Source organism: Perna viridis, chromosome 11 (assembly GCF_037379345.1).
Source record: "Perna viridis isolate PV_CMFRI_1.1 ecotype Kerala chromosome 11, ASM3737934v1, whole genome shotgun sequence".
Classification (NCBI taxonomy): Eukaryota; Metazoa; Mollusca; class Bivalvia; order Mytilida; family Mytilidae; genus Perna; species Perna viridis.
The window spans coordinates 37,643,786-37,906,350 of NC_142455.1; the positions used below are offsets into that span (position 1 = coordinate 37,643,786).

The 262,565-nt window shown below is 33.2% G+C and overlaps 1 protein-coding gene and 7 long non-coding RNA genes across 16 annotated transcripts in view; 2 read left to right on the forward strand and 6 right to left on the reverse strand.

Annotated features, from left to right (window-relative positions):
• Positions 1-7,150, reverse strand: part of LOC148603970 (uncharacterized) — a 10,631-nt gene extending 3,481 nt beyond the window's left edge. The window contains exons 1-3 of the long non-coding RNA XR_015916525.1: positions 6,665-7,150; positions 4,554-4,693; positions 3,857-3,973 (exon numbers count right to left, since the gene is read on the reverse strand). This is a non-coding gene — a long non-coding RNA (uncharacterized LOC148603970). The remainder of the gene's footprint in view (positions 1-3,856; positions 3,974-4,553; positions 4,694-6,664) is intronic.
• A 3,372-nt stretch (positions 7,151-10,522) lies between these two features.
• Positions 10,523-18,739, forward strand: LOC148603971 (uncharacterized). 2 transcript variants are annotated; one of them, XR_015916845.1, is made up of 4 exons: positions 10,523-10,876; positions 11,269-11,562; positions 14,249-14,329; positions 18,551-18,739. XR_015916845.1 is itself a non-coding variant. In XM_088553523.1 (3 exons), the coding sequence occupies exons 1-3, from the start codon at positions 10,775-10,777 to the stop codon at positions 14,264-14,266; spliced, it is 414 nt and encodes a 137-aa protein (XP_088409649.1). In that variant the 5' UTR covers positions 10,523-10,774; the 3' UTR covers positions 14,267-14,667. The 2 variants fall into 2 exon arrangements, 1 of the variants encoding a protein (XP_088409649.1); XM_088553523.1 differs by lacking the exon at positions 18,551-18,739 and having other exon boundaries at positions 14,249-14,667.
• Positions 18,740-27,190: 8,451 nt separating this feature from the next.
• Positions 27,191-33,049, reverse strand: LOC148603972 (uncharacterized). The gene is made up of 3 exons (XR_015916801.1): positions 32,920-33,049; positions 32,642-32,696; positions 27,191-29,252 (listed from the first exon to the last, which is right to left on the reverse strand). It is a non-coding gene; the product is annotated as an uncharacterized LOC148603972 (long non-coding RNA).
• Positions 33,050-91,809: 58,760 nt separating this feature from the next.
• On the reverse strand, positions 91,810-229,329 carry LOC148603973 (uncharacterized). Of its 3 annotated transcripts, XR_015916933.1 has the most exons (21): positions 229,169-229,324; positions 227,049-227,188; positions 226,352-226,468; positions 224,987-225,044; positions 224,308-224,493; positions 223,800-223,916; positions 222,438-222,645; positions 221,760-221,906; positions 221,070-221,186; positions 219,705-219,762; positions 219,026-219,211; positions 218,518-218,634; positions 216,478-217,362; positions 215,788-215,904; positions 214,423-214,480; positions 213,744-213,929; positions 213,235-213,351; positions 211,196-212,081; positions 210,506-210,622; positions 92,361-92,551; positions 91,810-91,990 (listed from the first exon to the last, which is right to left on the reverse strand). It is a non-coding gene; the product is annotated as an uncharacterized LOC148603973 (long non-coding RNA). The 3 variants fall into 3 exon arrangements; XR_015916934.1 differs by lacking the exons at positions 91,810-91,990; positions 92,361-92,551 and adding an exon at positions 202,702-203,014 and having other exon boundaries at positions 203,547-210,622; positions 221,760-222,645; positions 229,169-229,329; XR_015916935.1 differs by lacking the exons at positions 91,810-91,990; positions 92,361-92,551 and adding an exon at positions 203,026-203,737 and having other exon boundaries at positions 221,760-222,645; positions 229,169-229,329.
• On the reverse strand, positions 103,493-105,013 carry LOC148603974 (uncharacterized). Its single transcript, XR_015916932.1, has 3 exons — positions 104,785-105,013; positions 104,514-104,568; positions 103,493-104,044 (listed from the first exon to the last, which is right to left on the reverse strand). It is a non-coding gene; the product is annotated as an uncharacterized LOC148603974 (long non-coding RNA).
• Positions 169,017-175,039, reverse strand: LOC148603975 (uncharacterized). 5 transcript variants are annotated; one of them, XR_015916417.1, is made up of 4 exons: positions 174,842-175,039; positions 174,008-174,203; positions 170,479-173,076; positions 169,017-169,913 (listed from the first exon to the last, which is right to left on the reverse strand). It is a non-coding gene; the product is annotated as an uncharacterized LOC148603975 (long non-coding RNA). The 5 variants fall into 5 exon arrangements; XR_015916418.1 differs by lacking the exon at positions 174,842-175,039 and adding an exon at positions 174,657-174,682; XR_015916419.1 differs by lacking the exon at positions 174,842-175,039 and having other exon boundaries at positions 169,017-169,095; positions 169,783-170,038; positions 174,008-174,454.
• A 3,759-nt stretch (positions 229,330-233,088) lies between the features above and the next one.
• Positions 233,089-235,440, forward strand: LOC148603976 (uncharacterized). The gene is made up of 2 exons (XR_015916536.1): positions 233,089-233,437; positions 233,864-235,440. It is a non-coding gene; the product is annotated as an uncharacterized LOC148603976 (long non-coding RNA).
• A 10,320-nt stretch (positions 235,441-245,760) lies between these two features.
• Positions 245,761-257,950, reverse strand: LOC148603977 (uncharacterized). Of its 2 annotated transcripts, none has more exons than XR_015916787.1 (3): positions 257,569-257,950; positions 257,288-257,342; positions 245,761-246,107 (listed from the first exon to the last, which is right to left on the reverse strand). It is a non-coding gene; the product is annotated as an uncharacterized LOC148603977 (long non-coding RNA). The 2 variants fall into 2 exon arrangements; XR_015916786.1 differs by lacking the exon at positions 245,761-246,107 and adding an exon at positions 251,794-253,910.
• Between the last annotated feature and the right edge of the window lie 4,615 nt (positions 257,951-262,565).

Here is a 262,565-nt window from a genome sequence, read left to right on the forward strand (position 1 = left end):
CTCTTACCCAAGTCAGAATTTAGCTAAACCTAATGGTTTTGGAGATACATGCTAAAAACTACTGTCTGACTCTTATGTTTTATTTTTGTAACGGCTGTCATGTTTTTTTTTCAACAAATAAAAAATCCACTCATTAGTTCTATGCAAGATATCCCCAAGGAACATTCATACAAGGTTTGGTTTCAATTGTCAAGTAGTGTCAAAGGAAAAGATTTTTGAAAGAAATAACATTTAAAAATGCAAAATTCGTTGCACAAAGGCAATAAATCTAACAAGGCCTAAAGGATTACAACAAAAAATTGACCATAGATAGATCTCATCATGCTGAACACTCTTACCTAAGTCAGAATTTAGCTAAACCTAATGGTTTTGGAGATACATGCTAAAAACTACTGTCTGACTCTTATGTTTTATTTTTGTAACGGCTGTCATGTTTTTTTTTTTTTTTTCAAAAAATAATAAATCCACTCATTAGTTCTATGCAAGATATCCCCAAGGAACATTTATACCAAGTTTGGTTTTAATTAGACAAGTAGTTTTCAGAGGAGAATAGTTTTGTATAATTGTTAACGTCGACGATGAACGACGACAACGGACCCCAAGTGATGGCAATAGCTTACTTGGCCTTTGGCGAGGTAATCTAAAAAAGTTGATTTTTTGGGGGGTGTGTGGCCCTATTTTGTACCCCTTTGATTCCAAATCGGTTAATGATAAGCCTATCCTGTAAAAAAAAAATTAACAGAATTTCAAAAGTAACTGACTGACATCTGAATCAAAAATCAATCAACAATAAACTTTCCTATCAATTCTAATGATAACACCAATTTTCTCCCTTTTTAGCCCTTTATTTCCAAAATTGGTGGGGCAAGGACCTACCAAAAATATCTTGCCCTCTACCATCTATTTAGGAACAGTGTGTAAAAACTTCAAATATGTTGTCTTAATCTTTTTTTGAATCAGTTCCTACATGTTGAAGCTTGTTAAAAACAAATTTTGTGCCCACACTAGTCCTAAGTGCAACATGTTGCAGTTCTATCATGCTGCACTTAGCAAAGCTATGTATTTGCATTTGAAATAATCTGTAACATCTAAGAAAAACAGAAAATGCATTGTAATATTGGTGTATCATAATATTGAGTCAGTTATATCATCAGAAAATGCAGGTCTTTAAAAAAAAAACAAAACAAAACAGTCATATATTTTAACCTCCCTGCCGCGATAAATTAACCCCCTGCTGCGATAAATTAATCCCCTGCTATGATATTTTAGCGCCCCCACTGCGTTATTTAAACCCCCATGCTACGATGAATTAAACCCCCTGCTGCGTTAAATTAACCCCCTGTTATGATATTTTAACCCTCTATTGTTGTATTTTAACCTCTCCTGCGATAAATGATCATCCCCTCCCCTTTGTAATGACATTTTAATCCGCTACTGCGATAAATTAACCCCCCTGTTCTGACAATTCAGCCCCATGCTGCGATATTTAACCTCCTTGCTTCGATAAATTACCCTTACTTTTTATGACATTTAAACCCCCTCCTGCGTAAAATTTACCCCCTCCTGCGATACTTTACCTCTCCCCCCTGTTGCAATAAATTAACCCCCCTGTCATATTTTAACCTCCTGTTGTGCTATACTAACTGCTGGTCTGTGATAAATTTACCCCCTACAGGGGGGTCAAAATTATCCTGGGGATCAATAATTCATACGATATATTGATCCCGCAGTTAAGATATCATATGATATATTAACCCCGGGGTCAATATTTCGCGGGGGTCAAAATATCATATGACACCGGTATAAGAATTAGAACATTCAGTATCATACAATAAATCGTTAATAAAGACAAATACAACAAGACTGACAAAAAGCACCCCCTGTCTCACTCCTTCCCCGTGCAGGTCCGGGTGTTAAAAGAATAGGCCTGCAGCAGCGCTAAGCTCGTCGTAAAAGTCGACTAAATAGTGCTCAGAACCCTAGCCCCTGTTCACAGAGCAACTGGGATGTGTGCCCCAGGTGGTGTAATGGGGTACCCCTGGCGTGTTACATGCTGGGGTTGTCAGGCTATAATACGGATAACCTGACCGCAAACCATAGTGGTGCACCGTGTTGGGAAAGATGCCACGTTCCTCGCACGTTAAAGAACCCTACTGTGGTATTCTCCCCGGGTAGAAACCATAGGGCTCCACCACAGGAGGCTTAACTGCCCGACCCTACCCACCTCTCCCTATTTTCAGTGGCAATCAAAATTTGTCGACCCCATTGTCCTTGTGTCCCATCCTTTTTTCATTTCATCATCATCAGTTCATGTTCATTTTATCATCAATTTCATGTTCATCGTCTGAATAAAGCTGAAATATTGCTGCTCGGACGTTAAACCCCAACAAACAAACAATGTCTCACTCCTTCAAGAATTGTGAAAAAAAAGTGACTAGTGTTCATTTACTCAGAATAATACTATGAGTATGAATGTGACAGTCGTCAATGATCTGCCTTAATTTGCCTTTAACCCGTAACTGAGTTAACCTTTATCCCATACTGTAACTGATGCTTTCCTGCAAACTAGGAATGCACCATGTAAACATTTCCAAATTATAATGCTTGCTGTGCTCTGGGAAACATGTTATTGTTATCCTATGCACCAATCTACTTATAGACAGACCTGAATTACCTTTATATCGGAATTCTGATTTTTCAATGCCAGTTGTAACGTTATGATATCTCCCCTTTTTGTCGCTTGTATCTGGGTGAAAAATTGAGTGAGTATCTTAATGAATTCTTTTGAAATGTTGCACAGTTGTTTAGGACAGCATCGTTCATGCTTCATTATATATATATATATATATATATATATATATATATATATATATATATATATATGAACTGACTACATGTATGTACGAACTGACTACATGAATGATGTTCATGTTTAAAATTGGAACAACCAGCAATATAAACATGGTCTCTCACGGAAAGAACATTTATAGGAAAATAAAAGAATTTTTTGTCCGTAAAATTACATGTCATAATAGATTGGTCAATCTATAAATAACTGTATTGGATTTCTATGGGTCATGAGTGTAAGATCGATTTATCTCTGATGTGCATGCATGATACATGCGTGATCATGTACATGCATTCATCTGATTGGTAAATTGGTACATGATCCTAGGGTTATTGGGTTAAAGCAACAGATGACCCTCGCGGTCAGTCGCCGTACAAATTCCCAAGGATCAAGTCTGTATTTAACAAATGGTGACCTTTTTTAATTGGTAGCGGAAAACTCACAGTGTAGGCTTAGAATGGGAGATAAACAAAATCCATAATAACACTAATATTAATTGGCACAAACATATTTAAAATAATTTACAACTGCCGTGGTTTTAATAACATGCTAACAGTATGAACAGAATGCTGTTCTCATAGAAGGTCAATTGTTTACATGATTACAAAACACTTCCGATAAAGTTGACAAACTACTGCAAAAATAACAATGGAGAAAATCACTACTTAATGAACTGTAATCTCTTGTGACAGTATTTTAGACCTTTTTATAACCCTTATGTAAAGCAAATCTATTCATCAAAGGTTTCACTGTCTTGTTATTTATATGATATCACTGCTTTATGATATTTTGTCTTCAACATTTTGTATACAGGTATTTACAAGCATTCCTTACAGCTTACTTAACACGTTGTTTACATCCAAAGTCTATATTGCTGTAATTTCAAATCTGTTTGAAAATCATGATGTCATTAAATTAACTAACTACATGTTTTAATTTAACATTTAACCTTGGAACTAATTCTTACTACAATCACTAAAAACTAAAGCCTATCCTCCAAATACATACCTTGACTTTTAAACCACAGTTTGTGCTAAAAACTAAGGTTTACTCCCAGGATTCATAACTTGTACGAACCACAGTTCTAATCTAAGTTTTTATTACACATAATATGTATTATAAAGTCTGAAAAAGAAATGAAATACTATTTAGAATACATACTCCAGTATAAAAGATAGAAATGAAATATGATATCATTAATGTTATCAGTATTACCTCCCTTGACATATACTTGTGACTTCAGATCAAATTTTCTTATATCAAATAATTATTTTCTGTTGTTCTGATATTTACGTAACAGAACCAAAAAACTCATGGTGTAAAGACAGAAAGATATTATAACCAAATCATGGTTCCAAGAAAACTTTGATCAAAGTTGACAAAAAAGAATTATTCATCAAACTGTAAGAACAAGCCTTTTCTATCATTGCTTTTGACAGTCAAGTATTTATAACTGTTGACATCTTATCCAATATAACTTTATGTATTTTCTTCAACTTAGATATATTTACATTTATTCCATATAGCGTGTTTATGATGTTATCATCAACTGTCATTCACATTACAGTTCATAGCTAATGAAACATCTTTCAAACATCAAAAACTTAATTAGATTTATGAAAGTTATTTGATCTTGAAACAATTTTTCTATTGTTAGGCGATTCTGAATAATTTTACCAGTCTTTCAATGTTCCATACCATTTACAGTAATAACATGTACCGCTGCCCTCTAATGCCACATTATGCAAATAACTTCCGTGATTTGTCTCTGCCTTTCCCTTTACTTGTCATTGTAAAATTCCTCATCCTTCCTTGGTTACAGTTTGACTTCAGCAATTCTTTATACTGAAAATTACAATATGCAGTCTGAGATCCTTTGATGTGAAGACATTAAAGGATATTGTTAGAAAGTAAGGTAAAGTGAAGACAAAGTATGATTTTGGGTGAAACAAACTTACTAAAAACAAATATAATAAAAAGTAGACACAAATCTATGTTAGCAATATACCAAAAGAAACTAGTGGCCACCTTTACCAGGTAGATTTACCTGAATTGCCGTATATTGAAATTCCTTTATCACCTGTACTTTTCCCTCCAATTTCTTGTCACTGCACTATTACACGTCAAGCAGTACAGAAGCCATTTTGAACAAGATGGGTATTACCTAGACTTTCTGCAAATTTATTATGATTATGTGCATCTTATTTTTGGAATGAAGGTATTATGATGTAACCAGTCAGTATTAAATGAGCTGCTGTGCGCCTGTATTATTTATTATCATCATGTATTATGTACAACCAGACCCCTACACCCTCATGTGAAGGTCTCATCTCAACTTTAGATTTTCCTTAATATCTGAGACCTCTAATAAAGAATCCATTTAACTACTAAGGAGGTCATCGTGTTTTACTTCCAATTACTCTGCACTGAGTAACACCTTTATTTCTAATAATGCTTTATATAACTGATAAAAAATTATGTATTCTTTATATTTCATATTGACCTCAAATCTGTAAAAGAGAAGAATTTCGTGATATTAATCATGGAAACTTTTCTATATACAGAAAAATAATTTTGCTTAGTTTATCAGTATTATCACCTTTAATGAGACGTAATAATAGATCAGATGAATATTTCATCCCTTTATACACAATTCTTTTATAATAAATATTCCACCAAATTATAGTCAATGATAACATGTCAGTATACTAATGATAAACTCACAACTCAATGTAGCAGATGAGTACTTACTTGGCAAATTTGGTAATTCAGTGAACAGTAACAGCCTATTTTGTCTATCCCGGAGTTGATTTTTTATGAGAAACTCGGCAGGTCTTCTACAAAATCAGAGGATGATGACCGGTGCACCTGGTCCATGCTTCCAGTTTTTTTAAGGAGTGAGTTGCTCATTTACTTTTGTAACTTTGTATGTATTATTTTGGTTATTTATATTCTTTGTTATGTTTGTCTGTTTTCCATGTCTGATATTTGTCCTTGGATTACATTCTTTTGATTGTCACTAGAATCTCGAATCCTTGAATATACTTAAATAAATATAAAAAACAGGAGATGTGGTATGATTGCCAATGAGACAGTCCTCCTCCAGAAGACATGCAACAAATCACCACACGGTCGTCAATGATACAATGTTAGGTAAAACTCATGCCATTAAACAAGTTTTAAATGCCCCGAAATAAATAAAGTGAAACTATTTAAAAAAGAAGAAAATCGATCTTATCTATAAAAAAAAGAAATAACAATGAACATAAAAAACAACCACTGGACTACAGGTTCCTGACTTGGAACAAGCACAATAAGTATGTTGCAGGGTATAAGGATACAAAGACTAAGGTCCCAACAAGAATCCAAACAATCATGATAAACAATGTTTACGAAATAGATATTTCTATGGATTTATGAGCTGTTGAATCATATTGTAGCCACTGGAGAAAAAAAAACTTTGTAGAGATTTAAAATATGTGTCCTGATGTTGATTATTACATGTATACTTTCCTGGATACTTGGAAAGTGTTGTAATATGCATAAACAACAATTTTGTATCCAAAAACTTATTTACATGTATATTTAAATAACGTAGGAATCAACAATATCACAAAAACGTATGTTATTGAGGTTGTCAAATATATACACTTGGTTTTCGGGAAATAGACAGGTTTTCGGTAATACGGGGTTCCACATCACATGGCGCATCTTATTTACGTGTCTGATTGCACTTACCCGTCGAAAACACATCCAAGGACCATTCAACAAATAAAAAAAATAATACATTCGTAGATTATGAATCTGGAAACTTACTTGCTAAGCATATACATCTTTTGTTTACAGTTTCGTGAGTTCTTGCAGGGGAGTTCATGGATGCTTCTTGTCAAATCAAAATGAAATCTACCATTTCTGTATCATGTGATTTAACACGTGTTCATTTAATATCTCAAAACCACAAAAAACATTATCCTAAAAACGCACTTAAACGGCCTAAATATAACTTAAAGCCTAAATAAATGTACAATAAACGAAGCACCATAAAGTTCTAGATCCTTCAATCTCAGTTCCCGTTTATGACGTATTATCTATAAACAATCCTAATTTCGGGGATTTGATACATCGCATCTACCCAAAAGACTTTGAGATAAAGGATACTACAGACGCTGTGAAGTCAGACTCATATCTTGACCTACACTTAGAAATCGATGGTAAAGGAAAACTATTGACCAAACTTTACGACAAACGTAATGACTTTTCATTCAGAATTGTCTATTTTCCATTCATCTGTGGCAACATTCCTTCGGCGCTTACGTATTTAGTGTTCATATCACAACTCATCCGTTATGCCAGAGCTTTCTGAAACTACGCAGATTGTTTGTATTGTGTTAGAACTCTAACAAATAGGCTTCTGGAACAGGGTTATTTCTACAAAAGCAGGGGACGCTTACCCTACCGGTGCACCTTGTCCATGCTCCCAGTTTTTAGTGGAGTCCGAGTTGCTCATTTGCTTCTGTTACTTTGTATGTATGATTTTAGTTGCTTTGGTTTCTTTCTTGTGTATATCTGCTTTCCATATGTGGTCTTTGACCGAGGGTTGCGTTCTTTTAATTGCCGCTGTGGCGTTGGTGCATTTGATTACGTTTTTATATTAGAAATTCAATCATTTTTTTATGTATATAATTTTTAATCGTAATTGAATACAACAAACCAATTTTCTAATATTAGAAAATCAATTTCTAGTATTAAAAAATCGTTTTTAAATATTAGAAATTCAATTGATTTTTTTATATTAAAAAGGGAATTTTTAATATCAAAAAGTGTTTTGGGATATTAGAAATTTAATTTGTAATATTCGAAAATGAATTTGTAATATTCGAAAATGAATTTGTAATATTCGAAAATGAATTTGTAATATTAAAAAATCATTTTTAAATATTTGCAAATACTCATTTTTGTCCACTTTGGCTTGCCATAATGGTCCGCTTTTCATACGGAGCGATGCCAGCCAGGATTCATCAGAAAATGTGGGGTGATGAGGCATTTTTTTGCCATTTCTTGCCAATTTTTCAAATGAAAATAATTTTCCATTAAAATGGGGTTGCAAACACTCTGCACACCCTGGATCCACCACTTAGTCTGTGATGCAAGTGAAAATAAATTTTAGCCATTAAAGAATTACAAACATATAATCATTTGACATTACTTCAACTTTTAAGCTCACGATCAAATTTACATCTTTCTATAGGTATATATACTCAGTTTTAATTAAAGATGGAATCTAGGTTCCCTCAGTCACGGTATAGTGTTACTATATCCCGCTTTTAAAGCACGCTTCCCTCTCTGGGAGTCACTTAAAGTATTATTTACAATTTGCGCCAGGATGGCTTGCGGATTTTTTTTCCTTTCTTCTTATTACAATTTTCTTTATTATAAAATCCTTCATTTCATACATGTACGTTCATTATGACATGAATTCGTTTGGAGGTCAGTGTCAAATTCTCTGCTGATACATGCTAAATGCTATATATATGATTATTGAAGATGTGTTTTGATTAAATGTGCACCTCCTGCTCCAAACTCTGGTTTCTCCTTCAATTACCTCTAATATGCACCTCCTGCTCCAAACACTGGTTTCTCCTTCAATTACCTCTAATATGCACCTCTTGCTCCAAACACTGGTTTCTTCTACAATTACCTTTAATGTGCACCTCCTGATCCAAACACTGATTTTCTCCTTCGATTATCTCTAATGTGCACCTCCTGCACCAAACAGTGGTTTCTCCTTCAATTACCTCTAATGTTTACCTCTTGCTCCAAACACTGGTTTCTCCTTCAATTACCTCTAATGTGCACCTCTTCCTCTAAACACAGGTTTCTCCTTGAATTACCTCTAATGTGAAACCCCTGCTCAAAACACTGGTTCCTCCTTCAATTACCTCTAATTTGTGTCTGTATACATAAATAAGAATACATTTGTAAACAACCATTCAAATATAATTTAATGACACATCATTTTTTTTTTTTTTGTAATTAACTTTAAAACACTGTGGCTAATATAATATGATTATGTGTTCACAGTGGGATCAATGATTGTAGTGGAACAAAGTAGATATCATCAGTACACATTCTCTCATTTTCTTTGAACAAGCCAGAAAACTGCACTAAATAAAAATACTCAACACTATGCACTAGCCGAACAAAAAGAAAGCTACTGTCGAGTTTGCCTGGTTTGATAATAAGATTGTGGTCAAAGTGGAAAAAGAAAATGTTATGTACATGTATTTCCCTACATGTATAAGGTGTATTCTAATGACAACCTAGTTTTCAGTTAGGGTAATTCACATTTTATTTTGTTGATTAGATGTTGTCATCAAACCCTGGTTTACTTGACTGCAATCATTTTCAATGATTTAAAGTTATGACGTCATCGTTGATAAAAGTATTGTGACTCCATATCTAAAGACCATTTTATACTTAAGATTTTTTTTGTGAAAAAAACTGCTGAAACTTGTTTCTTATTTACATTTATAGCAAGCTATGACTTTTAAACTGTCAGTCCCTGTAAGAATCAGGTAGTAAGTGAAACATGTTATGAAAAATCCTATCATTTGATAGTGTAATTTGAATATTTGCACCATCAGAAACAAGAAAAACAGACAAGATTTTCCATATCATGCTGCACCATTGAGTTTAAAGTTTATTGAAATGCTCTGAAAATGAGTATTGCAAGAGTAAATACATTTTAATTCTGTCAAAAACCTATTTTTTTCTTAGATTCTATTGAAAAATTTCTGAGCAAATCCAATGATGCAGAGATCACATGATGGTCTTTTTAAATAGAGAAAGCATATTTGAGTGTATTTAATTGTCAGATTGGTGGAGTTTTGACATGTATGTCTATAATTTTTTCCACCTTGCCCGATTCTTACAAACAATTACACTTTAAAATTCACACCAATTACATGCATTGTATGCTATGAATAATTTAAAAAAAATCCTTTTCTATTTCACCTTTTTATGTGTATCAACAGACAGGTTTAGTTATTGGTCAGCAAAAAAAAAGGAAAGATGGGAAGTCCGAATTCTTTAGAGATATAATCAACCTTTGGATGGCTAAAAATAGTGAAATGACTGCCAGAGTCCTTAGAGACAAGATAAAATTCATGGTCGGTGTCAGTGTATCTACATGTTCTTTAAGCAAGATCAGGCGTTAACTTGGTCAGTATACTTCAATGCTACATGTATTTACATTTATAATAGGTACAAGTTTTAGTCTTAATAAAAATCAGAAAAGAGGTGATTCATGCATGTCAGTTACATGTACATGTACAATAGAACAAGTCCCAAGTTTTTTTTATCATTTAGACTAGTTGTTCCAATTTAGATAAAAGATACACGTATAGTATATGCGAATTAATATGAATTGGTGCATGTACATAATGACAAGTAAACAAACTGATGGAATGTTGTTGTTTTGTTAGCTTCCTTACACCACTAGTTATGACAGCATTACATAAATATTGTATGTAAAGTAAATAATAAATATACATTGGTGTACATTAGAATAAGGGGCCAAATTTGAAAACAAAGTAGTTTACATGACATTTTTTGCTTTAAACACTTGTGTGCTTGTAAAACCGCAGTTTGATATAAATATACCGGTATGTGTGTTTGTACATCTGCAGTTTGATTATTACGGTGATATAAATATACCTGTATGTGTGCTTGTACAACTGCATTTTGATTATTAGGGAAGAATGGTACATTGTGGTTAATATTTAATTCCCTTGTACAGAAAATTTCATTTCACATTGAGAATGCTACATGTAGTTACTTTTTCTTACAATTCCAAATACTTATGTGCATTTTTAAGTACACACTTTTGGGTGGAATATCCTACAGGGGCAGAACCGACTGCTGTGTATGCAGATGAATCATGGACTCTGTAAGCTACCCCAGATATTGGACATGAATTTTCTACCATCTGTAGGAAACAAATTCCCTGATGGTTATAGATTATATCATGTAAGTATGTTGTAATAGTTGTACTTCAAGTTACTTGATTGATCATTACAATAATAGACTTTTACAATAAATTGGTGTCATATCATCATTCTGATCACAATATATATATATATTTTGATGAATTTCCAGTTCATGTGTTTTAGATGGAGTCTCCGCTTTGTGATGTATCCACCATTTTTTAGTGTTTATTGTAGTTCGTTTGCTCTCTTTCAAATTCCCACATTATGATTTGCATACAATGTATAATGGTATTATTATTTATATTGTTAATCAAAAGGACTATACGAAAAAGGAGGATTCTCTCATTATCCTAATTATTTAGCATGACATAATCTATTATCAGCTTTATACAATGATATTGAGCAACAATGAACAAGTCAACTATTTCTTAGGTGGAAGAGAAGGAAATGGTTGACAATGTAATGAAGTGCCCTCTTTCATCGCCGGACATAAATGTGAATGTTTGGGCCTCCATGAAACGTTTGTGGGCGGGAACTGTAAATCCACAGACTAAGGACAAATTTGTGTTTGGAATAAGGACCTTTTGGGAGTTATTGACACTTAAAAACTATCGGCGTTACATTACCCATATTCCCAATGTGTTTCCAGTTGTGGTGCTGAATGACGGGGCATGTATAAATGTACTCGGTAGTTACAAAAGAAGAAATATTATCTCACAGACACAGGTAGATAGTTTGCAATACCTGTAAATAACATACACAGAAAACATCAAAGTTTCTACAAACTTCAGAGAGTATTAACAAAAATTCACATTTTATACGTCATACTACCATTTTTGTATAAGCCGCATTAGATTTTGAGTGGAAGTGCCAAAAGAAATGGTCGTTTATGACAAGAAAAATGCTTTATTGGTCAGTTATTAATCAAATGACTGTAGTACAGCAGTTCTTGTGCAGTTAATGTAGATTGAAAGTGACAATGCAAAAACAAAATATCTCAGTTTTTATATGTTATGTGTAGCAAGTGCTATTCTACCATGTTCAAGTCTCTATTCCAAGTATTGAAAAGTTTAAAAAATCTAAACAATTTATAATTCAGCAATTCGAGTCACTTAATTTATTTCTTCTTTAGTTGTTTTGAGAAAACTTTTAATACAAATAATTGCAATTCATTGGTCATCTTTAAAGTTGTTCCATTTAGTATCAAATATGATATTTTTTTTTTTTTTTTTTTTTTTTTTTTTTTTATTTTTTTTTTTTTTTTGAGAGAGAGAGATTTTAAGATAATTGAAGCTCAGTTTCCAATGAAATTGTGGTTATCAGGTCTCACTCTTGTATTATGTGCCCCATAGGCTTCTATAGTAAACCTCAAATGTGCATGATTGTTTAACAAAAATATACAAGAAGTTTCAACCTAACTTTTGACCATGTTTTTCCATTAAGGAAATGTCAGCAATAGTTTCTAGGTCGATTCTATAAAAACAGAACCCAGAACAGGTCGAACTAAAAATAGACTCCTTCTTCTTTCACTTTTATTTTGAGTTCAGCAAATACACCCCTTTGTGAAGCATTATTTTTGCATGACAATACAGGTTTTCCAAAAAAAAAAAGTTCTTATGTCATAGCTTGATATTTATCTTGTACTTTTGATGAAAATTGATAATCATTTGTAAAAAAAAACAAAAACAGGAAAAGGCAAAAACAAGGCTCAGTCTATACATTTTATAACTGTATGGTGTGATGCAAGTAATCATACCCATAAATATTGAACATGTTGTATATATCTGTAGTATGTAAGGGTCATCATGAATTTTGGAAATACATGTATGTTCCAGTGTATGTACTGAATGACAATCCACATGACGAAGATATGTGTAATGGAACTATGTCATTAAGTTCATGAATAATCATATAAAATGTACAAGATGTATATGTATCAAATATTACAGTTTTAAAAGAGTTTGAACGTGTATTTTACTGATGGTAAATAAATTTTGTTTTCATGTGCATTTGTCGGTAATAGTTAATAGGAGGGCAAAAGTGGATTTAGAAATAACATAGGTCAGTCAAATACTGTTCACAGAAAAAAAAACAGACATGTAAAGACAAGGGTAGTCATATATTGGGCTAAGGAGGTGCTGAACTAGTGATTCTTTATAATCGAACTAACTGTTGGAGCATTGGTGGGTGTTGGCCACCAACAAGGATTAGTAGGCAAAGAAATATACATATGAAGCAAATCCACTGTACAAATACATTTGAAAAAATGATCAAGGGAACAAAGGTTGTAGCGGTAATCAACAGAATGCAATTCATGGACAAAGACCAGACATGGAAAACAGACACACAACAAAGAACATAAAGTAACTGTAATCATACATACAAAGTAACAAACGCAAATGAGCAACTCGGATTCCACTAAAAACTGTGAGCATGGACCAGGTGCACTGGTAAGCGTAAGCGTCCCCTGCTTTTTAGAAACAGCCGCCGAGTTGCTCATAAAAAGTCAAGTCCGGGGTAGACAAACGAGGGAAGGAAAACAATGACCCGTTAAATAAATCAGTTTTTATAGCGCAGATGGATACACCATAACGATCCACGAGTTCATGATGACGACTATAACACTTCTGTAGTGATGATTTTAATCTTGTAGCAATCCTGTTCCAGAAGCCTATCTGTTAGAGGTCTAGCGCGATACAAAAAGTCTGCGTAGTTTCCGCAAGCTCTGGCAAAACGGATGAGTTGTGATATGAACTCTCCATACGCAAGCACTGAAGGCATGTTGCCACAGATGAAAAGAAAGTTCACAATTCTGAATGAAAAGTCATCACGTTTGTCGTAAAGTTTGGTCAATAGTTTTCCTTTACCATCGAATTCTAAGTGTAGGTCAAGATTTGAAGCCGACTTCACAGTGTCTGTATTATCCTTTATCTTAAGTTCTTTGGGTTTAGTTGCGATGTAATTAGGATTGTTTAAAGATAATACGTCATCTATATAGCGGAAACTGAGATTGAAGGATCTAGCCTAACGATTTCATTCCTTTAGGATCAAATCAGCTATAATGTCAGCCTCATAAGCATGAAGGAATATGTCAGCTTATCAAGAAGCACAAATAGTTGCCATTGGAATGCCGATCGTTTGTTGAAAAACACGTCCATCATACTGGACAAATATGTTGTCGATTAAAAATTCCTTCATTTTGTAAATATTTTCCTCTGTATATTTGGAAGAGGATTTAAAATTATTTATTATAAAGTGTGAAGAACCTCTACCAAGAACTATATATTTGTATATAGGCGTACAATTTGTTTTGGAAAAAAAACATCGATGTATAATGTTTTGAAATCGGAATTTTAAATGAGTATGTGGGATAGAAGTATACTGTGTTGAAAAATCATATTATTATATTTAGATAATAGTCTGGAACTGATTGTCACCACAAGATCGGGAGTAACAAGAGTTGTGGTAGGACTGCAGACCCTCTTTGACAGTTGTGAGTATAGAAGTTAAATGTTTTGAAAGAGGTTTGGTGGTACATTATGCAGATCCAGCCATGTAACGTTGTTTGTGTGGATTCTTGTGGAGTTTATGAATCCAGTACATAGACGGTAAATCACCATCATCGTCCTTGGTAGAGAGAGCAAAAGGAGACAGCACAAATTTATGGTTTTCCACAATCTCTTCTGTGGTTTTGGAGAGTGTGGTAGCAGTATAAGTCTTATCACTGCTATTAAAAGTTAGTTTTTATTTTAAAACAAAACTGCATTATCTTGAGTACCAGCAATCGCAAAGGTAATAAAACATTACACTAAAATTGTGAAATTATAAAATATTAGGTCATAAATAGGAAGTGGACAAGATGCCATATTTTGTTTATAATATTTGAAATAATTTGTTTACTTTCTTAGATATATCTGCCAGTCCTCATATTATTATAGGGACCAGTACGAAATTATATAGACAGCCTTGCTTTCAAGTAAAGAACGTGACATCATGATTTAAGAAGTTCATATGTTTTCTCTGTCTTTTCCACACAGTTGATTAATAGCAAACTACATTAGGTTAAATGTAACAGATATGAGCCGGTTTGTCTCAGTAATTATCATGTCTAAATGAATTTTGGGGGCAACCAACAAGTCCATTTATTATTCTTATAATTACCCAAATAAGGGTACAACCAACTTTTCATTATTCTGCCAGTTTATTAGCGTTCACATATTACTATACTTTTGCATGTGAGTACCAAATGCAAAAACCTTTCTCAGATGTAGAGTTGTGAATTGTACGCTGGACTCATTCCACAATTTATGCCGTACGCTAGACTCGAGGGGGTGGGGGGTACACCCTCTAAATTTATACTAAAGAACAAGAATTGTTAAAAAAGTCGAACAACCCTTCTGAACAACTTGTAAACTACTGGCTTGATCAAAATGAATGCATCACATCTGAAATGATGAACATTTTATATAATGGAGCTAGCCGAGGGGCAATGGAAATTAAGGCAATTTAGTAATTGGCTGGGGAAAATGACATTTTTGTCTCTAAAAAATAAATTCAGTTAGGAAATATTAACAATAGAGACATGGAGAAAGGTGCTGGCTCTTAGCTTCTTGCCATGGAAAGCACGAGGTCGTTCTTTATACATTTAAGCTGGCTATTCTTTGAACTTCTTTCCCAACAGTAAATTTAATGGTTTAATCATTCAAAAAATAGTTATATATATAAAGATCGTTATTTGTGTTAACAAATTATATTCACCCTCGCCAACGGACACGTACAGCGAACATAAAACTAATAGCACTTCTAGTCTTACCCAAATGTACGTAACACGTCATTTGATTGGTCGAACTGTTATCAATTAATTAATTGCGTTATCTAAGAATTGGCTGTGGTATTTTATAGTTAGCCCATGCTAACCCATAGATAACGAAAGATTTCATTAATGAATGGATACATAACGGTGTTTTTAATGCATTGACTAGAATTAATCATCAATAATAAACGGTAATGATAATTAGTTTCCCGTTATCTATGGGTTCCCTAACGTTATCTATGGGTTACCGGTTGCTTACCCATAGATAGCGGAGTTTAATTATCGACCACATGTAATATTGTGAGTTACGGTCTGTTAACCCATAGGTAAAGGATCGTGAACCCATAGATAACAGTATTGTCACATAGATAACGGGGTTTTGGTTAATTCTACGTGCCATAATGTTTACTAACGTTTATGTGAGCGACAATTGAAATTTGGAAGCTTGGGTTATTTGTTGAATTGTCATTTCCCTTTTATTTCTGAAAAAAATATTTGGCGGATGTAATATTAAAATGATATTAAGCCGAAAAAAAATATAATATAAATTTTGTGGATACTTAATATGGCGGATGCTTAGTGGTGCGAAAATGCTTCAGCTCAGAGACAGAACCGCCAAAACACGCCAAAATTAGCACCAAGCCAAAAATATACGTCATTATGTAACATCTGTTTTACTTGCTGTTAAATCAATATTTGCATTGACTCTACAGAGATGCATACAAGAGTAAGTATTTGTTTCAAATTCATCTATATAGAAAAAAAATAGCAATAACAGTTCATTAGATACATTTATGTTTAACTCAATATGAAGTCAGTGAGGTACTATTCTAAATCAGATATTTAACATATCATAATAAAGTTAAAGAGACATGATATAATCAGACGTTGGACAAACGGATGAAAGAAACACACAGTGACAACAACAAAGACGAACTATCATATTTCAAATAATAAAGGGTGGAACAATCAGATAAAACTTCAGTGTTCAGGTCTACAGATGCTATTTGAAGTAACGTTATAGGGGTATTTTATAATCAAACAACGGATACACTCTGTGACAGGAACATTCAGAGATTATATCGTTTTCCACATAATAAAGGCTAAGTTATTTTGGTATATCGTTTGATCAATTTTCGCTTTATCGGATGTTAATTGTCTTTTTAATCTATTGATTTCCTTTACCAAACAAACCAAATAATGTTTAAATAAAATACTCTGAGTGACACAACAAAGTTACTGTAGACTCTGTAATTATTTATATCATCAGAGTATTTAAATGATTGTTATATTTTTCCATCATCAAGTATTAACTAAAAAAATAGTTTTGAATTCTAATGATAACCCTACATAAACGTTTTAGAACTGTATGTGTTTTCTTTGTTTTTATTTTTGTTTTGTTTTTGTTTTGTTCTGTTTGTTAGTTTGTTTGTTTGTTTGTTTGTTTTTGTTTTGTTTGTTTTGTTCTTTTGTTTGTTTTGTTCTGTTTGTTGTTTTTTTTGTTGTTTTGTTTTTGATTTGTTTTTTTATTTGGTGTTTTCTTTGAAACACCTTATTGAGCTTCAGGTACTATAGTTTTTGGTTCAACAGAGTCTTACAGCATTAATGATGAAATTTCTTATTTTTACCACTACTTTCTACTGAACTCTGCAGACGAAATCAAATCGTCATTGACGAAGCTTTATTTAAGAATTTGAACATATTGAAAATGAATTTAAACTGGCAGTCTTTTTCATCTCTCAATGATTTCGTTTTATTTCACATGGACATATTGCGTTTTTTCAGACACAGACATACACAACAAAGAACATATAGTAACTAAAATCAGACATAGAGAGTAAAAACTGAGAGCATGGACCAGGTGCATCGGTAGGGTAAGTGTCCTGTGCTTTTCTAAAGACACCCGCGAGCTGGTCATAAAAAAGTCAAATCCGGGGTAGACGAAAGAGGAAAGGAAAGCTATGACACGTTGAACAAATCAGTTTCCATGGCGCAGATGGATACACCGTAATGATCCACGAGTTCATATTGAAGAGCATAAACATTTGTAGTGATGACTTCAATCTTGTACAACATAACCATGTTCCAGAAGCCTATTTGTTAGAATTCTAGTGCGATACAAAAAAAGTCTGCGTAGTCTTGGCAAGGTCTGGTATAACGAATGAGTTGTGATATGAACACTCCATACGCAGGTGCTAAGGGGATGTTGCCACAGATGAAAGTAAACTTGACAATTGTGACTTGCAAAATCATCACGTTTGTCGTATAGTCAATAGTTTTCCTTTACCATCGATTTCTACGTGTAGGTCAAGATATGAGGCTGACTTCATAGTATCTGTATTATCCTTCATCTCAAATTCTTTGGGGTAGATGCGATGTATCAAATCCCCAAAATTAGGATTGTTTAAAGATAATACGTCATCTATATAGCGGAAACTGAGATTAAAGGATCTAGCTATACGATATTCCTTCTTTCGGATTAGATTAGCTATAAAGTCAGCCTCATAAGAGTGAAGAAATAGGTCAGCTTATCAAGAAGCACAAATAGTTGCCATTGGAATGCCGATCGTTTGTTGAAAAACACGTCCATCATACTGGACAAATATGTTGTCGATGTTGTTGGTGAAGGAACGCAATTTGTTCCCATTAAAATGTCGATGTATATTTGGAAGACTTATTTGCCTATAATAATTTATAAGATCTTAGCAACCAAATGTGTTAAAATTAGGTACAAATTGCCACTTGTTTTGCTTATAACAAATAAGATGGATAACTCAACTCTTTCTGTGCAAATAAGTATTGCTGTGCAGAAAATTAAGAAAGTCAAAACAAATCTTCTTATACCCGACTTCAAGTTTTTCTTAGGTTTTGGGAAGTATCCATGATTTTCTTTAATTTCAGCCTCACATGCTGTACAGAGCTGAACACAAGGCAGAATTATCCCCAATTTGGGGTAGCAGACCAATTATTAGATCGGCTTCAGAATCCATACCCTGTGCCCAATTTTAATAAGAGTGATAGTAGTAAATTCCATACGAATGACGCTTTCCAACAAGCACAAGACACAGACAACTTAAAAAAAGTCTACTTCTTCTTAAGTGTGCACTATACACTTACATTTAGGCGCACTATCTCGCACACTAAGTTGATCGGGTCAAATTGTCTAAAAATTATAATTAAAAGATGAAATTTGGTGGATATACTGTTTAAATGTAGTTAAGCATATATACATACTCGAATTAATGGTAAACCGGTGTAATATAAATGAAGAATGGTATCCGGAAGGTTTCAGTCCCCTACCGTATTAGATTCTCTCTGAAATATCAGGTTCCTGATTTTCAAATCATTCATTTTTGTACGAACTTTTGGAACAAAAAATGTTAGAATATGAAATGCAAATGGTGCTATTATTTTTACCCCTTTTTCACCTATGTGCTTTTTTATAATAAAACACTGGAAATTGCTGTAAAGACTGCTTCAAAACAGCTTTATCTAAAAAAAATGAGACAAAGGCTTCAGGATTTACCTTACTGTATAACAGAACTGCCTTACACAAAATAAGGAAGTAACAAATGAACTCCTGCAATAAAATCGGGAGTCGGCTCAAGTGCTTCGCAAGTGTAAGCATACCAGTGGATTTTTTCATATTGAAAGTGGGTGTTATCTAGTATCCGATATCAAGTCCATATATTCATTAATGAACCATAATTGGGCGTCGTAGATAGTGTATGATTCCAAAAAAGTAAAGAAGCGTCCGATTTGCAGCAATTCAAATAAGTTTGTTCTAAACCATCGGTGGCTACCGTCATATTGCAAGTGATAATAATCTGGAAAATAATCCAAAAAAACAAAAATGAAGCTCCCGACACGAGTTACCGAGTGGTACAATTTAACAACACATCATGATTTAAAGTAAATGATGTGTGAATGGTCGAAGATTTTCATAATAAACATAATATGATGAAGGCGAAACCTTTTAACGGTCCCGATGAAACAGTAATTAAAAACAATTTTGATAATTATTGTCAGCTCTGATTTGATATATTATACCTGTAACCTTCAAATACGGTAAATTTTGTAATGATATATGTCCTGAAGCATTATACTAATTGTCATGGTCTGATATGTCTATGGTTCGAATTGTCCGGCAGTGGTTTCTTATGATTTACAAAAGTCTGAAAAAAACTCGTTTATTCAATTTAATTTCGCTTCATTCTGTTTCGCTTGGTACCGTTTTAATTTTGTTCTATTATGATTTCATTTTTTAACGAATTTGATTCTTTCTTTTATCACTTATTTTCGTTTTGTTTTGTTTCATTTTCGTTTCGCAATTTGTATTACCCGGGAATTATGGGTAATATTGATTTATTTATTTTCATAAACATCTGGGCGCCATATTCAAATTATTATGACTAACACTATCTTGGAAAAGCTATGATCAATTTAATCATTGAAACTAGCGAATATTTTCCGAGACTGGTTTGATTCTCAATCGCACATATACAAGTATACGCAAATGGAGCTGCCATTATGCTGTTTTTCAGCTCCTGAAAATGAAGGTACAAACCGGATATTGATGTTTTGCTTGCCATAAGTATACAAAACCAAGTTGGTAATACAACCATAAACGCTTACATAGGGAGTGTATTAGAATAAGATAAGAAAACAAACACAATAAAACGTAGAATATGATAAGCGATATATATGAAAACGCAAACATTTGATCATGGTAATAAATAAAGGCGTGCCAAAAAAAATGAAACGTGTCTCTGTGTAATTTTTACGCTCTCTTCCGACGGTATTCTGATTAAGTTCTGTAAAAGTATAGCAAATGTAATGGACATTTGTCTACAAAAGCAGAGGACGCTTACCCTACCGGTGCACCTGGGTCATATGCTTCCACTTTTTTGTGGAGTCCGAGTTCCGCATACACTTTTGTTACCTCGTACGCATTATTCCGGTTAATGTATGTTCTTTTTTGTGTGTGTCTGTTTTCACTGTTTTCACTTTTGGTCTCATTCCCTGAATAACATTCATTTCGTTTTGATTTTCGCTAAAATTGTGGTCGCCCAAAACCATGGTTCAAACGATAATCCAATTGGATATAATCCAAGAATAAAAACTAGACATAAAGGAGAAAAGACTCACGGAAACATATAATTTAGAATTTGCAGTGGCGTTTTTTAATGTTGGAATCTACAGAATAATTGCTGATTTGAAAAAGCTGCATTGCAAATTGCAGCAACCCATTATACAACAAATGTCGACATATTGGACGTTTCTCTCATCCATATTATCTAAAATATTGAATGTATAAACAATAAACAAAAATACTTTGTTTACAGACTTTTCCTCATCCACGAGTTGAACTAGTGCCAAATTGTCGAGAAGCTGATGATATTTCAAGGGATAAAACTCCAGAAAGTTTTGATTACAAACAACATGTTGATATAACGAGAATGGAAATGATGAACATTCACCTGTATGAAAAATGTCCGCTAAGGGCCCCTTTTGTTCTTCAATGAACGCAGAAAAAAACTATTCATATCACAGAACAGGCTATAACTTGGTCCCCAAAAACATACATTATACGCAGATATAAGGAAATAACTGCCCTTATATACTCCAGCAACATTGAAGTAAACTGAAAGTGAATAGAGACAATTTATAGAGATGCCTGAAATTCCTGACTTGTGACAGGCGCAATAAATGCGACCGGGTTAAGGTAATTTACAGTAACCACAATCTTCTCCAATTTAAATCTGGCTACTATGGAAAAACAAGTTACAGAATAAAACACAACATAAATACAGTTAAAGGTGTACTTTGTTAGAACAGAAATAGAAGAAACTGATTATACGTTACACAAATGTATAAACAAAGGACTACTAGCAGTTCTAGACCAGGTTTAACCTACAAAATGTTATGTTATGAGACGAAATATGTTTTCTTTAAGAGTAAGCAAGGGAACAAGGTTATAGCGGTAATCAAACGAATGTAATCCAGGGACAAATACCAGACATGGAAAACAGACATACACAACAAAGAACATAAAGTCACTAAAATCATACATACAAAGTAACAAAAGTAAATGAGCCACTCGGACTCCACTAAAAACTGGGAGCATGGACGAGGGGCACCGATAGGGTAAGCGTCCTTTGCTTTTCTAGAAACACCCGCCGAGTTGCACATAAAAAGTCAAGTCCGGGGTAGACAAACGAGGAAAAGAAAACTATGACTTTACATTCTAATGTACCTACATATTCATACAATTTGTTCCCATTAGAATGCCGACGGTTCGTTGAAAAACAGGTCCAGCACACTGGACAAATATGTTGTCGATTAAAAATTCCAGCATTTTGTAAACATCTTCCTCTGTATATTTGGAAGATGATTTGGACTTATTTCTTACAAAGTATGAGGAACTTCTACCAAGAACTATATATTTGTATCTAGGTGTACCATCTTTTTTGGAAAAACAACGATGTATAATGTTTTTAAGTCGGGATTTTAACTGAGTATGAGGAATAGAAGTATACAGTGTTGAAAAATCATAGGTTTTAATGCTATTATATTCAGATAATAGTCTTGAACTGATTGTCTCCAAAAGTGCTTTCGAATTTTTCAGGATCCACATTGAATTAATACCATTACGGGAGTAACAAGTGTTGTGGTAGGAATGCAGACCATCTTTGACAGTTGTGAGTATAGAAGTTAAAATTTTTGAAAGAGGTTTGGTGGTACATTTTGCAGATCCAGCTATGAACCGTTGTTTGTATGGATTCTTGTGGAGTTTAGGAATCCAGTACATAGAGGGTAAATCACAATCATCGTCCGTGGTAGAGAGACCAAAAGAAGATAGCGCAGATTTATGGTTTTTCAAAATCTCTTCTTTGGAGAGAGTGGTAGCAGTATAGGTCTTATCACTGCTATCTGATAATAAACATTGGATATAAAACTTTTTGCAGACAAAAACAATGTTGTTTTGGGCTTTGCCTGCTGGTACGACAACATATTTGTCATGTATAGTAGACAATGTTTTTCCTACATCGGGGTCTTTGAAAACTGATGTCGCCAATGACACTCATTGACCTACTTAAAACTTTCATTCGTTTCCAAAATTGAAGTCCTCACGGCCTTTTACCACTCTGACAGAGAATCAATGTCTTCTTGTTCTCGTTTTATCCATTTTCTTGCATAGACCTCGACGGCATCCATAAGAACTTTAAAGTTATAATTCCAATTTATGGAGCGTGGTTCACGGTACTTTGGACCTTTAGAAAGGGTATTACGTAGAGATTCGTTTTCGATAATAGTTAAATCTCTCGTAACGACGTGACCAGAAGGACCATATTTGAATGGAGAGCTTTTGCAAGAACAGTCAGGTGGTTTAGCCTTGAAGTCCTCAATCTCGAGGTTCTGCAATAGCCTTTTATAATTGAAAATTTTGGATGCAATGGGTAAAGTAAAGGAATATGAAATAATTGGTATGGATTTGTCTTTGAAATATGGAGGAATTTTGTTGGTAACTTTTTTTTTTGTGATTGAGGATGTTAGCCAAAATAATTGCATCTATACCTTTGTTGACAAACGGTAGTGAAAGAAATGATCGTTTTTCTTCATCCTGACTTTTCACACAAAATGGTTTAAAGAGTCTGTGGAAACCAATATCCAAAATGATGGCAACAAGTCTTTATAATGATGAGGTGGGGTCAGAAATAGGAGTGTCAAGACTTGTTTTGTAAATTGAGTGTAGTAGAGTTAGAGGTATAGAATAAAGTTTGGTTCTAATGTGATAAAGTCCAAGAGGTTTTTGTATGAAAGGAAGGAGACCATCTACGGAGACATCATGTAACTTAGGTGACGTATAGTGGCGATGGCCATGACTCCTTTCCCGTCTTGGATTTTTGTCTAACAAATTCATCATATTCATGCTATTGTTATATTGGCTTGAAAGGTTTCCTATATTTTTGATGTTGTCATTGCATTCGTAAGGTATTGCAGTACCTAGTCTGCGAATCCAGTACTCCTCTCTTTCCCTACAATTAGAGATAGAATGTGGTGTGGTGATTTTATTGATCTTCACTTGAGAATGTCCCTTAGGCAGTAACAATGACACAAGGTTAGTTTTCAAGCAATTCATTCAAGCCAAAAGAATCACTGTCTTTCTAGGATTGAACTGAGGCTTTTTACATTTATTTTTTATGGCAATATATTTTAAAAACATTTCCAATGGAAGCCTCAAATTAACTCATGTATCATTCGGAAAATAGTTGGGTTACGGGGAAATGATGTTTTTCATTATTATAATAAGTCCTTCAGAGTCTTGCGGAAGGAAAATCAACAACCATGACAAAAAGTGGTAGATGAAATATACAAGAAGGCTCTGTATACAAAGTCTTCCAAAGACCCTTCAAAACAGGGTAACCCATCCATATCCAAGAAAAATCAGCCCTTCCTTGGTACCTCAAGACATGGCAATGCTTTGTCTACAACACATATGGAAGTTGTGTAAAAAAAAACAAACAAACAAACAAAGAAACTGCAATTACGTCCATGCATGCAGGCTGTATAGAGGACTACGTCATGCATCAAAAGGCAGCAGAGTTCCTGGATTAGAGAACAAGGACAAAGATCGACAACCCCTTCCCAAGTATTGATTTGCAAGAATATGCTGTATTGAAAACAAGATTAGGAATTGGGAATTGTGGGTGATCAAGAATAGCAAACAAACATCACTCCGCCATAACTAACTCAGACATTGTTTATGGAAAATAGCTAAATAATCTTTGAACAGAGAATTATTAAACCCCGTTACCCAATTTAGTGTTCCTGGACAATTTCGGCTTATTCGTGACCTCTCCTTTTCAAAAGACATTTCAGTACACCAAAAACACCCGCCGAGTTGCTCATACAAAGTCAAGTCCAGGTTAGATAAACGAGGAAATGAAAACTATCATCCGTTGAAAAAATCAGTTTTCATGGTGCAGATGGATACACCATCACGATGCGCGAGTTCGATATGACGACCATAAAACTTCTGTAGTGATGACGTCAATCTTGTAGCAACATAACACTGTTCCCGAAGATTACTTATTTAAGTTCTAGCGCGATACAAAAAGTCTGCGTAGTTTAGGCAAGCTCTGGCATAACGTATGAGTTGTGATATGAACACTCCATACGCAGGTGCAGGTGAAATATAGAATAATTAGAAAAAAAATAACAATTAAGACAAAAGACAAATAGGAAGATGACAACTGTTTCGTAGGATGGTTGAAGCCTATATTGATAAAATCTATATCTGAACAATAGATAGGATTTAGCATTTGCTTTAAAATGTTATGGAGGAGTAATCAAGGGAACCAAGGAAAATGCATTAATGTAAACACACCGTGTTTAAATCAATATCACGAGTCTGTAATTAGTCTGACAATGATATTAAATATATCGAAGCACCTCCCTACATCAAAGCAAAACAAAAGGAAAAAGAAGAAAACACAATGGCAAATGTCTAGACATGTTGTTTTCAATTTTGTTTTTATACGTCCTTAAATATATCCATTTACAATGTAGTTGTAAAACGTTGAGCTACTAGCAAATATTTCATCTACAAAAAAATGCAGGTGTGAGAGCATCGATTTAGTTAACCTAATACATTTTTCCTCAGTCAAGTTGAAGAGTAATCAAGGGAACCAAGATTTTCGCGGAAATCAAACTAATGTAATCCAGGGACAAAGACCAGACATGGAGGACAGACAAACACAACAAAAAATATAAAGTAACTAAAATAACACATACAAAGTAACAAAAGTAACTGAGCAACTGAAAAAGTTGACCGATATATCTGTTTTTTTCTTCTGTTGCCCGAACAATGCTGCACATGAAGGTTAGAGTGCGTATAAAAACAAGTCCGGGGTAGACGTAATAGGAAATGAAATATATTACACGTTGAACAAATCATTTATCTTGGTGCAGATGGGTTCCATGAGTTAATGAAGACGACTATAAGACTTGTGCAAATTAGAAACCGTTGAAAGCTGCAAGACGTTTTGGCGTTTTGGAAAAAAATAAAGTAAGCAAGATATGCAATTATGATAATGTTCTAGAGTTGTATGATATCCATCAACATATGATAGGTCTGCAAAATACCGTATTATTTAATTCAAATTATCATTCAGTAAAAATAAAATGTGTGACGTTTGACCTTCAAATAAAACTTTTGTGGAATCTAATTTGCCTGTTCAACGGACAAATGAAGTAAATTGTATGAATATTGTGTTTTACATGATACACTGAGCACATAAGAAATATCTTATACGGTAAATATGATATACTTTATGACAATACATGTACATGTATATGTACAAGCAAAAACATGATTCGACTGGGAGTCGTCCGTTATTTCCTGCACGAGAAATTAGTTTGATTAATCCGATATCTTCCTGTAGATATGCCATATGATGGGATCCGTTTTCTGAAAAGTTCGACAAAAATGTCCTAATTACCAAGGACTTTGTTTATATTTTTAACTAACTTTTTTGAAAGTTGAAATTTTTGTCGAGATATGTTCATGACAGCGGCTAGAAATTGTAACACATTTCCCCTGTACACTCATGCTATAGACATGACATATGTTAGGATATGTTTCCTGGTTATCTTGGACTTTTTTCTCTTATGTCTAGATTGAAAGAGTGTATATTACCAGTGATAATCTTGTTTAAACTTAACCATGTCTGGACGCAGACTGGTATTGTCCGAAGAGCAAATTCGTTGTGTCTGCATTGGCTAGAAAACCAAATGTTGTGGTTCTTCTTTTATAGGGGTTATGCAGTGATTTTACAGCTGAAATATTATATGAAAGTTTACTTAATTTCCATTTAGTGGTGTAGGAGGAGTAAAATTAAGATATTAGAACTCTTTTGCGTAACAGAAGGATGGACACCTCTATCATCCCAAACCCCCACTAAAATTAGGGTTAGAATGATTGAGTTTATTTTTTTCTGCTATACATACATGTAGAAGAAATGGAGGGTACTTGTTCTTTTTTCAGAGTTGAAATCCTCAGCGTTACTTATATCGTTCGTTTGATTAGTTAACACTGCATTTCGAAGGATTGTTGAGGATTTTTGTGGTTAATATAAATAAAGTCAAATTATATTCTCGAAGCTACGTTGTCTTAGCATTATGATAAACGAAATGGTGCAACGGATATAAGAGAAGTGCTATGTTTTAAACGTTATTGTTATAGTGATATTTAATTAGACAGAAGGTTTTGTTGGAAATTAAGATTTATAAAATATGTAAACTTATATATGAATTATCACTACCTCTATCAGTTTATGAACGAGAGGAACCGATGGCGATATTCTGGAAAGTTCGAGGCATATTAGTGCTAGCAACAGTATGTGACTGTAAATGGCTGTGTTTAGTTTTTCATGATTGAAGACTCCGAGAAAAAAATTATTTTAAAAAGTTTGTATCAAGTGAAAAATCAAACATTAAACAAACGAATAAAACAAACAAAATACAAATGGTCTTTGATTACATTCCCTGTGCTTTGAATTTCATACTCGAAACAGCATCTACACTGCAATTCAAAAGAGTTCAAAATAAAGGTTTGATAGATGTTTAACTATTTTAGCCATGACGAACTCCTTGAACTTTGCATTTTTCATTTTCTACTAGAGTATATTTGTATGTATTCTGAATATTTATATCGTCTTGGGAGGCTAATTTTTATTTTGCTTGTCGCCACTAGGGCCACAAACGCCAGATTAGAAACGCCTCGACGAAAATTATGATTATCTAAACTAATTTGTGGGATGTATACTACACGTGTAGTTTATCTAAACTAATTTATGGGATGTATACTACACGTGTAGTATTAATTTAAAATAGGCCTATGTAAGTGCAAGGTGGGTGATGCATTGATGGAAAGTGGGTTACAAAACAGAATATAGTAAAAATACCTATTTGCCTTGATATGATATAAATGGAAGAATGCCATGAAGTGATTTGAACTGGAAATGGTGTAAAAAGGACTTTTTTGTGGCTAAAAAGGCCATAGAATAAAATTATGACAATCGTCTAATTCAGAATGCAATTCATTTTCCAATTTTTTTTTTGGGAATCAATTTTATCTCTCTTAATATATCTTATAAATATATCTACATATTTTGGAAATTTGTCTTGATGAAATCTATCACTTTATCTGCAATGTTTGGTAATTTATTAAATTACCAATTGATGTTACCCATCTGTCTGGTATGGCACCGATAATTCCATAATATTCTCAAAAGTTAACATTTATATTGTATTCCCTTTTAAATTCACCATAAGAATAAAAACTATAAAACTATTCAGATTAGATATCATATCATTTATGAAAAATATACCATTCTCTGAGAACTTAAGTTTAATGTACAGTTTTTCCCCCATTTACAAAAATAGGTTAAGCCAAAGGATTTTTTTTAGAATGGAATTAACATCCATATCATTTTGATCTTTTGTGCCTTTAAAAATAGAAAAAAAATTGATAATTACATCTCTCCAAAAAGAATTTGTTTTTTTTTTGTGCCACAAGATACAGACCCTCAGAGCTGACATACAATATCTTATCACCACCCCATCTGTGTTTATAATCTATCAAGATAATTTTCCAAGGGGAGGAATTTTTTAGGATTTAATTGTTTATAAAGCCAACTTAACTGAAGGCTGTAACAAAATGACACAATATCTGGAATTTTAAGACTCCCTTCCTAAAAATCATTAATAATGACAGATCACTTCATCTTGTCTCAGTTTTCATTCATAAGAAAATTAAAGAAAATATTTTGAATCTCCCTTAGGTTGGTACTGGGGGATTTTTAAGCACTGTTAACACCTGAACTAATATAAGAAGAGCTAAGGTCTTAATAACAGTTATCTTTCCGATATATGTCAATTTTCTATAGGTCCATGTGTTAGGTAGATACTTGATGCTCTGAATTTTATCATAAAAATTGCAAATGGTTTTGTCAACCTTTGCTAATTCAAACCATATGCCCAGTAATTTCAACCTTCCCGCGTGATTCCATTTTAAATCTTTGTGAGGAAGAATTTCTTCTCCACATCCCTTTCTTGAACCAATCCATATTGCTTCTCTCTTGTCAATATTAACTCCCAAACCAGCACACTCTGAGAATTTGTCAAAGAGATATAAGGAATTTTCTAATGACATTTCACTGTCATCCAGAATTAAAGAAGAGTCTTCCGCATTTTGACTTAGTAAGAACTCAGAGTCCTCTACCATGACACGGGACACATTTTGGTCATTTTAATCGCTGCACTCAGCAACTCTAAATAATAAACAAGTAAGGTGACAGCTGGTCACCCTGGCGCACACGCTTTTTAAAGTAAACAATGCTGACAGGTGTCCATTATTCAGAAATGTACTAGAAATGTCTAAATAGCATGTGTTGATCCACTTAATGAAGGTCGGACCAAAACCATAGAAGTCCAAAGTCTCTTCCATAAAGGACCGTTCAACAGTATCAAAGGCCGTCTCAAAATCCATCAGCAGTAATAACCCAGGAATGTCATCCTTGTACATGAAGTTGGCATTCTACAAAAGTTATCGTTCTTGCTTTGGTTTCGTATGACTGATTATAGAGTTAGCCAAATGTATAATGTTTTGTAAAACGTGCATATCTGAATGCAGAAATGATTACGTTGTGTAAAAGTATAGCATATGTAGACTGAAAAAAAAACATCGTTTGTTTTTGTATGTTTTTTTTTTTTTTTTTTTTTATTGTTTGTTTTTTTTTTTTTTTTACACCATGCGTCACTTTACCATTAAGAGTGTTTAAATTGTATGTGGACTGGTATTTAAATCGTAAATTGAACTAAAGCGATATTAAAATTATCATGTGCAATACTTTTTTTTTATTTTGTACTGCATTCGTTTTAAACTTAGCATTTATGTGTGGATATGGATATTTATGTAGTAAATTGATTTGAATATTTAAGGTATAGCCCTCCGGATAATATAACGCATCATTGAAAAATATTAGCATAAAAAAAATATCGACGAAAGGAATGTCGAAGCGTCAGCAGTGCGATACGTAAAAATCCAAAAATATAGCCTGAACGTGAACACATAAAACAGAGAAGATCTACATTCACAATGTAGCAACCGAATAAAAAAGATTACATCTAACAACTGACAATAATGGAAACAAGACGTAATACAAAACAAAAAAAAAACTGAAGCACTAGCAATAAGAACTCCCATAAAAAGGGGTATCCAGAATGATGTGTATGTCCTGCACCGCCAGCAGCAACCACAAAGTTACTAGTGAGAATAATCCGGTACTAATCAAGCAACAATAATGCAGTTCCGCGACACATGACAAATGCTTAATTGAATAAACATATTAGTTTGTCAAGCATAAGTTATTATATTAAGGATCTCGCCAAAATAACGTATATGTCAGAAATGCTGCTCCCATCATTTAAAAAAAAATAATTTCACCTGAAACATCTTCTATATACCAGCTCATAAAGCATAATTTAACCCTTACTATGCAAAGGGACGATTTATCGGCTTTGGGGATTTGTTTTGTTTTTCATAAGGTGACAATGCTAACTGCACCTATGACATATCGTCGGCAGAAGTCAATGGGCAAAAGACGAGGGAATCGAGCGGGGGATTCTTGTAAACTGAAGAAATGCTCTATATTAAATGGCATGCACTATATATCCAGTAGTTTCTTGATCATTATACACAACCTGATTCAAAACTTGTGAAATCATGAATAAATAGGTGGGTATTGTATTATTACTGACATAGCACACTAAAGTACAAACAAGTGCCTTTTCAATTTAAAAGAGTAATCAAGGGAACCAATGTTACAGCGGTAATCAAAGGAATGTTATCCAGGAACAAAGACCAGATTTTGAAAACAGACATACACAACAAAGAACATAAAATAGCTTAACTCATACAAATAAATTTACAAACGCAAATGAGTAATTCGGACTCCACTAAAAACTGGGAGCATGGACCAGGAACACCGGTAAGGTAAACGTCCTCTGCTTTTTTCTAGAAACACTCGGTGGGTTGCTCATAAGAAAGTCAACTTCGTGGTAGACGAAAGAGGAAAGGAAAACTATGACACGTTTGAAGTTATGAGATGGCGTATAATATCTGTTGGACAGCATTATCGCATGTATAACTAAGGGTGTATACCTCAATGCTGGATCATTGGATCTATTATTTATTTTCGGTGCTGCATTATTATTTTCATCATGTAATCAAATTTCTTGGCACATCTATAAATGCATGTGTACGAGAATGTTATATTGAATATTTTACCAGCAGTTGTGTTTTGATCCGCGCCTGAATACATTACTTAACGCGTTATATGTTTAGGAAATTTAATCTGCATGGATATGTAAATTCGTAATTTTATTTTACAATAAAGTATTAGTATTCAAAAGGAAATTAGTGTGTTAAAATTAAGCGTATTTTTTTTTTATTTAGATACTCGTATGCAGACCCTTAGCATCCAGAAATATCGCGGTTTGAAAACAATAATTTTATTTTGAATTATTTTATGACAAACATGGTAAAATATGCAGCTGGGAATTTAGACTTACAAACGTGTACATGTCGTATAGGAAAGTGGCTACAGTAAACTCTGTAGAGAAAATAGTGTAACAAAAAGCGTTGTCAAATCAAATAACAAAATATATAATAGTTTTTATTTTGAACACGTCATTGAAGATTCATTTGATTTTAGGGAGAGCTAGCTAGTTGCGCGTTATTTTTGTCGTACTTCAAATTATAAGTTTGTGTTTTTTGTACATGCAGGAACAGATAAAATACCATAATTAAATTCCAGTCTTATTGTTGAAATTTGCATGTATTATGAATAATACTCAAGACACACTTTTATATTCAATACTACATTTCAAATCTCAAGATATGATGTGGGGCGATTGTCTTACCATTGGACGTTTAAAAAGTGACATAACAAGTAAACGGACTGTAAGCGGCATATTAGAATTTGCATAAGGTTATTGAAATGGACAAAATATCCCGTGCTTCATTAAAATATGCTTTATTCTATACACCATAACCAATTAACTACAATGTTCTTTTAAATATGACACAAAACTTTGAAGTTTAAATAAATTACGTGTGTATAGAACACACTCAACTCTGTACGCATTCAGGGAACCAAGGTTATAGCGGTAATCAAAAAAATGTAATCCACGGACAAAGACCAGACACGGAAAACAGACACACACAACAAAGAACATACAGTAACTAAAGTCATACATACAAAGTAACAAAAGTAAATGAGCAACTCGGTCTCCACTAAAAACTGGGAGCATGAACCAGGTAGGGTAAGCGTCCTCTGCTTTTCTAGAAACACTCGCCGAGTTGCTCATAAAAAAGTCAAGTTCGGGGTAGACAAACGAGGAAAGGTAAACTATAACCCATTGAATAAAACAGTTGTCATGGTGCTGATGGATACATCATAACAATCCACGAGTTCATGATGACGACAATAAAACTTCTGTAGTGATGACTTCAATCTTGTAGCAACATACTCCTCTTCCAGAAGCCTATTTGTTAGAGTTCTAGCGCGATACAAAAAGTCTGCGTGGTTTAGGCAAGTTCTGGCATAACGTATGAGTTGTGATATGAACACTCGATAAGGAGGAGCCAAAGGGATGTTGCCACAGATGAAAGGAAAGTTGACAATTCTCAATGAAAAGTCATCACGTTTGTCGTAAGGTTTGGTCAATAGTTTTCCTTTACGATCGATTTCTACGAGTAGGTCAAGATATGAGGCTGACTTAAAAGTGTCTGAAAAATACGTCTTGAATATTAGTTATCATGAACATCGAAACTGAATATTGTATACTTTGTATCCACCTTAGTATCCAGAATGTTTATATCAAACTGAAATTCTTATCTTACAACTTAATTAAAGTACTTACCATCTTAAAAAATGTGTTGCTTTAACTGTCCTGTCTCTCCTGGATACAGCTACTACTATAAAGAATGTCATAATCCCTTTCATATTTCAAAATAATGACAATGCATATTCTCCTTGAACCATTATTATTTACCTTTCTGTAAGTGTAATTGTAAACGGAAATAGTGAAGTAATTGAATGTACATATAGCTCTCAAATGCATAATTATCAAATGACACGATATATGCGAACAAAAAATATTGGTTTCCAGTTTTAGCGAAAGAAAATGTATTTATTTACCACTATCATCAAGTTATGTTGTTAGTTAGATCATAAGAGTCGTCTATCATGTTCACATCTGAGTTGTTACCTACAATAAAATTTTCTATGGACAAGGCAGAGCATTAAATGATTAGACAATCTGCAACAGAAAGACAAAAATAAACATTAGAACAATGTAATAGAAGTCATATATATCTAGAACATATGAGATTATAGAATCATATTGAAGTGGGACAAACTAATTTGAGGGTGTTTAGACACACCGTCTGGTCATTATATAGTATGTTCTTGTATTAGGTGCATACTTGGCGCAAACCGATAAAACAGATATATGATTTATATATATGTTTTTTTTAAATATATACACATATTTCCACATAACATGCAATTACAATTTAAGACTAATTTAAAAAAAAAAACTCTTCACTAAGTGAAATGTATTAGATAAAAATGTGATTTACCAGTTATCGAAATCTAAAAATGATGAAAACTGTATTTACTATTGTAGAGAATTGCCTTTAGACGTCATCGGATAGACGTCCTTTCATGTCCCAGTCCATAATACCACTACACAGTCAATTATTATTAAACATCTTCCGGACTATTTAGTAATCACAGAAGATAAACAATTGTATGCCAACTTCTCGAGTTATACTATTGGTAAATGCACCGATACCATCCCTAGACACTGTCTTTCTAAACCTACTTTCCATCGAATTAATAATACCACTAATGATTGTGTCCTAGATATCTATTTCGATAACCATGGCTCAATCAAACAGAATTGTGATTTTAGATTCATTCAAGAGGAAATTAAACCCAATATCTTACAAATTGATAATAACAAAAGTTGGCCGACTCTTAATGATTTGTTGTCACTTGTAGCTTTTGTCTTGGGCTTTCTAAACACACTCGCTACGGTTTACCTCATTTACAAATTCCATATTATCGCTGCGGCATTAACATTTCATAAACCGTTACGCGCAGAGGATTCTTTTATCTTCACTTTCCCTACCACCGATGCACCATGAATAAATCAATGGGCTCAAACAATCCGCTATAATATTAAATGGGATCACATACTGTTCGCAGGTTCCTTTTTGATATTATTAGGAATCTGCATTTTAAGTGAATATAATATCAAAATGACTGCCTCCCAGACCATGATTTGTTTCGAAATTATAGATGGAAAACAATGTGCTTTAGTGTCATTCCTAACATTTCCGGTTTGTACTACTTCTTATTATTTTAATCTACATGATTCAGTCGACAATTTATCTTTTCCCCCAAGACTTAGTCTAGAATGGGCAAATTTTACAGTTATTGACAGAACATCCAGTCGTTCGATACGTGTTCCATCAATAAAAACACATATCATATTTTAATTCTATAAAGATCAGAACCATACTATCCCATCCATTTTTCGCCTATATAGTATCAACTCACAATGGTATAAGATATCCGATTCAATGGAACGAGCCAAAGAAAAACTCGACCGATATTTCCAGTGATAATATTTTTTGTAACGGGAAATAATGGTGACTCTATGTCCTTAAAGATAAGTCCGCCAATGTACTCAATCTATCCATCTTTACATTTTGTTTACATTCTGACATAAATTAGCTTTAAAATTAGTTTTTTTTCCGTTTGATTTTAAATTTAATAATAACAGTGTATACATTGTCATATTTTGTAGTTTCTCAAGCACTTCCAGTGAGGACTTACAGTTTGTTTTGGGTGATTTAAAGAAATATATTTATCCTACAAAGATGGAAAGGAATACTTATCTTTCATTCATTTCATACTAACAAATGGGTATGCTTCCATAGCGGCAGATTTCGGTCGACATATGCAAATGCCGCCCTACTTCTTTGTTGATGAGTATATTCCGTACATAAAATTTTAAAAAAATATATCGGGACGAAGTTGATTTATTAAATTACAGACTGACAGTGTTTCCGAGTTGCAATTACCCATCTTGTTTGAAATCACATCAGCGTGAATTATATTTTAAAGAAGATGATATACAATTTCCAAAACAAACAAAACTTAAAGATTTGATTTTTATCCCAGGACGATAATTACTTTCTACACGTTCTTTCCTTACCGTATCATGGATGGCTAGCCTTTGACTACACATAATTCATAGACGATATACTTTTCCTATACTCATATTCATGATACAAAATATACTTGTAATTGATTGTACATGCACAAGCAACGAATATCGTTCTTGCGCATACTTGTCATCGCTGATTTTACTTGTGGTCTTCTACAAGGAGTCTGTTCATTCCTGAACACGCTCCAAGTAGGTGGTATTGTACGCAGTTGCATCGATACTCGTTCAATTGTTGTAATTTTGACGACATCCAATTTATGTTATTATTTATATATTTGTGTTTGCCTATGTGACATTATTACAAATATTGTTTATTCTATGTATATATCTTGTTAACTTGTACTTCTTCACACTAAAAAAATAATAATTGTTCTTAACATTTATCTTATATATGTATATATACCTTAAGCTGTCATTTATGTTGTTATTATAGATTTATTACATGTACGTTGATGATTTTATGGATTCTTGTGTTTTTAAACAACTGAGGGCAGCTGCTAACTAAAAAGGGGGTGTTTTGTGATACAAAATTAGGTTTCGTGTACTTAACAAAATATATTAACTAGGTCAGAAAAAACAAGAACGAGCAATTTCATTACTTGATTAATCCCACTAGTCATTCTTTCGAAATAGATTCAGATACAAGTTATTTCAGAATTAACATGATGGCATTAATAATATTTCCAGCTAAATTAATTTCTTATTTTAAGTCATCACTACAGATGTTTTATGATCGTCATCATGAACTCGTGGATCGTTATGGCGTATCCATCAGCACCATGAAAACTGATGTATTCAACGGGTCATAGTTTTCCTTTCCTCGTTTGTCTACTTGACTTGACTTTTTATGAGCAACTCGGCGGGTGTTTCTAGAAAAGCAGAGGACGCTTACCCTACCGGTGCATCTGTTTCTTGCTCCGAGTTTTTAACGGAGTCCAAGTTGTTACTTTGTATGTATGATTTTAGTTACTTGATGTTCTTTGTTGTGTATGTCTGTTTTCCATGTCTGGTCTTTGTCCCTGGATTACATTATTTTGATTACCGCTATTACATTGGTTCCCTTGATTACCCTTTCAAAGAATTAATCTGAATAGTTCGAGTGGAAGCATAGGAATTTCTATGATATTGTTCCATTATATTTTCTACCATTATAGTCAAGACTTGGACTTATTGTGGTGATAAAACATGAACCTTTCAGAAATTAGAGGCCAAAAAGGGGGACTAAAAGCATGTCTTTTCCATGTAGGGACTTTTGGATTGATTTTGCAGGTTTAACTAGAACCATGTTGCAGTAAGGGCCAAAAAGCGACTGGTTCTGGTCAAATGTGTCCATGCTTGCTCCAACTGTTTTGGGTTTGACCTCTACGTACGTATCAAGCTGTCCCCTAAGAAGTACTTTATTTCTCTAGAGGCATTATTTATATCCGGTTAATTAATTTGATTATATTAATATTTTTGCTATTTCATTTAATTATATTTAACTTCATCACAAGCTATGTTTTTGCCATATGCATATTTGCATATCAGCATATTCATATATTCATCGGGTATGGTGACTTCCAATTTTCAGATTCACTTGTCTATACCAGGTTGAGCAACAGTGTAGGTTAGATACATTTTTTATTCAGCTCCACATGTCTTTAAAGCACAACTCCTTCTAAACGCTTAAGGCATTTTGATGAAATTTTATAGGATTCGTTGCATATTATATGTAGATGTACATGAAAGAATATAATTGCTGTCGGAGGACTCCAAAGGGATATAATCCAAATTAAGTAAGCACAACTCCTCCTAAACCCCTCTTTTTTTATAATTTTATGGGAAATTTTTATGAAATTTTATGAAGGCGTATGTCCATAGAATAAAATTGTTAGGTGCAGTTAAAGAAATTAAAAATAGTAAGGCAGTGGACATTGGTCCAGTTAAAAAAAATGACTGGACCGAAAAATTTCAAGTGGACCGAAAAATTTGGACGGCCAGGGGTCTGGGGGCCTCTTAAGTCAGAAGCTCTGGGGTAAATGAAGCCAAATCATGCATTCTAGCACTCTCCTGACACTTTTTTTTTACTTTTAAAGACTTTGAAAAACACCATTTTTTTTGTGAGATTTGAATTAAAAAAAAAGATTTTTTGTTGATTTTTTTTTTTTTTCTCTAGAATAAAAAAAACAAAAGTTTGTCAAGTTCGTCTTCATTCATTTTATTATCCGCATGATCCTCCATATCACTACATTCTGATCCATTCTCATCTTTTTCATCATCAACTCCTTTAGAGGTTTGGATAATCAGTCCACCTAGTACAGCCTAAAATAATAAAAAAATATATTGAGGTTAAGTAGTTTTCCAAAATGTCACACAATTTATACCATTCATTCACTAATGTTGAGAAATATGCCATTTGATAATCCAGAGGTACATGCGGCATTTAGACTTACGACATTAGATTGTCAAAGTCATCTTTATTGTTTGGGCTTTAGGTAGCAGGGCCATCAGCAACACCATCCTCTACATCGTCTATTTCAGCGAAAGCTGGGACATGTTTACGTTTTCAAGTCCTGTATATTATTCTTTATGCTACGTCATCTACTGCGCCTGAAAGCATACAGTTCCTTGCTAGGTGCAATAATTGGGCTATATGAGATTAAGTTGTTTGATTGTGTTTTCAATAAATCAAGGGGATAATTTTTTTTACTAGGATTATACAATAGCAGATGCCATAATGGTCCATACTTTACTACCTGTAAGGCATGAAACAAGTAAAACAGTATAGTAATAGATAACACAATATGTTAAAACACACCAGATTTTAACATTTCAAGAGCTCATGATGTCTGTCATTAGCAATGTGGTTTAAAACGGGGTTTCATTATTTTTTATTAAGCATCAATAGAAAAAAAAGTATTGCCAGAGTTCAAGGAAAAATGAATTTGCTGAACTGATCCGGTTTAATAGTATCTTACAAAATGAACATAATGGTTACTTAAGAAAGCCAGACATAGGGTCGTCTCGTCTCACTTTTTTAGATGGTTTTAACTAAATTTATTATCAGAATTTGAGAAAATAATGCACTGAAAACGAAAGAGTTCATATCAAGTGGATACAGCAATAAAGGTTGGCATATCAAGTTTTTTTTACACTTAGTTTTCAATGTTTTGTTTTCAAATTGAGGATGATATATATGCATGTCTGGTGCTTCAAATTTTCATTGGATAAGAGTCTTTTCTGTGGCCATAAATAATGGAACATACTCTTTCGGTTTAATGGTCTTATGCACAGAATAATTAAGAGAACCAAGGTTATAGCGGTAATCAAAATAATATAATCCAGGGAAAAAGACAAGACATGAAAAAAACAGATATACACAACAGAAAACATGAAGTAACTAAAACAATGCACACAAAGTAACAAAGGCAAATTAGTAACTCGAACTCCACAAAAAAACTAGAAGCATGGACCAGGTGTGCCAGTAGTGTAAGCGTCCTCTGCTTTTCTAGAAACACGCACCAAATTCCTCATAAAAAGTCCGGGGTAGACAAACGAGAAAAGGAAAACTATGACACGTTGAATAAATCAGTTTTCATGGTGCTGATGGATACACCATAACGTTCCACAAGTTCATGATCACGACCATAAAACTTCTGTAGTGATGACGTCAATCTTGTAGCAACATAACCCTGTTCCAGAAGCCTATTTATTAGAGTTCTAGCGGGATACAAAACGTCTGATATAGATCTATTAATTTCTATGCAAGACATTGGGAACACCAGGAAAATGCTCTCTGCATGCCCATTTTTGTTTTCTTTATTCAAATGGTTCAAGTCATAATCCTAGCTTCACCCATAGCCATCATTTTTATGGTATGAATCCTTTTGTACAACTATTCACTTATACCCAAGTTAACTGTCTCACCACAGAATGCAAATAGATGTTAGAAATAAAACATGTATAGAAAGTTGAAAAAAAAATCTTAGACCCCTTACTGAGAAGTGGACATAGTTAGCTAACATGTCCTAAAAGACCTTAATAACTATTGCTATCACTTGGTGTCCATCGTCGTGTGTGTCGTAAACAATTTTTCAAAGTTTTTATTTTTCAACTTTAGGCACTGCACTTCCAAATAATCTCATAAATATACTTGTTCCAATACTTTTAGATCTTTCTTAATAACGAAAAGCATGAAAAGTACTTCTTTTGAAATGCTTACATCACTCGAATTCCTGTAAGACATTGTTTTCATACGCTATGGCGAAACTGTTCACTGTCAAGTTATTGGAATTCCCTTGGAGACCATTTGTGCACTACTTATTCGGCAAAGGTCCATCCCATCATGCAGAAATATTTTACTCCCTGCCAGACTTGAGCTTAACCCAGCTATTGTTTTACATATTTGCAAAAATCTGATGGGGCATGGTCTCTTGACCCCTTAAAATTCATAGAAATTTAAGTGATATCTCCATATATGAATTTTCAAGAGGAAAATAATATTAAATTTTCTTTTAAATTTGAAATTTAAAAATGTGTAAATGATTGTTTTTTTGGAGGCGTGGTCCCCTTTGGCCCTTATTTGAACAATGTAAGAGATATCTGAAATCTGATTGAAAATGAAAGAAAAATTAAAATCTGAACAAAGTTAAAAAGTTGATTTCTTTGGGGGGGGAGGGGGGCAGCCCTTATAGTTAATAAGACTAAGAGATATATCCAAAATTAAAAAGTCCAGGCGGAATTTTTATATGAAATCCAATAAAAAAAGTCAATTATCAAAAATTTAAAAACTTTTTTTTTTTGGTGTGGCACATTGACCATCTATAACTTGAAAATGGCCTGAGATATCTGAACACAGCCAGGGATTTTCATAAAAAATGAAAGAAAATTATATTCCATAATAAACAAGAGGCTCCCAGGAGCCTGAATCGCTCACCTTGTTGAGTTTTGACTTTCAAAGGCGATAAATTTAACAGGAAGTTGTCCAACAATTTTGACGCAAGAAGTCGTTGGTAGGACTTATCATCAGGATCATTTCAACAATAGAATTTCTTTTTAATCTCTCACAGTTTTCAAGATATTGACCGAAAACAGTTTAAAAAAAGTCATTTTCCCCTTTTAAGGGCAATAACTCATACAAGGAATCGTCTTACAACTTTATCCTTGAAGACTTGTAGTCCTAATAATAAGGTTCATTTCAGCTTTTGAAAGAATTTGACTAAACCTGACGGTTTTGGAGATATATACGAAGAACTACTGTCTGCCTCCTATATTCTATTTTTAGTAACGGCGCCCATGTTACTCAACGAATCAAAAATCCCAACATCAGTTCTATGCAGGATACCCCAAGGAACATTCATACAAGGTTTGGTTTCAATTGTCAAGTAGTGTCGAAAGAAATAACATTTAAAAATGCAAATTCGTTGCAAAAGGGCAATAACTCTAACATGGCCTATAGGATTACAACAAAAATTTGACCACAGCTAGATCTCATTGTGCTAAACACTTTTACCCAAGTCCGAATTTAGCTAAACCTAATGGTTTTGGAGATACATGCTAAAAACTACTGTCTGACTCCTATGTTCTATTTTTGTAACGACGGTCATGTTTTTTTTTTTTTTTCAACAAATAAAAAAATCCCCTCATTAGTTCTATGCAGGATACCCCCATGAAATATTCATACCAAGTTTGGTTTTAATTAGACAAGTAGTTTTCAGAGGAGAATAGTTTTGTATAATTGTTAACGACGACGATGAACGACGACAACGAACCCCAAGTGATGGCAATAGCTTACTTGGCCTTTGGCGAGGTAATCTAAAAAAGTTGTTTTTTGGGGGGTGTGTGGCTCTATTTTGTACCCCTTTGACTCCAAATCGGTTAATTATAAGCCTAACCTGTAAAAAAAAATTAACAGAAGTTCAAAAGTAACTAACTGACATCTGAATCATAAAAATCAATCAACAATAAACTTTCCTATCAATTCTAATGATAACACCAATTTTCTCCCTTTTTAGCCCTTTATTTCCAAAATTGGTGGGGCAAAGACCTACCAAAACTATCTTGCCCTCTACCATCTGTTTAGGAACAGTGTGTAAAAACTTCAAATATGTTGTCCTAATCTTTTTTTTTAAACAAATTTTGTGCCCACACTTGTCCTACGTTCAACATGTTGCAGTTCTATCATGCTGCACTTAGCAAAGCCATGTATTTGCATTTGAGATAATCTGTAACATTTAAGAAAAACAGAAAATGCATTGTAATATTGTTGTATCATAATATTGAGTCAGATATTTTAACCCCCTACCGCGATAAATTACCGCCCCCCCCCTTTTTGATAATTTAGACCCATGCTGCGATATTTTAACCCCCTGCTGAAATAAATTAACCCTACTGTTATGACATTTAAACCCCTTCCTGCTATAAATTAACCCCCCTGCTGCGATAAATTAATCCCCTGCTAAGATATTTTAGCGCCCCCACAGCGATATTTTAGCCCCCATGCTACGATGAATTATACCCCCTGCTGTGATATTTTAACTCCTCTGCTGCGTTAAATTAACCCTCTGTTATGACATTTTAACTCCCCTTTTGCTATATTTTAACCTCTCGTGCGATAAATGACCGCACCCCAACCTTTGTAATGACATTTTAATCCGCTACTACGATAAACTAATCCCCTGCTATGATATTTTGGCGCCCCCACTCCGATATTTTAACCCCCCTGCTTCGATGAATTAAACCCCCTCTGTGACATTTTAACTCCTCTGCTGCGTTAAATTTACCCCCTGTTATGATATTTTAACACCCCTTTTGCTATATTTTAACCTTCCCTGAGATAAATGACCACCCCCCTTTGTAATGACATTTTAATCCGCTACTGCGATAAGTTAGCCCCCTGTTATGATAATTTAGCCCCATGCTGCGATATTTAACCTCCTTGCTACGATAAATTACCTTTACTTTTACGACATTTAAACCCCCTCCTGCGTAAAATTTACCCCCTGCTGCGATACTTTACCCCCCCCCGCTCAAATAAATTACCCCCCCCCCCTGTTATGATATTTTAATCTCCTGTTGTGCTATACTAACTGCTGGTCTGTGATAAATGTATCCCCTACAGAGGGGTAAAAATATCATAAAGGGGGGTTATGTCAAAATTACCCTGGGGATCACTAATTCATACGATAAATTGATCCCGGAGTTAAGATATCATATGATATATTAACCCCGGGGTCAATATTTCGCGGGGGGTCAAAATATCATATGACACCGGTATAAGAATTTGAACATTCAGTATCATACAATAGATCATTAACAAAGACAAATACAACAAGACTGACAAAAAGCACACCCTGTCTAACTCCTTCCCCGTGCAGGTCAGGGTGTTAAAAGAACAGGCCTGCAGCAGCGCTAAGCTCGTCGTAAAAGGCGACTAAATAGTGCTCAGAACCCTAGACGGGGGCTAGGGCGCTCTGTCCACAGAGCAACTGGGGTGTGTGCCCCAGGTGATGGAATGGGGTACCCCTGGCGTGTTACATGCTGGGGTTGTCAGGCTATAATACGGAAAACCTGACCGTAAACCATAGTGGTGTACCGTGTAGGGAAAAATGCCACGTTCCTCGCACGTTAAAGAACCCTACTGTGGTATTCTGGTATTCTCCACGAGTAGAAACCATAGGGCTCCGCCACAGAAGGCTAAATTGCCCGACCCTACCCACCTCTCCCTATTTTCAGTGGCAATCAAAATTTGTCGACCCCATTGTCCTTGTGTCCCATCCCTTTTTCATTTCATCATCATCATTTCATGTTCATTTTATCATCAATTTCATGTTCATCGTCTGAATATAGCTAAAATATTGCTGCTCGGACGGTAAACCCAAACAAACAAACAAACAAACAATGTCTCACTCCTTCAAGAATTGTGAAAAAAAAGTTACTAGTGTTCATTTACTCACAATAATACTATGAGTACGAATGTGACAGTCGTCAATGATTTGCCTTAATTTGCCTTTAACCCGTAACTGAGTTAACCTTTATCCCATACTGTAACTGATGCTTTCCTGCAAACGAGGAATGCAACATGTAAACATTTCTAAATTATAATGCTAGCTGTGCTCTGGGAAACATTTTATTCTTATACTATTCACCAATCTACTTATAGACAGACCTCAATTAACTTTATATCGGAATTCTGATTTTTCAATGCAAGTTTTAACGTTATGATTCGTTTTTTACTGTATATTTACTTCTGATTTTGCTATTTTCTGCTTTGTTTCTTGACCTTGGACAATTAGGTCTGTTATTAATTGAGAATTTTGTCTGAATTCTTGGTCTTTGTCATAAACCCAGGAATATATTACACTTTATAGATCGATGTCATTGAGGTGCACAAAGGTAAACACAGTCTTATTTAGTAAAATTTAAAAATAATAGGTGAAACTAAATGATGTTGATTGTGGGTAGTAAAGAGCTTACATGTAAATATGTGCAATACTTGGAAAAAATGCATGTAAAATGCATGCTTTAAGACGTCCAGAAAGCTTTAGATCCTCACTTGATTTCATTACTCTACACAAGCTGGATTTTTCTCAAAATACTTATTTTCGCAAAAACTTTAAAGTTAAAATTATGAAAAAAATCAGCAAAAACAGGTACATATTTTTTTATACATCACCGCAAGTAATGGCAAGGTATTATTTGATACCCTAAAAAAAAATTTGCGGTTGCGTGTCTGTCTGACCATAAGTTGAATTTTCAGATTAATTCAAAGTACACTTTTCAAGTTATGCAATTATTCTCTCTTTACCATCCTCCCTCTCACCTGTATCCGGGTGAAAAATTGAGTGAGAATCTTAATGAATTCTTTTAAAATGTTGCACAGTTGTTTAGGACAGAATTCTTCATGCTTCATATATATATGAACTTACTACATGTATGTACGAATTGACTACATGTATGATGTTCATGTTTAAAATTGGAACAACCAGCAATATAAATATGGTCTCTCACGGAAAGAACATTTATAGGAAAATAAAAGAATTTTTGTCGTAAAATTACATGTCATAATAGATTGGTCAATCTATAAATGATTGTATCGGATTTCTATTGGTCATGAGTGTGCAGGTTTTAAGAGTCTGAAAGGGAAATTATTCAGATTTGTGTACATAAATGAAATCTGTAAGGTTATCAATATTACTTCCGTTGTCACACATCTTGTTCAGGAAGTCCTGATTCAGGCTTAAAACGAGTGGTACTTTTAACAGATAAATAATTTAATGTCTGTCCTACAAAAATATTGAATTCACTTTAGTCAATTTAGTCAGACAACAATGTCAAAATAACGAGAAATAAATACATCTCTGATAGAAAATAAAGGACATCTTGGACAGGTTTTCTTTCATTAAATGTTAGAACAAATCTCTTCTAACAATGCCTTAGATAACTTATATATATATATGAACTGACTACATGTATGTACCAACTGACTACATGTATGATGTTCATGTTTACCATTGGAACAACCAGCAATATAAATATGGTCTCTCACGGAAAGAACATTTATAGGAAAATAAAAGAATTTCTGTCTTTTAAATTACAAGTCATAATAGATTGGTCAATCTATAAATGGTTGTATCGGATTTCTATGGATCATGAGTGTAAGATCGATTTATCTCTGATGTGCATGCATGATACATGCGTGATCTTGTACATGCATTTATCTGATTGGTAATTTGGTACATGATCCTGGGGTTATTGGGTTACAGCAACAGATGACCCTCGCGGTCAGTCGCCGTACAAATTCCCAAGGATCAAGTCTGTATTGAACAAATGTTGGCACTTTTTAATTGGTAGGGGAAAACTCACAGTGTAGGCTTAGAATGGGAGATAAACAGAATCCATAATAACACTAATATTAATTGGCACAAACATATTTACAATAATTTACAACTGCCGTGGTTTTAATAACATGCTAACAGTATGAACAGAATGCTGTTCTCATAGAAGGCCAATTATTTATAGGATGACAAAACACTTCCGATATAGTTGACAAACTACTGCATAAATATCAATGGAGAAAATCACTACTTAATGAACTGTAATCTCTTGTGACAGTATTTTAGACCTTTTTATAATCCTTATGTAAAGCAAATCTATTCATCAAAGGTTTAACTGTCATCTTATTTATATGATATCACTGCTTTATGATATTTTTTCTTCAACATTTTGTATACAGGTATTTACAAGCATTCCTTACAGCTTACTTAACACGTTGTTTACTTCAAAAGTCTTTATTGCAGTAATTTCAAATCTGTTCGAAAATCATGATGTCATTAAATTAACTAACTACATGTTTTAATTTAACATTTAACCTTGGAACTAATTCTTACTACAATCACTAGAAACTAAAGCCTATCCTCCAAATACATACCTTGACTTTTAAACCACAGTTTGTTCTAGAAACTAAGGTTTACTCCCAGGATTTATAACTTGTACGAACCACAGTTCTAATCTAAGTTTGCATTATACAGAATATGTATTTTAAAGTCTGAAAAAGAAATGAAATACTATTTAGAATACATACTCCAGTATAAAAGATACAAATGAAATATGATATCATTAATGTTATCAGTATTACCTCCCTTGACATATACTTGTGACTTCAGATCAAATTGTCTTATATCAAATAATTCTTTTCTGTTTTTCTGATATTTACATAACAAAACCAAAAAGACCATGGTGTAAAGACAGAAAGATATTATAACCAAATCATGGTTCCAAGAAAACTTTGGTCAAAGTTGACAAAAAAGAATTAGTCATCAAACTGTAAGAACAAGCCTTTTCTATCATTGCTTTTGACAGTCAAGTATTTATAACTGTTGGCATCTTATCCAATATAACTTTATGTATTTTCTTCAACTTAGATATATTTACATTTATTCCATATAGCGTGTTTATGATGTTATCATCAACTGTCATTCACATTACAGTTCATAGCTAATGAAACATCTTTCAAACATAAAAAAACTTAATTAGTTTTTTAGAAGTTATATGACCTGGAAACAACTTTTCTATTGTTAAGTGATTCTGAATAATTTTACCAGTCTTTCAATGTTCCATACCATTTACAGTAATAACATGTACCGCTGCCCTCTAATGCCACTATATGCAAATAACTTCCGTGATTTGTCTCTGCCTTTCCCTTTACTTGTACTTGTAAAATTCCTCATCCTTCCTTGGTTACAGTTTGATTTCAGCAATTCTTTTTTACTGAAAATTGTACAATATACAGTCTGAAATCATTTGATGTGAAGAAATTCAATGATATTGTTAAGAGTAAGGTAAAGTGAAGACAAAGTATGATTTTGGGTGAAACAAACTGAAAAAAAAAACAAATATACTAAAAAATAGACACAAATCTATGTTAGCTATATACCAAAAGAAACTTGTGGCTACCTTTACCAGGTAGATTTACCTGAATTGCCTTATATTGAAATTCCTTTATCACCTGTACTTTTCCCTCCAATTTCTTGTCACTGCAGTATTACAAGTCAAGCAGTACAGAAGGCATTTTGAACAAAATGAGTTTTACCTAGACTTTCTGCACATTTATTATGATTCTGTGCATCTTATATTTGGAATGAAGGTATTATGATGTAACCAGTCAGTATTTAATGAGCTGCTGTGTGCCTCTATTATTTATTATCATCATGTATTATGTACAACCAGACCCCTACACCCTCATGTGAGGGTCTCATCTCAACTTTATATTTTCCTTAATACCTGAGACCTCTAATAAAGAATCCATTTAACTACTAAGGAGTGTCATTGTGTTTTACGTCCAATTACTCCCGATTGCGTTGAGTAACACCTTTATTTCTAATAATGCTTTATATAACTGATCAAAAATTATGTATGTATTGGCTAAACCTGACGGTTTTGGAGATATTTGCGAAAAACTACTGTCTGACGCATATGTTCTTGTTTTAGTAAGAGCTGCCATATTTTTCGACGGATCATAAATCCCCACAACAGTTCTATGTAGAATACACCAAGAAAAATTTATATCATGTATGGTTCCAATTGGTCAAGTAGTGTCAGAGGAGAAGAGTTTTGAAAAAATGTTAACGACGACGGCCAAAGACGCCAAGTGATGGCAATAACTCACTTGGTCTTTGGCCAGGTGAGCTAAAAAAGTTTAACCTAAAATCCACACTACATGAATAAAACAAAATACTGTAATACTGAAAGTCCATAATAAATTATAACATTCACTTTGCTTATATTTGTCACCTCTGACATTGTAAAATTTTGCAGTCAGAAGACGTGCATATGACTAGAATTCGTAAGTTGCATAGAGAATAGACAAATATATCAATGAATAATAAATATAAAGTTCTGTGTGTTATAGTGATATTCACACCCAACTCCATAAAACCTGAAGTTGATATCAGGCAGCAACTATGATGCTTCATCACTTTAAAGCTGACTACATGCACCAAAGATAAGTAGTAGCAAAGTTGAGTGAAACCAACATTGAATTGATGGACAAGGTGTTTCCAATATAATAATGTGATAAAGTATATTGTGATACTTTAAACAAACTTTACACGTCTTTTATATATTCTGTATCTGTATTCTTTATATTTCATATTGACCTCAAATCTGTAAAAGAGAAGAATTTCATAATATTAATCATGGAATCTTTGCTATATACAGAAAAAATAATTTTGCTTAGTTTATCAGTATTATCACCTTTAATGAGATGTAATAATAGATCAGATGAATATTTCATCCCTTTATACACAATATTTTTATAATAAATATTCCACCAAATTATAGTCAATGATAACATGTCAGTATACTAATGATAAACTCACACTTTAATGTAGCAGATGAGTACTTACTTGACAAATTAGGTAATTCAGTGAACAGTTACAGCCTATTTTGTCTATCCCGGAGTTGATTTTTTATGAGAAACTCGGCAGGTCTTCTACAAAATCAGAGGATGGTGACCGGTGCACCTGATCCATGCTTCCAGTTTTTTTTTTATATTTTATATATAGTTATTTGTATTCTTTGTTATGTTTGTCTGTTTTCCATGTCTTTTCCAAAGACAAATACTGATAGTTTACATCAAATTTGTGTTGATAGTTTCTTGTTTGTTATGGAAATGGCTATGAGCCGCGTTTAACTAATCAAAACAATGGTTAAATGACATAAAATTTATATTGATTCAATGTGTGTATGGTAATTATCATAGACAGACAAAAAAAAATACAAAGTCAACTTATCCTACATACCCAATATAGGAAAACTAACTATTTGACTGTTTTTGTTTTTTTTTCTGTGTATATGTGCTTTTGAAACAAGACAAATATCATGCAAGATTTACGCTAAGATGTTATTCGAACTCCGTATGCTGGTGTCGAATATATTATAAAACAATTGGATGTTTCAATGAATAATTTTGATTTGTCAGAAATGAAAAATGTGTGGTGGAAACAGGTTCCGGGTTTAAGGCAAACCGGAGGTTACTTTCATGAATGAGTGAAACTGGGATAGAGAGTTTTTCCCGATCAGCTGTACTTAACTGACGTTTTGAAATTGCTCCTGACAACTGACCTGTGTGCAGCTAAGACCACTGAAAGATGACTATAATTTCATTTCTAATGCTTTAAGAGGCGGTACCAGTTACATATACCCTTCTAAGATACTGAAAGTTACCTCTAGAAATTTAAAATTTCTTAAAGTTTTAAAACAGAAAATAATGAAAATTACCCTACAAAAGAAAATGTACCTGAATTGCAAAAAATAATGAAACCCCTGTTACTATATAGACCCAATAATGGTATTGCGGTTGTATACGTTCGAACTCCAACTACTCAGAAACAGTGTTTATACTGGCTTTTTTGTTTACATATTTTCATGGAGTCAGTATTTCGTGTATCCCGAGCTCGAGCCCTAACTCAACTTCCGCGAGCTGAAAATGATTATTGCCGATATCTTCTTTAAAATTAGGTGAATTTCTTATATTTCCGGCACCAAATTTAATTTTTGATTTTTTTTTATTATTTTTTCCACAATAGGGTTTGCTGAGTCCAGACAAGTTTGAGAATTATTTATATATTACTTTATTTACAAATTAATCCATATATTGTCCTCGAAAAGATCAATTGATTTATCTAACTAATCTGAATCATTCAATAAAAAAGACGGTTCTTGGTCTATATTTTGTTGACAGCTTGATTGTAAGCTCATGTTGGTCTAGGTTTACAGGTATGTCTACTGCTCTGCTATTTTGACAAGCTGTATTAGTCTAGGTTGCACTATTTAATGTGTGGCCACTAACTTTGTATGGTTTGTTAAAAACAATACCTCTTTCATCGAGTATTTGTTACTTAACAACATATCATCTGTGTTCTTTAATGTTTTAAATCTAGCCTACACACAGAAATCCGGAAAGACAAAAATACTTTCGGAATTAATGATAAATGATATGTATTTAGAATTGTCAGAAGAAATACGTGAAGGTTACAAAATGTTTGTAATACGTTGAAAAATATGTTGTACCAGCAGACAAAGCCCAAAGCAACACGTTCTACGTCCAATATTTATTATCAGAGGTAGACGTAGAAAATAATAGCAGTGATAAAACATATACTGCTACCACTCTCTCCAAAGAAGAGATTGTGGCAAACCATAAATCTGTGCTATCCTCCTTTGGTATCTCTACCAAGGACGATGATTGTGATTTACCCTCTATGTACTGGATTCATAAACTCCACAAGAATCCATACAAACAAAGCTTCATAGCTGGATCTGCAAAATGTATCACCAAGCTTCTTTCAAAACTTTTAACTTCTATACTTACAACTGTCAAAGAGAGTCTGCAGTCTTTCCACAACACTTGTTACTCCCGTAGTGGTATCAATTCAATGTGGATCCTGAAAAATTCGAAAAATCTTTTGGAGACAATCAGTTCAAGACTATTATCTGAATATAATCGCATTAAAACCTATGATTTTTTAACACTGTATACTTCTATTCCCCATACTCAGTTGAAATCCCGACTTAAAAACATTATACATCGTTGTTTTTTTCAAAAAGATGGTACATCTAGATACAAATATATAGTTCTTGGTAGAGATTCCTCATACTTTGTAAAAGATAATTCCACATCATCTTCAAAATATACAGAGGAAGATCTTTACAAAATGCTGGAATTTTTAATCGACAACATATTTGTCCAGTGTGGTGGACGTGTTTTTTAATAAACGGTCGGCATTCCAATGGGAACAATTTGTGCTCCTTTACTTGCTGACCCATTCCTTCACTCTCATGAGGCTGACTTTATAGCTGGTCTGATCAGAAAGAAAGAATATCGTTTGGCTAGATCCTTCAATCTCAGTTTCCGCTATTATATAAGACATATTATCTTTAAACAATCCTAATTTCGGGGATTTGATACATCGCATCTACCCAAAAGACTTTGAGATAAAGGATACTACAGACGCTGTGAAGTCAGACTCATAGCTTGACCTACATTTAGAAATCGATGGTAAAGGAAAACTATTGACCAAACTTTACGACAAACGTAACGACTTTTCATTCAGAATTGTCTATTTTCGATTCATCTGTGGCAACATCCCTTCGGCGCCTGCGTATGGAGTGTTCATATCACAACTCATCCGTTATGCCAGAGCTTACTGAAACTACGCAGATTGTTTGTATCGCGCTAGAACTCTAACAAATAGACTTCTGGAACATGTTATGTTGCTAAAAGATTGAAGTCATCACGACAGAAGTTTTATGGTCGTCATCATAAACTTGTGGATCTTTATGGTGTATCCATCTGCACCATGAAAACTGATTTATTCAACGGGTCATAGTTTTCCTTTCCTCGTTTGTCTACCCCGGATTTGACTTTTTATGAACAACGCGGCTGTTTCTAGAAAAGCAGGGGACGCTTACCCTACCGGTGCACCTGGTCCATGCTCCCAGTTTTTAGTGGAGTCCGAGTTGCTCATTTGCTTCTGTTACTTTGTATGTATGATTTTAGTTGCTTTGTTTTCTTTGTTGTGTATGTCTGTTTTCCATATCTGGTCTTTGTCCGTGGGTTGCGTTCTTTTAATTGTCGCTGTGGCGTTGGTTCCTTTGATTACGTTTTAATATTAGAAATTCAATCATTTTTTTATATATATAATTTTTTAATCGTAATTGAATGCAACAAACCCATTTTCTAATATTAGAAAATCAATTTCTAGTATTAGAAAATCGTTTTTAAATATTAGAAATTAAATTGAATTTTTGATATTAAAAAGGGAATTTTTAATATCAAAAAGTGTTTTGGGATATTAGAAATTTAATTTGTAATATTCGAAAATGAATTTGTAATATTAAAAAATCATTTTTAAATATTAGCAAATACTCATTTTTGTCCACTTTGGCTTGCCATAATGGTCTGCTTTTCATACGGAGCGGTGCCAGCCAGGATTCATCAGAAAATGTGGGGTGATGAGGCATTTTTTGCCATTTTTTGTCAATTTTTCAAATGAAAATAATTTTCCATTAAAATGGGGTTGCAAACACTCTGCACACCCTGGATCCACCACTTAGTCTGTGATGCAAGTGAAAATAAATTTTAGCCATTAAAGAATTACAAAAATATAATCATTTGACATTACTTGAACTTTTAAGCTCATGAACAAATTCATATCTTTTTTATAGGTACATGTACTCAGTTTTAATTGAAGATGGAATCAGTCACGGTATAGTGTTACTATATCCCGCTTGTAAAGCACGCTTCCCTCTCTGGGAGTCACTTAAAGTATTATTTACAATTTGCGCCAGGATGGCTTACGGATTTTTTTCCTTTCTTCTTATTACAATTTTCTTTATTATAAAATCCTTCATTTCATACATGTACGTTCATTATGACATGAATTCGGTTGGAGGTCAGTGTCAAATTCTGTGCTGATACATGCTAAATGCTATTTATATGATTATTGAAGATGTTTTTGATTGAATGTGCACCTCCTGCTCCAAACACTGGTTTCTCCCTCAATTACCTCTAATGTGCACCTCCTGCTCCAAACACTGGTTTCTCCTTCAATTACCTCTAATATGGACCTCCTGCATCAAACACTGGTTTCTTCTACAATTACCTCTAATGTGCACCTCCTGCTCCAAACACTGATTTTCTCCTTCAATTATCTCTAATGTGCACCTCCTGCACCAAACACTGGTTTCTCCTTCAATTACCTCTAATGTGCACCTCTTGCTCCAAACACTGGTTTCTCCTTCAATTACCTCTAATGTGCACCTCCTGCTCCAAACACTGGTTTCTCCTTCAATTACCCCTAATGTGCACCTCCTGCTCCAAACACAGGTTTATCCTTCAATTACCTCTAATGTGCACCTCTTGCTCCAAACACTAGTTTCTCCTTCAATTACCTCTAATGTGCACCTCTTGCTCCAAACACTGGTTTCTCCTTCAATTACCTCTAATGTGCACCCCTTGCTCCAAACACTGGTTTCTCCTTCAATTACCTCTAATAAGCACCTCTTGCTCCAAACACTGGTTTCTCCTTCAATTACCTATAATGTGCACCTCCTGCTCCAAACACTGGTTTCTCCTTCAATTACCTCTAATGTGAACCTCCTGCTCCAAACACTGGTTTCTCCTTCAATTACCTCTAATGTGCACCTCCTGCTCCAAACACTGGTTTCTCCTTCAATTACCTCTAATGTGCACCTCTTGCTCTAAACACAGGTTTCTCATTGAATTACATCTAATGTGAGCCCCCTGCTCAAAACACTGGTTCCTCCTTCAATTACCTCTAATGTGTGTCTATATACATTTATAAGAATACATTTGTAAACAACCATTCAAATATAATTTAATGACACATCATTTTTTTGTAATTAACTTTAAAACACTGTGGTCCATAGAGTAGTTGTTCCCGATTTCTTCAATGCATTCAGGCAAAATTAAAATGACGTTTTCTCTGTCTTTGTAGCTTCTTTTTTTAAGTTCAAGCATGGTAAAAAATTCGTTTATTTCATCTCTGTACTCTGTTTTAAGTTCTTCCCAGGTTTCTGAACTCAAAACACTTCTCCAAAATTCCTCATGGCCGCTTCTTGCTTTTATTCACCAATAAATGTGACACAAGAAAAGTTTTGACTGACAAAATGTTTGTTTTTACCAAACATGATATGTTTGCATAGCTTCAACACAAACACACACACACACACACACACATCCACAGACCAGCAACTCATCAATCATACACGAAATAATACAAATTCTCTGTATGGACATAGGGGGTCAGACATACATAGTCTCAGAATTGGATGATTTTTGTAGACATTGACTATTATCACCATGCAGCAACTTAGAAGACTTTGTATGTAAAAAAAGTCATGACGGTTGCCATCGCAACCGGCCGTGGTGATTTTGGACCAAAATGCAAGAATTTTCCATCAATTGTTATGAATTATACATTATTGATATAATAGTCGCATTACAAACACGATCAAAGCAATATTTTATCATTACAAATCGATATATAGAAATACTTTTTGACAACTCATTTATTTATACCATGACGGTAATGTAACCCTCCCCCCTCCCCTTTTTCACATTTTCAAGAAGAAAGAAGTCCTATTTTTAGTGTTTTTTTTTTAAAAGCTAACAAATGCACCGATATTAGTAAATGTTTTAATCATTATCCTTACCAAAATCAATAAAAAATCAGTTAGGTAAAAAGTTTTTTTTTTCTATTCTTACCAAACCCTAAGAAAACCCCAAAGAGGTAATTATTTTTCAAAAATTGGTCATGTATAAGGATTAATTTTGTCAACAGTTTACACATTTGAACTGTTATAACATGTCACCCTCTCCCGGACAAAATGGCTTCACGCACAGCAGCCATGATGTATTGCAAGGAGTTAGTAGCACATCTGGGTTCTTTTGGATGAGTCTCGATGAGAAAAAGATTTTTCATTTACTGTGGCTAGAAGTGAGTTCAGGCTTTCCAATTCTCCTCTAATACACTTGATCCTTGATTGGTAATAAAAGTATCGGTCTCGGTACTTGTTGTTGAATAGACTTGAGGAAAATTGCTACTTATACCCTTTAAAAAATGACAAATTAATTAATACCCCAGAACAGGCCATCAAAACTAATGGGATGTTTCTGTAGGTCACAGTTAATTTATCTAGCTTTAGAACCCTTCTACATTTTTTTTTATGTGACAAAATCTGGTTATATTTTGACTTTTACAAGTCTTGCAACTCAAGATAATATTGGTTTAATTTTCAGAAATGTCAATTCTCATGTAACCAACATGATACTTCCCACTTAGCCAAAATATGTTAATGAACTAATTAAACTGTACTATAATTAAGGATATTCAAAATTTATGTATGTTTCATTACTTTTGTCAGTAAGGTCATTATGCCTTAAGCAATATTTTATTTAATGTATATATTTTATATAGCCTAGCTGGCCCAGTGGTCTAGGGCGCTGAACTTAGTGCAGGCGGTGTTGCCAAAGATGTCACAGCGGTATGAGTTCGAGTCCCCCGGAGGGAACGACAAAAATTTGCTTTGCAAATTTGACAGTTCTAACATCGTTGGGAATTTTTCAGACCCTTCTATAAGTTTACGTTATCTTCCCTGTATCAATTTGATCCGATGGAGCAATGTAGAGAATAGAGTCGTCACATTCTGAGACGTAGTATATATATATATATATATATATATATATTGTAGTGTATTAACATCTTTATCGGTATCGTTGTAAAATCCTTTAGACTTATATATTTGTTTTTGTCTGTGCTGCATCGTCATGACTGGACGATCCGATACCCATTAAGTACCAATTACCTGGCCAGCGAAAGCTATATTTCTATATAGCCTAGCTGGCCGAGTGGTCTGGAGCGCTGAACTTTGTGCAGGGGGTGTTGCCATAGATGTAACAGCGGTACGAGTTCGAGTCCCGCGGAGGGAACGACCAAAAATTTGCATCGCAAATTTGACAGTTCTAACATCATTGGGAATTTTTCAAACCTTTCTATACGTTTACATATCTTCCCTGTATCAATTTGATTCGATGGAGCAGTGTAGTGAATACAGTTTCCACATTCTAAGACGTATATATATATAAGAGTCTGAAAAATTCCCAACAATGTTAGAACTGTCCAATTTGCGATGCAGAATAGAGTCGTCACATTCTGAGACGTTTGTCCCGCTAGTCACAGTGTCTCCACGTGCACACAACACAGTAAAACTTAATTAAATATTTCTGCCTCCATACCAAAATATATTATATGATTCTTGAAGTTTTGTTACATTTCTGTTACATTCAGAAAACATTTAACAAGAAATTTAAAGGAAATGCCCCACGTAAATGAAGTTAAATAAATAACCTATCAGTTTAATTACTCCCTTTGGAGTTATCCTACACTTACTACATTCCTTCACATCTACATATGATACACAACCTTACTATAAAGTTTCATCAAACTCCATTGAGCGGTTTAGGAGTAGTTGCACTTACAAGATTTAATATGTAAAACCTTGATAGGTTGTTGATACTGTATGTAATATCATGCATTAGAATAGACATATAAAGGGCAAATTTTAAGCCACATTCAATTTGTTTTAAGAATTTTAAGGTATAGATCAATACCTCAGGCTGCTCAGATAACGGTGTAGGTAAAGCTGAGGCTGAAGCAGGGGCAAGGATTTTCTCATTCTGTACCGTATGAGATACTTTATCTTCACCTAGAACGCTCGCTAGTTAAATAGCTTCCTGCAGTTTAAACAAACAGCTGTTTTAAAAAAATAGAAATAAAAGATTTGATTCCTGATTAGAATGGATATACATACATGTATACATTTCAATTAAATGACATTATCTTAAGTCCTGTTCTAATGAACAAAGTTCCACATATGCAAATTTATTTGCATATATGTGAATTCAAAAAAGCAAATCCGTCCATGTGAATGCATCTACTCTTGTGTAAATTTGCACAATATGTAAGTTAGCATTTGTTCAGGATAAAGCGCAAATTTACCTATGCGTGTGTCCAAATGTATTTATATGGGTATTTTTCTAAACTGATTTACAGGTGAACATATAGCAAAATTTACGTACCTCTTTTTTTTAATAAAAAGGGAAATTGTTTAGCCTTATTAAATCTACAACATATTTTTTTCAAAGATGTTTATATTTTCTTTGTCTTCGCAGATATTCGGTAAAGTAATGGTATGGTGGTTATGTAGACTACCGCAGTGGATAGATTGGTTCCCATACCTTGCTAATCACAAGACTAAGCAAATATTTCTACCCATTTTCGAGATAAGACCAAGGATCTCCCAACCCTTATTGGGGGTTAGACTACAGCGGAAAATATGTACTTGTATGCAGTAAAATAAAGTCCTGCTGCTTAGTTTATTTATGAGACCTTTGTGTAATTTCATGGAATCCATATAAAAATAAATATATAGTCTGTTCTTTTGAAAATACCAAATATATGCCGGATTTGTGCAATCAGAATATTTTATTTTTAAACCATATATGCATAAATTATATGAACTGCAGTTGATACATGTACAAGTAAATGTATGCTATTACTATTCTACGGCAAACAAAATATGTGTTTCCAGTATTACACTTTAAAAAAGGGTAGGTAAGTAAGGATTTGTTCACTTTATATTTACATTACGTCTATGGAAGAATTATTCTGACTTAAACAGTGTTATTGAGAAGTTAGGCTACTTTAAATTTAGCTAAAAAATAGGATGAGTAGGGTAATGGGAAACACCTATCTTTTTTTTTAAATTTGACCTAAACAAACAATATTTCAAAAGGTATACAATAATACACACTTTTTCCAAATGTTGTGACTCAGGGTCAGATGTCGAGGGTGGGGTGACAGATCCAATAGAAAATAAATGAAAAAGGGGGGAGGCTATACTTTGCTCATTTCTGCCAAATATCATGCAATATTAATTTATCATTTTTATAGCTGTAGCTACAGTATATTGTTTAAGCTGTATCAAAGCAAACAATTGTGATACTATACTAGGTAAACTACAATGGCACTTCATCAGATGCTCGGTAAAATCAGTTTTGATGCATCAAAAATGTACTTCTTCACATGTAGTGTATTATGCCTATTGTGACCAAATATATGAGGTGTCATTGCTGGGTAAATGTGTTAAGGATTTTGAAACTTCAAATGCCTACCATATATGGCCATTTGGTCTTTATTATAAATTAAGCCGAGTTAAAGTCATAAACTCAATGTTTAATAATATTCACCTTAGTTAGCCAACTAGGGTAACAATGTCAAAAGAACGAGAAAAAAACACCTTTTCTGATAGAAAATTAAAGCAGCCAGTAATATAAATTTATGTGCACTTTAATCATGGTGGCGGCTTAGAATGGGGAAAAAACATAATCAGAAGTAATAATTAATTGGCACAAACATAATTACAATATTTGTCTTGTTTTAACAACATAATACTGTTCTAAAATAAGGTCAATGGTTTATATGATTACAAGATACTTTCAATACAGTTTACAAACTACTGCTTAAATAACGATAGAGAAAATCATTACTTAATCAGCTGAAATAATAATACATACCTCGTCATTTAAACCACAGTTTGTGCTACCAACTAAGGCTTACTTAACTTATATTGCTACAAGATTGACCCAACTTATATTGCTACAAGATTGAAGTCATCACTACAAAAGTTTTATGGCCGTCATCATGAACTCGTGGATCGTTACGGTGTATCCATCGGCGCCATGAAAACTGATTTGTTCAACGTGTTATAATTTCCTCTTTCGTCTATCCCGTACTTGACTTTTTATGAGCAACTCGGCGGGTGTTTCTAGAAAAGCAGAGGACGCTTACCCTACCGGTCCACCTGGTCCATGCTCCCAGTTTTTAGTGGAGTCCGAGTTGCTAATTTGCTTTTGTTACTTTGTATGTATGATTTTAGTTACTCTATGTTCTTTGTTGTGAATGTCTGTTTTCCATGTCTGGTCTTTGTCCCTACATTCTTTGATTACCCTATAACCTTGGTTCCCTTGATTACTCTCTCCCAGGATACATAACTTGTCTTAACCACAATTCTAACACTAGTTTTGCATTACACAAATGTTTTATTTAAAAGTCTGAAAATGAAATGAAATACCACTTACAATAAATATTCAAGTATGAAATATACAAATGAAATCTGATATCATTAATTTTATCAGTGCATGTACTACCTCCCTTGACATACATTTTGTAACTTAAGCTCAGATATCATCATATCAAATAATTCTGTTCAGTTTGAGATCAGTTGATGTAATGTGATTCAAAGATATTGTTAAAAAGTATGATTTTGTGTGAAACAAACTTCTAAAAAACAAATATGATAAACAATAGACCACAAAAAGTATATTTTTGCTATATACCTGAAGAAAACACTAGAAGTTCGCTGGTATAAATCCAAATTAGTAATCCATTCTACATGTATATGGTCTAACATTTTCATCAAGCACTAACATGGGACAAGACTGTTCAGAAAATCATCATTTCTCACATCGTTCTCCAGAACAATAATGTTATTAAATAAAATTAGCATTGTTACTACTTTAAAGGATATTAAGTCCATCACACGAGCACTGTGACCTTTTCCTTAGTAACCATTTTAGTTCCTTTTCATGTATTTCCTTGTTCTGACTATTCATAGTCACATTTTCTGATTGATAATACAAACTCATTGTAAATAATAACAATGACTTGTATTATGTCAATAGTTGTGCTTAATTCTCTAAAAGTATACCTAATCTTCACCTTCTACATCAGTTCCAAGTTTTTTTCACACTGCAGATTTTAAGAGTCTGAAAGTGGAATGTTTCAGATTTCTGTACATAAATGAAATCTGTAGGGTTATCAATATCGCCTCCGTTGTCACACATCTTGTTCAGGAAGTCCAGCGTCAGGCTTAACACGAGTGGTACTTTTAACAGATAAATAATTCAATGTCGGTCATACAAAAATATTGAATTCACTTTAGTCAATTAACTCAGATGACAATGTTCAAATAAAGAGAAATAAATACCTCTGTGATAAAAAATAAAGGACATCTTGGACAGGTTTTCTTTCATTAAATGTTAGAAAGAGTAAACAAGGCAACCAAGGTTATAGCGGTAATCAAAAGAATGTAATCCAGGGACAGAGACAAGACATGGAAAACAGAAATACAAAACAAAGAACATAAAGTAACTAAAATCATACATACAAAGTAACAAAATTAAATGAGCAACTCGGACTCCACTAAAAACTGGAAACATGGACCAGGTGCACCGGTAGGGTAATCGTCCTCTGCCTTTCTGGAAACACCCGCCGAGTTGCTCATAAAAAGTCAAGTCCGGGGTAGACAAACGAGGAAAGGAAAACTATGACCCGTTGAATAAATCAGTTTTCATGGTGCTGTTGGATACACCATAACGATCCACGAGTTCATGATGACGACCATAAAACTTCTGTAGTGATGACTTCAATCTTGTAGCAACATAACTACATGTATGATGTTCATGTTTAACATTGGAACAAACAGCAATATAAATATGGTCTCTCACGGAAAGAACATTTATAGGAAAATAAAATAATGTTTGTCCGTAAAATACATGTCATAATAGATTGGTCAATCTATTAATGATTGTATCGGATTTCTATGGGTCATGAGTGTAAGATCGGTTTATCTCTGATGTGCATGCATGATACATGCGTGATCATGTACATGCATTCATCTGACTGGTCAATTGGTACATGATCCTGGGGATATTGGGTTACAGCAAGAGCTGACCCTCGTGGTCAGTCGCCGTAAACATTCCCAAGGATCAAGTCTGTATTTAACAAATATTGGCACTTTTTAATTGGTAGCGGAAAACTCACAGTGTAGGCTTAGAATGGGAGAAAAACAGAATCCATAATGATAATAATAATAAATGGCACAAACATATTTACAATAATTTACAAATGCCGTGGTTTTAATAACATGCTAAAATTATGAACAGAATGCTGTTCTCATAGAAAGTGAATTGTTTATATGATTGCAAAACACTTCCGATAAAGTTTACAAACTACTGCATAAATATCAATGGAGAAAATCAATACTTAATGAACTGTAATCTCTTGTGACAGTATTTTAGACCTTTTTTTAACCCTTATGTAAAGCAAATCTATTCATCAAAGGTTTAACTGTCTTGTTATTTATATGATATCACTGCTTTATGACATTTTTTCTTCAACATTTTGTATACAGGTATTTACAAGCATTCCTTACAGCTTACTTAACACGTTGTTTACATCCAAAGTCTTTATTGCTGTAATTTCAAATCTGTTTGAAAATCATGATGTCATTAAATTTACTAACTACATGTTTTAATTTAACATTTAACCTTGGAACTAATTCTTACTACAATCACTAAAAACTAAAGCCTATCCTCCAAATACATACCTTGACTTTTAAAACACAGTTTGTGCTAAAAACTAAGGTTTACTCCCAGGATTCATAACTTGTACGAACCACAGTTCTAATCTAAGTTTTTATTACACATAATATGTATTTTAAAGTCTGAAAAAGAAATGAAATACTATTTAGAATACATACTCCAGTATAAAAGATACAAATAAAATATGATATCATTAATGTTATCAGTATTACCTCCTTTGACATATACTTGTGACTTCAGATCAAATTTTCTGATATCAAATAATTCTTTTCTGTTGTTCTGATATTTACTTAACAAAACCAAAAAGATCATGGTGTAAAGACAGAAATATATTATAACCAAATCATGGTTCCAAGAAACCTTTGATCAAAGTTGACAAAAAAGAATTATTCATCAAACTGTAAGAACAAGCCTGTTCTATCATTGCTTTTGACAGTCAAGTATTTATAACTGTTGACATCTTATCCAATATAACTTTATGTATTTTCTTCAACTTAGATATATTTACATTTATTCCATATAGCGTGTTTATGCTGTTATCATCAACTGTCATTCACATTACAGTTCATAGCTAATGAAACATCTTTCAAACATCAAAAACTTAATTAGTTTTATGGAACTTATTTGACCTTGAAACAACTTTTCTATTGTTAAGTGATTCGGAATAATTCTACCAGTCTTTCAATGTTCCATACCACTTACAGTAATAACATGTACCGCTGCCCTTTAATGCCACTTTATGCAAATAACTTCCGTGATTTGTTTCTGCCTTTCCCTTTACTTGTACTTGTTAAATTCCCCATCTTTCCTTGGTTACAGTTTGATTTCAGCAATTATTTTTCCTGCAAATTGTACAATATACAGTCTGGGATCCTTTGATGTGAAGAAATGAAAGGATATTGTTAGAAAGTAAGGTAAAGTGAAGACAAAGTATGATTTTGGGTGAGACAAACTTAAAAAAAAATATAATAAAAAATAGCCACAAATCTATGTTAGCTATATACCAAAAGAAAATAGTGTGCATGTATAAATCCAAATCATTAATCCATTCTACATGTGTTTGGTGTGACTTTTGAATCAAGCACTGTCATGGAATCAAACTGCTCAGAAAATCATCATTTCGTATATCATTCTCTAGAATAATGTTATTAAATAAAATTAGCATTGGTACTATTATAAAGGATATTAAGTCCATCACACGAGCACTGTGACCTTTTCCTTAGTAACCATTTTAGTTCCTTTACATGCATTTCCTTGTTGTGTCTATTCATAGTCACATTTTCTAATTGATAATACAAATTCATTGTAAATAATAACAATGACTTGTATTATGTCAATAGTTGTGCTTAATTCTCGAAAAGTATACCTAATTTTCACCTTCTATAACAGTTCTAAGTACTTTCCACACTGCAGGTTTTAAGAGTCTGAAAGAGAAATGTTTCAGATTCTGTACCTAAATGATATCTGTAAGGTTATCAAGGTAAGCTCTGTACAGGTCTGGTTTAAATTGATCTGGAGTGACAGTTTTAGCTTTGAAACCACTTCTTATTGTTTTCAATGTACATTAGATATGTGTAGACCACTTTATGTTTGAAGTTGATCAATTCAAGTCATTGTCAGCATCATAAAATGAGTTTTTATATGTGTACCCCTATACATGGTCTAAAAGTGCATTGACCATGGCCGCATGTTTAAAAACCCATTTTTGGCCTTAAAGCAGCTGCAACTTGAGTAAACTGAACTTTATTGCATCAAATACACATAATATGATGCAACCAATGTCAAGAATCACAAAAATATTTCATTTACAAAAAAAAGATGTACATTTTAGAGGGGCCTTATTTCCTTTGACCATTGGACATGCGAGTCATGCAATGTACCACTGATACTAAATTTGCTATAACTTATATATTTTTCAACTAATCATGATGAACCTTTGTACTTGAAGTCAAAAAGGTTTCCAAAATGAAATTTTTTGTAGAAAAACTGGAAAAATACAGCTGACTGTCTGCTTATGTACCTGATAAACTTAGAACCCTACATTATCTTCCGTTTGTTTCAGATTTTTCATCATTCAAAACCCAAATAAAGGCTAACTTTTAATATCGGACACAATCGCACTTGAACAAGATCTGTACAGGTCTGGTTTAAACTGATCTGGAGTGACAGTTTTAGCTTTGAAACCACTTCTTATTGTTTTCAATGTACATTAGATATGTGTATACCACTTTATGTTTGAAGTTGATCAATTTAAGTCATTGTCAGCATCATAAAATTGGTTTTTATATGTGTACCCCTATACATGGTCTAAAAGTGCATCGACCATGGCCGCATGTTTAAAAACCCATTTTTGGCCTTAAAGCAGCTTCAACTTGAGTAAACTGAACTTTATTGCATCAAATACACATAATATGATGCAGCCAATGTAAAGAATCACAAAAATATTTCATTTACAAAAAAAAGATGTACATTTTAGAGGGGCCTTATTTCCTTCGACCATTGGACATGCGAGTCATGCAATGTACCACTGATACTAAATTTGCTATAACTTATATATTTTTCAACTAATTATGATGAAACTTTGTACTTGAAGTCAAAAAAGGTTCATCTTGACATGAGTGCAGCTTTTATTCAAATTGACCACATTTATTGATCTAATAAGGGGGTCGCCAGGGTATTAGAAACTGTATTTGCTGGGGGTAATTTGGTGTTTATTTTCAAGAATTCAGTAAATCTACATGAAAGAATAAGATTGTGGCCCTTTATTCTCTATTTTCTGAAATTAAAATAAAAAAATATGGTTTCTATGGGATTTTCCATTGAAATTGCACTTTTGCTAAGGTGCTAGGTATGAAATATAGACCAGTGGGGAAAATATTGTACAGCTTTGAGTTTTTCTCCTCTAACTATACACTAGGAACATCAAATCAAGAAAAAACATACTTTATGAACAAGGTTTAGGCAGAAATCTGACAATTTAGTGTAATTTTTATGAACCCAGTCAATGAAATATGGCAAAATCAGGGGTTTTCACAGCCTTGTCTTAGGATCTATAAAATCACAGATATGTGTTTTATTGGTCTGAATCTTTTGTATTTGCTAGTAAATAATATAAATAATGTGAAAAAAAAAAAAAAAAAAAAAAAAAAAAAAACTAATATATTCATTCCATTGATATTCATGCATCTAATGTAAGTCACTACATGTATATACCTTGTGATGTCTAAAAAATACCTAATTTTAGAGTTCCGCATACACTATAAGGTTTCAAAAATGAAATTTTTTGAAGAAAAACTGGAAAAATACAGCTGACTGTCTGCTTATGTACCTGATAAACTTAGAACCCTACATTATCTTCCGTTTGTTTCAGATTTTTCATCATTCAAAACCCAAATAAAGGCTAACTTTTAATATCGGACACAATCGCACTTGAACAAGCTCTGTACAGGTCTGGTTTAAATTGATCTGGAGTGACAGTTTTAGCTTTGAAACCACTTCTTATTGTTTTCAATGTACATTAGATATGTGTAGACCACTTTATGTTTGAAGTTGATCAATTTAAGTCATTGTCAGCATCATAAAATGAGTTTTTATATGTGTACCCCTATACATGGTCTAAAAGTGCATCGACCATGGCCGCATGTTTAAAAACCCATTTTTGGCCTCAAAGCAGCTTCAACTTGAATAAACTGAACTGTATTGCATCAAATACACATAATATGATGCAATCAATGTAAAGAATCACAAAAATATTTCATTTACAAAAAAAAGATGTACATTTTAGAGGGGCCTTATTTCCTTCGACCATTGGACATGCGAGTCATGCAATGTACCACTGATACTAAATTTGCTATAACTTATATATTTTTCAACTAATCATGATGAACCTTTGTACTTGAAGTCAAAAAAGGTTCATCTTGACATGAGTGCAGTTTTTATTCAAATTGAGCACATTTATTGATCTAATAAGGGGGTTGCCAGGGTATCAGAAATTGTATTGGCTAGTATTTGCTGGGGGTAATTTGGTGTTTATTTTCAAGAATTCAGTAAATCTACATGAAAGAATAAGATTTTGGCCCTTTATTCTCTATTTTCTGAAATTAAAATAAAAAAATATGGTTTCTATGGGATTTTCCATTGAAATTGCACTTTTGCTAAGGTGCTAGGTATGAAATATAGACCAGTGGGGAAAATATTGTACAGCTTTGAGTTTTTCTCCTCTAACTATACACTAGGAACATCAAATCAAGAAAAAACATACTTTATGAACAAGGTTTAGGCAGAAATTTGACAATTTAGTGTAATTTTTATGAACCCAGTCAATGAAATATGGCAAAATCAGGGGTTTTCACAGCCTTGTCTTAGGATCTATAAAATCACAGATATGTGTTTTATTGGTCTGAATCTTTTGTATTTGCTAGTAAATAATATAAATAATGTGAAAAAAAAACAAAAAAAAACTAATATATTCATTCCATTGATATTCATGCATCTAATGTAAGTCACTACATGTATATACCTTGTGATGTCTAAAAAATACCTAATTTTAGAGTTCCGCATACACTATAAGGTTTCAAAAATGAAATTTTTTGAAGAAAAACTGGAAAAATACAGCTGACTGTCTGCTTATGTACCTGATAAACTTAGAACCCTACATTATCTTCCGTTTGTTTCAGATTTTTCATCATTCAAAACCCAAATAAAGGCTAACTTTTAATATCGGACACAATCGCACTTGAACAAGCTCTGTACAGGTCTGGTTTAAATTGATCTGGAGTGACAGTTTTAGCTTTGAAACCACTTCTTATTGTTTTCAATGTACATTAGATATGTGTAGACCACTTTATGTTTGAAGTTGATCAATTTAAGTCATTGTCAGCATCATAAAATGAGTTTTTATATGTGTACCCCTATACATGGTCTAAAAGTGCATCGACCATGGCCGCATGTTTAAAAACCCATTTTTGGCCTCAAAGCAGCTTCAACTTGAATAAACTGAACTGTATTGCATCAAATACACATAATATGATGCAATCAATGTAAAGAATCACAAAAATATTTCATTTACAAAAAAAAGATGTACATTTTAGAGGGGCCTTATTTCCTTCGACCATTGGACATGCGAGTCATGCAATGTACCACTGATACTAAATTTGCTATAACTTATATATTTTTCAACTAATCATGATGAACCTTTGTACTTGAAGTCAAAAAAGGTTCATCTTGACATGAGTGCAGTTTTTATTCAAATTGAGCACATTTATTGATCTAATAAGGGGGTTGCCAGGGTATCAGAAATTGTATTGGCTAGTATTTGCTGGGGGTAATTTGGTGTTTATTTTCAAGAATTCAGTAAATCTACATGAAAGAATAAGATTTTGGCCCTTTATTCTCTATTTTCTGAAATTAAAATAAAAAAATATGGTTTCTATGGGATTTTCCATTGAAATTGCACTTTTGCTAAGGTGCTAGGTATGAAATATAGACCAGTGGGGAAAATATTGTACAGCTTTGAGTTTTTCTCCTCTAACTATACACTAGGAACATCAAATCAAGAAAAAACATACTTTATGAACAAGGTTTAGGCAGAAATTTGACAATTTAGTGTAATTTTTATGAACCCAGTCAATGAAATATGGCAAAATCAGGGGTTTTCACAGCCTTGTCTTAGGATCTATAAAATCACAGATATGTGTTTTATTGGTCTGAATCTTTTGTATTTGCTAGTAAATAATATAAATAATGTGAAAAAAAAACAAAAAAAAACTAATATATTCATTCCATTGATATTCATGCATCTAATGTAAGTCACTACATGTATATACCTTGTGATGTCTAAAAAACACCTAATTTTAGAGTTCCGCATACACTATAAGGTTTCAAAAATGAAATTTTTTGTAGAAAAACTGGAAAAATACAGCTGACTGTCTGCTTATGTACCTGATAAACTTAGAATCCTACATTATCTTTCGTTTGTTTCAGATTTTTCATCATTCAAAACCCAAATAAAGGCTAACTTTTAATATCGGACACAATCGCACTTGAACAAGATCTGTACAGGTCTGGTTTAAATTGATCTGGAGTGACAGTTTTAGCTTTGAAACCACTTCTTATTGTTTTCAATGTACATTAGATATGTGTAGACCACTTTATGTTTGAAGTTGATCAATTTAAGTCATTGTCAGCATCATAAAATTGGTTTTTATATGTGTACCCCTATACATGGTCTAAAAGTGCATCGACCATGGCCGCATGTTTAAAAACCCATTTTTGGCCTTAAAGCAGCTTCAACTTGAGTAAACTGAACTTTATTGCATCAAATACACATAATATGATGCAGCCAATGTAAAGAATCACAAAAATATTTCATTTACAAAAAAAAGATGTACATTTTAGAGGGGCCTTATTTCCTTCGACCATTGGACATGCGAGTCATGCAATGTACCACTGATACTAAATTTGCTATAACTTATATATTTTTCAACTAATCATGATGAACCTTTGTACTTGAAGTCAAAAAAGGTTCATCTTGACATGAGTGCAGCTTTTATTCAAATTGAGCACATTTATTGATCTAATAAGGGGGTTGCCAGGGTATTAGAAACTGTATTTGCTGGGGGTAATTTGGTGTTTATTTTCAAGAATTCAGTAAATTTACATGAAATAATTAGATTTTGGCCCTTTATTCTCTATTTACTGAAATTAAAATAAAAAAAATATGGTTTCTATGGGATTTTCCATTGAAATTGCACTTTTGCTAATGTGCTAGGTATGAAATATAGACCAGTGGGGAAAATATTGTACAGCTTTGAGTTTTTCTCCTCTAACTATACACTAGGAACATCAAATCAAGAAAAAACATACTTTATGAACAAGGTTTAGGCAGAAATCTGACAATTTAGTGTAATTTTTATGAACCCAGTCAATGAAATATGGCAAAATCAGGGGTTTTCACAGCCTTGTCTTAGGATCTATAAAATCACAGATATGTGTTTTATTGGTCTGAATCTTTTGTATTTGCTAGTAAATAATATAAATAATGTGAAAAAAAAACAAAAAAAAACTAATATATTCATTCCATTGATATTCATGCATCTAATGTAAGTCACTACATGTATATACCTTGTGATGTCTAAAAAACACCTAATTTTAGAGTTCCGCATACACTATAAGGTTTCAAAAATGAAATTTTTTGAAGAAAAACTGGAAAAATACAGCTGACTGTCTGCTTATGTACCTGATAAACTTAGAACCCTACATTATCTTCCGTTTGTTTCAGATTTTTCATCATTCAAAACCCAAATAAAGGCTAACTTTTAATATCGGACACAATCACACTTGAACAAGCTCTGTACAGGTCTGGTTTAAATTGATCTGGAGTGACAGTTTTAGCTTTGAAACCACTTCTTATTGTTTTCAATGTACATTAGATATGTGTAGACCACTTTATGTTTGAAGTTGATCAATTTAAGTCATTGTCAGCATCATAAAATGAGTTTCTATATGTGTACCCCTATACATGGTCTAAAAGTGCATCGACCATGGCCGCATGTTTAAAAACCCATTTTTGGCCTCAAAGCAGCTTCAACTTGAGTAAACTGAACTTTATTGCATCAAATACACATAATATGATGCAACCAATGTAAAGAATCACAAAAATATTTCATTTACAAAAAAAAGATGTACATTTTAGAGGGGCCTTATTTCCTTTGACCATTGGACATGCGAGTCATGCAATGTACCACTGATACTAAATTTGCTATAACTTATATATTTTTCAACTAATCATGATGAACCTTTGTACTTGAAGTCAAAAAAGGTTCATCTTGACATGAGTGCAGCTTTTATTCAAATTGAGCACATTTATTGATCTAATAAGGGGGTTGCCAGGGTATTAGAAACTGTATTTGCTGGGGGTAATTTGGTGTTTATTTTCAAGAATTCAGTAAATTTACATGAAATAATTAGATTTTGGCCCTTTATTCTCTATTTTCTGAAATTAAAATAAAAAAAAATATGGTTTCTATGGGATTTTCCATTGAAATTGCACTTTTGCTAATGTGCTAGGTATGAAATATAGACCAGTGGGGAAAATATTGTACAGCTTTGAGTTTTTCTCCTCTAACTATACACTAGGAACATCAAATCAAGAAAAAACATACTTTATGAACAAGGTTTAGGCAGAAATCTGACAATTTAGTGTAATTTTTATGAACCCAGTCAATGAAATATGGCAAAATCAGGGGTTTTCACAGCCTTGTCTTAGGATCTATAAAATCACAGATATGTGTTTTATTGGAGTGAATCTTTTGTATTTGCTAGTAAATAATATAAATAATGTGAAAAAAAAACAAAAAAAAAACTAATATATTCATTCCATTGATATTCATGCATCTAATGTAAGTCACTACATGTATATACCTTGTGATGTCTAAAAAACACCTAATTTTAGAGTTCCGCATACACTATAAGGTTTCAAAAATGAAATTTTTTGAAGAAAAACTGGAAAAATACAGCTGACTGTCTGCTTATGTACCTGATAAACTTAGAACCCTACATTATCTTCCGTTTGTTTCAGATTTTTCATCATTCAAAACCCAAATAAAGGCTAACTTTTAATATCGGACACAATCACACTTGAACAAGCTCTGTACAGGTCTGGTTTAAATTGATCTGGAGTGACAGTTTTAGCTTTGAAACCACTTCTTATTGTTTTCAATGTACATTAGATATGTGTAGACCACTTTATGTTTGAAGTTGATCAATTTAAGTCATTGTCAGCATCATAAAATGAGTTTCTATATGTGTACCTCTATACATGGTCTAAAAGTGCATCGACCATGGCCGCATGTTTAAAAACCCATTTTTGGCCTCAAAGCAGCTTCAACTTGAGTAAACTGAACTGTATTGCATCAAATACACATAATATGATGCAACCAATGTAAAGAATCACAAAAATATTTCATTTACAAAAAAAAGATGTACATTTTAGAGGGGCCTTATTTCCTTTGACCATTGGACATGCGAGTCATGCAATGTACCACTGATACTAAATTTGCTATAACTTATATATTTTTCAACTAATCATGATGAACCTTTGTACTTGAAGTCAAAAAGGTTTCAAAAATGAAATTTTTTGTAGAAAAACTGGAAAAATACAGCTGACTGTCTGCTTATGTACCTGATAAACTTAGAACCCTACATTATCTTCCGTTTGTTTCAGATTTTTCATCATTCAAAACCCAAATAAAGGCTAACTTTTAATATCGGACACAATCACACTTGAACAAGCTCTGTACAGGTCTGGTTTAAATTGATCTGGAGTGACAGTTTTAGCTTTGAAACCACTTCTTATTGTTTTCAATGTACATTAGCTATGTGTTGACCACTTTATGTTTGAATTTGATCAATTTAAGTCATTGTCAGCATCATAAAATGAGTTTTTATATGTGTACCCCTATACATGGTCTAAAAGTGCATTGACCATGGCCGCATGTTTTAAAACCCATTTTTGGCTTTAAAGCAGCTTCAACTTGAGTAAACTGAACTTTATTGCATCAAATACACATAATATGATGCAACCAATGTAAAGAATCACAAAAATATTTCATTTACAAAAAAAAGATGTACATTTTAGAGGGGCCTTATTTCCTTCGACCATTGGACATGCGAGTCATGCAATGTACCACTGATACTAAATTTGCTATAACTTATATATTTTTCAACTAATCATGATGAAACTTTGTACTTGAAGTCAAAAAAGGTTCATCTTGACATGAGTGCAGCTTTTATTCAAATTGAGCACATTTATTGATCTAATAAGGGGGTTGCCAGGGTATTAGAAACTGTATTTGCTGGGGGTAATTTGGTGTTTATTTTCAAGAATTCAGTAAATTTACATGAAATAATTAGATTTTGGCCCTTTATTCTCTATTTACTGAAATTAAAATAAAAAAAATATGGTTTCTATGGGATTTTCCATTGAAATTGCACTTTTGCTAATGTGCAAGGTATGAAATATAGACCAGTGGGGAAAATATTGTACAGCTTTGAGTTTTTCTCCTCTAACTATACACTAGGAACATCAAATCAAGAAAAAACATACTTTATGAACAAGGTTTAGGCAGAAATCTGACAATTTAGTGTAATTTTTATGAACCCAGTCAATGAAATATGGCAAAATCAGGGGTTTTCACAGCCTTGTCTTAGGATCTATAAAATCACAGATATGTGTTTTATTGGTCTGAATCTTTTGTATTTGCTAGTAAATAATATAAATAATGTGAAAAAAAAAACAAAAAAAAAACTAATATATTCATTCCATTGATATTCATGCATCTAATGTAAGTCACTACATGTATATACCTTGTGATGTCTAAAAAACACCTAATTTTAGAGTTCCGCATACACTATAAGGTTTCAAAAATGAAATTTTTTGAAGAAAAACTGGAAAAATACAGCTGACTGTCTGCTTATGTACCTGATAAACTTAGAACCCTACATTATCTTCCGTTTGTTTCAGATTTTTCATCATTCAAAACCCAAATAAAGGCTAACTTTTAATATCGGACACAATCACACTTGAACAAGCTCTGTACAGGTCTGGTTTAAATTGATCTGGAGTGACAGTTTTAGCTTTGAAACCACTTCTTATTGTTTTCAATGTACATTAGATATGTGTAGACCACTTTATGTTTGAAGTTGATCAATTTAAGTCATTGTCAGCATCATAAAATGAGTTTTTATATGTGTACCCCTATACATGGTCTAAAAGTGCATCGACCATGGCCGCATGTTTAAAAACCCATTTTTGGCCTCAAAGCAGCTTCAACTTGAGTAAACTGAACTGTATTGCATCAAATACACATAATATGATGCAACCAATGTAAAGAATCACAAAAATATTTCATTTACAAAAAAAAGATGTACATTTTAGAGGGGCCTTATTTCCTTCGACCATTGGACATGCGAGTCATGCAATGTACCACTGATACTAAATTTGCTATAACTTATATATTTTTCAACTAATCATGATGAACCTTTGTACTTGAAGTCAAAAAAGGTTCATCTTGACATGAGTGCAGTTTTTATTCAAATTGAGCACATTTATTGATCTAATAAGGGGGTTGCCAGGGTATCAGAAATTGTATTGGCTAGTATTTGCTGGGGGTAATTTGGTGTTTATTTTCAAGAATTCAGTAAATCTACATGAAAGAATAAGATTTTGGCCCTTTATTCTCTATTTTCTGAAATTAAAATAAAAAAATATGGTTTCTATGGGATTTTCCATTGAAATTGCACTTTTGCTAAGGTGCTAGGTATGAAATATAGACCAGTGGGGAAAATATTGTACAGCTTTGATTTTTTCTCCTCTAACTATACACTAGGATCATCAAATCAACAAAAAACATACTTTATGAACAAGGTTTAGGCAGAAATTTGACAATTAAGTGTAATTTTTATGAACCCAGTCAATGAAATATGGCAAAATCAGGGGTTTTCACAGCCTTGTCTTAGGATCTATAAAATCACAGATATGTGTTTTATTGGTCTGAATCTTTTGTATTTGCTAGTAAATAATATAAATAATGTGAAAAAAAAACTAATATATTCATTCCATTGATATTCATGCATCTAATGTAAGTCACTACATGTATATACCTTGTGATGTCTAAAAAACACCTAATTTTAGAGTTCCGCATACACTATAAGGTTTCAAAAATGAAATTTTTTGTAGAAAAACTGGAAAAATACAGCTGACTGTCTGCTTATGTACCTGATAAACTTAGAACCCTACATTATCTTCCGTTTGTTTCAGATTTTTCATCATTCAAAACCCAAATAAAGGCTAACTTTTAATATCGGACACAATCGCACTTGAACAAGATCTGTACAGGTCTGGTTTAAACTGATCTGGAGTGACAGTTTTAGCTTTGAAACCACTTCTTATTGTTTTCAATGTACATTAGATATGTGTATACCACTTTATGTTTGAAGTTGATCAATTTAAGTCATTGTCAGCATCATAAAATTGGTTTTTATATGTGTACCCCTATACATGGTCTAAAAGTGCATCGACCATGGCCGCATGTTTAAAAACCCATTTTTGGCCTTAAAGCAGCTTCAACTTGAGTAAACTGAACTTTATTGCATCAAATACACATAATATGATGCAGCCAATGTAAAGAATCACAAAAATATTTCATTTACAAAAAAAAGATGTACATTTTAGAGGGGCCTTATTTCCTTCGACCATTGGACATGCGAGTCATGCAATGTACCACTGATACTAAATTTGCTATAACTTATATATTTTTCAACTAATCATAATGAAACTTTGTACTTTAAGTCAAAAAAGGTTCATCTTGACATGAGTGCAGCTTTTATTCAAATTGAGCACATTTATTGATCCAATAAGGGGGTTGCCAGGGTATCAGAAACTGTATTTGCTGGGGGTAATTTGGTGTTTATTTTCAAGAATTCAGTAAATCTACATGAAAGAATAAGATTTTGGCCCTTTATTCTCTATTTTCTGAAATTAAAATAAAAAAATATGGTTTCTATGGGATTTTCCATTGAAATTGCACTTTTGCTTAGGGGCTAGGTATGAAATATAGACCAGTGGGGAAAATATTGTACAGCTTTGATTTTTTCTCCTCTAACTATACACTAGGATCATCAAATCAACAAAAAACATACTTTATGAACAAGGTTTAGGCAGAAATTTGACAATTTAGTGTAATTTTTATGAACCCAGTCAATGAAATATGGCAAAATCAGGGGTTTTCACAGCCTTGTCTTAGGATCTATAAAATCACAGATATGTGTTTTATTGGTCTGAATCTTTTGTATTTGCTAGTAAATAATATAAATAATGTGAAAAAAAAACAAATATATTCATTCCATTGATATTCATGCATCTAATGTAAGTCACTACATGTATATACCTTGTGATGTCTAAAAAACACCTAATTGTAGAGTTCCGCATACACTATAAGGTTTCAAAAATGAAATTTTTTGTAGAAAAACTGGAAAAATACAGCTGACTGTCTGCTTATGTACCTGATAAGCTTAGAACCCTACATTATCTTCCGTTTGTTTCAGATTTTTCATCATTCAAAACCCAAATAAAGGCTAACTTTTAATATCGGACACAATCGCACTTGAACAAGATCTGTACAGGTCTGGTTTAAACTGATCTGGAGTGACAGTTTTAGCTTTGAAACCACTTCTTATTGTTTTCAATGTACATTAGCTATGTGTATACCACTTTATGTTTGAAGTTGATCAATTTAAGTCATTGTCAGCATCATAAAATTGGTTTTTATATGTGTACCCCTATACATGGTCTAAAAGTGCATCGACCATGGCCGCATGTTTAAAAACCCATTTTTGGCCTTAAAGCAGCTTCAACTTGAGTAAACTGAACTTTATTGCATCAAATACACATAATATGATGCAGCCAATGTAAAGAATCACAAAAATATTTCATTTACAAAAAAAAGATGTACATTTTAGAGGGGCCTTATTTCCTTCGACCATTGGACATGCGAGTCATGCAATGTACCACTGATACTAAATTTGCTATAACTTATATATTTTTCAACTAATCATGATGAAACTTTGTACTTGAAGTCAAAAAAGGTTCATCTTGACATGAGTGCAGCTTTTATTCAAATTGAGCACATTTATTGATCTAATAAGGGGGTCGCCACGGTATTAGAAACTGTATTTGCTGGGGGTAATTTGGTGTTTATTTTCAAGAATTCAGTAAATCTACATGAAAGAATAAGATTTTGGCCCTTTATTCTCTATTTTCTGAAATTAAAATAAAAAAATATGGTTTCTATGGGATTTTCCATTGAAATTGCACTTTTGCTAAGGTGCTAGGTATGAAATATAGACCAGTGGGGAAAATATTGTACAGCTTTGAGTTTTTCTCCTCTAACTATACACTAGGAACATCAAATCAAGAAAAAACATACTTTATGAACAAGGTTTAGGCAGAAATCTGACAATTTAGTGTAATTTTTATGAACCCAGTCAATGAAATATGGCAAAATCAGGGGTTTTCACAGCCTTGTCTTAGGATCTATAAAATCACAGATATGTGTTTTATTGGTCTGAATCTTTTGTATTTGCTAGTAAATAATATAAATAATGTGAAAAAAAAAAAAAAAAAAAACTAATATATTCATTCCATTGATATTCATGCATCTAATGTAAGTCACTACATGTATATACCTTGTGATGTCTAAAAAATACCTAATTTTAGAGTTCCGCATACACTATAAGGTTTCAAAAATGAAATTTTTTGAAGAAAAACTGGAAAAATACAGCTGACTGTCTGCTTATGTACCTGATAAACTTAGAACCCTACATTACCTTCCGTTTGTTTCAGATTTTTCATCATTCAAAACTCAAATAAAGGCTAACTTTTAATATCGGACACAATCGCACTTGAACAAGCTCTGTACAGGTCTGGTTTAAATTGATCTGGAGTGACAGTTTTAGCTTTGAAATCACTTCTTATTGTTTTCAATGTACATTAGATATGTGTATACCACTTTATGTTTGAAGTTGATCAATTTAAGTCATTGTCAGCATCATAAAATGAGTTTTTATATGTGTACCCCTATACATGGTCTAAAAGTGCATCGACCATGGCCGCATGTTTAAAAACCCATTTTTGGCCTCAAAGCAGCTTCAACTTGAATAAACTGAACTGTATTGCATCAAATACACATAATATGATGCAATCAATGTAAAGAATCACAAAAATATTTCATTTACAAAAAAAAGATGTACATTTTAGAGGGGCCTTATTTCCTTCGACCATTGGACATGCGAGTCATGCAATGTACCACTGATACTAAATTTGCTATAACTTATATATTTTTCAACTAATCATGATGAACCTTTGTACTTGAAGTCAAAAAAGGTTCATCTTGACATGAGTGCAGTTTTTATTCAAATTGAGCACATTTATTGATCTAATAAGGGGGTTGCCAGGGTATCAGAAATTGTATTGGCTAGTATTTGCTGGGGGTAATTTGGTGTTTATTTTCAAGAATTCAGTAAATCTACATGAAAGAATAAGATTTTGGCCCTTTATTCTCTATTTTCTGAAATTAAAATAAAAAATTATGGTTTCTATGGGATTTTCCATTGAAATTGCACTTTTGCTAAGGTGCTAGGTATGAAATATAGACCAGTGGGGAAAATATTGTACAGCTTTGATTTTTTCTCCTCTAACTATACACTAGGATCATCAAATCAACAAAAAACATACTTTATGAACAAGGTTTAGGCAGAAATTTGGCAATTTAGTGTAATTTTTATGAACCCAGTCAATGAAATATGGCAAAATCAGGGGTTTTCACAGCCTTGTCTTAGGATCTATAAAATCACAGATATGTGTTTTATTGGTCTGAATCTTTTGTATTTGCTAGTAAATAATATAAATAATGTGAAAAAAAAACAAATATATTCATTCCATTGATATTCATGCATCTAATGTAAGTCACTACATGTATATACCTTGTGATGTCTAAAAAACACCTAATTTTAGAGTTCCGCATACACTATAAGGTTTCAAAAATGAAATTTTTTGTAGAAAAACTGGAAAAATACAGCTGACTGTCTGCTTATGTACCTGATAAACTTAGAACCCTACATTATCTTTCGTTTGTTTCAGATTTTTCATCATTCAAAACCCAAATAAAGGCTAACTTTTAATATCGGACACAATCGCACTTGAACAAGATCTGTACAGGTCTGGTTTAAATTGATCTGGAGTGACAGTTTTAGCTTTGAAACCACTTCTTATTGTTTTCAATGTACATTAGATATGTGTAGACCACTTTATGTTTGAAGTTGATCAATTTAAGTCATTGTCAGCATCATAAAATTGGTTTTTATATGTGTACCCCTATACATGGTCTAAAAGTGCATCGACCATAGCCGCATGTTTAAAAACCCATTTTTGGCCTTAAAGCAGCTTCAACTTGAGTAAACTGAACTTTATTGCATCAAATACACATAATATGATGCAGCCAATGTAAAGAATCACAAAAATATTTCATTTACAAAAAAAAGATGTACATTTTAGAGGGGCCTTATTTCCTTCGACCATTGGACATACGAGTCATGCAATGTACCACTGATACTAAATTTGCTATAACTTATATATTTTTCAACTAATCATGATGAAACTTTGTACTTGAAGTCAAAAAAGGTTCATCTTGACATGAGTGCAGCTTTTATTCAAATTGAGCACATTTATTGATCTAATAAGGGGGTTGCCAGGGTATTAGAAACTGTATTTGCTGGGGGTAATTTGGTGTTTATTTTCAAGAATTCAGTAAATCTACATGAAAGAATAAGATTTTGGCCCTTTATTCTCTATTTTCTGAAATTAAAATAAAAAAATATGGTTTCTATGGGATTTTCCATTGAAATTGCACTTTTGCTAAGGTGCTAGGTATGAAATATAGACCAGTGGGGAAAATATTGTACAGCTTTGAGTTTTTCTCCTCTAACTATACACTAGGAACATCAAATCAAGAAAAAACATACTTTATGAACAAGGTTTAGGCAGAAATCTGACAATTTAGTGTAATTTTTATGAACCCAGTCAATGAAATATGGCAAAATCAGGGGTTTTCACAGCCTTGTCTTAGGATCTATAAAATCACAGATATGTGTTTTATTGGTCTGAATCTTTTGTATTTGCTAGTAAATAATATAAATAATGTGAAAAAAACCTAATATATTCATTCCATTGATATTCATGCATCTAATGTAAGTCACTACATGTATATACCTTGTGATGTCTAAAAAACACCTAATTTTAGAGTTCCGCATACACTATAAGGTTTCAAAAATGAAATTTTTTGTAGAAAAACTGGAAAAATACAGCTGACTGTCTGCTTATGTACCTGATAAGCTTAGAACCTTACATTATCTTACATTTGTTTCAGATTTTTCATCATTCAAAACCCAAATAAAGGCTAACTTTTAATATCGGACACAATCGCACTTGAACAAGCTCTGTACAGGTCTGGTTTAAATTGATCTGGAGTGACAGTTTTAGCTTTGAAACCACTTCTTATTGTTTTCAATGTACGTTAGATATGTGTAGACCACTTTATGTTTGAAGTTGATCAATTTAAGTCATTGTCAGCATCATAAAATTGGTTTTTATATGTGTACCCCTATACATGGTCTAAAAGTGCATCGACCATGGCCGCACGTTTAAAAACCCATTTTTGGCCTTAAAGCAGCTTCAACTTGAGTAAACTGAACTTTATTGCATCAAATACACATAATATGATGCAGCCAATGTAAAGAATCACAAAAATATTTCATTTACAAAAAAAAAGATGTACATTTTAGAGGGGCCTTATTTCCTTCGACCATTGGACATGCGAGTCATGCAATGTACCACTGATACTAAATTTGCTATAACTTATATATTTTTCAACTAATCATGATGAAACTTTGTACTTGAAGTCAAAAAAGGTTCATCTTGACATGAGTGCAGCTTTTATTCAAATTGAGCACATTTATTGATCTAATAAGGGGGTTGCCAGGGTATTAGAAACTGTATTTGCTGGGGGTAATTTGGTGTTTATTTTCAAGAATTCAGTAAATCTACATGAAAGAATAAGATTTTGGCCCTTTATTCTCTATTTTCTGAAATTAAAATAAAAAAATATGGTTTCTATGGGATTTTCCATTGAAATTGCACTTTTGCTAAGGTGCTAGGTATGAAATATAGACCAGTGGGGAAAATATTGTACAGCTTTGATTTTTTCTCCTCTAACTATACACTAGGATCATCAAATCAACAAAAAACATACTTTATGAACAAGGGTTAGGCAGAAATTTGACAATTTAGTGTAATTTTTATGAACCCAGTCAATGAAATATGGCAAAATCAGGGGTTTTCACAGCCTTGTCTTAGGATCTATAAAATCACAGATATGTGTTTTATTGGTCTGAATCTTTTGTATTTGCTAGTAAATAATATAAATAATGTGAAAAAAAAAAACTAATATATTCATTCCATTGATATTCATGCATCTAATGTAAATCACTACATGTATATACCTTGTGATGTCTAAAAAACACCTAATGTTAGAGTTCCGCATACACTATAAGGTTTCAAAAATGAATTTTTTTGTAGAAAAACTGGAAAAATACAGCTGACTGTCTGCTTATGTACCTGATAAACTTAGAACCCTACATTATCTTACATTTGTTTCAGATTTTTCATCATTCAAAACCCAAATAAAGGCTAACTTTTAATATCGGACACAATCGCACTTGAACAAGCTCTGTACAGGTCTGGTTTAAATTGATCTGGAGTGACAGTTTTAGCTTTGAAACCACTTCTTATTGTTTTCAATGTACATTAGATATGTGTAGACCACTTTATGTTTGAAGTTGATCAATTTAAGTCATTGTCAGCATCATAAAATTGGTTTTTATATGTGTACCCCTATACATGGTCTAAAAGTGCATCGACCATGGCCGCATGTTTAAAAACCCATTTTTGGCCTTAAAGCAGCTTCAACTTGAGTAAACTGAACTTTATTGCATCAAATACACATAATATGATGCAGCCAATGTAAAGAATCACAAAAATATTTCATTTACAAAAAAAAAGATGTACATTTTAGAGGGGCCTTATTTCCTTCGACCATTGGACATGCGAGTCATGCAATGTACCACTGATACTAAATTTGCTATAACTTATATATTTTTCAACTAATCATGATGAAACTTTGTACTTGAAGTCAAAAAAGGTTCATCTTGACATGAGTGCAGCTTTTATTCAAATTGAGCACATTTATTGATCTAATAAGGGGGTTGCCAGGATATTAGAAACTGTATTTGCTGGGGGTAATTTGGTGTTTATTTTCAAGAATTCAGTAAATCTACATGAAAGAATAAGATTTTGGCCCTTTATTCTCTATTTTCTGAAATTAAAATAAAAAAATATGGTTTCTATGGGATTTTCCATTGAAATTGCACTTTTGCTAAGGTGCTAGGTATGAAATATAGACCAGTGGGGAAAATATTGTACAGCTTTGAGTTTTTCTCCTCTAACTATACACTAGGAACATCAAATCAAGAAAAAACATACTTTATGAACAAGGTTTAGGCAGAAATCTGACAATTTAGTGTAATTTTTATGAACCCAGTCAATGAAATATGGCAAAATCAGGGGTTTTCACAGCCTTGTCTTAGGATCTATAAAATCACAGATATGTGTTTTATTGGTCTGAATCTTTTGTATTTGCTAGTAAATAATATAAATAATGTGAAAAAAAAACTAATATATTCATTCCATTGATATTCATGCATCTAATGTAAGTCACTACATGTATATACCTTGTGATGTCTAAAAAACACCTAATTTTAGAGTTCCGCATACACTATAAGGTTTCAAAAATGAAATTTTTTGTAGAAAAACTGGAAAAATACAGCTGACTGTCTGCTTATGTACCTGATAAACTTAGAACCCTACATTATCTTTCGTTTGTTTCAGATTTTTCATCATTCAAAACCCAAATAAAGGCTAACTTTTAATATCGGACACAATCGCACTTGAACAAGATCTGTACAGGTCTGGTTTAAATTGATCTGGAGTGACAGTTTTAGCTTTGAAACCACTTCTTATTGTTTTCAATGTACATTAGATATGTGTAGACCACTTTATGTTTGAAGTTGATCAATTTAAGTCATTGTCAGCATCATAAAATTGGTTTTTATATGTGTACCCCTATACATGGTCTAAAAGTGCATCGACCATGGCCGCATGTTTAAAAACCCATTTTTGGCCTTAAAGCAGCTTCAACTTGAGTAAACTGAACTTTATTGCATCAAATACACATAATATGATGCAGCCAATGTAAAGAATCACAAAAATATTTCATTTACAAAAAAAAGATGTACATTTTAGAGGGGCCTTATTTCCTTCGACCATTGGACATGCGAGTCATGCAATGTACCACTGATACTAAATTTGCTATAACTTATATATTTTTCAACTAATCATGATGAAACTTTGTACTTGAAGTCAAAAAAGGTTCATCTTGACATGAGTGCAGCTTTTATTCAAATTGAGCACATTTATTGATCTAATAAGGGGGTTGCCAGGGTATTAGAAACTGTATTTGCTGGGGGTAATTTGGTGTTTATTTTCAAGAATTCAGTAAATCTACATGAAAGAATAAGATTTTGGCCCTTTATTCTCTATTTTCTGAAATTAAAATAAAAAAATATGGTTTCTATGGGATTTTCCATTGAAATTGCACTTTTGCTAAGGTGCTAGGTATGAAATATAGACCAGTGGGGAAAATATTGTACAGCTTTGAGTTTTTCTCCTCTAACTATACACTAGGAACATCAAATCAACAAAAAACATACTTTATGAACAAGGTTTAGGCAGAAATCTGACAATTTAGTGTAATTTTTATGAACCCAGTCAATGAAATATGGCAAAATCAGGGGTTTTCACAGCCTTGTCTTAGGATCTATAAAATCACAGATATGTGTTTTATTGGTCTGAATCTTTTGTATTTGCTAGTAAATAATATAAATAATGTGAAAAAAAAAACTAATATATTCATTCCATTGATATTCATGCATCTAATGTAAGTCACTACATGTATATACCTTGTGATGTCTAAAAAACACCTAATTTTAGAGTTCCGCATACACTATAAGGTTTCAAAAATGAAATTTTTTGTAGAAAAACTGGAAAAATACAGCTGACTGTCTGCTTATGTACCTGATAAGCTTAGAACCTTACATTATCTTACATTTGTTTCAGATTTTTCATCATTCAAAACCCAAATAAAGGCTAACTTTTAATATCGGACACAATCGCACATGAACAAGATCTGTACAGGTCTGGTTTAAATTGATCTGGAGTGACAGTTTTAGCTTTGAAACCACTTCTTATTGTTTTCAATGTACATTAGATATGTGTAGACCACTTTATGTTTGAAGTTGATCAATTTAAGTCATTGTCAGCATCATAAAATTGGTTTTTATATGTGTACCCCTATACATGGTCTAAAAGTGCATCGACCATGGCCGCATGTTTAAAAACCCATTTTTGGCCTTAAAGCAGCTTCAACTTGAGTAAACTGAACTTTATTGCATCAAATACACATAATATGATGCAGCCAATGTAAAGAATCACAAAAATATTTCATTTACAAAAAAAAGATGTACATTTTAGAGGGGCCTTATTTCCTTCGACCATTGGACATGCGAGTCATGCAATGTACCACTGATACTAAATTTGCTATAACTTATATATTTTTCAACTAATCATGATGAAACTTTGTACTTGAAGTCAAAAAAGGTTCATCTTGACATGAGTGCAGCTTTTATTCAAATTGAGCACATTTATTGATCTAATAAGGGGGTTGCCAGGGTATTAGAAACTGTATTTGCTGGGGGTAATTTGGTGTTTATTTTCAAGAATTCAGTAAATCTACATGAAAGAATAAGATTTTGGCCCTTTATTCTCTATTTTCTGAAATTAAAATAAAAAAATATGGTTTCTATGGGATTTTCCATTGAAATTGCACTTTTGCTAAGGTGCTAGGTATGAAATATAGAACAGTGGGGAAAATATTGTACAGCTTTGAGTTTTTCTCCTCTAACTATACACTAGGAACATCAAATCAACAAAAAACATACTTTATGAACAAGGTTTAGGCAGAAATCTGACAATTTAGTGTAATTTTTATGAACCCAGTCAATGAAATATGGCAACATCAGGGGTTTTCACAGCCTTGTCTTAGGATCTATAAAATCACAGATATGTGTTTTATTGGTCTGAATCTTTTGTATTTGCTAGTAAATAATATAAATAATGTGAAAAAAAAACTAATATATTCATTCCATTGATATTCATGCATCTAATGTAAGTCACTACATGTATATACCTTGTGATGTCTAAAAAACACCTAATTTTAGAGTTCCGCATACACTATAAGGTTTCAAAAATGAAATTTTTTGTAGAAAAACTGGAAAAATACAGCTGACTGTCTGCTTATGTACCTGATAAGCTTAGAACCTTACATTATCTTACATTTGTTTCAGATTTTTCATCATTCAAAACCCAAATAAAGGCTAACTTTTAATATCGGACACAATCGCACATGAACAAGCTCTGTACAGGTCTGGTTTAAATTGATCTGGAGTGACAGTTTTAGCTTTGAAACCACTTCTTATTGTTTTCAATGTACATTAGATATGTGTAGACCACTTTATGTTTGAAGTTAATCAATTTAAGTCATTGTCAGCATCATAAAATGAGTTTTTATATGTGTACCCCTATACATGGTCTGAAAGTGCATTGACCATGGCGGCATGTATAAAAACCCAATTTTTGGCCTTAAAGCAGCTGGAACTTGAGTAAACTGAACTGTATTGCATCAAATACATAATATGATATATATTATATATAAAATAATATGATGCAACCAATGTAAAGAATCGCAAAAATATTTTATTTACAAAAAAAGATGTACATTTTAGAGGGGCCTTATTTCCTTTGACCGTTGGACATGCGAGTCATGCAATGTACCACTGATACTAAATTTGCTATAACTTATATATTTTTCAACTAATCATGATGAAACTTTGTACTTGAAGTTAAAAATGGTTCATCTTGACATGAGTGCAGTTTTTATTCAAATTGAGCACATTTATTGAACTAATATATTAGGTACGAGAACACAATTAATTTTTGGTTTTCGTTGTATAGTTCCCACTTGGTAGTAGGTACCTTCCACATTTTTTCATATTTTTACTGGATACTTATTTGCTGAAGTTTTGCCTCTAATTGGTAGAAAATAGGTTAAAATTACAAGGGATTTTTTTTCATTAATCAATTCTGACTAAAAGTTGTGATTTGGTTCAGTGGAAGAAGGTTAAAATTTAGGACTTTTAACTCAGTTCATTTGTCATGTTTACCCCATCTCCGAATTATATGTATTAATTTCAGAAAATGACGGTAAAATTTTCTACAATATATATATAAAATTTTGTTTGTACATATCTTTAGACCAGAGAAGTTTTATTCAGTTTGCGCCAGTGGAATTTTTTTAATCTGCTCAAATGTGTATATTGAAATGCACTTGAAAATTAATTGCGGTCTCGTGCCTAATAAGGGGGTTGCCAGGGTATCAGAAATTGTATTTGCTAGTATTTGCTGGGGGTAATTTGGTGTTTATTTTCAAGAATTCAGTAAATCTACATGAAATAATAAGATTTTGGTATCAGTTATTGTGTTTCCTGTGGATATATGCGAATTTATTCATTTACAAGTATGTTAATCACACCGAACTTCACATTAAAATGATGTTCACACTCATCAACAACTTTACTAAACTTATTGTGTTTTAGATACAAACATATACGGACATACAGGACACACTCTGGCACACCATGAACCTTCCTTGCTTACTGGACTCCAAGACACAATCCGATTCAAAGAACTCGGTTGTTTTATTTTGTTTCATTTGGCAGGGAAAGACAGAATGCTACATTTCTGATAAGGGCAGTTCACCTCTTCAAGTAATAAAACAGTCGTTCCGATCGACGATTAAGATTTGATGTACTTTAAGCAACAAAATGTTAACATATTAATCGTAAGGGACGTATCATTTTTTTGTCTGGGAGGGGGGCTGGTCAAGAAATAGGGCATATCACTGTTTTGTTTTGATGGAAAAGGAGAGTACAGGTTTTTATCTATCTCTATAGATGGTGATCATTTCTCAAAACTTTCCTAATTGCTGAGATGCAAATTATATAAAAAGACTTATGACAGTGTATAATTATATAAAAAGTCTTATATTTGCATGTCCTCATTGTAATGAAGCTACCAACAAATATGACATGGCTACCAATATTGGAACACACTCGGTATCTGTCCACCCATCATATTATTGATGCTGAATTTTTACTTTGGGTATACCGCAATTTACATATCTGTACAATAACTATAAATGAAAAAGAGGGATAAAGTATTTTCCCTAGCTTGAAGAGGGGGGACCTAAAAATATCCCTATATTTAGGCGAGTGGTTCTTTGTTTTTTTCTCCAACTTTCAATTCTAAATGACTATCCCCTAGGCCTCCCAGCTAAAACAATGATACGTCCCTAAATACATATGTAAATATATTACATAGTCAAATCCCAATCCCCACTCAGCCTCTATGACGTATATGTTATATATGTATTTTCTTCAAGTCTTTGTTATTTGCTTTGTATATAATGTATGTGTTTTATGTTATGTTTCTAAAGTTGGTGATGGTGAATTGACATGTGTAATACTCTTTGACAGTAGCTGTTATATCATCATATCTGCAACTTCTGTCTCTGTGTTAGATGGCATGTAATGATCTTACAGAGCAGCCATTGGTTTATTTCACAACAGAAAACTGATTAAATCAATATCCCTAAATTATAGAAATTCAACCTACCTTGATCAGCTTCTCATTAATATTAATTGTACATTTTTCGTCATCGGCCTTTCATTTCTTCAATCAGTACACCCCAAAGTAGACATAGTTTTTTTCCTGCTTTTTGTACTACACTTCATTCTCATTAAAGGAAATGTTGAAATGAATCCAGGTCCTATAATTAACTCCTCAAAGTTTTCTATTAGCTCCTCCAGTAACGACAACTCCCTTTCACTATGTAACATTAGTATACAAAGTATTCGGAACAAACTAGATTTTTTAAACATGTTCTGTGAGGATTTGGATATCATAACCATAACGGAAACACACTTAGATCCAAATATAAAAGATGAAGATATACTTCTTGAATCCTTTTCTAAATCCGTCATCAGAAAAGATCGTATTAACTTTGGTGGCGGTATATTAATATATACAAAAGGCGATATTCGTGTAAAAAAACTGAATATTTTAGAAAATGATATCGACAAAACACTTTGGGTTGAGATCAGCGCAAAGGGTCAAAGATTTGTACTCTGTAATATTTATCGTGCCCTGGCAACTGATGTTGATTTTTTTACACGATTAAATCATGCGATAGGGTTGAGCTACCAGTTCACTGAAAACATTGTGGTCACGGGTGATTTAAATTCGGATCTATTTATGATTGATAACAATAGACTTGTTGACACAATAAATCTGTTCAATTTTACAAATGTGATTAACAAGCCTACTAGAACAACTGATAATCGAAGATCTTTATTAGATCTTATTATTATAAGCGACACAGCATCGTACACCATTGCCGATGTCTTTGATATTCCCAGATCTGTAAGTGACCACGACGCATGTATTGTATATTTGGTATGTCCAAACAAAGATCCTGTCTCTTGTCCGGCCTTACGACCAAACTGACCAACAAAAATTTGCCGAGAAACTAGAGGCCTTGTATTGGGATATACTCCTTCCCGATGGCGCAGATGTGGATGTTATCACAGAAATGTTTACGGAAACATTTCTGTCCATCGCGAAGGAGTGCATTCCAACCAAAGAAGTTATCATTAGAAAAAAAAAAAGATAAATGTTGGTTTAATAACAAACTTAGAAAGGAAATTAGAAAGCGTGACCGTTCTAGAAAAAAAGCGTTGAAATCAAAAATTGAAAGTGATATTCTGAGGTACAAGAAGCAGAGAAACAGAGTCAATAATTTTAAAAAAGCTGCCATAGGTAAATTTGAAAGTAATCTTGACAATTATATCTTAGAAAATGTAAATAATCCTAAAGCGTATTCGAAGATTGTGAAAATGCTGATAAAATCAAACAAAGGTACAAATTCTATCCCGCCCCTTCAAAATATAATAAACGATGATGCATTAAGTGACATAGTATACACAGATGATGAAAAATGTACATAACTGAATAAATATTTTCTCAAAACTAGAGGAGGAAAACCATTAGTTATCAGATTTCGAAAGTAGGACAAATAGTTGTATTTCAAATATTAGAATAGATGAAAACTAAATCGTTGATATATTAAAGATCTTAAAACCCCAAAAAGCATCGAGACCAGATATTGTTAGTCATAGGATGCTCCAGCTTTGTCCAGAAAAAGTCGCTATCCCCTTAAAGAATTTGTTTAATAAATCAATCCAACAATGCAAATACCCAACTAGCTGGAAGATGGCAAATGTTACTGCTTTATTCAAGAAAGGAGACCCCTCTTTGCCTTCAAACTATAGACCAATATCGTTAATAAGTTGTGTTGCAAAGTCATGGAAAGAATTATATTTAAACATGTATATAATCATCTATATAGTAATAAGCTAATTTATCAGTACCAATCTGGTTTTCTGCCAAAATAGTTTACCGTGCATCAACTTCTTGAGATATACAGTAACATTTTAAATTCTCTTGAGAAAAGAAAATGAACTGTTTTGTTTTTTTTTTTTTTTTGTGATTTTTTGATAACGTTTGATAACGTTTAGCACAAAGGTATATTAAAAAAGATTAAAACATATGGTATTTCAGGACATTTATTCAGTTGGTTTAAAAGTTACTTAGATGATAGACGTCAAAAGGTAATGTTGAATACAGCATCCTCAGATGATTGCCATCTTTCAGCTGGTGTTCCACAGGGATCTGTATTTGAACATCTTCTTTTTATTGTATATCCTTGACATCCTTGTGCAGACTTTTCGCAGACGACACTTCCTTCAATTACTCAGATTCGGACAGTGAACAAATCCTCTCTGTAATCAGTCACAATCTGAGTGAATTGGATGAATGGTCCAAAACGTAAATGATGTCCTTTAATCCAGATAAAACCGAAATTATGATATTCTCCAATTATGAAACTCCCAACTTCACGTTTTCTTGAATGGAATAGACATTCAAATCAAAAACCAACATAAACATTTAGCAGTAACATTTAGCAGTAATGCCAAGTGGAACAACCATGTAGAAAATATTATTGCTAGTGTTTTACTTTATTTAGTTTGGGGCTTTAGATTTACAACTCGCTTTATTGTTCAATAGACTAGCCAATCACATCAATTTATTAACAAAACAAATAAAATAATTGCTCGGTATGGAGGTGACTTCATTCCTTACTCGACATGCGTGTTACCCGTTTATTTCAAGGTTTACCTATGAATAGCCTCCAGATTTAATTCGTAAAGAGCTCGGTATTGTCACAGCATAGTTTTCATCCTTCTTCACCAATTATATTAGAGTACTTACCGAACATACAGAACGCGCTCGGGTTGTAGAGAGCTATATCAATGATGTGCGTATTGCAATTAAGGATCTATCAAAAGATCAGCCAATTTTACAGGCTACACACTCTTAACAACGGACCCGGTTTACTACTACAAATATGGTAAATTTGTAGCTTTCAGAAATACAACACTTCACCTATCATTACAATTCCCTGTAATAACTATTAAGATTAAATACCATGTTTTCCACATTTCGTCCTTTCATGTCCCAGTCCATAATACCACTACACAGTCAATTATTATTAAACATCTTCCGGACTATTTAGTAATCACAGAAGATAAACAATTGTATGCCAACCTCTCAAGTTATACTTTGGTAAATGCACCGATACCATCCCCAGACACTGTCTTTCTAAACTTACTTTCCACCGGATTAATAATACCACTAATGATTGTGTTCTAGATATCTATTTCGATAACCATGACTCAATCAAACAGATGTGATTTTAGGTTTATTCAAGAGGAAATTAAACCCAATATCTTACAAATTGATAATAACAAAAGTTGGCCGACTCTTAATGATTTGTTGTCACTTGTAGCTTTTTTCTTGGGCTTTCTAAACACACTCGCTACGGTTTACCTCATTTACAAATTCCATATTATCGCTGCCGCATTAACATTTCATAAACCGTTACGCGCAGAGGATTCTTTTATCTTCACTTTCCCTACCACCGAGACACCATGAATAAATCAATGGGCTCAAACAATCCGCTATAGTATTGAATGGGATCACGTACTGTTCGCAGGTTCCTTTTTGATACTATTAGGAATCTGCATTTTAAGTGAATATAATATCAAAATGACTGCCTCCCAGACCATGACTTGTTTCGAAATTATAGATGGAAAACAATGTGCTTTAGTGTCATTCCTAACATTTCCGGTTTGTACTACTTCTTATCATTTTAATCTACCTGATTCAGTCGACAATTTTCAGTTAATATTATCGTTTCCCCCGAAACGTAGTGTAGAATGGGCAAATTTTACAGTTATTGACAGAACATCCAGTCGTTCGATACGTGTTCCATCAATAAAAAAACATTTCATATTTTAATTCTATAAAGTTCAGAACCATACTATCCCATCCATTGTTCGCCTATATAGTAGCAACTCACAATGGTGTAAGATATCCGATTCAATGGAACGAGCCAAAGAAAAACTCGACCGATATTTCCAGTGATAATATTTTTTGTAAAGGGAAATAATGGTGACACTATGTCCTTAAAGATAAGTCCGCCAATGTACTCAATCTATCCATCTTTACATTCTGTTTGTATTCTGACATAAATTAGCTTTAAAATTATTTTTTTTCGTTTGATATTAAATTTAATAATAACAGTGTATACATTGTCATATTTTGTGGTTTCTCAGGCAATTCTAGTGAGGATTTACAGTTTGTTTTGGGTGATTTAAAAAAAAAATTATCCTACAAAGATGGAAAGGAATACTTACCTTTCATTCATTTCCTACTAACAAAAGGGTATGCTTCCATAGCGCCAGATTTATTTAATTACAGACTGACAGTGTTTCCGAGTTGCAATTACCCATCTTGTTTGAAATCACATCGGCGTGAATTATATTTTAAAGAAGATGATATACAATTTCCAAAACAAACAAAACTTAAAGATTTGATTTTTATCCCAGTATGATAATTACTTTCTACACGTTTCTTTCCTTACTACATCATGGATGGCTAGCCTTTGACTACACATAATTCATAGACGTTATACTTTTCCTATACTCATATTCATAATACAAAATATACTTGTAATTGATTGTACATGCACAAGCAACGAATATCGTTCTTGCGCATACTTGTCATCGCTGATTTTACTTGTGGTCTTCTACAAGGAGTCTGTTCATTCCTGAACACGCTCCGAGTAGGTGGTATTGTACGCAGTTGCATCGACACTCGTTCAATTGTTGTAATTTCATTGACGACATTCAATTTATGTTATTATCTATATATTTGTGTTTGCCTATGTGACATTATTACAAATATTGTTTATTCTATGTATATATCTTGTAAACTTGTACTTCTTCACACTAAAAAAATAATAATTGTTCTTAACATTTATCTTATATATGTATATATACCTTAAGCTGTCATTTATGTTGTTATTATAGATTTATTACATGTACGTTGATGATTTTATGGATTCTTGTGTTTTTAAACAACTGAGGACAGCTGTTTACTAAAAAGGGGGTGTTTTGTGATACAAAATTTAGGTTTCGTGTACTTAACAAAATATATTAACTAGGTCAGAAAAACAAGAACGAGCAATTTCATTACTTGATTAATCCCACTAGTCATTCTTTCGAAATAGATTCAGATACAAGTTATTTCAGAATTGACATGATGGCATTAATAATATTTCCAGCTAAATTTATTTCTTATTTTAAGTCATCACTACAGATGTTTTATGATCGTCATCATGAACTCGTGGATCGTTATGGTGTATCCATCAGCACCATGAAAACTGATTTATTCAACGGGTCATAGTTTTACTTTCCTCGTTTGTCTAATTGACTTGACTTGACTTTTTATGAGCAACTCGGCGGGTGTTTCTAGAAAAGCAGAGGACGCTTACCCTACCGGTGCACCTGTTCCATGCTCCCAGTTTTTAATGGAGTCCAAGTTGCTCCTTTGCTTTTGTTACTTTGTATGTATGATTTTAGTTACTTTATGTTCTTTGTTGTGTATGTCTCTTTTCCATGTCTGGTCTTTGTCCGTGGATTACATTATTTTGATTACCGCTATTACCTTGCTTCCCTTGATTACCCTTTCAAAGAATTAATCTGAATAGTTCGAGTGGAAGCATAGAAATTTCTATGATATTGTTCCATTATATTTTCTACCATTATAGTCAAGACTTGGACTGATTGTGGTGATAAAACATGAACCTTTCAGAAATTAGAGGCCAAAAAGGGGGACTAAAAGCATGTATTTTCCATGTAGGGACTTTTGGATTGATTTTGCAGGTTTAACTAGAACCATGTTGCAGTAAGGGCCAAAAAGCGACTTGTTCTGGTCAAATGTGTCCATGCTTGCTCCAACTGTTTAGGGTTTGACCTCTACGTACGTATCAAGCTGTCCCCTAAGAAGTACTTTATTTCTCTAGAGGCATTATTTATATCCGGTTAATTAATTTGATTAGATTAATATTTGTGCTATTTCATTTAATTACATTTAACTTCATCACAAGCTATGCTGTTGCCATATGAATATTTGCATATCAGCATACTCATATATTCATCGGGTATGGTGACTTCCAATTTGCAGATTCACTTGTATATACCAGGTTGAGCAAAAGTGTAGCTTAGATACATTTTTTGTCAGCTCCACATGTCTTTGAAGCACAACTCCTTCTAAACGCTTAAGGCATTTTGATGAAATTTTATAGGATTCGTTGCATATTATATGTAGATGTACATGAAGGAATGTAATTGCTGTCGGAGGACTCCAAAGGGATATTATCCAAATTAAGTAAGCACAGCTCCTCCTAAACCCCTCTTTTTTATGATTTATGGGAAATTTTTATGAAATTTTATGGGAAGGTGCGGCATCATGTGTAGATGTGCATGAAGGAATATAATAAGTCAGAGGATGCCAAAAGGAGATAGTCCAAACTAAGGGTCTCGCATGTTAAAACCTTGTAAACACAACACCTCTGAAACCAAGTGCATGACGAAATTTGAATCTAAAGGGAGATAATTCAAATTAAGGTCTAGGTTCAGGAAGGCGTATGTCCATAGAATAAAATTGTTAGGTGCAGAAAAAGAAATTAAATAGTAAGGCAGTGGACATTGGTCCAGTTAAAAAAAATGGCTGGACCGAAAACTTTCAAGTGGACCGACAAATGTGGACGGCCAGGGGTCTGGGAGCCTCTTAAGTCAGAAGCTCTGGGGTAAATGAAGCCAAATCATGTATTCTAGCACTCTCCTGACACTTTTTTTCACTTTTAAAGACTTTGAAAAACACCATTTTTTGTGAGATTTGAATTAGAAAAAAAGATTTTTTGTTGATTTTTTTATTTTCTTTTTTCTCTAGAATAAAAAAACAAAAGTTTGTCAAGTTCGTCTTCATTCTTTTTATTAACCGCATCATCCTCCACATCACTACATTCTGATTCATTCTCATCTTTTTCATCATCAACTCCTTTAGAGGGTTGGATAATCAGTCCATCTACTACAGCCTAAAATAATAAAAAATATATTGAGGTTAAGTAGTTTTCCAAAATGTCACACAATTTATACCATTCATTCACTAATATTGAGAAATATGTCATTTGATAATCCAGAGGTACACGCGGCATTTAGACTTACGAGATTAGAAGAGATACTTAGAGGTTTTTAAGATAATATGGGCTGATATTTCTAAAATTTTATTATCAATATTGATAGAAGACCTATAGATCATAAGATAAAAATTTGTTGTTTTTACATATTCCCTTTGTCCATTCATATTTTTTTCTGAATATTCACAAAATGTACTGATTTGTAGCTATTGAATATTAAGATACATGGCAAGTTTAAGTTCATTTGCTTTCTTAAAATAAATACAACCTCCTTTACAGGGTCTGCCTCTGCAATGTCCGTGGTATTGGAGGTGGCAAAGTCATCTATATTGTTTGGGCTTTAGGTAGCAGGGCCATCAGCAACACCATCCTCTACATCGTCTATTTCAGCGAAAGCTGGGACATGTGTACGTTTTCAAGTCCTATATATTATTCTTTATGCTACGTCATCTACTGCGCCTGAAAGCATACATTTCCTTGCTGGGTGCAATAATTGGGCTATATGAGATTAAGTTGTTTGATTGTGTTTTCAAGAAATCAAGGGGATCAAACTTTTTACTAGGATTATACAATAGCAAATGCCATAATGGTCCATACTTTACTACCTATAAGGCATGCAACAAGTAAAACAGTATAGTAATAGATGACACAATATGTTGAAACACACCAGATTTTAACATTTCAAGAGCTCATGATGTCTGTCATTAGCAATGTGGTTTCAAACGGGGTTTCATTATTTTTTATTAAGCATAAATAGAAAAAAAGTATTGCCAGAGTTCAAGGAAAAATGAATTTGCTGAACTGATCAGGTTCAAACGGAGGATGATATATATACATGTCTGGTGCTTTAAATTTTCATTGGATAAGACTCTTTTCTGTGGCCATAAATAATGGAACATACTCTTTCGGTTTAATGGTCTTATGCACAGAATGATTAAGGGAACCAAGGTTATAGCGGTAATCAAAATAATGTAACCCAGGGACAAAGACAAGATATGAAAAACAGACATACACAACAGAAAACATGAAGTAACCAAAAGCATGCCTACAAAGTAACAAAGGCAAATGAGTAACTCGAACTCCACAAAAAACTAGAAGCATAGACCAGGTGTGCCAGTGGTGTAAGCGTCCTCTGCTTTTCTAGAAACACCCACCAAGTTCCTCATAAAAAGTCCGGGGTAGACAAACGAGGAAAGAAAAACTATGACACGTTGAATAAATCTGTTTTCATGGTGCTGATGGATACACCATAACGTTCCTCAAGTTCATGATGACGACCGTAAAACTTCTTTAGTGATGACTTCAATCTTGTAGCAACCTAACCCTGTTCCAGAAGCCTATTTGTTAGAGTTCTTGCGCAATACAAAAAAGTCTGATATAGATCTATTAATTTTTATGCAAGACATTGGAACACCAGGAAAATGCTCTCTGCAGGCCCATTTTTGTTTTCTTTTTTCAAATGGTTCAAGTCATGACCCTAGCTTCACCCATAGCCATCATTTTATGGTATGAATCCTTTCGTACAACTATTCACTTATATTCAAGTTAACTGTCTCACCACAGAATGCAAATAGATGTTAAGAATAAAACATGTACAGAAAGTTGAAAGACATCTTACTGAGAAGTGGACATATTTAGCTAACCTGTCCTAAAAGACCTTAATAGCTATTGCTATCACTTGGTGTCGTAAACAATTTTTTAATGTTTTTATTTTTCAACTTTAGACACTGCACTTCCAAAATAATCTCATAAATATATTTGTTCCAATACTTTTAGATCTTTTTAGCTACGAAAAGCATGAAAAGTACTTCTTTTGAAATGCTTACAGCACTCGAATACCTGTAAGACAATGTTTTCATACGCTATGGCGAAACTGTTTACTGTCAAGTTATTGGATTTCCCTTGGGGACCATTTGTGCACTACTTATTCGGCAAAGGTCCATCCCATCATACAGAAATATTTTACTCCCTGCCAGACTTAAGCTTAACCCAGCTATTGTTTTAGTTATTTGCAAAAATCTTATGGGGCATGGTCCCTTTGACCCCTTAAAATTCATAGAATTTTAAGTGATATCTCCATATCTGAATTTTCAAGAGGAAAATAATATTAAATTTTCTTTTAAATTTGACCAAAAATTTTTAAATGATTGTTTTTTGGGGGCATGGTCCCCTTTGGCCCTTATTTGAACAATTTAAGAGATATCTGAAATCTGATTGAAAATGAAAGAACAATCAAAATCTGAACAAAGTTAAAAAGTTGATTTCTTTGGGTCGGGGAGCAGCCCTTATAGTTAAAAAAACTAAGAGATATATCCAAAATTAAAAAGCCCAGGCGGAATTTTTCATCTGGAATCCAATAAAAAAAAAGTCAATTATCAAAAATTTAAAAACTTTTTTTTTTTTTTTTTTGGTGTGGCACATTGACCCTCTATAACTTGAAAACGGCCTGAGATATCTGAACACATCCAGGGATTTTCATAAAGAATGAAAGAAAAATATATTCCAAAATAAACAAGAGGCTCTTAGGAGCCTGAATCGCTCACCTGGTTGAGTTTTGACTTTCAAAGGCAATAAATTTAACAGGAAGTTGTCCAACAATTTTGACTCAAGAAGTCGTTGGTAGGACTTATCATCAGGATCATTTCAACAATAGAATTTCTTTTTAATCTCTCACAGTTTTCAGGATATTGACCGAAAACAGTTTAAAAAAGTTATTTCCCCCCTTTAAAGGCAATAACTCTTACAAGGAATCGTCTAACAGTTTTATCCTTAAAGACTTGTAGTCCTAATAATAAGGTTCATTTCAGCTTTTGAAAGAATTTGACTAAACCTGACGGTTTTGGAGATATATACGACGAACTACTGTCTGCCTCCTATGTTCTATTTTTAGTAACGGCGCCCATGTTTCTCGACGAATCAAAAATCCCAACATCAGTTCTATGCAGGATACCCAAAGGAACATTCATACAAGGTTTGGTTTCAATTGTCAAGTAGTGTCAAAGGAAAAGATTTTTGAAAGAAATAACATTTAAAAATGCAAAATTCGTTGTAAAAGGGCAATAACTCTAACATGGCCTAAAGGATTACAACAAAAATTTGACCACAGATAGATTGATTGATTGATTGATTGTTGGGGTTTAACGTCCGAGCAGCAATATTTCAGCTATATTCAGACAATGAACATGAAACGGATGATAAAATGAACATGGAATGATGATGAAATGAAAAACGGGATGGGACACAAGGACAGTAGGGTCGACAAATTTTGATTGCCACTAGCAAAAGGGAGGGATGGATAGATCTCATCATGCTAGACACTTTTTACCCAAGTCAGAATTTATCTAAACCTAATGGTTTTAGAGATACATGCGAAAAACTACTGTCTGACTCCTATGTTCTATTTTTGTAACGACGGTCATGTTTTTTTTTTTCCACAAATAAAAAATCCCCTCATTAGTTCTATGCAGGATACCCCCAAGGAACATTCATACCAAGTTTGGTTTTAATTAGACAAGTAGTTCTCAGAGGAGAATAGTTTTGTATAATTGTTAACGACGACGATGGACGACGACAACGGACCCCAAGTGATGGCAATAGCTTACTTGGCCTTTGGCGAGGTAATCTAAAAAAGTTGATTTTTTGGGGGTGTGTGGCCCAATTTTGTACCCCTTTGACTCCAAATCGGTTAATGATAAGCCTAACCTGTAAAAAAATGTTTAACAGAATTTCAAAAGTAACTGACTGACATCTGAATCATAAAAATCAATCAACAATAAACTTTCCTATCAATTCTAATGATATCACCAATTTTCTCCCTTTTTAGCCCTTTATTTCCAAAATTGGTGGGGCAAAGACCTACCAAAACTATCTTGCCCTCTACCATCTATTTAGAAACAGTGTGTAAAAACTTCAAATATGTTGTCTTAATCTTTTTTAAATAGGTTCCTACATGTTGAAGCTTGTCAAAAACAAATTTTGTGCCCACGCTTGTCCTAAGTTCAACATGTTGCAGTTCTATCATGCTGCACTTAGCAAAGCTATGTATTTGCATTTGGGATAATCTGTAACATTTAAGAAAAACAGAAATGCATTGTAATATTGGTGTATCATAATATTGAGTCAGTTCTATCAACAGAAAATACAGGTCTTAAAAAAAACATAAAAAGTCATATATTTTAACCTCCCTGCTGCGATAAATTAACCCCTGTTATGATATTTTACCCCCTGCTGAGATATTTAACCCCCTGTTTGTTTTTTAATCCCTTACCGCGATAAATTACCGCCCCCCTTATGATAATTTAGACCCATGCTGCGATATTTTAACCCCCTGCTGAAATAAATTAACCCCACTGTTATGACATTTTAACCCCTTCCTGCTATAAATTAACCCCCCTGCTGCGATAAATTAATCCCCTGCTTTGATATTTTAGCGCCCCCACTGCGATATTTTAACCCCCATGCTACGATGAATTGAACCCCCTGCTGTGACTTTTTAACTGTTCTGCTGCGATAAATTAACCCCCTGTTATGATATTTTAACCCCCCTTTTGCTATATTTTAACCTCTCCTGCGATAAATGACCCCCTTTGTAATGACATTTCAATCCGCTACTGCGATAAATTAACCCCCCTGTTATGATAATTTAGCCCCATGCTGCGATATTTAACCTCCTTGCTCCGATAAATTACCCTTGCTTTTATGACATTTAAACCCCCTGCTACGATACTTAACCCCCCCCCCCCGCTGCAATAAATTTACCCCCCTGTTATGATATTTTAACCTCCTGTTGTGCTATACTAACTGCTGGTCTGTGATAAATTGACCTCCTACAGGGGGGTTAAAATATCATAAAGGAGGTTATGTCAAAATTACCCTGGGGATCAATAATTCATACGATATATTGATCCCGGAGTTAAGATATCATATGATATTTTAACCCTGGGGTCAATATTTCGCGGGGGTTAAAATATCATATGACACCGGTATAAGAATTTGAACATTCAGTATCATACAACAGATCGTTAACAAAGACAAATACAACAAGACTGACAAAAAGCACACCCTGTCTCACTCCTTCCCCGTGCAGGTCAGGGTGTTAAAAGAATAGGCCTGCAGCAGCGCTAAGCTCGTCGTAAAAGGCGACTAAATAGTGCTCAGAACCGTAGCCAGGGGCTAGGGCGCTCTGTCCACAGAGCAACTGGGATGTGTGCCCCAGGTGGTGGAATGGGGTACCCCTGGTGTGTTACATGCTGGGGTTGTCAGGCTATAATACGGAAAACCTGACCGCAAACCATAGTGGTGCACCGTGTTGGGAAAGATGCCACGTTCCTCGCACGTTAAAGAACCCTGCTGTGGTATTCTCCCGGAGTAGGAACCATAGGGCTCCGCCACAGGAGGCTAAATTGCCCGACCCTACCCACCTCTCCCTATTTTCAGTGGCAATCAAAATTTGTCGACCTCATTGTCCTTGTGTCCCATTCGTTTTTCATTTCATCATCATCATTTCATGTTCATTTTATCATCAATGTCATGTTCATCGTCTGAATATAGCTGAAATATTGCTGCTCGGACGTTAAACCCCAACAAAAAAACAAACAAACAATGTCTCATTCCTTCAAGAATTGTGAAAAAAAAAGTGACTAGTGTTCATTTACTCACAATAATACTATGAGTATGAATGTGACAGTCAATGATTTGCCTTAATTTGCCTTTAACCCGTAACTGAGTTAACCTTTTATCCCATACTGTAACTGATGCTTTCCTGCAAACTAGGAATGCAACATGTAAACATTTCTAAATTGTAATGCTAGCTGTGCTCTGGGAAACATTTTATTGTTATACTATGCACCAATCTACTTACAGACAGACCTGAATTAACTTTATATCGGAATTCTGATTTTTCAATGCAAGTTTTAACGTTATGATTCGTTTTTTACTGTATATTTACTTCTGATTTTGCTATTTTCTGCTTTGTTTCTTGACCTTGGACAATTAGGTCTGTCAATAATAAAGAATTTTGTCTGAATTCTTGGTCTTTGTCATAAACCCAGGAATATATTACACTTTACAGATCGATGTCATTGAGGTGCACAAAGGTAAACACAGTCTTATTTAGTAAAATTTAAAAATAATAGGTGAAACTAAATGATGTTGATTGTTGGTAGTAAAGAGCTCACATGTAAATATTGGCAATACTTAAACAAAATGCATGTAAAATGCATGCTTTAAGATGTCCAGAAAGCTTTAGATCCTCACTTGATTTCATTACTCTACACAAGCTGGGTTTTTCTCAAAATGCTTATTTTCGCACAAACTTTAAAGTTAAAATTATGAAAAAAATGAGCAAAAACAGGGACATATTTTTAAATACATCACCACAAGTAATGACAAGGGTAGTATATGATACTCTAAGAACAATTTTGCGGTTGCGTGTCTGTCTGTGCATAAGTTGAATTTTCAGCTTAAACCAAAGTACACTTGTCAAGTTATGCAATTTTTCTCTCTTTACCATTCCCCGGGTGAAAAATTGAGTGAGAATCTTAATGAATTCTTTTGAAATTTTGCACAGTTCTTTAGGACAGCATTGTTCATGCTTCATTATGTGTATATATATAAATATATATATATATATAGATAGATAGATAGAAAGGTCTGACAAATTCCCAACGATGTTAGAACTGTCAAATTTGCGCAGCAAATTTTTGTCGTTCCCTCCGCGGGACTCGTACTCATATAGATGTCACAGCGGTACGAGTTCGAGTCCCGCGGAGGGAATGACCAAAAATTTGCATCGCAAATTTGACAGTTCTAACATCGTTGGGAATTTTTCAGACCTTTCTATACGTTTACATATCTTCCCTGTATCAATTTGATCCGATGGAGCAGTGTAGCGAATAGAGTCGTCACATTCTAAGACGTTGTATATATATATATATATATATGTGTGTGTGTGTGTGTGTGTGTGAAATGACAACAAACTGATTTTACTTAATTTACAAGTCCTGAAGATTGGTTACTGCAATACTGGTCCATTTTGCATGCAATGCACCAAGTCACACTTTTATTGTAATGAATTAAATTAATTTTCTGTACAATACCACCAATTGTCAGAAAAGGGATAGAAGAATATGCCCCACAACTTGGCAAGTGTTAGAATTTGCACCCTGCCGGTTCCATTTAGGTAAAACGGTACTATTTATCTCTCATATACATATAGGCAACAATTGTAAAACGTCTGAAAAATTGACCTTTTTAAATAATAACTGCATTGCATATTGAACTTACCCTGAATTGCATGGTACTTAAAATACTATATATAGCTTCAAAGCAGTTATCTGATTCACATAATACCTCGCCATTTCGCGTGGCGGGGTATACAAAACCCAAGATCAGAAAAAAACAATATTTTAAAAAAATATTTATAAAACACTTGATATATGAACACAAAAAATAATCGGGAATGGCCCTTGTTATGGTTTTATGGATGATATAAACAGCGCACAATCCGATTACATCTACATGTCTGTAAATACAATACATATTTACAGACAATTTCGCGCAGTACATATAAATTTGAAATATTGTATAGGATTCAAAATGTAATACCAAATAAGCGGGGTCTAGGTTAATAATGATGTGGGGGATGCATTTATTTTTTTCCTCATTTAAATAATTCTTCAAACTTAGATATTAAAACCATGTCACATATGTTACTTAATTATGTTATTACATGTATACACATGTAGGTAATGTTAATGTTTATTTAAGTGTGTTTATCCCCTTTATAATTGAGAATTTAATCTATTTAAAGCAAAATGATGGGCATTTGGTAAGAATCGTTTTTACTTGACATGTATACATATTATTTGGTCTTTAATGAGCGTCTCTTACGGAGATCTTGATTAGTAGATATTGGAAGAACTCCGACAGATATGTCCTACTACATATAACAGCCAAGTGGCTGTGTTAATTTCCTGGCTCACACTAATACAAATGTACCCTATGTGGGTCTGAGAGTATTTAACACGCTGAAGTTAGTCAACCTACCGAAGAGTGAAACAAATCTGGATAGGACCAACCTTTTTAATGTAATATGACCCCCCTCCTGATTTTGCAATGCTTTGAATAAATGAGGTATTACACATATGACTGGTTTGTTCGGTATACAGTATATTAAAACAACTGTTAGAGAAAAGTAGATCAATATTTGACACAGTATATTCTTACTAATAAGTGTATAATACTTTTATATTTTTAGTGGTTTCCATGTACCATGTTTGAGAGTTTAATAAACATCTTGCATTTATCGGGAAAGTAACTCGATTGGTGTGGTAGCACGTGCGGCTTTTTTGCACGGTGTCGGATAGCAATTATCATTATCTGCAAACGCATTTCGCAGTTTGCAATCCTTTATTTGATGAATTTATAAAAAACTGCATCAAAAACAAGTATACGACATTATAGAAAACGGACATGGTTAATGGGTGTTTACTGGAGCTTTTTATTCTACAGAAAATTTCTTTCGGAATTAGGTAAAATATAACTTTTATCGATGCATGTTTATACAATATACATGTATTTTCGGTCAGTTTTGAATATAAGTTAACTGTACACAGAATTCGGAGGTAGTTCAGCACATCTTGTCGCTGGCAAGTTTTTTTATCTACAATTACCCGATAAATTATTTACATGTATTCAATAAGATCTGTTACAGTTTAGTATTTATTTCTACATCAAACGAAGGCATACCGAATTCACAAAGTGTGACTAAAAATTATTATAACAACAAAATGTTTTAAATCACTTAAATATATATATATATATATATATATATATATATATATATATATATATATATATATATATATATATACATAATTAATCGTCTAAATAATAGTCAACTATCACTCTTACGGGGTGATGGATCGTTAAAAACGATGCGAAACATAACAATAAATTAAATAAAATAACTGATATCCTTCCTCAGCATAAAACTATGTACTTTTATGAGTTTTTCAATTTAACTTTTACCATCTTCTGGTGATGTTAAACATATTTAGACGTATATATATATATATATAACGTCTCAGAATGTGACGACTCTATTTGCTACACTGCTTCATCGGATCAAATTGATACAGGGAAGATATATAAACGTATAGACAGGTCTGAAAAATAGTGTAGCAAATAGAGTCGTCACATTCTGAGACGTTGTATAATATTGATTTGTTGTGACATGCATCATTAATTTGATCCTCTATCCGACATATTAACATCTAAATGAACTGTCCCGTACCACCATACATAGTGTACTAAGTTACAGCCCTAGATAAATCCTACGAGGAGGAATGACCCGGCCAGCGAAAGCTATATTTTATATAGCCTAGCTGGCCGAGTGGTCTAGGGCGCTGGACTTTGTGCAGGTGATGTTGCCATAGATGTCACAGCAGTACGAGTTCGAGTCCCGCGGAGGAAATGACAAAAAAATTGCATCGCAAATTTGACAGTTCTAACGTCGTTTGGGAATTTTTCAGACCTTTATATATATATATATATATGTATATATATAAAATCTAAAGGAATCTGCCAACCAGCAAACTTAATGGGTATCGGAATTCCAGTCATGACGATGCAGCACAAACAAAAATAATAATATAAGTCTAAAGGATTGTACAACGATACCGATAAAGATGTTAACACACTATAATAAAGTATATAATGGGCAAAATCTTCAGTCAACAAATGACCTTCTTCAGTGCCTTAAAAAACTGAGTGTGTATGAAAGTAAATGGTCTGTGAACACAACTCACTACCTAATCAGGTGAGTACCTATGACGTATAAAATTTTACCGACAGTAACAAAGATCTTGAACATTGTGCTATAGACACACGTTGTGTGTTCATCTTGAATACTGAACTACAAAAATAAAAATATTTACAAACACTGTTATACGAAACTATACAAAATAGGAAGAACTTAATGTTTTTTGTTATTTGTTGTAAATAATTTTAAGAATCAAAAGGAAAAAAATAATTTTGATGTATATTTACTCACGTTAGCCTGTTCACTTTCAAATTTTACAAATTACCGCGTCTTTAAAGCATTAACTCCGGGCATTAGCATTTTCTCTTACGAAGGGCGCCACCTACACTTGTGAAAAATTTAGGTTTCAAAAGAAATTAATGACACATTTTAAACAAAATTAGTGAAAATTTAACTGGAACATCACCGAATTTAACCGAGAACAACGTCGAATTTTATTAGGAACAAGTTCGAATTTAAATAGGAACATCCGTTATCTCAAGTTATTTAGGGTAGATGCGATGTATAAAATACCCGAAACAAGGATAGTGAAGGACTATGATGCTGACAAGTAGATGAGCCCTATTTGTTCCTATTGGAATTCTAATCGTTTGCAGAAAAACACGTACGCCACACTGGAGAAGTATGTTGTCAATAAAGAATTCCAGCATTTTTAAAACATATTTTTCGATATATTTAGAAGATGATTTGGAATCGTTTTTACTAAGTATGAGGGATTTCTACCTCTCTCGAAATGGGCATCAAAACGATGTGATTAAAAAGTGTAATACAGAATATAACTTAGCCACATTGATTAGTGTCAAAGGGGCACCTTAACTGTGGCAGTTCACATTTCCACTCATGTTTTAGTAATTTGTGTTGGGGAACCTGATGATGATTTGATTTTTCAAGAAGGTATATCCCCATTCCTCCGAGAAATATGGTGCCCCTTGCCAAGACATTTGTATCATAAATGTCTTAAAGCGTGTATGACGTTTGCTCAGAATGCCTTCACTATATACAAAATAAATATTTGCTTTATAGAAACACTAATAATAATTTTCTCAATCTTTATTTTTTTTTCAGATCCCAATTTTGTCTATTTCGTTTCGTCGATAGCAGCTAAAAAGCATATTTTAAATGACAACTTAATTCGTGGAGGAATTTTAGCAACTCGGAGTATACATATTGTCGAGTCTTCCTTGTACTTCTGTCAAATTATAACCTTAAGAAATATTTATTTTTTGTCATATGCTCTCTTACATGCGAATAGTTTTACTTTGCATAACTCAACCTTAAACATTTTATAGTATAAATAATATCTTATCGATATATGAAATAGATGTTGTTCCCGTCGGGCCTCGTCAGTCAGGTACGGGAACTATTGATGTCTAAAAATGACTCTTGTTTATTAACTTTAACATCGTCTCAAATAAACTGATTCTGCTGTCACTTATGTTTTGAAAGATAGATGTGGTAATTAGAGTCAATTTAAGAGAACCTGAGACCTTCCTGGTGTGGCAATTTAATGATAGATGTTGTAAGTCAACAGGTTTTTTTTTTTTTTAATTCTTTATCTATATTTGTTATCAATTAGTATTATCATATCATTGTTCTTTGTAATTGAATAGGCATTATAGTTAAAATTATCATTGATCTTAGTAATTGAGTATGCATTAGAACTTGAATCATCTCTGTTCTTGATAATTGGGTATGCATTGAAATGTGTACATTTTCATAGTCTGAACAGAAAATGAAACAAAAATACACCAGGAAAGTTTCGGCCCAGATTAGTCAGACAATGACAATTATACGACAATCGCTTGATATTGTTATAAGCATGAAAAAGAAAATGCATTTATAAAGCCAACTAGTGAACAATTATAAATGTATCATCTGATCCAACAAATACTTGTTATCCACAGAAAAGATTAAACATTCTTAGATCAACCAGAGGTACAAAGTACTTGATTGGTAAAAATGCCTCGTCTTTATTACACTTATTAAAACAAACAACCAACAATACAGGGTTAGAATATAGGACCGTATTAGTACCACTATAATATGAAATAAATACATACATTTTTTTGTCTAACTAATTTACACATCCTGCTTCCAATATTTCAACGTACGTGCCACTACCTCTATTTCTACAATACAATTGATACTATCTGGTAATGAATTAAATCACCTTTGATCTGCCAATTAGCCTCTTATTGCAATGGGTTCCATTAAAACACTCATATTTTCTCTGTGAGGTTTTATGATGTTACAGTTTTAATAACGATTTACATTTAATAGTCTGGAAAAGATGCATCGACTTAAGTTTGTATATTTATTAAACACTTGAATAAATGAATAGCATATTTCAATACAAATATATTTAAAAAGAACTTACCATTTTGAAAACAAATTCAGTACCATTTAGAAATTAGAGCATGGGTCTACTATTTGTCACCGGAAATATAAGTAAAACTTCCAGAAATTAAACAATACATCTTGAATATGAATTATCATGAACATCGGAAATGCATATTGTATACTTTGTATCCACCTTAGTATCTAGAATGTTTATATCAAACTGAAGTTCTTATCTTACACCTTAATAAAAGTACTTACCATCTTAATAAAGGTGTTGCTTTAACTGTCCTGTCTCTCCTGGATACAGCTACTACTATAAAGAATGACATAATCCTTTATATTTCAAAATAATGACAATGCATATTCTCCTTCAAACCATTATATTTTACCTTTCTGTAAGTGTAATTGTAAAAGGAAATAAAGAAGTAATTGAGTGTAAATATTGCTCTCAAATTTATCAAATGACACGATATATGTAAACAAAAAATATTGGTTTCCAGTTTTAGCGATAAGAAATGTATTTAATTACCACTATCTTCAAGTTCTGTTGTTTGTTAGATAAATCATAAGATTCGTCGATCATTTTCACATCTGAATTGTAACCTGCAATAAAACTTTCTATGGACAAAGCAGAGCATTAAATGATTAGACAATCTGCAAAAGACAGAAAAAAATAATCATTAGAACAAGGTAATAGAAAGTCATATATATCTAGAACATATGAGAATATAGAATCATATTGAAGTGGGACAAACTGTGTTGAGGATGTGTAGTCACACCGTCTGGTCATTATATAGTACATACTAAGTCAAATATTCGGTTTCCACTGTGGAAGAGTGTATGGCTTAATCATAAAACTGATATATAAACAACAAAAAAACCATCTAAAGGAGCTAATACATACATCAGGATAAAGTGGGTATCAACACACATCATTCAATGTATGAGTCTTGTATTAGGTGCATACTTGGGGCAAACCGATATAACAGATATTTGATTTACATATATATTGTTTAAATAGTTAAACATATTTTCATATAATTAACATGCAATTACAATGTAAGAATAATCAAGTCTATTTGATTAAACAAATATCAAACAGACTTTAATTGCAAGAGTATTCAAGAAAAACACGATTCTAGGGGAAATCAAAAGAACGCAATAAATATATGTATAATCCTTTTGTATGGCATGCAGTCTGATTATATAACAATATAAGACAAATCGGAACAAATTTAAGAACAAACAAAAAAGCTCGTTATGTCATATATATTACATACACATTGTAAATATTTGATATGCAATGATACGAGTTGACTTATAAGAGTGTAAATTTATATTACCCGTTCATCACAATGATCAAGAAATGGTGAAGAAGGTGAAATACTAAGGAAAAACAATCGTTTCATATTTTCCTGTTTACTAAAAGAATAGGAACCAGGCTTAAAACATAATTTGTACATTAATAACACAGGACATGTTTATCAGACCATCATGGTAGATTTAAACAGATTCTTCAATAAAAATAGATACACAACTAAGGCTTACCTTTTGAAACTGTCTGAAACTAACGTGAATTTTATTTATTAGTATTTTTCTTTGTAATTAGAAGTAAAATATAAATGATTATAATAGATATTACGTTACTCATTTTTTTACAAAACACCCGGTAGATGAAAACAACGGACCAAAATCAGCTACATATTCAGTTCTCGTTTAAAGGAACTATTTAGTAAGTGAAATCTATAGATAAAACTTACCTGTTATCAAAGTCTAAAAATGATGAAAACTTTATTTATTTGTTATATTTATTATTGTGGAAGTTTACTTTAGACGTTATCGGAAAGTAAACGGAATTTTATCATATATGCACGCATTCTCGATATGAACCGGAATATGACCAAATAACATAAGAAAAAAAAAAAAAAAAAAAAAAAACGGCGCGGTTTAGTGCCATCATTCTATCGAGAAAATTCAGGGAGACACTTCATAGGTTATAAGGTCGAAACATCTGTATTTGCAAGTCTTCTTTCACAGTTTTAAAGCTAATTGGTAAAAAAATATTACTTACCTGGTATCGAAATCTACAAATGATGAAAACTTTATTTATTATTGTAAAGGCTTACCTTTAGACGTTATCTGAAAGTAAACAGAATGTAACCATACAATGGTTTGCTGAAACCACAGCAATACGACGATTACCACAAAGCCAATACAGATAACGTTTTACATAGTATATGTGTACCCAGGAATGACAGTATGTATCACACAACATCATATAGTATCACCCTTATTCATATTGATGTGTATAACATCGATCAGAATCTTTCTGGAAACACTTAGTCGGTGACCATCAGCCATTTATTATATTTTCTTCGTGGATCTATGTGCAAAACAATATACTTTGCAACACATTTATGTATTTCTTTCAACGAATACACTGTTATTATTATAAATGGACCAACAATTACTTTGATTGTTCATATATGCACGCATTCTCGATATGAACCGGAATATGACCATATAGGATAAGAAAAATAAACGGTGCGGTTTTCTACCATCATTCTATAGAGACAATTCAGGGAGACACTTCATAGGTAATACAGTCGAAAAATCTGTACTTGTAACAGTAATCAAGGGAACCAAGGTTACAGCGTAATCAAGAGAATGTAATCCAGGGACAAATACCAGACATTGAAAACAGACACACACAAGAAAGGACATAAAGTAACTAAAATCATACATATAAAGTAACAAAATGTAAGTCTTCTTTCACAGTTTTAAAGCTAATTGGTAAAAATATTACTTACCTGGTATCGAAATCTACAAATAATGAAAACTTTATTTATTATTATATTAAAGGCTTACCTTTAGACGTTATCTGAAAGTAAACAGAAATTATTCATACAATGGTTTGCTGAAACCACAGCAATACGACGATCATCATACCATGAGGCCAATATTGATAATGTATTATATTGTATAGGTTTACCCAGGAATGACAGTATGTATCACCCAACAGCTAGTAGTACCACCCTTATTCATATTGATATGCTTAATATCTAATAGACTCTTTCTGGAAACTGTAGGCGGTGACCATCAGCCATTTGGTATATATTTTGAAAAAAATTGTACATTGCAACACATATATGTATTTATTACTTTGACACTATGCTGTTATTATTATAAAAGGGCAAACAATTACTTTGATCCTTCATTTATGTTTATACGCATTCTCGATATAAGCCTGAAAAATGAGCTAAGGAACATAAGAACCAAACACAGCGGGATTTTCTACCTTCATTCTAGCATGACACATTAGGGAGTCACGTGAATATGTCATGAGTAATACAGATGAATGAACTGTATTTGTATGTTTTTTTTTTTTTTTTTTTTTTTTTTTTGGGGGGGGGGGGCGGGTTTCACAACGTTTGAAATATGAAAGAACATTTCAATAAATGAACAATATGCACAACAATGACAAGGTACGTTTTTATCATGTAACATATAATATAATCATGTCATACATTACATCATTAATTTGAACATGTATAAAGACTTCATCAACTAATTTTGTATGAGACAAAGGACAGGACATATTTTAAGATTCAATTTAGAAATAATAAATAATATAAAAATGTATAATATTTCAAAATAATCTTACCTTAAAAGAAACAACTAAAAGGAAGGTAAATTTGATTTGTTAATATGTGTCTAGAATAAAACGTAGCATTAAATCATACAAATAACGAAAACAAACTCCTTAATATTGCATGCTTAACCTTAATGATGACCTGGAAAAAAATCAAATCTTATTTATTAATGTCTAGAATATACCAAAGTCATTAGTACTTAGGGAAATAAGTTTTGATTACTGAAAAAGAACAAATATTTTATGTATTGATTAATATGTAAGTGTTTGAGGAGAAGAATGCAAGAAAATACACGAAAACATAATAAACTTACCATCTATAAATATAAAGTTTAGCATCACTTTAATATGATACATATAGTATATACAACATAATAGTTTACACATTATTATTGAAATTATTTTCCGTGGATGATATATATACAGGATTTAGATTATTAGATTTTGTCTTAACATTGTATGATGAAATTAAATGTGATTAGTTTCAGGTATTGTGATAAAAAATGCATATAATTCATATCGTTCATAAATAGTGCATGATGACTATATTATCATTAATTAATTAATATTAATAATCGTATTTGAAACTTTCTCGGTTTATGTGTAAATTATGATGAAAACTATGTTGTATATACTATATGTATAATACAACTGATCTTCAAAGTATTCTGACAGTAATTATATTGCTTCATGCATATCATCATATGATACCCATTCTGCTGTAAAATAACATCAAAACACACGCGCGTTTGAGGGAGGGGTGAGCTTACTTGTTATGATATGTAAAACACTCAATAAGGATTATACACCTTCAGAGTCCTCTGACAGAAATTATATTTCCTCATGCACATCTACACATAATACCTATCTAACTGTGGAGTCCTATGAGAACAAATATATTTCTTCATGCACATATACATAAGATACTTAATCTTCCTATGAAATTTCATCAAACTCTTTCCAGCAGTTTTGGAGGAGTTATGCTTACGATGTTTTAACATGTTCTACCTTGCACTTGGATTATATCCCTTAGGAGTTCACTGATGATAAATATACTCCTTTGTGTAAATCTATATAGAAATTTCGCCCCGTGTAGGTCCAGGTGTCAACAGAATAGGCTTGCAGCAGCACTTAGCTTGTCGTACAAGACAACTTAATATGGCGCTCTGCCCACATAGAAACTGGGTTGTATGGCCCAGGTGTTGGAATGGGGTACCCCTGGCTTGCTAAATGCTGAAGTTGTCAAGCTTTATTACGAAAAACCTGACCGCAAACCATACTGGTGCACGGTGTTGGGAAAGATACCACGTTGCTCGCACGTTAAGGAATCCTGCTGTGGTATTCGGTAGGAGTAGGCGCCACAGGGGGCTTAATTGCCCGACGCTAACCATCCATCCCTTTTTCAAGTGGCAATAAAAATTTGTCGACCCTATTATCCTTGTGTCCGCTACATTTTTTCATTTTATCATCAACATCATCATTTAATATTCATTTTATCATCCATGTCATGTTCATCACTTAAATATAACGGAAATATTGCTGCTCGGGCATCATTCAATCCTACGAAATTTCAACAAAATCATTGTAGCTCTTTAGGAGGATACTTGCATGCGAGGTTTTAAATTGTAAAACCCTAAATTTGCATAATTTCCCTTGGGAGTCTTCTGACAAAAATATCTTTCCCTATGCATATCTACATATTATTCCTGACCTCTATAAGAAACTTCATCAAATCTTTTCAGCAGTTTAGTAGGAGTTGCGTTTACGAAGTTTTAACATGTAAAACCATTGTTTTAACCTCCCTTTGGAGTCCTCCGGTAGTGTACACATTCCTCATGCACATTTACATATGGTAACCAATTTTTCTAAAAAAAATCATGAACACCCCTCGAGCGGTTTAGGATGAATTGCGTTTACAAGAAATGTGGACGGACGGATGGACTGGCACACAGATAGACCGACAGACAGATAGAAAGACAAACAAACAAACAGACGAGGTGATTCCTATTTACTCCCCCAAACTTTGTTGTGCGAGTTGGTTTAATTATGAAAAAGAATAGATCTGAATATCAGCAAAAATATCGAAGCGTATAAAAACTGAATATAAAGGAAACTTGACACGTAGAAACAAAATTAAGCACTATTAATATGAACTAGCATCTAAATATCAAACTTATATTGAATATAAAAGTCTAATAGAAGTCCACCTATGCGAAAACCACTTTAATTCAAAGCTAGTCACCAACAAACGATAAAAATGGAGACGTGAAAGGGTTTTGCTATAAAGCATTTCAGACTCAGATTGGTAACACCTAACGCAATGTTTTATTCATCATAAGTAAACAAGATGTCAACGTAAGTGGAAAGAAAAACAGGAAGTGATAGAACATCAAATAACTTTACCAACAAACTGCTTACAAAAACGTCTTATTGTGTAGCCGAAATGACAAACAGTGGCTTATACTAGTCCCCTCGTAAATTTGGAGGAAAGAAGTATACTCAAAGAAAAGTCAACACTGAATCACTTAGACTTACACAACACCTGCAGAAAGAATATAAGGGCAAAAATAGTAAAACCATAACAACAGAAGAAGGTGTGTGTGTACGCATGCTAGAGCACCTCCAAATAAATACGGTCTCTTATTATGTACTTCTTAACATAATTTATATTAAAAAAAGAAGACCATAAAATCGTGAGTGAATGGAACAAGCAATATTTAGGAAAGGGAACGTTGCATTGATTGGATGATTACCCACAGATTCATTATTGGACGATGGATTTGAATGGAAAATGTCACAAATAGTCAATAAAATCGACTTCAAGAATGTATTTTATAGTAGGTATAGACACACTCTGCCAACTGTTAAGATCGTATTGATAAGCAAACAAAATTGTGATGCTCATCAAATGCTGGCATACGCAGTTTGAATGTTCTGTCTTATTGAATACAAAGGAAACGAATGGCTTGCTATTATTTCGAAGGTAATACAAGGCTGTATCATCTTTATTATTTTAAATCAAGTAGTCATAGATTGGATATTAAGGAACGCCATTTGTGACGAAAAAAGCGAAAAAAAAATAATGTTCTATAATCATGTAAGCATGATCATGTTCAGAAAACACATTGTGCCTCTTTGCAAATCAAGCTGGACTTCAAGAAATGCAAAGGGAATGAGCTTCATTACTTGATTTTGTTGGATACTAAAGGTGAATGGAAATGAGATCCTGCATTTGGAAAAATTAGTTGACCTACGGGCACTCATAAGTACTGAAGACTCTCACACAGATGTGTACTGTTGTTTATTAGTTGGGTACATTCCGGCTCCTAGAAAACTGGTTAAGCGTTGTTCCCGTCACTGTCGCCGTTGTTTTTTTTTTACGTCAGCAAGTTTGTTTTAGAATAGTTTCTTGCATGTTAAAGATACTGTAATTGACATGTAGTATTCCACTATTTGCTTTGTGCGAACTCCGTTTTTAAAATAACCCTCGAACCCCAAAAACAATAGACGAAGAACAAATAACACAATTCAAAAGAACCTTAAAAGTGCAAGTACTAACCCGAAACCGATGGAAAGCAATGAGTTAAGTCAGTCACTCCTATAGAGTAAGCAACTCTCTTCGAAGCCATTTGGAGAGGAGAGTCTCTCTTAATGACGTTTGAATTTGCGTGCAGCATTTTACAGCATTTTATCGTCCCATTATTTTTTGCGTAAGCTTGTTAGCCTGTGTAGAAACACTGTGTAATGATTTGAATTTCCTGCAAAGTGTTTGATACGAGGAAAGACGTTCCATTTTCTCTGGAGCTGCTAGAATATCACAATATATGATTAAATAATTGGCCAGAAAAAAAGTCAGGTAAACAGGTAGTTGTTTTAGTGAGTCTGTAATGTCATTGGTTTTATGCTATTCAAGACACTTAAATTAAAGGACTGTGTGTCAACGTTATTTAGACTGTAAAGGAACTATGAATAAAGTCTGCAATCTAGGGACGTGGGCAAAGTTCAGTGCGTAGTAGTTCACTGGGATGCATATTATCTGTTCAACATTATATTCCTCCAAATTGGACTTATATTTGGGCAATTTGAAAACTCAACATAGTAATCGTTCCAGGAAAAAAAAAAAAAAAAAAAAACAAATACGAGGACGGACAAAAAATAAATCTTACAATAAGTCAAATTCATAGCAAGAACTAAGTAAAACTACCACAATGACAGGTTTATTTCTGGTCTTTTGAGAATTAATTCTGATCTGCAAATGTCATATCCATGGGAAAAAGATATATGAAATAAGAGAAATCAAGTTTGTATGCTCTCGTTATGAATGACTGGCCATAATTACTTACAAGGACAAAGTGAAGGCAACATTTTTTGGTCTTCAAACTCAAATTGAATGGCGCCTAATATTGGAGTACGAACTCTTTGTGAAAACAAAATCAACCGGAATTAAGACTGCTAGATAAAATAGCACAATAAAAAGGTCCACAATGATAATGAAGGACAAAAGGACAAGTACTTTAGGTATAATAGCTTTTAGCAGATAGCACATTATATTAGTCTACAAACTCATGTCAAAGCGTACACTAGATAGGTCTTCACAAAGATTTTAAGAGCTGGTTACTTGAAAGATTTGGTTTAAAGTTGGCAGCGAAAGAAAAACTATATGACAACATATAGAAAACCAATCAAACTTAAGCACTCGAAAGTAATTCAACTGCAACACAAGAAAAAAAAAGATCATGTAAATTTGGAGTATGTATTGCTCTCTTTGTCAGGTTGTAGTTAGTAGATGACTAATATTACCACAGGGAAACGGAATATTTTAGATTCAAGTGATTATTTGAAGATAAATACAAATGTGATTGTTGTGAATATCATGGATGTTATTCACTTTCCCCAGGTGAAATTTTACATCTGTAATTTCGTCATTAGTAATACTTATCTTTTTAAATTACTACCATTTTCATCTCCAGGATTTTCAGCAGTGTATGACGTTTTCATTGAATTTGTCTCTACATACTGCATCTGATTGGTTAATACACCTGTAAACCGATAACAGAAAATTAACAGATTACAAAACAAGCAGCTAATTTTATCTTTTATAACATACATACGTTTTGAAGATGTTCCATTTCGGTCCTCTCAAATATAATGAAAAAGGCCGAAAAAAACCGAATTCGCCTGTTTATCTGTAATTAAAAAATGAGGACACAGACATTTCACTTAATTACATAATCCATAAATACGTATGTCAATTAAGTGCACCATAGTTCAAATGAAAAATAATCTCCTAACCTGTAACATCCCAGGTTATTTGGTTTAAACCAAAACCAGAGTTAAACTGGGTTTACACATAACGTGATACACATGGTTGAGTCATATATGCTTTAATTAATAGTATTAACACACAAATAACTTACCTTTCTAATATCTTGAAGCACAGCATATCCTTTTGTCATTTACAATATTTTTTCTGAGTAGTCCTCATGACTCTTTAATATTACCAAGAAAATGTCTCGTTCAAAAATACGCGATTAAACAATCCGCCTTTAAACACTAATTCAGCAATATAGTGCTTAGATAAAGGTCTCATAGCCGTCAAAAAAAAAAAAAAAAAAAAAAACCTGAATGGTGAATAATTTGAATACGTTTGATATACATACATCAAAGCAAACCATATAGTATTTCCAAGAATGGTAATCAATTGTTGAACGAATACACCGTCTGGTCGACTGAAAGAAATTTATTGCACAATCGACTGAATACAAAACGTTTACGTCATGATAAGGGCAGCTGAAATATCAATTATGCATTGAACGTGTAAATCACAAGTGAATACGCTATGAAACATTGTATAGATGACATACTTCTATCAGAGATATGATATAAATTATTGCATGGCATAGTATAGTATATAACTAATATCAGAATATTAAATAATGATTGAACTATAACTCACCGCTTGGTTGGTTATGAATCTTCGTATGCCTTTTGTAGCTTTATAATTGGAAATATCAGAGGGACAACCAATTTCCTACAATAAAAATTTATGATTTTCACTGTCAACGTCAGCTCCTGATTATTTAATTTGCCAAGCTTATGTTATCTTATCCAATTGTATTAATGTGTTTCCAATGTAAGGAATAATTATAGCATTTTATTTCTTCTAACGTTGCACATCTTTATTTTTATAAAACACCTTGAAATGCGACGGAAATATGAATATATGTATCTACTTTGTATCTGATTTAGGGAGCGCTATAAAAACCCATCTTTCATATCGGAATGCCCGTTCTGCCAGGATCATTTAAGTGGTTTTCAACTTTTTAGTTTTCATCCTGGTATTGCAATATGTTACACTGACATTTCGTATTGAGTACTGGCAAGAATTTTTATGTTTGGTAATTTTGAAATTAACCTTCATTATTCAAACGTTTTATGTACCAAGAGTAATCAAAAGAACCAAGGTTATAGCGGTAGTCAAAAGAATGTTATCCAGGGACAAAGACCAGACATGAAAAACAGACATACACAATAAAGAACATAAAGTAACTAAAATCATACATACAAAGTAACAAAACCAAATGAGCAACTCGGATTCCACCAAAAACTGGGAGCATGGACCAGGTGCACCGGTATGGTAAGAGTCCTCTGCTTTTCTAGAAATACCCTAACCCTAACAACAGCACGACTTACCAGACTGTTTCTTTATTGAACAGTTTCAACGATTCTTGTTCTTTTTTTCTTATTTACTATTTCTAAAACAAATAATATCATTCTTATTTTCTACAAATTTATTTTTTTTTATTATAGTAGTTTAAAATTTACGTAACAAAATATCTTCCTAGAAAGTTCTATCTACGAATTGTTGCGATGAGTAACGTAAAATGATTGGAAAATAGGAGATAAACATGAAATCATTTGTCATTAACTATATTTGGCTTTATGTTTTATCATCTTCATTCAGGTTACAAGAAAAAGACATATCAGTATGTTTGCTGTGTGAATACAAGTTAAAACGATATGTGTCTTCTTTGTTAGTAATTCTGTAACAGAAATGATAGCATGCACAATTGCAACGTTTTTCAGCAACAGAGTTATGTTGCTACAACATTGAAGTCATTACTACAGAAGTTTTATGGTCGTCATCATGAACTCGTGGATCGTTAAGGTGTATCTATCTGCGCTAGGGAAAACTAATTTGTTCAACGTGTCATTGTTTTCCTTTTCTCTTTCGACTACCCCGGACTTGACTTTTCATGAGCAACTCGGCAGGCGTTTCTAGAAAAGCATAGGACGCTTACCCTATCGGTGCACCTGGTATACGCTCCGAGTTTTTGGTGGAGTCCGAGTTGCTCATTTACTTTTGTTACTTTGAATGATTTTAGTTACTTTATGTTCTTTGATGTGTATGTCTGTTTACCATGTCTCGGCTTTGTACCTGAATTGCATTATTTTGATTACCGCTATAACATTGGTTCCCTTGATTACTCTTTAACAAACAAATAATCATCCCGATAAATTTATTAGTTACTACTCTAATTGAAGGGTAACAGTTACATGCCCAATAAGCCTATGTGTAAGCCGCTGAATTATATTTTGCAATTTGGTGTATTGGTCACAATTTAACGAACTTGTTATTTTACTGATTGATTCTTCCTTTTTTTCAAAAAGTAAAACAGTTACATCTTTGAGGCTAAACTTAATATTGTATATCAAAGTCATGTATGATTTTACAAGTAACTCACAGTTTGCTTACACAGCTAGTATTAATAGCAACATGTATTAAAACGTCAGAAGCCTAATATATATATTTTTATATCTTAATGTTTTACTTCACCTTCTTATGTAATGTGTGCAAGAAATAATGCATGATTTAGATAGTTTAAGAATGTAATATATCTAAAAACAAGATAAAAATGCCTTACCTGTAAAGACTCCTCTCCAAAATTAATGTTAAAATGATATTTTGTCTTTTTATCAACAGAACTGATTAGAATAGATATCAATTTGTTTCATCAAATCAGTGTACCATTTGACCAACTTTATATTTGTCCACATAAATACTCCCGTCATACAATATAAGGCTAACTCAAACTGTGGTAACAATACACCACGCGTTTACTCCACCTCAAATAAAAGACAAACTTAACCCGTGTTAGCCCGTTCTCATGACATTCCCAATGCAATGATTTAATTTTGTTTAACTATTCTTTGCAATTAACGGCGCATCATTTATTTTTACTTTGTAATATTTAATCAGACTGTACAAATATATAATAACAACAGCAGGACTTACCAGTCTGTATCTTTATTGAAAAGTTTCAACGATTCTTGCTCTTTTTCGTTTTCACTAATTCTAAAACATAAATGATATCATTCTTATTTTCTACAAATTTATTTTTATCAAGCAAATGTTTCGTTATCCTAGAACAATCATTTCATGATTATGAATATAGTAGTTTAAAATTTCAACATAAAAAAAAAAATATCTTTCTAGAAAGTTCTATATACGAATGGCTGCGTTGAGTAACGTAAACTGATTGGAAAATAGGAGATAAACATGAAATTATTTGTCATTAACTATATTTTGCTTTATGTTTTATCATCAGCATTCAAGTAACAAGAAAAAGACGTACCAGTATGGTTGCTGTGTGAATACAAGTTATAACGATCTGTGTCTTCTTTATTAGTGATTCTGTAACAGAAACAATAGCATGTACAATTGCAACGTTTTTAACAAGCACATTATCATCTCGATACATTTATTAGTGACTACTCTAATTCATGGGTAACGCATACATGCCCAATAAGCGTGTGCGTAAGCCGTTGAATCCAATCTAGCATTTTGGTGTATTGGTCACAATTTAACTAGTCAATTTACCAGAACTTGTTTTTTTAGTTATTGGTCTTTGTTTTATTATTTTTTTCAAAAAAGTGAAACAGTTACATATTTGAAGCTAAACATAATACTGTATATCAAAGTCATGTATGCTTTCGTGGGAAGTTCACATTTTGTTTACACAGCTTGTATTAATAGCAACATCGTATAAAATGTCAGGAGCTTTATATATAATAATTTATATCTTAATGTATCACTTCATCTTCTGAAGTAATGTGTGCAAGACATAGTCCATGATTTAGATAGATGAAGAATGATATATATTTAAAACAAGATAAAAATGCCTTACCTATAACATATGTATAAGGACTCCTTTCCAAAATTAATTTTAAAATTATATTTTGTCTTTTTTATCAACAGAACCTATAAGAATAAATATCAATTTGTCATATCAAATAAATGTGCCATTTGACCAATTCGTATATTTGTCCACATAAATACACTCATCATACCAGATAAGGCTAACTGAAACAATGGTAACAACACACCACACTTTTTACCACCTTAAATGAAAGACAAACGTAACCCGTGTTTGACTGGTCTCATGACATTCACCCAACAAGGATTTAATCCGGGTTAACTATTGTTTGTAATTAACAGTATATAGTTTATTTTGCTGTGTGATATTTAGCCAGCCTGTAAACAACTATAATAACTTTCTTTGACCTTTTGGTTATAAAGTTTGGATTTTGCTATTTTATGTGTGTTACCCCTTTTTTATTAGTACCTATTATTTTACTGTCTGCTTAATGTAGAGATGAAATTCATGGTCAACAACATCAAGTGATCAGAACGTATCACATAATAGATAAACTTATTCTCTGCACATCGGTCAAGCGTTTTTGTTTTTGATAAAAATGAATGCAATTGATTCGACGATAAAATGAAGAAAATCACCTTTATTGCAGCATATCAATTTTATTATTCATTCATGTATGTATTATCCTTGAACATATTAATTAGACCCCCATCTAAGTAAAACCTTTGGTTGCCAGGGTTTTCGTTATATATCGCAAACACGCCATACAATCGAAATCAAAATGTTTACTTAGAATGTTTAAAGGATATCTATTGTGTTTTATTTCAAGATTGGGGAAAATCATTCGAACGAAGATAAAAATGCAATATAATTTTAAATATGATATAGGTATTTTTTTTTAATTAATTTATTTATTTATTATTATTATTATTTTTTTTTTTTTTTTTGGCAATATATTAGTTATTGACTCTTACAGAAGACTGTTTTTGTGTCTTTAATATTTGAAACATTGTATGCTTACATTACACAGAGAAAACAATGCAACATAATATTTCCCATCTGTTTGTAATATGTTTAGGACCGCCATGAAAAACATATATTGAGACTTACAAATTATTTCATGAAAAACAGGTAATAAAGTCATTTGGTGATTATATGTCTTCCTTGTATGGAACCTGTATGATTTTTCATATTATTTAGGAAGACTGTAGTTCCCGTGTGATTTTATAGCCACAAAACATATCTTTCCCATTGGTCCTAAACATAGGTCTCCATGTATTTTAAAGTAACTAAAATCATGCATACAAATTAACAAAAGCAAATGAGCATCTCGGACTCCACTAAAACCTGGGAGCATGGACCAGGTGCACCGGTAGGGTAGGCGTCCTTTGCTTTTCCTGCCGAGTTCTTCATAATAAATCAAGTCCGGGGCAGACGAAAGAGGAAGGGAAAACTATGATACGTTCAACAAATCAGTTTTCATGGCGTAGATTGATACATCGTTGCGATCCACGAGTTCATGATGACGACCCTAAAACTTCTGTAGTGATGACTTCAATCTTGTAGCAACATAACCCTGTTCCAGAAGTCCTTTTGATAAAATTCTAGCGAGATACAAAATAATCTGCGTAGTTTCGGCAAGCTCTGGATAGACATTTTTAATACTTGTAACAAACTGAAAATTTGATCTGTTTGTGGTTTATTTCAAAATATAGACCATATACATCAAAGTTTAATCTATAATTAAAAAAAATTACAAATGGTATATTCCTGAAATTAAGAAAAAATATACTTTGAAATAGTAACCATGGCATTTTTTTTAAATGACCAATAAAATTTCAATACAATATTCTTGATATTTAATGTAATATGAACACTTAAAGTTACAAAATGTCTAATAACTTAATGTTTTTTCTTAAATATTGTGTATTGATATAACCATTATTAAAACTATTAAAGTTAGAATAATTGTATGATATAAACTAGAGGCTCCCAAGAATCTGAATCGTTCACCTGGTTCATTTTTTTGCACTTCAATGGCAATAACTCTAACATTGAGCCGTCCAATAGCTTTAACCTAAAAGAGACATTTTAAGGCCTTATCATTAGGATTATTTTTTTTTCATTTTTTTTTTCAATTTAAAATATGTTTCCTATCTATCATAGATTTAAAATATTTGCTGAAAACTCCAAAAGGTCATTTTTACCCTTTGACGCAATGGAGACTCATTAGGATCATTTCATTAATAATTTTTTTTCTATCTATTAAAGTTTTCAAGATATTGTCTAAAAAATGTCTTGTTTCATCTTTCAAGGGCAACAACTCTACAGCTTTACATGTTTTCAACAAACTTGATATATAGATTAGAATGCAACTATAGTGGTTTAGTATATGTCGGAGAAACGCAAGAACGATTAAACAAAAGAATGTGCGGTCATCGTTCGTGAATTAACACCACCAAATTCCCGACAGTTTATCAACACTTTAATCAACAAGATCATTCAATCCTCTCTATGAAAGTTCGTATTTAAGAAAAAAATACCATCTTACAAACAGTCCCGTTCTAAGTAAAAACTATCGTAAGGAAAGAGAGGAATACTGGATACGCAGATTAGGTACTGCAATTCCTTACGGACGCAATGACAACGTCAAAAGAATAGGAAACCTTTCAAGCCAATATAAAAATAACATAAATGTGATGAATTTATTTGACAAAAATCCAAGACGGTAAAGGAGTCATGGTCATCGCCACTATACGTCACCTAAGTTACACGGTGTCTCCATGGATGGTCTCCTTCCTTTTATACAAAAACCTTTGGACTTTATCACATTAGAACCAAACTTTATTCTATGCCTCTCACTCTAATACACTCCTTTGACAAAACAAGTCTTGACACTCCTGTTTCTGACCCTACCTCATCATTATACAGACCTGTTGCCATCATTTTGGATATTTGTTTCTACAGACTCTTTAAACCAGTTTGTGTGAAAAATCAGGATGAAGAAAAACGATCATTTCTCCCACTACCCTTTGTCAACAAAGGTATAGATGCCATTGATTTGGCTAACATCCTCCATCACAAAGACATAACAAACAAATTCCCTCATACTTCAAAGACAAATCCATACCAATTATTTCATATTCCTATACTTCACCCATTGCATCCAAAATATTCAATTATAAAAAGCTATTGCAGAACCTCGAGATTGAGGACTTCAAGGCTAAACCACCAGACTGTTCTTGCAAAAACTCTCCATTCAAATATGGTCCTTCTGGTTACGTCGTTAGGGGTTTTTAACCACCATCGAAAACGAATCTCTGCGTAATATCCTTTCTATAGGACCCAGTACCCTGCACCACGCTCCATAAATTGGGATTATAACTTTAAAATTCTTATAGATGCCGTCGAGGACTATGCAAGAAAATTGATAAAACGATAACAAGAAGACACTGATTCTCTGTTAGAGTGGTTAAAGGCCGTGAGGCCTTTAATTTTGAAACGAATGAAAGTTTTAAGTAGGTAAATGAGTGCCAAAGCTACATCACTTTTCAATGACCCCGAAGTAGCAAAAACATTGTCTACTATACATGACAAATATGTTGTCGAACCAGCAGACAAAGCCCAAAACAACATTGTTTTTGTCTGCAAAACGTTTTACAACAAATGTGTATTATCGGAGGTAGACGTAAAAAAATAATAGCTGTTATATGACCTATACTTCTACCACTCTCTCAAAAGAAGAGATTGTGGAAAACCATAAATATGTGCTATCGTCTTTTGGTCTCTCCACCAATAACGATGATTGTGATTTACCGTCTATGTACCGGATTCCTAAACTCCACAAGAATCTATACATTCGGCGTTTCATAGCTGAATCTGCAAAATGTACCATCAAATCTCTTTCAAAACTTTTAACATCTCTGCTTTCAACGGTCAAAGAGGGTCTGCTGTCCTACTACAACACTTGTTACTCCCGTAGTGGTATTAATTCAATGTGGATCCTGAAAAAATCGAAAGATCTTTTGGAGACCATCAGTTCAAGACTATTATCTGAATATAATATCATTCAAATCTATGATTTTCAAAACTGTATACTTCTATTCCCAATACTCAGTTAAAATCTCGACTTAAAACATTATACACTGTTGTTTTAAAAAAAAAAAAATGGTACACATAGATACAAATATATAGTTCTTGGTAGAGATTCGTCATACTTTGTGAGAAATAATTCAAAATCATCTTCCAAATATACAGAGGAAGATGTTTCCATATGCTGGAAGTGTTAATCGACAATGTGGTTGACATGCTTTTTAACAAACGGTCGGCATTCCAATGGGAACAAATTGTGCTCCTTTACTTGCTGACCTATTCTTTACTTTTATGAGGCTGACTTTATAGCTGATTTGATCCGAAAGAAAGAATATCGTTTGGCTAGATCCTTTAATCTCCGTTTCCGCTACAAAGATGAAGTATTATCTTTAAAAGAGTAATTAAGGGAACCAAGGTTATAGCGGTAATCAAAAGAATGTAATCCAGGGACAAAGACCAGACATGGAAAACAGACATACACAACAAAGAACATAAAGTAACTAAAATCATACATACAAAGTAACAAAAGTAAATGAGCATCTCGGACTCCACTAAAAATTGGGAGCATGGACCAGGTGCAACGGTAGGGTAAACGTCCTCTGCTGTTCTAGAAACATCCGCCGAGCTGCTCATAAAAAGTCAAGTCTGGGTAGACAAACGAAGAAAAGGAAATCTGAGACCCATTTAATAAATCAGTTTTCATGGTGCAGATGGATACACCATAACGATCCACGAGTTCATGATGACGACCATAAAACTTATGTATTGATGACTTCAATATTGTAGCAACATAATCCTGTTGTTAGAGTTCTAGCGCGAGACAAAAAGTCTGCGTAGTTTGGCAAGCTCTAGCATAACCTATGAGTTGTGATATGAACACTCCATACGCAGGAGCCGAAGGAATGTTGCCACAGACGAAAGGAAAGTTGACAATTCTGAATGAAAAGTCATCACGCTTGTCGTGAAGTTTGGTCAATGGTTTTCCTTTACCATCGATTTCGATGTGTAGGTCAAGATATGAGGCTGACTTCATAGTGCCTGTAGTATCCTTTATCTCAAGTTCTTTTGGGTAGATGCGATGTATCAAATCCCCGAAATCAGGATTGTTTAAAGATAATACGTCATCTATATAACGGAAACTGAGGTTGACGGATCTAGGCAAACGATATTATTTTTTTCTGATCAGATCAGCTATAAAGTCCGCCTCATAAGAAAGAAGGAATAGGTCAGCAAGTAAAAGAGCACAATTTGTTCCCATCGGAATGCCGACCGTTTGTTGAAAAAACACGTCCACCACACTGGACAAATATGTTGTCGATTTAAAATTCCAGCAATTTGTAAACATCTTACTTTGTATATTTGGAAGATGATTCGGAATTATTTCTTACAAAGTATGAGGAATCTCTACCAAGAACTATATATTTGTATCTAGGTGTACTACCTTTTTGGAAAAACAACGATGTATAATGTTTTTAAATTTTTACTATTAACTGAGTATGGGGAATAGAAGTATACAGTGTTGAAAAATCATAGGTTTTAATGCTATTATATTCAGATAATAGTCTTGAACTCATTGTCTCCAATAGTTCTTTCGAATTTTTCAGGATTTTTTCGAATTTTGTTAAACAATCCTAATTTCAGGGTTTTTATACATCACACCTACCCAAACGAACTTCAGATAAAGGATACTACAGAGACTGTAAGGTCAGCCTCATATTTTGACCTACACTTAGAATTCGATAGTAAAGGAAAACTATTGACTTTACGACAAACGAGATGACTTTTCATTCAAAATTGTCAACTTTCTTTTCATCTGTGGCAACATCCGTTCAGCACCTGCGTATGGAGTGTTCATATCACAACTCATACATTATGTCAGAGCTTGCCGAAACTACGCAGACTTTTTGAATCGTTCTAGAACTCTAACAAATAGGCTGCTGGAACAGGGTTATTTTGCTACAAGATTGAAGTCATCACTACAGAAGTTTTATGGTCGTCATCATGAACTCATTGATCATTATGGTGTATCCATCAGCACCATATAAACTGATTTATTCCACGAGTCATAGTTTTCCTTTTCTGGTTTGTCTACCCAGACTTGACTTTTTGTGAACAACTCGGCGGGTGTTTCTAGAAAAGCAGAGGACCTTGCCCTACCGTTGCACCTGGTCCATGCTCCCAGTTTTTAGTGGAAGCCAAATTGGTCATTTGCTTATATTACTTTGTATGTATGATTTTAGTTACTTTATTGTATTTGTTGTGTACGTCTGTTTTCCATGCCTGGTCTTTGTCCCTTGATTGCATTCTTTTGATTACCGCTATAACCTTGGTTCCCCTTATTACTCTTTCAGGATATTGACTGAAAACAAAAAAAACAAACAAACAAAAAACACAAGAACCTTAATAAATAAACGTTATTGTTCACCTTACAGGGCATTAACTATAATAAGAAGTCATCGGTCAGCTTTGATCCAATGTAGAGATCTTCAAATTGAAAAACGAAAGCCCAAATAATTTTCCAATAGTTTTTGAGATTTAAGTAGAAATTGGTGACTCTACCATAGTGGTACAGAAAGAATATTAATTTAACAATACAACAGTGTAAGCAAAGACAGCACCAACTATCGAGTGCATTAAAATATATCAATAGAGATTATTGTCTTCTACATGTATATCTTGAGTCCTTCAGTATTAGTTTATCATTTTGGAAAATGTAGTATATGAAATTAAAGAGGGGTAATTTTCCCTAAAATGTATCATCGTACCTTATGTCATAAATTTTGTCCTAAAACATTCATAGATAGTGAAAAAAAAATCTTGTAATACCATCTTAAACCAAATTACTCATATTTCTATACTTAGAACAATGCAATTGTATTATGCCAATATTTGTGAGACATTCATATGGTAATTTCTAAATAAATAACTTACTTAGAATGTAAAAAAGTTCAAATTACTCGGTTTCAAATTAATCATAATAAATATGAATTCATATTTTATAATTTCTATGAAAATAATTGCAGGATTTCTTTTCATAATTTTATCATTGTCCAAGTTGAAGACTGTCTTCTCTTTTTGAAGACTGATTGCATGGCCGTTACTAAGGGCTTAAGTTAGAGGAGGCGCCAATTTCGGCCCCACAAAATGGGGGGGGGGGGCAAAACCCTCATCCGATGTTTTATTATTGCTATGGCATAAAATTCTTGAATTGATATAAGAGTAATCAAGGGATCCAAGGTTACAGCGGTAATCAAACAGTGTAATCCAAGAATGTAAATATCTTGAAAAATAAATTACAAAACTGTATTAGTTTTTTTTTTTTAAATGTAATATATGTATGACACTATTCCACATTTTCTTTCTCTATTCTAAATTTTTGCATTATTGGCCAGAGTTTTCTTTACAAAATACACGCAATTTTAATAATCTGATATATTTAAAAAAAAAAACAAAAATATTCCCACTTTACTTTTATTGTTATATTTTGCTGCGAATGAAAGGTGGTTTTCCTACTATCACCCTTATGGCTATTGAGCTTTATTTATTCCACAGGGTTCCATACATGTATGCACTTATGTTTTTGGCTGTAGCTTGGACCACATCATACATTTGGATATAAAAGACCACTCAAATCGACCAGTACAGACCTAGGAAACTCCAATTGAAATATCGGGGGACGAAGTGTGATTCATTTTTCCGCTAATCCCCAAACCCGATATAATGCCTAAATGTCCTCCGGAACACCAATATAATCCTTAAAACTGGCCCTTGGTTTGCACCTAAAATAATTTTTGTCTATATTTTTTATTTTATCCATTATATTGTCAAGCAATCCAAAGATTTTAAAGTCTCTACGACACTTTGCAGTGAGTAATTAATGTAACCGATATTCTTGCACGAAATCCAACCATCGATTGGAATTTAGTGTTATCCAGTACTACTCAGGTCTAAGAGGTATTTGGTCATATCCCATCTTTTTAGCACTGCCACAGCCTGTAAGTACCTGTCCGAGGTTGTCATTTCGGTGAACATTGAGCATAGCTTAGCCACACAGTCGATTCTCTGTCATTGCGGCCCTATATCATGTCTTTAAACATCTTAGAAATATTGTTATAGACAATAGACAATTTTATTTCCTCAAACACATTTACGGTTATGGCATGAACAAAAACATTACAATGGAATATACATTACATATAATCAAAATTCATGACCATGGTGACAATCTTGTCAAAATATATTAATCTATAGTTTAAACTTTGAAGTTATATATCAATATAATGTCTGTTAAATTGACCTTCGATTCATTCATGAATCTAACAGTTATTTTTATTATTTCTATAGAACTACTGTTTAATATATATGCTTTTAAATTATCTTTTGGCGTGAAAGAGTAACCAAGGCCTCCAAGGTTATAGTGGTAACCAAAAGAATGTAATCCAGGGACAAAGACCAGACATGGAAAACAGACATACACAACAAAGAACATAAAGTAACTAAAATCATACATACAAAGTAACAATAATATGTTTTATAAAAAAAATGTGGTAATAAGAGTAGAGTCGATTCTTATGACCTTCTTAACTATTGCGAAAAATTTTCGTGACTTTTTGAGATAAAATTGTCATTTATGTCGACAAAATACCTAAATTATCACGATGATTTTTCGCAACATTAATTTATCACGATGACAGAAATAGACTTCCATACAAACTATTTGTGTCCTTATTGTATGACTTATGATGTTTTCAACCCCCATGGGAATAATTTGGATTGAAATTACTTACAATGACGACATAACTTTTTTATTGGTTTAAATTGGTCTAAAACTGATTTATCAGTTATCTGTTAGTAGTCTTTTGTTTGTTTATTTGTGTAACATATCATCAGTTTCTCCTATTTCTATTTTAGGTAAGGACTAAGACATTTTTTAACTGATTTTATATTGTGTTTTATTTTGAAATATTTTTTCTACAGTAGCCAGATTTAAAGTAGGGAAGATTGTAGTTACTTGAACGCACTTAACCCGGCTGTATTTAATGTGCCTGAAACAAGTCAGGAATGTCTGGCGTCTGTGTGAATTGTTTCGTTTTCACTTTCAGTTTACATGTATGTTGTTTAAGTATATAAGGGCAAATATTTCTTTGTACCTGTGCATAGTGTTTGTTTCATGGACCAGTGCAGCCTGCCCTGTATTATGATGGTTTTGTAAGTATTTATTGAAGACCCATGGGTGGTCTTAAGTGATACTTTGCATACTAGTTGTGTTGTTGTCTCTTTGACATGTTCATCATTTCCATTCCCGTTATACAAAAATATTATTTGTAATCAAACATTACTGGAGTTATTTCCCTTGAAATATCATCAGCTTCTTGATTTTTTGTGACTTAGGACACAATGTATGGTAGTAGGGGACAGTTCATCTAGGTGGTATTATGTTCTAACATCGTTTGGAACTTTTTTAGACCCTTCTATACCTGTATGATCTTTCCTGTATCACTGTATCACTTTGATTGGCGAATAGAGAGACGTTGTATAATATTGATTTGCTGTGTCAAATTTCATCCTCTATCATACATAATAACACATGAATAGACTGTCCCGTACTACCATATATCGTGTACAAAGTTACAACCCTAGATTAATCATACGAGGAGGAATGACCCGGTCTGCGAAAGCTGTATTTTTATATAGCCTGGCTGGCCGAGTGGTCTAGGGTGCTGGACTTAGTACAGACGGCGTTGCCATAGATGTCACAGCGGTTCGAGTTCGAGTCTCGCGGAGGGAACGACCAAAAATTTGCTTCGCAAAGTTGACAGTTCTAAGATCGTTGGGAATTTTACAGACCATTCTATAAGTTTCTATTATCTTTTTTCTGTATCAATGTGATCATTCCTTCCGCGGGACTTGAACTCGTACCACTGTGACATCTATGGCAACACCGCCTCGAAGTACAGCCCATGTACCTTACTGTACAGTCCTTGAACCGATCCGCGCAACAATTTAACGGATCGATGACCGTTGACTGATTGATCGCTGACGGATCAATGACCGGTGGCCGATCTGATCGCAGTTTTGTTGAAATAATTGTAAAATAAAAGTATAAATTGATGTTTAAATCTATTACATTATGTCAATATGCGTAAACTTGACAAAGGAAACAATAAAAACCGTAAAATACAGTGACTGCTCCATGGTCACGTGATGAGATCAGCGGTTTAATGGATCGGTTTGACGGATCGAAGACTAACCGCAAACTGATCGATGACCGATCGAAATTTTTGTTGCACGGATCGGTTCAGGTACTGTAATTCTTTTGTTTATTATTATTGTTTCTTCCGTAACTTCTTAAAGTGGATTTGGCAGAAAGAGTATGCGACACATTATTACGACACTTTAGACTAGGACTATGCGTAACGGAGTTGCTGGGAAATATAATGTTAGGTCTCACTGAACACTTCTAGCGTTTACATTACTTTACATGTTGAGAAAGTCATTTTCATTGTTGATTCCCAGGACAAATTACATCTAAATTTGCATACCATTGCAAAGCTTGGAAAATAAGGTTTCCAAAATTAGTATGCTAATGGTACAATGATTGTACAAATTCTTCTGAAAATACACAATGTTACCTTTTCTGCTAGCTGACAGCATGGAGGCAAATTACTCACACATGTAAACAATATTCATACAATTTTGTAATTAATTATATATATGATTTTAAAGTACTTATTCTAAGCTTTATTTTGACTACTTTTAACCATAATACACACATTGAGTTTTTGGTACTATATAAGGGGGGGGGGGTTGGCCGTTCGACCCGGAAGTGGTTAGTGAGACCTTAACGCGCCTTGAGTTATCTCCCTTAACACCGATTTGTTTTTTGTTCGTTTGTTTATTTGTTTTCTTTCTTTTTTTGTTTGTTTTTTTTTGAAAAAACGATATAAATAAAGAGAAACTGAAAAATGCCTAATGTTTGTATGGTACTTGGCCAACAAAATTGTCCTGTTGGTCAAAGCTTTTCAAACTATTCCTTGTATGAGTTATTTAATTCTAACCGAAATCATTTTCCGTCATTTTTGTTTTATTTTGAAAACCGTAAGGCTTAGAAACATAAGACTTCCACTATTCATCCTAGGTCACATATGGAGTTTTCAAAAATGTATCACTCGATGACATACGGCGACCTTGAGTCTAGTTATGGATTCTCCTTAAAAACCGTAATAAATATAAGCAAACATGATATGGGAAAAATACTCGTCTTGTCAAGTTCTACAATAATTCTATGATCACAAAACCCTCCGACCAACTATAAGTGATTTATCGCCCATAAATTGATTTTTGAGTAAAACTTTTACAAATACAGAGCCAAAACCATAGAGATAGAGGGGTAATGTAAATGGCAAAGTTGTTTAGGACAAGGAACTATACAAGAAAAATAAGGGCTTCATTCAGTATGCTCAACGCTGTATGAGTTATTGGCCAAAATGTTTAACATCTCATTACTCATTAATACTAAGAAATGCTCCTTTATTTATTTACTTATCAGTTTCTTTATTTTTTTTCTCTTAATATAAAGACAAGAAAAGTAATTGTTTAAGCCCACACAATTGGACTGGCCGTGCGATACATGAAAGTGGTAGTCAAGCTTGTTAAAAAATCTTAGTAACTACACTTTAAATTTGCACTTAAAAATAAATCTAATTTTACAGGAGGTAATTTGTTTACCTAAAAATACTAGATATGCACGTGTTTTCCCTTGACAGGAAATAATGAACACTCTTAGCGCACTTTTAACACTACTAAATTGATTTGAGTGACGCTAATGGACTTACTGAAATTACTCTTGATAACTCTTAACGACAGATATTTAATATGCACTGAATCGCTACTGAATATATAAAAACTTTTACACGTATTGTAAATAAATTTGTTAAGAAGTTTCTGTAGATGTTAAGTAGGACATGACCGATTCAGTAAACAAATATGCTACTAGTGATGAAATGTGACACTCCAGCAGCATAATATTTTGTCTCCACAACCAACTGTTAAGCACATGAATAATATTAATATTTTGGCAGCTACTTCTTGTCCCATTGGCAAGCATTTATTGAAGTTATTCCAAGTAAATGATAATTGGCTGGGATTATGCGAAAAACATCTTCTGTATCACATTTTGCGAGTTTACTGAAAGCGGCCATGATGTTGTACAAGATTTACAACTACATCAACACTGTCATATTGAACTGTACAGTTCTCTCTGGGAATTAAAGAGTATACTGAACTATCTCTGGGAAAGGAAAGGTCACGAATAAGCTGAAATTGTCCAGGAACACTACATTTGGGAAGGGGTTTAAGAAAGGGCCCACAATACTCTGTTTCAAAGATTTTTTAGCTATTTTTCATAAACAATGTCTGAGTTGGTTATGGCTGGGTATTTTTTTTTTTTGCTTTTCTTGATCATCCACAATTCCTAATCCTGTTTTCAATACAGCATATCCATGCAAATCAATACTTGAGAAGGGGTTGTCAATCTTTGTCCTTGATCTCTGATCCAGCAACTCTGCTGCATTTTGAGGCAAGCCGTGGTCCTCTATGGGCGTAATTGCAGTTTTTTGGGGTTTTTTTTGACACAACTCCCATATGTGTTGTAAACATGGCATGTGCCATGTCTTGAGCTACCAAGGAAGGGCTGATTTTTCTGGGATGTGGATGCGTTTCCCTGTTTTGAAGGGGCTTCGGAGGACTTCATATACATAGCCTTCTTGTATATTTCATTTACCACTTTTTTTGCCATGGTTGTTGATGTTCATTTCGCAAGTCTCGGAAGGACTCATCATAATAATGGAAAGCGTCGTTTTAGCGTGACTCAACTATTTTCCGAATGATACTTGAGTTAAGTTGAGGCTTCCATTGGAAATGTTTTTTTTAAATATATTGCCATAAAAATTTAAAAAAATAAATGTAAAAGGCCTCAGTCCAATCCAAGAAGGACAGTGATTCTTTTGACTTAAATTAATTCAAACGATTTTGTACAGAAAATTGACCTAGTGACACTGTTACTGCCAAAGAGTCATTCTCAAGTGAAGATAAATAATTAAAATCACCACACCACATTCTATAGGTCTAGGTTCTCGATAACAATGATAGCAAATGTCCGTTTACAGGTGCGGATCCAAGGACTGGCGAGTCGGGCGTACGCCCCCTAAATTTGTAGAAAAGTTTCACTTTTTAATATTGTTTGTCTTGCTTTGCACGGCATTTGATTCAATTAACGCCTCCATCCCCCCCACCCCCGCCCCAAGCTTGAATCCTGGATCCGATCCTGGCTTATATTACACTCTGGTTATAATAAACTACAACACGAGGTCCATCAACTCGAGGGAAAAGTTCACCAATAATTACTATGTTAAACCCAATCAGAAGTGTGAATAGTTAGAAAAAGCAAAAGCAATGAAACTGATGACCACCTCATTTACTGGATTAAACGAGAGATCGTTGTCACCAATTTGAATGAACATGATGTATGGTGGAGATGAATAATTGTACAGACCTGGTCGCTTGTGAATTAACAAGTAAGGCCTCCTTGGCAACTAAAGTGAATATCGAATGCAGTATGATAAAGTCTTAGATTAGAATGATAAGTGGAGTAACGACCAAAATTTCCCAATCTACGTATATTGTTATGTCCTATAATTGCAACTTGATAAACCAAGTTCCTAATGCATATTTCCGGAAGAGATATATTTCGCACACATGCAGTCTAAATATAACTTCTTCACATGAAGCGACAGCAACTATTAGATAACAGGCATAACGTATTTCTCGTGCTACAACATCACTAATACAAATAAAATCATGAAAAAATGGCACTGTATACCGAACCCATGCATCTATCGTCAAATTTCACAACATAGTACATGTAATTTGTCATATGTTTACAAACAGCGTCATCCAAGTCCACGGGTCACGATGAAGACAGACGGAAGACAATTAAAGTTTGAAGAATCCGGCACAAAAATGAAGCCACACGTACGCTCAAATATGTTCCTTGAGTCACATTGTCAGATACAATTTTCATACGTGGAAACAAAATGATAAGCAACACAAAACATGTTAATAATTCACGTGTAATTAAATCAGACTTCCACTTGATGGAGATAAATTTTAACTTTTCTTATTGGTCAACCAACAAAATGACCAACTATCTCAGTCATGGGGTCACCATAGGGGAAACCTTGGCCATATAAATCATTTAATTTTCAACTGTAAACTGTATCATACTGAACAAACTCTATTTTTTCTACTTAACACACGTAATTGTCAATCACTGAAAATTACTTTACAGCTACTGAACGCACTGTATTTACTTTCAAGTGGAAAACTGAACATACTAAACGCTTTACTGATAACAATGAACAACATTTGAATAAAACGCACTGAATTTGCACTGAATCACTAGATAACACGGAACATATTTTCGTTCACAAAATTAGTATATATTCAGAGCATTTTTGCCGTTTCTGTAAAATTTTGGCTTATGCTTAGAGTTGTTGCAAGTCATGCCCATTACAGACAAAAGACGAAAGGAAAACAATGACAAGATGAACAAATCAGTTTGCATGGTGCTTATGGATACACCTTAACGCTCCTCGAGTTCACGATGACAACCATAAATTTTCTATAGTGATTATTCAATCTTGTAGAAACATAACCCTCTTACAGAACCCTAAATGTAAGAAGCCTCCTCAAAATTTGACAATCACTTAAGGTCGGAATATACAGAATTCTTGAACATTTGTTTGCCTGATAACAAAAATGTAACTGTATGCTAGAGTGAGTGCAAATTATCCAGAAGTTTATTCGAAAAGTTCGTATGAAAAGTTCGATAGAATGATACATCAACTCGTGATATCACAATATATTTATGTCAAAAGTTTCAACGATTCCCTGTATTTTGAAACAAAAATCAATATCAAAATATAAATAAACGGACAAAAGCACACGATTGCATTTGAATAGGAAAACAAGTAATAGAAAATAATTTAGGCAGTAACTAAGGCTTATTCGAAATGGATAAAATTATGACCGCTTTCCTTTCCTCTTTTGTCTACCCTGGATTTGACTTTTTATGAGCAACTCGGCGGGTATTCTTAGGAAAGCAGAGGACGCTTACCCTACCGGTGCACCTGGTCCATGCTCTCAGTTTTTAGTGGAGTCCGAGTGTCTGGTCTTTATCCCTCGATTACATTATTTTGATTATCGCTATGGCCTTGGTTTTCTTGATTACTCTTAAAGAAAACATATTTTTGCATTAACTTTGGATCGCCCGTAGGGGTCTTACATAGAAACAAGTACACAGTATCTCTGTCCTTCTGGTATGATTTATGATATACCTTGTTTTCAACCCGCATGGGAAAAATTTGGATTTATATTTTATACGATGAAGACATAACTTTTTGTAGGTTTAACCTGGTCGAGAACTCCTATGTCAGTTAACTGCTAGTAGTCCTTTGTCTGTATATTTGTGTAACGTATAATAAGTTTCTTCTATTTCTGTTTTAACAAAGTACTCAGAAATTTTTAGCCCCGTGCAGGTCCGGGTGTTAAAAGAATAGGCCTGCAGCAGCGCTAAGCTTGTCGTAAAAGGCGACTAAATAGTGCTCAAAAACCTAGCCGGGAGCTAGGCGCTCTGCCCGCAGAGCAACTGGGATGTGTGCCCCAGGTGGTGGAATGGGGTACCCCTGGCGTGTTACATGCTGGGGTTGTCAGGCTATAATACGGAAAACCTGACCGCAAACCATAGTGGTGCACCGTGTTGGGAAAGATGCCACCTTCCTCGCACGCTAAAGAACCCTGCTGTGGTTTTCGATAGGAGTAGGAACCTTTGCGCTCCGCCACAGGAGGCTAAATTGCCCGACCTTACCCATCCCCCTTTTTCCAGTGGCAATCAAAATTTGTCGACCCTATTATCCTTGTGACCCATCCTTTTTTTTTTCATTTCATGTTCATTTAATCATCCATTTTATGTTCATTGTCTGAATATAGCTGAAACATTGCTACTCGGACGTTAAACCCTAACAAACAAACAAACAAAACAAACATTTTTAACTTTTTTTAAACTGTATTTGTTTTGTGTTAAGTATTGTATTTTTTTCCATAGTAGCCAGATTTAAATTGGAAAATATTGTGGTTACTTTACATTTCTTTAAACCTGTCGCATTTATTGCGCCTGTCACAAGTCAGGAATTTCAGGTGTCTGTATAATTGTCTGTTTTCATTTTCAATTTACTTAAATGTTGCTGGAGTATATAAGGGCAGCTATTTCGTTATACCTGCATATAATATATGTTTTGGGGACCAGGTTGTAGCCTGCCCTATGATATGAGGGTTTTTCGGCGTTCATTGAAGAACCAAAGGGGCCCTGAGCTGACATTTTTCATACAGGTGGTGTTGTTTCTTTGACATGTTCATCATTTTCATTCTTGTTATATAAACCGGTTGTTTTTTATCAAACGTTATTGGAATAATATCCCTTTAAATATCATCAGCTTCTCAACTATTTCGCACTAGTTTAGCTCCTGGACGATGAAAAGTCTGTAGCTTCTATTACAAAGTATTTTTGTTTATTGTTTATACATTCAACATGTTAGATAATATTGATGAGAAAATCGCCCAATATTTCGACATTTGTTATGTAATGGATTGGTTCAATGCAACTTTTTCAAATCATGCAATTACGAATAATTCTGTATATTCCAACATTAAGAACGCCACTGCAAATTCTAAATTTGATGCTTCTGTTAGTAAGTGAGTCGAATCTGGGTAGCCCATTTAATTTGATTCTCCAATCCAATTCGATTATCGTATGAACCATGGTTTCATGAAAGAGTAAACAAGGGCATCAAAATTCTAGCGGAAATCAAGAGAATGTTATTCAGGGAATGAGACCAGGAAGGGAAAGCCGACACACACACAAAACAGAAAATGAATAAACCAAAATAATGCATACGAAGGAACAAAAGTATATGAGCAACAAGCATGTGACCCAGGTACACCGGTAGGGTAAGCGTCCTCTGCATTCTTAAAAAATCTCCATTTTTTTTTGCTCTATTATTAAGAATTTAATCAGAATACCATCGGATGAGAACGCAAAAATTACACAGAGACACCTTTCATTTTTGGCATGTTTTTATTTATTACCATGACCAAATTCATGCGTTTTCATATATATCGCTTATTATACTCTACGTTTTATTGTGTATGTTTTATTATCTAAATCTAATACGTTCCTTTCATGAGCGTATATGGTTGTATTATCAACTTGGTTTTGTATACTTATTGCAAGACAAAGTATCAATATCCTTTTCAGCAGCGGAAAAACAGCCTAATGGCAGCTTCATTTGCGTATACTTATATATGTGCGATTGAGAACCAAACCAGTCTCGGAAAATATTCCTAAGTTGCGATAATTAAACACAAATTGAATCATAGCTTTTCCAAGATAGTGTTGGTCATAATAGTCAGCAAAATGGCGCCCAGATGTTTACGAAAAAAAAGTGATCAATATTACCTATAATTCTCGAGTCATAAAAATTGCAAAACGAAAACGAAACAAAACGAATCGAAAATGACTGATAAAAGAAAGATAAAACAATTCGATAAAATAAATCAAATCGTAATAAAAACATAATAAAAACGGTACCAAGCGAAACAGAATGAAGCGAAATTAAATTGGATAAACGAAATATTTTCAGACGTTTTGCTATTTATAAGAACCATAATGTTTACCACTGCCAGATAATTCGAACCAATGACATTTCAGACCATGACAACCAATAATTCCTTATGAATGCCGGACATTTCGGCCAATATACATATCAGATCGTGACAATTAGTATAATGCTTTTGGACATACATATTATTACAAAATGTACCGTATTTGAAGGTTACATGAATAATATATCAACTCATAGCTGACAAAAATGATCAAAGTTATTTTAATTAATATTTCATCGGGACCGTTAAAAGGTTTCACATTCATCGTATTATGTTAATTATGAATATCTCTCCATTTAGACATCATTTACTTTAAATCATGATGTTTTGTTAAATTGAATAATATCGCCCAAGTAAGTATTTGACTGCACCACTCTATAACTCGTGTCGGGAGCTTCATTACTGTTGTTAGATTATTTTCTAGATTATTCTCACTTGCAATATGACGGTTGCTACCGATGGAGTAGAACAAACTTATTTAAATTGCTCCAAATCGGACGCTTCTTTTTTTGCCTATATCTTTTTAATCATAGACTATCTATGGCGCCAATTATAGTTCATTAATGAATATATGAACTTGCTGTCGGATACTAGATAACACCCACTTTCAATATGAAAGAATCCGCTGGTATTCTTACACTTTCGAAGCACTTGAGCCGACTCCCGATATTATTGCAGGAGTTCATTTGTTACCTCCTTATTTTGTGTAAGGCAGTACGGTTATACAGTAAGGTAAGGTCAATCCTGAAGCTTTGGTCTCATTTTGTTGAAATAAAGCTGTTTTGAAGCAGTCCTCAAAGCAATTTAAAGTGTTTAGTTACAAAAAAGCACATAGGTGAAAAAAGGGTAAAAACACCATTTTCGATTCATATTCTAACGTATTTTGTTCCAAAAGTTCGTGCGAAAAATGGATGTTATAAAAATAAGCAACCTGATGTTTCGGAGAGAATCTAATACGACAAGGGACTGAAACCTTCTGGATACCATTTCTTCCTTCAATTTACACTGGTTTACCATTAATTCAAGTATGTATAAATGCTTAGCTACATTTAAACAGTACATCCACCAAATTTTAATTATAAGTGTTAGACAATCTTACCCGATCAACTTATTGTGCGAATTAGTGCGCCTAAATATAAGTTTGTAGTGCACACTAAAGAAGAAGTAGACTTTTTAAGTTGTGTATGTCTTTCATATGGAATTAAATACTACCATATTTATTAAAATTGAGGAAAGGATATGGATTCTGGAGCCGATATAATAATTGGTCTGCTTCCCCAGATTGGGGATAATTCTGCCTTGAGTTCAGCTCCATACATTCATATAATGCAAAAGGCTGTATACATGGCAAAATTAGAAAACACATTCAGGGACAGGTTTTCTCACACTTTGGGGACTTCAAACAGTACTGAGTAGATTTTTTTATCACGTCATTGTCCTTCATACCAAAAACAAACCAGCATGTGAGGCTGAAATTAAAGAAAATCATGGATGTTTCCCAGAACTTATGACCGGGTATAAGACGGTTTCTTTTGACTTTATTTTCTGCATAGCAATACTTATTTACACAGAAAGAGTTTGTTGGTTTATCCATCTTATTCATTATAAGCCAAAGAAGTAGCATTTTGTACTTAAATTGAACAAATTTGTTTGCTAAGGACTTTCAGGTTGTTATAAACAAATAAGCCTTTCAAATATACAGAAGATGTTTACAAAATTCTGGAAGTTTTACTCCACAATATATTTGTCCAGTGTTGAGGACGCGTTGTTCAGCAAACGGTCGGCATTCAAATGGGAAGTAATTGTGCTCCTTTACTTGCTGACCTACTTCTTCACTCTTATGAGGCTGACTTTATAGCTGATCTGATCCAAAAAGAAAGAAAATTGTTTAGAGAGACCGTTTAATGTCAGTTTCCGCTATATAGATGAAGTATTATCTTTAAACAATCCTAATTTCGGGGATCGCATCTACCCCAAAGAACTTGAGATAAAGGACACTACAGACACTGTGAAGTCAGCCTCATATCTTGACCTACACTTAGAAATCGATGGTAAAGGAAAACTATTGACCAAACTTTACGACAAACGTGATGACTTTTCATTCAAAATAGTCAACTTTATTTTCATCTGTCGCAACATCCCTTCAGCACCTGCATATGGAGTGTTCATATCACAACTCATACGTTATGCCAGAGCTTGCCGAAACTACTTTTTATATCGCGCTAGCACTCTAACAAATATGCTTTTTCTGGAACAGGGTTATGTTGCTACAAGATTGAAGTCATCGCTACAGAAGTTTTATTATCGTCATCATGAACTAGTGGATTGTTATGGTGAAGCCATCTGCACCATGAAAAATTATTTTATTCAACGGGTCATAGTTTTCCTTTCCTTTCCTCGTTTGTCTGCCCCGGATCTGACTTTTTATTAGCAACTCGGTGGGTGTTTCTAGAAAAACATAGGGCGACTTCCCTACCGGTGCACCTGATCCATGTTCCCAATTTTTAGTGGAGTCCGAGTTGCTCATTTACTTTTCTTACTTTGTATGTATGATTTTAGTTACTTTATGTTCTTTGTTGTGTATGTCTGTTTTCCATGTCTTTGTCCCTGGATTACATTATTTTGATTACCGCTATAACCTTGGTTCCCTTGATTACTCTTTCAATAGCAGCATGCACGTGGCACTCCATTCACACTGTTATCTTATTATTTTTTATGGAGATGCCATCTTCTATATATCATCGATGTTGGTCAATTAAAAAAACAAGTAACATTAAACTCGGATGAATTAATTGAAAATCAAATATGCATGACAAATAAAGAAGACTTGTGTTACATGTACATGTATAATGCATGTGTAAAATACATGTATCCTTGTTAAGTCATTTTTTTTTTATTTTTTTTTTATATAATGATGTACAAAATGTATTATATATGTCACTATTGACTTATAGTGCCAGATTATCAGAATTTAAATAACATGGCCTATTTATCTTTTATTCTACATTCGATATCTGATAATTTTTTTGATATGTTATTTAAAATAGTTTAGAAACATTTTATAAGTTCGTTTTAAAACATTTTTAAGAATAATATATTAAAATGTTTTTCTTACATTTCTTCAAATATTTATTGAACATTTCAGAAAACCGTATTAAACGCATATCTGGAAATGATATAACCTGTTTTAAATGAATGTAATGAAAACATTATCACAACATATTTTTCGTAACATATAACATTTTGTTCGAAATAATGTTCAAAAACATAGATCCAAAATCATTACAGTGGTATGTTATTTAAACATTTCAAAAACATTTTAATAAACAGTTTTGAAAACCTTTGTCAAACTTAAACGGTAAAATGTTTCAAAAACGTTATCAACACATTTTGAAAAAAAAAAAAATCAAAATGTTTTAAAAATATTTTAAAATGGTCTGTTGATAATGTTTTACCAAACTCCCACTCAACTCGAAATAGAATATTTCGAAAAAGGTTCGTGCTACCTAGGTATCCGCAAATCTATGTTGGGTTTCCGAATCTTCCTTCGCCAGTTTGTTTATCACGAACTGGCTCTTAACTGTACATTTCCTAGTGATGTCTTGCGACTTCAATATCAATTTTTCTTTAATATAACTGTACATGGCACATGCATATGCGTTGCATCTGTTGGGCGGATAAACCATTTAAAGGTTAGATTTTACTACCAGCAGCATCATTATAGGTGAAAACAAAGTATTCGATGCTTGACTGAAATTTAAGAAAAAAAAAAACAAAAAAAACAACAAAAAAAAAAAACGAACAATTTTTCATAGATAATATATGACTTTGTAAGAACAACTCGACGGGTGTTTGTGGAAAAGCAGAGGACGCTCCCCCTACCGGTGCATCTGGTCCATGCTCTCAGTTTTAATGGATTCCGAGTTGCTCATGTTATTTTATTACTTGGTATGTATGATTTTAGTTACTTTATATTCTTTGTTGTTTATGTCTGTTTCCCATGTCTGGTCTTTGTCCATGGATTACATTCTTTTGATTACTGCTATAACCTTGGTTCCCTTGATTACTCTTTCGAGAGAAACGATGATATTTTTTATTCTTTGTAAATTAAAAAAACACTGCTCAGAAAACATCTTAACTCTCTGTTTCCCGTTTGCGGTGTTTGAAATTCAACTGTTGAAGTTAAAATGGGAAAGCAAGAACTTTAAAACTTCATGTACATTTATGTGTATACATTTTCCATAAAACTTCTCGAATTCCTGTTGATGATAGGACAATCGGCCGACCAGAAGTTATACCGTATACCATAAGACTTTCATATGGAAAGGACACAATTCACTCATTTACACATAAGAAGCTATCTATCGTTCGATAGATGATTTAATTTTCAACATTATACATTGAAAACTATTTTTCAAGAACGAATTAAAAAAAAATGTTAAAAATGTTACCGAAATACTAGAAAACTAGTCTCAGTATCAAACATATTTCTCATTCACAGAAAACCGACACCGTAAAACTCATATTTCCTTTATTAATAATAAAGAAATTGACGAACTATATTCAATAAATTAAGACGCTTAGATTTTTTTTTTCAGAGAAAAGATACTTTTCCTAATCAAGTTAGGTGACAAATTGCCACCTCTACCCATGGAAAAAAATACCTCAACATGAACTAAAATGTTAATTTTCGGCATATTAACTGTGTAAAATAGGCATGTTGGGTACTTCTATTTTAACTCTCGTTATATCCAACATACCTTCTGATTTCAAGCGCTTGTTCTTTTTTTAGTTTCAATATGACAATAATAAGTTTATTATAAAAAGGGGAATTTCTGGAATTTCTTATTTTCTTCCATTTCACTTATAGTTGGCAATTTTTTTTTCCGAAAACGGTACTTAAAACAAGGTTTCGTATATATGAATACAATTATATAGTGTTTCAGCTTTCTAATGAACTTTTCATATTCCAAATAGGTGAAAAATTGCCACCCGGAACCATGAAAAAAAAAACACAACATGAACACAAATGTTAATTTTAGCATATAATCGATGCCCTAAAAAAAAAAACAAGTTTGGTACAAGTGTTTTGATTATCGATATATTCAACACACCTGCTCATTTCAGGTATTACCTGTTCTCTTCCATATCACTTGTAATATCCATTTTTTCAAGTACATTATTTCAAACAAGCTTTTGCATATTCAAACAAATCTATGTAGCATCTAAGCTTTCTGAGCAAGGCAATGCATATATTAACGTATTCCAGGTTATTAAGGAGAAATAATGGCACACATACCCACTAAAATGTCCATGGTCACTTTTCAAATGGTGCTGGTTACATGTATGCCAATCATTCATTGTAGTTAATTCTTCGAAACCTCATATGTAAAAATGATGCTAAAAAACACAAAATCAAATCATGTTAAAAATTTAATATTTTAAACAAAAAAACATACAAATTTCTTTCTAAAATGCGTGATACTTTGTTTTATTCTTAAATTTCCATTTTTTAATATTTTGTCGTCTTCGGGACAATAAAAGCATATTTGTCAATATGGTTGATACAAAAACATCTGAATAATAAATGCCAGATAGACACTGTGTACAGCTCGTATATGCAATAAACGCTCATTTTCTTTCACATTTGGGCAGAGTTTATTGGGTAGGGAGTACCATTCGCCCAAATGGTCTAGAATACGTTCAATTGTGCATTCCGTTGATTCAATAGAATGGTAAGATGCTACATAAATGTGATTGAATATACAAAAGCTTGTTTGAAGTAAGGTACTTGACAAAAAATGTCCTTTACAGGTTCAAATGAAAGAAAATATGAAATTCAAAAAAAATATCAATTTTATGAAAAACTTATTATTATCACCTATTTGGTTTCAGAAAAGTTCAAACATTACTTGGGTTCATTAGAAAGCTAAGACACTATATAACAGCTTTTTTTTTTAAATATAAAAAGCTTGTTCGAACTACGATATTTTTCTTAAATTGCCAATTATAGGTAAAATTGACGAAAATGTGTAATTCCGGAAATCCCCTTTTTTATGAAAAAACTTGTCACATTGAAACTGAAAAATACGTACCTGAAATAAGAAGGTGTGATATATACATCGATAATCAAAACACCAGTACCAAATTTGTTTTTTTTTTACATCTATTATAAGTCAAAAATTAACATTTTAGGCTTCTGGAACAGAGTTATGTTGTTACAATATTGAAGTCATCACTACAGAAGTTTTATGGTCGTCATCATGAACTCGAGAATCGTTATGATGTATGACTTTTGATGAGCAACTCGGCGGATGTGTATAGAAAAGCAGAGGACGCTTACCCTACCTGTACACCTGGTCCATGCTCCCAGTTTTTAGTGGAGTCCGAGTTGCTCATTTGCTTTTGTACTTTGTGTTTGATTTTAGTTACTTTATGTTCTTTATTGTGTATTTCTGTTTTCAATGTCTGGTCTTTATCCCTCGATTACATTATTTTGATTGTCGCTATGGCCTTGGTTTTCCTGATTACTCTTAAAGAAAACATATTTTTGCATTAACTTTGGATCGCCCGTAGGGGTCTTACATAGAAACAAGTACACAGTATCTCTGTCCTTCTGGTATCATTTATGATATACCTTGTTTTCAACCCGCATGGGAAAAATTTGGATTTATATTTTATACGATGAAGACATAACTTTTTGTAGGTTTAACCTGGTCGAGAACTCCTATGTCAGTTAACTGCTAGTCGTCCTTTGTCTGTAAATTTGTGTAACGTATAATACGTTTCTTCTATTTCTGTTTTAACAAAGTACTCAGACATTTTTAGCCCCGTGCAGGTCCGTGTTTTAAAAGAATAGGCCTGCAGCAGCGCTAAGCTTGTCGTAAAAGGCGACTAAATAGTGCTCAGAAACCTAGCCGGGGGCTAGGCGCTCTGCCCACAGAGCAACTGGGATGTGTGCCCCAGGTGGTGGCATGGGGTACCCCTGGCGTGTTACATGCTGGGGTTGTCAGGCTATAATACGGAAAACCTGACCGCAAACCATAGTGGTGCACCGTGTTGGAAAAGATGCCACGTTCCTCGCACGCTAAAGAACCCTGCTGTGGTATTTTTGTAGAGCAATAACTTGTAGAGTCGAATTTATATGACTTTTGACCGAATTTTTTGCGGTTTTTTTTTATGAATTTTTACTAGGAAAATTGCCAAAATCCATCAAAAGGCAACAGAAATATAAGTTCCGATAATACTAAACAGAAATAAGTCATTTTCTTTTACTGAAACATTAACACTCTAGGGGTTTGACATTGAAAAATATGTTAATTAAAGCAATTTTTCGGCGGAGTAGGGATGTATTTTTTTTTTCATTTTACCGCAAAACTCTTAGTGTTACCACAGCTTTCTTGGTTTTGTTGTAAAGCTGAGACATTGGGCTATATGATGATACATACATATATCAGTTTACTCCTCAGCGATATATAAAAAAGTAGCCACGAATTACAAAACTGCTTTGGTTTATTTTTCACGACAAAAAGATTCGTGAATGGAAGGCATAAGGGTACTTGAAGGATGAGCTGGGGGAGGGTTGAGTGTACCGGGGGCTATCTCAACCCTGTACTCTTAGTGCACCTCTTTGCATCTGCTAAATTAAGTGTCCGCAAAATATGTGGCTTAATTTCTTTGGTTTAATATCGTTAAATGTTAAACCCTGCCAAAATATGGTATCTTTCTGAAACTTAGCCCCCAAATAAAAGGAAGAGGACATTTCAACGAGTAATCCAAACTTCAAAATTGTTGTTGTCGCTCACATAATCGTCCTCATGTGATATTTGAAACGTTTCCGACAAAGTTGATGTGTTTAAGCAGCTATACTACCTTTCCCTACCGGTACACCTGGTCCATGCTCCCAGTTTGAACAGACAGGATTAAACAAGATAAAGCAAAATAAATGAATATAAATGAATTTTTAGTAGGGTTATTATACGATTTCAATAACAGTTTTACTTCAATATTTTGAGATGGTATAACAAGGTGACCATTTACATACTCTGATAATACAGATAATTACAGTGACTACAGCAAATTTCTTGTGTCACCAAGAGTATTTGAATTCTTTGTTTTGATAATTTCGTACTCAGGTAATTGAAGATCCTTGAACATCTCAAAAAGCTATAATAAGTTTCAGATTGCTTTGTTAACCTCCGGAGAGACATAATTTGACTGCTTGGTAAAAAAATCAAAGGATTAAAACGACAATAAGAATCCGTTAAAGTGAACATTGATCAAAAGATATACCTAGGTTTTATCATGTGGAAAACGATATAATCTCTTAATGCTCCTGTCACAGAGTGTATCCGTTGTTTGATTATGAAATACCCCTATAACGTTACCTCAAGTGGTATCTGTAGATCTGAATACTGACACTTTGAGTTTTATCTGATATGTTCCACCCTTTATTATTTGAAATATGATAGTTCTTCTTTGTTGTTGTCATCGTGTGTTTCTTTTATCCGTTTGTCCAAAGTCTTAAGTACAACCCCGTTTGTCATGTCGGTGGCATATGTATAATAATATCATATGAAACACATGTAAAAGAACAAATTTACATCCAATTTTCTGTATACAATATATGTCACTAATGCATCCGTTGCTATTTTATTTCTGTATGGAAGAATTTAAAACAAAAGCTTAATTGTTTATATATCTCTTTAGAGTCAATGAAAATATCGATATAACCGCAAGTATATATTTCCTTGTTACCATAAAGCGGGTCGTTTTCGATAGGTTATTAACTTGGCGCGTTTTAGCGGTCTGCTTAAACTTGCCATATATTTACTCTTAGCTTAAGCACTTAGTGCATCACTTTGTATATGCCAAATTAAGAATCCGCAAAATTTGTGGCATACTTTTTCGGTTTAATATCGTTGAATGTTACACCACGCCAAAATATGGCATCTTTTTGCAGTAAGAACTTAGCCCCCAAAGAAAGAACAATTCAACTAGTAAATCAAACTTCAAAATTGTAATAGTCACTCACATAATCGTAAGTCATCATTTGGTTTTCGAAATGTTTGCCGACTGAGTTATGCCCTGATATTAGCCTAGTGGTATGATTTTTAAGTCCAAAGTTATCGTTTTTATTGTGTTATTCAAATTGTATTCACGTTTACCGTGTTCTATACCTTGTTATAAAGAGGTGATTAATTTGTATTTCAAAGTTCTGAAGAGAATGAGAGAAAAAAAAAAAAAACCTTTTAACCTTTTTCGGAGTGGATACAGGCCGTGAGGTCTTTAGTTTTGGAATATAGGTCAATGACTGTCAACGTTAGTTTTCAATGTGCCCGATGTAGAAAAAAATACTTTGTCCACTTAACAGGACAAACATATTATCGTACCAGCTTACAAAGCCCAATACAACATTGTCTTTGTTTGCAAAACGTATTTCATCCAATGTTTATTACTAAATGTAGACGTGGGAATTTATAGCGGTTATAAGACATATACTGCTGCTACCACATTCTTTGTAGTCCTTAACACCAAAGGAATCCACACAAACAACTCTACATGGCTGAATCTTCAAAATGTACCATCAAACCTCCTTCAAAACATCTAACTTCTATATTCACATCTGTAAAAAAGGTATACCTTCCTGCCACGACACTAGTGGTATTAGAGGACGCTTACTCTACCGATGCACCTGGTCCATGCTCCCAGTTTTTAGTGGAGTCTGAGTTGCTCATTTTCATTTGTTACTTTGTAGGTATGATTTTATTTACTTTATGTTCTTTGTTGTGTATGTCTGTTTTCCTTTTCCATGTCTGGTCTTTGTCCCTGGATTACATTCTTTTGATTACCGCTATAACCTTGGTTCCCTTGATTACTCTTAAAGAAAACCTATTTCGTCTTAACTTTAACTAGCTCTTAGGGTTTTTATAGAGAAAGAAGTACACAATATCTGTGTCCTTCTGGTATGATTAATGATGTACGGTTTTTTCAACCCGCATGGGAAGAATTGGGATTTATATTTCATACGATGACAACATAACATTGTGTAGGTTTAACCAACCTGGTCTAGAACTGGTATGTCAGTTAACTGCTAGTAGTCCTTTGTTAATACATTTGTGTAACGTATAATCATTTTCTTCTATTTCTGTTTAAACAAAGTACCCATTTAACTGTATTTGTATTGTGCTTAATTGTGTAACTTTTTTTTCCATAGTAACCAGATTTAAATTGGAGAAGATTGTGGTTACTTTAAACTACTTTAACCCGGTCGCATTTATTGCACCTGTCACAAGTCAGGAATTTCAGGCATCTGTATAAATTGTCTCTTATCACATTCAGTTTACTACAATGTTGCTGGAGTATATAAGGGCAGTTATTTCGTTATACCTGCGTGGTCTTTGTCCCTGGATTACATTCTTTTGATTACCGTGGGGGGGATCGACCAACAAGTCCATTTATTACTCTCATAATTAACTAAATATGGGTACAACCCCCTCTTCCAGATTCCTCCAGTTTTTTGTAGCGCTGTCATAGTACAGTGCTTTCGCATGAGAGTACCAGATGCAAAAACAACTTTCTCGGATGTAGAATTGCACGCTGGACATAGTCCAAAATTTATGCCGTACGCTAGACTCCGGGGGGGGGAGGGGTTGCACCCCCTGAATTTATACTAAAGGGCAAGAATTTTTAAAGTAGTCAAAAAAACACTTCTGTACATCTTTTTTACAACTAGCCTGATCAATATGAATGCATCACATCTGAAATGATGAACATTTTACATAATGGAGATAGCCGTGGGGCAATGGAAATAAAGGCAATTAAAGTAATTGGCTGGAGGACAATCATGACATAGATAACAGTGTTATTCAATAGATAACGGGGTTTGGTTAATTTTACGTGCCATAATGATTACTGACGTTTATGTGACCGACAATTGAAATTTGGAAGCTTAGCTTACTCGTTTCATTGTCCTTTCCCATTTTATTTCTGAAAAAAAAAATATTTGGGGGGTGTAATATTTAATGATATTAAGCCACAAAAAAATGCAATATAAATTCTGCGGATACTTAATTTGGCGGATGCTTAGCGGTGCGAAAATGCTTCAGCTGAGAGACAGAACCACTAAAACACGCCAAAAATAAGACCAAGCGAAAAATATAGGCCATTATGTAATATCTGTTTTAAGGGAAGACATACTTGCTGTTAAATCATTATTTTCATTGACTCTACAGAGAACACCCGCCGAGTTGCTCCTAAAAAGTCAAATCCGGGGTAGACAAAATAGGAAAGGAAAACGGTCATAATTTTATCCTTTTCGAATAAGCCTTAGTTATATTGTCTAAATTACTTTCTATTCAAAAGAAGTATGATCGTGTGTTATTTTCCGTTTATTTATTTTATATATTTTGTTTTTGTTTTTGTTTTTTTTTTTAAATACAGGGAATCGTTGAAACTTTTAACATAAATATATTGTGAAATCACGAGTTGATGTATCATTCTGTCGAACTTTTCATAAGAACTTTTCGAATGAACTTGTGGATACTTTGGAATCACTCTAGCATACAATTACATTTTTGTTATCCGGCAAACAAATGTTCAAAAACACGGTATTTTCCGACCTTATGTTATGTCAAATTTTTAGGAAGCTTCTTACATTTAGGCTTCTGTAACAAGGTTATATTACTACAAGTGTGAAATAATCACTATAGAAAAAATTATGGTGAACTCGCGGAGCGTTACGGTGTACCCATAAGCACCATGCAAACGGGTGTGTTCAACGTGTCATTGTTTTCCTTTCGTCTTCCGTCTGTAATGGGCATGACTTTTTATGAGCAACACTGCGTAAGCCAGAATTTTAAAGAAACGGCAAAAATGCTCTGAATATACACTAATTTTGATAAACAAAAATATGTTCTGAGTTATATAGTGACCCAGTGCAAATTCAGTGCGTTTTACTCAAATGTGGTTCATTTTTTATCAGTAAAGCGTTAAGTATGTTCAGTTTTCCACTCTAAAGTCAATTCAGTTTGTTCAGTGGCTGTAAAGTAATTTTCAGTGATTGAAAATTACGTGTGTTCAATAGAAAAATAGAGTTTGTTCAGTATGATAGTTTACAGTTGAAAATGAAATGATTTATATGACCAAGGTTTCTCTATGGTGGCCTCATGACTGAGGTAATTGTTCATTCTGTGGGTTGATCAATAAGACTGTTAGACAAGTTACAATTTATCTCCATCACGTGGAAGTCTGATTTTATCACTCATGAATATTTAACAATTTTTGTGTTGCTTATCATTTTGTTTCTATGTATGAGAATTGTATCTGATAATGTGGATCAAGAAATACTTTTTTAGCGTACATGTGGCTTTATTTTTGTGCCGGATTTTTCAAACTTTAATTGTCTTTCGTTTGTCTTCATCGTGACCTTTGGACTTTGATGACGCTGTTTGTAAGCAAAACATATATCAAATTTATATGTACTTAATTAAATCAAATGCCGTGCAAAGCAAGACAAAAGTATTATGGGATGAAACTTGTGGTGATTTTTTTATCTTACAAATTTAGCGGGGTTGGGGGGAGGCGTAGGCCCGACACGCCAGTCCTTGGTTCCGCGTCTGTAAACGAACATTTGCATTAAAGCTATCATTCTGACCGAGTACCTGGACCACATAATCTTTTGGCACCAGCATGGTTTTTGGAAGGATTACAGTCATTTAGCATGAAATGGTGTACACTCACTTCAACCATCACGGGATGCTGAAATACTTCAGAAGTGTTAGAAGTGCCATTCTCCTTACATCTCTCTCGGTAATATCTATTTTGAAATAACTATTGTATCCTATTTTTATATATATTCGCATTTCACTTATTTTGATGTTTTTTCTTGTGGCACATGATATTTCATATGTACATGGTACTTTATATCATATTTGACCGACATCTTGGTACATGGTACCTCTTTTTTATTGGTACATGGTGCCAATTGTGTAGTGCCTTTGTAAACATGTTCATATTCGATTTTTTTTATCTTTCGGCTGCATCTAGTTTTTAGTGTCGTTTTTACAATTGTTTTGTAGCAATTTGTTTATATGTCAAGAACAACATGTTTAGAAGAAAAAGTTCAAATATATTGGTACATGTACATGTGTAGATTAAATTTTACCCTGGTTTTCCAGGTACATTTTACATATATATATATTTTTTTTATCTTTATAGTTTAAGCAAGTTACTCATGATTATTGTGAGTTGGATATAATTCTATTTGCATACATTAAATCTTTACGCAGTTTTTTATGAGTAACATTGGATTTTAGTTTACAGGTATTTATCATTGTTACAACATCTTGCATTTTAATGTTAAACAGCTGTTTTCAATTACGGTTCAAGTAATTGTATTAATGGCAAGGCTACATCAGTCTTCAAAGAACCCGATGTAGCAAAAACATTGTCTACTATACATGACAAATATGTTGTCGTACCAGCAGACAAAGCCCAAAACAACATTGGTTTTGTCTGCAAAACGTTTTATAACCAATGTTTATTATCAGAGGTAGACGTAGAAAATAATAGCAGTAACAAGACCTATACTGCTATCACTCTCTCCAAAGAAGAGATTGTAGAAAACCATAAATCTGTGCTATCCTCTTGTGGTCTCTCTACCAAGGACGATGATTGCGATTTACCGTCTATGTACTGGATTTCTAAACTTCACAAGAATCCATACAAACAACGTTTCAAAGCTGGATCTGCAAAATGTACCTCCAAACCTCTTTCAAAACTTTTAACTTCTATACTCACAACTGTCAAAGAGGGTCTACAGACCTACCTTGTTACACCCGTAGTGGTATAAATCCTGAACAATTCAAAAGATCTTTTGGAGAAAATCAGTTCAAGACTATTATCTGCATATAATAGCATTCAAACCTATGATTTTTCAACACTGTATACTCCTATTCCCCATACTGAGTTAAAATCCCGACTTAAAAGCATTATACATCGTTGTTTTTTCCAAAAAAGATGGTACACCTAGATACAAATACATAGTTCTTAGTAGAGATTCCTCATACTTTGTAAGAAATAATTCCAAATCATTTTCCAAATATACAGAGGAAGATGTTTACAAAATGCTGGAATTTTTAATTGACAACATATTTGTCCAGTGTGGTAGACGTGTTATTCAACAAACGGTCGGCATTCCAATGGGAACAAATTGTGCTCCTTTACTTGCTGACCTATTCATTCACTCTTATGAGGCTGACTTTATAGCTGATCTGATCAGAAAGAAAGAATATCATTTGGCTAGATCCTTCAATCTTAGTTTCCGCTATATAGATGACGTATTATCGTTAAACAATCCTAATTTCGAAGATTTGATACATCGCATCTACCCAAAAGAAATTGAGATAAAGGATACTACAGACACTGTTAAGTCAGCCTCATATCTTGACCTACACTTACTAAAGAAGTTTTATGGCCGTTATCATGAACTCGTGGATCGTTATCGTGTATCCATCAGCACCATGAAAACTGATTTATTCAACGGGTCATATTTTTCCTTTCCTCGTTTGTCTACCACGGACTTGACTTTTTATGAGCAACTCGGCGGGTGTTTTTACAAAAGCAGAGGACGCTTACCCTACCAGTGCACCTGGTCCATGCTCCCAGTTTTTATTGGAGTCCGGGTTGCTCTTTTATTTTTGTTACTCTATGTGTATGATTTTAGTTACTTTATGTTCTTTGTAGTGTATGTCTGTTGTCCATGTCTGATCTTTGTCCCTGAATTGCATTATTTTGATTACCTCTATAACCTTGGTTCCCTTTATTACTCTTTCACGATGACAACCCACACACCAACAAAAAAAAAACCTTTAGATACCGCCATATTCTTTGTTTCTGTCAGACTCCAAGGGTAAAAAATGATTTAAAAAGTTAGTATTAAGTGAAAAATTAGATTAAACATTAAACAAATGAAAAAAACAAACAAACACAATATAGTTGGTCTTCGATTACATTCCATGTGCTTTAAATTTCATACTTGAAACAGCATCTACACTGCAATTCAAAAGTGTTCAAAATAAAGGTTTGATAGATGTTTAACTATTTTAGCCATGACGACTGGCATTTTACTGTACTAACTAAAAATATGAATGATTTTGAATTAAAAAAACAATCGGTTAACAAATGTATAAGTCTTCAAATGAAGGTATAGGGGGGAAGCAAGTATGAACTTTATCATTGTGTTAAAATTTTCTCAAAACATTTAATAGAAATTTTACCAAGCAAATAATTTAAATTTATTCTCCCTTGATGAACTTTGCATTTTTCATTTTCTACTAGAGTATATTTGTATGTATTCTGAATAATTATGTCGTCTTGGGAGGCTATTTTTTTTTTTGCTTATCGCCACTAGGGACACAAACACCAGATTAAAAACGCCTCAGCGAACATCATAATTATCTAAACTAATTTGTGGGATACATATTACACGTGTAATCTTTATTTAAAATAGGCCTATGTAAGTGCAAGTTGGCTGATGTATTGATGGAAAGTGGGTTACAAAACAGAAATAGTTAAATTATTTATCTTGCTATGATCGAGCTATTTTGCTCCATGAGCTGGATGCTGACATTCAATGACAAAATGACAAAACTAATGGGAAGTTGTAAAACCTAGATTTAAGTCATCATTTCGTTTGAAATGCCTGTACCAAATCAGGACCAATGCGGTATCAGCTGCTCTGGTTTTGTAATATCTACTTTGCTAGATTTTTTTTTTACTTGACTTGATCATGAATCGGATTGGTGTTTGGTAATTTTGTTGTTACCATTTCTTTAATGATATTTCAAATTAGGACTAAAAAAATGTTCCCTCGCGGATTAAAGAGAATTTGGGCTCACTAGAAACTTTAGAATCGTATAATTTGGAATAGACACTCTTTATATGAATAACGAATTTCTGTCGCGTCGTTTATTGCCTAATAACAAAAGAGAATACACATTTCGGGCAAGGCAATTTCGCCAGAAATTGGAAGATTATTCATATACTGCAAAGTTCATACTAACCTTATTGCAGTCTCTGATTTCTTACGTTGTGACCTCACTCGTTGTCTCAGCAGTATCAGAATTGGAATTCGCAAAACTTTTTGAAAAAAACGCCGTCATATTGGCTTCCTCAGCAGCCACCTGTGATTAGATATGTCCTTACCCTTGCGCTTCCTGCTGTCCTACTGACTCCAAAATGATGCGAGTAGCTGCTGAGAAAAGTTAGAAATAAATGTTACCAACACATGGACACATGGGAATAAGTACAATGATAAAACAGTATTTTCCTTTCTTTCGGAGGGGGAGTATGAATATGCCAACTTATATCTAAAATTCTACAAATGAACGGATTTACAATTTAAAGTGATAACAAGCAGCTTATTCAAATACTCCTTTGCTAATTATTGAATAAACGGCTATACGCGTGATGTTTTTTTAAGTCAATGAAACACAACTTCGAACTATTCAAATAGGTCACGGCCTCAATTAAGTGGACTTTCCTTGATCACTGTATATATAATTTATTAAAGATATGACATAACAGAAGCATATGGAATATTTCATTTTTTTTGTTTCATGAGCGATGAACGTGTAAACAAAAGCATCGGTTAAACGCACATTTTGTACACGAAGCACTTGCGTGCTTCATTGAAAAATGTTTTTCGCTTTTACACGCCGATGAAACATGAAACATTTGATTCTTAGCACATGTTAACCAAATTAAACGCACTTTTAAATAATGGATTGTTCGTGTCTTATTAGGGACTTGGTAACTCATTACATTGTATGTGATAGAAACATATTCTCATCTTATTTGACTACATTTTGTGATTTAATTAGCAGTCTGTTTTAAGTCAGATACGAAGTGATTCGTGCATGTCAAAAACTCAATGAATTTAGTATTATTTCTTGTTCAGAAACAGGTACTTATCACATAACCAGTCTTAGTTCTTCATTTTGTCGTTGCGCTTTTGAGATAAAAAATGAAGTTCATTTTATTTTATTATTTTTTTTTATATATTTGTATATTTATATATTATTTATTTATTTATTTATTTTTCCTTTGTATTTCTTTTTATTTTGAAAGGGGAAACATGTAAGACAAACACAATACACAAACTTGTACAACAGGAAAGAAGTTCAGTTCATGAAATGAAAATCATCATAATTATGAATTATACAAAACAGAATGTAAAATTCGGGTAGTGATTTGAACTGGGAATTGTGTAAAAAAGGACTTTTTGTGGCTAAAAAGGCCATGGAATTCAGAATTCAAATCATTTTCCCATTTTGTGCTGGGAATTAATTTTATCGTCCTTTTTCTCTCTAAATATATCTTATAAATATATCTACATATTTTGGCATTTGTCTTGATGAAAACTATCACTTTATCTTCAATGTTTGGTACTTTATGACAATTACCAATTAATGTTATCCATCTGCCTGGTATGGCATCGATAATTCCATGATATTCTAAAAAGTTAACTTTTACATTGTATTCCCTTTTAAATTCACCATCAGAATAAAAACTATTCTGTTTAGATATAACATCATTTATGAAAATTATGCCATTCTGTGAGAACTTAGGTTTAATGCACAGTTTTCCCCTTATTTTCAAAAATGGGTTAAGCCATAAGGATTGTTTTAGAATGGAATCAACTTCCATATCTTTTCGATCTGTTGTGTCTTTCAAAATAGAAAAAAAAATGATAAATACATCTCTCCAAAACAAAATTGTTTTTTATGCCACAAGATACAGACCCTCAGAGCTGACATACAATATCTTATCACCCCCATCTGTGTATATAATCTATCAAGAGAAATTTCCAAGGGGATTGATTTTGAGGATTTAATTGTTTATAAAGCCAACTTAACTGAAGGCTGTAACAGAATGATACAATATCTGGAATTTTAAGACTCCCTTCCTCACAATCATTAATAATAACAGATCTCTTTATCTTATCTCGGTTTTCATTCCAAAGAAAATTAAAGAAAATATTTTGAATCTCCCTTAGGATTGTATCAGGGGGATTTGGAAGCACTGTTAACACCTTAACTAACAAAGGAAGAGCTTTAGGTAGAGACTTGATGCTCTGAATTTTATCATAAAAATTGCAAATGGTTTTGTCAACCTTTGAAAATTCAAACCATATACCCAGTTATTTAAACCTTCCCGCGTTATTCCATTTTAAATCTTTGTGAGGAAAAAATTCCTCCCCACACCCCTTTCTTGAACCAATCCATATTGCTTCTGTCTTGTCAATATCAGACAAGATATTGTCAAAACAACGCACTCTGAGAATTTGTCAAAGAGATATAAAGAATTTTCTAATGAAATTTCACTGTCATCCAGAATTAAAGAAGAGACGTCCGCATTTTGACTTAGTAAGAACTCAGAGTCCTCTACCATGACATCGGACACATTTTGATCATTTTAATCGTTACACTCAGCAACTCTAAAAACCATAATAAACAGGTAAGGTGAAAGCTGGTCACCCTGGCGCACACCCTTTCTAAAGTAAAGAATTCTGACATGTGTCCATTTTCAGAAATGTACTATAAATGTCTAAATAACATGTTTTGATACACTTATTGAAAGTCGGACCAAAACCATAGAATTCCAAAGTCTCTTCAATAAAAGACCGTTCAACAGTATCAAAAACCTTCTCAAAATCCACCAGCAGTAATAACCCAGGAATGTCATCCTTGTACATGAAGTTGGCATTCTGCAAAAGTTATCGTTCTTGCTTTAGTTTCATATGACTGATAGAGTGGAACAAATATATAATTTTCTAAAACGTGCATATCTGAATGCAGAAATGATTACCGTTGTGTAAAACTATAGGATATGTAGACCGAAAAAAAACATCGTTTGATTCTTTTGGTTTTACACCATGCATCACTTTACCATTTACAGAGTCTAAGTTGTATATTGACTGGTACTTAAATTGTAAATTGAACTGAAGAGATCATATGAGGAAGGTAAAACCTTTTAACCCCCCCCCCTAAGAAACATTACTTCAAAGAACCTTTCTGGCCTTTCTAATACTACTGTTTACATTTTCAGAGCTTATATTCCTGGTTGTTTTCTTGTTTGGGTCAGTGATGTTATGAGAAGTGTGCAAAGAGGAAGGAGGATTCTCTATGGTATAATCTTGGTGAAAAGTATAAGGAGATATTATAGGTTCTGAAGGATATTGACCATAGTCAAATTTTGACAATGTACTTTCATTTACAACCTGGGAGATTGACACTGGGGAATTCTATGAATCACAATGAATGTAATCATGGTCAACTAGAAATTTATTGGCAGTGATATTTAAATTTCGACCATTTTCTTTAGGATTACTTGAAAAATAAGTATTATCAGCCAAATTCTTACTATATCAGCATCAGATTTTGGCTTTAACGGGATATACTTGTTTTTAGAGGGTGAATTAAAGCTCGACGGAACTTTTGATGACATTTTTTTCCACACAAAAGCTAATTTCAAACTTAACAAATTGCTCTTACCAAAATATACAACCACATATTTCAAACAGTTTTAGCGAGGGCAGACGACTAAAACAATTAAGAATGCGCATTGGCTATTGTAGAGCTTACACATTCTCCGATGTTTAAACCATAAGCAGGTGTTTTGATTTTATTTCTTTAATGATTTTATTTGTTTGTATTATTTGTGTAGGTAACCTCGCAGTTATTCCTTTAGCATAAACACCATGTCTATAAACGAACTCAAAACGGATATACGTTATTGCGCAAGTCACGGTTATTGGTTCGAAAATGTCTTCATGTCGTTTTGGCAATAGTACGGAATTATGGGTAATGGTATTTTCGTTAACGTTGGAGCGCTTTCTGTTGACTGTTTTGACAATCCATATCTTTGAAATAATATGATATGTTTTGAACTTAATCAAAAACGCTACTGAGACTGGTTCTGTTCTCAATCACATTTTTCGAAGTGTACGAAACTGAAGCTGCTATTATACAGTTTTTAAGTTCCTGAATTTACATGCACAAACCGGATATTGATGCATTTTCTGCCCATAAGTATACATGACCCAGTTGATAATACAGCCATTTACGCTCGCTTCGGGAGCGTATTAAAATCATTATGTGCAATATTTTGTTTTTTTATTTTGTACTGCATTCGTTTTAAACTTAGTATTTATGTGTGGATATGGATATTTTATGTGGTAACCTAATTTCAATATTTAAGGTATAACCCTCCAGGTAATAAAACGCATCATTGAAATATATTAGCATAACAAAATATAGACAAAAAGAATGTCAACAGTGTGATATTCAATTACGTAAAAATTCAAAAACATAGCCTGAACGTGAACACATAAAACAGAGAAGATCTACATTGCAGCAACCGAATAAAAAAGATTGCATTTAAACACTGATAAACTGAAGCACTAGCAATAAGAACTCCCATAAAAAGGGACATCCAGAATGATTTGCATGTCCTGCACCGCCAGCGGCAACCACAAAATTGCTAATGAGTATAATCCGGTACTAATCACGCAACAATAATGAGTTCCGCGACACATGGCAAATGCTTAAAGGAATAAACAAATTAGTTTGTCAAGCATAAGTTATTATATTAAGAATGCTGCTCCCATCATTAAAAAAAAACACATAATTTCACCTGAAACATCTTTTGATATACCAGCACATTAAGCATTATTTTACCCTTACTATGCAAAGGGACGACTTATCGGCTTTGGGGATTTGTTTTGTTTTTCATAAGGTGACAATGCTAACTGCGCAATGAGCCAAAGACGAGGGAATCGAGCGGGGGATTCTTGTAAAATGAAGAAACGCTCTTTATTAAATAACATGCACTATATATCCACTATATATCCAGTAGTTGTTTGATCATTATCCACAACTTGATTCGTACTTGTTACATCATGCCTAAATAGGTGGGTATTGTATTATTACTGACATAGCACACTAATGTACAATTAAGTGCCTCTTCAATTGAAAGAGTAATCAAGTGAACCAAGGTTATAGCGGTATAATATCCTTTGAACAGCATAATCGCATGTATAACTAAGGGTTTATACCTCAATGCTGGGTCATTGGATCTGTTATTTGTTTTCGGTGCTGCATTATTATTTTCATCATGTAATCAGTTTCTTGGCACGTCTATAAATACATGTATACGAGAATGTTATATTGAATATTTTACCAGCAGTTGTGCGTTATGTGTTTAGAAACTTTAATCTGCATGGATATATATATATTCATAATTTTATTTTACACTTAAATACTAGTATTCAAACGGAAATTAGCGTGCTAAAATTAAGCGCATTTTCTATTTAGTATACGTATGCAGACCTTTAGCATCAAGAAATATAGAGGTGTGAAAACAAATATTTTATCTTGTATTATTTACGGACAAACATGTGATATAGGCAGCTTGGAATTTAGACTAATAAACGTGTGCATGTGGTATGTGTATGTGGTATGTATAGGAAAGAATTTTGCGTTATGATGCGAAATCATTCATCTACAACATTAACGCAGAACATCCGCTACAGACATTAAATACATATTTCTCAATACTTATACAAGTTACATCTTAACAACAGATAGCCAGACACATTGTTTTCGGTGAAAGAGGGAGTGGAATTTCTATTATTTGGCAGTACGACTAGTTTAAAGGAGGGTCTATACGACTGGTAAAGTCGTTCCCGTCCTTTCTGCAAAAAGACGAAAAACCATATCATTAAATGGTCAGGCATTTGGATATCGTTATACCTAAACTTGCAAAATGAGGATATGTAAAAGTGTAGGGTGTCCGTACTTCCGTCAGTCCACACAAATTCCTTTCTTATGCTGTATACGGGATGCATCTCTCATCTGTAATATCTTCAATTATTTTTAAAATGCTTAAAACATATCTTTGTTTCTCTTCCGACTATATATAGATATACTTAAGATATAGATTGCAAATAGTATTAAACAGTTAATACTATTATTGACTGGCATGATTTTAACTCATTTTCTTCTCTATATACATAAACTCTTTTTATAAACTATATTTTTTTATTTCATAAAAAACCGCACACACAACATACAAAAAAAAAAACAAACAAACAAACAAACAAAACAAAAAAGGAAAGAAAAGAAAAGAAAAGTTATTTTATTTTTTTATTTTTATTATTATTATTATTATTATTATTTTTTTTTTTGTAATTAATCTATCAAACGAATATTATATAACAACATAAGTCCGTAAAATAATGATACAACATTATCATTTTATACGGTACCATGTTTATCGTTTATGTGATTCAAGTAGTTCATGTAGGTATTGTGATTTCGAGGATCGTAATGAATGCCACGTGGCGGCCGATTGTACGATATATTTTATATTATCTGAATAGCGTAAATACTCGTATACAATTTTCTCTGGTATAATGATGAACGCCCCATATATTTATCTAGTGTTTTCATCTGGTCCTGTGTGTACCAAGGACTCCTGAGCGGTGTTAAGATGCACCGAATAGTGATTGAGATTCTTTTTAAAAATATCTTCGGGCTGAACAGGAGTGTTTAAAAAGGCTGGCTTCAGAGGTCACCACGAACATGTTTTCAAGCTATAATCTGCACATTTTGTTCAAAATTTATGAAAGTAATATGTGTATTGTGATTTCGAGGATCGTAATAAATGCCACTTGCCAGGACCGGTTGCATGGTATATTGTATATTTGCTGAATAGCATAAATACTAGTATACAATTTTCTCTAGTATAATGATGAACGTCATATACAGGTATTTAGAAATTTTATCTGGTGCTGTGTGTACCCAGGACACCTGAGCGGTGTTAATATACACCGAAAAGTGATTCATTTTTCTTTTTAAAAATAACTTCGGAGCTGAAGAGGAGTATTTAAAAAACGGCGTGCTTCAGAGGTTACCACGAACGGGTTTTCCAGTTATAATCTGCACAGATTTTGCATAAAAGAGATACAGTGATTTTATCTTTGAATTCTTATATTAGGACTGTTTTCAGTCCTAAATTGTTAAATGTATGTTATCGACACAGTTTGAGATTCATTTAAGACTGTTCAAGATTTCTTTCAGACTATTCAAGTCTGGTAAGACTGTTCAAGACTCTTCTAGACAGGTGGAGATTTGTGAAAACTTGGTCAAGACTGGTCAAGACTGGTCAAGACAAGATAAGACAAGTCGAGACTGAGTCAAAACAAGTCGAGACACAGTCAAGACTTTTTGAGATTTGATTGGATAGGGTGAGACTCAGTCGAGAAAATCCAAGTATTTTTCAGACATATTTAGAAAAATGAAGGAATGTATACCTTCTTTTACAGATGTGAATATAAAGTTAGAACTTTTGAAAGAGGGTTGGTGGTACATTTTGCAGATCCAGCCATGTAGCGTTAATTGTGTGGATTCCTGTGGAGTTAAGGAAGACGAAGAATTTGGTAGCAGCAGTATATGTCTTATAGCCGCTATTGATTTCCACGTCTATCTCTAATAATAAACATTGGATGAAATACGTTTTCCAAACACAGACAATGTTGTATTGGACTTTGTATGCTGGTACGATAATAGGTTTGTCCTGTTTAGTGGACAAAGTTTTTTTCTACATCGGGCACATTGAAAACTGATATTGACAGTCATTGACCTACATTTCAAAACTAAAGCCCTCAAGGCCTGTATCCATTCCGAAAAGGTTAAAATGTTGTTGTTTTTTTTCCATTCTCTTGAAGACAAACACTTTGATGTACAAATTATTCATATCTTATTGACAAATAAAGAATACGATATACGGTAATACAATTTGAACAACACAATTGAATCGATAACTTTGTTCTTAAAATTCATACCACTAGGCTAATATCAGGGCATAGCTCAATCGGAAACGTTTCGAATCCCAAATGGTGACTTACGATTATATGAGCGATTATTAAATTAATTATTAAAATATATTTCTTTATATTTGGGGCTAAGTTCTTATTGCAAAAATATACCATATTTTGGCGTGGTGTAAATTTCAACGATATTAAACCGAAAAAAGTATGCAACAAGTTTTGCGGATATTTAATTTTGCAGATGTAAAGTGGTGCACTAAGTGTTTAGGCTCTGAGTAAATATAGTTTAAACAGACTGCTAAAAAGCGCCAAATTAAGACCCATCGAAAACTACCCGCTTTATGGTAACAAGGAAATACATACTTGCGTTTATATCAATGTTTTCATTGACTGTAGAAAGATATATAAACACTTTTGTTTTAATTTCAGCCATTAAGAAATAAAATAACAATGGATGCATTAGTGACATATATTGTATACAGAAAATTGGATGTAAATTTGTTCTTTTAAATATGTTTCATGTAATATTTTTTATATATTTGCCACCAACATGACAAACGAGGTGGTACTTAAGTGCATTGGATACATTTCAATTCACCCCATCAACTTATAAAGAATACTTCAAATAAAATCCACAATTATAAACCAGATATTTAACAGATCGTAATAAAGTTAAAGGAACATGATATCATCAGACTTTGGACAAACGGATAAAAGAAACACACGATGACAACAACAAAGAAGAACTATCATATTTTAAATAACAAAGGGTGGAACATATCAGATAAAATTCAGTGTCAGTGTTCAGAACTACAGATATCTCCTGAGGTAACGTTATAGGGGTATTTTATTATCAAACAACGGATACACTCTGTTACAGGAGCTTTTAGAGATTATATCGTTTTCCACATGATATAAACTTGGTATATCTTTTAATCAATGTTCACTTTTACGGATCAGTATTGTCGTTTTAATCTTTTGATTTGTTTAACCAAGCAATCAAATTATGTCTCTCTCCCCGAGGTTATCAAAGCAATATGAAACTTATTACAGCTTTTTAAGATGTTTAAGGATCTTCAATTACCTGAGTTCCAAATTATCAATACAAAGAATTAAAATACTCTTGGTGACAGAAGACATTTCCTATAGTCTCTGTAATTATCTGTGATATCAGAGTATGTAAATAATCATCATATTATACCATCTTCAAATAATGAAAGAAAAAATATTGAAATCTTATGATAATCCTACTAAAACCGTCTTGAACATTTTTTTTTTCAAACACCTTGATGAACTTCAATTATTATAGTTTTGGTTCATCAGAGTCTTAAGGCAGTAATTATGAAATCCTTATGCAATCAAACAATTTCACCCGTTAGTTCAATTATATTTATTTATTTTGCTTTCTTTTGTTTATTCCTGTCTGTCTGGGAAAAGTAGTATAGCTTTTTAAGCACATCGATCTCGAAATACTTTGAAATAAGTATAAGGATTAGCCTTACAAATGAAGTTACTTCAGCATTTTTAAGAAAATAAAGAAAATAATGCGAATACGTATCATGAAGTATGCATGTACTTAAGGTGAGCTAGAGAAAATAGTCTATTGAATATAATGAACTTTGATTTGAGTCAGACAACATACAAAAAAGTATTACTGGCCACACACTAAATTCGTGAAAATATATCTGTTAAATTAATTTCTCAGAGTGAAGTGTATTAGAGACTTCAAAATCCTTGAAATGGTTGACATAAAGATGAATAAAATAAAACATTCTCATTTACCCAAAATAATTATTTTAGGTGCAAAACAAGTGCCAGTTTCAAGCATTATTTTGGTGTTCCGAAGGACATTTAGGCATTACCTCAACAAGTACTTTGGTTAAAGTCTTAAAAGGCCATTTCGGTCTGGACAAAATTTGTTTTATGTTTTATATTAATTCAGTCGTTCAGTATCTACATGTAAGATACCTGCTGTGCGTGACCATTTAAGCTTTGTTCAGTCTAATTTAGGGGGTTCAGTCTTTCATGTAGTACGTTGGCTTTAATAACCCACCTTGCGACCTCAACCTATCCCCAACCCTCACTCATCGACTAAAATATGATTTTTTTGCTGTCCTTATGTCACCCATTTACGAACCTTTTTGTTGCCAAAAAATAAATAAAGCATTCTTTTTTTTCAAATCGTAAGGGTTACTGCATCTTTCTGGATACAATTGTAAAGATGAGACATCGAGTTGCATAATGTTATTTATGTTAATTATGGTTCTTCATATATGCTGTACCAGGAAAACTTAGACCGTCGAGCAATTGAGTCAAAAACACGAAAAAAAAAACATGTGATTGACATAAAAGCCTTTCATATAGGCTATCATAATATAAGAGGACGATAACTTCATATTTGTAGACACAAATATACATATTCTACAAATGTTAGAAAGATTACACATGAATTGAAAATATGTGTATGCCTTTACACTTTATCGTTTTACGTTATTAAATCATTTCGTACGGTATAATTTTGTATAATACCGATATCTTTGTAATAAGTTTCAGTATGTTGTTTGTAAACGTACATTCATTTGTGTGTGTGGGGGGGATGGGGGGGGGGGGGCTTTAATGAACTGTCTTAAATAAGCAAATGAGATCGTAACTATACTTAGGGCAATATTCTGAATAGCATGATATAGTAATAAGCATTGATAAAAGCAAAATTAATATTTTTAGTGGACTCCGAACGGTTCTCAATGTTTTCCATGTCCGGTTTTTGCCCCTATATTTTATTCTTTTGATTTCCTCTAGAATCTTGGTTCCCCTGACTACTCTTCTAGTAAACACGTGTAACTTGTGATGTACCTTTTTTTTCAGTTTGGATTAATACATGGTTTTAATAGGACTAGTGATTGAATGTTCAATAATTTATATTCTGCATAGAAAATAGGCATGAATAAAAATTTATTCAATGGAGAGGACTAAATGAAACCCTTTGCAACAAAATATGTATCATCATGTCCTGCTAAAAGATAAAAAAAACAAATATATTAAAGTAAGCGAGTGGTGTCTTAGGCGACTGGTTAGACGTGAGCGAAGTATTGAGATTGGTTGGCATACCGACGGACAGAACATTCTTAATGAAGAAAAAATCAAAATACCTATCAAATGATTGTACAGTTATTTGATGCCAGAACTGCACAGATTTTGCCAATGCTCCGAAAAAAATCTCATAGGCGTTAGAATGGAATGGATGTAAGATCAAATTCAAGCCAAGACAAAATTAAGGTTTGAAAGTAAAGGGAAAATATTGAGCCAAAAATTGAGACAGTAAGATCAAAGAATAAACTGAAACGTGACGTAAGCACACAACAAGTAAAAGATCGACCCGGCTCAAATTCAAAACATATAAGTATGGACCAGGAGCAAAGGAAGTGCATCTTCCCTCTTTCTCCAACGGAGTAATTTCATGTCATGTCCATACGATGTCAAAGAAATCCGTGAAAACTTAATCTGCTGTCGAATTGAATGTTAAAACTTCATCAGTTGGTAAGATGCTTAAGATTATGGCAACAATGAAAATTGAAAATTGATTAATGTAAGCTTATTGTTTAGCAGTTCTGTGCCATGGGAAATGGACCACCGTCTTCACTGTAAAAAAAATAACAAAAAGTTGTTACTCTTTTTTTCAATGTTTGTTTATAAGTTGTCTGTCATCGTTGTATTAGTGGTCAAAATGTGTCCATACCAAATGAATAAAGTTTATTGAGTCTTTTTCTTAACAATATTGTTTTCGTTAATTAACAAAAACCTTGAAATCTCAGGGTTGACATTAGTTTAGAAATTTTCAGTTATAATTTCTGATAGGCATCTATTTCAGGTTTTCTTTACAATCACAAAAATGTTTCTATGACAAAAAAAATACGAATTAGAATGATGTCTGACAAAACATTTTGTCAGCAGAAAATATTTGGAGTGATTAACTGGCTGTCTATCCATATATAAAGAAACATTTAATTAAGTGAGTTTTTCTGTTAGATTATTTTTTTGAATAATGATGTGTGAAGGGAGTAACCGTTTACCTTATTCCTGTTGACTCCTTTTACGACATCCCAGAGATAAATAAAGATAGAATAATGATACAGAATCTCACTTTTTAAAGTTGAACCAGGAACGAATTTTCCCATATCCAGGTGTCAACAGGCTAAGATGTTGGTTTTACGAATCTTAACAAATCTCATCTGAATTTGTGGTGATCACAAAAACTGTGTTCTGTACACAACCTATTACCGATCGATTTCATAGCATTTTTTTTTTCGATTGATCATATTTCTGTAATATAATTGTGTGTACAATGAATTAAAAAAAAGTTCTTACTTTGAAAGAATACTCAAGGAAACCAAGGTTATAGCGGTAATCAAAAGAATGTAATCCAGAGACATGGAAAACAGACATACACAACAAAGAACATGAAGTGACTAAAACTATACATACAAAGTAACAAAAGCAAATGAGCAACTCAGACGCCAATGAAAATTAGCAGCATGGACCAGGTCCACCAAAAGAATAAGCGTCCTCTACTTTTCTAGAAACACCCGCGGAGTTGCCTGAAAGAGGAGAGGACAACTATGACACGTTGAGTAAATCAGTTTCATGGCGCAGATGGATACGAAAAAAACAAATGATGAAGCAAAATGCCTGTAGGACTTGAGAAATTTTTGAAACCTAGTTCTTTTATTTCTTTTTCTTTTATTTTTCTTTCTGGGCAAAAGAATGGTAACCACACTTAACCACTAAAATCTGCCCCATTGTGAAAGAAAATATTCGTTTATTACATATACTAACATCACACAATGTCTATCTGGAAAATCCTATTTAGAAACTTTAAATCGGTTATCAAATCCTCATGGCGACTGTAAAACTTCGGCCATAATGATATTTACTAATTACTAATTAGGGGTTATGTCAGTAGGTTTGTAATGAAGTGATTTCTCGTTTGCCACTCAGAGTTGTTGTTGTTGTTGTTGTTGTTCGTCCGTCTGTTTGAAATCATACGCAATATGGACAATTTATATATATTTAAATGATTGTATTTGTATTCTTGTATAAGGGATGTTTTTTGGAATGTCTTTATAACGGTTAAGACACATTTTGTTTTCATTGTTCTTAACTTGTAATGATTAGTCCAAAGCATTTCTCAAATTTACAGATTTATTTACTCGTACTCAACATTTTTCTTTATTGTCGGAAGTAATTATTAAGGAAAATATAGACTTCCGTGCAAATGCAAAGATTTCTTAAGCAATCACCGTTAGGAGGCCCTCAACTTCGATACAGTAATGTTTACAGATTACAGGACATACCTAAAAAGGGATATAAAATTCTAACAAGTTGGGCAGTTACATGTAAACCGAAAGCTTCTGTCTTCAAATTGATTTTTTTTTTTTTTGTTTTAATTATTCCAGTTGTTGTCATTAGACCACTGTGCGCCACCAGCTCCAAGGTAGACAGAAACACTTGTGGCCCTCACCTGTATTTTCAGAGGTAACAATTATACTACTATCTAGCGTGGCGTAACCAATATGAACTAAGACCCCAATTTTATGCTGAAAGACCTTCTTTATACTTTTGCACTTAGTGGTATTTTTGGTTTACATTATCAACATTTAATGTTGTATATTATATAGTGGCTGCTTGAAACACTTCCGGTTAACGGGGGAAAAAGTCGCTAAAATATACAGGTCTGATGTGAAAACCGACAATTTTGGAGCTCTGTGGATCGATATCCGAGTATTGATCTGTAATGTTTTAGATTTTTTGTATTTTGAATATAAAAATACAAATTATATCTAAATTGGAAATTGATGAAAATAAAATTAATGTCAATCGAATGTGAAATAAGATTCAAATGAATATCAAACGAATGTCGAATAAGTAACCAACTTCACACTGCTGAAAATAAGCACTTTGATATACAAATCAATCGTCTCTATCTATGTGATAACACTGTTATCTATGGGTCCACGGGCCTTTTTCTATGTGATACTACCGGGTGTTCAGCAATATGACTTTTTAATCATAAAACAGTTCATTACATGTACGAAAACTTATATTTTATACATAATTGATATTCAATAGTCAATTATTTAACAATTACGCTTTTTTTTTTGTTTGTTGTTTTTTTGGTAAATAGACCTCTTCGTTCATTGAAGACCCATAAGTGGCCTTGAACTGACATTTTTCATCTCAGTTGGGTAGTTTTGATATATTTTTTTCTACGTATTCAGTGCACGGGTGGGTTTTGCTGACACACTATGATCTTATCAACTGTAGATATGATATATACTGATTTGTTTTTAACACTGATGTAGATATTTTTAAGAGTTTTTTTTTTTTTGAAAAGTTTGAAACATTTTTACCCCAAATATCAATGAGAAAACTCCCGTAATTAATTCATTACACTAAGTATTGAAGAATTAACCACACATGTAGCAATATGGGTTGTTAATTAAGTAATATCAATAATACAGTCCCGTAAAACTATCTTCTTGTAGTACATTTTTTGTTTTCGGATTAGCTCTAATTAAAGAAGAAATATCAACATTGAACAACAGCAGAACAGTAAGACCTGCAATTTTCTTTAATTTGTTCACTTATTCATAAAAAGTAATAAATTCATATATTATTTAGTAAGATTCGTTGTGTATTCGCTATGAAATCGTTCAATTTGTTTCCTATCAGTTGTCAATACGTCTAGATCGTTAGCGGTTCGTATACATAACGTTTTGGTTCGGCCTGCAAACACCTTTGTACTTGTTCTTCGTGCGTTAAAATATTTTTCTGAATGCGATTTACTCTTAGCACATTCTTTTTAATTCGTTCAAACCATCAACTTTATATCTGACAGGTGATTGACATATATCTTGTCTGTTTTTTGTTTATTCATTTGCAGACCGTTATAGAGTAAGAGACCCTTTATCAAAATCGATACGATAAATACACTTAACTCCTATGATGATTTGACCTATTCCTTCAGTTTCATGGAGCTGACTTTATAGCTGATCTGATTTGAAGAAACAATATAGTTTAACTAGATCCTTGAACATGAGTTTGCGTTACATAGGTGAAGTATTATCTTTAAACAATCCTAAATTCGGGGATTTGATATATTGCATCTGCCCCAAAGAGCTTGATATATAAGATACTACAGCCTTATATCTTGACGTACACTTTACGACAATCGTGACTTTCAATTCAGAATTGTCAACTTTCCTTTCATATGTGGCAACATCCCGTCAGCACCTGCGTATGGAGCATATCAAAACTTTTAGGTTATCTCAGAGCTTGCCGTAACCATGCAGATTTTTTTAATCGCGTTAAAATTCTAATACATAAGCTTCATGACAGGGCTTTATTGCTACAAGATTGAAATCATTACAACGGAAGTTTTATGGTCGTCATCGTGAACTCGTTGACCGTTAGGTGTATTCATCTGCGCCTTGAAAACTGACTTGTTCAACGTGTCATTGTTTCCCTTTCCTCTTTCGACTACCCAGGACTTGACTTTTTATGAGCAACTGGGTAGGTGTTTCTAGAAAATCAGAAGACGCTTACCCACACCGTTGCACCTGATCCATGCTCTCAGGTTTGAGTCCGAGTTGCTAATTTGCTTTTGTTACTTTGTATATATGATTTTAGTTACTTTATGTATGTCTGTTTCCCATGTCTGGTCTTTGTCCCTGGGTTGCATTCTTTTGATTACCGGATTACCGCTATAACCTTGGTTCCCTATATTATTCTTTGATACCGAGTTTGACCAATATGTCTAGTAGACAACTACAAATAAAAACATGGGTTGTGGTTTTCCATGAAAGAAAACGCAATCAAAAGCATTGATTCCCCATTCACCGATAGTTATTTTCAATCTGATCCCGAGCATGGAGTTTCCATTTTGTTAATATCACACTAATGTTTGTGCTGCATTTAGCTTAATTGCGAGAATATCAATACTTTACAAATTCTTTACAAACAATGACATATGAACAAATGCATATGATTTGTCATGGCCTTCTTTGACATTAATAACTCCTAAAGATAAATAAGGTTTATATCCTACAAAGCTTTAGGCCCAAATGCATATTTATTAACGGAATAGAGTTACTCATTCATTTTACTTTCCAGTTTGTTGTTAGTTATGCATTTCGCCATGTTTTTTATTTCATCTTAGTATCTTGACTTTCAAATTGATCCCGTTTTGATTAAAGTTACATTTGATCCTTTATCCGTAGCATTTCATTGCTTACATTTCGGATATTCTTCATTGTATTTCAACTGAAGATTTGGAAATATGTGAGTCTCTAACCAAGCGTGTTTAAGGAGACAGTTTTTTTTTTTGTTTTTTTTTTATCTTAATATAATAACAATTCAGAAGGAATAATTCTTCATCAATGCAAATATTTGAATTTATTGAAAAGATAATATTTCGTTGGTCAAAGTGCAAATAACACTTTATAGATTATCCACGTCTTTTCAATTCAATTCAATTGTTTCAGTTCAACTTATATATGAAAACGTTCGGTCTGCACATTGTATTTGTTAATGTTTCATAATGCCCTTAACATTGATTGAATGTTCATTTATTCATCTTTTTTTTTTCTATGTGTAATGTAAGTCATTTAAGTACTAATCACATTGATACTCCCGGACGTTCATCTATATGACACTTTAACCAACACAAAAACGGTACATTACATGTACAATAACTCTCGCACTAAACGCTTTAGATCAGAGCCTCAAAGATTTTTAAATCTTCAGTTTATCGCCATAAATGTAGGTAAACGATTGGTAAGCATAAAAGGTCTATCTTAACAGTCCAAAGCAGAACAAATGATTTAAAAGTCAAGAGACAAATAATGAGAAATAAATATAGGAAGTAATATACTGCAACGTGCAGACATCACTCTAAATTGAATGAGGATTTTCTGCCCCGTTTACAATAATATTGGAACACAATGGGAGCGTTTTTAAGGAGTAGTTCATGTTCAGGGCGACCTTGACACATTACTTTAATTTGTTCCTGTAGTGGAAAAAGCCACACTTCAACTGTCGTAAAATTATTGGGTCGGCTATAAATGTAAAGAAGTGATATTCACGAGATTCGGTAAGCCTGATTTTCAGTGTAGCCCATCACATTCGTGTACCATCAGACAGATGAAAATTCCTGGCAAAAGGAAAAACTGGATGTAATCATTAGAGAATGGCAAATCGATTGTATCAACCGTCTTTCTACATATACACAATAACCTATGGCGATACTCCTTCAATTTCAGTATTTGTTTTGACAATTGATACAATAAATACATTGAAGGACACACAAAACTTATAAAATCATTTTTCATTGTGATCAAACTCTTTATATAAAATTATAATGGAACTGCTGTGTCGGTTTTAAAGACTGTTCCATACCTCCGTATAACTGACCAAATCTGAGGATTGCCCCCACTTTTTTATACGGTCTAGGTTGTTTTATGTTGTTTGGTTTTGCCGGTTTTATTTTTTGTTATTGATAATTTGTTTGTTATTTCTGTGGTTTTTGGTTTGTTAGTTTAAGGTTTATTTTTTGTTCTGTAATGGTTTTGTTGAGTTTGTTTAATTTAAGATATTCTGTGTATATTATTCTCAGTTTTTAGTCTGAAAACGCAGGATGCAGTGAATGCATAAAAGAGAGAACAACTCCATGGGGAGGGATACATATCAGCTCAAAGCCACCTATTCGTCGTTAGTGAATGAGGAGCAAACTTTCAAACCATGGGTTATATTGCAGCTAGCCCAAGACAACAATATACATGGGTAGAGCAAACGGTTGCCCCTATCGACTCCAGCAACATAAAAGTAAACTGACAGTGAAAACGAAGCAATATGTACAGTGGCCCTGAAATTCCTGACTTGGGGCAGGCTCAATAAATGCGGCGGGCTTAAAGTACTTTAGCATGATCACAATCCTCCCCATTTCACGTATTAATGACTTTAACGTGATATTCTACAATTACATTTAGCTTTTTGCAACTGGAAAAATAAATATCCAGAAAAATGTAACTATTAACTAAAATAAGCCTAACTGAGGGGAAGAACCAATAGTAAAACCATGGGAACAATGAAGTTAGTAATCGTGGTTTCCCCGATTTCTGCTTAGAAAAAAAAACATTGTTTGACTTTATTCATAAAAAAAGATGCATTATTCCGATGACTGCTAAACATCTAGAAATGTCGTCTTTATATCTGCAAATAAAAAAAAAAAAACACTTAAGATATGAAATCCATTTAATAATTGGTTCAAACATATACAGGTAATTGCAATTAGTAAAAATATGCATGCATTTAAAAATTGCTTGTATTATCAGTACTTTTATTTAAACAAATAAGGTGGAAAATAATCAAAGTTAAAATACCAACTTCTTAACACTTGTATCTTCTACGCAATGTACTCATATCGTAATATATTTGAGACAACTTTCAAGACGGTTGTGGGAATATTTAGATTTTTATTTTGGTATGATACAGATAAAAAATATACAACAAAATTTCGTTTCAACGTTTATTATATCTTAAAGAAATATTTAGACGATTTACTGGAAGGAATAACGCAAAGTTTACAAATAACGAACAACGACAATGAACAAACAAAAGAATTCAAAGGAAATATGGCGATGTAATGTATATATACTATCTAAACAAAGACATCAAACATGATGTTCGTGTTGTCTTGGTCTTAAAATACTACGAATGATAAAATATAATTATCGTATTATTTAAAAAGAATTAAGTCTCTTCTTAAATGTAAAAATGTCCATGAGATATTAATCAAGAGTCTGACGTAAATAAAATGAATGTAATCTAGGGACAAAGACCAGACATGGAAAACAGACAGACACAACGAAAACATTATATAACGAAAATAATACATACAAAGTAACAAAAGTAAATGGGCAACTCGGACTTCATACATAAAACCTGCAAGCATGCACCAGGTCCACCGGTATGGTAAGCGTCCTCTGCTTTTTAGTAACACCCACCGAATTGCTCATAAAAAGTCAAGTCTACAGTAGACAAAAGAGGAAGGAAAACTGTAACAAGTTGAATAAATCATTGTTCGTGGTGTAGATGGATACACTTATTAAATGTCAACATATTTACAAAATGATGATCATGGTGTCATCCAGATCTAAAATTATATTTTAAGATATGAAATTCAAATAAAAAAGTGCAAATTAGACAAAGCCCATGTGGTTGATATATCCGCAAAAATTTTAAAAGGTAAAAGGTCAAACTTAAACCCAGTGGTTATACATAAAGTTACCATGTTATTACATCCAGGTCCTAAATTTTACGCCATACAAAGTTTTAAACGCAAATTAGATAGTGATAGGGTTGTATGTGTTTTTTTACAAGTTGATATCGACAAAGGATAAGTTAAAGAAAAGGCTTATGAAATTGCGAACTTTTAACTGTAAGCTCTTAGTTTAAATAGAAATTTGTCTCCAACCTTGTCTTAAATTGTTGCCAAGAATTAAATAAATATTCAGAAATATATGTTGCAATAATAGCCGCATGTTGTTAGTACAAAAATAAAGAACAAATATGATTAATTTTTGTAAGGCTTACCTTAGCATTGTTAAGATGATAAACATTTATATTTCTCTATCATCTTCATTGTGATATTGATCGAGTAACAACACTTGACACATGCAAAACAAAAATGCAGTATACGATAGTTTCTGCTGGACAGCTTCGAGGCACGCACATTAAATCTTTCTCAATTGATGAATTACTAAATTAAACTTCTTGTCCAGACATTCAACATTGCGATTTCTGGCTTCACCTCCGTAAGGAATTTCATGAATGCGTATTCATTTAGGCCCATCACGATGTAGAAGGAATTACTAAACCCGATTTGAACACAATAACACCTTTTTTTTCATTTTTGTGGATTTTGTTTTAATCTACACTTTTACTATTAACAGCGCTGTCGTTATTTTTGGTCGCGTGTCTTCTTGTCATCTTTGTTTTCCCTAATAAATGACAAATCTGCAATAAAGATAAATTTATGACATATTCGGAATCGAATAAGAGCAAAGAACTCCATAACATAGACTAATTTCGTACATACTATATACAGTTGGCACATTTCTCACCACTCTTCGATTCTGTGAGAGTTCGCTCTCATTGAAAAGTTCTAAACAGTCAGAAACTGTTCTAAATCGCGACACACCTTGCCAGCATCTGTCGGGGGTTTAAATAAACTATGTCGTAATCTATCATGGGTCTTGAAACTCTCTAATTAGAAACTGTTATGTTTGACATCAATCTGTCAATCTGTATAACATCACCTAGCCAGTAATATTCAACTTCTAAATTGCGTTGATTAGAATAGTTTCTGACATATTTTCAAAGGGTATGGTGAGAAGGAAGCTTTGTTATATTTTAACTTATTATATTTAGCTGTTACCCTATTTTTCAATTAATGTACAACATCCAGTACCAACAGACAATATTGGTACGACCCTTGCCATATATACCGTACCAGGCGCTACGTCACTTGAAAGTGTTCGCACTCATATATTTGCAAAAAATGTCAAATTAAAATAATTCTGACTGAAATATATTTGTCACAGTCATCCAAATGATAGTAAGATTTAAAACAAATACATTGTATACAACAATTTAAGATCCTTATTGAAATCATAAGTGCTCGCACTCAAAGATTCTGCAAACACATATCCAATGAGCTTCGACTTATCGAAATTACAAATGCTTTGCATGAAAATGTCGAATGTATAGTAATTTGGACTGAAGTATATGTGTCACACGCAACCAAATGAAAATTAGATTGACATTTCATACAATAATTGTATACTCTTATTAACATTTAAAGTGTTTAGCCTCATATATTTTATATATGTAAGAGCTTTATCGGGAATAAAAGTGTTCATACTCGTACAATTTGCAAGAAAAAAAAGTGTAATTTGTAAAGAATTATGACTGAAATGTATGTGTCGCAGTCATGAGCACCCACATGATAGTGAAATAAAAAAAAATAAACCATTATATTCAATTCTTTTAGACGTAATGGAAATTATAAGTGCTTGCATTCATGCATTTTACAAGAAATATCATTCTTATAGAGTTGTGACTGAAATATGTGTGTTGTAGTCACCCACATATTAGTTAAACTTAAAACAAAGTAACATTTTATTAAATAATTGTAGACCCTTATGAAAATTAAAAGTGCTCGTACACATACATTTTGCAAACATATGTATTTTTAGAATTTTGACTGTCACAAATATGTCCCAATTACCAGCATGATACTTACATTGAACACTTTTACAATGAGATAATACCCTTTTGGAAATTGAAAAGTGCTCACACCCATACATTTTGCAAGAAAATGTCATATCTAAAGTATTTTGACTAGAATATATATGTCATAATCACCCACATGATAGCTATATCAAACCATCAGACAACAGGTCGAATTAATTCAATAGTAATTTTAATGATTTATTGCTTTTAAGTATTAAAATAGTCCAAATTAAATCAGACAGAACAATTCAACTGTTTAGTACTGTGTCCACTATTTTTTAACCAGACTTCCTGTTCTAACATAGACTGAACTAGTATCAATAACTGTCCAGTGGTATGACAGTTTAGAACAGCTTTTCGTTTTTCTTTGTCGTGACCCAGGACAGTTTCTGTCAGAATCGGTCAGACTCTGTAAGGAATTTTGTTCTATTATCTGTCATGGACCTTTTTTTTTGTCTGACAGATTCTGACGGATTGCAAGAGTAGGTAGAAGGGATCGCTACTGTATATTTGTCAATCACGGTTTACCTTTAACAGCCGAATAAGCTTATAATTATTAATAATATGTTTATATATGACTCTGAACTTATCAGCGAAACAATTTCTCTGGTTAATGGATGATATTGACTGATCTGTGATAGATCAAAAACTAGTGCCAGATTTCGTTTGCAGAATGCCGCCGCTATTTTTTTTTACAGAAACTGTTTGACAGTTGAACAAATGATCTAAAACTATTAACTTATTAATAAATGATCGTAAACTTAGTTACATAGATCGGTCTTGGTACTATATATGACGATTGTGTATGAGTGCATTAACAACTGTAATAAAAACTGTTTAATAAGCAATAACTTAGCTTTAATAAGTTCCAAATTCCCTGTTCCTCAACCAACCAATCTAAAAATACAAGTTATTCATAGTGTAAATACGTTTTTTATTTCTTGTTATTAAATTTACATTGCAGACAATCCAAAATATTTCACTCCACATCGGTATTGATTAAGTACATTAACTACGCCGAAACATGTAAAACAAAATATTTTGGAAGTCTATACTTCAGCATTCACATTTACATTTCTAAATTAACTATCAAATATACTGCATTCTTTAATAATAATTAAAAAAAAAAAAAAATAAAAAATAAAAAAAAAAAAAAAAAAAAAGAACATGACGAAAAAATTAATAGTTATTTTAAATACTTCTATTTTCTTAACAATATGCAATATGTTCATTTTCTTTTGAAACATACTGGTTACAATCGATATTGTTTACAGTTTACAGTATTGGCTCATTTAAAATACTTCAAATGACTAATTCTTCAATGTTTTTGATAAGATTATCTTTGATCTCCTTGCATGAATTTAATTATTAACAGCTCTACAATTTTCAACAAGACAGATAACCAGGTATTGCAACAGTTTTGTTTTAAATATTTTTGATTCTTTAATAACCAAAATATGATCAGGAATGCCGAAGAACGCCTAGATGTAACGGATGTGCGGAAATTTTTCTGTGCATTAGTTAAATCTTAATTCGTTGTTGGCACGAATGATCATATTCTGGTAATTAACGATAACCAATTATTATCATATTAATTGTTGCTATTTTCAACATGAATTTAAAATTGGGTTAGCGGCGGATTGATATTTGTGACATGTTGACGTGAGAAAGTGCGAGTGTAAAATTAACGAATTAATTACACAGTGTGAATTTTAGATTTTGTTTTTCACTGGGAACATTCTGCAAATCACTGCAACCTATATAATAAAACAGATAACTTCAACATCCAGTCGTGTAATAAAATATGTTAATCAAATAGTATACTTACTACATCAGTGTGGAAGTTATGATGGTAAGTGTAGGTCTAGTAATATTTTCCTGTTATCCGCTTAATTGAATATGGTCCTTTTAAGATTGAACCTCTGTTAGTTAGGTGTATTGGATTTTTCCTTGACCAATCATACTGTTGCCACGCCTACATAACCTCTACCAAGTAACGACCGATTAAAGTTCATTTCTTTGATCTAAAAGTAAAACAAAAATGAAATGAGCATTTTGTCGTTAAAAGGTCCTGTATTTTGTTTCAAACACAGGACCTAACTATACTACACATTTAAATATGTTTGTAATGTGTATTATCAGCCATGCATGTAATACAAATCACACTGATATTATAAAGTTTCCCGTAAAAAGTTAATAATTGTTTCCTCAGACAAAGCTTACAAAGTGCTACTTTACGTCTGCGTTTTATTTTCTGTTTGCATGGAATTCCCTTGTTCATCTATTGATTATTTAAAAGTTAATCTAAATAACATGTTGTTTGAAATGTTAATAATACAGACTAAATTGCAATACTGTGAACATGATTTTGTTTATAAATGTTTTTTCGATTTATAGCTAGACTTTATATCACAATAGTTGTGTAAACGTTCATGATGATAAATATACTTATAGATTATATTTGATAAATAAATTACTATTCTTTTCAATAAAAAAGTGTTTTTCATTGGAAATAACCACTAATCATCTCTTGATAACTAATTATTACATACAAGGTAAGAAATTTAAACATATCGCAAGATACTGGTTGTTTTTAAACCATGACTCAAAGCCAAGGTGCAGTGCAGTCTAAAACCTTTCAAAAACAATATAAAAAACTTACCATATTGAAGGCAGTATTCTTAAAGTTGAACTTTGCTGTGTTACTTAATTGGTTTTAAGAAGAATTACATTACGTACTGTAGTTGTTAATTACATTATTGATAGTTAATATATATGTAAACAAGTTAGAGTTTGTGACACTCATTTGGAATAATATAACCAGAACATTACTAATAACATATTTTATACCAAATAGACATAAATATGTTCTTTTGAGTACGTTTTAAATGAAATGATGAAATTTGTGCCACCCACGTTACAATCGCGGTATATGTTGCGTGCATTGGATATATTTCAGACTGTTAGATTAAATAATACAGAAACAAGCTTAAGACACGCTAGAGAGATAATGTATAAGCAGACGCTAAACGACAGTTTAGAACACATCCACTATCAGATAGACTCAGAAGTAATGATAAAGAGATACGTTATAAAAAACGTTTTATAGCCAATGTTTATTATCAGAGGTAGACGTAGAAAATAATAGCAGTGATAAGACCTACACTGCTACCACTCTCTCCAAAGAAGAGATTGTGGAAAACCATAAATATGTGCTATCCTCTATTGGTCTCTCTACTAAGGATGATGATTGTGATTTACCGTCTATGTACTAGATTCCTAAACTTCACAAGAATCCATACACACAACGTTTCATAGCTGGATCTGCAAAATGTACCACAAAACCTCTTTCAAAACTTTTAACATCTCTGCTTACAACGGTCAAAGAGGGTCTGCTGTCCTACCACAACACTTGTTACTCCCGTAGTGGTATTAATTCAATGTGGATCTTGAAAAAATCGAAAGATCTTTTGGAGACAATCAGTTCAAGACTATTATCTGAATATAATATCATTCAAATCTATGATTTTCAAAACTGTATACTTCTATTTCCAATACTCAGTTAAAATCTCGACTTAAAACATTATACACTGTTGTTTTTTTTTTTTTGAAAAAAATGGTACACGTAGATACAAATATATAGTTCTTGGTAGAGATTCGTCATACTTTGTAAGAAATAATTCAAAATCATCTTCCAATTTTATAAAGAGGAAGATGTTTCCATACGTTGGAAGTGTAAATCGACAATGTGGTTGACATGCTTTTCAACAAACGGTCGGCATTCCAATGGGAACAAATTGTGCTCCTTTACTTGCTGACCTATTCCTTTACTTTTATGACGCTGACTTTATAGCTGATTTGATCCGAAAGAAAGAATATCGTTTGGCTACATCCTTTAATCTCAGTTTCCGCTACAAAGATGAAGTATTATCTTTAAAAGGGTAATCAAGGGATCCAAGGTTATAGCGGTAATCAAAAGAATGTAATCCAGGGACAAAGACCAGACATGGAAAACAGACATACACAACAAAGAACATAAAGTAACTAAAATCATACGTACAAAGTAACAAAAGTAAATGAGCATCTCGGACTCCACTAAAAACTGGGAGCATGGACCAGGTGCACCGGTAGGGTAAGCGTCCTCTGCTTTTCTAGAAACATCCGCCGAGTTGCTCATAAAAAGTCAAGTCCGGGGTAGACAAACGAGGAAAGGAAAACTGAGACCCGTTTAATAAATCGGTTTTCATGGTGCTGATGAATACACCATAACGATCCACGAGTTCATGATGACGACCATAAAACGTATGTAGTGATGACTTCAATATTGTAGCAACATAACCCTGTTGTAAGAGTTCTTGCGCGAGACAAAAAGTCTGCGTAGTTTGGCAAGCTCTAGCATAACCTATGAGTTGTGATATGAACACTTTATACGCAGGAGCCGAAGGGATGTTGCCACAGATGAAAGGAAAGTTGACAATTCTGAATTAAAAGTCATCACGATTTTCGTAAAGTTTGGTCAATGGTTTTCCTTTACCATCGATTTCGATGTGTAGGTCAAGATATGAGGCTGACTTCATAGTGTCTGTAGTATCCGGTTTCTGGTTTGTCTACCCAGACTTGATTTTTTGTGAACAACTCGGCGGGTGTTTCTAGAAAAGAAAATTACCTTGCTCTACCGGTGCACCTGGTCCATGCTCCCAGTTTTTAGTGGAGGCCGAATTGGTCATTTGCTTATGTTACTTTGTATGTATGATTTTAGTTACTTTATTGTATTTGTTGTGTATGTCTGTTTTCCATGCCTGGTCTTTGTCCCTGGATTGCATTCTTTTGATTACCGCTATAACCTTGGTTCCCCTTACTACTCTTTCAGAATATTGACTGAAAACAGAAAAAAAAACAAGAACCTTAATAAATAAACGTTATTGTTCACCTTACAGGGCATTAACTATAATAAGAAGTCTTCGGTCAGCTTTGATCCAATGTAGAGATCTTCAAATTGAAAAACGAAAGCCCAAATAATTTTCCAATAGTTTTTTGAGATTTAAGTAGAAATTGGTGACTCTACCATAGTGGTATAGAAAGAATATTAATTTAACAAAACAAGGTAAGCAAAGACAGCACCAACTATCGAGTGCATTAAAATATATCAATAGAGAATAGTGTCTTCTACATGTATATCGTGAGTCCATCAGTATTAGTTTATCATTTTGGAAAATGTAGTATATGAAATTAAAGAGGGGTAATTTTCCCTAAAATGTATCATCGTACCTTATGTCATAAAGTTTGTCTTAAAACATTCATAGATAGTGAAAAAAAATCTTGTAATACCATCTTAAACCAAATTGTATTATGCCAATATTTGTGAGACATTCATATGGTAATTTCTAAATAAATAACTTATTTAGAATGTAAAAAAGTTCAAATTACTTGGTTTCAAATTAATCATAATAAATATAAATTCATATTTTATAATTTCTATGAAAATAATGGCAGGATTTCTTTTTCATAATTTTATCATTGTCCAAGTTGAAGACTGTCCTCTCTTTTTGAAGATTGATTGCATGGCCGTTACTACGGGCTTAAGTTGGAGGAGGCGCCAATTTCGGCCCCAAGAAATTGGAGGGGGGGGGGCAAAACCCTCATCCGATGTTTTATTATTGCTATGGCATAAAATTCTTGAATTGATGTAAGAGTAATCAAGGAATCCAAGGTTACAGCGGTAATCAAACAATGTAATCCAAGAATGTAAATATCTTGAAAGATAAATTACAAAACTGTATTAGTTTTTTTTTAAATGTAATATATGTATGACACTATTCCACATTTTCTTTCTCTATTCTAAATTTTTGCATTATTGACCAGAGTTTCCTTTACAAAATACACGCAATTTTAATAATCTGATATATTTGAAAAATAACAAAAATATTCACACTTTACTTTAATTGTTATATTTTGCTCCGAATGAAAGATGGTTGTCCTACTACCACCCTTATGGCTACTGAGCTTTATTGATTCCACAGGGTTCCTTACATGTTTGCACTGATGTGGTTGGCTGTAGCTTGGACCACATCATACATTTGGATATAAAAAACCACTCACATCGACCAGTACAGACCTAGGAAACTCCAATTGAAATATCCGGGGATGATATTTTTCCACTTATCCCCAAAGCCCGATGTAATGCCTAAATGTCCTCCGGAACACCAATATAAGCCTTAAAACTGGCCCTTGGTTTGCATCTAAAAAATTTTTGTCTATATTTTTTATTTTATCCATTGTATTGTCAAGCAATCCAAAGATTTTAAAGTCTCTACGGCACTTTCCAGTGAGTAATTAATGTAACCGATGTTCTTGCACGAAATCCAACCATCGATTGGAATTTAGTGTTATCCAGTACTACTCAGGTCTAAGAAGTATTTACAATGGAATATACATTACATATAAACAAAACTCATGACCATGGTGACAATCTTGTCAAAATATATTAATCTATAGAGTAAACTTTGAAGTTATAGACCCTTCTATACTTATATGATCTTTCCTGTATCACTGTATCACTTTGATTGGCGAATAGAGAGACGTTGTATAATATTGATTTGCTGTGTCAAATTTCATCCTCTATCCTACATAATAACACATGAATAGACTGTCCCGTACTACCATATATCGGTACAAAGTTACAACCCTAGATTAATCATACGAGGAGGAATGACCCGGTCCGCGAAAGCTGTATTTATATAGCCTGGCTGGCCGAGTGGTCTAGGGTGCTGGACTTAGTGCAGACGGTGTTGCCAAAGATGTCACAGCGGTTCAAGTTCGAGTCTCGCGGAGGGAACGACCAACAATTTGATTCGCAAATTTGACAGTTCTAAGATCGTTGGAAATTTTACAGACCATTCTATAAGTTTCTATTATCTTTTTTTTGTATCAATGTGATCATTCCTTCCGCGGGACTTGAACTCGTACCACTGTGATATCTATGGCAACACCGCCTCGAAAACCAGCTCATGTACCTTACTGTACAGTCCTTGAACCGATCCGCGCAACAATTTAACGGATCGATGACCGTTGACTGATTGATCGTTGACGGATCAATGACCGGTGACCGATCTGATCACAGTTTTGTTGAAATAAATGTAAAATAAAAATATAAATTGATGTTTAAATCTATTACATTATGTAAATATGCGTAAAATTGACGAAGAAAACAATACAAACCGTAAAATACAGTGACTGCTCCATGGTCACGTGATGAGATCAGCGGTTTAATGGATTGGTTTGACGGATCGATGACGAACAGTAAACTAATCCATGACCGATTGAAATTTTTGTTGCACGGATCGGTTCAGGTACTGTAATTCCTTTGATTATTATTATTATTTATTTCGTAACTTCTTAAAGTGGATTTGGCAGAAAGAGTATGCGACACATTATTACGACACTTTAGACTAGAACTATGCGTAACGGAATTGCTGGGAAATATAAATTTAGGTCTCACTGAACACTTCTAGCGTTTACATTACTTTACATGTTGAGAAAGTAATTTTCATTGTTGATTCCCAGGACAAATTACATCTAAATTTGCATACCATTGCGAAGCTTGAAAAATAAGGTTTCCAAAATTAGTATGCTAATGGTACAATGACTGTACAAATTCTTCACAAAATTTATTTGAATAAATAAAACTGAAAATACACAATGTTACCTTTTCTGCTAGCTGACAGCATGGAGGCAAATTACTCACACATGTAAACAATATTCATACAATATTGTAGTTAATTATATATATATATACATATATATATATATATGATTTTAAAGTACTTATTCTAAGCTTCAGTTTGACTACTTTTAACCATAATACACACAGTGAGTTTTTGGTACTATATAAGGGGGGGGGGGTGGCCGTTCAACCCGGAAGTGGTTAGTTGGACCTTAACGCGCCTTGAGTTATCTCCCTTAACACATATTTGTTTTTTTGTTCGTTTTTTTTTTTTTTTTTTTATCTATAGGAAAAAACGATATAGAAAAAGAAAAACTGAAAAATGCCTAATGTTTGTATGGTACTTGGCCAACAAAAAACCATAAGAGATAGAGGGGTAATGTAAAGTTGTTTAGGACAAGGAACTCTACAAGAAAAGTAAGGGCTTCATTCAGTATGCTCAACGCTGTATGAGTTATTGGCCAAACTGTTTAACATTTCATTACTCATTAATAATAAGAAATGCTCCTTTATTTATTTAATTATCAGTTTCTTTATTTTTTTCTCTTAATATAAAGGCAAGAAAAATAATTGTTTAAGCCCACACAACTAGACTGGCCGTGCGATACATGAAAGTGGTAGTCAAGCTTGTTAAAAAATCTTAGTAACTACACTTTAAATTTGCACTTAAAAATAAATCTAATTGACAGGAGGTAACTTGTTTACCTAACAATACTAGATATGCACGTGTTTTCCCTTGACAGGAAATACTGAACACTCTTAGCGTACTCTTAACACTACTAAATTGATTTGAGTGACGCTAATGGATTTACTGAAATTACTCTTGACAACTCTTAACCACAGATATTTAATGTGCACTGAATCGCTACTGAAAATATAGAAACTTTTTAACGTATTGTTAAGAGTTTTCAGTAGATGTTAAGTAGGACATGACCGATTCAGTAAACAAATATGCTACTAGTGATGAAAAGTGACACTCCAGCAGCATAATATTTTGTCTCCACAGCCAACTGTTACGCACATGAATAATATTAATATTTTGGCAGCTACTTTTTGCCCCATTGGCAAGCATTTATTGAAATTATTCCAAGTAAATGATAATTGGCTGGGATTCCGCGAAAAACATCCTCTATATCACATTTTGCGAGTTTACTCAAAGCGGCCATGATGTTGTACAAGATTGACAACTACATCAACACTGTCATATTGAACTGTACAGTTCTCTTTGGAAATTAAGACGTATACTGAACTATTTCTGGGAAAGGAAAGATCACGAATAAGCTGAAATTGTCCAGGAACACTATATGTGTGTGGAAAGGGGTTTAAGAAAGGGCCCACAATACTCTGTTTCAAAGATTTTTAGCTATTTTTCACAAACAATGTCTGAGTTGGATATGGCTGGGTATTTTTTTTTTGTTGTTGTTGCTTTTCTTGATCATCCACAATTCCTAATCTTGTTATCAATACAGCATATCCTTGCAAATCAATACTTGAGAAGGGTTGTCAATCTTTGTCCTTGATCTCTGATCCAGCAACTCTGCTGCATTTTGAGGCAAGACGTAGTCCTCTATGGGCGTAATTGCAGTTTTTTTTTTGGTTTTTTTTTGACACAAATCCCATATGTGTTGTAAACATGGCATGTCCCATGTCTTGAGATACCAAGGAAGGGCTGATTTTTCTGGGATATGGATGGGTTTCCCTGTTTTGAAGGGGCTTCGGAAGACTTCATATACATAGCCTTCTTGTATATTTCATTTACCACTTTTTGCCATGGTTGTTGATGCTCATTTCGCAAGCCTCGGAAGGACTCATCATAATAATGGAAAGCGTCGTTTTAGCGTGACTCAACTACTTTCCGAATGATACTTGAGTTAATTTTAGACTTCCATTGGAAATGGTTTTTTTTAAAATATATGCCATAAAGATAAAAAAAATAAATGTAAAAGGCCTCATTCCAATCCAAGAAGGACAGTGATTCTTTTGACTTAAATTAATTCAAACGATTTTGTACAGAAAATTGACCTAGTGTCACTGTTACTGCCCAAGAGTCATTCTCAAGTGAAGATAAATAATTAAAATCACCACACCACATTCTATAGGTCTAGGTTCTCGGTAACAATGATAGCTTTAAGGCAAATATTTGTTTACAGATGCGGATCCAAGGACTGGCGAGTCGGGCGTACGCCCCCTAAATTTGTAGAAAAGTTTCACCCTTTAATATTGTTTGTCTCGCTTTGCACGGCATTTGATTCAATTAACGCCTCCATCCCCCCACCCCCGCCACAAGCTTGAATCCTGGATCCGATCCTGGCTTATATTACACTCTGGTTATAATAAACTACAACACGAGGTCCATCAACTCGAGGGAAAAGTTCACCAATAATAACTATATTAAACCCAATCAGAAGTGTGAATAGTTAGAAAAAGCAAAAGCAATGAAACTGTTGACCACCTCATTTACTGGATTAAGCGAGAGATCGTGGTCACCAATTTGAATGAACAGTCGCTTGTGAATTAACAAGTAAGGCCTCCTTGGCAATCAAAGTGAATATCGAATGCAGTATGATAAAGTCTTAAATTAGAATGATAAGTGGAGTAACGACCAAAATTTCCCAATCTACGTATGTTGTTATGTCCTATAATTGCAACTTGATAAACCAAGTTCCTAATGCATATTTCCGGAAGAGATATATTTCGCACACATGCAGTCTAAATATAACTTCTTCACATGAAGCGACAGCAACTATTACATAACAGGCATAACGTATTTCTCGTGCTACAACATCACTAATACAAATAAAATCATGAAAAAATGGCACTGTATACCGAACCCATGCATCTATCGTCAAATTTCACAACATAGTACATGTAATTTAACATATGTTTACAAACAGCGTCATCCAAAGACAATTAAAGTTTGAAGAATCCGGCACAAAAATGAAGCCACACGTACGCTCAAATATGTTCCTTGAGTCACATTGTCAGATACAATTTTCATACATAGAAATAAAATGATAAGCAACACAAAACATGTTAAAAATTCACCTGTAATTAAATCTTGATGGAGATCAATTGTAACTGTTCTTATTGGTCAACCAACAAAATGGCCAACTATCTCAGTCATGGGGTCACCATAGGGGAAACCTTGGCCATATAAATCATCTAATTTTCAACTGTAAACTGTATCATACTGAACAAACTCTATTTTTTTAACACACGTAATTGTCAATCACTGAAAATTACTTTACAGCTACTGAACGCACTGTATTGACTTTCAAGTGGAAATCTGAACATACTAAACGCTTTACTGATAACAATGAACAACATTTGAATAAAACGCACTGAATTTGCACTGAATCACTAGATAACACGGAACATATTTGTGTTCATAAAATAAGTATATATTCAGAGCATTTTTGCCGTTTCCGTAAAATGTTGGCTTATGCAGAGTTGTTGCAAGTCATGCCCATTACAGACAAAAGACGAAAGGAAAACAATGACAAGATGAACAAATCAGTTTGCATGGTGCTTATTGATACACCGCAACGCTCCTCGAGTTCACGATGACAACCATAAATTTTCTATAGTGATTATTCAATCTTGTAGAAACATAACCCTCTTACAGAGCCCTAAATGTAAGACGCCTCCTCAAAATTTGACAATCACTTAAGGTCGGAATATACAGAATTCTTGAACATTTGTTTGTCTGATAACAAAAATGTAACTGTATGCTAGAGTGATTGCAAATTATCCAGAAGTTTATTCGAAAAGTTCGTATGAAAAGTTCGACAGAATGATACATCAACTCGTGATATCACAATATATTTATGTCAAAAGTTTCAACGATTCCCTGTATTTTGAAAAAAAAAAATCAATATCAAAATATAAATAAACGAACAATAGCACACGATCATACTGCATTTGAATAGGAAAACAAGTAATAGAAAATAATTTAGGCAGTAACTAAGGCTTATTCGAAAAGGATAAAATTATGACCGTTTTCCTTTCCTCTTTTGTCTACCCCGGATTTGACTTTTTATGAGTAAATCGGTGGGTATTCCTAGGAAAGCAGAGGACGCTTACCCTACTGGTGCACCTAGTCCATGCTCTCAGTTTTTAGTGGAGTCCGATTTGCTCATTTGCTTTTGTACTTTGTGTTTGATTTTAGTTACTTTATGTTCTTTATTGTGTATTTCTGTTTTCCATGTCTGGTCCATGGATTACATTATTTTGATTACTGCTATAACCTTGGTTCCCATGATTACTCTTTCGAGAGAAACGATGATATTTTTTATTCATTGTAAATTAAAAAAAAAATGCTCAGAAAACGTCTTAACTCTCTGTCTCCCGTTTGCGGTGTTTGAAATCCAACTGTTGAAGTCAAAATGGGAAAGCAAGAACTTTACGACTTCTTGTATATTTATGTGTATACATTTTCCATAAAACTCGAATTCCTGTTGATGATAGAACAATCGGCCGACCAGAATTAATACCGTATACCATAAGACTTTCATATGGAAAGGACACAATTCACTCATTTACACATAAGAAGCTATCTATCGTTCGATAGATGATTTAATTTTCAACATTATACATTGAAAACTATTTTTCAAGAACGAAAAATGTGAAAAATGTTACCCCAATTTCTAGAAAATTAGCCTCAGTATCAAACATAATTCTCATTCACAGAATACCGACACCGTAAAACTCACATTTCCTTTATTAATAATAAAGAAATTGACGTACTATATTCAATAAATTAAGACGCTTAGATTTTTTTTTTTTTTTTTTTTTTTTTGGGGGGGGGGGGGTACATTGACAATAAAATCGTAAAAAGTGGAATTTTCAGAATTTCTTAATTTCTTCTATACCACTTCATTTCCTTTCTTTTTTTAAAGAAAATCATAGATCACGTTTGTGTGAATAAATTGCATTAATATTTTGTCTTAGCTTCAAAATGAGCCCAGAGAAAAGATACTTTTCCTAATCAAGTTAGGTGACAAATTGCCACCTCTACCCATGGAAAAAAATACCTCAACATGAACTAAAATGTTGATTTTCGGCATATTAACTGTGTAGAATAGACATGTTGGGTACTTCTATTTTAACTCTCGTTATATCCAACATACCCTCTGATTTCAAGCGCTTATTCTTTTTTACTTTCAATATGACAATAATAAGTTTATTATAAAAAGGGAAATTTCCGGTATTTCTTATTTTCGCCCATTTCACTTATAGTTGGCAATTTTTTTTTCCGAAAACGGTACTTAAAACAAGGTTTCGTATATATGAATACAATTATATAGTGTTTCAGCTTTCTAATGAGCCCAAGTAATAAATATTTGAACTTTTCATATTCCAAATAGGTGAAAAATTGCCACCCCGAACCGTGAAAAAAAACCTCAACATGAACACAAATGTTAATTTTAGCATATAATCGATGTACAAAAAACAAGTTTTTTGATTATCGATATATTCAACACACCTGCTCATTTCAGGTATTTCCTTTTCTCTTCCATATCACTTGTAATATCCATTTTTTTCAAGTACATTATTTCAAACAAGCTTTTGCATATTCAAACAAATCTATGTAGCATCTAGGTTACAGACCACCAATTCAACCAATGAGCATTTGGAACGTACGCAAAAATAGTCCTACGCAGAAATTACCCCTGTTCCTCATAGTGCTGTGAAAAAAGTTCTCATCTCATTTGAAACATTTAAACAGTTTCTGAAAGGAAAAACATTTCTGTACATTTTATAGATGCATTTTGCATCTTGTGATGTGAAGTCTAATCTCCATAATGATTTCTAAATATACCCCTATCTTGTGAAAACACTGGGATTTCCCATGCTATTTATAGACACTTCACTTCCGGTGAACAGTACTGCACTGCAAGTCTGCTAACCCCACATGCCATTCTGAGGATTGTGAGCTGACATATGTAGAATCATGCTGATATATAGTCCTCTGCAGGTTAAAGTTAAGGTAAAGTCCAGAGAATCCATTGAATATTAAGAAAATTAGCATAAAAGCCTATGGGAAGTGGAATTAGTGGTTTTTAGCCTCTAAGCTTTCTGAGCAAGGCAATGCATATATTAGCGTATTCCAGGTTATTGAGGCGCAATAATGGCACCCATACCCACTAAAATGTCCATGATCACTTTTCAAATGGTGCTGGTTACATGTATGCCAATCATTCATTGTAGTTAATTCTTCAAAACCTCATATGTAAAAATGATGCTAAAAATCACAAAATCAAATCATGTTGAAAATTTAATATTTTAAACAACAAAAACATACAAATTTCTTTCTAAAATGCGTGATACTTTGTTTTACTCTTAAATTTCTCTTTTTTTAATATTTTGTCGTCTTCGGGACAATAAAAGCATATTTGTCAATATGGTTGATACAAAAACATCTGAATAGTAAATGCCAGATAGACACTGTGTACATCTCGTGTATGCAATAAACGCTCATTTTCTTTCACATTTGGGCAGAGTTTAGTGGGTAGGGAGTACCATTCGCCCAAATGGTCTAGAATACGCTCAATTGTGCATTGCGTTGATTCAATAGAATGGTAAGATGCTAAATAAATGTGATTGAATATACAAAAGCTTGTTTGAAGTAAGGTACTTGACAAAAAATGACCTTTACAGGTTAAAATGAAAGAAAATATAAAATTTTAATTAAACTTATTATTGTCACCTATTTGGTTTTGGAAAAGTTCAAACATCACTTGGGTTCATTAGAAAGCTAAGACACTATATAACAGTTTTTTTTAAATATAAAAAGCTTGTTTGAACTACGATATTTTTCTTAAATTGCTGATTATAGGTGAAATTGACGAAAATATGTAAATCCGGAAATTCCCCTTTTTTATGAAAAAACTTGTCACATTGAAACTGCAAAATACGTACCTGAAATAAGAAGGTGTGATATATACATCGATAATCAAAACACCAATACCCAATTTGTTTTTTTTTTACATCGATTATAAGTCAAAAATTAACATTTTAGGTCATGTTGAAGTATTATTTCATTGGTAGGGGAGGCAATTTTCCATCTAACTAGGCATGGAAAAGTTCAAATATTTAGTTCTTGGGCTCATTATGAAGCTAAGATACTATTTAAACAACTGATTACACAAATCTCGGCTTTCTGACCAAATGGGGTACAAATAAAGACTTATACTTGAAGAAGAATACGAGAGTATTCTTTGGCGACAATATGATTCGGTAATGGGGGTGTAAATGTACCTAATATCATCAGGAGGTTAATGAGTGTGTGTGGTGGGCGGGGGGGGGGGTTGCACGGTGGACCCTCCCAGCCCATGGACTAATAGATATGAATATTTTGTTTCTAAATAAGAAACAATTTGCTACACACCTTTTAGATTTTTCATCGGCAAATAGCATTATGACGAAAATACCGATTGGAAGTCGAGAAAAAGTCAAATTGACGACCTGGCTATAGAGCGAGGTCATCTCTTCGGAATTCCGTATCATCAGCTATTCGCATGCTGACATTTTGATACGATCAAAGCTGCTGTGAGTCAGAGTTCCACTTGAAATGTTTTTAAAAGAAAGAACGAAAACAATACTTTGGAAAATATATCAATCCAATATTTACCCTCAATGAAAAACCCAGTTACACAAAAGACTTAATTGGAAGTCAAGACAGATTAATTCGGGAACGTAAAAACAATAGTTTAAGTAACAGAAACAATGAAATGCTATTGACTCGTAAAAAGAAATCACCCGCCCTTCATGCAATCTCGTGGTTTCTTTTCTACGAATCAACGGCATTGTATCTTTATTACAGAATAGCTCGACCGAGGATACTTTATTCTAGATTTTTTTTTTAAATCTAAAAAAAACTGTCGGCATTTTATCAGAAATATATGTTTATCTTAAAAAATGAACCAATTAACATTACAGAACTAAGGCACTTCAATTACTAACGTGAAATTATGATAAGGATATTATTGAGTCCTAAATGAAGCAACATAGAGAGATATATGAAAATTTGTATCACATAAAAAAGGGAAACCGATTTGTTCTCGTTAAATGATGTTTTGTTTATATCTTCTTGGTAGAGATTCCTCATACTTCCTAAGAAATAATTCCAAATCATCTTTGAAATATACAGAGGAAGATGTTTACAAAATGCTGGAATTTTTAATCGACAACATATTTGAACAGTGTGGTGGACGTGTTTTTCAACAAACCGTCGGCATTCCAATGGAATTAATTTGTGCTCCTTTATTTGCTGACCTATTTCTTCACTCTTATGAGGCTGACTTTATAGCTGAATTGATCAGAAAGAAAGAATACCGTTTGGCTAGATCCTTCAATCTCAGTTTCCGCTATATAGAGGACGTATTATATTTAAACAATCCTAATTCGGGGCATTTGATACATCGCATCTACCCAAAAGAACTTGAGATAAAGGACACTACAGACACTGTGAAGTCAGCCTCATATCTTGACCTACACTTAGAAATCGATGGTATAGGAACACTATTGACCAAACTTTACGACAAACGTGATGACTTTTCATTCAGAATTGTCAACTTTCCTTTCGTCTGTGGCAACATTCGGCTCCTGCGTATGGAATGTTCATATCACAACTCATACGTTATGCCAGAGCTTGCCGAAACTACGCAGACTTTTTTGTATCACGCTAGAAGTCTAACAAATAGGCTTCAGGAACAGAGTTATGTTGTTGCAATATTGAAGTCATCACTACAGAAGTTTTATGGTCGTCATCATGAACTCGTGGATCGTTATGATGTATGACTTTTTATGAGCAACTCGGCGGGTGTTTATAGAAAAGCAGAGGACGCTTACCTTACCGGTGCACCTGGTCCATACTCCCAGTTTTTAGTGGAGTCCTAGTTGCTCATTTACTTTTGTTACTTTGTATGTATGGTTTTAGTTACTTTATGTTCTTTTTTGTGTGTGTCTGTTTGCCATGTCTGGTCTTTGTCCCTGGATTACATTCTTTTGATTACCGCTATAACCTTAGTTCCCTTGATTACTCTTGTTATCGGTTTTCAGTGCTTTATATAAAAAACAATCTTAAATTGTTTTACTGCAGTGCAACAGGAATTTCCAGATTGTACATGTGTACGTTTTTGTAGAGCAATAACTTGTAGAGTCGAATTGATATGACTTTTGACCAAAAAATCGAAAATCCAATTTTTGCGTTTTTTTTTTTTTTTTATGAATTTTGACTAGGAAAATTGACAAAATCCATCAAAAGACAACAGAAATATCAGTTCCGATAATACTAAACAGAAAATTTCAAATAAGCCATTTTTTTCACTGAAACATTGACACTCTAGGGGTTTGACATTGGAAAATATGTTGATTAAAGCTATTTTTCGGTGGGGTAGGGATGTATTTTTTTTTCATTTTACCGCAAAATTCTTAGTGTTACCACAGCTTTCCTGGTATTGTTGTAAAGCTGAGACATTGGGCTATATGATGATACATATCTCAGCGATATATAAAAAAGTAGCCACAAATTACAAAACTGCTTTAGTTTTTTTTTTTGCGACCAAAAAAAATATCGTGAATGGAAGGCATAAGGGTACTTGAAAGATGAACTGGGGGAGGGTTGAGTGTTCGGGGGGCTATCTCAACGATGTACTCTTAGTGCATCTCTTTGCCTCTGCTAAATTAAGTGTCCGCAAAATATGTGGCTTACTTTCTTTGGTTTAATATCGTTAAATGTTAAACCCTGCCAAAATATGGTATCTTTCTGAAACTTAGCCCCCAAATAAAAGGAGGAGGACATTTCAACGAGTAATCCAAACTTCCAAATTGTTGTTGTCGCTCACATAATCGTCCTCATGTGATATTTGAAACGTTTTCGACAAAGTTGATGTGTTTAAGCAGCTATACCACCTTTCCGTACCGGTACACCTGGTCCATGCTCCCAGTTTGAACAGACAGGATTAAACAAGATAAAGCAAAATAAATGAATATCAATGACTTTTTAGTAGGGTTATTATAAGATTTCAATAACAGTTTTACTTCAATATTTTGAGATGGTATAACATGGTGACCATTTACATACTCTGATAACACAGATAATTACAGTGAATACAGCAAATTTCTTGTGTCACCAAGAGTATTTTAATTCTTTGTTTTGATAATTTCGTACTCAGGTAATTGAAGATCCTTGAACATCTCAAAAAGCTATAATAAGTTTCAGATTGCTTTGTTAACCTCCGGGAGAGAGACATAATTTGACCGCTTGGTAAAAAAATCAAAGGATTAAAACGACAATAAGAATCCGTTAAAGTGAACATTGATCAAAAGATATACCTAGCTTTTATCATGTGGAAAACGATATAATCTCTTAATGCTCCTGTCACAGAGTGTATCCGTTGTTTGATTATAAAATACCCCTATAACGTTACCTGAAGTGGTATCTGTAGATCTGAACACTGACACTTTGAGTTTTATCTGATATGTTCCACCCTTTATTATTTGAAATATGATAGTTCTTCTTTGTTGTTGTCATCGTGTGTTTCTTTTATCCATTTGTCCAAAGTCTGATTATATCATGTCCCTTTAAATTTATTTTGTTTTTTTTTAAATATCTGGTTTAGAATTGTGAATTGAATCTGAAATATTTTTCATTATTGAGGTGAATTGAAATGTATCCAATGCACTTAAGTACAACCCCGGTTGTCATGTCGGTGGCATATGTATAATAATATCATATGAAACACATTTAAAAGAACAGATTTACATCCAATTTACTGTATACAATATATGTCACTAAAGCATCCATTGCTATTTTATTTCTGTATGGATGAATTTAAAGCAAAAGCTTAATTGTTTATATATCTCTTTAGAGTCAATGAAAATATCGATATAAACGCAAGTATTTATTTCCTTGTTACCATAAAGCGGGAAGTTTTCGAAAGGTTATTAACTTGGCGCCTTTTTAGCGGTCTGCTTAAACTCGCCATACATTTACTCTTAGCTTAAGCACTTAGTGCACCACTTTGTATATGCCAAATTAAGAATCCGCAAAATTTGTGGCATACTTTTTCGGTTAAATATCGTTGAAAATTACACCACGCCAAAATATGGTATCTTTTTGCAGTAAGAACTTAGCCTCCAAATAAAAAGAAAGAGCAATTCAACTAGTAAATCAAACTTCCAAATTGTAATAGTCACTCACATAATCGTTAGTCACCATTTGGTATTCAAAACGTTTGCCGACTGAGTCATGCACTAATATTAGCCTAGTGGTTTGATTTTTAAGTCCAAAGTTATCGTTCTAATTGTGTGATTCAAATTGTATTCACGTTTACCGTGTTCTATACCTTGTTATTAAGAGGTGATTAATTTGTATTTCAAAGTGCTTGTTTTTAAGAGAATGAGAAAACAAAAACCTTTTAACCTTTTTCGGAGTGGATACAGGCCGTGAGATCTTTAGTTTTGAAATATAGATCAATGACTGTCAACGTTAGTTTTCAATGTGCCCAATGTAGAAAAAAAATACTTTGTCCACTAACCAGGACAAACATATCGTACCAGCTTATACGGCCCAATACAACATTGTCTTTGTTTGCAAAACGTATTTCATCCAATGTTTATTATTAAATGTAGACGTGGAAATTTATAGCAGTTATAAGACATATACTGCTGCTACCACACTCTTTGTATTCCTTAACACCAAAGGAATCTACACAAACAACTCTACATAGCTTAATCTCCAAAATGTACCATCAAACCTCTTTCAAAACATCTAACTTCTATATTCACATCTGTAAAAGAATGTATACATTCCTACCACGACACTAGTGGTATTAGAGGACGCTTACTCTACCGATGCACCTGGTCCATGCTCCCAGTTTTTAGTTGTGTCCGAGTTGCTCATTTGCATTTGTTACTTCGTAGGTATGATTTGATTTACTTTATGTTCTTTGTTGGGTATGTCTGTTTTCCATGTCTGGTCTTTGTTTTTTTTATTACTCTTAAGAAGTTCATATGTTTTTTTTTTCTCTGTCTTTTCCACACAGATGATGAATAGTAAACTACATTAGTTTGTGATACTTCAGGTTAAATGGCAACATATATAGACCGGTTGGTCTCAGTAATTCTTCAGACTATATGATTTTTTTCGAGGGGGGTGGGAGTGGGGGTAGGGGGTTTGACCAACAAGTCCATTTATTACTCTCATAATTAACTAAATAAGGGTACAACCCCCTCTTCCGGATTCCGCCATTTTTTTGTAGAGCTCACATAGTACAGTACTTTCGCATGAGAGTATCAGATTCAAAAACACTTTCTCAGACTCAGTCCAAAATTGATGCCGTACGCTAGACTCGGGGGGGGGGGAGGTAGGGGTTGCACCCCCTAAATTTATACTAAAGGACAAGAATTTTTTAAAGTAGTCGAAAAACATTTCTGTACATCTTTTTTTTTATAACAGACCTGATCAATATGAATGCATCACATCTGATATGATGAACATTTTACATAATGGAGATAGCCGTGGGGCAATGGAAATAAGGGCAATTGTGTAATTGGCTGGGAACAAATCATGACTTTTTTGTTTCAAGTAGGGAATATTAATAATAGAGACAAAGATAATGGTGCTGGCTTGTAGCTAATTGCCATGGAAAGCACGAAATGTTTTTTTTTTTACATTTACACTGGCTATACTTCTAACTTCCTTCCTTCCCAACAGTAAATTTAATGGTTTAATCTTTCAAAAAAAAAAAAAAAAAAATAGAAAGATCGATATTTGTGTTAACAAATTATATACACCCTCGCCAACGGACACGTACAGCGAACATAAAACTAATAGCACTTTTAGTCCTACCCAAATGTACGTAACACGCCAAAGTGTTATCGATAAATTAATTCCGTTATCTATGATTTAACTTCGGTATACTATAGTTAGCATATGCTAACCCATAGATAACGAAAATTTCGTTAAGGAATTGGTATACAACGGTGTTTTTAATGAATTAACTAGAATTATTTATCAATAGTAAACAGTAATGATAATTAATTCCCCGTTATCTATGGGTTAGCAAACGTTATTTGTGGGGTAACGGGTTGCTTACCCATAGACAGCGGAATTTAATTATCGATCACAGGTGATATTGTGAGTTACGGTCTTTTAACCTAGAGATAACGGACCGTGAACCCATAGATAACAGTGTTATCTAATAGATAACAGGGTTTGATTAACTTTGCTTGCCATAATGATTACTGATGTTTATGTGACCGACAATTAAAATTTGGAAGCTTAGGTTACTCGTTTCATTGTCCTTTCCCCCTTTTATTTCTGAAAAAAAAAAAATTGGCGGGTGTAATATTCAATGATATTAAGCCGAAAAAAATGCAATATAAATTCTGCGGATACTTAATTTGGCGGATGCTTAGTGGTGCGAAAATGCTTCAGCTCAGAGACAGAGTCCAAAAATAGGACCAAGCGAAAAATAAAGTATGATCGTGTGTTATTTTCCGTTTATTTATTTTTTATTTTTTTTCAAAATACAGGGAATCGTTGAAACTTTTAACATAAATATATTGTCAAATCACGAGTTGATGTATCATTCTGTCGAACTTTTCATAGAACTTTTCGAATAAACTTGTGGATATTTTGGAATCACTCTAGCATACCATTACATTTTTGTTATCCCGCAAACAAATGTTAAAAAAACCGGTATATTCCGACCTTAAGTGATTGTCAAATTTTTAGGAAGCTTCTTACATTTAGGCTGCTGTAACAAGGTTATGTTACTACAAGTGTGAAATAATCACTATAGAAAAAATTATGGTGAACTCGCGGAGCGTTACGGTGTATCCATAAGCACCATGCAAACGGGTGTGTTCAACGTGTCATTGTTTTCTTACGCCTTGCGTCTGTAATGGGCATGACTTTTTATGAGCAACACTGCGTAAGCCAAAATTTTAAAGAAACGGCAAAAATGCTCTGAATATACACTAATTTTAATAAACAAAAATATGTTCTGAGTTATCTAGTGATTCAGTGCAAATTCAGCGCGTTTTACTCAAATGTTGTTCATTGTTATCAGTAAAGCATTAAGTGTGTTCAGTTTTCCACTCTAAAGTCAATTCAGTGCTTTCAACGGCTGTAAAGTAATTTTCAGTGATTGAAAATTACGTGTGTTCAATATAAAAATAGAGTTTGTTCAGTATGACAATTTACCGTTGAAAATGAAATGATTTATATGACCACGGTTTCCCCTATGGTGACCTCATGACTGAGGTAATTGTTCATTCTGTGGGTGACCAGTAAGACTGTTAGACAAGTTACAATTTATTTCCATCACGTGGAAGTCTGATTTTATCACTCATGAATATTTAACAATGTTTGTGTTGCTTATCATTTTGTTTCTATGTATGAGAATTGTATCTGATAATGTGGATCAAGAAATACTTTTTAATCAAGCACTGTCATGGAACCAAACTGTTCAGAAAATCATCATTTCGTATATCATTCTCTAGAATAATGTTATTAAATAAAATTCGCATTGGTACTATTATTAAGGATATTAAGTCCATCACACGAGCACTGTGATCTTTTCCTTAGTAACCATTTTAGTTCCCTTTCATGTATTTCCTTGTTTTGTCTATTCATAGTCACATTTTCTGATTGATAATACAAACTCATTGTAAATAAAAGTATACCTAATTTTCACCTTCTATATCAGTTCTAAGCACTTTCCACACTGCAGGTTTTAAGAGTCTGAAAGAGAAATGTTTCAGATTTCTGTACATAAATGATATTTGTAATGTTATCAATATTACCTCCGTTGTCACACATCTTGTTCAGGAAGTCCTGATTCAGGCTTAACACGAGTGGTACTTTTAACAGATAAATAATTTAATGTCTGTCCTACAAAAATATTGAATTCACTTTAGTCAATTAACTCAGATAACAATGTTCCAATGTGATACCAATTATAAAAAGAGACATCATGTAATTCATTAAAAAAAAGGTGAAATAAAATTAAGTTCTGGCTGTAAACACGTTGATGGACAAGCCACTGTTATTAAGAGCAGTCACGGTATTTCTCATGTCCTGATCAGTGACGGAACAAGAGGGATTTTATTTGTTTGTTTGTTGGGGTTTATCTTCCGAGCAGCAATATTTCAGCTATATTCCGACGATGAACATAAAATGGATGATCAAATGAACATGAAATGAATAAAGAAAAGGATGGGACACAAGAATAATATGGTCGACAAATTTTGATTGCCACTAGAAAAAGAGGGGATGGGTAAGGTCGAGCAATTTAGCCTCTTGTGGCGGAGCGCAAAGGCTCCTACTCCTATCGAATACCACATCAGGGTTCTTTAACGTGCGAGGAACGTGACATCTTTCCCAACACGGTGCACCACTATGGTTTGCGGTCAGGTTTTCTGTATTATAGCCTGACAAACCCAGCATGTGTCATGCTAGGGGTACCCCATTCCACCACCTGGGGCACACTTCCCAGTTGCTCTCTGGGCAAAGCGCCTAGCCTCCGGCTAGGTTTCCGAGCACTATTTAGTCGCCTCCTACGACAAGCTTAGCGCTGCTGCAGGCCTATTGTTTTAACACCCGGACCTGCACGGGGCCGGAACAAGAGAAATAATTTTGGGGTTTTGTTCAAGACAAAAGTGAACAAATATTAGTATTAGACATGAACCCCCTTTCTTCTTATGCTCCTCTAGAAATCCCCTTTGGATCCCCCACTCTTGATATGGTTCAAATTTTATTTCATATGAAAAATACATGTAATCTACTTCTTGGGAACTTTAAAAAATGGCTATCGGCTCACTTGACGCCCAATGACCGACATCATATTTTGCTGAGAACTTATAATTCAGAGAGCTATAGTTTCTGTTGGATTTTCAGTGCTATGTTCATCATTTGTAACTAAAAAGTAGTTTTCAGACTGAACAGCTTCACTCTCAGTTATGTTGTCAGTTTTGGACATCTCCCTCATTCGTTTTAACATCTGACACAGTGTATTCACTTTAATTTAGTCATGACATCAGTCAGGTCGAAATGACAGGATGATATTTCTTTTAACTAACCATGAAATATATTAACTTTCTTATTTTAAATTGTGTTTATGTTGAATCTTTGTTCCCTTGATTACTATTTCCTTCCAAACTCAAATATTCGTTAATGATGGTAAAAAGTATGATTGCAACCATATAGCTCAGATGTAGAAATAAGGTAATTACCATCTTTATATTGAAGAAGTGAGGGATAGGGGTAATATGGATGCCTGAGACTATTTCTTTTAAAAATCCAGATGTGGACCTGGTCCATGCTGCAAGTTTTTAATCGGAGTCCGAGTTGCTCATTTGCTTTTGTTACTTTGTATGTATGATTTAAGTTACTTTATGTTCTTTGTTGTGTATGTCTGTTTTCAATGTCTTGTCTTTGTCCCTGGATCACATTATTTTGATTACCGCTATAACCTTGGTTCTCTTGATTACTCTTTGACCACCGTTGTAACTCACCTGTGCTGAAATATCATCTATACATTTGAATCGTACATCAATTACTAGTGCTGATCAAAACGAACTGTCTTTTATACAATCGGACTGATAGAATAAATATGTATGGATAGAGAATCGAACAAACATGGTTTTCAAAAGTCTTGGACATTGAACATTTAAATGAAGAACTACATGAAATAGGGCAATAGCAAGAAGGCGTCTGTTGATCCTCTTTATGTAAAAACGGATACTCTTGTAAACAATATTGTATTAGTAAAACACAAAACGATATACTTTTGTTTATGAGGAAAAATCACTTCTGCAAGAACCTTTAAATTCTTGGAACATGTACGAGTCGTATTCACCTCCTAAATTCATTAACCTTTTGCCCTATTTTCTACAGAACTGAATGCCACCGATCTGGTCCTATTTTCGTCACCCCCCTCCACCCCCAGAAAAGCTACAGGCGTTTTTTTTGCATATATTATTTTATAATTTGACTTGCTGTTGTTATGCTTAACCACAGGGTCGGTGGCGTTAGTTACTGTGCTTCCTGTGAGTATATGCAGATGCGAATTTCATACATTTACAAGTATGTTAACCTCACCTAACTTCACATTAAAATTATGTTCACACTAATCAACAACTTTACTAAACTTATTGTGTGTGAGATACAAACGTGGACGGACATACAGGAAACATTCTCGCACACCATGAGCCTTCCTTATCTAAACCAAACTTTTGACTTACTGGACTCCAAGACACGATCCGATTTAAAGAACTCGGTTGTTTTATTTTGTTTTATTAGTCAGGGAAAGACAGAATGCTACAGTTCTGATAAGGGCAATTTACCACCTCAAGTAATAAAACAGTCGTTCCGATCGACGATTAAGATGTAATGTACATTAAGCAACAAAGTGTCGTGAACAGGGTTGTTTTAGGGTAACACAAATATCTGCTATGTATGTAATTCACAGATAAATGGGGATGATAAAAAATAGGCACGTTTAAAAAGGAAAACTACAAAATAAAAACAAACAAAATACCAAATAATAGGGCAACATTTTTGCATCGCGGCCTTCGTCGGAATTGATAAAAACATAAAAGAATTGGCCTTCAAACCCGCATATAGAAGTAAGTCTTCTTGCGGTTGTTGAACAATAATAAAATAAAATAGTAGTTCGTAAAATTGTAAGAAGGACACTAAATCTTGGAATAAAACTGAAAACAGGTAAATGCAACTCTCCTCATGTAGTGAATCATAACAGCAGGACATATAATTTGGATGTGTATATGCCTTATAAATGATAAATATGACATGGGATCATATTAGTTTAATCATGTACGTTCGTTTGCCAGTTTGAGGAGAAAGTTAGTACATGGTCTTAATTTCTACCTAAAATTACAATTCTGGGGCTTAATATTTGGTTGAAAACCAATTTCACCATTTGGAATGCTCATATAAAAACTACAGATATTTACAAGAGAAAATGAATAGATTTAAAAGTGGGTGTAATTCGTGTTATAAAGACATAATCTTTTTATCTTTATTTTCATGCGTTTTGTTTTGTTTTGTTTGTTTTGTTTTGTTTTTGTTTTTTTTTTTTTTCAAAAAAATAGGTCGGTTTTCGTCTTTTATGAGTAGTTTTACTTCATTAAGTTTGGGGCTTTAGATTTACAGCTCGCTTTATTGGTCTTTCTAAACCTACTTTCCAACGGATTAATAATACCACAAATGATTGTGTCCTGGATTTTGATTTCGATAACCGTGACCCAATCAAACTGAATTGTGATTTTAGGTTTATTAAAGAGGACATTAAACCCAATATCTTACAATTGTCAGGCAATGAACTTTTGATTTACCACATACCAACTATTACTTTCCTTTGCATTGGCGTGAACGATACTATTCCTGGATGCGAATGTTGTGTTATAACATTGCCATGTATTTGCGAAGTGTACACTGAAGTTGCACATTTTCCCTGTTTTGTTTCTGCATGTCATAACGACACAACCATTAAGAAGGCCCATCCAGTAAATCTAGCAGTTTTACAGGAGTTCTTTTTTTCCTCTCAGTTGAAAGACATTCTTGTAAACACTACCTTTGATGACCCTATTTCTGTAGACGTCCCTGACTTCCAAGTTTATAAACATAAATTTGCCGATTTAATAGCTAATGATAAGAGAGACGATTTGATCCTCAAGAAAATAATCGCAACAGTGAAAAACAAGAATAATGTGTATTCCAACCTTACATATTCCGTCTTAGCAGGTGAAATTGATATTAACAAAAGCTGTTCGACTCTTAATGATTTGTTGTCATTTGTAGCTTTTGTCTTGGGCTCTCTTAACACACTTGCTACGTTTACCTCATTTACACATTCCGTATTATCGCTGCGGCATTAACATTTTATAAACCGTTACGCGCAGAGGATTTTTTTATCTTCACTTCCCCTACCACCGAGGCACCACGAATAAATCAATGGGCTCAAATAATTCGTGATAACATTGAATGGGATCACGTACTGTTCGCAAGTTCCTTTTTAATACTATTAGGAATCGGCATTTTAAGTGCATATAATATCAAAATGACTGCCTCCCAGACCATGATTTGCTTCGAAATTATAGATGGAAAACAGTGTGTTTTAGTGTCATTCCTAAAATGCCCGCTTTGTACTACCTCTTATCATTTTAATCTACCTGATTCAATCGACAATTTTCAGTTAATAGGATCATTTCGCCCGAGACTTAGTATAGAATGGCCAAATGTTATAGTTATTGACAGAACATCCAGTCGTTTGATACGTGTTCCATCAATAAAAAAAAAACATTTCATGTTTTAATTCTATAAAGATCAGAACCAAACTATCCCATCCATTTTTCGCCTATATAGTAGCAACTCACAAATGGTATAAGGTATCCGATTCAATGGAACGAGCCAGAGAAAAACTCGACCGATATTTCCAGTGATAATATGAATGTTAAAGGAAATGATGGTGACACTATGTCCTTAAAGATAAGTCCGCCAATGTACTCAATCTATCCGTCTTTTCATTCTGTTTACATTCTGACATAAATTAGCTTTAAAATTAGTTTTTTCGTTTGATTTTAAATTTAATAATAACAGTGAACTTGCAGACATTGTCAGATTTTGTGGTTTCTTAAACACTTCTAGTGAGGATTTACAGTTTGTTTTGGGGTGATTTAAAAAGAAATATTTATCCTACAAAGATGGAAAGGAATACTTACCTTTCATTCATATCCTACTAACAAATGCTTCCATTGCCAAAGATTTCGGTCGACATATGGAAATGCCGCCCTACTTCTTTGTTGATGAGTATATTCCGTACATGAAATTAAAAAAAAATATCTCGAGACAAGTTGATTTTTTTAATTACAGACTGACAGTGTTTCCGAGTTGCAATTGTCCGTCTTGTTTCATATCACATCAGCGTGAATGAATTATATTTTAAAGAAGATGATATACGATTTCCAAAAAAAAACAAAACTTAAATATTTGATTTTTATCCCAGGATGATAATTACTTTCTACACGTTCTTTCCTTACTACATCATGGATGGCTAGCCTTTGACTACGTATAATTCATAGATGTTATACTTTTCATATACTCCTATTCATAATACAAAATATACTTGTAATTGATTGTACATGCACAAGCAACGAATTTCGTTCTTGCGCATACTTGTCATCGCTGATTTTATTTGTGGTCTTCTACAAGCAGTCTGTTCATTCCTGAACACGCTCCGAGTAGGTGGTATGGTACGCAGTTGCATCGACACTCGTTCAATTGTTGTAATTTCATTGACGACATCCAATGTATGTTATTATTTATATATTTTTGTTTGCCTATGTGACATTATTACAAATATTGTTTATTCTATGTATATATCTTGTTAACTTGTACTTCTTCACACTAAAAAAATAATAATTGTTCTTAACATTTATCTTATATATGTATACATACCTTAAGCTGTCATTTATGTAGTTATTATAGATTTATTACATGTACGTTGATGATTTTATGGATTCTTGTGTTTTTAAACAACCGAGGACAGCTGTTAACTAAAAAAGGGGGTGTTCTGTGATACAGAATTTAGGTTTCGTGTACTTAACAAAATATATTAACTAGGTCAGAAAAAACAAGAACGAGCAATTTCATTACTTGATTAATCCCACTAGTCATTCTTTCGAAATAGATTCAGATACAAGTTATTTCAGAATTGACATGATGGCATTAATAATATGTCCAGCTAAATTAATTTCTTATTTTAAGTCATCACTACAGATGTTTTATGATCGTCATCATGAACTCGTTGATCGTTATGGTGTATCCATCAGCACCATGAAAACTGATGTATTCAACGGGTCATAGTTTTCCTTTCCTCGTTTGTCTACTTGACTTGACTTGACTTTTTATGAGGAACTCGGCGGGTGTTTCTAGAAAAGCAGAGGACGCTTACCCTACCGGTGCACCTGTTCCATACTCCAAGTTTTTAATGGAGTCTCTTTTGTTTTTGTTACTTTGTATGTATGCTTTTAGTTACTCTATGTTCTTTGTTGTGTATGTCTGTTTCCATGTCTGGTCTTTGTCCCTGGATTACATTCTTTTGATTACCGCTATTACCTTGGGTCCCTTGATTACTCTTTCGCCCCGTGCAGGTCCGGGTGGTAAAAGAATAGGCCTGCAGCAGCGCTAAGCTTGTCGTATAAGGCGACTAAATAGTGCTCAGAAACCTAACCGGGGGCTAGGCGCTCTGCCCGCAGAGCAACTGGGATGTGTGCCCCAGGTGGTGGAATGGGGTACCTCTGGCGTGTTACATGCTGGGGTTTTCAGGCTATAATACGGAAAATCTGACCGGAAACCATAGTGGTGCACCGTGTCGGGAAAGATACCACGTTCCTCGCACGTTAAAGAACCCTGGTGTGGTATTCGATAGGGGTAGGAATCTTTGCGCTCTTTCACAGGAGGCTAAATTGCCCGACCTTACCCATCCCCCCTTTTTCCAGTGGTAATCAAAATGTGTCGACCCTATTATTTTTTGACCCATCCTTTTTCTTATTCATTTCATGTTCATTTTATCATCCATTTTATGTTCATCGTCTGTATATAGCTGAAATATTGCTGCTCGGACGTTAAAGCCCAACAAACAAACAATTGATTACTCTTTAAAAGAATTATTCTGAATAATTCGAGTGGAAGCATAGGAATTTCTATTATATTGTTCCATTATATTTTCTACCATTATAGTCAAGACTTGGACTGATTGTGGTGATAAAACATGAACGTTCCAGAAATTAGAATTAGAGGCTAAAAAGGGGGACTAAAAGCATGCATTTTCCATGTAGGGACTTGTGGATTGATTTTGCAGGTTTAACTAGAACCATGTTGCAGTAAGGGCCAAAAAGCGACTGGTTCTGGTCAAATGTGTCCATGCTTGCTCCAACATTTCAGGGTTTGACCTCTACGTACGTATCAAGCTGTTCCCTGAGAAGTACTTTATTTCTCTAGAGGCATTATTTATATCCGAGTAATTAATTTGATTAGATTAGTATTTTTGCTATTTCATTTAATTACATTTAACTTCATCACAAGCTATGCTTTTTGCCATATGCATATTTGCATATCAGCATACTCATATATTCATCAGGTATAGTGACTTTCAATTTGCAGATTCACTTGTCTATACCAGGTTGAGCAAAAGTTTCATAAGTTAGATACATTTTTTTTTTCAGCTCCACATGTCTTTAAAGCACAACTCCTTCTAAACGCTTAAGGCATTTTGATGAAATTTTATAGGATTCGTTGCATATTGTATGTAGATGTACATGACGGAGTAGAATTGCTGTCGGAGGACTCCAAAGGGATATTATCCAAATTAAGTAAGCACAGCTCCTCCTAAACCCCTCTTGGGATTTTATGGGAAATGTTTATGAAATTTTATGGGAAGGTGCGGCATCATGTGTAGATGTGCATGAAGGAATATAATAAGTCAGAGGACGCCAAAAGGAGATAGTCCAAACTAAGGGTCTGGCATTTTAAAACCTTGTAAACACAACACCTCTGAAACCAAGTGCATGACGAAATTTGAATCTAAAGGGAGATAATTCAAATTAAGGTCTAGGTTCAGGAAGGCGTATGTCCATGGAATAAAATTGTTAGGTGCAGTTAAAGAAATTAGAAATAGTAAGGCAGTGGACATTGGTCCAGTTAAAAAAAATGACTGGATCGAAAACTTTCAAGTGGACCGACAAATGTGGACGGCCAGGGGTCTTGGGGCCTCTTAAGTCAGAAGCTCTGGGGTAAATGAAGCCAAATCATGCATTCTAGCACTCTCCTGACACTTTTTTTGTTTCACTTTTAAAGAATTTGAAAAACACCATTTTTTTTGTGAGATTTGAATCAAAAAAAATATTTTTTGTTGATTTTTTTATTTTCTTTAATCTCTAGAATAAAAAACAAAAGTTTGTCAAGTTCGTCTTCATTCATTTTATTATCCGCATCATCCTCCACATCACTACATTCTGATTCATTCTCATCTTTTTCATCATCAACCCCTTTAGAGGGTTGGATAATCAGTCCATCTACTACAGCATAAAATAATAAAAAATATATTGAGGTTAAGTAGTTTTCCAAATTATTCAGAATACATACAAATATACTCTAGTAGAAAATGAAAAATGCAAAGTTCATCAAGGAAGGATAGATTTAAATTATTTTCTGGGTAAAATTTCTATCAAATGCATTTTAATACAATGATAAAGTTCATACTTGCTTCCCCTTATACCTAAATTTGCAGACTTATACACAATTTATACCATTCATTCACTAATATTGAGAAATATGTCATTTGATAATCCAGAGGTACATGTGGCATTTAGACTTAGGAGATTAGAAGAGAGGTTTGTAAGATAATATATGCTGATATTTCTAAACTTTTAGTATCAATATTGATAGAAGACCTATAGATCATACGATATAAATTTGTTGTTTTCACATATTCCCTTTGTCCATTCATTTTTTTTTCTGAATATTCACAAAATGTACTGATTTGTAGCTATTGAATATTAAGATACATGGCAAGTTTAAGTTCATTTGCTTTCTTAAAATAAATACAACCTCCTTTACAGGGTCTGCCTCTGCACTGTCTGTGGTATTGGAGGTGGCAAAGTCATCTATATTGTTTGGGCTTTAGGTAGCAGGGTCATCAGCAACACCATCCTCTACATCGTCTATTTCAGCGAAAGCTGGGACATGTGTACGTTTTCAAGTCCTATATATTATTCTTTATGGTACGTCATCTACTGCACCTGAAAGCATACAGTTCCTTGCTAGGTGCAATAATTGGGCTATATGAGATTAAGTTGTTTGATTGTGTTTTCAAGAAATCAAGGGGATCAAACTTTTTACTAGGATTATACAATAGAAAATGCCATAATGGTCCATACTTTACTACCTGTAAGGCATGAAACAAGTAAAACAGTGTAGTTATAAATAACACAATATAATGAAACACACCAGATTTTAACATTTCAAGAGCTCATGATGTCTGTCATAATTACCAATTTGGTTTAAAACGGAGTTTCATTATTTTTATTAAGCATCAACAGAAAAAGAAGTATTGCCAGAGTTCAATGAAAAATGAATTTGCTAAACTGATCCGGTTTAATGGTATGTTACAAAATGAACATAATGGTTACTTAAGAAAGCCAGACATAGGGTCGTCTCGTCTCACTTTTTTAGATGGTTTTAACTAAATTTATTATCAGATTTTGAGAAAATAATGCACTGAAAACGAAAGAGTTCATATCAGGTGGATACAGAAATAAAGTTTGGCATGTCAATTTTTTTTACACTTAGTTTTTTATTGTTTTGTTTTCAAACGGAGGGTGATATATATACATGTCTGGTGCTTCAAATATTTATTGGATAAGACTCTTTTCTGTGGCCATAAATAATGGAACATACTCTTTCGGTTTAAAGGTCTTATGCACAGAATAATTAAGAGAACCAAGGTTATAGCGGTAATCAAAATAATGTAATCCAGGGGCAACGACAAGACATGAAAAACAGACATACACAACAGAAAACATGAAGTAACTAAAATCACGCATACAAAGTAACAAAGGCAAATGAGTAACTCGACAAAAAACTAGAAGCATGGACCAGGTGTGCCAGTAGTGTAAGCGTCCTCTGCTTTTCTAGAAACACCCACCAAGTTCCTCATAAAAAGTCCGGGGTAGAAAAACTAGGAAAGGAAAACTATGACACGTTGAATAAATCAGTTTTCATGGTGCTGATGGATACACCATAACGTTCCACAAGTTCATGATGACGACCATAAAACTTCTGTAGTAATGACGTCAATCTTGTAGCAACATAACCCTGTTCCAAAAGCCTATTTGTTAGAGTTCCAGCGCGATACAAAAAGTCTGATATAGATCTATTAATTTTTATGCAAGACATTTGAAACACCAGGAAAATGCTCTCTGCATGCCCATTTTTGTTTTCTTTTTTCAAATGGTTCAAGTCATGACCCTAGCTTCACCCATAGCCATCATTTTATGGTATAAATCTTTTTGTACAACTATTCACTTATACCCAAGTTAACTATCTCACCACAGAATGCAAATAGATGTTAGAAATAAAACATGTATAGAAAGTTGAAAAAAAAATCTTAGACCCTTTACTGAGAAGTGGACATATTTAGCTAACCTGTCCTAAAAGACCTTAATAGCTATTGCTATCACTTGGTGTCCATCGTCGTTTGTGTCGTAAACAATTTTTCAAAGTTTTGATTTTTCAACTTTAGACACTGCACTTCCAAATAATATCATAAATGTATTTGTTCCAATACTTTTAGATCTTGTTTATTAACGAAATGCATGAAAAGTACTACTTTTGAAATGCTTACAGCACTCGCATTCCTGTAAGACATTGTTTTCATACGCTATGGCGAAACTGTTTACTGTCAAGTTATTGGAATTATCTTGGGGACCATTTGTGCACTACTTATTCGGCAAAGGTCCATCCCATCATGCAGAAATATTTTACTCCCTGCCAGACTTGAGCTTAACCCAGCTATTGTTTTAGTTATTTGCAAAAATCTTATGGGGCATGATCCCTTGACCCCTTAAAATTCATAGAAATTTAAGTAATATCTCCATATCTGAATTTTTAAGAGGAAAATAATATTAAATTTTCTTTTAAATTTGACCAACATTTTTTAAATGATTGTCTTTTTGTGGCATGGTCCCCTTTGGCCCTTATTTGAACAATTTAAGAGATATCTGAAATCTGATTGAAAATGAAAGAACAATCAAAATCTGAACAAAGTAAAACAGTTGATTTCTTTGGGTCGGGGAGCAGCCCTTATAGTTCAAAAAACTAAGAGATATATCCAAAATTAAAAAACCCAGGCGGAACTTTTCACCTGGAATCCAATTAAAGTCAATTATTAAAAATTTAAAAACTTTTTTTTTGGTGTGGCACATTGACCCTCTATAATTTGAAAATGGCCTGATATATCTGAACACAGCCAGGGATTTTCATAAAGAATGAAAGAAAAATATATTTTAAAATATACATGAGGCTCCCAGGAGCCTTAATCGCTCACCTTGTTGAGTTTTGACTTTCAAAGGCAATACATTTAACAGGAAATTGTCCAACCATTTTGACTCAAGAAGTCGTTGGTAGGACTTATTATCAGGATCATTTCAACAATAGAATTTCTTTTTAATCTCTCACAGTTTTCACGATATTGAACGAAAACAGTTTTAAAAAGTCATTTTCTCCTTTTAAGGGCAATAACTCTTACAAGGAATCGTCTTACAACTTTATCCTTGAAGACTTGTAGTCCTAATAATAAGGTTCATTTCAGCTTTTGAAAGAATTTGACTAAACCTGACGGTTTTGGAGATATACACGAAGAACTACTGTCTGCCTCCTATATTCTATTTTTAGTAACGGCGCCATGTTTCTCGACGAATCAAAAATCCCAACATCAGTTCTATGCAAGATACCCCAAGGAACATTCATACAAGGTTTGGTTTCAATTGTCAAGTAGTGTCAAAGAAAAAGATTTTTGAAAGAAATAACATTTAAAAATGCAAAATTCGTTGCACAAGGGCAATAAATCTAACAAGGCCTAAAGGATTACAACAAAAATTTGACCATAGATAGATCTCATCATGCTGAACACTCTTACCCAAGTCCGAATTTATCTAAACCTAATGGTTTTGGAGATATATGCTAAAAACTACTGTCTGACTCTTATGTTTTATTTTTGTAACGACTGTCATGTTTTTTTTTTCAACAAATAAAAAATCCACTCATTAGTTCTATGCAAGATATCCCCAAGGAACATTCATACCAAGTTTGGTTTTAATTAGACAAGTAGTTTTCAGAGGAGAATAGTTTTGTATAATTGTTAACGTCGACGATGAACGACGACAACGGACCCCAAGTGATGGCAATAGCTTACTTGGCCTTTGGCGAGGTAATCTAAAACAGTTGATTTTTTGGGGGTGTGTGGCCCTATTTTGTATCCCTTTGATTCCGAATCGGTTAATGATAAGCCTATCCTGTAAAAAAAAAATTTAACAGAATTTCAAAAGTAACTGACTGACATTTGAATCATAAAAATCAATCAACAATAAACTTTCCTATCAATTCTAATGATAACACAATTTTCTTCCTTTTTAGCCCTTTATTTCCAAAATTGGTGGGGCAAGGACCTACCAAAAATATCTTGCCCTCTACCATCTATTTAGGAACAGTGTGTAAAAACTTCAAATATGTTGTCTTAATCTTTTTTTAAATCAGTTCCTACATGTTGAAGCTTGTTAAAAACAAATTTTGTGCCCACACTAGCCCTAAGTGCAACATGTTGCAGTTCTATCATGCTGCACTTAGCAAAGCTATGTATTTGCATTTGAAATAATCTGTAACATCTAAGAAAAACAGAAAATGCATTGTAATATTGGTGTATCATAATATTGAGTCAGTTATATCAACAGAAAATGAAGGTCTTTAAAAAAAAACAAAACAAAACAGTCATATATTTTAACCTCCCTGCCGCGATAAATTAACCCCCTGCTGCGATAAATTAATCCCCTGCTATGATATTTTAGCGCCCCCACTGCGATATTTTAACCCTCATGCTACGATGAATTAACCCCCTGCTGCGTTAAATTAACCCCCTGTTATGATATTTTAACCCCCTTTTGCTATATTTTAACCTCTCCTGCGATAAATGACCATCCCCCTCCCCTTTGTAATGACATTTTAATCCGCTACTGCGATAAATTAACCCCCCTGTTCTGATAATTTAGCCCCATGCTGCGATATTTAACCTCCTTGCTTCGATAAATTACCCTTACTTTTATGACATTTAAACCCCCTCCTGCGTAAAATTTACCCCCTGCTGCGATACTTTACCTCTCCCCCCTGTTGCAATAAATTAACCCCCCTGTCATATTTTAACCTCCTGTTGTGCTGTACTAACTGCTGGTCTGTGATAAATTTACCCCTACAGGGGGGTCAAAATTATCCTGGGGATCAATAATGCATACGATATATTGATCCCGCAGTTAAGATATCATATGATATATTAACCCCGGGGTCAATATTTCGCGGGGGTCAAAATATCATATGACACCGGTATAAGAATTAGAACATTCAGTATCATACAATAGATCGTTAACAAAGACAAATACAACAAGACTGACAAAAAGCACCCCCTGTCTCCTTCCCCGTGCAGGTCCCGGTGTTAAACGAATAGGCCTGCAGCAGCGCTAAGCTCGTCGTAAAAGGCGACTAAATAGTGCTCCGAACCCTAGACCCTGTTCACAGAGCAACTGGGATGTGTGCCCCAGGTGGTGGAATGGGGTACCCCTGGCGTGTTACATTCTGGGGTTGTCAGGCTTTAATACGGATAACCTGACCGCAAACCATAGTGGTGCACCGTGTTGGAAAAAGATGCCACGTTCCTCGCACGTTAAAGAAACCTACTGTGGTATTCTCCCCGGGTAGGAACCATAGGGCTCCACCACAGGAGGCTTAACTGCCCGAACCTACCCACCTCTCCCTATTTTCAGTGGCAATCAAAATTTGTCGACCCCATTGTCCTTGTGTCCCATCCTTTTTTCATTTCATCATCATCAGTTCATGTTCATTTTATCATCAATTTCATGTTCATCGTCTGAATATAGCTGAAATATTGCTGCTCGGACGTTAAACCCCAACAAACAAACAATGTCTCACTCCTTCAAGAATTGTGAAAAAAAGTGACTAGTGTTCATTTACTCACAATAATACTATGAGTATGAATGTGACAGTCGTCAATGATTTGCCTTAATTTGCCTTTAACCCGTAACTGAGTTAACCTTTATCCCATACTGTAACTGATGCTTTCCTGCAAACTAGGAATGCAACATGAAAACATTTCTAAATTATAATGCTAGCTGTGCTCTGGGAAATATTTTATTCTTATACTATGCACCAATCTACTTATAGACAGACCTGAATTAACTTTATATCGGAATTCTGATTTTCCAATGCAATTTTTAACGTTATGATTCGTTTTTTACTGTATATTTACTTCTGATTTTGCTATTTTCTGCTTTGTTTCTTGACCTTGGACAATTAGGTCTGTTACTAATTGAGAATTTTGTCTGAATTATTGGACTTTGTCATAAACCCAGGAATATATTACACTTTACAGATCGATGTCATTGAGGTGCACAAAGGTAAACACAGTCTTATTTAGTAAAATTTTAAAATAATAGGTGAAACTAAATGATGTTGATTGTGGGTAATAAAGAGCTCACATGTAAATATGTGCAATACTTGAAAAAATGCATGTAAAATGCATGCTTTAAGATGTCCAGAAAGCTTTAGATCCTCACTTGATTTCATTACTCTACACAAGCCGAGTTGTTCTTAAAATGCTTTTTTTCGCACAAACTTTAAAGTTAAAATTATGAAAAAAATGAGCAAAAACAGGTACATATTTTGTATACATCACCACAAGTAATGGCAAGGTATTATTTGATACCCTCAGAATAAAATTTGCGGTTGCGTGTCTGTCTATGCATAAGTTGAATTTTCAGATTAATCCAAAGTACACTTTTCAAGTAATGCAATTTTTCTCTCTTTGCCATCCCCCCATTTTGTCGCTTGTATCCGGGTGAAAAATTGAGTGAGTATCTTAATGAATTCTTTTGAAATGTTGCACAGTTGTTTACATGTCATAATAGATTGGTCAATCTATAAATGATTGTATTGGATTTCTATGGGTCATGATTGTAAGATCGATTTATCTCTGATGTGCATGCATGATACATGCGTGATCATGTACATGCATTCATCTGATTGGTAAATTGGTACATGATCCTGGGGTATTGGTTAAAGCAACAGTTGACCCTCGCGGTCAGTAGCCGTACAAATTCCCAAGGATCAAGTCTGTATTTAACAAATGGTGGCACTTTTTAACTGGTAGCGGAAAACTCACAGTGTAGGCTTAGAATGGGATATAAACAGAATCCATAATAACAATAATATTAATTGGCACAAACATATTTACAATAATTTACAAATGCCGTGGTTTTAATAACATGCTAACAGTATGAACAGAATGCTGTTCTCAAAGAAGTTCATTTTTTTATATGATTACAAAACACTTCCGATGAAGTTGACAAACTACTGCATAAATATCAATTGAGACAATCACTACTTAATGAACTGTAATCTCTTGTGACAGTATTTTAGACCTTTTTATAACCCTTATGTAAAGCAAATCTATTCATCAAAGGTTTAACTGTCTGGTTATTTATATGATATCACTGCTTTATGATATTTTTTCTTCAACATTTTGTATACAGGTATTTACAAGCATTCCTTACAGCTTACTTAACACGTTGTTTACATCCAAAGTCTTTATTGCTGTAATTTCAAATCTGTTTGAAAATCATGATGTCATTAAATTAACTAACCACATGTTTTAATTTAACATTTAACCTTGGAACTAATTCTTACTACAATCAATAAAAACTAAAGCCTATCCTCCAAATACATACCTTGACTTTTAAACCACAGTTTGTGCTAAAAACTAAGGTTTACTCCCAGGATTCATAACTTGTACGAACCACATTTCTAATCTAAGTTTTTATTACACAGAATATATATTTTAAAGTCTGAAAAAGAAATGAAATACTATTTAGAATACATACTCCGGTATAAAAGATACAAATGAAATATGATATCATTCATGTTATCAGTATTACCTCCCTTGACATATACTTGTGACTTCAGATCAAATTTTCTTATATCAAATAATTATTTTCTGTTGTTCTGACATTTACTTAATAAATCCAAAAAGACTATGGTGTAAAGACAGAAAGATAGTATAACCAAATCATGGTTCCAAGAAAACTTTGGTCAAAGTTGACAAAAAAGAATTATTCATCAAACTGTAAGAACAAGCCTTTTCTATCATTGCTTTTGACATTCAAGTATTTATAACTGTTGACATCTTATCCAATATAACTTTATGTATTTTCTTCAACTTAGATATGTTTACATTTATTCCATATAGCGTGTTTATGATGTTATCATCAACTGTCATTCACATTACAGTTCATAGCTAATGAAACATCTTTCAAACATCGAAAACTTGATTAGTTTTACGGAAGTTATTTGATCTTGAAACAACTTTTCTATTGTTAGGTGATTCTGAATAATTTTACCAGTCTTTCAATGTTCCATACCATTTACAGTAATAACATGTACCGCTGCCCTTTAATGCCACATTATGCAAATAACTTCCGTGATTTGTCTCTGCCTTTCCCTTTACTTGTACTTGTAAAATTACTCATCCTTCCTTGGTTACAGTTTGATTTCAGCAATTCTTTTTACTGAAAATTGTACAATATAAAGTCTGAGATCCTTTGATGTGAAGAAATTACAGGCTATTGTTAGAAAGTAAGGTAAAGTGAAGACAAAGTATGATTTTGGGTGAGACAAACCTAAAAAAAAAACAAATATAATAAAAATAATAGACACAAATATTTGTTAGCTATATACCAATAGGAAATAGTGTGCATGTATAAATCCAAACCAGTAATCCATTCTACATGCATTTGGTGTGACTTTTGAATCAAGTACTGTCATGGAACCAAACTGTTCAGAAAATCATCATTTCGTATATCATTCTCTAGAATAATGTTATTAAATAAAATTAGCATTGGTACTACTATAAAGGATATTAAGTCCATCACACGAGCACTGTGACCTTTTCCTTAGTAATCATTTTAGTTCCTTTTGATGTATTTCCTTGTTTTGTCTATTCATAGTCACATTTTCTGATTGATAATACAAACTCATTGTAAATAATAACAATGACTTGTATCATGTCAATAGTTGTGCTTAATTCTCTAAAAGTATACCTAATCTTCACCTTCTATATCAGTTCTAAGTACTTTCCACACTGCAGGTTTTAAGAGTCTGAAAGAGAAATGTTTCAGATTTCTGTACCTAAATGATATCTGTAAAGTTATCGATATTACCTCCGTTGTCACACATCTTGTTCAGGAAGTTCTGATTCAGGCTTAACACGAGTGGTACTTTTAACATATACATAATTTAATGTCTGTCCTACAAAAATATTGAATTCACTTTAGTCAATTAACTCAGATGACAATGTCAAAATTACGAGAAATAAATACCCGTCTGGTACAAAATAAAGGACATCTTGGACAGGTTTTCTTTCATTAAATGTTCGAACAACTCTCTTCTAACAATGCCTTAGATAACTTATATATGTATATATATGTATGAACTGACTACATGTATGTACGAACTGACTACATGTATGATGTTCATGTTTAAAATTGGAACAACCAGCAATGTAAATATGGTCTTTCACAGAAAGAACATTTATAGGAAAATAAAAGATTTTTTGTCCGTAAAATTACATGTCATAATAGATTGGTCAATCTATAAATGATTGTATTGGATTTCTATGGGTCATGAGGGTAAGATCGATTTATCTCTGATGTGCATGCAAGATACATGCGTGATCATGTACATGCATTCATCTGATTGGAAAATTGGTACATGATCCTAGGGTTATTGGGTTAAAGCAACAGATGACCCTCGCGGTCAGTCGCCGTACAAATTCCCAAGGATCAAGTCTGTATTTAACAAATGGTGACCTTTTTTTAATTGGTAGCGGAAAACTCACAGTGTAGGCTTAGAATGGGAGATAAACAGAATCCATAATAACAATTATATTAATTGGCACAAACATATTTACAATAATTTACAAATGCCGTGGTTTTAATAACATGCTAACAGTATGAACAGAATGCTGTTCTCATAGAAGGTCAATTGTTTACATGATTACAAAACACTTCCGATAAAGTTGACAAACTACTGCAAAAATAACAATGGAGAAAATCACTACTTAATGAACTGTAATCTCTTGTGACAGTATTTTAGACCTTTTTATAACCCTTATGTAAAGCAAATCTATTCATCAAAGGTTTAACTGTCTTGGTATTTATATGATATCACTGATTTATTATATTTTTTCTTCAACATTTTGTAAACAGGTATTTACAAGCATTCCTTACAGCTTACTTAACATGTTGTTTACATCCAAAGTCTTTATTGCTGTAATTTCAAATCTGTTTGAAAATCAGATGTCATTAAATTAACTAACTACGTGTTTTAATTTAACAGTTAACCTTGGCACTAATTCTTACTACAATCACTAAAAACTAAAGCCTATCCTCCAAATACATACCTTGACTTTTAAACCACAGTTTGTGCTAAAAACTAAGGTTTACTCCCAGGGTTTATAACTTGTACGAACCACAGTTCTAATCTAAGTTTTTATTACACAGAATATATATTTTAAAGTCTGAAAAAGAAATGAAATACTATTTAGAATACATACTCCAGTATAAAAGATACAAATGAAATATGATATCATTAATGTTATCAGTATTACCTCCCTTGACATATACTTGTGACTTCAGATCAAATTTTCTTGTATCAAATAATTATTTTCTGTTGTTCTGACATTTACGTAACAAATCCAAAAAAGTCTATGGTTTAAAGACAGAAAGATATTATAACCAAATCATGGTTCCAAGAAATTTTTGGTCAAAGTTGATAAAAAAGAATTATTCATCAAACTGTAAGAACAAGCCTTTTCTATCATTGCTTTTATGGAAGTTATTTGACCTTGAAACAACTTTTCTATTGTTAGGTGATTCTGAATAATTTTACCAGTCTTTCAATGTTCCATACCATTTACAGTAATAACATGTACCGCTGCCCTTTAATGCCACTTTATGCAAATAACTTCCGTGATTTGTCTCTGCCTTTCCCTTTACTTGTACTTGTAAAATTCCTCATCCTTCCTTGGTTACAGTTTGATTTCAGCAATTCTTTTTTACTGAAAATTGTACAATATACAGTCTGAGATCCTTTGATCTGAAACAATTAAAGGATATTGTTAGAAAGTAAGATAAAGTGAAGCCAAAGTATGATTTTGGGTAAGACAAACTTTAAAAAAAAAACAAATATAATAAAAAAATAGACATAAATATATGTTAGCTATATACCAATAGGAAATAGTGTACATGTATAAATCCAAACCAGTAATCCATTCTGCATGTATTTGGTGTGACTTTTGAATCAAGTACTGTCATGGAACCAAACTGTTCAGAAAATCATCATTTCGTATATCATTCTCTAGAATAATGTTATTAAATAAAATTAGCATTGGTACTACTATAAAGGATATTAATGTCATCACACGAGCACTGTGACATTTTCCTTAGTAATCATTTTAGTTCCTTTTGATGTATTTCCTTGTTTTGTCTATTCATAGTCACATTTTCTGATTGATAATACAAACTCATTGTAAATAATAACAATGACTTGTATTATGTCAATAGTTGTGCTTAATTCTCTAAAAGTATACCTAATCTTCACCTTCTATATCAGTTCTAAGTACTTTTCACTCTGCAGGTTTTAAGAGCCTGAAAGAGAAATGTTTCAGATTTCTGTACCTAAATGATATCTGTAAAGTTATCGATATTACCTCCGTTGTCACACACATATTGTTCAGGAAGTCCTGATTCAGGCTTAACACGAGTGGTACTTTTAACATATACATAATTTAATGTCTGTCCTACAAAAATATTGAATTCACTTTAGTCAATTAACTCAGATGACAATGTCAAAATTACGAGAAATCAATACCCGTCTGGTACAAAATAAAGGACATCTTGTACAGATTTTCTTTCGTTAAATGTTAGAACAAATCTCTTCTAACAATGTCTTAGATAACTTTTATATGTATATATATGTATGAACTGACTACATGTATGTACGAATTGACTACATGTATGATATTCATGTTTAAATTTGGAACAACCAGCAATATAAATATGGTCTCTCACGGAAAGAACATTTATAGGAAAATAAAATATTTTTTTGTCCGTAAAATTACATGTCATAATAGATTGGTCAATCTATAAATGATTGTATTGGATTTCTATGGGTCATGAGGGTAAGATCGATTTATCTCTGATGTGCATGCAAGATACATGCGTGATCATGTACATGCATTCATCTGATTGGTAAATTGGTACATGATCCTAGGGTTATTGGGTTAAAGCAACAGATGACCCTCGTGGTCAGTCGCCGTACAAATTCTCAAGGATCAAGTCTGTATTTAACAAATGGTGACCTTTTTTTAATTGGTAGCGGAAAACTCACAGTGTAGGCTTAGAATGGGAGATAAACAGAATCCATAATAACAATTATATTATTTGGCACAAACATATTTACAATAATTTACAAATGCCGTGGTTTTAATAACATGCTAACAGTATGAACAGAATGCTGTTCTCATAGAAGGTCAATTGTTTACATGATTACAAAACACTTCCGATAAAGTTGACAAACTACTGCAAAAATAACAATGGAGAAAATCACTACTTAATGAACTGTAATCTCTTGTGACAGTATTTTAGACCTTTTTATAACCCTTATGTAAAGCAAATCTATTCATCAAAGGTTTAACTGTCTTGTTATTTATATGATATCACTGCTTTATGATATTTTGTCTTCAACATTTTGTATACAGGTATTTACAAGCATTCCTTACAGCTTACTTAACACGTTGTTTACATCCAAAGTCTTTATTGTTGTAATTTCAAATCTGTTTGAAAATCATGATGTCATTAAATTAACTAACTACATGTTTTAATTTAACATTTAACCTTGGAACTAATTCTTACTACAATCACTAAAAACTAAAGCCTATCCTCCAAATACATACCTTGACTTTTAAACCACAGTTTGTGCTAAAAACTAAGGTTTACTCCCAGGATTCATAACTTGTACGAACCACAGTTCTAATCTAAGTTTTTATTACACATAATATGTATTATAAAGTCTGAAAAAGAAATGAAATACTACTTAGAATACATACTCCAGTATAAAAGATACAAATGAAATATGATATCATTAATGTTATCAGTATTACCTCCCTTGACATATACTTGTGACTTCAGATCAAATTTTCTTATATCAAATAATTATTTTCTGTTGTTCTGATATTTACTTAACAGAACCAAAAAACTCATGGTGTAAAGATAGAAAGATATTATAACCAAATCATGGTTCCAAGAAAACTTTGGTCAAAGTTGACAAAAAAGAATTATTCATCAAACTGTAAGAACAAGCCTTTTCTATCATTGCTTTTGACAGTCAAGTATTTATAACTGTTGACATCTTATCCAATATAACTTTATGTATTTTCTTCAACTGAGATATATTTACATTTATTCCATATAGCGTGTTTATGATGTTATCATCAACTGTCATTCACATTACAGTTCATAGCTAATGAAACATCTTTCAAACATCGAAAACTTGATTAGTTTTACGGAAGTTATTTGATCTTGAAACAACTTTTCTATTGTTAGGTGATTCTGAATAATTTTACCAGTCTTTCAATGTTCCATACCATTTACAGTAATAACATGTACCGCTGCCCTTTAATGCCACATTATGCAAATAACTTCCGTGATTTGTCTCTGCCTTTCCCTTTACTTGTACTTGTAAAATTACTCATCCTTCCTTGGTTACAGTTTGATTTCAGCAATTCTTTTTACTGAAAATTGTACAATATAAAGTCTGAGATCCTTTGATGTGAAGAAATTACAGGCTATTGTTAGAAAGTAAGGTAAAGTGAAGACAAAGTATGATTTTGGGTGAGACAAACCTAAAAAAAAACAAATATAATAAAAATAATAGACACAAATATTTGTTAGCTATATACCAATAGGAAATAGTGTGCATGTATAAATCCAAACCAGTAATCCATTCTACATGCATTTGGTGTGACTTTTGAATCAAGTACTGTCATGGAACCAAACTGTTCAGAAAATCATCATTTCGTATATCATTCTCTAGAATAATGTTATTAAATAAAATTAGCATTGGTACTACTATAAAGGATATTAAGTCCATCACACGAGCACTGTGACCTTTTCCTTAGTAATCATTTTAGTTCCTTTTGATGTATTTCCTTGTTTTGTCTATTCATAGTCACATTTTCTGATTGATAATACAAACTCATTGTAAATAATAACAATGACTTGTATCATGTCAATAGTTGTGCTTAATTCTCTAAAAGTATACCTAATCTTCACCTTCTATATCAGTTCTAAGTACTTTCCACACTGCAGGTTTTAAGAGTCTGAAAGAGAAATGTTTCAGATTTCTGTACCTAAATGATATCTGTAAAGTTATCGATATTACCTCCGTTGTCACACATCTTGTTCAGGAAGTTCTGATTCAGGCTTAACACGAGTGGTACTTTTAACATATACATAATTTAATGTCTGTCCTACAAAAATATTGAATTCACTTTAGTCAATTAACTCAGATGACAATGTCAAAATTACGAGAAATAAATACCCGTCTGGTACAAAATAAAGGACATCTTGGACAGGTTTTCTTTCATTAAATGTTCGAACAACTCTCTTCTAACAATGCCTTAGATAACTTATATATGTATATATATGTATGAACTGACTACATGTATGTACGAACTGACTACATGTATGATGTTCATGTTTAAAATTGGAACAACCAGCAATGTAAATATGGTCTTTCACAGAAAGAACATTTATAGGAAAATAAAAGATTTTTTGTCCGTAAAATTACATGTCATAATAGATTGGTCAATCTATAAATGATTGTATTGGATTTCTATGGGTCATGAGGGTAAGATCGATTTATCTCTGATGTGCATGCAAGATACATGCGTGATCATGTACATGCATTCATCTGATTGGAAAATTGGTACATGATCCTAGGGTTATTGGGTTAAAGCAACAGATGACCCTCGCGGTCAGTCGCCGTACAAATTCCCAAGGATCAAGTCTGTATTTAACAAATGGTGACCTTTTTTTAATTGGTAGCGGAAAACTCACAGTGTAGGCTTAGAATGGGAGATAAACAGAATCCATAATAACAATTATATTAATTGGCACAAACATATTTACAATAATTTACAAATGCCGTGGTTTTAATAACATGCTAACAGTATGAACAGAATGCTGTTCTCATAGAAGGTCAATTGTTTACATGATTACAAAAACACTTCCGATAAAGTTGACAAACTACTGCAAAAATAACAATGGAGAAAATCACTACTTAATGAACTGTAATCTCTTGTGACAGTATTTTAGACCTTTTTATAACCCTTATGTAAAGCAAATCTATTCATCAAAGGTTTAACTGTCTTGTTATTTATATGATATCACTGATTTATTATATTTTTTCTTCAACATTTTGTAAACAGGTATTTACAAGCATTCCTTACAGCTTACTTAACATGTTGTTTACATCCAAAGTCTTTATTGCTGTAATTTCAAATCTGTTTGAAAATCATGATGTCATTAAATTAACTAACTACGTGTTTTAATTTAACAGTTAACCTTGGCACTAATTCTTACTACAATCACTAAAAACTAAAGCCTATCCTCCAAATACATACCTTGACTTTTAAACCACAGTTTGTGCTAAAAACTAAGGTTTACTCCCAGGGTTTATAACTTGTACGAACCACAGTTCTAATCTAAGTTTTTATTACACAGAATATATATTTTAAAGTCTGAAAAAGAAATGAAATACTATTTAGAATACATACTCCAGTATAAAAGATACAAATGAAATATGATATCATTAATGTTATCAGTATTACCTCCCTTGACATATACTTGTGACTTCAGATCAAATTTTCTTGTATCAAATAATTATTTTCTGTTGTTCTGACATTTACGTAACAAATCCAAAAAGTCTATGGTTTAAAGACAGAAAGATATTATAACCAAATCATGGTTCCAAGAAATTTTTGGTCAAAGTTGATAAAAAAGAATTATTCATCAAACTGTAAGAACAAGCCTTTTCTATCATTGCTTTTATGGAAGTTATTTGACCTTGAAACAACTTTTCTATTGTTAGGTGATTCTGAATAATTTTACCAGTCTTTCAATGTTCCATACCATTTACAGTAATAACATGTACCGCTGCCCTTTAATGCCACTTTATGCAAATAACTTCCGTGATTTGTCTCTGCCTTTCCCTTTACTTGTACTTGTAAAATTCCTCATCCTTCCTTGGTTACAGTTTGATTTCAGCAATTCTTTTTTACTGAAAATTGTACAATATACAGTCTGAGATCCTTTGATCTGAAACAATTAAAGGATATTGTTAGAAAGTAAGATAAAGTGAAGCCAAAGTATGATTTTGGGTAAGACAAACTTTAAAAAAAAAACAAATATAATAAAAAAATAGACATAAATATATGTTAGCTATATACCAATAGGAAATAGTGTACATGTATAAATCCAAACCAGTAATCCATTCTGCATGTATTTGGTGTGACTTTTGAATCAAGTACTGTCATGGAACCAAACTGTTCAGAAAATCATCATTTCGTATATCATTCTCTAGAATAATGTTATTAAATAAAATTAGCATTGGTACTACTATAAAGGATATTAATGTCATCACACGAGCACTGTGACATTTTCCTTAGTAATCATTTTAGTTCCTTTTGATGTATTTCCTTGTTTTGTCTATTCATAGTCACATTTTCTGATTGATAATACAAACTCATTGTAAATAATAACAATGACTTGTATTATGTCAATAGTTGTGCTTAATTCTCTAAAAGTATACCTAATCTTCACCTTCTATATCAGTTCTAAGTACTTTTCACTCTGCAGGTTTTAAGAGCCTGAAAGAGAAATGTTTCAGATTTCTGTACCTAAATGATATCTGTAAAGTTATCGATATTACCTCCGTTGTCACACACATATTGTTCAGGAAGTCCTGATTCAGGCTTAACACGAGTGGTACTTTTAACATATACATAATTTAATGTCTGTCCTACAAAAATATTGAATTCACTTTAGTCAATTAACTCAGATGACAATGTCAAAATTACGAGAAATCAATACCCGTCTGGTACAAAATAAAGGACATCTTGTACAGATTTTCTTTCGTTAAATGTTAGAACAAATCTCTTCTAACAATGTCTTAGATAACTTTTATATGTATATATATGTATGAACTGACTACATGTATGTACGAATTGACTACATGTATGATATTCATGTTTAAATTTGGAACAACCAGCAATATAAATATGGTCTCTCACGGAAAGAACATTTATAGGAAAATAAAATATTTTTTTGTCCGTAAAATTACATGTCATAATAGATTGGTCAATCTATAAATGATTGTATTGGATTTCTATGGGTCATGAGGGTAAGATCGATTTATCTCTGATGTGCATGCAAGATACATGCGTGATCATGTACATGCATTCATCTGATTGGTAAATTGGTACATGATCCTAGGGTTATTGGGTTAAAGCAACAGATGACCCTCGTGGTCAGTCGCCGTACAAATTCTCAAGGATCAAGTCTGTATTTAACAAATGGTGACCTTTTTTTAATTGGTAGCGGAAAACTCACAGTGTAGGCTTAGAATGGGAGATAAACAGAATCCATAATAACAATTATATTATTTGGCACAAACATATTTACAATAATTTACAAATGCCGTGGTTTTAATAACATGCTAACAGTATGAACAGAATGCTGTTCTCATAGAAGGTCAATTGTTTACATGATTACAAAACACTTCCGATAAAGTTGACAAACTACTGCAAAAATAACAATGGAGAAAATCACTACTTAATGAACTGTAATCTCTTGTGACAGTATTTTAGACCTTTTTATAACCCTTATGTAAAGCAAATCTATTCATCAAAGGTTTAACTGTCTTGTTATTTATATGATATCACTGCTTTATGATATTTTGTCTTCAACATTTTGTATACAGGTATTTACAAGCATTCCTTACAGCTTACTTAACACGTTGTTTACATCCAAAGTCTTTATTGTTGTAATTTCAAATCTGTTTGAAAATCATGATGTCATTAAATTAACTAACTACATGTTTTAATTTAACATTTAACCTTGGAACTAATTCTTACTACAATCACTAAAAACTAAAGCCTATCCTCCAAATACATACCTTGACTTTTAAACCACAGTTTGTGCTAAAAACTAAGGTTTACTCCCAGGATTCATAACTTGTACGAACCACAGTTCTAATCTAAGTTTTTATTACACATAATATGTATTATAAAGTCTGAAAAAGAAATGAAATACTACTTAGAATACATACTCCAGTATAAAAGATACAAATGAAATATGATATCATTAATGTTATCAGTATTACCTCCCTTGACATATACTTGTGACTTCAGATCAAATTTTCTTATATCAAATAATTATTTTCTGTTGTTCTGATATTTACTTAACAGAACCAAAAAACTCATGGTGTAAAGATAGAAAGATATTATAACCAAATCATGGTTCCAAGAAAACTTTGGTCAAAGTTGACAAAAAAGAATTATTCATCAAACTGTAAGAACAAGCCTTTTCTATCATTGCTTTTGACAGTCAAGTATTTATAACTGTTGACATCTTATCCAATATAACTTTATGTATTTTCTTCAACTGAGATATATTTACATTTATTCCATATAGCGTGTTTATGATGTTATCATCAACTGTCATTCACATTACAGTTCATAGCTAATGAAACATCTTTCAAACATCGAAAACTTGATTAGTTTTACGGAAGTTATTTGATCTTGAAACAACTTTTCTATTGTTAGGTGATTCTGAATAATTTTACCAGTCTTTCAATGTTCCATACCATTTACAGTAATAACATGTACCGCTGCCCTTTAATGCCACATTATGCAAATAACTTCCGTGATTTGTCTCTGCCTTTCCCTTTACTTGTACTTGTAAAATTACTCATCCTTCCTTGGTTACAGTTTGATTTCAGCAATTCTTTTTACTGAAAATTGTACAATATAAAGTCTGAGATCCTTTGATGTGAAGAAATTACAGGCTATTGTTAGAAAGTAAGGTAAAGTGAAGACAAAGTATGATTTTGGGTGAGACAAACCTAAAAAAAAAACAAATATAATAAAAATAATAGACACAAATATTTGTTAGCTATATACCAATAGGAAATAGTGTGCATGTATAAATCCAAACCAGTAGTCCATTCTACATGCATTTGGTGTGACTTTTGAATCAAGTACTGTCATGGAACCAAACTGTTCAGAAAATCATCATTTCGTATATCATTCTCTAGAATAATGTTATTAAATAAAATTAGCATTGGTACTACTATAAAGGATATTAAGTCCATCACACGAGCACTGTGACCTTTTCCTTAGTAATCATTTTAGTTCCTTTTGATGTATTTCCTTGTTTTGTCTATTCATAGTCACATTTTCTGATTGATAATACAAACTCATTGTAAATAATAACAATGACTTGTATCATGTCAATAGTTGTGCTTAATTCTCTAAAAGTATACCTAATCTTCACCTTCTATATCAGTTCTAAGTACTTTCCACACTGCAGGTTTTAAGAGTCTGAAAGAGAAATGTTTCAGATTTCTGTACCTAAATGATATCTGTAAAGTTATCGATATTACCTCCGTTGTCACACATCTTGTTCAGGAAGTTCTGATTCAGGCTTAACACGAGTGGTACTTTTAACATATACATAATTTAATGTCTGTCCTACAAAAATATTGAATTCACTTTAGTCAATTAACTCAGATGACAATGTCAAAATTACGAGAAATAAATACCCGTCTGGTACAAAATAAAGGACATCTTGGACAGGTTTTCTTTCATTAAATGTTCGAACAACTCTCTTCTAACAATGCCTTAGATAACTTATATATGTATATATATGTATGAACTGACTACATGTATGTACGAACTGACTACATGTATGATGTTCATGTTTAAAATTGGAACAACCAGCAATGTAAATATGGTCTTTCACAGAAAGAACATTTATAGGAAAATAAAAGATTTTTTGTCCGTAAAATTACATGTCATAATAGATTGGTCAATCTATAAATGATTGTATTGGATTTCTATGGGTCATGAGGGTAAGATCGATTTATCTCTGATGTGCATGCAAGATACATGCGTGATCATGTACATGCATTCATCTGATTGGAAAATTGGTACATGATCCTAGGGTTATTGGGTTAAAGCAACAGATGACCCTCGCGGTCAGTCGCCGTACAAATTCCCAAGGATCAAGTCTGTATTTAACAAATGGTGACCTTTTTTTAATTGGTAGCGGAAAACTCACAGTGTAGGCTTAGAATGGGAGATAAACAGAATCCATAATAACAATTATATTAATTGGCACAAACATATCTACAATAATTTACAAATGCCGTGGTTTTAATAACATGCTAACAGTATGAACAGAATGCTGTTCTCATAGAAGGTCAATTGTTTACATGATTACAAAACACTTCCGATAAAGTTGACAAACTACTGCAAAAATAACAATGGAGAAAATCACTACTTAATGAACTGTAATCTCTTGTGACAGTATTTTAGACCTTTTTATAACCCTTATGTAAAGCAAATCTATTCATCAAAGGTTTAACTGTCTTGTTATTTATATGATATCACTGATTTATTATATTTTTTCTTCAACATTTTGTAAACAGGTATTTACAAGCATTCCTTACAGCTTACTTAACATGTTGTTTACATCCAAAGTCTTTATTGCTGTAATTTCAAATCTGTTTGAAAATCATGATGTCATTAAATTAACTAACTACGTGTTTTAATTTAACAGTTAACCTTGGCACTAATTCTTACTACAATCACTAAAAACTAAAGCCTATCCTCCAAATACATACCTTGACTTTTAAACCACAGTTTGTGCTAAAAACTAAGGTTTACTCCCAGGGTTTATAACTTGTACGAACCACAGTTCTAATCTAAGTTTTTATTACACAGAATATATATTTTAAAGTCTGAAAAAGAAATGAAATACTATTTAGAATACATACTCCAGTATAAAAGATACAAATGAAATATGATATCATTAATGTTATCAGTATTACCTCCCTTGACATATACTTGTGACTTCAGATCAAATTTTCTTGTATCAAATAATTATTTTCTGTTGTTCTGACATTTACGTAACAAATCCAAAAAGTCTATGGTTTAAAGACAGAAAGATATTATAACCAAATCATGGTTCCAAGAAATTTTTGGTCAAAGTTGATAAAAAAGAATTATTCATCAAACTGTAAGAACAAGCCTTTTCTATCATTGCTTTTATGGAAGTTATTTGACCTTGAAACAACTTTTCTATTGTTAGGTGATTCTGAATAATTTTACCAGTCTTTCAATGTTCCATACCATTTACAGTAATAACATGTACCGCTGCCCTTTAATGCCACTTTATGCAAATAACTTCCGTGATTTGTCTCTGCCTTTCCCTTTACTTGTACTTGTAAAATTCCTCATCCTTCCTTGGTTACAGTTTGATTTCAGCAATTCTTTTTTACTGAAAATTGTACAATATACAGTCTGAGATCCTTTGATCTGAAACAATTAAAGGATATTGTTAGAAAGTAAGATAAAGTGAAGCCAAAGTATGATTTTGGGTAAGACAAACTTTAAAAAAAAAACAAATATAATAAAAAAATAGACATAAATATATGTTAGCTATATACCAATAGGAAATAGTGTACATGTATAAATCCAAACCAGTAATCCATTCTGCAAGTATTTGGTGTGACTTTTGAATCAAGTACTGTCATGGAACCAAACTGTTCAGAAAATCATCATTTCGTATATCATTCTCTAGAATAATGTTATTAAATAAAATTAGCATTGGTACTACTATAAAGGATATTAATGTCATCACACGAGCACTGTGACATTTTCCTTAGTAATCATTTTAGTTCCTTTTGATGTATTTCCTTGTTTTGTCTATTCATAGTCACATTTTCTGATTGATAATACAAACTCATTGTAAATAATAACAATGACTTGTATTATGTCAATAGTTGTGCTTAATTCTCTAAAAGTATACCTAATCTTCACCTTCTATATCAGTTCTAAGTACTTTTCACTCTGCAGGTTTTAAGAGCCTGAAAGAGAAATGTTTCAGATTTCTGTACCTAAATGATATCTGTAAAGTTATCGATATTACCTCCGTTGTCACACACATATTGTTCAGGAAGTCCTGATTCAGGCTTAACACGAGTGGTACTTTTAACATATACATAATTTAATGTCTGTCCTACAAAAATATTGAATTCACTTTAGTCAATTAACTCAGATGACAATGTCAAAATTACGAGAAATCAATACCCGTCTGGTACAAAATAAAGGACATCTTGTACAGATTTTCTTTCGTTAAATGTTAGAACAAATCTCTTCTAACAATGTCTTAGATAACTTTTATATGTATATATATGTATGAACTGACTACATGTATGTACGAATTGACTACATGTATGATATTCATGTTTAAATTTGGAACAACCAGCAATATAAATATGGTCTCTCACGGAAAGAACATTTATAGGAAAATAAAATATTTTTTTGTCCGTAAAATTACATGTCATAATAGATTGGTCAATCTATAAATGATTGTATTGGATTTCTATGGGTCATGAGGGTAAGATCGATTTATCTCTGATGTGCATGCAAGATACATGCGTGATCATGTACATGCATTCATCTGATTGGTAAATTGGTACATGATCCTAGGGTTATTGGGTTAAAGCAACAGATGACCCTCGTGGTCAGTCGCCGTACAAATTCTCAAGGATCAAGTCTGTATTTAACAAATGGTGACCTTTTTTTAATTGGTAGCGGAAAACTCACAGTGTAGGCTTAGAATGGGAGATAAACAGAATCCATAATAACAATTATATTATTTGGCACAAACATATTTACAATAATTTACAAATGCCGTGGTTTTAATAACATGCTAACAGTATGAACAGAATGCTGTTCTCATAGAAGGTCAATTGTTTACATGATTACAAAACACTTCCGATAAAGTTGACAAACTACTGCAAAAATAACAATGGAGAAAATCACTACTTAATGAACTGTAATCTCTTGTGACAGTATTTTAGACCTTTTTATAACCCTTATGTAAAGCAAATCTATTCATCAAAGGTTTAACTGTCTTGTTATTTATATGATATCACTGCTTTATGATATTTTGTCTTCAACATTTTGTATACAGGTATTTACAAGCATTCCTTACAGCTTACTTAACACGTTGTTTACATCCAAAGTCTTTATTGTTGTAATTTCAAATCTGTTTGAAAATCATGATGTCATTAAATTAACTAACTACATGTTTTAATTTAACATTTAACCTTGGAACTAATTCTTACTACAATCACTAAAAACTAAAGCCTATCCTCCAAATACATACCTTGACTTTTAAACCACAGTTTGTGCTAAAAACTAAGGTTTACTCCCAGGATTCATAACTTGTACGAACCACAGTTCTAATCTAAGTTTTTATTACACATAATATGTATTATAAAGTCTGAAAAAGAAATGAAATACTACTTAGAATACATACTCCAGTATAAAAGATACAAATGAAATATGATATCATTAATGTTATCAGTATTACCTCCCTTGACATATACTTGTGACTTCAGATCAAATTTTCTTATATCAAATAATTATTTTCTGTTGTTCTGATATTTACTTAACAGAACCAAAAAACTCATGGTGTAAAGATAGAAAGATATTATAACCAAATCATGGTTCCAAGAAAACTTTGGTCAAAGTTGACAAAAAAGAATTATTCATCAAACTGTAAGAACAAGCCTTTTCTATCATTGCTTTTGACAGTCAAGTATTTATAACTGTTGACATCTTATCCAATATAACTTTATGTATTTTCTTCAACTGAGATATATTTACATTTATTCCATATAGCGTGTTTATGATGTTATCATCAACTGTTATTCACATTACAGTTCATAGCTAATGAAACATCTTTCAAACATCAAAAATTTGATTAGTTTTATGGAAGTTATTTGACCTTGAAACAACGTTTCTATTGTTAAGTGATTCTGAATAATTTTACCAGTCTTTCAATGTTCCATACCACTTACAGTAATAACATGTACCGCTGCCCTCTAATGCCACATTATGCAAATAACTTCCGTGATTTGTCTCTGCCTTTCCCTTTACTTGTACTTGTAAAATTCCTCATCCTTCCTAGGTTACAGTTTGACTTCAGCAATTCTTTATACTGAAAATTACAATATGCAGTCTGAGATCCTTTGATGTGAAGACATTAAAGGATATTGTTAGAAAGTAAGGTAAAGTGAAGACAAAGTATGATTTTGGGTGAAACAAACTTACTAAAAACAAATATAATAAAAAGTAGACACAAATCTATGTTAGCAATATACCAAAAGAAACTAGTGGCCACCTTTACCAGGTTGATTTACCTGAATTGCCGTATATTGAAATTCCTTTATCACCTGTACTTTTCCCTCCAATTTATTGTCACTGCACTTTTACACGTCAAGCAGTACAGAAGCCATTTTGAACAAGATGGGTATTACCTAGACTTTCTGCAAATTTATTATGATTATGTGCATCTTATTTTTGAAATGAAGGTATTATGATGTAACCAGTCAGTATTAAATGAGCTGCTGTGTGCCTGTATTATTTATTATCATCATGTATTATGTACAACCAGACCCCTACACCCTCATGTGAGGGTCTCATCTCAACTTTAGATTTTCCTTAATATCTGAGACCTCTAATAAAGAATCCATTTAACTACTAAGGAGATCATTATGTTTTACGTCCAATTACTCCCGATTGCACTGAGTAACACCTTTATTTCTAATAATGCTTTATATAACTGATAAAAAATTATGTATTCTTTATATTTCATATTGACCTCAAATCTGTAAAAGAGAAGAATTTCGTGATATTAATCATGGAAACTTTTCTATATACAGAAAAATAATTTTGCTTAGTTTATCAGTATTATCACCTTTAATGAGACGTAATAATAGATCAGATCAATATTTCATCCCTTTATACACAATTCTTTTATAATAAATATTCCACCAAATTATAGTCAATGATAACATGTCAGTATACTAATGATAAACTCACAACTTAATGTAGCAGATGAGTACTTACTTGGCAAATTTGGTAATTCTGTGAACAGTAACAGCCTATTTTGTCTATCCCGGAGTTGATTTTTTATGAGAAACTCGGCAGGTCTTCTACAAAATCAGAGGATGATGACCGGTGCACCTGGTCCATGCTTCCAGTTTTTTTAAGGAGTGAGTTGCTCATTTACTTTTGTAACTTTGTATGTATTATTTTGGTTATTTATATTCTTTGTTATGTTTGTCTGTTTTCCATGTCTGATATTTGTCCTTGGATTACATTCTTTTGATTGTCACTAGAATCTCGAATCCTTGAATATACTTAAAAGAAATATAAAAACAGGAGATGTGGTATGATTGCCAATGAGACAGTCCTCCTCCAGAAGACATGCAACAAATCACCACACGGTCGTCAATGATACAATGTTAGGTAAAACTCATGCCATTAAACAAGTTTTAAATGCCCCGAAATAAATAAAGTGAAACTATTTAAAAAAGAAGAAAATCGATCCTATCTATAAAAAAAGAGAAATAACAATGAACATAAAAAACAACCACTGGACTACAGGTTCCTGACTTGGAACAAGCCCAATAAGTATGTTGCAGGGTATGAGGATACAAAGACTAAGGTCCCAACAAGAATCCAAACAATCATGATAAACAATGTTTACGAAATAGATATTTCTATGGATTTATGAGCTGTTGAATCATATCGTAGCCACTGGAGAAAAAAAAAAAACTTTGTAGAGATTTAAAATATGTGTCATGATGTTGATTATTACATGTATACTTTCCTGGATACTTGGAAAGTGTTGTAATATACATAAACAACAATTTTGTATCCAAAAACTTATTTACATGTATATTTAAATAACGTAGGAATCAACAATACCACAAAAACGTATGTTATTGAGGTTGTCAAATATATACACTTGGTTTTCGGGAAATAGACAGGTTTTCGGTAATACGGGGTTTCACATCACATGGCGCATCTTATTTACGTGTCTGATTGCACTTACCCGTCGAAAACACATCCAAGGACCATTCAACAAATAAAAAAAATAGTACATTCGTAGATTATGAATCTGGAAACTTACTTGCTAAGCATATACATCTTTTGTTTACAGTTTCGTGAGTTCTTGCAGGGGAGTTCATGGATGGTTCTTGTCAAATCAAAATGAAATCTACCATTTCTGTATCATGTGATTTAACACGTGTTCATTTAATATCTCAAAACCACAAAAAAACATTATCCTAAAAACGCACTTAAACGGCCTAAATATAACTTAAAGCCTAAATAAATGTACAATAAACGAAGCACCATAAAGTTCTAGATCCTTCAATCTCAGTTCCCGTTTATGACGTATTATCTATAAACAATCCTAATTTCGGGGATTTGATACATCGCATCTACCCAAAAGACTTTGAGATAAAGGATACTACAGACGCTGTGAAGTCAGACTCATATCTTGACCTACACTTAGAAATCGATGGTAAAGGAAAACTATTGACCAAACTTTACGACAAACGTAATGACTTTTCATTCAGAATTGTCTATTTTCCATTCATCTGTGGCAACATCCCTACGGCGCTTGCGTATTTAGTGTTCATATCACAACTCATCCGTTATGCCAGAGCTTTCTGAAACTACGCAGATTGTTTGTATTGTGTTAGAACTCTAACAAATAGGCTTCTGGAACAGGGTTATTTCTACAAAAGCAGGGGACGCTTACCCTACCGGTGCACCTTGTCCATGCTCCCAGTTTTTAGTGGAGTCCGAGCTGCTCATTTGCTTCTGTTACTTTGTATGTATGATTTTAGTTGCTTTGGTTTCTTTCTTGTGTATATCTGCTTTCCATATCTGGTCTTTGACCGTGGGTTGCGTTCTTTTAATTGCCGCTGTGGCGTTGGTGCATTGGATTACGTTTTTATATTAGAAATTCAATCATTTTTTTATGTATATAATTTTTTAATCGTAATTGAATACAACAAACCCATTTTCTAATATTAGAAAATCAATTTCTAGTATTAAAAAATCGTTTTTAAATATTAGAAATTCAATTGATTTTTTTATATTAAAAAGGGAATTTTTAATATCAAAAAGTGTTTTGGGATATTAGAAATTTAATTTGTAATATTCGAAAATGAATTTGTAATATTCGAAAATGAATTTGTAATATACGAAAATGAATTTGTAATATTAAAAAATCATTTTTAAATATTTGCAAATACTCATTTTTGTTCACTTTGGCTTGCTATAATGGTCCGCTTTTCATACGGAGCGATGCCAGCCAGGAGTCATCAGAAAATGTGGGGTGATAAGGCATTTTTTTGCCATTTCTTGTCAATTTTTCAAATGAAAATAATTTTCCATTAAAATGGGGTTGCAAACACTCTGCACACCCTGGATCCACCACTTAGTCTTTGATGCAAGTGAAAATAAATTTTAGCCATTAAAGAATGACAAACATATAATCATTTGACATTACTTGAACTTTTAAGCTCACGATCAAATTCACATCTTTCTATAGGTATATATACTCAGTTTTAATTGAAGATGGAATCTAGGTTCCCTCAGTCACGGTATAGTGTTACTATATCCCGCTTGTAAAGCACGCTTCCCTCTCTGGGAGTGTCTTAAAGTATTATTTACAATTTGCGCCAGGATGGCTTGCGGATTTTTTTTCCTTTCTTCTTATTACAATTTTCTTTATTATAAAATCATTCATTTCATACATGTACGTTCATTATGACATGAATTCGTTTGGAGGTCAGTGTCAAATTCTCTGCTGATACATGCTAAATGCTATATATATATGATTATTGAAGATGTGTTTTGATTAAATGTGCACCTCCTGCTCCAAACACTGGTTTCTCCTTCAATTACCTCTAATATGCACCTCCTGCTCCAAACACTGGTTTCTCCTTCAATTACCTCTAATATGCACCTCTTGCTCCAAAGACTGGTTTCTTCTACAATTACCTTTAATGTGCACCTCCTGATCCAAACACTGATTTTCTCATTCAATTATCTCTAATGTGCACCTCCTGCACCAAACAGTGGTTTCTCCTTCAATTACCTCTAATGTTTACCTCGTGTTCCAAACACTGGTTTCTCCTTCAATTACCTCTAATGTGCACCTCCTGCTCCAAACACTGGTTTCTCCTTCAATTACCTCTAATGTGCACCTCTTGCTCTAAACACAGGTTTCTCCTTGAATTACCTCTAATGTGAAACCCCTGCTCAAAACACTGGTTCCTCCTTCAATTACCTCTAATTTGTGTCTGTATACATATATAAGAATACATTTGTAAACAACCATTCAAATATAATTTAATGACACATCATTTTTTTTGTAATTAACTTTAAAACACTGTGGCTAATATAATATGATTATGTGTTCACAGTGGGATCAATGATTGTAGTGGAACAAAGTAGATATCATCAGTACACATTCTCTCATTTTCTTTGAACAAGCCAGAAAACTGCACTAAATAAAAATACTCAACACTATGCACTAGCCGAACAAAAAGAAAGCTACTGTCGATTTTGCTTGGTTTGATAATAAGATTGTGGTCAAAGTGGAAAAAGAAAATGTTATGTACATGTATTTCCCTACATGCATAAGGTGTATTCTAATGACAACCTAGTTTTCAGTTAGGGTAATTCACATTTTATTTTGTTGATTAGATGTTGTCATCAAACCCTGGTTTACTTGACTGCAATCATTTTCAATGATTTAAAGTTATGACGTCATTGTTGATAAAAGTATTGTGACTCCATATCTAAAGACCATTTTATACTTAAGATTTTTTTTTGTGAAAAAAACTGCTGAAACTTGTTTCTTATTTACATTTATAGCAAGCTATGACTTTTAAACTGTCAGTCCCTGTAAGAATCAGGCAGTAAGTGAAACATGTTATGAAAAATCCTATCATTTGATAGTGTAATTTGAATATTTGCACCATCAGAATCAAGAAAAACAGACAAGATTTTTCATATCATGCTGCATCATTGAGTTTAAAGTTTATTGAAATGCTCTGAAAATGAGTATTGCAAGAGTAAATACATTTTAATTCTGTCAAAAACCTATTTTTTTCTTAGATTCTATTGAAAAATTTCTGAGCAAATCCAATGATGCAGAGATCACATAATGGTCTTTTTAAATAGAGAAAGCATATTTGAGTGTATTTAATTGTCAGATTGGTGGAGTTTTGACATGTATGTCTATACTTTTTTCCACCTTGCCCGATTCTTACAAACAATTACACTTTAAAATTCACACCAATTACATGCATTGTATGCTATGAATAATTTAAAAAAAAAATCCTTTTCTATTTCAACTTTTTATATGTATCAACAGACAGGTTTAGTTATTGGTCAGCAAGAAAAAAAAGGAAAGATGGGAAGTCCGAATTCTTTAGAGATATAATCAACATTTGGATGGCTAAAAATAGTGAAATGACTGCCAGAGTCCTTAGAGACAAGATAAAATTCATGGTCGGTGTCAGTGTATCTACATGTTCCTTAAGCAAGATCAGGCGTTAACTTGGTCAGTATACTTCAATGCTACATGTATTTACATTTATAATAGGTACAAGTTTTAGTCTTAATAAAAATCAGAAAAGAGGTGATTCATGCATGTCAGTTACATGTACATGTACAATAGAACAAGTCCCAAGTTTTTTTTTTTTTTTTCATTTAGACTAGTTGTTCCAATTTAGATAAAAGATACACGTATAGTATATGCGAATTAATATGAATTGGTGCATGTACATAATGACAAGTAAACAAACTGATGGAATGTTGTTGTTTTGTTAGCTTCCTTACACCACTAGTTATGACAGCATTACATAAATATTGTATGTAAAATAAATAATAAATATACATTGGTGTACATTAGAATAAGGGGCCAAATTTGAAAATAAAGTAGTTTACATGACATTTTTTGCTTTAAACACTTGTGTGCTTGTACAACCGCAGTTTGATATAAATATACCGTTATGTGTGTTTGTACATCTGCAGTTTGATTATTACGGTGATATAAATATACCTGTATGTGTGCTTGTACAACTGCATTTTGATTATTAGGGAAGAATGGTACATTGTGGTTAATATTTAATTCCCTTGTACAGAAAATTTCATTTCACATTGAGAATGCTACATGTAGTTACTTTTTCTTACAATTCCAAATACTTATGTGCATTTTTAAGTACACACTTTTGGGTGGAATATCCTACAGAGGCAGAACCGACTGCTGTGTATGCAGATGAATCATGGACTCTGTAAGCTAACCAAGATATTGGACATGAATTTTCTACCATCTGTAGGAAACAAATTCCCTGATGGTTATAGATTATATCATGTAAGTATGTTGTAATTGTTGTACTTCAAGTTACTTGATTGATCATTATAATAATAGACTTTTACAATAAATTGGTGTCATATCATCATTCTGATCACAATATATATATATATTTTGATGAATTTCCAGTTCATGTGTTTTAGATGGAGTCTCCGCTTTGTGATGTATCCACCATTTTTTAGTGTTTATTGTAGTTCGTTTGCTCTCTTTCAAATTCCCACATTATGATTTGCATACAATGTATAATGGTATTATTATTTATATTGTTAATCAAAAGGACTATACGAAAAAGGAGGATTCTCTCATTATCCTAATTATTTAGCATGACATAATCTATTATCAGCTTTATACAATGATATTGAGCAGTTTATAAGTTTTGCCTAGCTTTTGTTGTATACAACAATGAACAAGTCAACTATTTCTTAGATGGAAGAGAAGGAAATGGTTGACAATGTAATGAAGTGCCCTCTTTCATCGCCGGACATAAATGTGAATGTTTGGGCCTCCATGAAACGTTTGTGGGCGGGAACTGTAGATCCACAGACTAAGGACAAATTTGTGTTTGGAATAAGGACCTTTTGGGAGTTATTGACACTTAAAAGCTATCGACGTTACATTACCCATATTTCCAATGTGTTTCCAGTTGTGGTGCTGAATGACGGGGCATGTATAAATGTACTCGCTAGTTACAAAAGAAGAAATATTATCTCACAGACACAGGTAGATAGTTTGCAATACCTGTAAATAACATACACAGAAAACATCAAAGTTTCTACAAACTTCAGAGAGTATTAACAAAAATTCACATTTTATACGTCATACTACCATTTTTGTATAAGCCGCATTAGATTTTGAGTGGAAGTGCCAAAAGAAATGGTCGTTTATGACAAGAAAAATGCTTTATTGGTCAGTTATTACTTTTGATCAATCAAATGACTGTAGTACAGCAGTTCTTGTGCAGTTAATGTAGATTGAAAGTGACAATGCAAAAACAAAATATCTCAGTTTTTATATGTTATGTGTAGCAAGTGCAATTCTACCATGTTCAAGTCTCTATTCCAAGTATTGAAAAGTTTACAAAATCTAAACAATTTATAATTCAGCAATTTGAGTCACTTAATTTATTTCTTCTTTAGTTGTTTTGAGAAAACTTTTAATACATATAATTGCAATTCATTGGTCATCTTTAAAGTTGTTCCATTTAGTAACAAATATGATATTTTTTTTTTTTTTTTTTTTTTTTTTTTTTTTTTTTTTTTTTGAGAGAGAGATTTTAAGATAATTGAAGCTCAGTTTCCAATGAAATTGTACTTATCAGGTTTCACTCTTGTATTATGTGCCCCATAGGCTTCTATAGTAAACCTCAAATGTGCATGATTGTTTAACAAAAATATACAAGAAGTTTCAACCTAACTTTTGACCATGTTTTTCCATTAAGGATATGTCAGCAATAGTTTCTAGGTCCATTCTATAAAAACAGAACCCAGAACAGGTCGAACTAAAAATATACTTCTTCTTCTTTCACTTTTATTTTGAGTTCAGCAAATACACCCCTTTGTGAAGCATTATTTTTCATGACAATACAGGTTTTCCAAAAAAAAAACAAGTTCTTATGTCATAGCTTGATATTTATCCTGTACTTTTGATGAAAATTGATAATCATTTGTAAAAAAAAAAACAAAAACAGGAAAAGGCAAAAACAAGGCGCAGTCTATACATTTTATAACTGTATGGTGTGATGCAAGTAATCATACCCATAAATATTGAACATATTGTATATATCTGTAGTATGTAAGGGTCATCATGAATTTTGGAAATACATGTATGTTCCAGTGTATGTACTGAATGACAATCCACATGACGAAGATATGTGTAATGGAACTATGTCATTAAGTTCATGAATAATCATATAAAATGTACAAGATGTATATGTATCAAATATTACAGTTTTAAAAGAGTTTGAACGTGTATTTTACTGATGGAAAATAAATTTTGTTTTCATGTACATTTGTCGGTAATAGTTAATAGGAGGGCAAAAGTGGATTTAGAAATAACATAGGTCAGTCAAATACTGTTCACAGAAAAAAAACAAACATGTAAAGACAAGGGTAGTCATATATTGGGCTAAGGAGGTGCTGAACTAGTGATTCTTTATAATCGAACTAACTGTTGGAGCATTGGTGGGTGTTGGCCACCAACAAGGATTAGTAGGCAAAGAAATGTACATATGAAGCAAATCCACTGTACAAATACATTTGAAAAAATGATTAAGGGAACCAAGGTTGTAGCGGTAATCAACAGAATGCAATTCAGGGGCAAAGACCAGACATGGAAAACAGACACACAACAAAGAACATAAAGTAACTGTAATCATACATACAAAGTAACAAACGCAAATGAGCAACTCGGATTCCACTAAAAACTGGGAGCATGGACCAGGTGCACTGGTAAGCGTAAGCGTCCCCTGCTTTCTAGAAACAGCCGCCGAGTTGCTCATAAAAAGTCAAGTCCGGGGTAGACAAACGAGGGAAGGAAAACAATGATCCGTTACATAAATCAGTTTTTATGGCGCAGATGGATACACCATAACGATCCACGAGTTCATGATGACGACTATAACACTTCTGTAGTGATGATTTTAATCTTGTAGCAATATAATCCTGTTCCAGAAGCCTATCTGTTAGAGGTCTAGCGCGATACAAAAAGTCTGCGTAGATTCCGCAAGCTCTGGCAAAATGGATGAGTTGTGATATGAACCCTCCATACGCAAGCACTGAAGGCATGTTGCTACGGATGAAAAGAAAGTTCACAATTCTGAATGAAAAGTCATCACGTTTTTCGTAAAGTTTGGTCAATAGTTTTCCTTTACCATCGAATTCTAAGTGTAGGTCAAGATTTGAAGCCGACTTCACAGTGTCTGTATTATCCTTTATCTTAAGTTCTTTGGGTTTAGTTGCGATGTAATTAGGATTGTTTAAAGATAATACGTCATCTATATAGCGGAAACTGAGATTGAAGGATCTAGCCTAACGATTTTATTTCTTTAGGATCAAATCAGCTATAATGTCAGCCTCATAAGCATGAAGGAATATGTCAGCTTATCAAGGAGCACAAATAGTTGCCATTGGAATGCCGATCGTTTGTTGAAAAACACGTCCACCATACTGGACAAATATGTTGTCGATTAAAAATTCCAGCATTTTGTAAATATTTTCCTCTGTATATTTGGAAGAGGATTTAAAATTATTTATTATAAAGTGTGAAGAACCTCTACCAAGAACTATATATTTGTATATAGGCGTACAATCTTTTTTGGAAAAAAAACATCGATGTATAATGTTTTGAAATCGGAATTTTAAATGAGTATGTGGGATAGAAGTATACTGTGTTGAAAAATCATAGGTTTTAATTATATTTTAACTGATTGTCACCACAAGATCGGGAGTAACAAGAGTTGTGGTAGGACTGCAGACCCTCTTTGACAGTTGTGAGTATAGAAGTTAAATGTTTTGAAAGAGGTTTGAGGGTACATTATGCAGATCCAGCTATGTAACGTTGTTTGTGTGGATTCTTGTGGAGTTTATGAATCCAGTACATAGACGGTAAATCACAATCATCGTCCTTGGTAGAGAGACCAAAAGAAGACAGCACAAATTTATGGTTTTCCACAATCTCTTCTGTGGTTTTGGAGAGTGTGGTAACAGTATAAGTCTTATCACTGCTATTAAAAGTTAGTTTTATTTTAAAACAAAACTGCATTATCTTGAGTACCAGCAATCGCAAAGGTAATAAAACATTACACTAAAATTGTGAAATTATAAAATATTAGGTCATAAATAGGAAGTGGACAAGAAGCCATATTTTGTTTATAATATTTGAAATAATTTGTTTACTTTCTTAGATATATCTGCCAGTCCTCATATTATTATAGGGACCAGTACGAAATTATATAGACAGCCTTACTTTCAAGTAAAGAACGTGACATCATGATTCATGTTCATATGTTTTCTCTGTCTTTTCCACACAGTTGATTAATAGCAAACTACATTAGGTTAAATGTAACATATATGAGCCGGTTTGTCTCAGTAATTATCATGTCTAAATGAATTTTGGGGGCAACCAACAAGTCCATTTATTACTCTTATAATTACCCAAATAAGGGTACAACCAACTTTTCAGTATTCTGCCAGTTTACTAGCGTTCACATATTACTATACTTTTGCATGTGAGTACCAAATGCAAAAACCTTTCTCAGATGTAGAGTTGTGAATTGTACGCCAGATTATTCCACAATTTATGCCGTACGCTAGACTCGAGTGGGGGGGGGTACACCCTCTAAATTTATACTAAAGAACAATAATTGTTAAAAAAGTCGAACAACCCTTCTGAACAACTTGTAAACTACTGGCTTGATCAAAATGAATGCATCGCATCTGTAATGATGAACATTTTACATAATGGAGCTAGCCGAGGGGCAATGGAAATTAAGGCAATTTAGTAATTGGCTGGGGAACATGACATTTTTTTCTCTAAAAAATAAATTTAGTTAGAAAATATTAACAATAGAGACATGGAGAAAGGTGCTGGCTCTAAGCTTCTTGCCATGGAAAGCACGAGGTCGTTCTTTATACATTTAAGCTGGCTATACTTTGAACTTCTTTCCCAACAGTAAATTTAATGGTTTAATCATTCAAAAAGTAGTTATATATAAAGATCGTTATTTGTGTTAACAAATTATATTCACCCTCGCCAACGGACACGTACAGCGAACATAAAACTAATAGCACTTCTAGTCTTACCAAAATGTACGTAACACGTCATTTGATTGGTCGAACTGTTATCAATTAATTAATTGCGTTATCTAAGAATTGGCTGTGGTATTTTATAGTTAGCCCATGCTAACCCATAGATAACGAAAGATTTCATTAATGAATGGAAACATAACGGTGTTTTTAATGCATTGACTAGAATTAATCATCAATAATAAACGGTAATGATAATTAGTTTCCCGTTATCTATGGGTTCCCTAACGTTATCTATGGGTTACCGGTTGCTTACCCATAGATAGCGGAGTTTAATTATCGATCACATGTGATATTGTGAGTTACGGTCTGTTAACCCATAGGTAAAGGATCGTGAACCCATAGATAACAGTATTGTCACATAGATAACGGGGTTTTGGTTAATTCTGCGTGCTATAATGTTTACTAACGTTTATGTGAGCGACAATTGAAATTTGGAAGCTTGGGTTACTTGTTGAATTGTCATTTCCCTTTTATTTCTGACAAAAATATTTGGCGGATGTAATATTTAATGATATTAAGCCGAAAAAAAATATAATATAAATTTTGTGGATACTTAATATGGCGGATGCTTAGTGGTGCGAAAATGCTTCAGCTCAGAGACAGAACCGCCAAAACACGCCAAAATTAGCACCAAGCCAAAAATATACGTCATTATGTAACATCTGTTTTACTTGCTGTTAAATCAATATTTGCATTGACTCTACAGAGATGCATACAAGAGTAAGTGTTTGTTTCAAATTCATCTATATAGAAAAAAAAATAGCAATAAAAGTTCATTAGATACATTTATGTTTAACTCAATATGAAGTCAGTGAGGTACTATTCTAAATCAGATATTTAACATATCATAATAAAGTTAAAGAGACATGATATAATCAGACGTTGGACAAACGGATGAAAGAAACACACAGTGACAACAACAAAGACGAACTATCATATTTCAAATAATAAAGGGTGGAACAATCAGATAAAATTTCAGTGTTCAGGTCTACAGATGCTATTTGAAGTAACGTTATAGGGGTATTTTATAATAAAACAACGGATACACTCTGTGACAGGAACATTCAGAGATTATATCGTTTTCCACATAATAAAGGCTAAGTTATTTTGGTATATCGTTTGATCAATTTTCGCTTTATCAGATGTTAATTGTCTTTTAAATCTGTTGATTTCCTTTACCAAACAAACCAAATAATGTTTAAATAAAATACTCTGAGTGACACAACAAAGTTACTGTAGACTATGTAATTATTTATATCATCAGAGTATTTAAATGATTGTTATATTTCTCCATCATCAAGTATTACCGAAAAAAATAGTTTTGAATTCCAATGATAACCCTACATAAACGTTTTAGAACTGTATGTGTTTTCTTTGTTTTGTTTGTTTTGATCTTTTGTTTGTTTTGTTCTGTTTTTTTGTTTTTGTTTTTTTTTTTTTTTTTTTTGTTGAAATTTCTTATTTTTACCACTACTTTCTACTGAACTCGGCAGACGAAATCAAATCGTCATTGACGAAGCTTTATTTAAGAATTTGAACATATTGAAAATGAATTTAAACTGGCAGTCTTTTTCATCTCTCAATGATTTCTTTTATTTCACATGGACATATTGCGTTTTTTCAGACATACACAACAAAGAACATATAGTAACTAAAATCAGACATAGAAAGTAAAAACTGAGAGCATGGACCAGGTGCATCGGTAGGGTAAGTGTCCTGTGCTTTTCTAAAGACACCCGCGAGCTGGTCATAAAAAAGTCAAATCCGGGGTAGACTTAAGAGGAAAGGAAAGCTATGACACGTTGAACAAATCAGTTTCCATGGCGCAGATGGATACACCGTAATGATCCACGAGTTCATATTGAAGAGCATAAACATTTGTAGTGATGACTTCAATCTTGTAGCAACATAACCATGTTCCAGAAGCCTATTTGTTAGAATTCTAGTGCGATACAAAAAAGTCTGCGTAGTCTTGGCAAGGTCTGGTATAACGAATGAGTTGTGATATGAACACTCCATACGCAGGTTCTAAGGGGATGTTGCCACAGATGAAAGTAAACTTGACAATTGTGACTTGCAAAATCATCACGTTTGTCGTATAGTCAATAGTTTTCCTTTACCATCGATTTCTACGTGTAGGTCAAGATATGAGGCTGACTTCATAGTAACTGTATTATCCTTCATCTCAAATTCTTTGGGGTAGATGCGATGTATCAAATCCCCAAAATTAGGATTGTTTAAAGATAATACGTCATCTATATAGCGGAAACTGAGATTAAAGGATCTAGCTATACGATATTCCTTCTTTCGGATTAGATTAGCTATAAAGTCAGCCTCATAAGAGTGAAGAAATAGGTCAGCAGGTGAAGGAACGCAATTTGTTCCCATTAAAATGTCGATGTATATTTGGAAGACTTATTTGCCTATAATAATTTATAAGATCTTAGCAAACAAATGTGTTAAAATTAAGTACAAATTGCCACTTGTTTTGCTTATAACAAATAAGATGGATAACTCAACTCTTTCTGTGCAAATAAGTATTGCTGTCCAGAAAATTAAGAAAGTCAAAACAAATCTTCTTATACCCGACTTCAAGTTTTTCTTAGGTTTTGGGAAGCATCCATGATTTTCTTTAATTTCAGCCTCACATGCTGTACAGAGCTGAACACAAGGCAGAATTATCCCCAATTTGGGGTAGCAGACCAATTATTAGATCGGCTTCAGAATCCATACCCTTTGCCCAATTTTAATAAGAGTGATAGTAGTAAATTCCATACGAATGACGCTTTCCAACAAGCACAAGACATAGACAACTTAAAAAAAGTCTACTTCTTCTTAAGTGTGCACTATACACTTACATTTAGGCGCACTATCTCGCACACTAAGTTGATCGGGTCAAATTGTCTAAAAATTATAATTAAAAGATGAAATTTGGTGGATATACTGTTTAAATGCAGTTAAGCATATATACATACTCGAATTAATGGTAAACCGGTGTAATATAAATGAAGAATGGTATCCGGAAGGTTTCAGTCCCCTACCGTATTAGATTCTCTCTGAAATATCAGGTTCCTGATTTTCAAATCATTCATTTTTGTACGAACTTTTGGAACGAAAAATGTAAGAATATGAAATGAAAATGGTGCTATTATTTTTACCCCTTTTTCACCTATGTTTCTTTTTTATAATGAAACACTTGAAATTGCTGTAAAGACTGCTTCAAAACAGCTTTATCTAAAAAAATGAGACAAAGGCTTCAGGATTTACCTTACTGTATAACAGAACTGCCTTACACAAAATAAGGAAGTAACAAATGAACTCCTGCAATAAAATCGGGAGTCGGCTCAAGTGCTTCGCAAGTGTAAGCATACCAGTGGATTTTTTCATATTGAAAGTGGGTGTTATCTAGTATCCGATATCAAGTCCATATATTCATTAATGAACCATAATTGGGCGTCGTAGATAGTGCATGATTCCAAAATTATCGGCGAAAGTAAAAAAGCGTCCGATTTGCAGCAATTCAAATAAGTTTGTTCTACACCATCGGTGGCTACCGTCATATTGCAAGTGATAATAATTTGGAAAATAATCCAAAAAAACAAAAATGAAGCTCCCGAGACGAGTTACCGAGAGGTACAATTTAACAACACATCATGATTTAAAATAAATGATGTGTGAATGGTCGAAGATTTTCATAATAAACATAATATGATGAAGGTGAAACCTTTTAACGGTCCCGATGAAACAGTAATTAAAAACAATTTTGATAATTATTGTCAGCTCTGATTTGATATATTATACCTGTAACCTTCAAACACGGTAAATTTTGTAATGATATATGTCCTGAAGCATTATACTAATTGCCATGGTCTGATATGTCAATTGACCGAAATGTCCGGCATTCATAAGGAATTATTGGTTGTCATGGTCTGAAATGTCTTTGGTTCGAATTTCCGGCAGTGGTTTCTTATAATTTACAAAAGTCTGAAAAAAACTCGTTTATTCAATTTAATTTCGCTTCATTCTGTTTCGCTTGGTACCGTTTGAATTTTGTTTTATTATGATTTCATTTTTTAACGAATTTGATTCTTTCTTTTATCACTTATTTTCGTTTTGTTTTGTTTCATTTTCGTTTCGCAATTTGTATTACCCGGGAATTATGGGTAATATTGATTAATTTATTTTCATAAACATCTGGGCGCCATATCGCAAATTATTATGACTAACACTATCTTGGAAAAGCTATGATCAATTTAATCATTGAAACTAGCGAATATTTTCCGAGACTGGTTTGATTCTCAATCGCACATATACAAGTATACGCAAATGGAGCTGCCATTATGCTGTTTTTCAGCTCCTGAAAATGAAGGTACAAACCGGATATTGATGTTTTGCTTGCCATAAGTATACAAAACCAAGTTGGTAATACAACCATAAACGCTTACATAGGGAGTGTATTAGAATAAGATAAGAAAACAAACACAATAAAACGTAGAATATGATAAGCGATATATATGAAAACGCAAACATTTGATCATGGTAATAAATAAAAGCGTGCCAAAAAAATGAAACGTGTCTCTGTGTAATTTTTACGCTCTCATCCGACGGTATTCTGATTAAGTTCTGTAATAGTATAGCAAATGTAATAGACATTTGTCTACAAAAGCAGAGGACGCTTACCCTACCGGTGCACCTGGGTCATATGCTTCCACTTTTTTTGTGGAGTCCGAGTTCCGCATACACTTTTGTTACCTCGTACGCATTATTTCGGTTAATGTATGTTCTTTTTTGTGTGTGTCTGTTTTCACTGTTTTCACTTTTTGGTCTCATTCCCTGAATAACATTCATTTCGTTTTGATTTTCGCTAAAATTTTTGTCGCCCAAAACCATGGTTCAAACGATAATCCAATTAGATATAATCCAGAATAAAAACTAGACATAAAGGAGAAAAGACTCACGGAAACATATAATTTAGAATTTGCAGTGGCGTTTTTTAATGTTGGAATCTACAGAATAATTGCTGATTTGAAAAAGCTGCATTGCAAATTGCAGCAACCCATTATACAACAAATGTCGACATATTGGACGTTTCTCTCATCCATATTATCTAAAATATTGAATGTATAAACAATAAACAAAAATACTTTGTTTACAGACTTTTCCTCATCCACGAGTTGAACTAGTGCCAAATTGTCGAGAAGCTGATGATATTTCAAGGGATAAAACTCCAGAAAGTTTTGATTACAAACAACATGTTGATATAACGAGAATGGAAATGATGAACATTCACCTGTATGAAAAATGTCCGCTAAGGGCCCCTTTTGTTCTTCAATGAACGCAGAAAAAACTATTCATATCACAGAACAGGCTATAACTTGGTCCCCAAAAACATACATTATACGCAGATATAACGAAATAACTGCCCTTATATACTCCAGCAACATTGAAGTAAACTGAAAGTGAATAGAGACAATTTATAGAGATGCCTGAAATTCCTGACTTGTGACAGGCGCAATAAATCCGACCGGGTTAAGGTAATTTACAGTAACCATAATCTTCTCCAATTTAAATCTGGCTACTATGGAAAAACAAGTTACAGAATAAAACACAACATAAATACAGTTAAAGGTGTACTTTGTTAGAACAGAAATAGAAGAAACTGATTATACGTTACATAAATGTATAAACAAAGGACTACTAGCAGTTCTAGACCAGGTTTAATCTACAAAATGTTATGTTATGAGACGAAATATGTTTTCTTTAAGAGTAAGCAAGGGAACAAGGTTATAGCGGTAATCAAACGAATGTAATCCAGGGACAAATACCAGACATGGAAAACAGACATACACAACAAAGAACATAAAGTCACTAAAATCATACATACAAAGTAACAAAAGTAAATGAGCCACTCGGACTCCACTAAAAACTGGGAGCATGGACGAGGGGCACCGATAGGGTAAGCGTCCTTTGCTTTTCTAGAAACACCCGCCGAGTTGCACATAAAAAGTCAAGTCCGGGGTAGACAAACGAGGAAAAGAAAACTATGACTTTACATTCTAATGTACCTACATATTCATACAATTTGTTCCCATTGGAATGCCGACGGTTTGTTGAAAAACAGGTCCACCACACTGGACAAATATGTTGTCGATTAAAAATTCCAGCATTTTGTAAACATCTTCCTCTGTATATTTGGAAGATGATTTGGACTTATTTCTTACAAAGTATGAGGAACTTCTACCAAGAACTATATATTTGTATCTAGGTGTACCATCTTTTTTGGAAAAACAACGATGTATAATGTTTTTAAGTCGGGGTTTTAACTGAGTATGAGGAATAGAAGTATACAGTGTTGAAAAATCATAGGTTTTAATGCTATTATATTCAGATAATAGTCTTGAACTGATTGTCTCCAAAAATTCTTTCGAATTTTTCAGGATCCACATTGAATTAATACCATTACGGGAGTAACAAGTGTTGTGGTAGGAATGCAGACCATCTTTGACAGTTGTGAGTATAGAAGTTAACATTTTTGAAAGAGGTTTGGTGGTACATTTTGCAGATCCAGCTATGAACCGTTGTTTGTATGGATTCTTGTGAAGTTTAGGAATCCAGTACATAGGCGGTAAATCACAATCATCGTCCGTGGTAGAGAGACCAAAAGAAGATAGCGCAGATTTATGGTTTTCCAAAATCTCTTCTTTGGAGAGAGTGGTAGCAGTATAGGTCTTATCACTGCTATTATTTTCTACGTCAACCTCTGATAATAAACATTGGATATAAAACGTTTTGCAGACAAAAACAATATTGTTTTGGGCTTTGCCTGCTGGTACGACAACATATTTGTCATTTATAGTAGACAATGTTTTTCCTATATCGGAGTCTTTGAAAACTGATGTCGCCAATGGCACTCATTGACCTACTTAAAACTTTCATTCGTTTCCAAAATTTAAGTCCTCACGGCCTTTTACCACTCTGACAGAGAATCAATGTCTTCTTGTTCTCGTTTTATCCATTTTCTTGCATAGTCCTCGACGGCATCCATAAGAACTTTAAAGTTATAATTCCAATTTATGGAGCGTGGTTCACGGTACTTTGGACCTTTAGAAAGGGTATTACGTAGAGATTCGTTTTCGATAATAGTTAAATCTCTCGTAACGACGTGCCCAGAAGGACCATATTTGAATGGAGAGCTTTGGCAAGAACAGTCAGGTGGTTTAGCCTTGAAGTCCTCAATCTCGAGGTTCTGCAATAGCCTTTTATAATTGAAAATTTTGGATGCAATGGGTAAAGTAAAGGAATATGAAATAATTGGTATGGATTTGTCTTTGAAATATGGAGGAATTTTGTTGGTAACGTTTTTTTTGTGATTGAGGATGTTAGCCAAAATAATTGCATCTATACCTTTGTTGACAAACGGTAGTGAAAGAAATGATCGTTTTTCTTCATCCTGACTTTTCACACAAACTGGTTCAAAGAGTCTATGGAAACCAATATCCAAAATGATGGCAACAAGTCTTTATAATGATGAGGTGGGGTCAGAAATAGGAGTGTCAAGACTTGTTTTGTAAATTGAGTGTAGTAGAGTTAGAGGTATAGAATAAAGTTTGGTTCTAATGTGATAAAGTCCAAGAGGTTTTTGTATGAAAGGAAGGAGACCATCTACGGAGACATCATGTAAATTAGGTGACGTATAGTGGCGATGGCCATGACTCCTTTCCCGTCTTGGATTTTTGTCAAACAAATTCATCATATTCATGCTATTGTTATATTGGCTTGAAAGGTTTCCTATACTTTTGATGTTGTCATTGCATTCGTAAGGTATTGCAGTACCTAGTCTGCGAATCCAGTACTCCTCTCTTTCCCTACAATTAGAGATAGAATGTGGTGTGGTGATTTTATTGATCTTCACTTGAGAATGACTCTTTGGCAGTAACAATGACACAAGGTTAATTTTCAAGCAATTCATTCAAGCCAAAAGAATCACTGTCTTTCTAGGATTGAACTGAGGCTTTTTACATTTATTTTTTATGGCAATATATTTTAAAAACATTTCCAATGGAAGCCTCAAATTAACTCATGTATCATTCGGAAAATAGTTGGGTTACGGGGAAATGATGTTTTTCATTATTATAATAAGTCCTTCAGAGTCTTGCGGAAGGAAAATCAACAACCATGACAAAAAGTGGTAGATGAAATATACAAGAAGGCTCTGTATACAAAGTCTTCCAAAGACCCTTCAATACAGGGTAACCCATCCATATCCAAGAAAAATCAGCCCTTCCTTGGTACCTCAAGACATGGCAATGCTTTGTCTACAACACATATGGAAGTTGTGTAAAACAAAAAAACAAACAAACAAACAAAGAAACTACAATTACGTCCATGCATGCAGGCTGTATAGAGGACTACGTCATGCATCAAAAGGCAGCAGAGTTCCAGGATTAGAGAACAAGGACAAAGATTGACAACTCCTTCCCAAGTATTGATTTGCAAGAATATGCAAGAGTATTGAAAACCAGATTAGGAATTGGGAATTGTGGGTGATCAAGAATAGCAAACAAACATCACTCAGCCATAACTAACTCAGACATTGTTTATGGAAAATAGCTAAGGAATCTTTGAAACAGAGAATTATTAAACCCCGTTACCCAATTTAGTGTTCCTGGACAATTTCGGCTTATTCGTGACCTCTCCTTTTCAAAACACATTTCAGTACACTCCTGAATTCCCAGAGATAATTTACAGTTAAATATGACAGTGTTTATGTAGTTTATTGTAAAACATCATGGCCTCCTTGTTAAACTCGAATAATGTTATATAAAAGATGTTTTTCGCATTATGCCAGTAAATCCCTCTATAAATCATTTACTTTGTCTCACATAGAAGAGTAATAAAGGGAACCAAGATTGTAGTAACTAAAATCATACATACAAAGTAACAAAAGTAAATGAGCAACTCGGACTCCACTAAAAACTGGGAGCATGGACCAGTTGCACCGGTAGGGTAAGCGTCCTCTGGTTTTCTAAAAACACCCGCCGAGTTGCTCATAAAAAGTCAAGTCCAGGTTAGATAAACGAGGAAATGAAAACTATCATCCGTTGAAAAAATCAGTTTTCATGGTGCAGATGGATACACCATCACGATGCGCGAGTTCTTGATGACGACCATAAAACTTCTGTAGTGATGACGTCAATCTTGTAGCAACATAACAGTGTTCCCGAAGCCTACTTATTTAAGTTCTAGCGCGATACAAAAAGTCTGCGTAGTTTAGGCAAGCTCTGGCATAACGTATGAGTTGTGATATGAACACTCCATACGCAAGTGCAGGTGAAATATAGAATAATTAGAAAAAAAAAATAACAATTAAGATAAAAGACAAATAGGAAAATGACAACTGTTTCGTAGGATGGTTAAAGCCTATATTGATAAAATCTATATCTGAACAATAGATAGGATTTAGAATTTGCTTTAACATGTTATGGAGGAGTAATCAAGGGAACCAAGGAAAATGCATTAATGTAAACACACCGTGTTTAAATCAATATCACGAATCTGGTAATTAGTCTGACAATGACATTAAAAATATCGAAGCACCTCCCTACATCAAAGCAAAACAAAAGGAAAAAGAAGAAAACACCATGGCAAATGTCTAGACATGTTGTTTTCAATTTTGTTTGTATACGTCCTTAAATAGATCCATTTACAATGTAGTTGTAAAACGTTGAGCTACTAGCAAATATTTCATCTACAAAAAAATGCAGGTGTGAGAGCATCGATTTAGTTAACCTAATACATTTTTCCTCAGTCAAGTTGAAGAGTAATCAAGGGAACAAAGATTTTCGCGGAAATCAAACTAATGTAATCCAGGGACAAAGACCAGACATGGAGGACAGACAAACACAACAAAAAATATAAAGTAACTAAAATAACACATACAAAGTAACAAAAGTAACTGAGCAACTGAAAAAAGTTGACCGATATATCTGTTTTTTCTTCTGTTGCCCGACCAATGCTGCACATAAAGGTTAGAGTGCGTATAAAAAACAAGTCCGGGGTAGACGTAATAAGAAAGAAAATATATTACACGTTGAACAAATCATTTCTCTTGGTGCAGATGGGTTCCACGAGTTAATAAAGACGACTATAAGACTTGTGCAAATTAGAAACCGTTGAAAGCTGCAAGACGTTTTGGCGTTTTGGAAAAAAATAAAGTAAGCAAGATATGCAATTATGATAATGTTCTAGAGTTGTATGATATCCATCAACATATGATAGGTCTACAAAATACCGTATTATTTAATTCAAATTATCATTCAGTAAAAATAAAATGTGTGATGTTTGACCTTCAAATAAAACTTTTGTGGAATCTAATTTGCCTGTTCAACGGACAAATGAAGTAAATTGTATGAATATTGTGTTTTAGATGATACACTGAGCACATACGAAATATCTTATACGGTAAATATGATATGCTTTATGACAATACATGTACATGTATATGTACAAGCAAAAACATGATTCGACTGGGAGTCGTCCGTTATTTCCTGCACGAGAAATTAGTTTGATTAATCCGATATCTTCCTGTAGATATGCCATATGATGGGATCCGTTTTCTGAAAAGTTCGACAAAAATGTCCTAATTACCAAGGACTTTGTTTATATTTTTAACTTAACTTTTTTGAAAGTTGAAATTTTTGTCGAGATATGTTCATTACAGCGGCTAGAAATTGTAACACATTTCCCCTGTACACTCATGCTATAGACATGACATATGTTAGGATATGTTTCCTGGTTATCTTGGACTTTTTTCTCTTATGTCTAGATTGAAAGAGTGTATATTACCAGTGATAATCCTGTTTAAACTTAACCATGTCTGGACGCAGACTGGTATTGTCCGAAGAGCAAATTCGTTGTGTCTGCATTGGCTAGAAAACCAAATGTTGTGGTTCTTCTTTTATAGGGGTTATGCAGTGATTTTACAGCTGAAATATTATATGAAAGTTTACTTAATTTCCATTAAGTGGTGTAGGAGGAGTAAAATTAAGATATTAGAACTCTTTTGCGTAACAGAAGGATGGACACCTCTATCATCACAAACCCCCACTAAAATTAGGGTTAGAATGATTGAGTTTATTTTTTTCTGCTATACATACATGTAGAAGAAATGGAGGGTACTTGTTCTTTTTTCAGAATTGAAATCCTCAGCGTCACTAATATCGTTCGTTTGATTAGTTAACACTGCATTTCGAAGGATTGTTGAGGATTTTTGTGGTTTATATAAATAAAGTCAAATTATATCCTCGAAGCTACGTTGTCTTAGCTTTATGATAAACGAAATGGTGCAACGGATATAAGAGAAGTGTTATGTTTTAAACTTTATTGTTATAGTGATATTTAATTAAACAGAAGGTTTTGTTGGAAATTTAGATTTATAAAATATGTAAACTTATATATGAATTATCACTACCTCTATCAGTTTATGAACGAGAGGAACCGATGGCGATATTCTCGAAAGTTCGAGGCATATTAGTGCTAGCAACAGTATGTGACTGTAAATGGCTGTGTTTAGATTTTCAAGTGTATACATGAAATGACTTAACAATGACAACCCACACGCCAACTAAAAAAGACTTTAGATACCGCCATATTCTTTGTTTCTGTCACGCCCTTGATTGAAGACTCCGAGAAAAAAAAATGATTTTAAAAAGTTTGTATCAAGTGAAAAATCAAACATTAAACAAACGAATAAAACAAACAAAATACAAATGGTCTTTGATAACATTCCCTGTGCTTTGAATTTCATACTCGAAACAGCATCTACACTGCAATTCAAAAGAGTTCAAAATAAAGGTTTGATAGATGTTTAACTATTTTTAGCCATGACGACCTCCTTGAAGTTTGCATTTTTCATTTTCTACTAGAGTATATTTGTATGTATTCTGAATATTTATATCGTCTTGGGAGGCTAATTTTTATTTTGCTTGTCGCCACTAGGGCCACAAACGCCAGATTAGAAACGCCTCGGCGAAAATTATGATTATCTATACTAATTTGTGGGATGTATACTACACGTGTAGTTTATCTAAACTAATTTATGGGATGTATACTACACGTGTAGTATTAATTTAAAATAGGCCTATGTAAGTGCAGGGTGGGTGATGCATTGATGGAAAGTGGGTTACAAAACAGAAAATAGTAAAAATACTTATTTGCCTTGATATGATCGAGCTATTTTCTCCATGAGCGGGATGCTGACATTCAATGACAAAATGACAAAACTGATGGGAAGTTATCCGTAAGTAATGAAAAGTGGTCATAAATATTACTTAACAAAAGAAAATACTAATTTTGGGCAAGAAATTTTAGCCAGAAATTGGAAGATTATTCATATACTGCAAAGTTCATGCTAACCTTATTTCAGTTCTCTGATTTCTTACGTTGTGACCTCACTGGTTGTCTGAGCAGTATCAAAATTGGAATTCGAAAAAAAATCCTGAAAAAAACGCCGCCATAATGGCTTCCTCAGCAGCCACCTGTGATTAGATATGTCCTTACCTATGCGCTTTCTGCTATCCTACTGACTCCAAGCTGATGTGAGTAGCTGCTGAGAAAAGTGAGAAATAAATGTTACCGACACATGGACACAAGAAAATGATACAATAATAAAGCAGTATTCTCCTGTCTTTCGAAGAGGGAGTATGAATATGCCAACTTATATTTAAAATTGTACAAATGAACGGATTTTCAATTTAAAGTAATAACAAGCAGCTTATTGAAATACTCCTTTGCTAATTATAAAGTAATGTACTACATTTATTACACAATCATAAAATACGCTAATCTCATTGTATAATCGGCTATACGCGTGATGTTTTTGTTTAAGTCAATGAAACACAACTTCGAACTATTTAAATAGGTCATGGCTTCAATTAAGTGGACTTTCCTTGATCAGTGTATATATAAATTATTAAAGGTATAAAATAACAGAAGCATATGGTATGTTTCATTTTTTTTATGTTTCATGAGCGATGAGCGTGTAAATAAAAGCATCGATTGGAGGCACATTTTGTACACGAAGCACTTGCACGCTTCATTGAAAATGTTTTACGCTTTTACACGCCGATGAACCATGAAACGTTTGATTCTTAGCACATTTTAACCAAATTAAACGCATTTGTATATAATGGATTGTTCGTGTCTTATTGGGTTCTTGGTAACTCATTACATTGTATGTGATAGAAACATATTATCATTTTATATGACTACATTTTGTGATTTAATTGGCAGTCTTTCTAAAGCAAGACATGAAGTGATTCGTGCATGTCAAAAACTCAACAAATTTAGTATTATTTCTTGTTCAGGAACAGGTACCGATCACATAACCAGCCTTAGATCTTCATTTTGTCGTTGCGCTTTTGAGATAAAAAAATGTTTTATTTCATTTTATTATTGTTTTTTTTTTTTTATTTCATTTATTTATTTATTTATTTATTTATTTATTGTAATTCATTTTTATTTTGAAAAGGGAAACATGTAAGACAAACGCAATACACAAACTTGTACAGCAAGAAAGAAATTCAGTTGATGAAATGAAAATCATCATAATTATGAATTATATACAACAGAATTTAAACGTCGTGTATTCAACGTTATATCGACTTAGTCTATTACCGCATCCAAAGGCATCCGTTTTGTAATAATTTTCTCTTTTTGTGTAGGGGATAGGTAACAAGTAGAATATTTATCAATGTTTTAAGTATTCTATTCCACCATTAACACACGGATAACTTTTTTACATCTGCACTTAAATATGTAATACTTCAAAAACAGTAGCACATGGTTAACCACATTTTTTAAAGGATGTTCCTCATCTACCCAAAAAATATATTTTTTTTGCATTGAAAAGTATTTAAATACCTAGCTCATCAAACCAATTATTTAAAGAAAGCTAACAGTTTTGAACCACATTACACTCCCAAAAAAATATGAACACGTTTCTCTTTTTTCTGTGAATAAAAAGTACAGAGCTCAGTCACTTTAAAGTTACATTTATATAAATGGAAGAATGCCATGAAGTGATTTGAACTGGAAATGGTGTAAAAAGGACTTTTTTGTGGCTAAAAAGGCCATAGAATAAAATTATGACAATCGTCTAATTCAGAATGCAATTCATTTTCCAATTTTTTGTTGGGAATCAATTTTATCTCTCTTAATATATCTTATAAATATATCTACATATTTTGGAAATTTGTCTTGATGAAATCTATCACTTTATCTGCAATGTTTGGTAATTTATTAAATTACCAATTGATGTTACCCATCTGTCTGGTATGGCACCGATAATTCCATAATATTCTCAAAAGTTAACATTTACATTGTATTCCCTTTTAAATTCACCATAAGAATAAAAACTATAAAACTATTCAGATTAGATATCATATCATTTATGAAAAATATACCATTCTCTGAGAACTTAAGTTTAATGTACAGTTTTTCCCCCATATACAAAAATAGGTTAAGCCAAAGGATTTTTTTAGAATGGAATCAACATCCATATCATTTTGATCTTTTGTGCCTTTCAAAATAGAAAAAAAATTGATAATTACATCTCTCAAAAAAGAATTTGGTTTTTTTTTGTGCCACAAGATACAGACCCTCAGAGCTGACATACAATATCTTATCACCACCCCATCTGTGTTTATAATCTATCAAGATAATTTTCCAAGGGGAGGAATTTTTTAGGATTTAATTGTTTATAAAGCCAACTTAACTGAAGGCTGTAACAAAATGATACAATATCTGGAATTTTAAGACTCCCTTCCTAAAAATCATTAATAATGACAGATCACTTTATCTTGTCTCAGTTTTCATTCATAAGAAAATTAAAGAAAATATTTTGAATCTCCCTTAGGTTGGTACTGGGGGATTTTTAAGCACTGTTAACACCTGAACTAATATAAGAAGAGCTAAGGTCTTAATAACAGTTATCGTTCCGATATATGTCAGTTTTCTGTAGGTCCATGTGTTAGGTAGATACTTGATGCTCTGAATTTATCATAAAAATTGCAAATGGTTTTGTCAACCTTTGCTAATTCAAACCATATGCCCAGTAATTTCAACCTTCCCGCGTGATTCCATTTTAAATCTTTGTGAGGAAGAATTTCCTCTCCACATCCCTTTCTTGAACCAATCCATATTGCTTCTCTCTTGTCAATATTAACTCCCAAACCAGCACACTCTGAGAATTTGTCAAAGAGATATAAGGAATTTTCTAATGACATTTCACTGTGATCCAGAATTAAAGAAGAGTCTTCCGCATTTTGACTTAGTAAGAACTCAGAGTCCTCTACCATGACACGGGACACATTTTGGTCATTTTAATCGCTGCACTCAGCAACTCTAAATAATAAACAGGTAAGGTGACAGCTGGTCACCCTGGCGCACACGCTTTTTAAAGTAAACAATGCTGACAGGTGTCCATTATTCAGAAATGTACTAGAAATGTCTAAATAGCATGTGTTGATCCACTTAATGAAGGTCGGACCAAAACCATAGAAGTCCAAAGTCTCTTCCATAAAGGACCGTTCAACAGTATCAAAGGCCGTCTCAAAATCCATCAGCAGCAATAACCCAGGAATGTCATCCTTGTACATGAAGTTGGCATTCTACAAAGGTATCGTTCTTGCTTTGGTTTCGTATGACTGATTATAGAGTGAGCCAAATGTATAATGTTTTGTAAAACGTGCATATCTGAATGCAGAAATGATTACGTTGTGTAAAAGTATAGCATATGTAGACTGAAAAAAAAACACCGTTTGTTTTTGTATGTTTTTTTTTTTTTTTTTTTTGTTTGTTTTTTTTTTTTTATACCATGCATCACTTTACCATTACGAGTGTTTAAATTGTATGTGAACTGGTACTTAAATCGTAAATTGAACTAAAGCGATATTAAAATTATCATGTGCAATACTTTTTTTTACTGCATTCGTTTTAAACTTAGCATTTATGTGTGGATATGGATATTTATGTAGTAAACTTATTTGAATATTTAAGGTATAGCCCTCCGGATAATATAACGCATCATTGAAAAATATTAGCATAAACAAATATCGACGAAAGGAATGTCGAAGCGTCAGCAGTGCGATACGTAAAAATCCAAAAATATAGCCTGAACGTGAACACATAAAACAGAGAAGATCTACATTCACAATGTAGCAACCGAATAAAAAAGATTACATCTAACAACTGACAATAATGGAAACAAGACGTAATGCAAAACAAAAAAAAACTGAAGCACTAGCAATAAGAACTCCCATAAAAAGGGGTATCCCGAATGATGTGTATGTCCTGCACCGCCAGCAGCAACCACAAAGTTGCTGGTGAGAATAATCCGGTACTAATCAAGCAACAATAATGCAGTTCCGCGACACATGACAAATGCTTAATTGAATAAACATATTAGTTTGTCAAACATAAGTTATTATATTAAGGATCACGCCAAAATAACGTATATGTCAGAAATGCTGCTCCCATCATTTAAAAAAAAATAATTTCACCTGAAACATCTTCTATATACCAGCTCATGAAGTATAATTTAACCCTTACTATGCAAAGGGACGATTTATCGGCTTTGGGGATTTGTTTTGTTTTTCATAAGGTGACAATGCTAACTGCACCTATGACATTACGTCGGCAGAAGTCAATGGGCAAAAGACGAGGGAATCGAGCGGGGGATTCTTGTAAACTGAAGAAATGCTCTATATTAAATGGCATGCACTATATATCCAGTAGTTTCTTGATCATTATACACAACCTGATTCAAAACTTGTGACATCATGCATAAATAGGTGGGTATTGTATTATTACTGACATAGCACACTAAAGTACAAACAAGTGCCTTTTCAATTTAAAAGAGTAATCAAGGGAACCAATGTTACAGCGGTAATCAAAGGAATGTTATCCAGGAACAAAGACCAGATTTTGAAAACAGACATACACAACAAAGAACATAAAATAGCTTAACTCATACAAACAAATTTACAAACGCAAATGAGCAATTCGGACTCCACTAAAAACTGGGAGCATGGACCAGGAACACCGGTAAGGTAAACGTCCTCTGCTTTTTTCTAGAAACACTCGGTGGGTTGCTCATAAGAGAGTCAACTTCGTGGTAGACGAAAGAGGAAAGGAAAACTATGACACGTTTGAAGTTATGAGATGGCGTATAATATCTGTTGGACAGCATTATCGCATGTATAACTAAGGGTGTATACCTCAATGCTGGGTCATTGGATCTATTATTTATTTTCGGTGCTGCATTATTATTTTCATCATGTAATCAAATTTCTTGGCACATCTATAAATGCATGTATACGAGAATGTTATATTGAATATTTTACCAGCAGTTGTGTTTTGATCCGCGCCTGAATACATTACTTAACGCGTTATATGTTTAGGAAATTTAATCTGCATGGATATGTAAATTCGTAATTTTATTTTACAATAAAGTATTAGTATTCAAAAGGAAATTAGTGTGTTAAAATTAAGCGTATTTTTTTTTTATTTAGATACTCGTATGCAGACCCTTAGCATCCAGAAATTTCGCGGTTTGAAAACAAGAATTTTATTTTATTATTTTAGGACAAACATGGTAAAATATACAGCTGGGAATTTAGACTTACAAACGTGTACATGTCGTATAGGAAAGTGGCTACAGTAAACTCTGTAGAGAAAATAGTGTAACAAAAAGCGTTGTCAAATCAAATAACAAAATATATAATAGTTTTTATTTTGAACACGTCATTGAAGATTCATTTGATTTTAGGGAGAGCTGGCTAGTTGCGCGTTAACTTTGTCGTACTTCAAATTATAAGTTTGTGTTTTTTGTACATGCAGGAACAGATAAAATACCATAATTAAATTCCAGTCTTATTGTTGAAATTTGCATGTATTATGAATAATACTCAAGACACACTTTTATATTCAATACTTTATTTCAAATCTCAAGATATGATGTGGGGCGATTGCCTTACCATTGGACGTTTAAAAAGTGACATAACAAGTAAACGGACTGTAAGCGGCATATTAGAATTTGCATAAGGTTATTGAAATGGACAAAATATCCCGTGCTTCATTAAAATATGCTTTATTCTATACACCATAACCAATTAACTACAATGTTCTTTTAAATATGACACAAAACTTTGAAGTTTAAATAAATTATGTGTGTATAGAACACACTCAACTCTGTACGCATTCAGGGAACCAAGGTTATAGCGGTAATCAAAAAAATGTAATCCACGGACAAAGAAAAGACACGGAAAACAGACACACACAACAAAGAACATACAGTAACTAAAGTCATACATACAAAGTAACAAAAGTAAATGAGCAACTCGGTCTCCACTAAAAAGTGGGAGCATGAACCAGGTGCACCGGTAGGGTAAGCGTCCTCTGCTTTTCTAGAAACACTCGCCGAGTTGCTCATAAAAAAATCAAGTTCGGGGTAGACAAACGAGGAAAGGTAAACTATAACCCATTGAATAAAACAGTTGTCACGGTGCTGATGGATACATCATAACAATCCACGAGTTCATGATGACGACAATAAAACTTCTGTAGTGATGACTTCAATCTTGTAGCAACATACTCCTCTTCCAGAAGCCTATTTGTTAGAGTTCTAGCGCGATACAAAAAGTCTGCGTGGTTAAGGCAAGTTCTGGCATAACGTATGAGTTGTGATATGAACACTCGATAAGGAGGAGCCAAAGGGATGTTGCCACAGATGAAAGGAAAGTTGACAATTCTCAATGAAAAGTCATCACGTTTGTCGTAAGGTTTGGTCAATAGTTTTCCTTTACCATCGATTTCTACGAGTAGGTCAAGATATGAGGCTGACTTAAAAGTGTCTGAAAAATACGTCTTGAATATTAGTTATCATGAACATCGAAACTGAATATTGTATACTTTGTATCCACCTTAGTATCCAGAATGTTTATATCAAACTGAAATTCTTATCTTACAACTTAATTAAAGTACTTACCATCTTAATAAAGGTGTTGCTTTAACTGTCCTGTCTCTCCTGGATACAGCTACTACTATAAAGAATGTCATAACCCCTTTCATATTTCAAAATAATGACAATGCATATTCTCCTTGAAAACCATTATTTTTTACCTTTCTGTAAGTGTAATTGTAAAAGGAAATAGTGAAGTAATTGAATGTACATATAGCTCTCAAATGCATAATTATCAAATGACACGATATATGCGAACAAAAAAATATTGGTTTCCAGTTTTAGCGAAAGAAAATGTATTTATTTACCACTATCATCAAGTTCTGTTGTTAGTTAGATCATAAGAGTCGTCTATCATGTTCACATCTGAGTTGTTACCTACAATAAAATTTTCTATGGACAAGGCAGAGCATTAAATGATTAGACAATCTGCAACAGAAAGACAAAAATAATCATTAGAACAATGTAATAGAAAGTCATATATATCTAGAACATATGAGATTATAGAATCATATTGAAGTGGGACAAACTAATTTGAGGGTGTTTAGACACACCGTCTGGTCATTATATAGTATGTTCTTGTATTAGGTGCATACTTGGCGCAAACCGATAAAACAGATATATGATTTATATATATGTTTTTTTTTTTTTTTTTTTAAATATATACACATATTTCCACATAACATGCAATTACAATTTAAGACTAATTTAAAAAAAAAACTCTTCACTAAGTGAAATGTATTAGATAAAAATGTGATTTACCAGTTATCGAAATCTAAAAATGATGAAAACTGTATTTACTATTGTAGAGGATTGCCTTTAAACGTCATCGGATAGACGTCCTTTCATGTCCCAGTCCATAATACCACTACACAGTCAAGTATTATTAAACATCTTCCGGACTATTTAGTAATCACAGAAGATAAACAATTGTATGCCAACCTCTCGAGTTATACTATTGGTAAATGCACCGATACCATCCCTAGACACTGTCTTTCTAAACCTACTTTCCATCGGATTAATAATACCACTAATGATTGTGTCCTAGATATCTATTTCGATAACCATGGCTCAATCAAACAGAATTGTGATTTTAGATTCATTCAAGAGAAAATTAAACCCAATATCTTACAAATTGATAATAACAAAAGTTGGCCGACTCTTAATGATTTGTTGTCATTTGTAGCTTTTGTCTTGGGCTTTCTAAACACACTCGCTACGGTTTGCCTCATTTACAAATTCCATATTATCGCTGCGGCATTAACATTTCATAAACCGTTACGCGCAGAGGATTCTTTTATCTTCACTTTCCCTACCACCGATGCACCATGAATAAATCAATGGGCTCAAACAATCCGCTATAATATTAAATGGGATTACATACTGTTCGCAGGTTCCTTTTTGATACTATTAGGAATCTGCATTTTAAGTGAATATAATATCAAAATGACTGCCTCCCAGACCATGATTTGTTTCGAAATTATAGATGGAAAACAATGTGCTTTAGTGTCATTCCTAACATTTCCGGTGTGTACTACTTCTTATTATTTTAATCTACCTGATTCAGTCGACAATTTTTCTTTTCCCCCAAGACTTAGTATAGAATGGGCAAATGTTATAGTTATTGACAGAACATCCAGTCGTTCGATACGTGTTCCATCAATAAAAACACATTTCATATTTTAATTCTATAAAGATCAAAACCATACTATCCCATCCATGTTTCGCCTATATAGTAGCAACTCACAATGGTATAAGATATCCGATTCAATGGAACGAGCCAAAGAAAAACTCGACCGATATTTCCAGTGATAATATTTTTTGTAACGGGAAATAATGGTGACTCTATGTCCTTAAAGATAAGTCCGCCAATGTACTCAATCTATCCATCTTTACATTTTGTTTACATTCTGACATAAATTAGCTTTAAAATTAGTTTTTTCCGTTTGATTTTAAATTTAATAATAACAGTGTATACATTGTCATATTTTGTGGTTTCTCAAGCACTTCTAGTGAGGATTTACAGTTTGTTTTGGGTGATTTAAAAAAATATATTTATCCTTCAAAGATGGAAAGGAATACTTATCTTTCATTTATTTCATACTAACAAATGGGTATGCTTCCATAGCGCCAGATTTCGGTCTTGTTTGAAATCACATCAGCGTGAATTATATTTTAAAGAAGATGATATACAATTTCCAAAACAAACATAACTTAAAGATTTGATTTTTATCCCAGGATGATAATTACTTTCTACACGTTCTTTCCTTACCATATCATGGATGGCTAGCCTTTGACTACACATAATTCATAGACGTTATACTTTTCCTATACTCATATTCACAATACAAAATATACTTGTAATTGATTGCACATGCACAAGCAACGAATATCGTTCTTGCGCATACTTGTCATCGCTGATTTTACTTGTGGTCTTCTACAAGGAGTCTGTTCATTCCTGAACACGCTCTAAGTAGGTGGTATTGTACGCAGTTGCATCGACACTCGTTCAATTGTTGTAATTTCATTGACGACATCCAATTTATGTTATTATTTATATATTTGTGTTTGCCTATGTGACATTATTACAAATATTGTTTATTCTATGTATATATTTTGTTAACTTGTACTTCTTCACACTAAAAAAAATAATAATTGTTCTTAACATTTATCTTATATATGTATATATACCTTAAGCTGTCATTTATGTTGTTATTATAGATTTATTACATGTACGTTGATGATTTTATGGATTCTTGTGTTTTTAAACAACTGAGGGCAGCTGCTAACTAAAAAGGGGGTGTTTTGTGATACAAAATTAGGTTTCGTGTACTTAACAAAATATATTAACTAGGTCAGAAAAAACAAGAACGAGCAATTTCATTACTTGATTAATCCCACTAGTCATTCTTTCGAAATAGATTCAGATACAAGTCATTTCAGAATTAACATGATTGCATTAATAATATTTCCAGCTAAATTAATTTCTTATTTTAAGCCATCACTACAGATGTTTTATGATCGTCATCATGAACTCGTGGATCGTTATGGTGTATCCATCAGCACCATGAAAACTGATGTATTCAACGGGTCATAGTTTTCCTTTCCTCGTCTGTCTACTTGACTTGACTTTTTATGAGCAACTCGGCGGGTGTTTCTAGAAAAGCAGAGGACGCTTACCCTACCAGTGCATCTGTTTTTGCTCCCAGTTTTTAACGGAGTCCAAGTTGTTACTTTGTATGTATGGTTTTAGTTACTTTATGTTCTTTGTTGTGTATGTCTGTTTTTCCATGTCTGGTCTTTGTCCCTGGATTACATTATTTTGATTACCGCTATTACATTGGTTCCCTTGATTACCCTTTCAAAGAATTAATCTGAATAGTTCGAGTGGAAGCATAGGAATTTCTATGATATTGTTCCATTATATTTTCTACCTTTATAGTCAAGACTTGGACTTATTGTGGTGATAAAACATGAACCTTTCAGAAATTAGAGGCCAAAAAGGGGGACTAAAAGCATGTCTTTTCCATGTAGGGACTTTTGGATTGATTTTGAAGGTTTAACTAGAACCATGTTGCAGTAAGGGCCAAAAAGCGACTGGTTCTGGTCAAATATGTCCATGCTTGCTCCAACTGTTTTGGGTCTGACCTCTACGTACGTATCAAGCTGTCCCCTAAGAAGTACTTTATTTCTCTAGAGGCATTATTTATATCCGGTTAATTAATTTGATTAGATTAATATTTTTGCTATTTCATTTAATTATATTTAACTTCATCACAAGCTATGCTTTTGCCATATGCATATTTGCATATCAGCATACTCATATATTCATCGGGTATGGTGACTTCCAATTTGCAGATTCACTTGTCTATACCAGGTTGAGCAAAAGTGTAGGTTAGATACATTTTTTATTCAGCTCCACATGTCTTTAAAGCACAACTTCTTCTAAACGCTTAAGGCATTTTGATGAAATTTTATAGGATTCGTTGCATATTATATGTAGATGTACATGAAAGAATATAATTGCTGTCGGAGGACTCCAAAGGGATATAATCCAAATTAAGTAAGCACAACTCCTCCTAAACCCCTCTTTTTTACAATTTTATGGGAAATTTTTATGAAATTTTATGAAGGCGTATGTCCATAGAATAAAATTGTTAGGTGCAGTTAAAGAAATTAAAAATAATAAGGCAGTGGACATTGGTCCAGTTAAAGAAAATGACTGGACCGAAAAATTTCAAGTGGACCGACAAATTTGGACGGCCAGGGGTCTGGGGGCCTCTTAAGTCAGAAGCTCTGGGGTAAATGAAGCCAAATCATGCATTCTAGCACTCTCCTGACACTTTTTTTTTCACTTTTAAAGACTTTGAAAAACACCATTTTTTTGTGAGATTTGAATTAAAAAAAAAAGATTTTTTGTTGATTTTTTTTATTTTTTTTTCTCTAGAATAAAAAAAACAAAAGTTTGTCAAGTTCGTCTTCATTCATTTTATTATCCGCATGATCATCCATATCACTACATTCTGATCCATTCTCATCTTTTTCATCATCAACTCCTTTAGAGATTTGGATAATCAGTCCACCTACTACAGCCTAAAATAATAAAAAAATATATTGAGGTTAAGTAGTTTTCCAAAATGTCACACAATTTATACCATTCATTCACTAATATTGAGAAATATGCCATTTGATAATCCAGAGGTACATGCGGCATTTAGACTTACGAGATTAGATTGTCAAAGTCATCTATATTGTTTGGGCTTTAGGTAGCAGGGCCATCAGCAACACCATCGTCTACATCGTCTATTTCAGCGAAAGCTGGGACATGTGTACGTTTTCAAGTCCTATATATTATTCTTTATGCTACGTCATCTACTGCGCCTGAAAGCATACAGTTCCTTGCTAGGTGCAATAACTTGGCTATATGAGATTAAGTTGTTTGATTGTGTTTTCAAGAAATCAAGAGGATATTTTTTTTTTACTAGGATTATACAATAGCAGATGCCATAATAGTCCATACTTTACTACCTGTAAGGCATGAAACAAGTAAAACAGTATAGTAATAGATAACACAATATGCTAAAACACACCAGATTTTAACATTTCAAGAGCTCATGATGTCTGTCATTAGCAATGTAGTTTAAAACGGGGTTTCATTATTTTTTATTAAGCATCAATAGAAAAAAAAAAGTATCGCCAGAGTTCAAGGAAAAATCAATTTGCTGAACTGATCCGGTTTAATAGTATCTTACAAAATGAACATAATGGTTACTTAAGAAAGCCAGACATAGGGTCGTCTCGTCTC

Excerpts from the sequence above, each read along its gene's own strand:
- LOC148603971 (XM_088553523.1), top strand. The coding sequence starts at position 10,775 with ATGCAGATGAATCATGGACTCTGTAAGCTACCCCAGATATTGGACATG. Across the intron at positions 10,877-11,268 it reads ATGGTTATAGATTATATCAT|GTGGAAGAGAAGGAAATGGT; the intron begins GTAAGTATGTTG and ends ACTATTTCTTAG.